The sequence below is a fragment of the Zalophus californianus genome, chromosome 11, assembly GCF_009762305.2.
Source record: "Zalophus californianus isolate mZalCal1 chromosome 11, mZalCal1.pri.v2, whole genome shotgun sequence".
Taxonomy (NCBI): domain Eukaryota; kingdom Metazoa; phylum Chordata; class Mammalia; order Carnivora; family Otariidae; genus Zalophus; species Zalophus californianus.
The window spans coordinates 17,137,236-17,365,142 of NC_045605.1; the positions used below are offsets into that span (position 1 = coordinate 17,137,236).

At 41.8% G+C, this 227,907-nt stretch overlaps 1 protein-coding gene across 3 annotated transcripts; it reads left to right on the forward strand.

Annotated features, from left to right (window-relative positions):
* Nucleotides 1-499: 499 nt before the first annotated feature.
* LOC113914199 (tubulin-specific chaperone cofactor E-like protein) lies at nt 500-177,790 on the forward strand. Of its 3 annotated transcripts, XM_035722684.1 has the most exons (31): nt 500-685; nt 13,571-13,680; nt 38,688-38,837; nt 40,483-40,622; nt 47,651-47,832; nt 49,132-49,388; nt 52,054-52,180; nt 53,685-53,801; nt 108,684-108,748; nt 111,943-112,076; nt 114,772-115,059; nt 118,857-118,994; nt 119,344-119,509; nt 123,080-123,492; nt 129,083-129,653; nt 131,653-132,245; nt 133,821-134,394; nt 140,926-141,527; nt 149,041-149,602; nt 157,306-157,505; nt 161,258-161,641; nt 163,547-163,833; nt 165,234-165,514; nt 168,028-168,138; nt 169,316-169,518; nt 170,491-170,654; nt 171,104-171,352; nt 174,672-174,834; nt 175,958-176,045; nt 176,323-176,439; nt 177,038-177,790. In XM_035722684.1, exons 3-31 carry the CDS (start codon nt 38,705-38,707, stop codon nt 177,136-177,138), a joined length of 7,410 nt encoding a protein of 2,469 aa, XP_035578577.1. In that variant the 5' UTR covers nt 500-685; nt 13,571-13,680; nt 38,688-38,704; the 3' UTR covers nt 177,139-177,790. The 3 variants fall into 3 exon arrangements, with proteins under 3 accessions (XP_035578577.1, XP_027436739.1, XP_027435002.1); XM_027579201.1 differs by lacking the exons at nt 500-685; nt 13,571-13,680; nt 38,688-38,837; ... (3 more) ...; nt 52,054-52,180; nt 53,685-53,801 and having other exon boundaries at nt 108,685-108,748; nt 165,219-165,514; XM_027580938.1 differs by lacking the exons at nt 13,571-13,680; nt 108,684-108,748; nt 111,943-112,076; ... (19 more) ...; nt 176,323-176,439; nt 177,038-177,790 and adding an exon at nt 90,221-94,296.
* The last annotated feature ends 50,117 nt before the right edge of the window (nt 177,791-227,907 follow it).

The following is a 227,907-nucleotide window of genomic DNA, read 5'->3' on the forward strand; positions in this document are numbered from 1 at the left end:
CACAGAAGAAAGGTCAGAGTGCTAGCACGACCTCATGCAAAAGCATCTTGGGATTTTTATTAGATTACAGCCTAGAGCTCGCCTGGTGAGGAAACTGAAACCAGGGGCAGTAAGTGAGTTAATCAGGGTCACACAGAAAATTAGTGACAGAGCCAGGACAACATTCCAGGTAAGTCTGCAAAGGTTCAGCCCAATGCTCCTTTCTGTAAAGCCACAGCCTCTCAGCTGCCCAGGCTCTGCTCTGACCCGTCTCCACCGCACTCTGATGGGACAATGTACTCCTCCTTGGCACCTAGGGTGTGCCCTCCGGACCGCCAAGGGGAAGAGCAGATGCAGCGCGTTAGTAGCGAGGCCCAGGCCTGTGCAGGCCTCCCCGTTGCCATGGCAACCCGAGCTTGGTGGAGGAGGACCCGCTCCCGCGGCGCCCCCTCCCATTCACGCAGCGGACGTGACACGTGCGGCAGGGTCACGTGTTGTTGTTGGGCCGTGAAAGCTGCTTCCGGGTCAATGCAGGACACTGGGCTCCGGCGGCCAGAGTGGGGGACGAGGTGAAGCGGAGCCGGGCCGGGGCCGCCCGGGACCAGGCCGGAGGCTGAGCGGCAGCGACAGCGGTGGCCGGGAGGGGGGAGGAGAGGCGCAGCCCGAGGAGCCGCCGCAGCAGCTCCCCCGCCTCCCGGGCTGAGGGGTGAGTGGAGCCCGGGCCCGCCGGCTCCGCCGGCTTCTCGAGGCCCCAAGCGCTCCCCTCCGGAGCCGAGGCGCGGAGGGCCGTTCCTGCTGGGGCGCAGTGTGGAGGAACGCGGGCAAGAACTCGGAGCGGGACGAGGCCTGCCTGGGAGGAAGGGGGGGATGGGCCACCTGCCTGCGGCTGGAGGGAGAATGGGGCCTGGACTGGCTGGGGAGGCGCGGGGAGGGTCCTGGGCTGGGAGGAGGGGGAGGGCCTGGCGGGGGCGGGAGGAGGCAGGTGCCTGAGTCCCTGGGAGAATCCCGGCTTCTCACCTTACGAGGGGCGTGGGGAATGGAAAGGTGCCCCCTGGGTGGTAGGAGATGGAGACGAGTGCTGGGGAAATAGGAAACTTTGTCTCTGAACTCCTGTAACCAAAGGTGAGGGGCGTGGGGGGGGGGGGGAGTAGAGGACATGTCCCCAGGGAGGTTTGGTGGGGAACGGAGCTGGCGGGCATTTCCAGGCTCCTGGGACACTAGGCCTGCTCCTTCCAGGCGGCTGATGAAAGGATGCGTTAGTTTAAGACGGGCTTTTGGGAGAACCGTTTTGCCCTCGAGTTGGGAGACGCTCAGAGTGAGGGGATTGGAGTAAGATGGGGCCTGGGAGGAGTACCCTGTCCTAGGATCTGGGAAGGGGGCAGTGTAAGGATCCTGTGTGGTGCTTCATTCTTTGATGAGAACGAGGAATACAGAGTTCTAGATCCTCTCCTAGGAAGACATTCTGGGAATTGATGAAGCGAGAAGATTTCATACTGTCTTCTCTTGAAACAGTGATTTTAGAAGTTGTAGTTAAGGAAAGTTGGTTGGAAGAGTTCAACTGTTGACAGCCAGTTGCGGAAGGAGGAGCTCTAGTCTGAAGGTTGCTCAGTTACTGGGAGCTTGTAGGCACCGCCTAGGGCTGTTGTTTGGGGACGTCAGCAACCCTTTTAGGTCCAGACACAGGCTTAGCTGGGGCAGTCCCTGTTCTTTTTATGCTGCCCTGGAGCTCTTAAATTGGTTTCCAAGAGGCCATCTTGAGCAAAGAGATTACTTGTAGGTGCTGAGGACTAATGAAAACACTCAGCCTTTGGGTCCTGAGGCATTAGAACTAGATCTCTAGGGTAAGAGCTTTCAAACTTTTTTTTTTTTTTAAATCATGCCCCATGTTAAGAAGTACTTTTTATGTTACGATCTAGTACATACCTATATATGAATGAAAAGTTTCACAGAGCACTGTTTACCCTTATTACATATGATGCGTTCTGATAATTTCTATTATGTTCCATTCTCTTTCATTAAAAATGCTGACTGAAGTCCACTAAATTGATTTGTGGGTCACAGGTTGCACTTTGAAAAACACTGTCTCCTAGGCACATTTCTTTGGCTTCGGTTAGTGTCCTCATGTTGTATGCTTCTAGAGAGCCAGGATGATTATAAGGAGATGGGTTTGGGTGGGGGTGCAACTGACTGCTTTATTTGTTTACATATTTATAACGTAGCATGTTTGGCATTTTGGAGCATAATCTTAATCTTTGATATCTTAATCTGGCCTGATTATTTTATGAAATTTTGAAGTGTATGCTTTAATTTTCTCTATCCTTGGCCATGTGAAAGAAAATGAGAGGCCTAATTCCGTTTAGTTGACTTATCCCTACAATATACTTAAGGTAATTTTAATGTTATAGTGTTGTAAATATACACTGATTTGCTTTTCTGCTATTTAAAAACTCTCAAGCTGAAACCTAAACTCTTCTTATTCCAATAATATATAGTTTAATAATTCTACATAATTAAAGATATAGGTTCATGGCTTTAGTATATATTTTAAACTTAATCATAAACTTAAGTGTAACTTTCAGTCAGTTAACATCTAATTCCCCCCAATGATGTTTTTAACTGTTTATAAAATAGATTAGGTCTTTATATGAACAGTATTATAATGAACATTAATAAGTATTGGTGAACAAAGTGAGAGACCTTCATGAATTGCTATGTTTAAAAGTCTTTTTAAAGATTGTCATCTAGCCTATTGTTACATGATGTTGAGTGTCAAGTAATGTTGCCTGATTTTAGTAGGTAAATTTATAGGGTATGTATTTAAGACCAGTTTATTGGTGTTAATTCTTGTTGAGGATGCTTTCATATTATTTGGGACCTGGAATTCCAAGTCATAGCCATCAGGAAAGAATTACCCAAATTAAACTTCATCATTGGGGCCATATTCTTGATGAGATGCCTTATGAGAGCATTTTTAATCATCTTCAAACTTTGTGTGTTGTAAATTATATATTTATTGACTATATCTTGGGTACTGGTGAGAGGGTCTATGTTGGCATGTATCAGCCATCTTTTAAAAATTATCTTTCTATCAGGTGAATATTTGTTTTGAAATCTTTAGCTTTAAAGAATGTTTAAAAGCTTTCTTTCTGTGGTAGTTGCTTGGAACATGAAGGAAGAATCTCATTAATTTCGTTTTTCTGGGAATCCTGTGTACCTGTCAATAAACAGTTGTGGAGAACTTACCCTGAGTGATTGTGTGTGCTTTTTTATAGTTTTCATTTTTTCTCTTGAACCTCAGACTCTTAGGTATGTCCACCTATAGCAGGCTCTTTTCTCCTAATTTTTGCTTCCAAACTGCTGTGGGTTTGGAAATTAGATGCTTATATTTGTTAGAACTTTGTGTAAAATAAGATTGTGCAGCTCTGAATAACGTTCTTTCAATTGTATATGTATATATGTTTATCATATATACACAAATACTCTTTTTAGTGTATGAACTATGTGACATGTATTTTGACTAGTCAGAGGCCTATTTACTGACCTCTTAATTGTGGGCTGTGTTTTAAGTGAACTCTAGATACTTATTCTAATTAGTTATATAAGAAAAGGTTCTAAAAAGTAACATGAAACTGACAGTGATACAGTTTGGACTTAAGGAGTGAAGCAGTCAGCTGTGATTGTCATGCCTAAGTCATTAAGAGTTGCCATTCCTTCCTCTTCAATCATTTTCATTACCCTCTCCTGACTTTCATTTCTTTGAGATTAGAGTGCTAACAGCCTCACTATTGCCATTGTCTGTTGTTCTCGTTCTACTTGATCTTGCATAGCTTCATCAGAGTACTCTTCCAAAGAACAACACCCGAATTTATCATTTCTCTCCTCAAAAACCATTAACTTCGTAGTGCCAGCACTGAATAAAGCCCATACTGTTTAGGTTGGCATTGATGGTATCCTAGAGCCTCTATTTTTTTTCCCTAACATTGTTTTTCCATCCTAACTGCAGATCCTCTGTTCCTGCCAAGCTGTCTGCTCATTGTACTTTCTTTTGTAACATTATTCCTGAAAGTCTGGGAAATGTGTTCTTCATGAATTCCTACTCATCATTTTATTACAGATGACCTTTCTTCCTTAAAGTCTTTCTTGCCTGTACAATCTACACTAATTTTCCTACATTGCTTTGTATTATTTGTATATGTTGTTTGTACCCCTTTTAGATTGTAAATTCATAGAGGACAGGAGGCTCAAATAACCTCTATAATCTTTAGGACACCTAGCACAGGGTTTATCAGAGTTAATGGACCAAGTGAATCAGAATTGACTGAATTTATGGTGAAAATTGCAGGTCTCTGAAAATTCCACCCTCGACTTAGTAAATCTGAATCTTGGGATTTGCCTAGGTGGATCTTCTGCTCACACTAAAATTTGAGAATTACTTACCTAGCATGCTTTATATTACAGTAGGTACACACAGTTTTTGAGCTGTCCCATTTGTCTGGACCTTCCTATTCTCAGCATTCATAATAATAATAATGACAATTTGTTGACTCCTTACTGCATGCCAGATACAACTAGATGCTTTAAAAACGTCATTTAATCTTCACAGTGACTAATGACTACGAAATAGCTATTAATAGTTCCATTTTACAAATGACAAGGCAGGCATAAAGAGGTAAGTAACTTGTTCAAATTCCAGTGGAGATCTGTGATTGAACTTAGGCCTAACTGAAGCCCCGGGCTCTTACTCACAGTGCTCTCCTAGAAACAGATTTGAACAAGATGACACACTTCCAAAACTCCAGACTGTGGCTGTGTGAAACTTTTACTAATAATTCATTAATGGCCTTTAGAAATGTGATCTATTACTAGCACTGTTAAGAAAAGGATAATTTAAAAGTTCTGAGATTAATGCTCTTCCGAGTGATTTTCATAATTTCTCTTTTGATTCTGTCATACTCATCACCAGTATACTTTTCATTTCACTGCCAGAAGTTGTTACATCAAAGTAAAATTCACTCTTTAATTCATTCAGCAACTATTTGTTGCCCTGTGCCAGATGTTCCTGCATGTAACGCTGAGCTGGACCGACAAATCTCTACCTTTGTGGGACTTAGGTTCTGGGGGAAGGGACTGAAGCCCTAAATTAACATAGAGTGGAAAGTGCCATAAAGAATGAGAGAGGCTGGAGTGATTGATGGTAGCAGTGGGGCTATTTTTGATGAGTTGGTCAGAGGCAGCCTTGTCAAGAAGGTAACATTTATGTTTAAAAATTTGAGGCTTGGATGCTGAGATGAAGCCAGCAAAACCAAGAGCCAGGTAAAAGGCATTCCTGTGAGAATGTCTTAGGAGGGAATCAGCCTGGCAAGTTTTGAGAAGTAGAAAACCATGCTGGCTGAAACCTAGTGGGTGGGAGGAGGTGAGGTCAGAGAGGTGAGCAGAGAACAGATTGGAGGGAGCCGTGAAGACCCCGATAGAGATTGGGTTTCATTCTAAGTGTGAAGGGAAGGAAGCCGTTGGTGAACTTAAAGGACATGATTTGACTTACTATTTTGAAAAGATCACTTGGCCTTGTTGTGGAGGATGCATTGTATAGTCGGGAGAGACCAGGAAGGGAGCTATTGCAGCAGTCCTAGTGAGAGGTTGATGGAGGCTTCAACCAGAGTAAAGTAATGGAGACGGAAAGAGTTGGGTTTGAGAGATACTGTTGATAAACCTTGCTGATTAATTATTACATGAGGGTGTGAGAGGAAGAGAGAAACCAAATATAGTTCCAAAGGTGGGGACTGGTGGAGGAAGAACAGGCTTGAAGAGGGAAATAACAGTTCTGTTTTTGCCCGCTGTGTGCCTCTCCCTGATACTACATCCCTGCCCTCCAAGGATACCACAACTGTGAATTTGGGGTTTGTTAGTGTCTGACTTTTCTTCATAGTTTGTATTACATATGTATGAGACCCTAAACAATATGATGATTAATATTCTGTTTTTGAATTTTGTATAAGTGGAATTGTACTATATATTTGTGATTATTTTATCCTTTCAACAGTGTTTTTCAAAAAAAATACAAGTTTCATGTATACAGCTTTATAATTCACATCTGCATACACTACAAAGTGGTCACTACCATAAGTCTGGTTGCCATCCATCACCAATCAGTTGACCTCCTTCATCTGTCTCACTCCCCAGAGCCACCTTTCCCCTCTGATAACCATCATTCTATGCTCAGTATCTATGAGTTTATTTTTGTTATATTTTGTTTGTTCATTTGTTTTGTGTTTTTAGATTCCACTTTTGAGTGAAATCATATGGTGCTTGTCTGACTTATTTCACTTAGCATAACCCTTATGGTCTATCCATATTGTTGCAGATGGCAAGATGTCATTCTTTTTTATGCTGAGTACTATTCCATTGTATGAATATACCACATCATCTTTATGCATCTACCTACTGATGGACAGTTAGGTTGTTTCCATATCTTGGCTATTGTAAATAATGCTGTAGTGAACATAGGGGTGCATATCTTTTTGAATTAGTGTTTTTGTATTCTTTGGATAAATACCCAAAAGTGGGGATATAGCTGGGTCATATGGTCGTTCTATTCTTAATATTTTGAGGAATGTCCATACTGTTTTCCACAGTGGGTGTGTCAATTTACAATCCCACCAGCAGTATATAAGGGTTCCCTTTTCTCCACATCCTCGCCAACATTTGTTTCTTTGCTTTTTGATAATAGCCATTTTAACAGGTGTTAAATGATATCTCATTGTGGGTTTTGATTTGCATTTCCCTAATAGTGATGGTGAGCATTCATGCCTGTTGGCCATATGTATGTCTTCTTTGGAGAAATACTTATTTTGATCCTCTGCCCATTTTTTAATCGGGTTGTTTGGATTTTTTGTTGTTGTTAAGTCGTATGAGTTCTTTGTATATTTTGGGTATTAACCCCTTATCAGATATGTGGTTTGTAAATATCTTCTCCCACTCAGTAGGTTGCCTTTTTGTTTTGATGATGGTTTCCTTCACTGAGCATAAGCACATTAGTTTGATGTAGTCCCATTTGTTTATTTTTGTTTTTGTTTCCCTTGCCTTTAGAGTCAGATCCACAAAGATTTTGCTAAGACTGAGGTCAAGGAGCTTACCATTTATGTTTTCATCTAGGAATTTTATGGTTTCAGGTCTCACATTCAAGCTTTAATCCATTGTGAGTTAATTTTGTGTATGGTATAGGACAGTGATACAGTTTTATTCTTTTGCATGTGGCTGTTCGGTTTTCCCAACACCATTTATTGAAGATGGTCCTCCATTGTACACTCCTATTGTAGATTAGTTGTCCATATCTGTGTGGGTTTATTTCTGGGCTCTCAGTTCTGTTCCATTGTTCTGTGTGTCTGTTTTTGTACCGATACCACACTTAAAAAAATTGAAGTATAATTAATGTACGGTGTTATAATAGTTTCAAATGTACAATACAGTGATTCTATAGTTCTTTACATTTCTCAGTGCTCATCAAGATAAGTACACTTAATCCCCTTTATACCATACTGTTTTGATTGTTGTAGCTTTATAGTCTAATTTGAAATCAGGTAGCATGATACTTCCAGCTTTCTTCTTTCTCAAGATGGCTTTGGCTGTTCCAGGTTTTTTATAGTTCCATACAAATTTTAGAATTATTTGTTCTAGTTCTGTGAAGTATGCCAATGGAATTCTGATTAAGTATTGCATTGAATCTGTATTACTTTGGGCAGTGTGGACATTGTAACAATCTGAATTCTTCCAATCCATGAGCATGGAATATGTTTCCATGTATTTGTGTCTTCAATTTCTTGATTTTAAAGGTCATTCATTTTGATTAGAAAACCATAGAGAACTATCAGTTGTTAATTTCCATTGCTCTGTAACATTTCACTTACGAGTATAATGTAATTTATCCCATTACCTGTTCTTGGATATAAGGGCCTTTTTTGGGCAAGGATTTTCAAAATTTCACACAGTATTGTTGTGGACATTCTTGTGCTTGTTTCCTGGTGCACATATTACAAGTTCCTGTAGATTTTACACTGAGAAGTAGAATTGCTATATTACAGGGTACATGCATCTTCAACTTCACTAGACAATGATAAAGTGTTTTCCAAGGTATTCATATCAGTTTTTATCAAGGTATTTGTATTCCCACTAGCAGTGAAAGAGTTTCTGTTCTACATTTTCTCTGACACTTTGGTATTATCAGAATTTTTAAGTTTTTTTTAAGATTTTATTTATTCATTTAACAGAGAAAGCAAGAGAGAGAGTGCGCACAAGCAGGGGGAGCGGCAGGCAGAGGGAGAGGGAGAAACAGGCTCCCGGCTGAGCAGGGAGCCCAATGTGGGGCTCGATCCCAGGACCCCAGGATCATGACCCAAGCCAAAGGCAGATGCCCAACCGATTGAGCCACCCAGGTGCCCCAGAGTTTTTAAGTTTTGCTGATTTATATAAAGTATTTTACTGAGATTTTCATTTTCACTTCTGAATATTACTAAATTTTAACATCTTTTACATATATTAGTCATTTGAATCTTCTATTAAATACTGTTCATGTCTTTTGTCATTTTTCTATTGGATTGTTTGTCTTTTTCTTATTATTTTTAGGAGTTCTCCATATTAGTTACATGTGTTGGGAGCATCTTTTTCCAGTTTCTGATTTGTAGTTTTTCATGTTTAATGTCTTTTGATCAAAATTTTTTATTTTTCTTGTTGATTTTTCCTTAATGGATTCTTTTTGTTTTGTTTATGAAATATTTCCCTAAATCAACATCTTAAAGCTCTTCTCCTGTTAGAAAAAAAAACAACTATTTTCTTCTCATAGGGATAAAGTTTGACTTTCACATTTCAGTTGAGTTTTTCTGTGTTGTGAGGTGACAATTCACTTTCCTTTTCCCAAATTGATAATCACTTGTCCCAAGACCAGTTCCTGAAGTTTACCTTTTTCCTACTGATGTCTTTGCCATTTGCTGCCATATTCACATGGGCCTGTTTGTGGGCTGTCTTTTCTATTCTATTGATTCCCCCCACCCCATTGTTTAACAAAGTACAGTCGGTTCTTGATTCTTGTTTTTTATGGTACTTATGTAAAGTTGCCATGAACACTGAATGAGTGAATATGGAACCATTGCTCCTACAGGAGATACAAGGTTAGGTTCCTGCCAGCTTCTGATCATAACATTTTGGTCAACTGATTGCTACATTTTTTTTAACTTTTTTTTTTTACATTTTTTTTTTTAAGATTTTATTTATTTGACAGAGAGAGACAGCGAGAGAGGGAACACAAGCAGGGGGAGTGGAAGAGGGAGAAGCAGGCCTCCCACCGAGCAGGGAGCCCTATGCGGGGCTCAATCCCATCCTGACCTGAGCCAAAGGCAGATGCTTAACGACTGAGCCACCCAGGTGCCCCTTTTTTTTTACATTTTTGTATGTGTGTCTGTTTAAGGACGTGTTATTCAATATATACTGTTGAGTTACTAACTTTGAATTCAGAGTGGATAGCACTGATAATTCATGCCCCAGTAAATCTTATCTAACATGGATTTTCTCCATAAGGCATACCACAGGCTTCTTGTGTCTAAGAAGACTAGGCAGCACTTGCGCAGTTCACTTTGGAGCCGTTTTCAATAGTGAATTCACCAACCAAAAACACACAAAAATATGAAAAACATGGCACTAAATCATGAAAAGGGCACTTGTTTACAGTAGGAGACCTGACGCGGGATGACAGAGTGCTGTCCTGTTCTATCTCGGTGGGAAGCATGCACGTTGGACACCTCAAATTGGCATCTGCAAATAACTAGGAACATGTTGCAAGTACTGATTTTGGGGTTAGAAACAAATTTTATGGAGAGGGCGAATTTGCAAATAATGCCATAATAATGACGCTCGACTATACTATGAAATCTTGTGAGAAGCAGTTTTTCAGGAAACCATTACCTTCAGCACTTTTTTTCCTCTCTCATGCTTACACATGTCTTTATAACATTTTATTTTAAGAGAATAACTTAATGCAATGGATCTCTCAGATACTAAGTTCTGATTGCTAAATGCCATTGTCTCAATAAAAACACTTTTTGTTAGAGAATGTTTTTATTTATAATCTCAGTATCGTTATGTAGTTCATAGATAAATGAACTTTAGGAAAGAATTGCAGCCCTTAAAATGTTGAAAACAAGTGTAAATTATTAAACCCTTATTGTGACTTTTGTGTGAGGATCATATTTTCTCATAGGCGCTCTTAGTAACTTAAGGCGTAAGTTTTGTAAAGGCAAGTGCCCTTTAGAGGTTTTTAAAATGTCAACTCTATTAATTCCTCATCCGTTAGTGATATTTCTCCATGTGAACATCGGTAAAGGAGTCCAAGAAAGATAAATGAAGATTGTATACTTCATAAATCAAACCTCTCACAAAATGCATTTATTGAGACTTGGCTAGTTTATCCTTTACTCACCATTTAAGATTCTTAAGTGAATTGTTGGTGTTAATTTGATAAGTGTACAGAGAGAGTAATAACCAGAAATTTTGGGCTACACCTATATTCATCTTTTTTTTTACATAGCATGTATTCCTTAATTTTTTGAAATATTTTTATTGTGGTAAAATATAAAATGTACCATTTAAGCAACATTTTTAAGTGTATAGTTCAGTGGCATGAAGTACATTCTTGGTGCCATCCCTCTCCAGAACTTTTTCATGTTCCCAAACTGAAACTCTGTCTTCATGAATCAGGAACTCCTTATTCCCCACTCTTCCCTAGCCCCTGGCAACCATCGTTCTACTTTTTGTCTCTATGAATTTGGCTACTCCAGCTACCTCATATAAGCATAACCATATGGTATTTGTCCTTTTGTATCTGGTTTCTTTCACTTAACATTGTCTTCAAAGTTCATTCATGTGTCACAATTTCCTTCCTTTTCAAAGCTAAATAATATTCCATTATACGGATAGACCACATTTTCCTTATCCACTCATCCATCCATGGATAGTGGGGTCATTTTCATCTTTTGGCTGTTGTGAATAATGCTGCTATGAACATTGGTGTACAAATATTCCCAAGTCCAAGCTTTCAGTTTTTTTATATATTTACAAGTAGGATTGCTGGATCATACCATAATTATAGGTTTAAGTTTTTGAGGAACTGCCATGCTGTTTTCCACAGCAGCTATACCATTTTACCTTCTCACCAGAAAGGCACATATATTCATCTTTAGTCACCGAACAGTGCCTGTTGTTCTGAAGTATGGCAGAAATCATTAGCTTTTGTGTATGAAATGTACAGTATATGGATACTAAAATAATCGGTATAAAATTTGTTGTGGCTATAGTTTTTGCAGAAGAATTTAATTTGTGCTAGGTAGCAAGTATTTCTGACTGCTCCTGATTCATTGCTCTATCATTTCATCTCATTTTTGGAATCTCCATGGAGAGGTACACATAATTATGCATTTCAGTGGTAGCTACGAAGCATTTTTGTTCACAAGTACTCAGATCTCTGAGTTTATTAATAAACCTGCTTTTTTTATTTTGTAAAATACATTTGATATACACACTCAGAAGTAATTAGAAAACTCATTGATTAGCACATTTATGGAGTGCCAATTATATGCAAAATTCCAGCCCTTGATAGATACAAAGAAGCATTATGGTATGGTCATTACCCTCAAGATCTATACAGCCATGAGACACAAACACGTGAAAATCACATCACTGCACAGTTCAAATGATAATGGCATGTCGGACAAAAATGATGCCATGCCAACATGTGATTGATTAATTGCCCGCTGAATGTTTTAGGCAATAGATTCCATGAGCTCAGCTCAAAGCAAACAGATCATTAGGGCACGCAGTATCTGAAAACCTTTATCTGTGAAGTATATATTCTGAGCAAGGTGTTGAAGAATACATAAAATTAAGTGGCGCTAATTGGCATAGTCCTGGGACCCAAAAAAATTAGATCCAATCTATTTAACAAAAATATATCCCCAGGTGTATATTAATGCTCCCATGCTCCTGGGGTAGTGATGGTGGTAGTGATAGGGGTAGCAGTAGAAGCAATAGTAAATGGATATTTATTACGTGCTTTCTAGGTGCCAGACACTGTACTAAACACTTTTTACCCATTTTATCTCCATTCTTTAGCAACCCTATGGGCTATGAGCTAGGGGCTATCTCTTACCCCTTTTTATGGACGAGACTCAGAGAACCCAAGTCATTTGCTCACCACCACACGGAGTACTGGAGTCAGTCCTGACTTACTTCCAGGCAGTTTGGTTTTAGAATGGCAGGTGTTACCCTTGGGCAATACCTCCATAACACTAAATGTGAAGGGGCTAGTGAAATTTTTTTTTTTTTTTTTTTAATGACTTGTAAACTTTGCAACTTCTCTGTGTGGCTGGTGTTTAACATTCTGGTAATCCCTGATTATGAGCCAGAATGGTTTGTAAACAACTCTAGAAGTTTGCATGCAGAGTAATGAACTAGTAGTTTATTCCTAGTGAGGCCTTGTTTTAACTTGATAACTTCTGTAGGTGTTCAGGAGGAGAGATAATGGGGGTAATCTCTTCTGTAAACAGCTGAGTAATGACCTTAAACTTGTGTATTCACAGCTGGAAGATAGCCTGCATATATGATTTTCTTCTAATGAAAACTACTCTTTTGAAGAAACTAATATCTGGGCGCCTGGGTGGCTCAGATGGCTAAGCATCTGCCTTCGGCTCAGGTCATGATCCCAGGGTCCTGGGATCGAGTCTCGCGTCAGGCTCCCTGCTCGGAAGGGGGCCTGCTTCTTCCTCTCCCTCTGCTGCTCCCCCTGCTTGTGCTCTTTCGCTCTCTCTGTCAAATAAATAAATAAAATCTTTAAAAACAAAAAAAAAAGAGACTAATATCCATTGCTTTTTGGTGAGAACAGGAAGTTGATAATTTTTGCGCCTTTGGTGACTAGACCAGTCAGTCCTGCTACTTAGTTTTGTGGTTCGGGTACATTGATGTGGTTGTAAGAGGTGTTTTGGCTGTAAAGGTTTTCAGTTATTTTAATAAGTTGTATTTCTATGATTTGTGTGTGATGCCATATACTGTTGACATGAAATATTCTTGTTTTTAGTAAAGATAGCATGCATGACTCAACAGAGTAGGGGTACAAAAAGCATGACTTAGCATGCTGATTGGGCCGTGGAAGCCCAAACAAGTCACCACAGTCTAGTGTCCTGTAAACAGAGATAAGTGTTAGTTTGTCTATTTCAGAAGGTGGTTATGGGAATTACTAGGCTTTAAAAGATTGTGAATCTCAGTGTGGGGACACTTGGCTTTTGGGGAACTTCAACTCAAGAATAAATGTATCTACCTCTTGAATTTTGAGTGAGTGCAACGTTAAAGCCTTGAGATTTTCCCAAATGGAATCTGTCCACATAGAAAGGTAGGGCTGGATGCAAATTCTTTGAAGGAGTCAAGAGGGGAAATTAAGAGGGGAACTCTCCTTAGAAGCCATTGAAGTAAAGGGTATAGTGAATGTTAAACGTTTTTCATTGTTCTTGTGATTGCTGAAAGTGTATGGAAAGTGCTTTTTTTATATATATTTCAGAATGCCTGATTTCATAGGATATAGACAACTCACTTAAGCCAACATTTCTGGACAGTAAGACGCTGTGCAAATCAAGAAAGAAGTGCTTAGAAATATTTTCACATAAAGAGGTACTTAAGTCTAAATAGCAGTATTTTCTTTTTTATGTATGTGTTCATTTTATTTTATTTTTTAAATAGCAGTGTTTTCTTAATTTTTGTCTTCTCAAATACTTTTCCATCAAAATCATAAAATTCGTGGGCTAGAGCATTCAGATCAGAAATTTCAAGTGCTGTGTTTACCTCTAGTAGACCCTGGGCATGACAGGAAGTCACATTTGCTAACATGCTGTTGTAGTTGAGAAAACAGACTCTTTGTCCAACATCAGACGTGCTGTGTGTATACAGTATAGTTCTTTAGTAGACGATACAGACAGCTCTGAAGTCCTACTTGCCGATAGCATAGAGTCACAGTTTTATGTACATCTTCGGTGCCACTAATATAATGAAGTAAATGAATCTGGGTTATTTTAATGTCTGTCGTGCTTTTAAGGTGAAGCCAAGTGCTGTGCTAAGTGAAGAGAGTAGCAGTGCCCTACTAAAAAAGCATAATCCCAAGGACCGACCAAGAGTCAGAATTCACATTTCATTTGGCAATGTTGGGTTTGTTTGGGTTTTTTTTTTTTAATCTTCTACCAAGAAGAGTTGATGTGCCACATTATTACACTTGGATGTAGTTTAGGGTACAGCTGAGACTGAGAAATAGGGTGGTTCAGAGTAGGGTGTGAAATTGTGGTGGCATGGTATGTTCTGATAATGGATTTATCAGCTACAGTCAAGTTGGGACTTGGAATGCCCAGAGTAAATTTATGAATTGCTGAACTGTAATTCTACAGACTAATTCTGAAACTTTATAGTTTATTTTCCTTATTTTTCATCCAAAGAAGCCATTCACTTAGGTGTATTAAATAATGGTCAGGGGAGGTTAAGTAAGATGAAATTGCAGCTATACATACTGAATGATAAATGAAATTAGAAGTCATACAGGATGACACTGTCTAGCTTAATTATATTGCGTTGGACAATGTCCCTGAAGTGTTTTCATGGGTGAGATAGCTGCCATTTATGACTTTAGCTGCAAAAGCTTGTTAATGGAATACTTTACAAACCTTAAAAATGATTATTTTGTAGATATATATTTACTGATATAGAAAGTTGTTCGTGAGCTAAATATTTAGCAAAAAGGCAGGTTACACAAGGACCTAAAAGTAAATCAGTTTTGTTTAAAAAAATGTGTCTACATAGCGTGGGAAAATGGCCCAGAAAAAATACATACCATTAGGTGCATCCTCAGGCTTAACCTACTTGCTAAATCTGTTGACCAAAGCTTCCTGGTTTGGCTGTGGCTCTAAATATGCTATGATATGCTTCAGATATGAAAAGCTTTTGGTAACACTTATTTATACTCTTAGCTCACGTAATAAAAAGGGAAACTATACCTAAATGAAAACTATATGGGATTACAAGTTTTTTGCTAATTTTCAATTGGAAATTTTAAAAAATTCAGAATGTCTATCACTTGTATTTTTTAAAACAATTATTTAGAAAGAAGCTTATTTTTTTATTATGTTAATCACCATACATTACATCATTTGTTTTTGATGTAGTGTTCCATGATTCATTGTTTGTGTATAACAGCCAGTGCTCCATGCTGTACGTGCCCTCTTTAATACCCATCACCAGGCTAACCCATCCCCCCACCCCCCCTACCCTCTAGAACCCTCAGATTGTTTCTCAGAGTTCATAGTCTCTCATAGTTGTCTCCCCCTCCGATTTACCCCCCTTCATTCTTCCCCTCCTACTATCTTCTTCTTCTCCTTTTTTTTTTTAACATATAATGTATTATTTGTTTCAGAGGTACAGGTCTGTGATTCAACAGTCTTACACAATTCACAGCGCTCACCATAGCACATACCCTCCCCAATGTCTATCACCCAGCCACCCCATCCTTCCCACCCCCCCACTCCAGCAACCCTCAGTTTGTTTCCTGAGATTAAGATTCCCTCCTATCAGTGAGGTCATATGATACCTGTCTTTCTCTGATTGATTTATTTCGCTCAGCATAACACCCTCCAGTTCCATCCACATCGTTGCAAATGACAAGATTTCATTCCTTTTGATGGATGCATAATATTCCATTGTATGTATATACCACATCTTTATCCATTCATCTCTCGATAGACATCTTGGCTCTTTCCATAGTTTGGCTATTGTGGACATTGCTGCTATAAACATCGGGGTACATGTACCCCTCCAGATCCCTACATTTGTATCTTTGGGGTAAATACCCAGTAGTGCAATTGCTGGATCATACGGTAGCTCTATTTTCAACTGTTTGAGGAACCTCCGTACTGTTTTCCAGAGTGGCTGCACCAGCTTGCATTCCCACCAACAGTGTAGGAGGGTTCCCCTTTCTCTACATCCCCACCAATATCTGTCGTTTCCTGACTTGTTAATTTTAGCCTTCTGACTGGTGTGAGGTGGTATCTCATTGAGGTTTTGATTTGGATTTCCCTGATGCCGAGCGATGTTGAGCACTTTTTCATGTGTCTGTTGGCCATTTGAATGTCTTCTTTGGAAAAATGTCTGTTCATGTCTTCTGCCCATTTTTTGACTGGATTATTTGTTCTTTGGGTGTTGAGTTTGGTAAGTTCTTTATAGATTTTGGATACTAGCCCTTTATCTGATATGTCATTTGCAAATATCTTCTCCCATTCTGTCGGTTGTCTTTTGGTTTTGTGGACTGTTTCTTTTGCTGTGCAAAAGCTTTTTATCTTGATGGAGTCCCAGTAGTTCATTTTTGCCCTTGTTTCCCTTGTCTTTGGCAATGTTTCTAGGAAGAAGTTGCTGTAGCTGAGGTCGAAGAGGTTGCTGCCTGTGTTCTCCTTTAGGATGTTCATGGACTCCTGTCTCACGTTAGGTCTTTCAACCATTCGGAGTCTATTTTTGTGTGTGGTGTAAGGAAATGTTCCAGTTTCATTCTTCTGCATGGGGCTGTCCAATTTTCCCAACACCATTTGTTGAAGAGACTGTTTTTTTTCCATTGGACATTCTTTCCTGCTTTATCAAAAATTAGTTGACCATAGAGTTGAGGGTCCATTTCTGGGCTCTCGATTCTGTTCCATTGATCTATGTGTCTGTTTTTGTGCCAGTACCATACTGTCTTGATGATGACAGCTTTGTCATAGAGCTTGAAGTCCAGAATTGTGATGCCGCCAGCTTTCCTTTTCTTTTTCAACATTCCTCTGGCTATTCGGGGTCTTTTCTGGTTCCATACAAATTTTAGGATTATTTGTTCCATTTCTTTGAAAAAGGGGATGGTATTTTGATGGGGATTGCATTGAATGTGTAGATTGCTCTAGGTAGCATTGACATCTTCACAATGTTTGTTCTTCCAATCCATGAGCATGGAACGTCTTTCCATTTCTTTGCGTCTTCTTCAATTTCTTTCATGAGTATTTTGTCGTTTTCTGAGTACAGATTCATTTCCTCTTTGGTTAAATTTATTCCTAGGTGTCTTATGGTTTTGGGTGCAGTTGTAAATGGGATCAACTCCTTAATTTCTTTCTCTTCTGTCTTGTTGGTGTATAGGAATGCCACTGATTTCTGTGCATTGATTTTATATCCTGCCACCTTACTGAATTCCTGTATAAGTTCTAGCAGTTTTGGGGTGGAGTCTTTTGGTCTTTTCCACATACAGTATCATATCATCTGCAAAGAGTGAGAGTTTGACTTCTTTGCCAATTCGGATGCCTTTTATTTCTTTTTGTTGTCTGATTGCTGTGGCTAGGACTTCTAGTACTATGTTGAATAGCAGTGGTGATAGTGGACATCCCTGCTGCGTTCCTGACCGTAGCAGAAAAGCTCTCAGCTTTTCCCCATTGAGAATGATATTTGCTGTGGGTTTTTCATAGATGACTTTTATGATATTGAGGTATGTACCCTCTGTCCCTATACTCTGAAGAGTTTTGATCAAGAAAGGATGCTGTACTTTGTCAAATGCTTTTTCTGCATCTATTGAGAGGATCACATGGTTCTTGTTCTTTCTTTTATTAATGTATTATATTTGCTATAGGATGTTGAACCAGCCTTGCAGCCCAGGGATAAATCCCACTTGGTCGTGGTGAATAATCCTTTTAATGTATGGTTGGATCCTATTGGCTAGTATTTTGGTGAGAATTTTTGCATCCATGTTCATCAAGGATATTGGTCTGTAATTCTCCTTTTTGATGGGGTCTTTGGTTTGGGGATCAAGGTAATGGTGGCCTCCTAAAACGAGTTTGGAAGTTTTCCTTCCATTTCTATTTTTTGGAACAGTTTCAGGAGAATAGGTATTAATTCTTCTTGAAATGTTTGGTAGAATTCCCCTGGGAAGCCATCTGGCCCTGGGCTTTTGTTTGTTGGGAGATTTTTGATGACTGCCTCAATTTCCTTAGTGGTTATAAGTCTGTTCAGGTTCTCCATTTCTTCCTGGTTCAGTTTTGGTAGTTAATACATCTCTAAGAATGCATCCATTTCTTCCAGATTATCTAATTTGCTGGCATAGAGTTGCTCATAATATGTTCTTATAATTGTTTGTATTTCTTTGGTGTTGGTTGTGATCTCTCCTCTTTCATTCATGATTTTGTTGATTTGGGTCATTTCTCATTTCTTTTTGATAAGTCTGGCCAGGGGTTCATCAGTCTTGTTAATTCTTTCAAAGAACCAGCTCCTAGTTTTGTTGATCTGTTCTGCTGTTCTTTTGGTTTCTATTTCCTTGATTTCTGCTCTGATCTTTATGATTTCTCTTCTCCTGCTGGGTTTAGGCTTTATTTGCTGTTTTTTTCTCTAGCTCCTTTAGGTGTAGGGTTAGGTTGTGTATTTGAGACCTTTCTTGTTTCTTGAGAAAGGCTTGTATGGCTATATACTTTCCTCTCAGGACTGCCTTTGCTGCATCCCAAAGATTTTGAACAGTGGTGTTTTCATTTTCATTTGTTTCCATGAATTTTTTTAATTCTTCTTTAATTTCCTGGTTGACCCATTCATTCTTTAGTAGGAGGCTCTTTAGCCTCCATGTATTTGAGTTCTTTCTGACTTTCCTCTTGTGATTGAGTTCTAGTTTCAAAGCATTGTGGTCTGAAAATATGCATGGAATGATCCCAGTCTTTGGTACCAGTTGAGACCTGATTTGTGACCTAGGATGTGATCTGTTCTGGAGAATGTTCCATGGGCACTAGAGAAGAATGTGTATTCCATTGCTTTGGGATGGAATGTTCTGAATATGTCTGTGAAGTCCATTTGGTCCAGTGTGTCATTTAAAGTCTTTATTTCCTTGTTGATCTTTTGCTTAGATGATCTGTCCATTTCAGTCAGGGGGGTGTTAAAGTCCCCCACCATTATTGTATTGTTGTCGATGTGTTTCTTTGCTTTTGTTATTAATTGGCTTATATAATTGGCTGCTCCCATGTTAGGGGCATAGATATTTACAATTGTTAGATCTTCTTGTTGGATAGACCCTTTAAGTAGGATATAGTGTCCTTCCTCATCTCTTATTGTAGTCTTTGGTTTATAATCTAATTTGTCTGATATAAGGATTGCCACCCCAGCTTTCTTTTGGTGTCCATTAGCATGGTAAATGGTTTTCCACCCCCTCACTTTCAATCTGGGGGTGTCTTTGGGTCTAAAATGAGTCTCTTGCAGACAGCATATCGATGGGTCTTGTTTTTTTTATCCAATCTGATAGCCTGTGTCTTTTGATTGGGACATTTAGCCTGTTTACATTCGGGGTAACTATTGAAAGATATGAATTTAGTGCCATTGTATTGCCTGTAAGGTGACTCTTACTGTATATTGTCTGTGTTCCTTTCTGGTCTATGTTGCTTTTAGGCTCTCTCTTTGCTTAGAGGACCCCTTTCAATATCTCTTGTAGGGCTGGTTTTGTGTTTGCAAATTCCTTTAGTTTTTGTTTGTCCTGGAAGCTTTTTATCTCTCTTTCTATTTTCAATTACAGCCTTGCTGGATATAGTGTTCGTGACTGCATATTTTTCTCGTTTAGTGCTCTGAAGATCTCATGCCAGTCCTTTCTGGCCTGCCAGGTCTCTGTGGATAGGTCTGTTGCCAGTCTAATGTTTCTGCCCTTGTAGGTTACAGATCTCTTCTCCCGAGCTGCTTTCAGGATTTTCTCTTTGTCTCTGAGACTCGTAAGTTTTACTATTAGATGTCGGGGTGTTGACCTATTTTTATTGATTTTGAGGGGGGGGGGTCTCTGTGCCTCCTGGATTTTGATGCCTGTTTCCTTCCCCACATTAGGGAAGTTCTCTGCTCTAATTTGCTCCAATATACCCTCTGCCCCTCTCGCTCTTTCTTCTTCTTCTGGGATCCCAATTATTCTATATTGTTTCGTCTTATGGTATTACTTATCTCTCGAATTCTGCCCTCGTGGTCCAGTAGTTGTTTATCTCTCTTTTTCTCAGCTTCTTTATTTTCCATCATTTGGTCTTCTATATCACTAATTCTCTCTTCTGCCTCATTTATCCTAGCAGTTAGAGCCTCCATTTTTGATTGCACCTCATTAATAGCCTTTTTGATTTCGACTGGTTAGATTTTAGTACTTTTATTTTTCCAGGAAGGGTTTCTCTAGTATCTTCCATGCTTTTTTAAAGCCCAGCTAGTATCTTTAAAATCGTCATTTTGAACTCTAGTTCCGACATCTTACTAATGTCCGTATTGATTAGGTCTCTGGCAGTTAGTACTGCCTCTTGTTCTTTTTTTTGAGGTGATTTTCTCTGTCTTGTCATTTTGTCCAGAGGAGAATAGGTGAACGAGAGAACAAAATGCTAACAGGGTAACAACATCCCCAGAAAAATATACACTAAACAAATCAGAAGAGACCTGAAACCAGGGGAATAGAAAGGGAAAGAAAGAAAAAAGAAAAAAAAGAAAAAGAAAAAGAAACAGATAAAAACAAACAAACAAAAACAAACCAGAATATGATCAGATATGATCAGGCTGGTGCATAGATCAGTGTCACACACTAGATTTTGGGCTTTTTTGGTCTGTTAGAAGAAAGTGCCTCCCAAAATTTTAAAGAAAGAAAAATTTATATATGTACAAAAACAAGGGTTGATAACGATGAAGGGATGGACTATGACTGTAAAGATGAAAATTATAAATTTTATAAAAGGAACTGATAAGAAGTTACTTGAAAAAAGAAAGTAGACAATTAAAAAAAAAAGGGAGAGAATGTGATCAGACAGGAGCATAGAACAAAGCCATACACTAGAGATCTAGGGTATATTTTGGTCTGTTAGAAGAAACTGTATCCCAAAATTTTAAAGAGAGAACAACTTATATATATACATATATATATACATATATATATATATATGTATATATATACCAAAAATAAGGTTAACTACTTTGAAGGGATAGAATATGACTCTAAAAGTGAAAAATAAAAAAGATTCTTTAAAAAAGGGATTGGTAAGATGTTGGTTGAAAAAAGGAAAAAAAATTGAACCAAAAAAAAAGAAAAAGGAAGTTAAAAAAAATTAACTTCGAAAGACTAAAGAATCATGGGAAAAAAAACAAGAATTCTATCTGCAGTATTCCCGTAGCGCTGGAGTTCTGCCGTTCTCATTGATCGGTATACTGGGTCTTGGCTGGCTGTTCTTGCTGATCTTTTGGGGACGGGGCCTGTTGCCATGGTTCCCAAATGTCTTTGCTGGAGGTGGAATTGCCCCGCCCTTGCCAGGTCGGGCTAAGTAATCTGCTCGGGTTTGCTCTCGGGAGCTTTTGTTCCCTGCAAGCTTTCTGTACAGCTTTGGAGGATGAGAGTGAAAGTGGCGGCCCCCAATCTCCGACCAGGAGGAGCCAAGAACTCGGGGCCCCGCTCCAGTGCAGCCCCAGTGAAAAGCAGTCAATCACTCCCGTCTCCCTGGTCTCCGGCCGCACTCCGTCCTCACGCGGCCTGTGACCGAGCGTTTCTATCTCTGGCACCCGACCCCGTGTGGAGTCTCCAAACCCAGCAAATCCCTGCGGTGCGCTCCCGTGCCCCTCCTCCTAGAGGAGGAAGGGAAGTCTCCCTGGATCTGCCGTTTGTTGGGTCCCTGCTGGAGGAGCAGTGGCCTGTGTCGCCAATCACGGTTTATGGCAACCCCGAGCTGAGAGCCTGCACCTCGGCTCCGTCTCTGCAGCCGGCTTCCCCGCTCTGATACCTGGGAGCTCTAATGCCCTCAGGCACCCCCAGTGTTACTGTCACCCCGAGGGTCCCGAGACCACACTGTCCCGCGAGGTTCCACCCCCCACTTAGCCACTGGAGTGACGTTCCTCAGTGGAGCAGACTTCTAAAAGTTCCGATTTTGTGCTCCGCGGCTCTATCACTTGTCAGAAGCGGCCGATGGAGGCCCCCTCCCCCACCGTCTATCTTCCTGAATATCGCCTCGGATTCACTTCTCCGCATGTCCTACCTTCCAGAAAGTGGTCGCTTTTCTATTCAGAGTGCTGCTATTCTTTTCTTCAATCTCCTGTTGAGTTTGTAGGTGTTCAGAAAGGTTTGATCCGTATCTAGCTGAATTCCTGGGACCAGACGGAATCCAGGTCTCCTACTCCTCCGCCATCTTGCTGCTCCTAGAAAGAAGCTTATTAATAGACCTTTATTCATTCATTTATTTAATCTTTCCTGAAGGGAAAAATATATAACATACCTATATACTTTCCCAGAGTAATTATGTTTTATTGGGGTGTACTTATGCTGAAGATCAGAAAGATTTGGAAAATGAAACAGACTGGAGTCCCAGCTACCTAAAATGTCTTAAGAATCTGGCAGGGTTTGGGTATAGTGGGGATTTTTCTAAAAAGGAAGCTCTCTGGTGATGATATTAGGAGTCCACAAAGCAAAAGTTAAATGGGCTTTAAAAAACAAACAAACAAACTTGCAAAAATTGAGAAAGCTACTAATCTAAGAGATTTCTTTGAAGCTATTCAGGAGATTTTCCTCTTTAGACTTCTTTTGTCAACCTCTTCCCCCTACTCACACCCCCAAATTCAGCCTATAAATTTCTCTTTTGTCCTTTTTAAAAAAGAATAAAATATAAAACTCTCTTTCTAAACCCTTGGTGTTTCTTCATCAGTTGTCTCTCTTCTTCCATCTGAGCTTCTCAATGGCTGGTCTATAATCAGTCTTCACTTATCTCCTGAATTCCTCATGCTATGATTTCTACCCCCTGTCTGTACTGAAAGTGCTTCCCTTAAGAGGAACAAACTCCTAACTGCCCAGTCCTTTAGGGATTAAAAAGTTCTCATCATTTTTGATCTCTTGATATACTTGGTAAAGATCGGTGCCCTCCATCCTTGTACTGCATTCATAGCAATCTATCAAAAGTTGTCTTTTATCTCTATAAGAGGAAGTCAGACCTGAGCAAGGTCAGTCGTGAGCTGACCATTGTCCACCTCCTGCCTCACCTGCTCTCCCCACATGTATATTTTAGCATATCACATTGTACCATGTCCCCTTTTTCTTGTGCCTGTTCACGTTCTATTATTTCCTGTGCCTGGAATGCGCTCCTCCACCCTGTTAACCTAGTCTTCATCATCTTTCAGAATGGCTCAGGATTTACCTTCCGCCTCCTCAGTCATACTTCCAAAAGTGAATCACTTCTGTTTGAATTCACTATTTCTGTGTGGCTTATTTCAGGTATTGTGTTATCTCCATGTATTTCCTTCTAGACTGTGGATGCCCTGAGGGCAGAGTATGGATTGTACTCATTCTCACTTTCTTTCGTGTTTAGTGCAACATTTGGCACAGATTGAATGTCTGGTTCATCTTTGTTTTTATTTGTTTGTTTTAGGTTCATCTTTGTTGAATGAAACTAAATGAGATGGTAAGCTTTGTGAGGGCACACATTTTATGAATAAATGAATGGGCAAATAGGCCTAATGGGAACCACTTGATAAAGTGTGAAAAAAGAAATAGTAGAGAAAACTAAACATATTTGTTGTCTCCATTTTTATGAAACAAGTGATAAAGACATTCCTGGTCTCAGATTGTCTTGTAAAAGAAATAGGCAGCTAAGTGGCAAAAGCAGACTGGAATGAAGTGTCATTTGGCCAAAGGACCCGGTGGTGACATTGTAGAGCCTTTGCCAAAATGTTTAATTCAAGTTCTGTTTTCAAATATTTGTTAGCAAAATATTGGCAGGTAGCTTTTAGAGTGTAGTTTCTCTGCCCTTCTCTGATGAATAGATAAGATGGGTTGGTTGTATATAAATGGGTCCATGTCAGATGACTGAAAATAATTTTAAACCACCCTGGAGTGTTTCCCTCTTCTCCATTATTTTTAATGCTATGAAAACTCTTCCTTTGATACTTAGGCTCATCCTAAATTAATGCATACTTTGAAGGATTACAATTTATTTTTTAGAACTGTGTATCGTTCCCAACTCTTGACTACTGCAGGGATGTGAATCCTGCACGTTCAGCTTCCTGCGGCAGGAGGCACCACTCTTGCTGTTAGTCTCCACAGTGAGAGGTGACCGGGAGGCCTGGGGCTCCCAGAGCATCCCTAGCCTCCTGGAGCCCGTGTGGTTCCAAAGTCACAAGGGTTCTGGTACAGTTTGGGTAATTTGTATGAAATGTTTAGTTAACTTTTATTAACACATTTGACCTGGCTTGCAAAGGAAGGGACCCAGCAGGCTTGAAGGGTATTCTTTCAGCCCTTCTGTACGCATCCTAGTGGACTTTTGCTTTGCCTTTGTTAAGGCCATGGAAAACCCGAGAGAATACTGTGCTCTGTCTCTGTTGTCTTACCCCCTCCTCTCATTTCAATTTAGTTTATTCTGATATTTCATTCTTTCTTTTTCTTTCCCATGCTGTTTTATAAAACTATTTATTTCCTTTCGGCCCCTCTTTTATTTCTCTTGGCTTCCTCACTCCCCGATTCCTTTTTTAAATTAATATTATATATTTCACATGGTCCAGTTTGGAATTTTTTCCACAGACAATTGACAATAATGAGTAATTACAAAGCCATGGGACAAACTATTAGGTCATTTCCAGATATATCGCTTAAAAATGTTTATATTTCAAAGAGATAATATATGAAAGCAAAAGATGATGTGTGTATGCAGTGAGTGCAGGTGGTTCAAGTGGGTGAACTTATTTCCTAAAGCAAAGCTCCTTCCCACCCTTATTCTTCCTTTCCTCTCTCTGGCATCAACCATAGGTACTAATATTACTAATTTCTATTTTATCCTATGGATATATAAGCAGATGAATCTATTTCTTTGTAAGATTTAAATGTATATCTTGAGAGTCTATAGGGTGGTATTTTGGGGTTTTTTTTAAGTTGTGAGTGAGGCCAGTAGTATTCACACTTTATGGAGTATGGTACTCTACCATAAAGTTTATCTGTGAAGTCAATACTGATCTTGCATACCAGCATAAAGATCTATCTTGTATACCTTCCAGTGTTAGTGATCAGAAATGTTCTGTTTTCAGTTGTGTTCAGTTTCATACTGACTTTGACCTTACCCTTTGATTGGGAACATAAAGTACAAATAGTTTGACAGGTATGTGGAGTTTTAGGTGACTGGATGTTCTATTCTGATACTAATCTATTTGGCAGAAATGTACCAAGCAGCTTATCCTCCAATTTTCATTTCATCCTGACTTTCTCCAAGCACTTTATAAGAGCGCATTATAGTTAGGATCTGAGGCACAAAGCAGTTGAGATTTTCACAGGCACACTCCAGGACTTGGTAATGGAACCTAGCAACATCATCCAAGATTCCTGGCTGCTGGCTTTCAGAACCAATTCAGAATACTTTAGAAATGCATTAAAACTCTGCCAGCTGTAGAGGTAGTCAGATGTAATTTGACACCAGTTCTTTCCAGAAATCATAGATTACCTCCCCACCCCCCAAAAAACCTTTTAAAAGGCTCCAGTTAAAGATCTTTTTCCATCCTGTATTTCCTCATTTTTCAGTCTGTTTGGTTTTCAGTTTTCCTTTCCCACCTACTGTTCCTCCTAAAACTGCCCCAACAGATTTTACACAGATTTATGTTACTGATCCATTTTGCAGTCTTAATGTTCTAATTCAAAACTTGTGTATTAATGCGTACACTGTCTACATTCCTGCAAAGTTATTCCAGTAAACTATCCTGGAAAATGACCAGGGAAGGCTCCTGGCATTGCTTTTAAGTCTTTAGGGGGAAAAAAGAAGATACAAAACAAAAACAAAAACAAAACCCAGAGTATTCGGCAGAGTTGTTAAGGCATGAGGCCATGAGAAACAACTTGTTAAGTTCCCATGATTGCTGGCTTACTAACACTTATTTTAAGAGACACACTTATTTGAGTGTGTCTCTAATGTTGCCATCCCTCGGTTTGCCTATATTTAAATTGTGTATAAGATTATTGCCCTTGAATTGGTGGAGGTGGTTCTAAAGCCTCCAGTTTAAAGATGCCATTTAAACTCGGTGAGTATTATTTTGACAGTGTAGCACCCTCCCCACACACTTTTTATTCTTTGGAACTGCTAATTGTATAGAAGGTAGCAGTGTAACTTCTTTGACGTTTGTTAAACATATCTACAAATTCTGTTGGCATTCTGCTGGAGATAGGTCCTTGATGAGAACTGTACTGTCTGCCACTGCTCTGTGTCGTCTGCTGTTAGCGATAAGTTTACATTGTAAAAGAACCTTCCGCCTGAAGATTCCTGGAGTCTAAGATAAACACACACAGTTCAGTTTTGACACAATCATTGCTGGAATAGATGACAGTAGCTGATATTTATCACTCTGTGTGGACAGAAAGAACACACTGTCTTGTGCTAAAACTGGTTCTGTCTTTAAGCTTACAAATAAGGATCCTGACTGAGGGCAGCCATGAATTTTCAAGATGACTTGTGATATCCTTATTATGAAATGTACTTGATAGTCTAAGCCTTGGTAAATGAAACTTCTGTTCAGTAGATGGACATGTACTTATTAGTATCTTAGTCTATGTTCTAAGCATTTGTGAATTGATTTAACAAAGTACAGTGGATATGGTCCTGGTAGCAATCTAGGGAATGAACCAAGTTTAGAGACCACTTTTTCTTTTTTAACGATTTATTTATGAGAGAGAGAGAGGAGGAGCAGAAGGAGAGGGAAAGAGATAGAATCCCAAGCAGACTCCATGCCCAGTGTGGAGCCCGATGTGGGGCTCCGTCTCACGACCCTGAGATCATGATCTGAGCTGAAACCAAGAGTCTGATGCTCAACTGACTGCACCACTCAGGCAACCCTAAAGTCCACTTTTATATTCATGAGTTTTTTCAAATTCTAATTACAAACCCGAGAGAAAAAATTAGCCCATTAGAGAGGTTACGTAACTAGCTTGTGTTCTACCCAGCTGGTAAATAACAGCCTAAGTCTTCTATGTTCATGTGCTTTCTACCGTGCTACAACCTCCTGTAATATATAATTAGTAACATCTGCATATTTTAGAATTTTACAACAGCCCTATAATCCCAATAATGCATTTGTATATTTTAGAGCTCTATGGCAACCCTGAAATCCAAGTAGTATAGATAGTCATACCTTACTTTACGAAGACATTGGGAGTCCTAGAGAAATAATGTCTTGCCCGATGACACAAAACTGTAGAACTGAGTGGGGCTTACACCTACTCCCCATCCTGAATTCTCTGCTCTTTCTACTCAGCACACTGAAGGCTAGTATCACTTCTTAGCAACATTTATTGAGTTATGTGTAGTGCACTGTGCCAGATGCTGTGAATTCATAGGGGAGAAATAAAATGACACACCTCCGCTCCCCTTTATAATGTAATGGTGGAGTTAGGACAGTCACATGAGAAAAATACCTAATGCTCAGTATCATTAAACTGTATAAGCAAAAGTAAACCAGTGTAACCACAGTGAAGTAAATGTGTCACTTCCAATGGTAAACAATTCAGAGCATTATCTGGCTGGTATCAAGCAGCCTTCTGAGAAGTTTTTAATGCTCATACCCGCTGGTTGCTTCTAGGACCATAACCAGTAGTCATCTTCAGCCTCTTCAGATCCACGTGCTGCTTCTCTGTAATCTATAACCATGTTCAGCCCTCTTCTATTTTAAGAGGAAAAATCTGGACAGTTGCCCCCGGTTCACTACTCCTTCCTGTTCCTGCCTCATTTATCAGCCCATTTCATCCTCCCCTGCTTGTCAGCTGCCCTTCTAATCAAAACTTCTCAAAATGTTGACTGTCCACTCTATTCTTTTCCTTCATGACCCTGCTTCCTCTGCCTGTCCTTTAAACATTGGTGTCCCAGAGAGTTCTCTTGTTCTGCTGTTCTTACTAATAATATTTCCTATATGGTGATGATGTCACAATCTACCCCTCCAGCTCACAGTTCTCACCCAACTGCAGACTGTTTCCTTGGATAGTCCACAAATGCCTCAGGCTGAGTGTGTATACAGTGGGATTCATAATTTCTTCTGCAAAACTCAATCTCTTCATATTTTCTGTTTACTTAATGGTATCATCAGTCACCTGGTCACTTGTACTAGAAACCTCAGGGTCAGTCTTTACCTTCTCCTCAGCCCCCATAATTCCTGAAAAGCTTGCTTTCTAAATTGACCTTGAATCTGCCGCTGTTTTACTCTATCACCTCAGGCCCTCGTCATCTCTCTCCTGTTTTGTTTTGGGTGTTTTTTTTTTTTTTAAAACATTTTAGAGCAATGCACTTTATTTTTTTAAATTTTTATTGTTATGTTAATCACCATACATTTCATCATTAGTTTTTCATGTAGTGTTCCATGATTCATTGTTTGTGCATAACACCCAGTGCTCCATGCAGTACGTGCCCTCTTTAATACCCATCACCAGGCTAACCCATCCCCCCACCCTCCTGCCCTCTAGAACCCTCAGTTTGTTTTTCAGAGTCCATCGTCTCTCATGGTTCGTCTCCCCCTCCGACTTACTCCCCTTCATTCTTCCCCTCCTGCTCTCTTCTTTTTTTTTTCTTAACATATATTGCATTATTTGCTTCAGAAGTACAGATCTGTGATTCAACAGTCTTGCACAATTCACAGCACTCACCATAGCACATACCCTCCCCAATGTCTTTCACCCAGACACCCCATCCCTCCCACACCCCACCAATCCGGCAACCCTCAGCTTGTTTCCTGAGGTTAAGAATTCCTCATATCAGTGAGGTCATATGATACCTGTCTTTCTCTGATTGACTTACTTCACTCAGCAGAACACCCTCCAGTTCCATCCACGTCGTTGCAAATGGCAAGATCTCATTCTTTTTTATGGCTCCATAATATTCCATTGTGTATATATACCACTTCTTCTTTATCCATTCATTTGTCGATGGACATCTTGGCTCTTTCCACAGTTTGTCTGTTGTGGACATTGCTGCTATAAACATTGGGGTGCACGTACCCCTTCAGATCCCTACATTTGTATCTTTGTGGTAAATGCCCAGTAGTGCAATTGCTGGATCGTAGGGTAGCTCTATTTTCAACTGTTTGAGGAACCTCCATACTGTTTTCCAGAGTGGTTGCCCCAGCTTGCATTCCCACCAACAGTGTAGGAGGGTTCCCCTTTCTCCGCATCCCCGCCAACATCTGTCGTTTCCTGACTTGTTAATTTTAGACATTCTGAATGGTGTGAGGTGGTATCTCATCGAGGTTTTGATTTGGATTTCCCTGGTACTGAGAGATGTGGAGCACTTTTTCATGTGTCTGTTGGCCATTTGGATGTCTTCTTTGGAAAAATGTCTGTTCATGTCTTCTGCCCATTTCTTGATTGGATTATTTGTTCTTTGGCTGTTGAGTTTGAGAAGTTCTTTATAGATTTTGGATACTAGCCCTTTATCTGATATGTCATTTGCAAATATTTTCTCCCATTCTGTCGGTTGTCTTTTGGTTTTGTGGACTGTTTCTTTTGCTGTGCAAAAGCTTTTTATCTTGATGAAATCCCAATAGTTCATTTTTGCCCTGGGTTCCCTTGCCTTTGGCGATGTTTCTAGGAAGAAGTTGCTGCGGCTGAGGTCGAAGAGGTTGATGCCTGTGTTCTCCTTTAGGATTTTGATGGACTCCTGTCTCACGTTTAGGTCTTTCAACCACTTGGAGTCTATTTTTGTGTGTGGTGTAAGGAAATGGTCCAGTTTCATTCTTCTGCATGTGGCTGTCTAATTTTCCCAAAACCATTTGTTGAAGAGACTGTCTTTTTTCCACTGGACATTCGTTCCTGCTTTGTCAAAGATGAGTTGACCATAGAGTTGAGAGTCCATTTCTGGGCTCTCGATTCTGTTCCATTGATCTATGTGTCTGTTTTTGTGCCAGTACCATACTGTCTTGATGATGACAGCTTTGTAATAGAGCTTGAAGTCCAGAATTGTGATGCCGCCAGCTTTGCTTTTCTTTTTCAACATTCCTCTGGCTATTCGGGGTCTCTCCTGGTTCCATACAAATTTTAGGATTATTTGTTCCATTTCTTTGAAAAAAGTGGATGGTATTTTGATGGGGATTGCATTGAAAGTGTAGATGCTCTAGGTAGCATTGACATCTTCACAATATTTGTTCTTCCAATCCATTAGAATGGAACGTTTTTCCATTTCTTTGTGTCTTCTTCAATTTCTTTCATGAGTATTTTATAGTTTTCTGAGTACAGATCCCTTGCCTCTTTGGTTAAATTTATTCCTAGGTATCTTATGGTTTTGGGTGCAATTGTAAATGGGATCGACTCCTTGATTTGTCTCTCTTCTGTCTTGTTGTTGGTGTATAGGAATGCCACTGATTTCTGTGCATTGATTTTATATCCTGCTACTTTACTGAATTCCTGTATGAGTTCTAGCAGTTTTGGGGTGGAGTCTTTTGGGTTTTCCACATACAGTATCATATCATCTGCAAAGAGTGAGAGTTTGACTTCCTCTTTGCTGATTTGGATGCCTTTGATTTCTTTTTGTTGTCTGATTGCTGTGGCTAGGACTTCTAATACTATGTTGAATAGCAGTGGTGATGGTGGACATCCCTGCCGCGTTCCTGACCTTAGGGGAAAAGCTTTCAGCTTTTCCCCATTGAGAATGATATTCACTGTAGGTTTTTGATAGATGGCTTTTATGATATTGAGGTATGTACCCTCTATCCCTATACCCTGAAGAGTTTTGATCAAGAAAGGATGCTGTACTTTGTCAAATGCTTTTTCTGCATCTATTGAGAGGATCATATGACTCTTGTTCTTTCTTTTGTTAATGTATTGTATCACGTTGATTGATTTGCGGATGTTGAACCATCCTTGCAGCCCAGGGATAAATCCCACTTGGTCGTGGTGAATAATCCTTTTAATGTACTGTTGGATCCTATTGGCTAGTATTTTGGTGAGAATTTTTGCATCCATGTTCATCAAGGATATTGGTCTGTAATTCTCCTTTTTGATGGGGTCTTTGTCTGGTTTTGGGATCAAGGTAATGGTGGCCTCATAAAATGAGTCCGGAAGTTTTCCTTCCATTCTATTTTTTGGAACAGTTTCAGGAGAATAGGTATTAATTCTTCTTGAAATGTCTGATAGAATTCCTCTGGGAAGCCATCTGGCCCTGGGCTTTTGTTTGTTGGGAGATTTTTGATGACTGCCTCAATTTCCTTAGTGGTTATAGGTCTGTTCATGTTTTCTCTTTCTTCCTGGTTCAGTTTTGGTAGTGGATACATCTCTAGGAATGCACCCATTTCTTCCAGGTTATCTAATTTGCTGGCATAGAGTTGCTCATAATATGTTCTTATAATTGTTTGTATTTCTTTGGTGTTGGTTGTGATCTCTCCTCTTTCATTCATGATTTTGTTGATTTGGGTCATTTCTCATTTCTTTTTGAGAAGTCTGGCCAGGGGTTCATCAGTCTTGTTAATTCTTTCAAAGAACCAGCTCCTAGTTTTGTTGATCTGTTCTGCTGTTCTTTTGGTTTCTATTTCCTTGATTTCTGCTCTGATCTTTTATGATTTCTCTTCTCCTGCTGGGTTTAGGCTTTATTTGCTGTTTTTTTCTCTAGCTCCTTTAGGTGTAGGGTTAGGTTGTGTATTTGAGACCTTTCTTGTTTCTTGAGAAAGGCTTGTATGGCTATATACTTTCCTCTCAGGACTGCCTTTGCTGCATCCCAAAGATTTTGAACAGTGGTGTTTTCATTTTCATTTGTTTCCATGAATTTTTTTAATTCTTCTTTAATTTCCTGGTTGACCCATTCATTCTTTAGTAGGATGCTCTTTAGCCTCCATGTATTTGAGTTCTTTCTGACTTTCCTCTTGTGATTGAGTTTTGTTTCAAAGCATTGTGGTCTGAAAATATGCAGGGAATAATCCCAGTCTTTTGGTACCAGTTGAGACCTGATTTGTGACCTAGGATGTGATCAATTCTGGAGAATGTTCCATGGGCACTAAGAAGAATGTGTATTCTTTTCCTTTGGGATGGAATGTTCTGAATATGTCTGTGAAGTCCATTTGGTCCAGTGTTTCATTTAAAGTCTTTATTTCCTTGTTGATCTTTTGCTTAGATGATCTGTCCATTTCAGTCAGGGGGGTGTTAAAGTCCCCCACTATTATTTTATTGTTGTCAATGTGTTTCTTTGCTTTTGTTATTAATTGCCTTATATAATTGCCTGCTCCCATGTTAGGGGCATAGATATTTACAATTGTTAGATCTTCTTGTTGGATAGACCCTTTAAGTAGGATATAGTGTCCTTCCTCATCTCTTATTACCGTCTTTGTTTTAAAGTCTAAGTTGTCTGATATAAGGATTGCCACCCCACCTTTCTTTTGGTGTCCATTAGCATGGTAAATGGTTTTCCACCCCCTCACTTTCAATGTGGGGGTGTCTTTGGGTCTAAAATGAGTCTCTTGCAGACAGCATATTGATGGGTCTTGTTTTTGAATCCAATCTGATAGCCTGTGTCTTTTGATTGGGGCATTTAGCCCATTTACATTCAGGGTAACTATTGAAAGGTATGAATTTAGTGCCATTGTATTGCCTGGAAAGTGACTGTTACTGTATATTGTCTGTATTCCTTTCTGGTCCATGCTGCTTTTAGATTTTTTTTTTTTTTTTTTTTTTTATTTGAGAGAGAATGAGAGATAGAGAGCATGAGAGGGAAGAGGTTCAGGGGAAGAAGCAGACTCCCCGCCGAGCAGGGAGCCCGATGCGGGACTCGATCCCGGGTCTCCCATGCTGCTTTTAGGCTCTCTCTTTGCTTAGAGGACCCCTTTCAGTATTTCTTGGAGGGCTGGTTTCGTGTTTGCAAATTCCTTTAGTTTTTCTTTGTCCTGGAAGCTTTTTATCCTCCTTCTATTTTCAATGACAGCCAGGCTGGATATAGTATTCTTGGCTGCATATTTTTCTCGTTTAGTGCTCTGAAGATCTCATGCCCGTGCTTTCTGGCCTGCCAGGTCTCTGTGGATAGGTCTGTTGCCAATCTAATGTTTCTACCATTGTAGGTTACATATCTCTTCTCCCGAGCTGCTTTCAGGATTTTCTCTTTGTCTCTGATACTCATATGTTTTACTATTAGATGTCGGGGTGTTGACCTGTTTTTATTGATTTTGAGAGGGGTTCTCTGTGCCTCCTGGATTTTGATGCCTGTTTCCTTCCCCACATTAGGGAAGTTCTCTGCTATAATTTGCTCCAATATACCTTCTGCCCCTCTCTCTCTTTCTTCTTCTTCTGGGATCCCAATTATTCTACTGTTGTTTCATCTTATCGTATTGCTTATCTCTCGAATTCTGCCCTCGTGATCCTGTAGTTGTTTCCCTCTCTTTTTCTCAGCCTCTTTATTTTCCATCATTTGGTCTTCTATATCGCTGATTCTCTCTTCTGCCTTATTTATCCTAGCAGTTATTGCCCCCATTTTTGATTGCACCTCATTAATAGCCTTTTTGATTTCGACTTGGTTAGATTTTAGTTCTTTATTTTTCCAGAAGGCGTTTCTCTAATAACTTCAATGCTTTTTTCAAGCCCAGCTAGTATCTTTAAAGTCATGATTCTGAACTCTAGGTCCAACATCGTACTATTGTCTGTATTGAGTAGGTCCCTGGCAGACGGTACTACCTCTTGTTCTTTTTGCTGAGGTGATTTTTTCGTCTTGTCATTTTGTCCAGAGGAGAATAGATGAATGAGAGAACAAAATGCTAACAGGTTAACAATGTCCCCAGCAAATATACAGTATACAAATCAGAAAAGACCTGAAACCGGGGGAAAAGAAAGGGAAAGAAAGAAAAAAGAAAGAAAAAAAAAGAAGAAAAAGATAAACAAAACAGAACAAAACAAAAAAAACCAGAATATGATCAAATATGATCAGGCTAGTGCATAGATCAGTGCCACACACTAGATTTTGGGCGTATTTTGGTCTGTTAGAAGAAAGTGCCTCCTAAAATTTTAAAGGAAGAAAGACTTATATGTACAAAATAAGGGTTGATACAATGAAGGGATGGAAGATGACTGTAAAGATGAAAATTATAAAAGATTTTATAAAAGGAATTGAGAAGATAAGAAGTTGTTTGAAAAAAGAAAGAAGATTTAATAAAGGGAAAAAAAAGGGAGAGAATGTGATCAGGTAGGCGACTAGAACAAAGCCATACACTAGTCATTTAGGGTATATTTTGATCTGTTAGAAGAAACTGTATCTCAAAATTTTAAAGAGAGAACAACTTATATATATATGCCAAAAATAAGGGTAACTACTCTGAAGGGTTAAAATATAACTCTAAAAATGAAAAATAAAAATTTTTTTTAAAAAAGGGATTGATAAGATGTTGGTTGAAAAAGGGAAAAAGAAAAATTCAAAAAAAAACAGTTAAAAAAATTAACTTTGGAAAACTAATGAATCATGGTAAAAAAGCCATGAATTCTATGTGCAGCATTCCCCTAGCGCTGGAGTTCTCCCGTTCTTGATCAGTAAACTTGGTCTTGGCTTGCTGGCTGTTCGTGCTGATCTTCTGGGGGAGGGGCTTTTTGCCGTGGTTCCCAAATGTCTTTGCCGGAGGCGGAATTGCCCCGCCCTTGTCGGTCCGGGGTAAGCAATCTGCTTGGGTTTGCTCCCAGGAGCTTTTGTTCCCTGCAAGCTCTCAGTACAGCTTTGGAGGACCAGAGTGAAAACGGTGGCCTCCCAATCTCTGCCCGGAGGAGCCGAGAACTCGGGGCCCCGCTCCTCAGTCCGCCCCCAGAGAAAAGCAGTCACTCCCGTCTCCCAGGTCTCCGGCCGCACTCCGTGCTCACCTGGCCTGTGACCGAGCATTTCTATCTCTGGCACCCGACCCCATGTGGAGTCTTCAAACCCAGCAGATCCCTGCGGTGCAGTCCCGCGCCGCTCCTCCCAGGGGAGGAAGGGGAGTCTCCTGAGCTCTGCTGCTTGTTGGGTCCCTGCTGGAGGAGTAGTGGCCCGACTGGGCCGTGGATCACGGTTTACGGCAACCCCGAGCTGAGAGCCTGCGCCTCGGCTCCGTCTCTGCAGCCGGCTTCCCCGCTCGGATACCTGGGAGCTCTGCCGCACTCAGGCACCCCTGGTCTTTCTGTGACCCCGAGGGTCCTGAGACCACACTGTCCCGCGAGGGTTCCACCCCCAGATTAGCCACTGGAGCGACGTCCCTCAGCGGAGCCGACTTCTAAAAGGTCCGATTTTGTGCTCCGCGGCTCTAGCACTTGCCAGAAGTGGCCGACGGAGGCCCCCTCCCCGGCCGTCTATCCTCCTGAATATCGCCTCGGATTCAGTTCTCCGCACATCCTACCTTCCAGTAAGTGGTCACTTTTCTGTTCAGGGAGTTGTTGCTATTCTCTTCGATCTCCTGTTCAGTTCGTAGGTGTTCAGAATGGTTTGATCCCTATTCAGCTGAATTCCTGAGACCAGACGAAATCCAGGTCTCCTACTCCTCCGCCATCTTGCTCCACCCCCCTTGCACTTTATTTTTTATTGAAGTGTAACTAACATATAATGTTACATTAGTTTCAAATGCACAGCAATCCTGTACATCACTCAATACTCACCATGATAAGTGTGGTTAGCGTGCAATGTTATTACGTACATATAACGTTATTACAATATTATATACACACGACATACATACAACATTATTACCATATTATTGACTATATTCCTTATGCTGTTCTTTTTATTTTATTTCCATGACTTTTTTATAACTGGAAGTCTATATCTCTTAAACCTTTTTATCTATTTTGCCTATCTCCCCACCTGTCTCCCATCTGTCAACCATCAGTTTTTCTTTGTATTTAAAAGTCTGGTTTTGGGGGCACTTGGGTGGCTCAGTCTGCTGGGCATCCAACTCTTGATTTCTGCTCAGGTCATGAGATCAAGCCCCACATCGGGCTCTGTCCTCAGTGGGGAGTCTGCTTTAGATTCTCTCCTTCTTCTCCTGCCCCTCCTCCCCCTCCCAAATAAATACATAAATAAAAATCTTTAAAAAAAAAAAAGTCCGTTTTTTGTTTGTTTTGTTTTTTGAATTCCATATATAAGTGAAATCACATGGTGTTTGTTTTTCTCTCTCTGACTTATTTCACTTAGCTTAATGCCCTCTAGGTCCATCCATTTTGTCCCAAATGGCGAGATCTCATTCGTTTTTATGACTGAGTAATATTCCATTATATGTGTGTATTATATATGTGTGTGTATATATACACCACATCTTCTGTATCCATTCATCTGTTGCTGGACATTTAGGTTGCTTACTTATCTTGGCTATTGTAAATAATGCTGCAATAAACATAGGGGTGCATATATCTTTTCAAATTAGTGTTTTCATTTTCTTTGAGTAAATATTCAGTAGAGAAAATACTGGATTATATGGTTTCTCTATTTTTAATTTTTGGAGGAACCACCATACAGTTTTCCACAGTGGCTGAACCAATTGACCTTCCCACCAACAGTGCATGAGGGTTCCATTTACTCCACATCCTCTCCCAACACTTATTTGTTGTGTTTTTGATAGTAGCCATTCTGACTGATGTGAGGTGGTGTCTTATTGTGGTTTTGATCATCCCTGATGATTAGTGATACTGAGCATCTTTTCATGGGCCTGTTGGCCACCTGTAGTCTTCTTTGGAAAAGTGTCTATTGAGATCCTCTGCCCATTTTTTAATCATATCATTTGTTTTTTTTTTTTTTTTAGTGTGGAGTTGTATAAGTTCTTTATATATTTTGGATACTAACCCCTTATTGGATATATCATTTGCAAATGGGAAACATTTAGTAGGTTGCCTTTTTGTTTTGTTGATGGTTTCCTTTGCTGTGCAAAAGCTTTTTATTTTGATGTAGATCCAATAGTTTATTTTTGTTTTTATTTTCCTTGCCTGAGACCTCCTATATTTTTGTAGTATCCTTCTAGCTCTTCTCCCTACTTTCAGTATATATTCCTTCGTATTCAACAGCTATTTGATTGTCAGAATGAGTTTTCCAGAAAATTTGGTTGTTATAGTCCCTTCTTTAAAACGTGTTAATTTCTTCTTGTTTTCTATGGAATAAAGTTCAGCTTCTTAATGTAGCCACATGATCTCCTCTGAGGTTCCTGTTGAGTTACTCCTGATGCTGTTTTTTGTTAGACCACGTATATTCACATTGTTATACCTTTTTTCATGATATCCCTTCTTCTTAGAGTACTCTTTATTTTCCTTCCTTTTTCTGATTATTATAGTAAAAAGCTTGTCATCTGATAGTTCAAACTACAGAAGTAAATTGCCTGTATTTTGATTTATATTTAATATAGATCATAGGCCAGCCCCTCAAGATAATGGGTTAGCAGGCTGTCAGAAATTAGCATGTTTTTAATATTACCTGTTTTAACCTATGTGTGAGTACTGAGAGGATGCTGGAGTTGAACCCGTAGCTGAAGTTAGACAGTGAAGGCTCTACCCAAACTCAAAACCAAAAGAAATGACATTCTGTATTAGTCAGGATTGGGTCCATTTGTAAGTAACTGAAAAATTGAACAGTGGCTTAAATAAAACAGAGGGTTATGTATCTTTCACTGAAATTTCCAGAGATATGCAGTCCAGCACCACTGTGGCAGCTCAGTTCCATGAAGTCCTCAGGGACTTAAATTCCTTTTGGCTCAGGGCACCTGGGTGGCTCAGTCGTTAAGCATCTGCCTTCGGCTCAGGTCATGATCCCAGGGTCCTGGGATTGAGCCCTGCTTCGGGCTCCCTGCTCAGCAGGAAGCGTGCTTCTCCCTCTCCCACTCCCGCTGCTTGTGTTACCTCTCTCGCTGTGTCTCTCTCTGTCAAATAAATAAATAAAATCTTTAAAAAAAATTCCTTTCAGCTCTTTGCTCCACCTTCCTGAGGGTGTGTTCCTTGGGCCCATAGTGCCAAGTAGCATTTGTTTTCTAGGCAAAAGAATCGACCCAGAGACAAAGAAGGAGGCAAAAGGTACACTCTGGCTGTCTTTTAAGGATGATTCCCAGAAGCTGCCATAGACTATTTCTATCCCATCAACTAGAACTTAGCCATATACTCATTCCTAAGTACTGTGTACACAGTTAAAAATTCTTTTACTGAGGTGCCTGGGTGGCTCAGTCAGTTATATGTCCAACTCTTGATCTCAGCTCAGGTCTTGATCTCAGGGTTGTGAGTTCAAGCCCTGCATTGGGCTCCATGCTGGGTGTGGAGCCTACTTAAAAAAAATTCTTTTACTATGGAAGAAGAGGAGAATGGATTTTGAGGGATAAATATCAAAGGATTCATACAAACTCTTTAGTCTGATGTTGAGTCTGCACTTTTTTTTTTTTTTTTGGTCCTTTTTCCTCTTACTTACCACATAAACCCTATATACCAGCAAAAAGTCTTCCTGTTACCCTTGACTGGAAATGATTGTCTCCTCATCTACATCTTGTGGCACTGTTAATCTGTATTGTAAAATTATTATATGCTGAACTGCATTGCTGTCATTTTTCTGCATATATAGCTCCCCTAAATCATAAGGTCTCACCACAGTGTAAATTCCCGAGGACAGTGACCATGTCTTATATGTCTGCAAGGCCTGGGCTAGTGTCTTATAAATAATGGGTTAGCAATAAAATTTTCTTATATGACAAATAAATAACTTTGATTTGGTTTCTTCTAGAATTTTAGGAAAGGAAGATGGATCAGCCTAGTGGAAGGAGTTTCATGCAAGTATTATGTGAAAAATATAGTCCTGAAAATTTCCCTTACCGTCGTGGTCCTGGGATGGGAGTCCATGTCCCAGCCACACCTCAGGGCTCTCCTATGAAAGGTAAGAAAGATGTGACTTAAAACATTTACTTACTGGAACTTAGTACTTAGGACCTCAAACCAGAATATTGTCTTGTTTGCAGATTATTTCCTTTATTTCGGAATTAGAATTGCATAGTCTCCCTTGTCATGACTTAAATTTTTTGAAACACAAAAGGATTTCTTTTCCTCCTGACTGGCCAGAAGGCATCTTAGTTGCACAGGACACAATATTTGAGTGGTAAGGTTTCAAATACGTGTTCTGTCGAGGAACTTAGAGGATGCAAGACAGTACAAGACTGGTCTGTGTCCTCAAAAACCTTACAGCCTGACTGGATTACAAGATATTCACATTTACAGACATATAACACAAGGCAGCTTATGTTGAACCAAATGATTGGCACAAAAATTTAGGAGTTAATTAGTATGATCAGGAAAGGATTCAAAGCTATGAGACTCAAACTAACCCTTTAAGAATATAGAACTTGGTCAGAGGGGAGATCTAGACATTCTAGGAGAAAGGTTATGGTGTGAGAGAGATCTACAACATGGAGAAATGTGCAAGGTGTGTCTCTCACTTACATCTTAGCCTCATTTGTATTTAATAGTTCTTAGAAGTAGTTCTTTGTGAGTATGGGAGATCAGGATGGAACAGTGTTTTAGTTCTTGTGTTCCTTGATACAACTGGTCTTACCACTCCATATAAACTGGAATGGCAGAAAGAGGTAGATTTCTTACTTGGTCATTTTTTTTTTCAGGATCCATTCCCATTCTGAAAAATTTGATAGAGAAAAGTACTGAGTTGAAAAATTATGTAATTTGAGGCCTGCATGAATAAAATATTTCCTGAGTCCTTATTTTATACCAAAGAGGGAAAAAGTGGTTGAATTCTCATGTCTATCCTTTCTAAGAGGACAAACGTGGTTATTGACACATGTGTTTTTGAATCAGGCAGTAGTTTACGCCAGTTTGACCAAATTCATTAAATAGTTTAAGACTCTGAAACAGTTTCTCCCACTACAATTATGTATTTTTAAAAGTCTGATTTTCATAAGGGACACATTCTATGTGGATATGAAATAGAAATGATTGATAGACAAGAAAGAGACCTAGATTTTTAAATGGATCCACTTAAGCAAGGAAGATTTCTTCAATGATAGGAATTTGAGGAACAGAAGTGGTTTCATAGTAGACCATCTAATGGTTTGAGATGATTTTCAAGGGCAGCAATAGGTGGAAATATACATCAGACAAAAAGAGAGCTCTCCAGAATGATACTTTTGAACTAATTTTAAAAAAAGAAAAAATTGAGGCCAATTAGAAGACAGTGGGAGTCCAGATGAGTCACATGTTCTAGTGTTCAGATGATGAGATGACAGCAAGGATCATAGTTGTATTGTTGGTAGTTGAGATCAACCATCCTGCCAGAGGTAAAGCCTCCAAGACTTTTTTGGTGGTACTGGTCCAGTATTTTTAATCTCCTTCTGGGCCATATTTGGCTGTTTCCCCTTAGAATTCAGTACCCTTGGACTCCAACATATTCTCTTGTTTTTTCCTCAGGTCCTTGTGTAATTTCCAACTATTTGATTTTGATTCCTGGGGGCTGAATATATGTTAGACAAGAATTAGGCTGATTTAAAAAGTGTTGTGTTTCCCCCATGATTCAGATCGCCTCAACCTCCCAAGTGTGCTCGTGTTGAACAGCTGTGGAATAACATGTGCAGGAGATGAAAAAGAAATTGCTGCCTTCTGTGCTCATGTGTCGGAACTAGATCTTTCTGACAACAAACTCGAAGACTGGCATGAGGTAGTTTTTATATTCCTGCATTTTGGCGACTTCTGCTGAATTCTGGTTCTCACTTGAGATTCTCGTTTCTGTGTCTCAAGATAAATAACTGACTGCTTCAGCTGTTCTGTGGTGATTTTTTCAGTTAACATTGCTATTGCTAATTTGTTTTTCATTAATATGGAAAGCACTGGGGAGCTTTTTTCCAGGTATCAAGAGGTTAATAAGACCACAGAGATTTAGGCTGCTAACAATACATTGGGCTTTTTACTGTCTCACTAGTGTGCACATCCTGTGTTCATTCTGTACCACCACTTCAGCATTTAGTGCTCTAAATTGACATAAAAATTGCTTGAGCTCAAAACTCAGATTACAAAAATATTTATTTTTGGTACTGAAATTCACCCAAATATTTTAGAACTTTTCCTTATTTTATGAAGTCTCCTAGTTGTTTTGGCATAACTGATGTCTTTTGACCTCAGAGTAAGGCACACCAGGTACACAAATAAAAGTATTACAATATTCTTTCTTATTATTATATGTAACATTGCCTACCTGATGATAACATTACCTCATGGAAGCTATGCTTATGAATCAGGGAAAAATAGTTCTTTCTCCTTGATTCATTCCCCTGCCTTAATTTAGGATCTTCTTTCTTGAGAAAGCTTCCTGATGGATTTTCCTGACTCTGGTTTTATTCTGCTTCCCGTAAGCTATCTTCTATAGTGCGACCAGACTCCTTTTAATCAATGAAATAAGATTATGACACTCTTTCTTAAAGTCCTGTAGTTGCTTTTCACTGCCAAGAAACTAAGGCCTGAACTCTCTAAATGTAGCCTTCCACCATATGGCTCTTGCCTACTTTTAGAGCTTTATCTCCATCTTTAGCTGTATGCTTTTTCTTGCAGCTCATGATAAACTCTTGACATGAAAAGCTTCCTTGCTTTTATTCATTCTGAATCGACTGCTCTTTTTCCTTGTCTACCTGATCTCCTCCTATGTATCTTTCAAGACTTGGTCCAAGTCGCTATTCCTCTATGAAACTTTCCCTGGCTCTCGCTCAGGCAGAGGCAGATTATCCCAGTGCCTATATCATGATGCTGTGATAAATGCTATCACTTATCACAGTGTGATGCAATCTCTTGCTTACTTGACAGTTTTTCTACTAGACTGTGAGTTTATTCAAAGTAGAGATTTTTGTCTTTATTACCATCAGCACCCAGAGTGTCATACTAGGTACTCAAATGTTTGTTGAATGCATTAATGAACAAATGATTGCATCTTAAGGATTGATCAAGACGACTTGCTTCAACTTTTCCTATGATCTTAAGAAACTCACTTAATCCTTTAGTGCTTCACTTTGCTCAACCCTAAGACAGGGCTGCAGATAAAATTAATCATGGAGGTGCTTTGTAGATATTAAATGCTATACAAATTCTAAGACAGCTTTTTTGTTTGAGAAAAATCTCTTTATAACCTAGTTTTCTTCAGCTTTTCTTACATTTATCTATTTCATAGTCTAGCTTAATCTGATAACTGTGCTTCTGGTTATATTTCCTATTTTTATTGAGATGTTTACCAAATTCTTTGAGATGCATGTTGTTTGATTTTTAAGTGACTTGTTAATATATGCAGATTTACTGGGCTCTTCCAAGAAATAGTCTCTGTACATGTGTTTATTTATTAATTCATTTATCTAAACAACGGGTCTAGTTCACTGTGCCACAAATTACAATCCGTGCCTTCTTGGTCCTTTGAGATGCTTAAGTGATGTGCGTGCTCCGTCCACACTGCACAGATGCCAAAAGAACTGCCTTGTTCATCCTCCTGCCTGATTCCCACAGTAGTCTGCTGCTGAACGTCTGGTGAGAGTTTTTAACCTGCATGGGCGACAAGTCAGACCACATCTTCCTCTGCATCTTTTCACCTATGTTCGTAGGCTGATTCCCTTAAATGTGTTTCTTTGGGAGTGTAAAATTTCAGAAAGGTTTTGTGCTTTGTGCTCTGACCATGTACATAAGCTAGGCTTTTGCCAACTGCCGACAGTTTCAGTGTTATAGCTGCTGCCTCCGAAGAACAATCTATGTCAATATGGATCAGAACACAAAGTTAACACTAGGCAGTTCAGCCTATTCTCTGCTTAGACAAAGGTCTACGCTAAATATTTTCCAGGCCACATGGACATATATGGACAGAGGTCCCTATGTTCCATTGTGCTCAGTTTGTATCTTCTTACATGTGCTCTATAGTCTGTTTCCAGGCAGTTTTCAAATAAGTCTTCGCTGCTCTACCCTTCAGGCTTCTATCTTCCAATTTATTTTTGTTTTCATCATTCCTTTATTTTTTGTCTTTGCTTTAATTGTAGTTGATTCCAATCTTCTAGAATATCTATCAGAGCACAGAGAGGTGGGAGAAGTACTGACAGCAGAAGCATATTGATTTTTAGGATTGATTAAACTCTTTGCCAGGCTACCAATGCCTCATAGGTCACAGTTTTAAGGCATTACATTTCAACCCCACTGCAACCCGTATACCTGATTACCAAAAAGATAATTTGTCCCTGGCCATTAAGTAAGTTTATTTTGGCCTGTATTTGAGAGAGCGATGTGGGACAAAAATAATATAGTTTGTTCTTTGAGTCTTTTGAGTGGTCACTAATGTTATAAGTAACCTCTTTTGTAGTTTAAACTACTGGCTGCTGGATATCCAGAGATAAAGATAAATACCACTGAGAGGTGTTAATACTGTGGAGGGAGGCAAAGATCTGTCTCCATCCTTCTAAAATTGGGCATCCACGTGTGAAAAAAGATGCATTTTTTAGCTCTTGAATTTTAGCTAAGTAATTTTCGTCTCACCTTTCTCAGGGCATCTCCTTTTTCCTCCCTTCCTTATCAAAACCATTTTATAAAAGAAATTAAACCAAGTAGTTGAGAGGAGAGAGGAATTAGCCCCTCAGGTGAGGCAGAGAATAGCTTGGGTGTAAGTTACAGATGGTTATCTTACAACCCTTTCCCCATTTTTCTTAAAACTTTAGTTTCTTCAATTTTAGAAACCAGAGTTAGAGGGTCCTCAATTAAATCATAGAATTGTGGAGACCTAGAAGGTCATGTAAGTTCATCTCCATGTTTTTGCACATGAACAACACAGGTTTGAACTGCATGGGTTTGTTTGCATGCAGACTTCTTACAGGACAGTACTGTAAATAAATTTCCTCTTCCTTATGGTGTTCTTAATAATATTTTCTCTAGGTGGGTGGGGGAGGGGCTAAATGGGTGATGGGAATTAAGGAGGGCACTTGTGATGAGCATTGGGTGTTATATGTAAGTGATGAATCACTAAATTCTACTCCTGAAACCAATATTACACTATCTATTAACTAATTCAAATTTAAATTAAAACTTGAAACATAAAAAAAAAGGTTTGGTGTAAAAGAGGCTTGCTCTCTTTTTTTTTTTTTTTTTTTTTTTTTGAGATGGGGAAAAAGAGAGAGAGGGCAAGGAGGGGCAGAGGGAGAGACAGAGTACCAAGTAGGCTCCACGCCCAGCACAGAGCCCAACACAGCTCAATTCCACAACCCTGAGATCATGACCTGAGCTGAAATCAAGAGTCGTACACTTAACCAACTGAGCCACCCAGGTGCCCCAAGAGGGTCTCTTTTGTGTAAAATTCTAAAATATCTAGAGATGTAAGTGTATATGTTGGAATATGCATACATTTTTTTTCTGGGAAGAATCACAAAAATTTCATTTGTTCTGTTCAAATATCATAACTGTGAACATTTTGTTATTGTTTTGTTTTGACATCACTGAGGATAGTGGGGGGCTGTTGAATTTATAGTGTTTTTTAGTTTTCTTTATATTTCTCTATATGAAAACAAAATAAAACACGTTACTAAAACAAAACAAAAGCAAAACAAAAATTTTTCTCTAGCTCACTTTATTGTAAGAATACAGTCTATAATACATGCAAAATACAAACTGTTAATCAACTGTTTATGTTATCTGTAAGGCTTCCTGTCCACAGTATGCTGTTAGTAATTAAGTTTTGGAGGAGTCAAAATTTACCTGATGATTTTCAGCTTTGTAGGGTGTTGGTGCCCCCTAACCTCTGCATTGTTTAAGGGTCAACCGTATCCCTGTAGCTAGACGGGTCTTTTTCTTATTGATTTTTAGAATTTAAGAAAGGTAAGTCCGTGTACTGTCCCAGAGACTTCTTGAATGTTTGTTTGGCAGACTTTCCTGTTAGGACATTTTTTTTAGTAAATTTCCCTGTGTAATTAATATACTTTCTAAAATCTTATCGTTAATTTAAGGTTACCCCCAAATCCTTTTTAACTTTTGCCTCTTAAAGAATGTATTTATTTCTAAAATACATTATTTTTTCCTGTTTGAACTATTATACTGTAGTCCAGTTGCAATTTTTTAGACTATTCCAAAGCTAATGAGTCATTATTCTAAATGTTTATTATCACGGGACAGCAGCATAGATGCAAAATATGAAGATTTTATCACATAATTTCTGGGAGAATTCCTTCAAAAACCTTTAAATTATCCATTTGGGGATATTTTTTCTTTTTATTATAAAAATAAAATACGAGGAACGGTGGTTAGCAAGAGGTTTATGTTTTGTTTTTATTTAACTGGGGTTATATGATAATTGGTTATTCTTCATGCTGTACTTGGAGTGCAATTCCTCTCCATCTTCTTTTGCCCTTAAAAGAGTTGAAGCCAGGCGGCCGTCATCCCTGTGTGGGAGCCCTTCACAGCACTGGTATTTAGGCAGTAGAGGACTGATCAGTGTGTGGACCAGTTAGCTGTGTTGTAGCCACAGACTCCACTCCAAACGCTGGCCGTACATCACACAAATGCTTGGTACCATTTGATCACTACAGGGATCAGGCAAGAGAATATGCGCAGACTGGTATAAATTACTTCCATTTTAAACTGAAGCCTAACGTGTTTTTCTCTAAAAAAATAGCTCATTTCTTCATTTGCAAAATGAAGATAAAAATGGTCCCACTTCACAAGGTTAGTATGTGGCATAGCTGAACTAGTACGAGGACCGGCCCCTCTGACCTACTCTGAACCTTCTTGGAATTAGTCCACTTCGCAGTGATTTTAGAGCTCCTGACCTGTGTGGTCCACACAAACCTGAGGTGAAGTGCACATTACTTTTTCTTTCCACCTGTAGTTCTCAACGCTGGCTGCCTTTTTGGCATAACCTATGGAGCTCCGACAAGAAACCGAATCCAGGTCCCAACCATGAAGCTTAGCTAATCTTTGAAGCTCCTGATTTAGTAGTTTATGGTAGAACCTGGGAATTCGTGTATTTTTGAAATTATACCAAGGATTTTATTTTATTTTTTAAAAGATTTTATTTATTTATTTGAGAGAGAGAGAGAGTGAGAGGGAGAAGCCAACTTCCTGCTGAGCAGAGAGCCTGATGTGGGACTCAATCCCAGGACCCCGAGATCATGACCCAGGCCAAAGGCAGCTACTCAACAGACTGAGCCACCCAGGCGCCCCATACCAATGATTTTAAATAGGACATATTAAAATAAAAATAAATACGATATAACATATAACTAGGGTTGACATGTTGGTTCATACTATACTTACTTTGTTAGTTACATTTACTGAATGATTTTGTGCCATTAATTTATTCAGCAAACATTAAGCGCCTACTATGCAGTAGTGAACTAGGTAAGTACTATCCCTGCTTTCATAGAGTTTATATCCTATTAGGGAATAGGTAAGGAAATAAATTTCTAAAAGGTGTACCAATCACTGTGTTAAGTGCTTTACACGTGTATCTCATTTAATCCAATCCACAGTCCTGGGAAACAGATGGGTCCTGTTTTCTCTGTATTACAAATGAGAACACTGAGACCTGGGAAGGTGAAATAACCCATCAGACCACACAGCTAGGAAGTGTTGGAACCTGGTTTGAACCCAGGTTTTTTGACTGTGAAACCAATCCTAACTATTCTGTTGTACTTCTTTTCTCATAAAGTTTAGTTACCACATTGATGCTTAATCCATTTACTGGGCTTCTAACATTTACTTCCTACTTGTTTAAGCTCGTTCTTTTTTTTTTTTTCGGGGTATATTTATAATTTACTAGTGGTGGTATGCTGGAAGAACAATGGTCTGATTTTTATTTATTTTTTATTATGTTATTAGTTTTTGATGTAGTGGCTCTGATTTTTAAATCCTAGATTTGGTTTTTGTGTCGCTGAGACCTTAGTCAAATTATTTAACATTTCCGAGCGTCAGTTTCTTCATTATTTAACATGAAAATAGTTATCTTACAAGTTGTTTTGAGAACTGAGTGAAATAATCTGTATCAAAGAGGCTAGTACTATACAGAGCAAATAGTTAAGGTCAGTAATGCTGACTTCCTTTTTTAAAAAAAATCTTGCCTACGAAGGTGCTAGCTAAATCGTTAAATTGATGATCATGTTTTCTCTTTTCTGATGTAGTTACAGATGCTTTTTGGTTTTTGAGTATATATATTTTGAAGTGTGGTCATCTTTTAACCAAGCTGAAACTGTTTCTAAGTGATCGTGGCTATGTAGTCAGTTTTGAACACTTGAGCTGTTACCATGTGTTCTTCAGTAAACCTTTCTTTAATTAGCCTTAATGTTGTACTGAGGACAGAAGGAAGGAGAAATTCAAAGAGAATTACATGACCCAGTCTCAGCTCTTTAGAAACCTGCAGTCTAAAATGTCCTCTGAACTGTTTTTTCTCCATTTATCAAAGAGAATATCATATAGAACAAAATCAAAAACCTTGCCCAAGGCAACATGGAACGTCTTTCTTTTGTACCATTAATTTTCAATTATGTCACTATTTCATAGAAAGATTAAATTATTTGCCAAGATTTGTTGAAATTACTTTTGCCCCTCTGTAGGTACCATCACTAACACAGGACTCCCTAATATGAATGGCCCCTTTCCTAGAGACCCACTCGCTTAAGCTTTGTGAGCATGATTGCTATTTAAAAACTCTGATTACTGCCTGATATGCATTTCTTTTTTTCTCCCTAGGTCAGTAAAATTGTGTCAAATGTTCCCCAGTTGGAGTTTCTAAACCTGAGTTCCAACCCTCTGAATTTGTCGGTTTTAGAAAGAACATGTGCTGGGTCCTTCTCTGGGGTTCGCAAACTTGTCCTCAACAACAGCAAAGCTTCTTGGGAGACAGTCCACACGATACTGCAGGAGTTACCAGAGTAAGCCCAGAGGCATGATGGAGAGGGGGCAATGTCGCCATCTTTGTTAGTACATAGAATTACTGCTGATCTCCCATCTCAGAAACACTAGAACAGCAGAATGGACAGAGAGTGAGGTCAGAAGAACGAAGTAATTAGAACGAGGGTGTGAAGGTCATTTAGTAGCGTTTTCATTGCAAGACTTGTTCAGTGTTGAGTAGCACCAAGACATAGGATCTGTCATCCTTTGGCTAGAAAATATCCCTGAGAAGCCCTTATCATTTCAACATCAACCTACCCTTTCTCCATTTTAATCTTCTGGTTACCTGATTTGAGAATTTTGCCTCAGTGCTTTTCTTTGGGAGGAAAAAATCATGGTATCTATAAAATATATTAACACTCAGATGATTAAGTGCCTCGCTGACCTGATGGGAAAATGGAACTCTTTTCAATAATTTAAACAAGAAATTATGTTTTTGTTTGTCAGTTTAGAAATACTTTCTTAGATTTGTTTGTATCTAGCTTAGAGTATGCACGTAAGTGTTCAAAGGAAGTAGTTTAAAGAAATATATGAAACTATAGTTTCTTTGTCTAACTACAGAAATGATCAAGGCCTCTCCCCATTTATTCCATCCAAGTTTCTCACTATCCCTCTAATGAGATTGGTTTCCTCACCACATGCAGCATCTAGCATGGCGTAGCATGAGCTTTTAAGTCCCAGTTCCACTTACTGCCATATGACCTCTGATAAGGTAATTAGCCTCACTCAGTAAGCTCTGTTTCCTTGTCTGTAAAATGGACATAACTGTATCTACCTTGCAGAAAAAGCAGGACAGTCTATGAAGCACTTGGAGCAGGGCCTGCCTCAGGGTAGGAATTCAGTAAATGATAGTTATTATTTCTGTTTCTAAACATTTTGTTCATGCTGTTCAGGGGATTTTCCTTTATGTCCTTGCAACTTATGCAAGTCTACCCTTCCTTCCAGGCCATGTATTCTTTCCGGAGTATTCTAACTGCAATTTCAGTTCCATTCCTGTATGAACTGCTATTGTACTTGGAGTTAGTAAAACTTTATTTAGCACTTAGTTATTTAAGCACAAAATTAATTTAGTCCTGGGTTATATCATTCTCTGCTGTTTTATGTGTTTTAGGTTTTGTCTTCCCAGCCGTATTTAAGCTTTAGGAAGACATCTTTATATTTTCTCCACAATCCCTACCGGAGTCTCCCACATAGTAGGCACTTACTGAACAAATGAAAGTAGCTGCAAAGTAGAAACTTAACTGCTTTAAACAATGAAATATTTCCTTTTTTCTCTGCAGTTTGGAGGAGCTCTTCCTGTGCCTTAATGACTATGAAACAGTGTCTTGTCCTTCTATTTGCTGTCATTCTCTTAAGCTACTACATATAACAGACAATAACCTCCAAGACTGGACTGAAATCCGAAAGTTAGGAGTTATGTTTCCTTCACTGGATACTCTCGTCCTGGCTAACAATCATTTGAATGCTATTGAGGAGCCTGATGATTCACTGGCCAGGTTGTTCCCTAATCTGCGATCCATCAGCCTCCACAAGTCAGGTGAGGTCCAGGCTTGTTCTCGTTCTACGTGCAAATCGATCTGAGCTTATGCATGAAATAAATGAAAGCCTATTTCTTGTAGTCGTGGCTCTGCCTTCTTACGGGATGCATTTTCACGAGTGATATGCAGATACCTATTGATTAGCTAAATTTAAGGCATTTGTTTTCATAAATGCTCTGATAAATATCAAGTGGCAGAGCATCCTATTAGCTATTTATATTTTATCTATTGAAGAGGTCCTGCTATGAAAGGAGTGAGATGAAATTGATGAATTGGACAGTAAAATGCAGAGTGGGAGGAGTACGAAGAACTACACACTAGACTATTTTGTCTGGATTTAGGTTAAGGAATTTCACCCTACTATGCCTTATAAATGCTTACTTTTCTTTTCTAGTATTTATGGATGATCGATTGCCAGTTTGCTGCCATCCGGTTCTGTGTCTCACGGGAATGCATATTTTTAGCCTATTTTTTTAAATTAATAAACTTCATATTTTAGAACAGTTTTAAATTCACAGCAGAACTGGTCAGGAAGTACAGCATTCCCACGTCCTCCCTGCTCTCACATGCACAGCCGCCCCACTGTCATCGTGCCAGCACCAAAGTGATACGTCTCTTGTAATCGAACCTACGTTGTCACATCACCCAAAGTCCACGGTTTACATGGGGGTTCACTCTTGGTGTTGTACATTCTGTGGGTTTGGACAAACGTATAATGACATGTCTCCACCTTTATAGTATCATTCATAGTAGTTTCACTGCCCTAACAACCTTCTGTGTTCTGCCTGTTCATCTCCCCATACCCCCCAATCGCTGGCAACCACTGATCTTTTTCCTGGCTCCACAGTTTCACCTTTTCCAAAATGTCAGATAGCTGGAATCATACAGCATGTAGCCTTTTCAGATCAGCTTCTTTCACTTAAGAATATGCATTTAAGTTTCCTCCATATCTTTTCATGGCTTGATAGCTCATTTCTTTTTAGCACTGAGTAATGTCCCATTGTCTGGATGCACCACAGTTTGTTTATCCACTCACAAACTGAAGGACATCTCGGTTGCTTCAAAGTTTTGGCATTATTAAAAAAGCTGCTGTAAACCTCCGTGTGCAGGGTTTTGTGTGAACATAAGTTTTCAGTTCACTTGGGTAAATGCCGAGGAGTGCAATTGCTAGATCATATGGTAAGAATATGTTTAGTCTTATAAGATACTGCCAAATGTCTTCCAAAGTGGCTGCACCATTTTGCATTCCCACCAGCAATAAATGAGAGTTTCTCTTGCTCCACGCCTTCATCGGCATTTGGTGCTGTGAGTGTTCTGGATTTTGGCCATTCTAATAGGTGTGTAGTGGAACCTTGTTTAATTTGCATTTTCTAATGACATATATGACACTGAGCATCTTTTCATATGCTTACGTCCCATTTGTATATCTTCTTTGGTGAGGTGTCAGTTCAGGTCTTTTGCTCGTTTTTTTTATTTGGGTTGTTTATTTTCTTATTATTGAGTTTTAAGAGTTCTTTGCATATTTTGGATAACGATCCTTTATCAGATATATGTTTAGCAAATATATTCTTCCAGTTTGTGGCTTTTCTTCTCATTCTCTTGACATTGTCTTTCAGCCTATTTCTTAAAATAACTTCATAACTAAAAATAACTCTAATCTACAATTGAAAAAACATAGTTTAATTTGCCATAGAAGTCATAAGAGTAGGAATTAGGTTTTAAAAACCATTATTTTGCATAAGGAAGCTGGTGATTGCACAACTCAACACCCCTTGAGCTAACTCTGTTCTTCCTCCTAGATGGAAATACCATTCTGAGGGGAAGAGAACAGTTGTGACTTGGGATAGTTATGCACCAGAGCCCTCGTATATTGCCCCTCTGCTTTTGCCCTTGCTGCAGGTGGATAGAATAGGAAGGGACTGCTTTCTCCTAAATAGATTTAACGTATTATAAAATTGACCAGCTTCGTTATTATAGGCATACTTTTCCTGGCAGTGCCAAGTATCAACTTGGATGATATATTTGCTCACAGCTATAAGAAGAATATTTTATTTTAGCATGAAACAGTTTTAATTTGTTGCATGTTCTTCTTACCCAATGGTTCAGGTTCTCTGTTTTTGTTTTTATTTGTTTTACTTTTAAAATCTGTTTTCCCTGTCCCCAAAATGAGGACAGTTTGTAAGAAAGATAATACTTAGTTTTTGGTTCTACTGAACTTGCCCCATTTTAGAATTTGTTAGGTAAAAATTTGAGTCTGACAGTATCAACTCTGATCAGTAGTTCTGTTCTGTGAGTCTGTCTTTGATGAAAGAGTTGACCACATCACCTTTTTTATGTAATCACGGCATATGTCTTATTGAAAACACCAGAGACCCTCTTTACAAATCCTGTGGGGGGAGAATCAGTACATTCGTGGGATGCTGGAAGTAAAGTTCTATCTCCTTGACCACTGGGATCACAGGGATACGGGAGGCTATGGGGAAGTTTTTATGGTGTTTAGCTGTATTCTGTTCTTTCCTTGGATGAAGAAAATTTTCAGGATCTCTAACTAGATTATAAGGACTTTAACATTTCAGAAATTAATTGAAGTAATTTTTTTTTATGTTCATCTTCTTATTGGTGTGCTTTTATGGATTTACTTAAACAATATATTTCTCAAATTAGGTTTGCAGTCCTGGGAAGACATTGACAAACTAAATTCATTTCCCAAACTTGAAGAAGTGAGATTGTTAGGAATTCCTCTTCTGCAGCCATATACCACCGAGGAGCGGAGGAAATTGGTAATAGCCAGGTCTGTTGTCCTGATTACTCTCCTTTCTTCTCTTGGGCCTTGTTTCATTAGAGGGACAATGCACTATTGGGGGGAGTGCACTGTAAGTTTATCTGTCTCTTGAACAGACAGTGCTTGAAGGAGCTGCTTCTGTAGCTTCAAATCCTAGAAGAAAAGAAACACAATATGGTAAGAAAGATGTAAAAGGTAATTGGCTTGCCAAGACCACTGAAACATTCCCTCACAAATCTATTCTGTTTTTATACTTTTTAATATTTACAATATTTGAAGTCCTATTTTGGATTATGAAGAAAAATTAGGTGTAATAGAGAATGAGTTCTATTTTAGTTGTCTTTATTTTCTCTGTTAACATAGTGGTAATGTAAAGTATAAATTTTATGTAAAAAGTGGGCTGTTTCATTAGTGTGAAACTTAAGAGAGCAGCATCTGTGTTTTCGTCTTGAATACAGATTGACTCAAACATGACTACCGCATCGTTATATTCTTCCTCTGACTCCCCAGCCTTTTGTGTCACTGACTCTGCCTCCCAAGACCATTGAAATGAGTGTTGATTTAGGTTTGAGCCTTCAGCAACGATAAGATTATGGCTAAGATGTAAAGGGCCATGGAGCTTTCATTCGTTTTCTTTGTGTACTATGCATAGTAGTTTTGAAAGGGGCTTTACAGTTCCCTAAAGAAGAGTGGTTCTTCAAACAGGGTGTTGATCTTCCTGCCCTAGCTAACACCTAGCAGATCCTTAGTGCTTTCCGGTTGTGGACATACATGCTAATATGTCACTGAAGAAATACATTTCAGCATACTTTTCTTCTAAAAAGAATAAGGCTTGTAGTAGACCTTATGCTTTATTTTCTTTACATAATTCTTTTGTAAAGATAATAAATTAATTGCTGAACAATAGAACCCATTTGTCCTGACTACTTGGAGACCTGCGCTGTCCACTATGGTGCTGTTAGCCCTGTGTGACTTTTGAGCACTTGAATTATGGTTATTCTGAACTGAAAGGTGCTCTAAGTGTAAAATATATACTGGCCTTCGAATACTTTATATGAAAAAAGAATGTAAAATATCCTCTTAGTTATTTTTTAGTATTGATTGCAGGTTGAAATGATTAAATCCTCGATCTATTGGATTAAATAAAATATATTAATAAAACTATCTCACCTGTTTTATTTTTATTTTTTTAAATATGGCTATTAGAGAATTTAAAATTATATATGTGGCTTGTATTATATATTTAAGTTGGACAGTGCTGGCTAGAATCTTATTTTGAAAGGTAAGGTATAATTATAAAAGGTCAGTGTCCCATGTAAAAATGAAACTTTAGATATTTTTGGTCCTTTTGTTCTATACCACTTTAGTTCATGTAAGTAGTTGTACATGAGCAGAGTTACATCAAACGTGTCCTCTCAAGAGACTAAGACGGGGCCTCAAACCAATGATTTTATTTCTAAAGCTAAATATTCTCACTGTCTTAAAATGCCTTTATTTTGTCTTTTACTTACAGATTGCCATCAGTTTCCAAACTTAATGGCAGTGTTGTTACCGATGGTGAGCGAGAAGATTCTGAGAGATTTTTTATCCGTTACTATGTGGATGTTCCACAGGAAGAAGTGCCATTCAGGTAAAAACCCCTCATCGGTTTAATAACATTTTAGCAAGTATTGAGGCAATTTAAGAACTGTTGTTTTAGAGCAAATCTAATAATTTGTTACTGGACCCTCTTAGAGGACTTTGGTGATAGGTAAAAAAAAAAAAAAAACCAAAAAAAAAAAACCGAAGAAACACAAAGCAAACCCATTTTATCTCATTTTCCACAGTGTATTTCTTCTAGCCTTGCACTTGTATTAAGAATGTTTGGGTAAGTATTCGACTACTTCCACTCCATACTCCATATCATTGATTCCTGTTTGAGCCTCTTCTCCAGGGACACATCTCCACCTACCCCCAAAACTGGTGTCTTCTTTCACATTGATCTGCTTTCAGGATATACTAAGTTCTGCAGTTTGGAAGATTTGGCAAATAGGCATTAGGTTTAGAGAATAGAGGACTAGAAAACAGACTCTTTGGGGAAATACTAAAGGAATTAGGATGGTTGAGTATGAAGAGAAATGCTGAGGGCTGAATTTGTAATTGCCTTCAGTATATGAAGAGGTAATATACATGGTTTGAGGAGGAACTGCCTTTTTTTATATTCATTTATTTTTTTTATTTGAGTGTGGTTGGCACACAATGTCACGGTCGTTTCATGTGTACAACATGGTGATTCCATAAGTTTCTGTGTTGTGCTGTGCTCACCACAAGTACAGCTTCCATCTGTCACCACACACCACTCTTACAGTACCGTTCATTATATTCCCTGTGCCGTGCCTTCTAGTCATGCCATCGCTGGAAGCCTGTATCTCCCACTCCCCTTCACCCATTTTGCCCATCTCCCAGCCCCCTTCTCCCTGGCAAGTGCCAGTTCTCTGTATTTGTAGGTCTGATTCTGCTTTTTGCTTGTTTGTTTTGGTTTTTAAATTCCACATATAAGTGAAATTGTATGGCATTTGTCTTTATCTTATTTATTTCACTGAGTATAATATCCTCTGGGTCCATCCATGTTGTTGCAAATGGCAAAATCTCATCCCCCCTTCTTTTTGGCTGAATAATATCCCATTGTGTGTGTACGTGTGTGTATTTGTGTGTGTGTCTGTGTGTGCCACATCTTCTTTATCCGTTCATCTATTGATGGCCACTTGAGTTGCTTCCATATCTTGGCTATTGTAAATAATGCTGCAGTAAACATAGGGGTGCATACATCTTTTCAAATGAATGTTTGTGTATTCTTTGGGTAAATACCCAAAAGTGGAATAGCTGGATTATATGGTAGTTCTATTCTTCATTTTTTGAGGAACCTCCACACGGTTTTCCACAGTGACTGCACCAATTTACATTCCCACCAACAGTGCATGACGGCTGGGAAGGAGCTACATTTAATACTCCATAAATGTAAAGGAAATGTAGCAGGTATGATATAGGTAAAACACACGGAAAAAAAAATACCCCCCAAAACTGGTTTCTAGGTTTTGGTAACTAGAACCACTTACCAAAAATGTTATATGCTTTCCTTAATAACTTTAACAAATAATATGAAATCACATTAGACAAATAGGATGCAAATTAGGAGTGTGTGTGAGTCAAATCAGTTGGTCCTTCTGGTTACAAATCTCTGCAATTCTAATTCATTCTTACTAAAGATACCTAATTTTCCCCAGACTTTTCCATTATTTACAAGCTTTGAGGGGGGTTAACCCTCTGTAAGGCTTAATCAGTACTCTATAAAAAGATTTTGTGATTTGGTTAGTAGTATTTAAAGCCTAAACTCATATGTGGAACATAAGCAATAGCACAGAAGGCCATAGGGGAAGGGAAGGAAATCTGAAGGGGGAGAAATCAGAGAGGGAGATGAACCAGGAAAGACTATGGACCCCAGGAAACAAACGGAGGGTTTCAGAGGGGAAGGGGGTGGGAAGATGGGGTAACATTGTGATGGGTACTAAGGAGGGCACGTGTGTGATGAGCACTGGGTATTATACGCAACTAATGAATCATTGAACACCACATCAGAAACTAATGATGTACTATACAGTGGCTAACTGAACATAATAAAAATAAATAAATAATACATTTTGTTCATTAGCAAAAATAAATAAAAAATAAAGCCTAAACATTTAAAAAATTAAGAATTTTGAAGATTGCTTTTTAAAGTTAGCTAAGAACAACCAAGTAGGGAGAAATAAATATTACTATGCCTTTAATACAACCTAGAAATACCAGGGTAAGCAGCATGGATTTTGTTTTGTTTTGTTTTGGTAAAAAATAGTCTAATATCTATAGTTTCATTTGATTCCGTCTAACTTATTAGTGGGAGAAGTAAAGATTTGGGCTTTGAGCATAAGTCCATCATTACAGTTTATTTAATTTCATCTGCTACAGGGACTAGTGCATATATACAGGGAGTATGTTGTTTTCTGTCCTGATAGCATAATTATCCTAAAGTGGATAAAGGCCTCTGCACTGGTCTATGTTCTTAAATGCAGGTCACAGAAATCATCTTCAGTCATAGGAGGAATTTATTAGAAGGATGTTGAGAAACTACAAGAATTGTTAGGCAAGCTGAGTAACCAGATGTAGACAGGAACCGGGGGCAGCAAGGACAGCCAAGGTTTCACCTTGTAGTTGGCCCCATGTGTCTCTGCTGACACTGTCCTCCCTAGACACCACAAGGCCAGGCTTTCACCCCGGATGCTTGTAGCTGTACCACGGGCTGTGCTGAAAATGATCGCTCACTGACCTTTGCCTCATTCCCCAAGGGTCAGAAATCTGTGACCAATTGATTGGCTATGTTGAGGGTATATGCTCACATATTGTCTTCAGAGAGATAGGGAGAGGAAGGTAGAATCTTCCCCTGTCTTGGGACATTTCCCCAAATAGGAACAATTCAGCAAAAAGAGCATCTCTTGTAGTCTGCCACTTTGACTATCCAACATCTATGCGTATACCTTTTCCCCATAGTTGTATATATAAAAAAATTATTCTCACCTATCCTAATGTAGTCCTTTTACAAATGAAAACACTTCTTTCTCCATGAAATGAGATAAACTATTTATTCTAATCCTAAAGACTGTGACCAATTAGCTACTGTAAAAGATTCAAGCTATTTTAATTACCACTCTGGCCTTGCTGCCTGTTTATGTAATGATGCCTACTTTACCACTCACTAGTGGTTAAATGTCACTGCTTAGTCTCTTCCATTCTTCTTGAAATTGAAGTGGGCAAACTGATTTCAGTATCTTCCTGGCCTATAAAATATATTTCAAAGATGTGAGTGTTCTACTCAGTAATGTATTTTTCAAGGCCTTGGAAAAAGAAGTGTCTTCTGGGTCCTTTTAGGGTTCATGGGTGGAGAATGGGTAAGAGGTCATGGGTGACAATAATTTCCATGATTCCTGTGTCCTGAAGTGTTTTATTTTCTCCTTCTACATTATCCCCCAAATTCATGGCATCTCAGCTTCCTTTAGCCTAGACCACCATGAGTCCAATTTCTAATCATCCAACTAGATGAAAATTTAGAACCACTCCCAGCTACCGAAGCTAGCTGTTTGAACTCAGAATCTCTGGTAATGTACCGATATCAACAACATCAGCGAAATCTAAAATTGCTTCTCCTTTCTTGATCAGCATGCTCAGAATCTGTTCCTTTACTAATTTCCTATATTTTTGTCCATATAACCAAACTCTTATAATTCTTTTGATGTGTTTGTAGTCAACCCCACAGAGCATGCCGTGATCTGATGGTAGGAGAGCGGAGTGTATATGTGGAAGGATGAGGCAGGTGGGAATTCATTTACTCTTGCAAGCTAATTCCCTCAGTCAGGGGGATTTTACTGCCTCCTTAAGCAAGAGAGGAACACTCTCATTCAAACTGCTCACAAGAGGGCCTACGTGAGGATTAGGGATTCGGGATGTTCCCATCCCTCAGCGTCTTCCTGTATGTAAACCTCCACTCCAATTCATTCTCCCCCCACCCTGCTCTCTTTCCAGCCAGTGCTTCAACTTTCACATAATCGTCCCAATATGGATACAAATTTAACTGATCTGTAATTCAGCAATCTGGAGCATCAAACTGTGCATTGTTTTTATAGCTACCTCAGCTTTATTGTTGTAAGAGAGAAAAGAGCCTTTTCTTAAAAGTACCTGGGTTTCAGTCTGTGCTTTGAGCCTAGTTCATAGGTATTCAACCTTAATATTCTCTTGATTTAGGCTGTCTTGTGCCTTTAGAATAGCAGATGCTTTACTTCATAGTCTTGCCTTCTTCCTGCCCTTCACATTGGTTTATTCATGGCTCACCTGGAGCTTTCCATGGGACCACAAGTGGTCAACAGTTTTTTCACTGCTCCTTGTTAAGACCTTTGCAGAATCTCTTCCATGAACACTAATACGACACTCACTGGGCCCTACTAGGCCAGAAACCAATTTCAAATTGCCTGTAATTATCTGAGGGGCTCTGGCTGATGATCTCCCTGCTGCTGATTTCTTAGTTCATACAACAAAAACCAACTCTGACCAACTTAAGTAAGGTAAGAAGTGAGTAAAAGAATAATGAATACTGTGTGGCCCACAGAATTGACAAGAAGATTAGAGAATTGGGCTTGGGCAGGATTGATGGAAAGCCGGGCACAGCCAAGATTTCTGTATCTCACTCTACAGACAGTATGCTTCTGACACTGCTCACCAGCCAGTCATCACACACTGCTAGACTTCATTGCCTCCTGCCCCACCCCACGACATTTATAGCCATGCCTTCGAATTCTTGATTCTTCTATATCTGCTCTGAATAAGCTTGTTAGACCTCGTGTCTTTGTATTTACAGTTGTGGTTAGGTAGGTTTGTTACCTTTCTGTGTTCTGGCTTTCAGGGAAAGAAGAAAGAGAACATTTACTTCTCTTTAGCTTCTCTAGTGGAAAGTAGTTCCTCCTTCTTGTCTATCTTGGGTTTCCCCCAATTCAGAAGGGCATTCAGATGCTGGATAGCCAAAGCTGACATATATCCACTGTAATACCTGTTCCCTAATAGTTTTTTGTCTGTTTGGTTTTGTTTGTTTGTTTTAAATTTATTTTTATTTTAAGATGGATTGATAGAGAGAGAGAGAGCATATGCAAGCAAGAGAGGGGCAGAGGACAAGGGAGAGAGAGAATCTCAAGCAGAAACCACCCCCCCAGCCCTGAGTGCAGAGCCTGTTGGGGGGGCGGGGGACTCGATCTCACAACCCTGAGATCATGACCTGAGACAAAATCAGGAGTTGGACGCTTAACCAACTGAGTCACCAAGGCATCCCTTGTTTTGTTTTCTTTTGTTTTCCTAGTAAGTCCTCTGGTAGAATGATCAATGTACTCAGCAAATATTTTTTGAGCCATTGTGATATGTCAGGAACTGTGTTAGGCACTTAAAAAAGAGCTATAATAGCATTCATGCTGATCTCAAGATAGAATGTTGAATAAACATAGAGGATTTTGTATTAAAATACATTTATTATGAATTAAGAATACTGATATATAAACAGGGTGTTTACTATACCTAATATCTTTTTAATTGTCTTCCGAATTATATGCATAATCTCTCCCTAACATACCAATGAACAGTGATTAGCCAAGTGTGTAGTTAGTACAAGGTGAAAATTTGACTCTGGATAATTCAGTGTTTCATACAGAACCACATTTGAGCTTTGGTTTCCAGGTAGGATGGAGGCATCCATTTGTTTTGGAGGAAACATTCCTTTTCATTTGACCATGGGGTTTTTTTTAAGTCAGTACTTAACTTGATTTTCCTATAAATTCTAACTTCTACAACATCCTTTTCCAGTTGTTAGGTTCCCTGAGCTTTTCCTTCTTCTATTTTCCTGTCTTGTGTCATTAAACATGTAATACCTCTACTCAACTTAGACATAAGAAAAGTTAACCAATATGTCTTTTGAGGGCATGAATAGAAAGCCATTATGATCAGTTGAATGTCCTTTATGGTAGCACAGTTATTTTGTGAGTCAGTTGGATTACTCACACACATCTGTTTCCATGTGATTAGTCGTTTTAGCAACAGGAGACTTTAAAGATGATCTAGAAATTTACATATTCAATTTTTCTACCTCAGAATAAAATACAGGCTCCAGTTACCTGAATCATTTCAATTTTTTATGATGAACAGAATAAAATGTTTAGAGGGCAAAAGGGAGATGTACTTAATTAAGAGTTTTATAATTTCTTACATGTGCTTGATCATCCTTTTTTATTGTTTTCTACTGATGTGTGGAGCTGGAAGTCTAGCTTCTCTATTGTAGATGTTTATGGTAATAATGGGCTAACACGAAAATCTGAGCAATCTCTTATGTGTTTCATGTTTATTTACTTTGTGAAATAACAGAAGGTGAAAGATCTCTGTTCCCGATTCTTGGGCTTTAAACATCATAGTGTTTGCTTTTCTAATCAATGGACTCTTTCTTTTAAAGCCTTCATCTGTGCCTTGTCTTTTCATGGCTTGTGTAGGAGTGGTGTGCTATTTCAAAATAAATTCAGTGTGTGCTGCAGGGGGTTGGAAAGATGTCCTCATTGGGCCGGTCATATTTCAATTATTGGGCCCTTATATTTTACCAGAGGAACTTCTAGGAAATAATTCTGGATTCTAGCTGGGTTTCAAAGGACACTTTAATTTATTTACTGAATACTTACTACAAACCAAGAGGCACTGGGTCAGAAGCTGGAGACAAAAAGACAAAAAAGTAGTGTCTACTCTCAAGAAGCTTGCCACCTGGGCTACTCTTGAGACATATTTCCTTTGCTGGATCCTCTTCATGTTCCCAACCTCTAATAATAAAGTTACTGCAGGATTTGGTCTTCAGACCCCTTCTCTTCTGTCCTCGCCCCTTCGATACTTTTATCCAGTCGTGGGGCTCTGCATGCTTTCTGTATTCCAATACCTGCCGAACTTACACCTCCAGCTCTTATCTGCCCCGAAATTCCAGCCTAGTATTTCCAAATGCCTACCTGACATCTCCACCTGGATGTTTAAACCTAATGTGTTCAAAACCAAACTTCTGATCGCCTCCCTTACCTTTCCCCGGCCCCTCCTCTACTGTCACATCTCCTCTGCAAGCTTTCCATCGCTCCTTTTTTCCAGTTGCTTGGGGAAAAAAACCTCAGAGTCATCCCTGATTTCTTTCTCCCATACCCCACATCTAGTCTTTTGGGTTTTTTTTTTTTCTTTCAGTAGTACTTGCAAAAACACAGAGAGAATCTGACTGTTCCTTACACCATTCACTTTAGTTCAAGCCTTCATCATGTCTCCCTCCTGTTTGGTCTCCCCGAATCTACCCTTGCCCCCTATAGTTTATTCTCCACATAGGAGCCAGTTTGTAAGAACTCAAGTTTACTTACAAAACAAAAAAACCTTCCATGCTGTTCCCGAAACCCATCAAGCACGCTCCCACCTCAGGCCTCTGAACTGTTGTCCCTCTTTGGAATGCACCAGGTTAGCTCTGTGGCTCTCTCCCTTGGGGATACCTCCCTGACCAGCTGATCTCAAATAGCACAGCTCTGTCCCGTACAATTCTCTCTTTTTTTTTTTTTCAAGATTTTATTTATTTATTTGACAGAGACACAGCGAACAAGGGAACACAAGCAGGGGGAGTGGGAGAGGGGGAGGTAGGCTTCCTGCTGAGCAGGGAGCAGGATGCTGGGCTCGATCCCAGGACCCTGGGATCGTGACCCGAGCTGAAGGCAGATGCTTAACCGACTGAGCCACCCAGGCGCCCCCCGCCCCCACGATTCTCTTAACCTGCTTGTATTTTTCTTATTTAGCAATACCTAACTGGCATTTCTTATATACTCTTGGTCTCCCCATGCTGTACTATAAGCTCTGTAAGAGCAGGGACTTCTGTTTTGTACATTGCTTATACCCTCAATGCCTAGAGTGGTGCCTGACAAAATAGCAGCTGTTCAGTAAAATGACTGGATCTTCATATTATGCTCAGGGAACACGAAGCAGGGTTACTTAGCTCTCCTGGAAGAGGTGGTACTTCCTAGAAAATGATTGAGTCAACCTGATGAAGGTGAGGGAAGAATATTCCAGACAGAACGAACTACATGGGAAGTAAAGACACAGTGGTAGGAAATAATTCCTTATGTGTAGTGAAGTGTGGTAGTTTGATAGGACTCCGTGAAAAGTAGTAATCAGGAAAGCAGTAGTGGCAGATAGTGCTGGGCAGGAGGGTGGGAGCCAGGGCAGGCCCTTAGAGACCTTGGTATGCCCTGCCAGGAGACAAGGACTTTTTCTCAAATGCAGTGGGAAATCATTGAAAGGTTTCAAGTGGGGAAATTCCAAGGGCTGATTTTGGTTTATATTTAGAGGGAGAGGCAGAGAGAGCCCTCATTAATAACTGATACTTTGGTAAAGGAAGTGTGCATTGGAGGCTGCTTATGTCTTTTGACAGAGGTACACATGTTAGGACTGAATTTCACTATAGAATTTGAAATAGTCCTTTAAAAACACGCTGTGAAGTTCTACTTGTTTTCTGATATTTATGGCCCTGATTTCTCTAAGGTAGAAGAGTATCATTTTTAGAGAGAAAGAAACCTCTGCATTTATGAAAATCTGTACGAATCTATCATTACCTTCCATTTATCAAATGTCTGTCCACACTGCCTATGTTTATCAGTTTCCTTTTTGTTGTATTTGCTTTATCTCTTAATTTCCTCTGAGAGAGTGAATTTAAATTGCTTATTTAGTACTGAACTAATACCATTCTTCTGTTAAGTTTTAAAGAAAGACAAAAAGAAAAACCATGTAACTTTTCTCTTAGAAATCAACATACCATATATCTTTTGGGATTGAACTGTTTCTTTGTTTTAAGTTTTTATTTTAATCACCTGGTGCTCATCACTAGGCATATACTCCTTAATCCCCATCACCTATTTCACCCATCCCGCCACGCACCTCCCCTCTGGTAACCATCAGATTGTTCTCTATAATTAAGAGTCTGTTTTGGGACCCCTGGGTGGCTCAGTTGGTTACACGTCTCCCTTTGGCTCAGGTCATGATCCCAGGGTTCTGGGATCAAGCCCTGTGTCTGGCTCCCTGTTCAGCGTGAGTTTGCTTCTGCCCCTGCCCCCTGCTCATGCTGGAGCTCTCTCTGTCTCTCTCTCTGTGTAAATAAATAAAATATTTTTTTTTAAAAAAGAGGCTGTTTCTTGGTTTGTCTCTCTTTTTTCCCTTTGCTGCTTTGTTTTGTTTCTTAACTTCCACATGAGTGAAATCATGTATTTGTCTTTCTCTGACTGACTTATTTCACTTAGCATGATACTCTCTAGCTCCATCCATATTATTGCAAATGGAAAGATTTCATTCTTTTTTTACGGCTGAATAATATTCTGGTATATATAAATATGTCACCTCTTCTTTATCCATTCATCTGTCGACAGACACTTGGGCTGCTTTCATATCTTGACTATTGTAAATGATGCTGCTATAAACATAGGGGTGCATGTATCCCTTTGAATTAGTATTTTTGTATTCTTTGGGTAGTACCTAGTCGTATGATTGCTGGATCTTAGGGTAGTTCTATTTTTAACTTTTTGAGGAACGTCCGTACATTTTCCAGGGTAGCTGCACCAGTTTGCTTTCCCACCAATAGTGCATGAGTGTTCCTTTTTCTCCACATCCTCGTCAACACCTATTGTTTCTTGTGTTTTTTATTTTAGCCATTCTGACAGGTGTGAGGTGATATCTCATGGTAGTTTTGATTTGCATTTCCCTGAGGATGAGTGATGATGAGCATCATTTCATGTGTCTGTTGGCCATCTGGATGTCTTCTTTGGAGAAATGTCTGCTGCTCATTTTTAATTGGATTATTTGCTTTTTGGGTGTTGCATTTTATAAGTTCTTTACATATTTTGGGTACTAACTTTTTATCAGATATGTCATTTGCAAGTCTCCCATTCTCTGGGTTGCCTTTTAGTTTTGTTGATTGTTTCCTTCACTGTGCAGAAGCTTTTTTATTTTGATGTAGTTCCAATAGTTTATTTTAGCTTTTGTTTCCCTTGCCTCAGGGGACCAATCCACGGCCAGTGTCAGAGACATTACTGCCTGTGCTCTCTTCTAGGGGTTTTGTGGTTTCATATCTCACATTTACATCTTTAATCTATTTTGAATTTATTTTTGTGTGTGATACAAGAAAGTGGTCCAGTTTCATTCTTTTGCATGTAGCTGTCCAGTTTTCCCAACATCATTTGTGGAAGATGTTTCTTTTTGGTTTTCTGTTTTGTTATATTTTGTTTTAAAGATTTTATTTATTTATTTATTTGAGAGAGAGCACAAGCAGGAGGAGCTGCAGGCAGAGGGAGAGGGCAAAGCAGTCTCCCCACTAAGCAGAGAGCCCAACTCAGGGCTCGATCCCAGGACCCCAGGATCATGACCTGAGCCAAAAGCAGATGCTTAACCAACTGAACCACCCAGGCTCCCTTGTTTCTTTTTGTTTTTGATGGTAGTGGGAAGGAAGTAAATTCACTGATTTGGGGTGTCTCTCTTTTTTTCAGACTTTAAAATTTTGTTTTTCATAAAGACTTAGAAGAGGTATAGCTCTAGTGAACAATTATGTGCTGGGAAGAAACACTGTTGTCAGAGACAGAGTGGCAAAGCCAGAAATAGGCTTTTTTTTTTTTTTTTAAGATTTTATTTATTTATTCATGAAAGACAGAGAGAGAGAGAGAGAGGTAGAGGGAGAAGCAGGCTCCCAAGGAGCAGGGAGCCCGACGCAGGACTCGATCCCAGGACCCTGGGATCATGACCTGAGCCGAAGGCAGACGCTTAACCATCTGAGCCACCCAGGCGCCCCAGAAATAGGCTTTCTTAAAGGGCTTTGCTTTACTTTTATTCTCCTTTGGTACCTCACTTTCTCTTTGTCCCAAGGAGTCCCTAAACTATGCCCTGGGAAATCCTTATTTATGATGTCAAGGATTAAATTAGACATTCCTCAAATGCTTATTGGATCGTCATTAGTGGTAGACTTTTTAAAATATGGAGAGTATGTTTTTCCTCCTTCAGACTAGTGGTGTTTCTAAATACTGCTGATTCTATCTTCACATTATTGTGAGAGCAGGGCAGAGGCTTGTGTCCAGACACCACCTCAGTGAAGGCTTACTTTGTCTTGGATGCTGGAGAAATCCTAGTGTGCTGTGTCTGTTACCTCATATTCCTTCCAGACAGAGGACCTGCTGTTATGAAGGAACATTCCTACATTGGACATGAGTCTCCTGGGGTTCTCCATATTGCCAGGCTCCATCATCCACTGACAAGGGCCATGACACAGCACTCCTCACATTCAGCTTCCAGTCTCCTGAGAAACAAAAGGGGCTTTCTCCCTTGCGCACTATGGAGAGCACCTGAAATGTTAGCTTTCCCTGTCGCTCACAACCTTTGTCATTCCAATTACCTTCGACTTTATTTTGACTTCTTGCCACTTTCCCAGCCCAGCAGAAGAGAGGCTCCCTTCCTAATCTTGATTGGAGTTATATATGAGAATTTGCATATACTTGCAAAGGAGAGAAAGAATAAGAACCATCCCTCCCACCTCATGGTCTTGGGGGAGATTATCTTTGGTGTCAACTTTGGTTTTGGCCAGGGCAGGGGCCAGTCTTCTCTTTTTTGTTTTTGTTTGCTTTTTAGGATTAAAAAAATACCAAGAATAATAAAAATAAATACTCATGTTCACATTATTCAGAACTGGTGATTACTAATATTTTACTACTTCAAGTTTATTTTTTAATTAAAAGAAATAGTATACAGATAAAATTAAAGTCATTTTTTGCCCCTGTTCTCAATCCTGTTTATGCTAAGAAGTAACCCCTGGCAAGAATTTGATGTGTATACTTGGTGTCCACTTACTATATTTTATATATCCATTGAATTATAAAGTGGGATTTTATAATTCTTTGTCAATATGCATTACAGTTTCTTCTCTCAATCTGTAGCTGATTCCCAGTCTGATTTTCTACTTCGTGTTTTGTTGAAAAGAAGTTTCAAAATTTTAATATTAAATGTATCAATCCTTTATGGTTTATTCTTATTCCACCTTATTTAACAAAATCTTTTCCTTTCCATAGATCACTTAAGATAATCACCTGGATTTTTTTCTAAATGTGTTTTCACATTTGTGTCTTTGATCTGCCTAGAATCTGTCTTTGTGTATGGTGTCAAATAGAGATGTAAACAGATTTTCCCCCCATATGGGTTCTTTTTATTTTATTTTATTATGTTATGTTAGTGACCATACAATACATCATTAGTTTTTGATGTAGTGTTCCACGATTCATTGTTTTCATATAACACCCAGTGCTCCATGCAGGACATGCCCTCCTTAATACCCATCACCAGGCTAACCTATCCCCCACCCCCTCCCCTCTAGAACCCTCAGTTTGATTCTCAGAGTCCATCGTCTCTCACTGTTCATCTCCCCCTCCGATTCCCCCCCTTCATTTTCCCCTTCCTTCTCCTAATGTCCTCCCTGCTTTTCCTTATGTTCCACAAATAAGTGAAACCATGTGATAATTGACTTTCTCTGCTTGACTTATTTCACTTAGCATCATCTCTTCCAGTCCCATCCATGTGGATGTAAAAGTTGGGTATTCATCCTTTCTGATGGCTGAGTAATATTCCATTGTATATATGGACCCACATCTTCTTTATCCATTCATCTGTTGTTGAAGGGCATCTCGGCACTTTTCACGGTTTGGCTACTGTGGACCTTGCTGCTATGAACATTGGGGTGCATATGGCCCTTCCTTTCACTACATCTGTCTGCATCTTTGGGGTAAATACCCAGGAATGCAATTGCTGGGTCATAGGGTAGCTCTATTTTTAATTTTTTGAGGCATCTCCACACTGTTTTCCAAACTGGCTATACCAACTTGCATTCCCACCAACAGTGTAAGAGGGTTCCCCTTTCTCCACAACCTCTCCAACATTTGTTCTTTCTTGCCGTGTCCATTTTTGCCATTCTAACTGGTGTAAGGTGGTATCTCAATGTGGTTTTGATTTGAATTTCCCTGATGGCTGATGATGATGAACATTTTTTCATGTGTCTGTTAGCCATTTGTATGTCTTCTTCGGGGAAGTGTCTGTTCATGTCTTATGCCCATTTTTTGACTTGATTATTTGTTTTTTGGGTGTTGAGTTTGAGAAGTTCGTTATAGATCTTAGATACCAGCCCTTTATCTGTAGTGTCATTTGCAAATATCTTCTCCCATTCTGTGGGTTGCTTCTTTGTTTTGTTGACTGTTTCCTTTGCTGTGCAGAAGCTTTTTATCTTGATGAAGTCCCAAAAGTTCATTTTTGCTTTTGTTTCACTAGCCTTTGGAGATGTATCTTGAAAGAAGTTGCTGTGGCTGATGTCAAAGAGGTTACTGCCTATGTTCTCCTCTAGGATTTTGATGGATTCCTGTCTCACATTGAGGTCTTTCATCCATTTTGAGTTTATCTTTGTATATGGTGTTAGGGAGTGGTCGAGTTTCATTCTTCTGCATGTGGCTGTCCAATTTTCCCAGCACCATTTATTGAAGAGATTGTCTTTTCCATTGCATATTTTTTCCTGCTTTGTCAAAGATTATTTGACCATAGAGTTGAGGGCCCATATCTGGGCTCTATTCTGTTCTATTGGTCTATATGTCTGTTTTTGTGCCAGTACCATGCTGTCTTAGTGATAACTGCTTTGTAATATAGCTTGAAATTGGGCAACGTGATGCCCCCAGCTTTGTTTTTCTTTTTCAACATTTCCTTGGAGATTCGGGGCCTTTTCTGATTCCATGCAAATTTTGGGATTGTTTGTTCCAGCACTTTGAGAAATGTCATTGGAATTTTGATCAGGATGGCATTGAAGGTATAGATTGCTCTGGGTAGCATAGACATTTTAACAATTTTTATTCTTCCAATCCATGAGCATGGAATGTTTTTCCATCTCTTTGTGTCTTCTTCAATTTCTTTCATGAGTGTTCTGTAGTTCCTAGAGTATAGATCCTTTACCTCTTTGGTTGGGTTTATTCCAAGGTATCCTGTGGGTTTTGGTGCTATTTGTAAATGGAATTGTTTCTCTAATTTCTCTTTCTACAGTTGCATTGTTAGTGTATAAGAAAGCAACTAATTTCTGTGCATTGATTTTGTGTCTTGTCACATTACTGAATTGCTGTATGAGTTCTAGTAATTTGGGGGTGGAGTCCCTTGGATTTTCCACATAAAGTATCGTGTCATCTGAGAAAAGAGAGAGTTTGACTTCTTCTTTGCCAATTTGAATACCTTTTATTTCTTTTTGTTGTCTGATTGCTGTTGCTAGGACTTCTAGTACTATGTTGAACAATAGTGGCGAGAGTGGGCATCCTTGACGTGTTCCTGATCTTAAGGGAAAGGCTCTCAGCTTTTCCCCATTGAGGATGATATTCACTGTGGGTTTTTCATAGATGGATTTTATGAACTTGAGGAATGTTCCCTCTATCCCTACACTCTGAAGAGTTTTAATCAGGAAAGGATGCTGTATTTTTTCAAATGCTTTTTCTGCATCAATTGAGAGGACCATATAGTTCCTCTCTCTCCTCTTATTAATGTGTTCTATCACATTGATTTGTGAATGTTGAACCACCCTTGCATCCTGGGGATAAATCCCACTTGGTTGTGGTGGATGATCCTTTTAATGTATTGTTGGATCCTATTAGCTAGGATTTTCTTAAGGATTTTGGAATCCATATTCATCAGGGATATCAGTCTGAAATTCTCCTTTTTGATGGGGTCTTTGCCTGGTTTGGGGATTAAGGTAATGCTGGCCTCATAGAATGAGTCTGGAAGCTTTCCTTCTGTTTCTATTTTTTGAAACAGCTTCAGGAGAATAGGTATTATTTCTTCTTTGAATGTATGGTAGAATTCCACAGGGAATCCATCAGGCCCTGAACTCTTGTTTTTTGGGAGGTTTTTGATCACTGCTTCAATCTTGTTACTGATTATTGGCCTATTCAGGTTGTCCATTTCTCCTGTTTCAGTCTTGGGAGTTTATAGGTTTCCAGGAAGGCCTCCATTTCATCCAGGTTGCTCAGTTTATTGGCATATAGTTGTTGATAATAATTTCTAATAATTGTTTCTATTTCCTTGGTTTTAGTCGTGATCTCTCCCCTTTCATTCATAATTTTATTAATTTGGGTCCTTTCTCTTTTCTTTTGAATAAGTCTGGCCAGTGGTTTATTGATCTTATTAATTCTTTCAAAGAACCAGCTTCTAGTTTTGTTGATCTGATCTACTCTGTTTCTGGTTTCTAATTCATTGATCTCTGCTCCAATCTTAATTATTTCTCTTCTAATGTGTGGCTTAGGCATCGTTTGTTGCTTTTTCTCTAGTTCTTTAAGGTGTAGAGTTAGTTGGTGAATTCGGGATCTTTCTATTTTTTTGAGTGAGGCTTGGATGGCTGTGTATTTCCCCTTAGGACCACCTTTGCAGTATCCCATAGGTTTTGGACTGATGTGTTTTCATTCTCATTGTTTTCCATGAATTAAGTTCTTTGATTTCCTGGTTGACCCGGACATTCTTGAGCAGAGTGGTCTTTAGATTCCAAGTGTTTGAATTTCTTCCAAATTTTTTCTTGTGATTGAGTTCCAGTTTTAAAGCATTATGGTCTGAGAACATGCAGGGAATAATCTCAATCTTTTGGTATCAGTTGAGACCTGATTTATGACCCAGTACGTGGTCTGTTCTGGAGAAAGTTCCATGTGTGCTCGAGAAGAATGAGTATTCTGTTGTTTTAGGGTGGAATGTTCCATATATATCTATGAGGTCTGTCTGGTCCAGTGTATCATTCAAAACTCTTGTTTCTTTGTTGATTTTCTGCTTAGGTGATCTGTCTATTGCTGAGAGTGGAGTATTGAGGTCTCCTACAATTAACGTATTGTTATCAATATGACTCTTTATTGTGGTTAACAGTTGGCTTATGTAGATGACTGCTCCCATGTTGGGGGCATAGATATTTACAATTGTTAGATCTTCTTGTTGGATAGACCCTTTAAGAATGATATAGTGTCCTTCTGTGTCTCTAACTACAGTCTTTAGCTCAAAATCTAATTTGTCTGATATAAGAATTGCTTCCCCAGCTTTCTTTTGAGGTCCACTGGCATGGAAGATGGAGCTCTATCCCTTCACTTTCAGTCTGGATGTATCTTTAGGTTCAAAATGAGTCTCTTGTAGACAGCATATGGATGGGTCCTGTCTTTTTATCTAATCTGCAACCCTGAGCCGTTTTATGGGAGCATTTAGTCCGTTCACGTTGAGAGTGATTATTGAAAGATATGAATTAATTGTCATCATGTTGCCTGTGAAGACCTTGTTTTTATAGATTGTCCCTGTAAATTTCTTTTCTATATCACTCTTGGGGTCTTTCTCCTTTTATAGAACCCCCCTTAATACTTCTTGCACGGTTGGCTTAGTGGTCACATATTCTTTCAGTTTCTGCTGGTCTTGGAAGCTCTGCATCTCTCCATCCATTCTGAATGACAGCCTTGCCAGATAAAGTATTCTTGTCTGCATGTTATTCTCATTTATTACCCTGAATATGTCTTGCCAGGCCTTTCTAGCTTGCCAGGTCTCTATGGATAGGTCTGATGTTATTCTGATGTTCCTCCCTCGGTACATAAGGAATCTCTTCCCCCTAGATTAGGGAAGTTCTCAGCTACGATTTGCTCAAATATATCTTCTAGTCCTCTCTCTCTCTCCACCCCCAATAATTCTGACAGTGGAACGTTTCATGGTGTCACTTATTTCTCTGATTCTATTTTCATGGATTCTGAGTTGTTTTTCCCTGGCCTCCTCTTTTCCCTTTTTGTCTATTAATTGGTCTTCTAGGTCACTAATTTGTTCTTCTGCTTTGCTTACCCTAGCTGTTAGATTATCTAGATTAGATTGGATCTCATTGAAAGCATTTTTAAATTCTGCCAATTCAGCTTTCATTTCTGCCCTTAGAGACTCCATGTTGCCATTAATTGATTTCTCCATTCTAGCTATTGTCTTCACAATTGATAGCCTGAATTCCATCTCCGACATCTTGGTTATATCTGAATCCATTTGTAAATCTGTGGCATAAGTCATAGTCTCTGAGTCTTTCCTATTTTGGGGTTCCTCCTCCTAGTCATTCTGTTGAGGGGTGGTTGAGGGAATGTTTAGAGTCCAAGTTATTGACCACAACCTAAGCAAGATGCACCTGTTTTCTAGGGACCTTAGGGCTGCTGGCCCCTTGTTTTCCCAGCCTGTCTTCTGGGAGAGGGGACTGCCATGCTGTTCCTCAGGCAACCCTGTTTGGGCAGAGTTGCCCTGCCCCCTGTGGTGGGGATGGGCTCAGTGAAAACCGGTTTTGGAGGGCTTTTGTCCTCTGGTGGTGTTCCCTGGCAGCTTTGCATCTCTTCCGAGAGTCAAAGCAGGAGAGACCGTTTCCAACCCTCTGCCTCAGAGCAGAGAGATCGCAGTCTGTTCTTCATTGAGCTCTCCAGGGCACACTATCTCCATTTCTGTCTGTGCTGCTATAAACTGCAGCATCCTGGGTTGTGCGCCCTCAGCAGCGCTCCCAGTCCTCACCTCCAGGTCAGGGCTCGTCTCTGCCCTTCGTGCTTCTAAAACCGCCAGCCGCCCCCAGTTTGCATGCGTGGCCCCACCAATCTGGGTTTCCGTGGTGGGGCTGCCCTAAAGCCCTTTCCCCGTCGCTACCAGTCTGCGAGTCTTTGCCCAGTCCCCAGCACGGGAGGCTATCACTCACCGGCGGTGTAGGATCCGGGCAGCTGGGCTCCCTCACCCTTCCGTTTATCCTGCAATACCTGCCCACAGAATCACAGCTCCCCACTTCATACGTGGAAACCAACCGTGTGCGATATTCTGTTTGTAGAGATCCAGATCTGTCTTCTTACATCTCAGGCTGATTTTGTGGGTGTTCAGAGTGGCCTGGTAGATATCCAGCTCAATTCTGGGGACCGATTAGATTAGGGTCCCCTACTCCTCCACCATCTTTTCTCACTCCCCCATATGGTTTTCCCCCATATGGGTAATTGGTATTCACCACTGATAATTAATACCACCTCTGTCATATGTCTTGTTTTTTATATGCATGTGTGGTTCTTCCTCCACCCTGTTCTGTTCCATTGGTGTATGTGTCCATTCCTATACCATTACAAAATTGCAAAATCACATTGCTAAATTGTAGTGAGTATAAATTCCCAGTAAGTTTCCACACCTAATTGTTTTTCAAGTTACCTTAGAGATCGTAGCCCCTCTTCCCTATGAATTTTAGGAGAACCACAAAAATCCTGTTGTAATTTGGATTCTGATTGCATTGAATTCACTGACTAATTTGGGAGAATTGACAGCTTGATGCTATTTTGTCTTCTTATCTGTGAACATAGGATATCTTCCCATTTAATTCAAAGCATCTTTTATGTCCTTCAGCGGTGTTTCTAATTGTCTCTCAAAGACCTTGCACATATTTGTTAAATTTTGTTTCCAGGCATCTTATGCATTTTGTTGCTATTTTAAATGAAATCATTTTTTCTGTCACTGCTTTCTAATTGCTTCATGTTGGTGTATAAGAATGCTATGTATTTTTGCATGTTGATCACGTATCCATCAGTCTTGCCTGTGTAAAAAGTAATCTTTACTTTCTTTTGGGTTTCTATGTAGACAGTTCTCCAGTATAATATTACAAATGAACAGTAAAAGAGGTCATCTTTATCTTGTTTCTCACTTTAAAGGGACTACTTCCAAAGTTTCAGTTTGAAGTATTTTGATATGAAATGTGACTTTTGCTGTTGCTTTTTCATAGTCTTTCATATCAGGTTAAGGTAGTTACTACCTCTGTTTTTCTAAGAGTTTCTTTTAATATGAATGAGTATTGATTTCTTATAGAATGTTCTTTCTGTATTGAGGTGAACATGTTGTTTTGATAGGTGAATCTGAATTTGAGGGATACACTTTTCAGATGATGAACCATCTTTGCATTCCTTTCAGCACTGCAGAATTTAATTTTATGACGCTATTTGGTATGTTTCCATCTATTCTCGTATTTAGATGAAACCATATTTCATATTGGTTTGTAATTTTCTACTGTTCCTTTCTGGTTTTGTTATTGAAGGTTAATTAGCTCTACAAAATGAAATGGATTGGTAATTTTATATTTTTCTATTAAAATAACTGTTTCATTTAGTTTTAAAATTTTACAGTCATTCATAATATTCTTATGATTTGGGAGTAGCTGTTTAAGTTTTTCAATTATTTTATCCTATTTAATTCTCATTTGGATTAGGTAATACTTCCACATGGAACCCAATTAAAAATTTTTGAAATGGTGTAGACCATAAGCCAAGTCTTATTCCCACTTTTATCCTTAGCAGCTATTCAGATATTTGGTCCCTGGGCAACTACTGACACTGTTTTCTTATTATAGTCACCATTGCTATCCAATGCATAATTATTGTACACAGTCACAAAACAATATACATCTGGCTTTTTTCACTTAACAGATGTTCAGCGACATTCTACAGTGCCCTCATTATATATTTGCCCTCATATCTCTATATCTTCCTATATATCTCCTCTCTCTCTCTTTTTGATTAGTCCTGATAAATGATTATATTTTTAGAACTATCCTTTGTTTAACATCAGGGCTATTGAGGTATAATTGACATAGAGTAAGTTTTACCAATTTTAAGTGTACATTTCTGAGTTTTGACAAAACTACAATTATGTAACTATTAACACAATCAGAATATACAACAATTCTATCACCCAAAAAACTCTTTCCCTGATTCCATCATCTGTCAACCACCGATCTATTTTCGGCCCTCTAGTTTTCTCTTTTCCAGAATGTCATATAAATGGAATCATACAGTATATAACCTTTTCTTTCAATTGAAAATTTTACTGAGATAATTATAGATTTACATGCAGTTGTAAGAAATAGTATAGCCAGATCCTATGTACACTTTACCCACTTTCCCCCAATAGTAAAATTTTGCAGAACTCTAGTACAATATCATAACCAGGATCTTACTCCAATTTCCCCAGTTTTACTTGTACACGTGTGTGTATGTGTATGTGTATGTCTCTGTGTATATATTAGTTCTCTACATCTTATTGCATATGTAGGTTTACATATCCACTACCGTTGTCAAAATAGTGAACAGTTCCATCACCAAGATCTCTCAGATTGCCCTTTATAACCACACTCAGCTCCCTGCCAGCAACCCTACTCCCATCTCTACCCCCTAGCAACCATTGATCTTATCATCATTTATAAAATTTTGCCATCTCAAAAATGTTACATAAATGGAATCATACTGTATATAACCTTTTGGGATTTTTTTTTTCCACTTAGCATAATTCCCCAGAGATTCACCTACATTGTTGCATGTATCAGTAGTTTGTGCCTTTTTATTGCTCAGTAGTATTTTGTATTATGTATGTACCACAGTTTATTTAACCATTTGCTTACTGAAGAACACCTGGATCAATTCTGGTTTGGAGTTATTACAAATGACATAATTATATGAATATTCTTGTATAGGTTTTTTTGTAAGTTCTCATTCCTCTGGGATAAATGTCCAGGAGTACAATTGCTGACCAGTGTGGTAATTGCATACTTAGTTTTATAAGAAACTACTATACGCTTTTCTAAAATGGCTGTACCATTTTACATTTCCACCAGCAATAAATGGGTGATCAAATTTCTCTGCAGCATTCTCTTGCTAGCATTTGGTGTATTTTTATTTTAGCCATTCTAATAGGTTTATAATATCTCATGATTTTAATTTTCATTACCCTGATGGTTAAAGATCTTGAATATCTTTTTATTTGCTTATTTGTATCTGTAAAACCTCCAGTGAAATATCTCTATGGTTTTTGCCTATTTTTTTTATTGGATTGTTTCCTTACTGTTGAGTTTGAGAGTTGTTTATAAATTCTAGATACTAGTTCTTTTTGGATATGTGGTTTGCAAATATTTTCTGTTAGTATGCAGCTTGTCTTTTTAGTCTTTTCACATGAGCTTTTATGGCACAAAAATTTTTAATTCTGATGAGTTCACCAATTTTTCCTTTTATGAATTGTGTTTTTAGTGTCAAGAACTCTTTGCCTAGGCATAGATATTGAAGATTTTCTTGTTTTTTTTTTCCTAAAAGTTCTGTAGTTGTACATTGTACATTTAAATCTATAATCCATTTAGAGTTAATTTTTGTGCAAGATGAAAAGTTGAAGCTGAAGTTCATTTTTTTGACCTTTGGTTGTCCAGTTTTCTAACACTATTTGTTGAAAAGCCTGTCTTGCCTCATTGCATTGCTTTGCAACTTTTAACAAAAATTGGGAGAGTATATTTGTGTGGGTATATATCTGGATTTTTTAATTCTATTCCACCAACTTATATGTCTATTGTTCCACAAGTACCGCACTGTCTTATAGCTATATAATAAGCTTTCATATCCTGTAGAATGATTCTTCCCACTTTATTCTTCAAGAATATTTTAGTTGTTCCAGGACCTTTGCCTTTCTATATAAATTTTAGACTAGTTTTCTCTATCTACAAAAAATTTTGCTGAAATTTTGATAGGAATTTTATCAAACCTGTAGATCAGTTTGGGGAAGATTGACATATTTACTATATTGGATCTTCCAATGCATGAACATGGTATGTCTCTTCATTTAGGCCTTTTTATTTTCTCCCATCGGCATTTTGTAATTTTCAGCTTACAAGTCTTATAAATCTTTCGTTAGATTTACGCCTGAGTATTTCATGTCATTTGCAAATACAAAGATTTTATTTATGCCTTTCCAATCTGTATGACCTTTTTCTTTTCTTTTTTTTTTTGCCTTATCTCAGTGGCTAGAACTACCAGTACTGTGTTGCATACGAGTGGTAAGAGTGGGCATCCTTGCTTTCCTCCCAATCTTAGGGAAAAGCATTCAGCCTTTTACCACTAAGTATAATGTTAGCTATGGATTTTTCTAGATACTCTTTATCAAGTTGAAGTAGTTCCCCTCTATTTCTAACATTCTGAGAGTTTTTATCATAAATGGATATCAGATTTTTTTTCAAATGATTTTTCTGTCAATTAATATGATTTCTCTCTGTTAGCTAATTGATATGGGAGATATATTGATTGATTTTCAAATGTTGAACTGGCATTACATATGTAGAATAAATTCCTCTTTATCATAGTGTATGTTTCTTTTTATATATTGTTGGATTTGGTTTGCTAATACTTTATTGAGGATTTTTGCATTTAAGGTCATGAGAGATATTAGTATGTAGTATTCTTTTCTTTAAAAAAAACAAACTGTATTTTATGTGCTTTTAGTATCAGCGTAGCACTGGCTTCCTAAAGTGAGTTGGTAAGTGTTGCTCCTCTTTTGTTTTTTGGAAAAGATTGTGTATGATTGGTGTTCATTTTTTTGGGGGGGGGGTCATTTAAAAAATTCTTTTACATTTTCATTGTAGTAAAATACATGTAACAAAATTTACCATCTTAACCATTTTTTTAGTTGTGGTAAAATGTACATAACATACTATTTACTATCTTAACCATTTTAAAGTGCACAGTTTGGTAGTGTTAAATACATTTACATTGTTGTACAGCAAATCTCCAGAACATTTTTCATTTTGTAAAACTGAAACTCCATACTCATTAAACATTACCTCCCCATTGTCCACTCCCTCCCACCCCTTGCAGTCACCTGGCAATTATTATTCTGCTTTCTGTCTCTATGAATTTGACTACTCTAGAGACCTTATATAAATGAAATCATACAGTATTTGTTTTTTGTGACTGACTTAATTTCACTTAGCATAATGTTCTCGAGGTTCATCCATGTTGTAGCATGTGACAGAATTTACTTTTTTAAAAAGGTTGAATATTTTATTGTATGTATAGAGCACATTTTGTTTAACCATTCATTCATCAGTAGACATTTGGGTTGCTTCCACTTCATGGCTATTACGAATAATTCTGCTGTGAACATGGGTGTGCAGCTATCTCTTCAAGACCCAGCTTTTCAATTCTTTGGATCCCAGAAATGGGATTGCTGGATCCTATGGTAATTCTCTTTTTAATTTTTGAAGAACCACCATACTGTTTATATCCATAGTGGTTGTATCATTTTACAGTCACGCCAACAGTACACAACAGTTTCAACTTCTCCACTAGCCAAAACTTGTTATTTCGTATATGTGTGTGCGGGCTTTTTTTTTTTTTTTTTTAATGTAATCATCCTAATGGGTGTGAGGTGGTATTTCATTGTTGTTTTGATTTGTATTTCTTTGATTACTAACAATGATGCACCTCTCATATGCTCGTTGGCCATTTGTATGCCATCTTTGGAAAAATGTCTATCCAAGTCCTTTGCTATTTTTAAATCAGTTTTTTAAATTTTTTGTTATAGAGCCGAAGAGATTCTTTATATATTTTGCATATTAACCTCTTATCAGATATATGATTTGCAAATATTTTCTCCCAATATTATGTAGGTTGGCTTTTGCTCTGCTCATCATATTCTTTGATGTGCACAAATTTTTAAGTTTAATGTAGTCCCATTTGCCTATTTTTGCTTTTGTTGCCTGTGCTTTTGGTGTAATATCCAAGAAATCATTGCCAAATCCAATGTCAATGAAATTCCCCCCTATGTTTTCTTCTAGCAGTTTTTTAGTTTTAGGTTGTATATTTAGGTCTTTAGTGCATTTGACTTAATTTTTGTATAGGGTTAAAATAAGGGTCTACTTTCACTTTTTTGCATGCACTGTTTGTTAAAGAAACTGTCCTTTCTCTATGGAGTGGTCTTGGCACTGTTACTGAAGATCATTTGACCATGTACATGTGGTTTTATTTCTGGCCTGTTTATTCTATTGCATTGGTCTATATGTCTGTCCTAATGCCAGTACCAAACTGTTTTGATTACTGTAGCTTTGTAATATGTTTTGAAGTAAGGGAGTGTGAGTTCCTCTGGCTTTATTCTTTTTGAAATTATTTTGGCTATTCAGGGTCCTTTGATATTCAATATGAATTTGAAGATGATTTTTTTCTTTTTCTGCAAAAAAAACTGCTGTTGAAATTTTGACAGGGATTGCATTGAATCTGTATATTACTTTGAGTAGTATAACTTCTTAATAGTATTAAGTATTTTAATCCATGAACACAGAATGTTTTTTCATTTATTTGTCTTTAATTTCTTTCAGCAATGTTTTGTAGTTTTCAGTGGTATTTTCCTTTTTTTTAAAAAAAATGCCATTTTGATTTCCACTATCTTTATTATTTCCTTCCTTTTGCTTGATTTGTTCTTTTTTTTCTGGTTTCTGAGGTAGGAATATAGATTATTGACTTGAGATCTTTCCTAATAAACATGTAGTGCTCTAAATTTCACTCATGGCACTATTGGCATCCTACATGTTTTGATACGTTATATATTTAATTTTCATTTAGTTCTTTGTTCTTAAAAAATTATTTCATTTGAGTCTTCCTCTTTGACCTATGGATTATTTAGAAGTTTAATTTCCAAGTATTTAGGAATTTCCTAAATTGTTATCTTTCTGTTACTGATTTCTACTTTGGTTCCATATGGTCAGAGAACATACTCTGGGTAATAGCAATTCTTTTTGATTTGTTAAAGTTAATTTTATGGCCTGTCTTCAAATAGGCCATAATAAACTTCAAATAAACTTCAAAAAATGTGTATTCTGCTGTTGTTGAGTGTAGAATTCTATATATGTCAATTAGATACTGTTGATTGATTTTTTTGTGCAAATCTCCCCCATTCTTTCTGATTTTCTGTCTGATAGTTCTCTCATTTCCTGAAAAGAGATGGAGGCAGCCTTTTGAGTCTGCTTTCTTTTACTTAGCATGATGTATTTGATATTCATCTGTCTTGTGTGTATCACTAGTGAGATCCTTTTTACTGCTCAGTAGTATACTTTTTCTTTTTTTCTTTCTTTTTTTTTTTCTTAAGTAGGCTCCAAGCCCAATGTGGGGCGTGAACTCCTGACCCTGAGATTAAAAGCCATGCGCTCTACTGACTGAGCCAGCCAGGCACCCCAGTAGTATTCTTTTATATAGATGTAACACAGTTTAGCCATTCATCAGCTGAAGTACATTTGAAGTGTTTCCTCTTTTTTTTCTTTCTTTCTTTTTCTTTTTCTTTTTTCTTTTTTTTTACAATTTATTAAGAAAGCTGCGATAAACAGTCACAGGTTTCTGTGTGAATATTAGTTCTTATTTCTCTTGGGTAAATACCAAGAACTGGAACTGCTGAGTCACATAAAAGTGTATGTTTAATTTGCCAAGCTGTTTTCCAAAGTGGTACACCATTTTGCTTCCCCCCCAGCAACGTGTGAAAGTTCCTGTTTCTCCACATCCTCATCAGTACTTGGTATTTTCCGTTTTTTTGTTTCTATTTTGTTTTTCTGGTTTTTTGTTTGTTTTGTTTCATTTCTTAAATTTTAGCCATTCTAATAGATGTGTAGTGGTATCTCATTGTGGTTTTAATTTGCATTTCCCTGATGACTATTAATGTTGAACATATTCTTATGAGCTTTTTTTGCCATCCAAATTCCTTCTTTGGTGAAATGTTTGTTAAAATTTTTTGCCCATTTTTGTAGTAGATTGTTTTCTTATTACTGGCTTTTGAGAGTTCTTTATATACTCCAGATATATATTGCTTCCCAGATAGGTGTTTTGTAAATTTTTTCTCTCAGTCTGGCTTGTCATTTTCATTCTTTCAACAGTTGCTTTCAAAAGCAGAAGTTTTAAATTTTGCTGACATTGAACTTACTGTTTTTTTTCCTTTATGGATCATGCTTTTGGTGTGATATCTAGGAAATTTTTGACTAACACAAGATCACAGAGATTTTCATGTATGTTTTCTAGACATTTTATAGTTTTAAGTTTTCCATTTAAGCTTTTGATTCATTTGAATTAATTTTTGTATATAGTGTAGTGCACGAGTTTGTGTGTTTTAACTTTGACATATGAGTGTCAATTGGTCTAGCAGTATTTATTGATAAGACTATCCTTTCTTGATTTGATTTTACACTTTTGTTGAAAATCAGTTAACCATATAAGTAGACTATTTCTGGATTCTGTGTTCTTTTCCATTGATCTGTGTGTCTGTCCTTTTTGCCAGTATCACATTGTCTTGATTCCTGTCGCTTTATAGTAAGTTTTGAAATTCAGATTGTGTGTAGGTCCTCCAACTTTGATCTTCTTTTCAAAGTTATTTTGGCTATTTTGGTTTCCTTGCCTTTTAATATAAATATTAAGATAAGCTTGTTGAATTATAGAAAAAAAATCTACAGGGATTTTGATTGTTGTTGTGTGGAATCTGCAGGACAATTTGAGTAGAACTGACATCTTAATAATATTGAGTCTTCCTGTTCATGAACCAGTATATCTCTCCATTTATTTCTTATTTGATTTCTTTCAGAAATTGTTGTTTTGTATTTTTTCCACATATAGATCCTGCTCATATTTTGTTAAATTTATACTTAAGGATTTCATGTATCTTAGTCCTGTTATAAATTTTAAAAATTTTTAAAAATTTCAATTTTCAGTTATTCATTGCTAGATGTAGAAATACATGGGATTTTTGTATATTGACCTTGTATTCTGCAACCTTGCTAAAAACTTACTAGTTTGAGTAGTTCTTTTGTAGATTTATTGAAGACAATCATATTGTCTGTGAGGCACAGTGTATGTTTTCTTTTCTTTTCCAATCCATATGACTTTTTAAAATTTTATTTTTTTCCTTTCTTATTCTTTTTCTGCATCTGTTGAAAATGTATACAGTTTTTCTCTTTTAATGTGTCAGTATAGTGAATTATATTGGCTGATTTTTCTTTAATGTTTAACCAGCCTTAAATTTCCAGGATAAATCTCAGTTGGTTATAATGTATTATCTTCTTTATACATTGGTGGATTTCATTTGCTTTCATTAATATTTTGTTGATGATTTTTGCATCTGTTCATGAGGGATATTGATTTGTAATTTTCTTTTCTTGCAATGTCATTCTCATTTTAATATTGGGATAGCACTGGCCTCATAAAATGAATTTGTTTTTGCTCCTCTTTTCTAAAAAAATTTGTGTAGTGTTAATATTCTTTCTTAAATATTTTGTAGAATTTTGTTGGTGAAGCCACCTGTACCTAGTATTTTCTTTGCTGGAAGTTTCAACTATGATTAAATTTATTTAATAGATATAATGATTCAAGTTACCTGTTCCTTTTGAATGAGCTTTGGTAGTTTGTGTCTTTGCAGGAATTCATCCATTTCATCTTAGTTATTGAATTTATGTGCATAAAGTTGTTCATAATATTCACTTATTATAAACCTTTAATGTCTATAGGGTCTGTAGTGTTGTCCCTCTGTTCAGTATCTTCTTTTCTTGATCAGTTTGGCTAGAGATTTATCAAATTTGCTCACCTTAAGATCCAGATTTGGGGGCACCTAGGTGGCTCAGTCACTTAAGCATCCAACTCTTGATTTCGGTTCAGGTCATGATCTCAGGGTCATGAGATCGAGCCTGCATCAGGTTCCATGTGGAGTCTGCTGAGGATTCTCTCTCTCCTTCTCCCTCTGCTCCTCCCTGCTGTTTGTGTGAATTCTCTCTCTCTCTCTCTCTAAATAAGTACATAAAATCTTTTAAAAATCCAGATTTGGGTTTCATTGGTTTTCTGTTTTTTTCTGCATCCTATTTCACTGATTTCTACTCATATCTTTACTAGTTCTTGTTTTCTTGCTTTGGGTTAAATTTGATCTTTCTCTAGCTTCTTAAGGTGGAAGCTTAGATCATTGTCTTGAGACCATCCTTTCTCTTATAAACATTTAATTATATAAATTTCCTTCTGAGCACTGCATTAGTTACATTCTATACTTTTTTGTATATTGTATTTTCATTTTCATTGAATTCAGAATTATTTTCTAATTTCCCTTGTGACTTTCTCTTTGACCTATTATAGGTTATTTACAGGTGTGTTGTATATTTTCCAAATACTTGGGGATTTTCCAGCTATCTTTCTGTTAATGATTTCTAGTTTAGTTTCATCATAGTAAGATAACATACTTTGTATTATCTTAATTCTTTTAAGCCTATTGAGGTATGTTTTCAGCCTAGACTATGATCTGTTTTTGTCAATACTCCATACATACTAGAAAAAAATGTGTGTTCTAATGTTGTTAAGTGTGTTTTATAAATGTCAGGTCAGGTTTTTAGTAGAATTCAGGTCTTTTATATTGTTAACAGTATTCTCTCTGCTTGTTCTATCAATTATTGAGAAAAGAGTGTTGTAGTCTTCAGCTGTAATCATGGATTTATTTTTACTCTCAGCTCTATCAGTTTTTGCTTCATTATCTTGAAGCTGTGTTGTTAGGTACATACACACTGAAGATTGCTAGGTACATACACATCTAGAGCTGTGTTGTTAGGTACATACACACTTCCTGTTCGAATTTACCTCTCCCTATCTAATGACTTTGCAGTTGTCTCTAACTAACTCCCCAGACTCCTATCCCACGGTAATTGCAGTTAGTACATACTATGTATCCACATAGGCAGCAGGTGATTTAATGCAATTCCTGCTGGTAGAGCTATCTTTTTCCTTCTTTTATCTAAATTCTTTGCTCTAAAGAGGTAGCCCTAGGCAGTGGATCTGCAGCAGTTTTTTGCATTCTTATTTTATGTCCAGCCTCACATCCCTCCAACCCTACCCCTGCTTCATGCAGTGAAACTGACTCTTTTAATCTTTTAATCTTCTTTGCCTAACAGGACTTTAGCTCCTGACTGCCATTGCCTGCTTTGGATTTAGAGTCCAGTGGTTCTGTGGTTAGTTATGTGCTTTGTATTTCTTTTCTGTGTCTGGTCCATAGAAATGTCTATTATTTTTGAGCCTGTTCTATGTCTTCTTTTTGGGACTCAACCTTTCATATTTTATCCATTTTACTCTATGTTTGCAGCAGAAGTGTATTCAAATGTGAATTTATGGAGTCATTTTGATCAAAATCCTAATCATACTGATAAATATTGATCAAAATAATTCTTTTAACTGCTGTATAGTATTCGATTATCCATTCTGTTTATCCATTCATGAGGTAATTTTGGCAGTACTTGAGTTTAAGAAACAGTGAGTTGAAACAAATTCTGTGACTTAAGCCTTGATGAAATACTATATGAAAAGTACCAAGTTCAATTCAAGATACTTTGCTATGTATGAAATGTGAGAATAAACATTCCTGGAGGTAGGTGAAATACAGAAGCTTGAAGAAGACAAGTGGGAAAATATCTATGGCTTAAGCTAAGTAAGAAAATGAGATCTGTGGTGGAAGATTATAAAGAGAAAAGGAAGGAGAATCCAGGAAGGAATCTTGAGAACTACCCAAGTGTAGATGGTCAAAAGAGGAATGAGAACCCATAAAGAGAGATTGAAAAGGGGCATTTGAAATGTAGAAAGAAGAGAATTTCTAGAACAGTATTCATTTCTCTAGCAAACCACTGAAGTGATGAGAACCAAGACAGAACAATGGTCTGAGAGCCTTCCACCCTCTACTCACCAGCTACTAGACTTCGGTTTAACAAACTGGTCCCAATTACTACATCTGTAAAATATGTAGTAGATGATCTCTAAGGTCGTTTCTGTGTCTAAGATGTGATGTTTATGTGTTTTAGTAAGTAGTATATTGGTGACCTTGAGAAAACTGTTTCAGCAGTATGTGAAAGCCCAGTTGTAAAATGTTAAGGAGATTTCTCTGATATGCCATGATATGACACCATATCAAAATGAGAGGAAGCATACCATAGCAAGAGAGATTAAATAACAGCAATCAGATGTGTGGAAAATATTTGTAATCCTTCATAATGCCTTGGGAAACGAAGTAAACTAAATGAATGTTTTTCTTCTAGTTATACTTAAGTGATTTGGTTCAACCAAAACAAATGAACCATCAGAGATTTTTCATGTTTTGTCACATTCCTTAAAGAGAGAGATGTATGTATTAGGTATTTATTTTGGAGTAAGATGATCTTATTTAAAATAAAGACTCCAGTTGGTTCAATATGGGTCTGCATTTGAGGAACAATATATTAACAGAATTGTTAGCTTATGACTACTCTATAGGCAACATTTGAGTATACCTCTAGGCAGTTGTAAGGGCCAGATACTTATTGTTCCATTGCGGTACAGACACCTGCATAAAATGTAAATCCCATCACTTTTCTCTAGGATGTTCCTTGAGATTGTAGCTATACCATTTATGGAAATGGAAACTGGAAGTCCAAATGTGGAAGCTTTCTGCTGCCTAAAAGCCCCTGGTCTTTTAGGGGCTTAGTAAACTAAAGCTTACTTTAGTTCTCCAGCTTCCTAAATATTATATAAAATATTTACTGTTTGTATTATTTAGTTTATAAGGCTATTCAGAACTGAGAATGAGTTAATCTTTTGTCTCCATCCATCTTTGAGTTTTAGGTTTTATTCTAAATTCACCCTCAGACTAAGATTTATGGTAAGAAATGCAGTCTAAGTAGTGTGTCAAGTCTTCATTTATTCTAGAGTCATAGACCTGTGACTGAATTGTGATTGAGGAAATGCTCTCAAGTATCTTAGGAATCAAGAATGAAAATGGGCTATAGGAAGAAGGGGAGTACCTCTCTCAGCCTGACTGTCATGCTACTGAAATCTGCTCATGTGTCTATCACATCAGGCAGGTGTGCCATGTCCCAGGAGCCCCTCGTGTGTGAGGGCTTGCCTTTGTGCCCTGGAAGCAGAGCTACTCTTGCTCCACTAAGGTTGGCTCCATTCCCCATCCCCCTCTTTGTCAGTGCCACCTTCAACCCCACTTTACCAACAGGCTGTTATCTAACTGCTTGTGATTCAAAGACCCTTAAAATTGGAACTGTTCTCTCAGTGGGTGTTTTTCTTTAATAGGAAGAAAGAAAAAACTACAATGCCAGTTTGCCTGTAGTAGTCTTCACAAGGTTGCACCTCGCGTTTGGTTTCCGTTTACACCTCGCGTTTGGTTTCCGTTTATCATTCTCAGTTGCTCATGTGGTCATGTTGGTCTTTATGCCGTGTGTGGTAAATTTTATTTCTCTTGAGATTGGTCATTTTCTGTTAGAAGGTCATGGTGGAATGTGTTTAATATTCTTAATCAGTACTTCTCAATCAGATAGAAGTACTGATTGAAAATATTAATATAAATCAAGATTACTCGTTTTAAAGAATACTTAGTCATCAGAAACCATTTACCTCTCAAGACTGTAGCTTTGGGGCTGATGATAAAAGCTCAGATAATACCAAGTCTGCAGCTGTAGTTCAGCTTGGATAGACTGTTGAATAATGAATAAAATACCTAAACTGGAAGACTAGGAAAAATTTGGTTCCTGAAATTTACCGGGCATTTTGTAGAATCATGATTTCTTATATTTACTGATCTGCCCTGCCTAAAGATAATACAAAATAAGAAAATGGGGATTAAACATATTATCCTAAAATCGTACTTTCATGCTTTTTAGGGGCTCCTGGGTGGCTCAGTTGGTTAAACGTCCAACTCTTGACTTTAGCTCAGGTCATAGTCTTGGGGTCGTGAGATCAAACCCCTTTCAGGCCTATTTAAGATTCTCTCTCTCCCTGTTCCTCTGCCCCTCCCCACCCTCTAAAAAAAAGGTAATACTTTTTACTTATGTAACTTTTAAGGGAGCATATTTAGTGTGTATAGTGATACACAATTCTGATATTTTCCTTCATTTTTATAGAATAAAGAATGAATATTTGTTATAGCCCATATCAAAACTGTTATCCATATACAAAAGTCTATTGGCTTTACCTGCAAATTAATAAATAAACATTGGTTTTAAGATTTAAACAAGTGGAAAGGCAGGTGCAGAAGTGGTAATGTTTATGATACAAAATAAGGATGGAAAGTTATGAAGGAACCAAATAATGAAGGGCCTTTTATAGGTCACTTAGTTTTCTATTGCTGCTATAACAAATTACCCTAAACTTAGTGGTTTAAAACAATACCTACTTATTATGTCATGGTTTCTGTGGGTCAGAAGTATGGGCACAATGTGGCTTAACTGGGTTCTCTGCTTAGGGTCCCACAAGGCCAAAATCAAGGGGTTAGCAGGGCTGTGTTCATTATTGAAGGCTCTGGTGAAGAATCACCTTGCGGGCTCATTCAGGATGGTGGGAGAATTCTGTACTTTCTCCTGCTTTCCATGTGGCCACCTTCATCTTCAAGCCAGCAATGATATAGCAAATTCTCTCATGCTTAGAATCTCTCTGACTTCCTCTTCTGCTGCTGCCTGGAGAAGCTTCTCTGCTTTTAACAGTTGGTATGATTAGATTAGTCCCATTCAGTGAATCTCCCTATCTTAAGGTCAACAGTGCAGTATTATATAATTTTGAGAATAGCACCAGGGGATGAAGATCGTGGGGGCCAAAATTCTGCCTTCCACAATCATGATAGCGTTCAGGCTTTATTCTGATGGGCTTTGCATGATTTTCAGTAGAGGAGTGATGTGGTCACATTTGTGTTTTATAACAGTCAATTTGGCTGTAATGTAGACAAGGGTCAGTGTGGGGCCACTCTGAAGTTATGGGAAACCTTTGGAAGGAGTATCATTTGGGATTTGGTTATAGATAACAGAAGTCATGCTAGCTATGTTAAGAAGAAAGGAATTTAATACAGGGAGTAGGTGCTTAACAAAAAATTTTGGAAGGGCTGTGTTGCTAGGATTGCCTTCAAATGCTACCACAGAACAGGCCCACCAATGGCACTGCTGCCTCTGGTAGGATCAGATAAGGAGAAACTCATGAAGCTGCTGTCCCTGGTACTGGATCACACCAGCTAAGCTGTGATCTGGGGGTTCAGCAAACTGCTGCCAGGGGTCTTAACTCCAGGAACACAGTGTTTGAACTGCAGTTTGGTAATTGGGGAGCCTATACCCAAACCATGCCCACACCATCGGCTAGATCCATTATATCTGTCCCCAGGGCTGCTGAATGTAACTGATAGAAGCCAAGTCTCACCTGCAAATAAGTGTGGAAAATGCCGTTTTTACCTTCCCAGTCTCGGCAGTATGGGAGGAAGGTATTCCAGAGGAAGCTGGAACAGATCCTGAGGAAGCTCATCTACAGAATGTTCTAGCACTCCAGGTTATTAATGACAGTGGCTTGAATTTACAAGACTACAAGTGGGCAAGAGAGGTGCACATAGATTGAGGAAATATTTGGGAATCGAATTGTTAGCACATGGCAATTGATTTGGATCAAACAGGTGGAAAAGAGAGATAGGAAGGAATCAGGATGACTGTCCAGCTCTAGGCTAGGATGAGTCAGTCATTCCTGATGCCATTTACTAACATAAGAAAGACTGGAAGAGATGGTTGGGGAGTGACAATGAATTATTTCTGGATGTGTCAATTTGAGAAAACTATGGGACCTTGGTGTCCTAATTTATAGGACACCATTTAATTTGTAGATGGACTTGGCCAGTTGTAGCAAGTAGGCCAGTTTCTGCCTGTGGGTCATAATTTTGTGTACAAATCTGTTTGTGGTTGAGATTAATTCAGTTGGCCATAGTGCCAAATATAAATAAGTCTAGAATTATATAATGATTATTGTAAGTTTTAGTTTTATATTAAATAGATTTAGGACTTATCACTAGTTCTTTAATCTCAATGTTGAGCAGAGTTTTCCTTTTTCAGAAGGAAGCATGGGTGCCCTATTCCCTAAGTTCTTCTTGTTTCAGAATAGTTGGCTTTTAAATTTCTTTCTGAACAAAACTTGGCAAGGTTACTATTCCTGGATCACACTTTCTAATTCATTTATTTTGTCGGCCGTGGCATTGTTGTGTTCCTCAATTTGTTTCATCTGCGATCTGTCTTTTCATGTCCTTCGGTTTATCATTTGTCTTTGAGCTCTTGTTTTATTAAATTCATGCACTTAATAAATTCTGGACAGCCTGCCTTCAATTATTTTTTCTTTCAGATTGAGTTCTGCCTCTGCATTTTACTTACTGTGTGTTTCTTTCTTTTATTCCTTTTGCTGCAGTTATGTGTTTAGTTGCTATTTTGTCTCCTCGCTTATGCTTAAAAGTGGGCACCGCTCTCCAGACCATCTCTTTACTGAAACATAGTATAAGTAAACTCTCCTTGACCCCTTCACCATTGTTTCTTTTGTCCCTCTGAGGCAGAGTTTGAGAGCTGGGATGTTACAATTCGACTTTTCTGTAGTCTGAAGGGAAAACATCTCTGGAGTTGGGTTCACCTTCTATTTGACCCCTGCTGTCTTTTCTAAGATTTTGTGAAATTATCATAGCCTAGTTTCACTTGTTTGAAGACATATAGTAGGAGATAGGGGTAGGGAAAGATACCCTTAGAGTTTGAATCCTTTCATTCTTTCAGTTCGGAAAATTTCAAGTCCTGGTGAGGCTTTTGCTTTTTGGGCTTGTTTTGTTTTGTTCACCTTTGCTAAGAATCCCGACATACTGGTAGTGGGACATAGAGGCTTCTAGTCCCCAAAGTGTTTCCTCAGGCTTTCTCCTGGCTCACTCCTTAGCCCTTCAGCCCCATTTTCTCTAAATTGGGAAGTGTTAGCACACTCGGGAATTTGCTCTTTATCTTCTTCCTCCATAGTGGATTCTGGGGGTTGGATTAGGATCTTTGCTTAGCAGAACCACATAGTACACAGCTTCTGGTTCCTTTTAAATAAAGCCTATCATAATAAGGTTATTCCCTCTCTTCTTTTGTTAATTGTTGCTGGTAACATTTTTACCCTTTTAAAAGATACTGTTTTTGACACAAGTTCCGGGAGAAGAAGATTCTGTAATCTGTTTTATCATAGCACCATCTTTTCAAAGAAGTTCTAAATAGATTTCAATCATTTATTTTCTGAAGGGGTATGTGTATTTTAATAATGTAAATTCCAGAATAGGCGTGTCGTGTTTATTTTTTATTTGTATACAGACTTGGAATTTACAAAGTACTTACTCATCTATTATGTTATATAATTCTCTTGACTGTTTTGTAAGGTAGGAAGGGCAGACTTTTTAATCCGTTTTACTAATGAGGAAACTGAGATACAAAGAGATGGATTTGATGAGTCACACAGCCGGTTGTAAGATGGGGTCAAGACTCTGAAGTCAGATCTTCTGACTCCAAAGCCAGGATCATTTTACCATATCCTGTTGCCCCCTTTACTGAAAACGGTTCCCTCCCTCCTTACCCACACATGTCTTCCTCCATCTTTAATATTCCTACCAAACTTTTAACACTGACTTAAACTGAGTTAAAGCCAAAAGTAGGGTGGGGGAATAATCTTGCATGACCATTGTATTCTGATCCCGAATTAACCTCAGGATTTCTTGGTTATAATAAAGCTGATAATCAGGTCTTCTCATCATTTTTTCCTTCTCTGATTTATGGAAAATTGCTCAGCTTTCTCGGTAAAATCAGACCTAGATCCTCCAAGGCTGGCAGTGGAGACAGGATTTTCCACGTGGGAAATTTGACCTTGTGGGCCCTAGTTTCACCTCTATAACTCACTTTCCTCTTGGTATCTTCTGCGTTTTATTCCTGCCTTGATCAAGGAACTTGTATTCCTCGTTTGCCATTTACCACTTTTTCACAAAATTGTATTCTTTTTTTTTTAAGATTTATTTATTTATTTGGGGGGTGGCGGGGAGGCAGAGGGAGAAGGGGAAAAGGAATCTCAAGCAGCCTTCTCCACCCAGCATGAAGCCTGACAGTGGGCTCGATCTAATGGCCCTGAGATCATGACCTGAGCAGAAATCAAGAGCCGGACACTCAACAGACTGAGCCACTGAGGCACCCCACAAGACTGTATTCTTCACTCTTCTACAAAGACCTTATATTATAGCCAATGAGACTACACTGGAACATTCAAATAAAGCATCACTGAAAAAGCTGGATTAACAGCTCACATACAACTAGATTTTTTGTTGTTGTTTGTAAGTTGTCTTCTCGGATGGTCAGAAACTGGCCATCTTCCTTCCATCTTCCCATCTGTCACCAAGGAACATGTGCTTAGATATATGCCTTTGATGATGACACCCAAGAAAGCAAGTTCTACAGAGTTATTAGACTTCTCTCTGTAATCCTGTGGTGTCTACTTTTCTAGGTTCTCCTTTCCTCCCTAAGTCTATTCTTCTATAACGATTAACAGCAGGCATGGTGACCATCTTTAGGACAAACTCTTCTCCTGTCCACAAGAAGGTGGTTTTATTGTGGCCTCAAAAGAGCAACCTATGAGATCACAGATACACAAATAGTTCATCAGGCAAATAGATAGATGGAGATGATATTAGTATAGGGCTGTAGCAGTGTCATTTACTGGAGTTCTGAAGAAGTTCGTAGTTCATGTGCTGGTGGCTTAAGCTGACACTGTTTTTTTATCCTTCTAGGTATCATGAACTGATTACAAAATATGGGAAGTTGGAGCCTTTGGCAGAAGTGGACCTAAGACCCCAGAGCAGTGCGAAAGTAGAAGTCCACTTTAACGATCAGGTGGAAGAAATGAGCATTCGTCTGGACCAGACAGTTGCAGAACTAAAGAAACAATTAAAAACTCTAGTGCAGTTACCCACAAGCAACATGCTTCTCTACTATTTTGACCATGAAGCACCCTTTGGCCCAGAGGAAATGAAGTATAGCTCTCGGGCACTGCATTCTTTTGGCATTAGGGATGGAGATAAAATTTATGTGGAATCCAAAACAAAATAACCTCGACCAGCCTTGTAAAAAACACATACATAAGGACTTCTTGCAGGGCATTTGTTTCCAATGTGGTTTCCTTTAGGAGGGAGAAAGTTGTTTTTGTTTTGTTTTGTTTAGGTTTCTGGGGGGGGTTGTATATTTTTTTCCCTCTAGGATGGGTAGGGGGCTGTTTTTGGTATTTTCTACCACAGATTTCTTCAGCTCAGCCAGCAGAATTGGCCACATCTCCAGTCCATGTGCCCTCCCTCATGAAAGATGACCAAGAAATCACCGACTTCTTACTGTGTTCACTGGGCTGTGTCTACCGCTTGGTTATCATGACCATTTAGGTATATTTGTGAAGATAGCGTGAACAGTGTCCCCCCTCAGAAGGGCAACTTGTGGGATTTAAATCGGGAGCAGGGAGCTTGAAAGGAAGGTCCAGCACTTCTCTCCCCCAGTTCTTGCGTTGTCCCTCCCTCTCTCCCTCCTTTCCTGTTGTGGTTCAGTTTTTCATTTTGACTGATGTCAGCACGTGTTCACCTAATAGTTTTATCCTGCCCATAAGTAACTTCTCATTTCTCAGTGTGGGCAATTTTTTCATTTCTCCCTTTTGAAGTAATTGTAGTGCTTTAAGCATTTTCAACCTGATTCTGAATTCTCAGGTATTCCGTGAGAACCTGGAACTCTGTTAGGATCTTGAAGAGGAGCCGACGGAGAGTTAAAACCCCGGGAAGACTCGCTGCTGCCCTGTCAGCACAGGCTGAGCAGCCTGGCCCCCTGTACGTACCCAGGCCCGTGTCTGCGTCCTGCACACCTGACGCCCACCCCCACTTCCATAAACCAAAACGTGTCACGTGCCCCAGTTCTTTTATTCTTGCTTGTCCAATGTATTTCCTCATCTCTAGCTGTCTTTCTAATTACTCTAAACCACTGGGACTAGAGGCCTGACTTTCTGAGGGACCCAGGAGAGTAAAGGATACATGTGCCTGGAGAGCTGGGAGTTAGAGAGCCGACTGTCCTTGGTGCGTGTGAGGGAGTAGAGTGGGAGAGAAGTCCAGCCATCCAGGAGAAAGCGAGTTGTGACCTTCCTGCCCGTGTCGTCATTTGAAGCCCTGGCTCTTGCACTTTGCATTACAAGTGGGAAAGCTTAATCAAAGGGAGTTCTGATTCCCAGTTCTTCCCTGGGATTCTGTGATGTCGTAATTGGACAGTTCTTTTTGTTTTACATTTCAACTTAGCTGCCCCTCCCGAAGAACAACTCTGCCTAATCTATGAGTAAAGTCTAAGTGTCAAAACTTCAGCATTGCCTCCAAGTCATATTTTTTGCAGAAGCATATTTAAAGCACTTTTCTTTAAAAGCCAGTTCCTCACCTGCCCTGAAATCTTTGCATTTGTTCTTGTACTCCTTTGTTAATCAGGTTTACCCCTTTCTGTGATAGGTGTCTTTCTTGGTCCACGGTGTTTACAGATGGGAGACTGGGGGAAGACTTGGCATCATTAAGGGCAGGCGATGTGCACATGAAGTATTTTTTCCAAGAATGTAATCATTATCTGATTGCATTTGACCTTTTGACCTTGTTATAGGATTCCACCGCTCCTACAAAATTCTTTAATTTCGTAACGAAATTTTTAGATAACTCTTGTAAATTCTTCACTTCTGCAGAGTTGTGATTATTATTGCTATTTTTAAATTTTTCCTATGCCATAACAGCAGATGTTTATTCTCTTAATGCACTTCAGGTTCAGAATCTGTAAAGCCTTTGACCCAGGCTTACTGAGTCAAGTCTTCATTCACTGTAACGTTAAAGGTGGAAACCAAAGGGTTTGAGAAAGATGAATGAAGCCTGTTCTCCTTCTGCTGCCGACTTGATCTTTCAAAATCCTAAGACTGAGCACTGGAGATCCAGGCTGGGTAGAGACGAGAATAATTATTTTGCAATCACATTTTCCTGACAGATTTTTGGAAGTTGGAAAAAAGTGTGGAAGCAGTGTCATAAAGATAAAAACTGTGGGTGCTTTGTGTATGTGTGCATGAGTGCAGACGAGTTTGAGAGAGAAACTGTGTAATTGAGCCTGTCCCTTTTGTCAGCCTGGGAAACAGATGCACTCTTATTTTTTGAGGTAGTATGACCCCTGATTGTCCCACAGCAGAAGGCAGAGCAAACACTTGGGTTGTGCTTTAATCATAAGTGGAATGGTCACAATTAATAAGATATTTTATATATGACAAAGTTTTATGAAATGCTTTTTTACTATTAGAGACCTGTTTCTTCTGTTATGACAGAACACAGCGTCCATCAACTGCAGGATAATTCCTCTATTATACAGTTGCATGTCAGGGGAATGTCTCATCAAATTCAGTGGATGTGGGTATTTTTAGGGCATTGTAATTGATGGTTTTAATAATTGCTGAACAATTTTTGATTGAGACAAAGTCTAATGCAATTACCGGTCTTTTAGAGCTACAGAACAGAAGTAAAAGAGAAAAGCTATTTGAGCATGTGTACTTGTAGATTTATTTGGGCGGCTGAGTAAAGATGCTGCTTTTGAAATAAAATTGGTGCTGTGTAGACACTTGTAACCCAAATTATTTTTGTAACAGGCCAAAAAGAAGGAGACACGAGACCATGGACCTTTGAGTCTAAAAGTTATGCATAATAGATGGCCACAACTTCTCTGTATTTTAATATTGACTTCATCCACATATAGCGAGAGCCTATTATTGGCATTTATAAGGCAACACGCTGTCAGAGCCAGTATTACAGATATGTTGCTGCAGGCACAGTGTATAAAACATATCTTTTCTAAAATAGAAATTCTTTTCAGTGGAGAAAAAGGAAAGGAGTAATAGAAGAAAGCCAGATCAAAACCAAGGGATCCTCTGTGCCCACATGTAGCTGCCGAAGTCACAACAGAAATCAGCTTTCGAAATGGAATTGTTGAAATATCCCAGATTGCTTTAAAGGAGGGAAAAAAAGTTTAGAGTCCCGTGTCTTTTAGGATTATTATTATTATTATTATTATTATTATTATTATTAAAAGTTTCTATTGTTTCTGCAACCTATTGCCACCATGTCCATAAACACATAAGAAAGCAGCAGATATCCTACAACGCCTTGTTTCTTGAAGACCTTTGGGTGAAAAGAAGCCCAAAACATGAGCTATGTGTAACAGAGCCACATGTTACGATGCTATGTCCTAAAACTTTGTTCACTTAAAGAAATGCAAGTTCAATCCTCACCAGATGTTTCAGCTCTGTTGCTAAGTCAGCAGTGTCTCGACCAGAGAACACTGGTTGCGCAAGGAACTGACCCCCATCTGAGGCACGCCGCTGATGGCTCTTCCTAATGCACGTGTGAGCATGACTTGCTCCGTGGCAAGTGCTGGGCTCTAGGGCACATAAAACAGGAATACAAAATAATAGATTGTTCTAAGCAATGTCATTTCTGTTTATGAATTTTGATTTTTCCCTACATTTCATGTTAGATTGAAAACGCAAAACAAACTGCTTTCCAGTACCCCCAAAAGCTATCTGTGTTACCAGATGTGTTGCGAACACTCTATTTTTCATAGGTGCTTCCTTTACTATAATATGTCCATTGTAGTGATGGAGAGGGACTGGGTTCTCTCAGGCTCTTTACTTGCCAGTTGTCTCCTGCAGCTAATGGAAATATATATTTTATTTTAGAGTATAATTTAAACATGAAGGTCTATTCTTTGCACTTTTTATTAATACATATATATATATAGAGATAATCTTTAAAAAAAATTAAAAATCCAAGTCCACTTTCTCTTTGTGTTCTGATTTTTTCTGGAGTTCTGGGGTCAAGATACGTGCTTATTTTTATATAGCTAAAGGTTGACATCACTGCTGTGGTTGAGTCTTCTGGGGAATTGGCCGAAGCTGGGAAGACTTGGACCATTTTGACAAATTTCATTGGAATTTCGCCAGTTAGAAATGAAAACTGCAAAACAAAGATTTGTAGGAAGCGTGTCATTGCTTTTGTGTTAGCAAATTCTTATACTTGTAACATGTAGTTGATAATTCCTTTTTATCCTTTTAAGGATAACGACCTCCCTTTGAGATACTTGGCATCCTCTTTTTTGAGTAAGGATGAAAACCTCAATTTAATGCACTAAAAATTTACATTTCTTTCAAGCGACACTTTTGTGCCTTCAGAAAATAATTTTCTGTAAGAATTAGTTTTGGACACTTAACCCCTACCCACTTGTCAATAATTTCTTGGTAAGCTGTAATGAGTTAACCTTATATCAAGAATGAAGGTCCAAGAACTGTACTATATTTCTGTATTTAGAAGACAGAGTCCATTAACTTCTCTCTCAGTGCTCCAGAAGGGTGTGAGTATCATGATCTGTTTAAATATTTCTGCCTCTTACTCAAATTTCAAAGAGTATACTTTTAACTTCTATACTAAATGCTATTTAGTTAATATTTATTGTGAGCCTCTCCGAGTATACTTACAAAGTAGACATATGTCAAGACATCCAGTACCCACTGGACTGAAAGATACTATGACTCCCACCAGTTACTAGAATGCATGTAAATCAAGAAAGTTAACCTTCAAGAAATGAAGTCACTTTCTCAAAAAAAAAAAAAAAGAAAGAAATGAAGTCACTTTCTCTTTCCAACTCTCCTCTGGAAAGGAAGTTAGTTATCTGTGGTCTCCAACTTAGTTTAGAGCTCAAATTCAGCCAGATAACTTTTATAACCTGTATAGGTCATTTCATACACTTTTAACTTTTTTTTAAGATTTTATTTATTCATCAGAGAGAGGCGAAGCCAGAAGGAGAAGCAGGGTCCCTGCTGAAAAGGGAGATAGGACTCGGAGCTCCATCCCAGGACCCTGGGATCATGACCTGAGCTGAAGGCAGACGCTTAACCAACTGATACCCAGGCACCCCCATCTACTTTTAACTTTTTAATGTCACCAGGATTTAGGAACTGAGTTAATCCATGATTAAAGTATGATGAATTTTTTATTCCTCTCCTTGAAAAATTTGAAACTAACACTGGAAATCTTTAGCTTTTTTGTTCTAACACACATCTATTAAAATGGTCAAATACATATATTTGCCTACATATATATGAATATATACAGAAGAGGTTCTTGTGCTAGCCTCCCACCTTACTCTGAACTAAATAGAACAACACAACTGGGGGTTTTTACTAATACAGTTTAGCATTATTCTGCTGAGTCAGTGGCCTTTTTACAACTATATTTCAAAACACTGAAACGGTGACCTAAATAATAATTGATCCTAACAGAGCAAACTAAAGAAAGGAAATCAGTTCTTAAAATAAGAATTACTAATAACTGTTTAATGTTTTGTCTGATGCTTTTCTTCAGTGTGGCTTAGGCACCTGAATAATTTGCTTGCACTCTATTTGAAGGCACACATATTAAGAGGGGAGTAACAAACTCATAACCCAGGAGGAAGGAAAACCATAAGTGGATAGAGTTGCTGGTTGTATGAATCCTTGCCAGGGGTCCAAGCTTACCATGTGTGTTTCTCACGTTTCTTGTAAACACTATTAATGAGCATTTATTATCAACCAGGACCCATTCTAGATGCTCCACCTATAGTAAACCCATTTGGTCTTCATGACATCCCTATGAGGTTAGCACTGTTGCTATCGCCATCTTCTTACTAGTGAAGAGATTGAGACACGGATGGGTTAAGTAACTTGCCAAAAGTCACACAGTTGGGTCGCAGAGCCAGGATTCAAACCCAAGGAATTTGGCTGGGGAATCCAGGCATTTGACATCTATTATGTAGTACTTGCTGCTAAAATTCTCCATAACCCTACACGCACACACACACACACCTTTATTGTCAGTCTTTAAGTCTCATTAAAACGAGATGTTCCTCAATATCCATTTGCTAAATTGACTTGCTCTATAACAAAGTCACTGATGTGGCTGATGGCTCTAAATCCAAATTGGAATTTGTCCTCAGGCCATGTGCAAAATTGTGAGATGACCATTGGTATGTACCTACTGTCCTCCCTGCCCCTCTTACGTGCCACTTGAACACTTGTGATGGGTGCTGTTGACAAGAATAAATGAGACAATAATATGCAAGAAAACGGAGAATTTGGTTTGTAACATAAGGACATTCTAGAGCCTTAAAACTTTGTTTCAGTAAACAGTCAGAGGTGAGAGAGGTCACTCAGCTCAGACTCAGACTTCTGTCAGAGGCAAGAGTGTTTAAGCAGACTTAAAATGGGTATATATAGAGGGAAAAAGGTTTTATAATTGCGAACTGTTGCAAATGTTTTGTTACAGGAAAGGATGAGACTGTCACTGCTATTGTTCCTCCTTAAAATGTAAGTGAGCGCCTTGTGAAGAATATAAATGTTGCTTACAAAATAGAGGAGACAGGCTATCTATTATGGTCTGCAAGATCTAGATCTGCCAAAAAAATTACAATGCAATTTCAGTTTGTCAGGTCTTACACAGACTCTTCATCCTTGAATGCTTCGTAGTCACTGTAAGTAATACAATTAAGGTGTTAAGCAAATGAGAATAAGAGGAGGCAGACATCAAAAAATACAGACAAAAGAGAAAAAAATGTTTTCTGAAATATCTGATATATTTGAGGGCAGATGTAAGATTTACTCCACTATTAAAGAGTAGAAACGGGACATTATGAATTGCTTTGGCTGTGTTAAAATTTTGTTTGGTTTGATTTTCAATTTGTTGGCAAAAAGAAGTCTCTTCAAAAACCATTTGAATTTATTTTCTAAATAAAAAATATTCACATGCTTCAAAAAAATCAAACAACGTAAAGATGATATACATTGGAAAATCCCACTCTAACTCCCTGTCCTTCACCTTTTATTGGTTTCTTATGTGTCTTTCCAGAGTTCACACAAATAATAGCAAATAATATATATTGTTCCCCTTTTATACAGCAAAGTTAGCATATTATACACTAACATGCGCCTTGCTTTTTTCACTTGAAATATATCTTGGAGATCTCTCCATAGCAGTATACAGGGAATCACACTATCCTTTGTTTGCAATATAATATATAATGTTCCATTTATAGACATAATTTATAATTTGTTTGACTCAAACCTCATTGATAGACATTTGAGTTTTTCTTCTCCCTCCCTTCCTCTCTCCTTCCCTCCATCCCAATCTCCCTCTCTTTTATTTCCTATGTTCAATTTGCTGCAGTAAACAGCATATGTTCATATTTGAAATGAATCTATAGAATACATTTTTAGAAGTGGGATCATTGGATCAAAAGGTCAAAGTGTTTACAATTTGGGTAGATATTGCCAAATTGTTCTCCATGAGAGATACATAAAAAGAATTTTTTTCCCCTGGCTTTATTATTTGTCACATCCCTGCAAAGTCAAAGACTACTGATCTTGTTCTTGATGTATGAATGCTGGTTTGTGCAACTAAGGTAGGGTCCTTCCCAATTAGGCATGCAAAGCTTGGCACCTGAATTCAACACATAGATGTGCATGAGCCATGCACATTGTCTATCTTATGAACCATCTTTCCTCTGGAATTTAATTTTTAATCATTGGTGAGATTTCCCCTCTGCAGGAGAAGGTATATGTATTATTTATCCGTAACAATGTATGAGCATTTGTTTCAGCTGAGTGCTCTTGAAAAGTGATGGATTAATAGCCCTGATACCCTGTGCTTATTGTCTACAGGAAGCTTTGATCAGAGCTGCTTCTTACAGATCAGTGAAATTCTTTTAGAGGAACTACTTGGTACTACGTGGTGAATAGGGAATATAGTGTGTCTGCACCCCCCACCCTTTCCAGCTTTATTGCTAATGTGCTGGCAAGGATGTTAGAATAATGTCAATTGTGAGCTTTTTTGATTATATGGGTCTCCTTGGAATTAACTATTCCAAACTCCTTGGCTAGATACAGATGCTAAAGTTGCTTTCAGAAAATATCTTTGAATGCTTATTTGGATTTCAGAGATGACCATCTTTTATTAGATCTTAGATCTAGAAAATCTTGCTGATTAGTTAATAAACATTAATGTCATTCAGTGTGGTTTTCAAAGAGCCAATGCCATTTTTCGTATAATTAAGCCTTATTTCTTAGCTTAGTCCAAGCTCAGGGTCTAGAATGAATAAGGCCAGCCCAAAAAAGAAATAATCCTTAAAGGCAAATAATATTAATTCTTTAAAAAACAGATTCCAGATCATTTGTGCTACAATTTGAACTCCTGATGTTTTCAGCTTGCAGTTAAGTGATTATTACCATGATACTAATATATGTGAAAAAATTTTTACATCAGGTGTGTTTTTTTTTTTTTTTTTTTACTTTTAAGAAACAAAACTAGGGGCGCCTGGGTGGCTCAGTTGGTTAAGCGACTGCCTTCGGCTCAGGTCATGATCCTGGAGTCCCGGGATCGAGTCCCATATCGGGCTCCCTGCTCAGCAGGGAGTCTGCTTCTCCCTCTGACCCTCTTCCCTCTCGTGCTCTCTATCTCTCATTCTCTCTCTGTCAAATAAATAAATAAAATCTTAAAAAAAACTGAATGGCTTGTATCAAAAATACAAGAAGTAACAAGTGTTGGTGAGCATGTGGAGAAAAGGGAACCCTCATGCACTGTTGGTGGGAATGCAAACTGGTACAGCCAGTCTGGAAAACAGTATGGAGCTTCCTCAGAAAACTAAAAATAGAAGTACCATAGGATTCAGTAACTCCACTTCTGAGTATTTACCCGAAGAAAACAAAAACACTTATTCAAAAAGATACATGCTTATTGCAGCATTATTTACAATAGCCAAGATATGGGAGCAACTTAAATGCCCATTGATAGATGAATGAATAAAGATGTGGTGTGTATACATAGTGGAATATTACTCAACCATAAAAAAGGAAAAACTTGCCATTCATGACAGCATGGATAGACTTAGAGGGTATTATGCTAAGTGAAATAAGACAGAGAAAGACAAATACCATATGATTTCACTTATATGTGGAATCTAAAAAAACAAACAAGCAACAAAAACAGAGAGAGAGAGAAACAGACTCATAAATACAGAGAACAGGGGCACCTGGGTGCTCAGGTCATGATCCCAGGGTCCTGGGATGGATCCCTGCATTGAGCTCCCTGCTCAGCAGGGAGTCTGCTTATCCCTCTCCCTCTGTCTCTCCCACTGCTCTTGCTCTTTCTCTCTGTGTATCTCAAATAAATAAATGATATCTTTAAAATTAAATAAATAAATACAGAGAACAAATTGGTAGTTGCCAAAGGAGAGGGGATGGATGAAAGGGGTGAAGGTGATTAGGAGGTACACACATTCAATTATAAAATAAATAAGTCACAGAGATTGAAAGTACAGCATAGGGAATATAGTCAAGGATATTGTAATATTCTTATCGTGGTGAGCATTTTGTAATGTATATAATAGTTGAATCACCATGTTGTACACCTGAAACTAATTTAATATTATATGTCAACTATACTTCAATTAAATTTTAATTTTTTTAATTCAGAAAAAATTAAAACCCAACAGACTACGCGAGCATCCCATTTTATGAACGTTAATCTAGATATCTAAGAATGAGGATTCCAAGGCAGTAAGAGAAGTAAACATCCAGATGTGTGATGCCCTTCAGAATCATTTCATTCTGAATGTCTTTACTGTTTAGGAGAAGTCTTCAGGAGCATAACTGCTTCCACATGACCTCATCCATTTCAAGGATCCTGCTATGGATAACTACCATTTTTCAGGGAGAATGTAAGTATAGCCTTAGAGGTAACCACCTTATTGAACTAGATCTAGGAGGTCGAATGTCATCGAATCAGTGATTAAGGGGTAGAAACAACTACACTACAGAAATATCTGGAACCTCCATGACAGATCATACAACAAAGCAAAACATTCCGTTGTAGAGGGCTTGCAAATTTATTCAAGACACCAGCGTCCCAGATTCAGTTCTCTGGGAAGCAGACACTAAGTAGAGTTAGAAGTGCAAAGGGCTTATTGGGGAATAACCCCTGGGAAAGTGAAGGGGTACAAGGAGGGGCCACAGACCATGCTGTAGACCTGACAGTCTGCCAGCACAGTACAATGCTCTGGAGCAAGGAGGAGTCCTGCCTGGGGCCCCTGACCAACGCTTTTCTCAGTCATCAGTTGGCAAAACACAACAAGAACATAACTTCAGCCTGAACACTGATGTAAATCCTGAAGGAGCCAATGGCTGGAAGCTGTCAGCTAACCATACTCCTTGTGGCAGGAAAGTATTCCTTTCTCGAAGGGGGATCTGAGCTGTGCACCTTTGTATCTACCACAGACCACTCCATGCGATGTATAGATCCAGTTCTCCATGATGAGGGCCAGCCCCTCTCATGCTCCGGTGGCTCTCTCTTCCTGAGTGGAACCTTAGAAGAGGGAGGTGAGGGGAATGAACCATAGCCCCCGTCACTGCAATTGATTTCAGGGGCACAACTGGTACCCATTGTCTCCCTTTTCCACTGTCCATCTTAACACCTTAGCCGTCACCTCTGTTGGTCTGCGTTTACCTAGTGGTTTCTCCCAAACCCTAATTCCTGCGTAGTCTGAGCCCCTGGGAACCATATGCTGCTCAGACTTGGGCAGGGGAGTACTAAAAGCCACCAAAATGGGTCACCTGAGCCCTACACACATTATCCCTTGAATCCGTCATGTGACATCAGCCCCCCCCCCGCCCCCCCGGCTCATCAGGGTCAGTGACTCCTAACAGGATGGTAGCCCATCTTATTTCCAGCTAGTCTCTGAACACAGAGCCCAAGTGCTCACACAGCATCGCAGCCATAGTGTATAGCTCCGTGGGACTCTCACTGGGTCCCCTGGTGAGAGTGTGCCCTCTCAGGGACCAGGATGTCAAACTGCACAACCCTGAGATGAGGGGTGGGAAGCACAAAGTCCCTCAGTTATCACTGGGAGTACTGGCAAGCGAGGCCACCTCTGCTTCCACATGTCAGTTCCCAGATCCATGTATTCTTCCTATGGGGGACCCTGACTGCATCACACAAAGGTCTCGATACATCCTCAGCATCCTGGAGGGTGGCACCTCCAGGAGGATGCAATTCTATGCCTATGGGTCAGGCATTCTGCAAGCCTTTTATTAATGGTAATGGCTGAGGTCCTGTGGGCAGGAAAAACAACCCAGAACACAGAGTAGAGGTCTACTCCTGGGAGAAGGAACTACCGACCCCTCCAATGTAGTCATTTTGCCTCCAAGTGGCCAGCTGGTCTCTCCAAGGAACAGAGACATGCAGAGGGCTTAGCTTTAGTCTCTCTGATTAGCAGGTTGTACACTCAGAGGCAATGGAAGCTAGTTTAGCATCGCTAAATGGGAGTTCCTGCCCCTGGGCCTCTTCATAACCTCCATCCCTGCTGTTGTGGCCACTTCATACACGTCCCCCATTGTACCATCACTGACAGAGGCTGCCTCACAGCAATTGGCAAAGTCATTTTGTCTACTTGGTTGTTTAGTCCCTCTTCTGTAGTGGATGCTTTTTTTTGCGGGTGTTAACATATGATACAAAGATCTTCACACTTCGTGTCCATTCCCATCTGTCTATCCACATGTCTCTACTCCAGGCCTCCTTGTCACTGATTTTCCAAGCTTTATTCTTCCAGGTCGTTGTCTAGCTGGCTATATGATTCACCACTCCCTACAAGGTTGTACATGGTCTAACCGCAGAACACTTCTCCTTTGACACAAAGTACGTGACAAGATATATTGCCTCAAGTTCCACACATTAGGAAGATGTCCCCTTATCATTGTGTTTCAAAGCTACCCTTGAGTGAGGCTGTAACAGCTACCATTTGCTTTAGGCTTGCATACACACACCAAGCTGAGTCATCCATACACCAAGTTTAGGCATTTTCCTCCTCTTTCAGTTCATTGTGTGCACCCCCCCACCCCACATATAGCCATATGTGTAATTTGGGTTAGGGGGGTGGTGTGGAGTCTGTGCTACTAGTCAGGCAGCTCGCCATTGCCAGTCCCAGATTTACCATTTCCATCATATCATGGATTGCTATTGGATCCACCTGACTTTATGACTTGGGGGATCCAATAGGACCCAGGTCATGATGGGACGTTCTGGACCCATGGTCACTTGTATCTTGGTCAAATGTTCCATCACAAAGCCCAGTTTCATGCCACAAGTGGGTTTTCAGGAGATGTGGTTATTCTTTGCTGCAGATGGCATGACCTTGCTCTAAAACTCAAGTGCCTGCATTGTGGTTCTCCCACTAGGGTTTGCAAGAAACTCCCCATTTTATCTTTTTTTTCCACCACTGACACCTCCAACAAAGGGTCTACCGAACATATGACCCAAGTGTCAAGGTTACTTGCATTTCAGCCTTGAGCTACTACAAAGTTCTTTCTGCTCTCAGCCCAAGTCAAAGTTGGCTGAATTCCATATTACCTGGAACGGCGGCTGGAGCAGTTTTCCTAGGTATGGAATTTGTGGCCTCCAGAACCCAAGGAAACCAACAAAAAAAGGAAGAATTTCTTTGTAAAGAGGTTGCAAGGTATAGTAATTTGGCTTTTACTTTGGAGGAGAGGTCTCAGCATGTCCCTGACTACTGGATTCCTAAAAATTTTACTGAGGTACTAGCCCTGGATCTTTGAGGGATTTATCTCCCATCTTTTGGAGCACATGTGTCTTCCCAAGGCCTCTTGGCTGTAGCCTTCTTTTGCTCATTATGCCCAGTCAGCTTGATGTTACCAGAGTAATAAATCAAGGTGATGTTCTATAGGATCCAAATGGTCCGTATCTCAGCCCCAGGGCAAAACTATACATGTATATTGCTATCTGTCCCATTTGAATGTGAACTACTTCTGATTCTTGTTCCTGATTCAGACAGAAAAAAACGTATTTGCCAAATGAATGGCCACGTATACCATGTACCTGAATCCATGTTAATCAGCTCTAGCAAAGATACCGTGTTAGCACAGGAGCTGTAAATTAGCACTACTGCTTGACTGAGCTTGCAGTAGTCAACAGTCATTCTTCAGGATCCATCCTGGCCAGCTAAATGGAAATATGGTAGAGTCCACCAGCCTTGCTCTATAAGAGTGAGCTGAACTTTACTATCCTCCTCTGACCCCCGATGCAGTACTTTTATATTTGCTACCTTAGATGGAGTGGGGAGATCCATTTCCTTCCTTGCTAGGATAGCTCTTACATCAAAGACAAAAGGCGCAACGGGCCAAGTACAATTACAATCCCAATTACAATTAGGACTTGGAAAATGACATCCAGGTGGGTCTGTAGCCCGTGGACCCACTATAAGCTGGACTTGGCCAGAACCACTTTTTTTCCCAGGCCCTAGGTATTCCCACTCTACCAGGACTTTGGGTATCAATGTTAACTCAAACCCCTTATCCAACAGTCCTCCAACTACGTAGGAATTCTTCTTACCTCTTTCTACAGTCCCTACAGTAGGTGGCCATAAGTCTTTGGGGGAAGGAGTGGGAGAATCATTACCACACATACATGTCATGGTCTTGAAGTTTCCTTCTCTTTGGGGACCTGGTTACCTTTTTAGTGTACAGGATCCAGGTTTGAAAACTGACTCAGATCTATCAGTTGAGCAAGGGATCAAACATTTGGAGGGTGGGAAGACAGCTGCCTTCAGTCTCTTGATCAACAATTTTTGTACTTTTTAATTATATATGGTGAGCAATCCCCTTGTCAGCTGCTCATCTACTTTGCCCTGGAATGCCATGCTCTATTAATCATCTCCTTAATTCTCGATGGGTCAGGCGCCCTTGGCTGCCACTCTGATCTGCTTGGTCACTATGAAGATTATGACCCCCTTGGCTTCAGGCAGTAGAGTGCTGCCCCCCGGTCTCTATCATTTCAGGAGCTCATCTCCTCCACTGCTATCAGGTAGCCAAGTTTTATGATCACCTGTCCCGCCATCAGCCCTGGCCTGCAGAGGGGAGCCACCCCTGAGTTTCTTAGTGATGCTAGCGCTTCCTTCACCAGTATAATTCTGCTGGCTTTGGTGGAGGATGTGTCTGTCCTCTGGGCCTTCGCATGGGACATGATCATTTGGTGGGTCTCTCAGACTCACGTAATATATCTGATCCAGCATGTTCACTTCTCTGAGCCTTTAATCCCTTCTACCATCTGCCACAGTAATCTAGACATTTCAGCATCACTCAGTGTGGGCCTTCACTTTTTTTCCAGGCTTCCAGGAGCTGACCTAGCGAGTTTGCTCTACCCCTGGGGTCCTTGCATGTTAAGGCCTGTACCCCCAGAGAGTGCCCCCAAATCCAAAAACCTTCCTTTATTCTGTGTTATGGCCCAGTCTCCTTGACTGAGCACCCTCACAATCCAGTCCCATGGATACTCCCCTCCCCCACCCCGTGCCAGGTTGTGCTGGTAGGTCCTGCAGCTCCTTTGGAGTGTGGTCCCTTTCCTCCCTTGTCAGGCCCAACATGTCCCTGGCTGGGTTTTGCTGCCACTTGGCCTTTATTATAGGCCTGGCAGTCAGAAGAGGAGATGGGAGCAGCTTCTGGGGGCATGAATCATCTCTGTTGTCTTCCTGTGCTAGGAGAAATGTTAGCTCTTAATGAGGTGGAGTGGGATGTGTCTGAGGGCTTAGAAATTTTGAGAAATCTGGAGAGTCAAAATCTATCTACCCAAATAATGCCATCACACACACACATATGAGCATGTACATATATATAATAAATTCTATATATGTAATTATATATAGAGTGCATTAAATATACATAAACAAGCTTTTTCCAATTAGGTCCTGATTTTGGCATACCGGAGCTGCCTCTGTTGAGTACTTGTGTCTTTGTCAGCTCAACTAGGCTCTCCAGAGCAAAACTGCTCATTAGAGAAGGCTTGCTTTGGGTGGAAAGTGCTGGACCCTTGTACCACCACCGCCCAGTCACTGGCTAGGAGCCGCCCCAGGAAGAGTGTGCCTTTTGCTCCTCCACTGAGGCTAAGTCTGAAGGAGCTAACGTCTGGAGACTGATGGTCAACCACACTTCTCATTCCATCGATTCCCACTGGCTCAAATCTGATGATCTCTTTCATGGGAAAGGTACAGGAAACCTAGGAAATATAAAACAAAACAAAAACAATCAGCATATAAGGTCCATTCCACTTGTTTTTAGGGAGTTACACTTTTTGGTTTTGTTTGAGGTGTCTTTCCTCCTGTCTGAAAAGCAGCATCGATCTTTGCCACCTTTGCAAAGTGCATGCATCTTGGGTTACTAGCTCCAAGCCCACCCCCGCCCCCCACCACCTTCGGTCTACATCTTGTCAAAAATCTTCACTCACTTCGCACATTCAACAAAACAAGCCCTCCTGCCCACATGACATGGCAGAAAAGAAGATTTTTGTCATTCCCCCATCTGTGACCGTTGAGCGGACACCCAGAACACACACTCACTGACCAGCTTCCCAGCCCAACCAGTGATAAGCCAGGTCAGTCTCCCCTCAAACACCTGGCACCAGCCCGCACCAAGATTCTCAAAGTCACTCTGACTTGCTTACACCACCATCTTGTGTATTTGGTTATGCCCAGATGGGATTTATCCCAGTGCTGCCTCAAGGATGCATTTAATAGGGGGTCAAAAGGGCTGAGATATTAATATCCTCGAGTGCACAAAGAAAGAAAACCAAAGCAATTAAATGTCACTAGCAGTTTTTCAAATAGAGCCAACCGTTTTGCTTTAAGACATTTAGGTTGACTACAGGAGTAAAGTCTTCATACAGACTAGGCAAGGAGAATGCTTTTCTAGGAGGTCTTAGATTTGCATTTAATTTTAAATCAGCACCCTATAAGCTAGATTTTCTGTTATGTAGACATGTGCCTTTCAGATGCAAAAGTCCTTTAACATCTGTAAGGAAATCTACGTGGAGGATTCATAATAGTAGTGATAGAGTAGGCTTAATGTGCAAAACCTACTAAATTATCACAGGTTTGGGGGAAAATGTTGAATAAGGTAGACTAATAAATTAGTTCCCCAAGCACTTTTGATCATTTTAGGGCAACTTCTCAAAACTGGAATTACAGTTTTTCATACAATGGGCATTTAAATGTCTGGTCAGAGAAAAATCTGGAGTAATTTTTGAATATTTTGTCTTAGTTTATGCCTTTAGGCTGTTTTCCTCATCCTGAATCAAATCTAACATGCACAATGCCTCTTAAATTATTTGCTTACTGCAAATTTTCATTGGGGCAAGGGGGTCTATCACCACCTTCTCCCTCCAAGGACCGTCCTGGGGCCTCATTGGAGGTTTTCAGGACATGGTTTGTTTTTTTTTTTTCCTGATGAGAGAGCATGCCTTACACTGGTTACCTCCTTCCCTTTTACAGGACCGTGCCCTGGCCCTATCATGCTACACAGTGGCATATCAGAGAGAAAAGGGAAGGAATAAAACCTAGAAAAGTTTGAGAAAATACCTTTAAATACTTCATGCATACCTGTGAAAAAACCAGCGTAGAGCCTATCTGTGGCAACTGTTCAAAACCAGAGACACACACACACACACACAAAACGTTAGTAGAAAACCAACTTCATTTAAATGTTAGAGGCAGCAGCTTTGTTTGCAGTTCTAATCCCATGCGGTGGATGCTAATTCTGTAACATTATACGGTTGCCTTTTTTTTGGGTACAAAGGTAGAAGGGGGGTTTTCTTTTGTGTTTTTCAGTGCAAAGTGATTCTGATCAGAAAGGACCAAGGTTTCAGCTCCAAGTACCTGACATTTCCATCTGAATCTACTTTTTTTTTTTTTAAGAGGGGGAAAGAAAGGTCTAGTTTTTCAGGAAAAGAACCTCTCTACGCAATCCTGAAACTGATCTTTAGATTTTCTTTTCCTTAATCAATAGAAAAAAACTTGATTGCAACCTAATACTTATCTGACTCTAGCGCAAGACTAACTGAATTTTTGGTTTTACGAGGAGGGAATTCAGACATCATTTCAGGAATCAGAAATAATTGGCAGCAAGTAGGAGAGAACTGACATGAATTCTTGTTTTACCTAATTTTTGCCTGGTTTACCAAGATTTGGCTTAATATTTCTGACAGTTCCTCCAGTCTCTACAGAACAGGTTAGTGACATTTTTTCATAAATATAAATACTTAAATGCCTCCTCCTTACTGCTCTCTGAACTGTTTCCCTAAGGGCTTAAGTCTTCACCTCACACGGCGTCTCACTCTGCTACAGCTAGCTACGTGTGATCTCTGCTAGTCTTACTACCATTTTCAGCAAATGGACTAATATTTATTATGTGCCTGAGATCTCAATGTGTCTGTCTGACATTGAAGATTTACAATAAAACTCTCACAGGGTAAATCCACTGATTTTCCATGGAAATTTGGCTGGAGAATTGCAATAGCTTCCAATAATAGGAGGAGGGTTTTATTTTTGAGAATTCTTTTGGGAGCAAACTACACGGTCTCCCTCATGCACTTGGTTCTCACGCAGGTGTATGCAGAACTTGGAGCTTGCGTGGTGTTTGCGTCTCAGCTTTGTGGAGCGGCACAGACCATCCACGCTCCTAACGGAGGGTAAAGCTGCCAGTTCAACTGATCGTAACTAAGATGAAAACAAATTCACTTTTGTGATGTTCCTTCTTTAATTAATTTGCTGGATTGGCTCCTTACTATAGAGAAGGTGATGGCCAAACTCTCTAACTGCAGAAACACATTGTGCTGTAATCGACTTTTATTTGATCCTGATTGAAAGCTGTTTTAAATATTAGGAGAGCCAGGTCTTAGAGAGGGTGGATGTTTGTTCTAGAGACACAACACAGGACCTGCATCTTTAGAGTTTGGTCCTATTTCTTGTGCTTGGTAGCTGCAGGATGGATGGGTTTCCTTTACCCTTTGCCACCCTCATTGATTCCATATAATTTCCTGACAATTTGGATGATCTTGTTAGACTTCCAAACTGGCTTCTCCTAGGGGGAGTCTAATTTGTTCATGAAGCATTGAACTTTTAGGAGGACCTGCCAGCATTTGGGGAATTTCAACCTGACGCAGAAGTGTTGATGTTGTTATGTGAATTTATTCTATGATGGTTGTAATGTGTCTTGGGATTTGCCACCAAACACACCTGGTGTTCTATTTACTCTGGCAAGCTGGGGATTTTTTTTTCTTTTTCTTTTTAAAATTCCAGGATGAATTATTCATCATTACTTAGAATTTGGGTCTCTTTCATCTTCGCACTCGTGTGGCACCAAGGTGAGTACTACAGAATTCCATAAAGCTCTTGATTAGCATGCTCTTGAATTTATAAGGAGCTACTTTGGTTGGAACTGTAATTGTCAGGGCAGGTGTACATGTGTCTGCAGATACAACAAGAAAAATGTAAATCAAATTCTGTTGTCAAGGGCAAAATACATTAACTTTGAATGATGTTCACTTATATTCTTACTTTTTCTTATTTGACTTCAAACACAATTTATATATGCCAGGTTGCCCCATGTTAATGGAAGAGGTCTTCAAAAATAATGCGAATAGTTTTCATTAAAAGTATATGGTGTAGGTAATGTGTGCATCCCATACCTGACGATTGATCCCAATTAGGGCATTTAACTGTGCCACAAGTTTTAAAGCGTATTCTAAAAATACATTTGTTTCAGCTCAAATCAGGAAGTCCCGATGGCATTAATGTCTTTAACTTATGAATCAGTGGCCTTTGACAATGGCAAAAATCTAAAGCTTTTGAGAAGTGAAACAAGAAAATTCTTCCCCTCCATGAGCCCTTCTCTTTGTAGCCTTGCCCCGGGGTAGGCGAGAGAACACAAACACTTCTTTCTACGATTTTTGTATTTTAGACAAGAAAGATGGGAAGGTCTATATAGATTTGAAACTTTTATGACTAAAATTCTAAGGCACCTTTCTTTGTTTTGTTTGTTGAGATTAGCTGGCACATGATTACAAGTCTGAGTATACAGATCTGTAAGACATGCATGGCCCTAATATTTTTCCAGGGTTGGATAAACTTAAACAGTGACAGCATATAAACAACAATGTGAAACCCCACAATAATGAGAGTCCCACGGACTCTAGCCTCCTACTCCTGCTCTAAGAAAATTGTGTTTTATTCAGTGGGGAAAAAAAGTTCTGGGAACATAGTTAAGTTTATTGTGAAATTCTCAGCCTAAAGCCAGCGTGGGTAGGGATAGTCTTTCTTTCATTAACTCTGATGCTAATGATAGGCCATGCTGTTTACAAGTTCTATTTTTATAATAGTAGTGGCTTTGAAGGTAGAAACTACTGTAGTTTCAACCTCCTTCCCTTTATAAAGCACCTTTCTCATTCAATACATATTGACCAAGTATTTACAATATGGGGTATCTTTACTATTTGTATTCTTAAAATAGAAAAATTTGAGTGGTCCATTCATTCCTGTTTAAAATCATGAACTAGTTAGGATCACTCATAAAGAGAAGAATCTTGCATATTTGCCTTACTTTTGGAGCAAAGAAAGAAGTTAGGGATAACCTCCATGGACCATACTTTCCTCTCTCCTCCATGAGAGGTATGGATTTTCCTTCCCCCAGGCAGATGGGCCAACGCTTCCCAAAACATGAATTAATCTTTTCATTAAAATGATTACAATTCAGTGTGAATTCCAGCTCTTATTCATGCTTGGGCATGACTCCTGAAATGTTCCCCATGGAGGATAAATCCATGACATGATTTGATTTGTTATTATTAATTTGAGAAAGTACATCGCCCTTCAAATATAATAAGTACCTAGGTATAATGCTATATGATAGGGATTATAAAGAGATTAAAAAAAATCCTACCTTCTAGGAATTTGGAATTTGTTACTTCTGTGTAAATACGAATTTTAAAGAGCCCTATTGGCCTACTGATTGTGGCATTAAATAAAGAACATCAACTCAGGGCCCCTCTAATTACACTAGCTACACTAGCACTCCTTACGATTCAGATTTGGTTGGCTTCCCAGAAACTTCCGGGGCTTGGGGAACAATGCTTATGCACTAATGAACTGGGCTAGTTTCCCCACTTTCCTCTGATGGTAGCCACTGGAAACAGATTAGCTCTCTGACCAGACAGATCTCTCTGGTTCCCTGCTCTAGAAGGAGAGAAGCTGGCCCTTGACCAGGCACTGCTGTCCTGCTTTCTGGCCACTCTGCATTCTCCCTTCCATGAGCTGTTGTATCCTTGAGAAAAATTCCTGAAGGAGCAGGATGGTCCTCGGCCAGGTGCTCACCAGCCTCTCAGCTCCATCAGCACAGAGCGGGGACTTTCCAAGGAAAGGCCCTGACCCGAGAAGGGGGTGTTAGCATCTGGATTACAGTGAGGAGCTACCTCGAGTACTATGGCCAGAAGCCCCTAATGGATTTGCCACTGTCCCTGAAAACTAACGAACAGTTTAAAGAAAAAGGAAGAAAAGATGATGTTCTATTGTTCTATTTTCATTCAAGAGAAGAAGGGATGGCGGCAGAGAAAAGATGCACCCCGAATATAGGTTATGTCCAAATGCCATTGGACCTGATCATGAGTAATGTAGACCCTGGGAAAATTGTTGAATTTCTCTCACTGAACTGGGCCCCCTTTGCAAGGCTTGGGATGAGAAACTTCTGAGGAATAAGCCAGGTTGCCAGGAAGGGTGGTGGTGTGGTTTACCGGAGGGGAGCTGTGTGTTTGTGCAATGACTCTCACCTTTGACCAGGGTAATGAGTAAAAGCCCCATGCATCCTCTCCCAAGGGTCCTCGGGGCCCAGCCTCCCTTGTCCCAGAGGCTCCCATGTCTGTCTTTTGTAAACAGGAGCTGGGCAGAGAGCCCTCTCGCAGGGCCAGGGCTCAATGGAGGTCATTCACAGGCCAGTTACTATAAACCCTCTCCTCCCACTTCTGTCCTGGTTCCAAATGTTGTTTATTTCCTTCTGGGATCTGGTATCTTCCCCTACTGTGCAGCAGGAGGGAGGGGACTCCTTTCAGGAAAAGACAGATAGTAGAATGCTGGAGCCAGCAGGGAGGTTCATAGCCACAGGGCCACCTTCTCTCAACCTGCCTTGTAGTGGGAGATGAAGCTGTCCTACACCATGCCAGACCAAAAGGCTGGCTCTCAGGGTTCTGAGAGCTCCAGGTTGGGGGGATTTCACAACCTTCCAGCCAGTTTTAACCATTGCTGTCTCCAGAATGTGTGGAAGCATAGCAATGAAGCCTGAAGTGATTTCTCCTAAGGAGAAATGGCATTGTTCCCATTCTCCCCTTTCCAGAGGCAGAAGATAATGCATCGTGTACAGCTTAGGGTTAGGATAAATGAAAAGGCAGTCTGAACTGCATTTTGTTTGTAAGACTTACTGAAAGAAGCTGGCTTTAGCGGGTGGGAGGGAAGTAGCTTGCCAAGCAGAAAACGGCTCTGCCATCTCTCTAACCACCGTCTCTCTCAACAGCTGAGCCCAGGGAGCTCATGTATCCATTCTGGCAGAATGACACCAAAACCCCTAAAGTAGACGACGGAAGCTCATCTGAGATTAAGTTGGCCACCCCCATTTTCTTCTTTGGCGTTCCTTACCGCACCATCTATGTAAGTGGAGGGGCAGGCCATCGGTGGCTCTCTGGCTCTCCCCTTTGTTTGTCATTAAGGAAAACATTTTAAATACCTTCATCCAGGGCTCCGGGAATGGAAGATTTATTGGCAGCCAGAACGACAATTCCGAGATTTCAGGAGCTGATAGGTTTTATGATTAAGAAAGTCAAAAGTATATTTAATGGCTAATGTTCATAGTAGAGGAGTATACAGGGCAATAAATTGCTTTTGTGGGTGATTAAACACAGAAGTGAAGCAGAGGCCCCAATGCCATGAACATTATTTCTGCTACTCAACAAGATAAAAAGATACACTGAACCACAATAGGAGCAATATCATTTTTCTTTCCCTTCTGGGGGTGTGAAAAGTTTAGGCATCTGCTCTTCTTAGGCTTCCTACCAATTTGGAACAGAGCCAGAGCATAGTAGAGGGGTAATCAACTATTATATATAAGTTGTTTGCAGAATGGGCCGTCCTTGTTGGGTCTGAGATATGCCACGCGGTCCCACTGTCAAACCTGCATGAAGAAATGGTACTGTTTGCTGTCAGAGCCCTCCTGGGCACCTGTGTTCTCAGGCTATTTTTTTTTTTTTTTTTTTGGATCCTTGAGTTTGTTGCATGTGAGACTGTTGCACATTGAGAAGGTTCAGAGCAACTGAACTTGTCTTTATCTTGGGCTTTAAAGCATGGGGCGAGCCCTATGTCCATTCTGTCACACCCTATTCTATTCTGTGTCTTGCCTTGAAGGAAGAGCTGAAACTCCCATGCCTCTGTCTCTGGCCATCGCTGCATCTGGGACCTCTATATTCTCCAAACTTTGTTGTATAGCTCAGAACTGACTCCCATCAGAAAATAATTCCCTCGTCCATTACCTACCCAGTGGTCCTTGAACCACATTGCCTCGGTGCCTGTTAGAAATGCTGCTTCTTGGGGCCTACCCGCAACCTGCTAAATCAGAAACTGGGAAGGGAGCCCAGGTTTTCATGAGCCCTCCAGGTGATTCTGATGCCCACAAAAGTTTGAGAACCCCTGACCTTAACTACGGAATATAATCAAAATACACCGGAGTCAATACCAACTCCCTCTGGTAGTCTGTGTTTTAAAGACAGCTGCTCCTCCCTAGCAAACATATTGCCCTGGCATCCCAAAATGCCTTTTGGGTTCCACTTACAGCAGAGCCTCCTTGTTCTATAATAGCTGATGGTAAGTTTCAGAATGTGTGGAGCTGACTTTGGAGATGAAGGAGGTGGACAGGACCTCCATTCTGGAAGCCTTAGTCTTCCAGCCCTCCAGAAGATATGTATTTCATTGAGCTCCTCTCTCCTCTGTCATACTATTGAGTCTGAACAATTCTTGCCCTTGCAAAAGGAGGGTCCTTAATTTGGAGCAGACTTATTTAAGGGCAATTTGTTCCCTGGGTTTCCACTTCTTTGAGTAGTGCAATCTTTTTCAAGCCTCTGGGTTGTTCGCTATCTCTTGGAGATGATAGATTCTTAATGTCCTGGCAGCTGGGTCTCCAGCTTCCTTTCCAAACCCCACACCCTTGCTTCCAAAACAGATTGATGGACCTTTGGCCCAGGTGCTGATAACTTCCCTCTGGGATCTGGGTCACTGTTAATGTCCATTATATTACTAATTAATAGGAACATACCAAGCAATTGAAATGTATAGGAAAGTGATCTCCAGGTTTTCTGTATCCAGGAATTGCAAGTGTCCCCATCCCAGACATTTCTGCGGTTGAAGCCATACAAGCCACGGGGTTAAATCAATCTCGTGGAGCTGCAGACACAGGCAGAGGCTGAATTGTGTACAGGTCCTGCGTCAATGGAGTATACATATTGGCTGTGATTTGCAGTTTATTTATTTGCAGTCATTAAATGACTAAACCTGTGACTAGGTTTAGTCATTTAATAAGCTTACTAAGTCTTTTGCAAATCATGAAGAAATCATCATAGGATAGTCATTTATATATACAATGTAAAGATTTCATGTCTCCATTTTTATGCAGAAATTATACAAAGAAGGAATCACACTGCAAGAGCTTTCATGGAATTGGGCATCTGTAGGTTGTAACCTCATCCTTGTTCTGGGTACAGGGTGGTTGTGAAGTCAATCAAATCAATAGAAGTCCTTTAAATGCCTCATCTAGAGCAGGATATGGTTGATCCTGAGATCTGAGTTCAATAATGGAGTGTTTGATTTATCTTTTACTGACACTCTTCTTTTGTCATATACTAGGAATCAAGGTCTAATATACAGCTCGACAATTTTTTAATTAAACTTTTTGCTTCCATGGGTTTTTTTCTGTTTTTCTATCTATTTTGCATCTGTGATGCTGGATCTTCTTTATGGTCCACATTACCTCCTACCTGGCCCAACACACACACATACACACACACACACGCGCATTTGATAAGTGTAAATAAAGATAGGATAAAGAACATGAAAATGAGACTGATTATTAATAAGAAATGAAGCTGACCACAAATTGAAAGTGAAAGAAAACCAATGAGTTGTCTGGAAGTAAAGGAACCTCCTAGTTGAGAGATGGAAGCTGGTGCTTGGGGGTTCTAATTCGATCGCCTAAAAGTTGTTTTCATTCGTAGGATTAGGCAAACGTCTGTCTTGGTTTGTGACTCTGAAGTTGTCACATTTTCAAATGCACCATGCCAAACCTGTCTTATTTTCACAGGTCAATAACAATGGAGTAGTTTCCTTCAATGTGCTAGTGAGCCAGTTCACGCCAGAATCCTTTCCCCTGACGGATGGGAGGGCCTTCATTGCTCCCTTTTGGGCCGATGTTCACAATGGAATTCGAGGCGAGATCTATTACAGAGAGACCATGGACCCTGTCATCTTGAAAAGAGCCACCAAGGACATCCGGAAGTACTTCAAAGACATGGCAACCTTCTCTGCCACTTGGGTTTTCATTGTGACATGGGAGGAAGTTACGTTTTACGGAGGGAGCAGCACCACACCTGTAATAATTCACATTTTCTATTTTCCGCTTCATATCTTGACATCTAATTCTTGTCCATCCTCACTACTGCGACGCAGTCTAATTGTGAGAGCGGAGGAATGTCAGTTTCTTGAGTTAAACTAATGAGTCTTGCCATCCACTTTCCAGGAAGCAGAGGGAGCTATCATACCTAACCAGGCCAGCCAGCCGTGATATCTCAGACATGTCATCCCAATCACTCATCATTATGAATGTCTACAGAGAGCCCCTCCACAATTTTCTTGCAGTAGGTAGCATTTCTATTTTGCAGGAGAGTGACTGAGGCCCTGCGACCTCATCCAGGCCACATGATCAGGGATGCATCAGGAACCCAAAGGTCCTTTATTCTTGCCAGAGGCACAAATGCTTCTCTCCATCGGTTAATTTCCTTCTCCCTCCCCCACTTTTTTTTTTCCTTTTTTCACAAAGCCTGGTAGGAAGAAGAAAATAGAGGGCTGAATTTGGGTACAAATGACCTGGCTCATTTTATTATGTTATGACCTTTTTTTTTTTTTTTATTGAGACCAGGTCTGGAATTATTCATATTTGATGCTAATTGAAGTGGGCAGTTAAAGCATTTCATGAATAAAGTTTCAACATCTGCTCTGAAATCCCAAATGAGCAGTCAAATAGAAGTCAAATAAGAAAGATTATCACTGGCATTATCGTAGAGATAATCAACTTTCTACATAAAGGGACAGAACATGGTTTTCACGAACACCTGTGGCTCGTTTGGGTGACTTTGGCAGTGGAGATATTTGAAGTCATTGACACGTCTCCAACTGTATAATTTACAGTAAGCAAAGACACTCAAAAATCTGCCCTCTGCTTTCTTAGCATTATTTCCAATTCCATCTGTTTTCTAATTTCCTTGGCAATGAGTCAGTTGTTTAGGGATGGAATTGAAACTCCTGAGATAGAGACAGAGGTGGACAAGCGCAGGACCAGCCATCCCTGGCTGCCCCTCAGTGAGCACTTAAAATGTGTTTTAGCACCTTCTGACCGGAGCATGAAGGTGCACTTTATCGCTAAGAGGTTCTGGAGAACAGAAAGACACAAGTTTAAACAGTGGATGCATTGGCTGGAAATAACCTCTCAAGAAGCATACATTTCCCTCTGTCATGTTATGGATTGCTAACGACTCCTCGGGTGATGTTTTATGTCTTTTAAACCTCATACCTTACAACGTTAAAATGCAGGATACCAGTGATCGATAAATTCTAGTGTCAGCCGGGGGAAAAAAAAGGGAAGAAGTGCCCATCAAATGCTGACCACCATTTTTTCAAAAAAAACTTCCGTTGGCCATAAAAATGGCAAGATAATTTAGATACTTTCTGCTTTATACTTTGGAGTAAATTTCTGGGCTAGGTAAGAACTCTTTCAATGAGGATGAATGAGGTAGCATCTAAGTGCTTTGGGCTCCTTGGAGAAAAGATGGTACATGTCCATCCATCTCGATCTTTGAAATTGACTCCTCTCCCATCTCCCATCACCCCAGAACTCCCCTCCTCTGTAGGAACACACATCATCAGGCCAACTAAGCACTTCTCATGAGAAGTCTCTTAGAGGCAGCGGGTGCCATGGAAGCCCAATAACGAGAGAGAGGGAAGGGGACACGTTTACTTTAAGGAAGGAAAACTATATTTATTATTAGTATATTAGTATATTATGTTGGATGATACACATAAATATTGTGTGTATCACCCCACAATGATGTTGTGTAGTAAAGGGAACTCTCTCTGCCTGAAAGGTGAGCGAATAGGCCCAAGAAGTTAAGTGACTCGCCCAAGGGACAAGCAAAGAGATTTGAACCTCACAGGAGGCCAAGCAAGGTTCAAACTAACATCTTCTAACTCCCAATTCCTGACCTGGTTCCCCCAGGCATCACTGAAAGTCCTCTAAAGTGTAAAGGGGCTTTTCAAACATTGAAAACATAGTTTCTTTTTTTTAATTAATTAATTTATTTTTATTATGTTTTAGCCAACATATAGTACATCATTAGCTTTTGATGTAGTGTTCAACGATTAATTAGTTGTGTATAACACCCAGTGCTCCTCACCACACGTGCCCTCCTTAGTACCCATCGCCCGGTTACCCCATCCCCTCAGCCCCCTCCCTTCTGTCCAAAAAAAAGGATCTGGAGGAGTCTTAGAGCAAATGTTGAAGAGATAGGTATGTGTAGGTTATGTGAGAGCAAGCCAGAACGTGCATGCGGGTGAGCCAGTCCTTGTAATATTCTTAGGGTAGTTGGTTGGTTTTGAGGTGACTTCTGGGTTGTTCTCAAGATCCGCTTGGGCCAGAGATCTTTCCAATTTTATTTTAGGAGAAGGGATCTACTTCCTGAAGGAGAATCCTGGTCTGGAGGAGGGTTGCACTTTAGACCTTGTGTGACCTTGACTTGGTGCCTGACTCTAGAACCTGACCCTGCGGTTATCTTAGAGCAATCTTGAGCTGACTGTTCGTGCATCTCTGTGCCCCACTTAACTCTTTTGTTGAGCTGGGCCAAAGAATGGAGGCATATACCTCCAGGACTCTATCATAAACGCCATCGGCCGTGGCCAGAACAAAGCCTGAGGAAAGAGCTCTCATTTATAAAAAGGGCTTTTCTTTCCTTGCACCTCATCTCCCTCCCTGGGACCGTCTAGGATGGGAGATCTGGGGCTTCCAAGATCCCCTACCCCAGTCTGATTACACAGGATAAGGATTTGGGTCTTCCTCTGTGTCTGACTGGATGTTAACCAGCACGGTATCAGGCAGCTGGGAAAAGTACAAGGCTTGAATGGAAAAGGTCAAAGCAGCCTCTCCTTTAACTCTACTTTTATTTACATTGTCTGAAAACCTGTGTCAAGGGGTAGGGGTTAACAAAAGGAAATAGTAAAGGACAGAGTTTGCTATAGCTTGTTTCTGGAAACTGTGCGAAGCTTGTTTGGATTTGTAAAACGTTTCTATCCTAAGAAGGTTAAAATGAAGACAGCGCATAATGACAACACACAAAGAGACAGACTGGGGACTCCAGCTCAAATCCCATTTTCTGTTGCTGGGTACTTGTAAAATTTCCAGCAATTCATTTCCCTTAGCCTTCAGTTTTTAAGCTCTCGGATGGGAAAATTGCCCACCTTATCCTTGGTCTGAGGTACAGACGGGTGTTGAGAATTTGGCAGATACCAAGTGATACATAAATGCTCAATTAGAAGACCAATTTTTTCCCACAAAGTGCTTTTTTGAAAATCATTTTCCAATTTCCACTTTAAAAACGGAAGACCTCTCACCAGGATTTGTGGTGTCTTCTAGGATCGAGGGAACACAGTGCAGACCTTGGCCTTAGTCACACTGAGGAGCATTTGGTGGCTTTCCTCCCCATCTCCCCACGCCCCACCCACCCTGCTCTGGGAACAGGTGCTTGCGCAGCCCTTCCTGGGCCTGGACCACTTCCTATAGTTTATTCTCATGCTGCCATCTACAGGTGCTCATGCATTATCACAAGCTGAGCTGGGCCTCTTGACTTTCCTGTCTGGTTCCAATCAGAGCTGTTAAGAGGGGTGCTGAGTCAGCCTTTGGGTTCTTCTCAGGCAATTTCTCTTTCAGGTGCATGCTCCCACATGTCTTGCTTTCCCCAGTGGGGGCGAGAACAAATTCAGAGGGGAGGCAGAGTATGAGGGCTGGCATTGGAGAAGCTCTGAGCTGCTTGAGGGTAGGGAGGGTGCAGGGGAGAGGGGGCTGGGGAGAGGACCTTCTAGGGAGGAAAGTCATGAGACCGTCCATTCTCATCCATCCCGTAGGTGAACACCTTCCAGGCTGTCCTGGTGTCCGATGGATCCTATACATTCACGCTCTTCAATTATTATGAAATCAACTGGACCACTGGGACGGCGAGCGGCGGCGACCCCCTGACCGGCCTTGGGGGAGTGATGGCACAGGTAGGTGGCTCTCCATTTCATCTCCATCGTGTTTCCGAAGCACTGCTCTCTGCTTATGTTGCTCAGCCTCCTGGAGGGAATCCTGCCAAGTTTCTCTAGCTTTTAACTAGAGAAGTCTATCTGATTTTGCGGGTGGAGCGAGAGGCTAATCTTGCCCATCTTTGATATCTTCATCGGGGTGTGGCATGAATGAGGCAAGCCTTTCTTACCTGGAATGGTGGCCCCGGGGACTCCAGGAGAAGGGGTCTCCTGATTTCAGTGTGCCCGATGCTGCAAATAAGGTGCTGGGGCGAGTTAACCAACAAGGGTGGTGTTTGTGTTCAAGTCTCGTCTTCCCTTTGTGTTCTAGGCAGGATTTAATGGTGGAAACCTCACCAATTTCTTCAGCCTCCCGGGGTCAAGAACCCCTGATATTGTGAATATCCAAGAGACCACGAACGTCAACGTTCCAGGCCGCTGGGCATTTAAAGTTGATGGGAAGGAAATTGACCCAGCCAATGGCTGCACCTCCAGAGGTAAAGGCTTTTCCTCTTCTCCATGGCAAAGTGGGGTTTGCTTAGTGTAGATTGACAGGCAGGCTTTTAAGCCATGGGGGCGGGCTCATTCCCGATGCCTTCCTCTTTTGACATCTCTCAGCTGGGTAATGGAGATCAAGGTAATTTTAGCATGCACATTCATCACACCAGGAGCTGAAACCCTGCATTTGCTCCACGGTGGTTTCTGTAGTCTCAGAAATAACTCCAACATGGACATGGCTCTTGAGTGATTGCTCAGCCAGAGGGACAGAAGGGAGCCCTCCTGTTTAACATTATTTTTGTTGTTATTGTTGTTGCCATTTCTCCCTTCCCCTTTCCATTTTTCTTCCCCTCTTTACTCCTGCTCTGCCATCTGCACTTTGTAGATCCGCAGGAGTGGGCGAGCTTGGAGCGTTGCCAAGTCTCCACGAGAGCAAATCAGCACTTCCTAGTATGATTAGAAAGCAAGGGGAGAGAATGTCATCCTCTTTAGGGTGGCTTCTCCTCAACTCCTCTCTGTAGCAGCAAAACAGGCGGGAATTGGGGGACAATCAAAGCTGGTGTCAGGTCTGTGTGATCAAGCAGTAGTAAGAGCTTCCCTCAGTTTTCTTTACATTGACATACAAAGTTTGGGGCCTTCTCTGAACTATCAAAACCTCTTTGCATGTGCGAAATAGCCCAGACTGTCCCAAGAACATCCTGGCTTAGAGGCTCCTGCTGCTCATGTGTCAGAAAGTGTTCAGGAAACCGTGTTTCTGTTGGTATTTCTGGGATGGAGGCTACAGCAACTAGAAGTAGGAAATCATCCATCTAGCTGTCTGTCCATCCACCCAACCCTCTACTCATCTATCCATTAGCCAGCCAGCCATTGCTTCTTTCCAAAGAACATTTGAAAGCCCCAACAAGGTGCTGGCCACTCACTAGGTGTTGGAGATGAAGGAGCTCTGACTTCCACAACATGGCTGGTAGAGGACAGCCACGGGAACAAGGATGACACAATATAGGACATATTGTGATGGGTGCGGTGGGAGGGGGCGGCGGAAACACAGAGGAAGACCCTGGAGACAATGTTTGCAGATGTTTAAGAAAGTTTTGGGTTGGGATGCAGATTTTAGGTGATCTCTTGTCTCCTCCGATAGAAAGCATGGTCTGGGGACCCGCAAGTCTCAGCAGCTCTGGGAGGCCTCAGGTTTCTTTTGACTCGGCTTCAGTCGGTGTAATGTACAGAAGAACCACGTTCCCAGGCCTGAAATGCCCACGCCCTCGGCCCCATTCACTACACTGCGGTCAGGCTTATCAAACCTCTGGACTTTTGCTCTAATGAAAGGTCATCTGTACAGATGTCCCTGCCTGGGCATCCTTGTCTCTGTGGACTCTGGGAAGTCCTCCACGTTCCGAATAGCAAATAAATGTTTTGGAGCTGAGCCGATATGAAACTGGATGGGAAAGAACCTAGCTCTAAAGCTCATCCGTCTTTCAGAGATGGTGCCCTCCTCCCTCACAAAGTGCAAGACAGCTTCCCTTAAGGTCTGCGAGAGATACCAAACCAATACCACATTATCTCTCTCCCCTTTATGGCCTGGACTAGGGACCTATCCAGTGCCTCCACCCCTGTGTCCAGGCCTCACGGAGCTGCCTGGCCGCGGTCATGCAACCTAAGTGCCCGGTGACAGCCTCTCACCCGAGTCCTGGGAATGAAATGCCGTGATAATGGAAAACGTCGGCTTGCAGAGCTGTAGAGCTGGTCAGACACTAGGCACATACAAAGTCTCCACCTTGACTTCATTCTTTCCGCTCCTGAGTTATGGGTTTGGGTTTCACATACAGGACAGATTCAATATTCTTCTACAGACTGCTGTGCATTTTTATGTGCCACTGTACATATATCAATCTAATGAGAATCGGGTTTGGCCTGGGTGATAGCTGGGGGAAATTTGCATCGAGCTGGTTTATTATATCATCATTTTGCAAACAAAATTATCTCAGCGAGTCTACCTTTTGGTCCGAACCTCCTCTGTTCAAAGGCATTTTCCTCTCATTTATTGGAAGCCTGAAAAAAACAGAGGCTGGAAACCATACTTCAAATGCATGCAGCCTGGACCAGTGCCAAAGAGCACTGAGCCTCAGCGCCCACCTTCAGGGCTGATGCGTATGACCTGCTGGGAATGTGAATAAATCTATTATCCCATATTTGGGCTCTCTTCTCAACAGGTATGAAACACAATTGACCGTGGAAACATCATTGTTGCTGTTACACAGACACTGAATGGACTGTTCCCAAGGCAGCTATGCCTTCTGCTTGGGTTAATCTTGCAGCCCATGCTCTTCACTAAGCATTCAGTTTTGTAACAGAATGTGAGACATCTTTCCAAACTACAGTTTCAAGCTACGGTGAACTCCTGGCATATGACATTATTTACGTTTCTTAATGCTGTATCTTTGATATGTCCCTTTTCAGGTATTGATTTACAAATGCTTCTCCCTCTCTCCACATGTACCCGCTTGTGAGAGTCTCACTCTTCCCCATGGGACAGGGATGAGCAAATAGCACTGCCCACATTTTACATGTTGGAAACCTGAGGCAGATGGAAGCAAGCCAGTAGGCTTGGAAGCTGATTGCAGAGCTATGACCACTTTCCAGGTCTCTTGGCTCTGACACCCAACCAAGGACAAGATCACAGGTCCCAGCCCAGAGACGCTTCTATTTCCATTGAAGGCTGATATTAACAACTAGCAAAGTTTGAAGTTTTCGGTGGGGGGAAATCATTTATTTAGGGAAATGGTTTTAAAGACTGATTGTCTACCAAATACATAGTAGTAAATAATTTTAAATCAGCACACCCCTCCCCACCCCCACTCCATTCTCCTCCTGACCTGGATTCTGTCGAGAAGTTCTGCCCCATGGATAAAGACAGAAAAGTACTAGATTTGGACAGGGCCTGGGGTGAGAGAGAAGACAACTTGTATAATACAGGTTCTCCCTAAGCAGTGTCTGCAGGACTTATGAGCCCTTGAAGTCAGAGTCAGCCCTTTTCAGAATCCTCCCAGGGAGCTTGGGACTTAAACTTGTGTGGCTGACTCCTGATTCATGCTTATTGATCTCTTCTGGTACATACAGGGCCCCCAACAAATGTTTGCTGAATGAATGGGTGAGTGAACCAGTCAACAAATTAGCACACGAAGCAACTGTGTTGCTAAGTTACCAGGGTAAGCTGGGTCTGTTTCTGGAATACCCTTCCTCTTATTCCTGAAGGGAAGGATATGACCCCTGTGGGTCAAGCCTTTGCCATGGACTAAGGTGACATGTCCTTCCTTGAACGAGCATGTGCTCACCAGCCATGGAGACAATGATGCCACGAGGTAGACTGGACGCCCACGGCCTTGGTATGGAACCTGGGTGCCTGAGTGCTCTGAAGCCTCAGTTTCCTTTTCTGTCAAGCGAGGTCGATAACACCTGCCAAAGAGGGTTCTTGTGTGGATTACATGGTATAATGCAGGGAAAGCCTCAGCCCCATGCCTGGTACAGAGGGTAAGTGCTCAGTTTGTTGGCTTAATGTCATTCTTCCCCAGGACAGTTCCTTCGGCGAGGGGAGGTGTTTTGGGATGACCTGAACTGTACCATCAAATGTCGCTGCCTGGATTTCAACAATGAGATCTACTGCCAGGAGGCCTCCTGCAGCCCCTACGAACTGTGTGAACCCAAAGGCAAATTCTTCTACTGCAGCCCCGTGGAGACCAGCACGTGCGTGGTGTTCGGGGAGCCACACTACCACACTTTTGATGGCTTCCTCTTCCACTTCCAAGGCTCCTGTGCCTACCTGTTGGCCCGACAGTGTTTGCAGACTTCCAGGCTTCCCTTCTTCAGCGTGGAGGCCAAGAACGAACACCGCGGGGGCTCAGCTGTCTCCTGGGTGAAGGAGCTCTCCGTGGAGGTCAATGGCTACAAGATTCTCATCCCCAAAGGAAGCTACGGAAAAGTCAAGGTGAGACCCTCTCTATCCCTCCTGGAAAGATGGAGAAGCTGGAGATTCTTCAGCCTGGGGAAGACTTTCTCAGATCTGCTGGTTCTGCTGTGTGATGTTTATACCGAAGAGATGCATGGCTCTTCTTTCCTTGCAAATATCTTGTAAAACTTTTTTACGAGACTAAATTTTATTTGTATAAGAGCCAACCTAAGCTCCCTCCTTGATATGCCTATCTGCTCTATAACTTAAAGTACATTTACATTCCTAGTTACCTCATAAACATGGGCATACACAGACACACACGCACGCGCGCGCACACACACACACACACACACTGTCACACATACACACACGCATGTCCAAGCTCAGAAGTAACTGGGAAGAGAGGTAAGCTCAGTGTCTCATGGACCTGGCTTGCAATAGTGGTAGCCACAGGGTCATGCCCGGGAGATGGTGCAAACATAGAGTACACACTCATAACTCAGTAGAGCCTGTCATTAACAATCCTCACCCATCCCCCATCCTGTTTGCCCAAGAGCTGCTTCTTCCTTGTTAGAGAAAGCTCCAAATTGATTAGTGTTTCCAGAGGCACATGCAGGCACCACGAGTGGGCGTGGTGAGCTCTTTAGTGAGGCGGGGACGGGGGAGGTTCGGTGAAGGCTTTGTCCAAACACCCTCTCATGGGATCCCCACTCTTGCCTGGAGGAAGAGCGAAGAAGGTGGCTCTCTGCTGGTCTGTTTAGCATATGCAAATGATTCCTGTCACTGTCCACCTGGATTTCAAGCAGGGGCATCCATAAAGGAGGGAGAGCAAAAAGCCACTAGAAACTACTCAATTTGCCGAGGCCCCAATTTTCATAATCTTCATGCCAACCTTGTTGCAACCATGTATTCATTCCAGTGATAATAACCAAGACCACACAGCGTTGATGGCTTCAACCCAGAGCAGTTCTTATCCCCATGCATGGAAGTCATTACAGAGATTACAAACCAGAACTGAAGCCAATGCAGGGATTTCTTTTCTTTTTTTTTTTTTTTTAAATATGGGTTGTAGTTTTAATTAACACAGCATGTCCAACAAAATGCAGGACCAAAGAACCAATTCCACTTTTCCTGGCTCTGCCCGTTGTAGGGCTGTACTGCTTATCATGGTCATAATTAGAAAAGTGAGCTTTTACTGTGGCTGCAATCCCAGTTTGCCTGTTATTTAGTTAGCCTCTCTGAGGCAGCTCTGCATATCAAATCAAGGTAAGACTTTGGGTACAGAAGTGTGGAGTTTCTCCCTTTTAAATTTCTATCATGCTGTTGAGCTGGATCCTTGTCCTTGTAGAGGATTTCAAGCTAGAAAAACATTCTCCAGCATTCCCCTGCTTGCCTGAATTCTGGGGATAATGTGTACAATATCCGTAGGTGAGGAAGAAAGCTTTATGCTTTATTTCTGTTTTCCATTTTGATTAAAATTCTTTTTCACTCGCAGTCAGCCTCTTTTTTCAGAAAGAAAGGGACACTGTCATCTCTTTCAGGCCCAGCAGCTCTGCTAATTTTGTGTGGCTCTTCTCCATCGTCCAAGCATAGGGCATGGATTCCTCAATTTTCTGGAGCGACAGGGAGATGTGGATGTGAATGTAAATGTTTCAGAAAGAAAAGGTTATGTGACTCCAACTGTGAGCTAACAACGGCTTCCTTTTCCTCTTGCCAAATGGCTTCCAAGTGTCTCTGGATACACCTGCTCTGCTGGGAGGGTGGTTGTGTGGCCGGCAGAGCCCCCACCCAGGGTGAAGTGGGGACAGGCAGGGAGAGGGATGGGCAGCAAGAAGGAAATGTCTGTGAGGCAGTTGACTTCTGCAGACATGCTCGGCCTGGCCGGGAATGGCCAGCAAGATCTGTTCTTGCAAAATACAGATCACCTTTCTCCATCTGCTGGGGACTAGTTTCTGTCTATGGATTTCCCCCCTTTGGATTGGTCTCAAATAACAAAACAAGCAGTTTAGGATTGTATCTGCTAATGGGGGCGACAGCCAACCAGCTAAAATCCGTATATAATAAATGTCTCCTTCTAGCTCATACTGCTCAGTTTTCCTATTTCTCCCCAAAATAAACCCAAGTAGTTTAGGGTGCTGCAGTGAAAAGACCATCGAGGCCTAATAGCAGGTAGTGATGAAGAACTCAGACCTTGGGGTCAGATCTGCTCGGTGTCTGTGCCGCCCCTGCCGGCTGAGTGTGCTTTGAGCTTCATTTTCTCCATCTGTAAAATGAGGTAATAGTGTCTAGGAGGCAGGGATCCAGGGCTGTATTTGGACTTGGTTACCTCTACCCATCACTGGGACCAAGGCAGCAGAGAGCAGTAGCTTTGGAACCCAGCTGCTGAGAGTCAGGCCCTGTCACCTACCAGTCTTCAAGCCCTGAACCTCAATTTCCACATCTGCAAAAGGGGAAGATGCTAAGGTCCTTCTAAGTTTGTCATGAGGATGAAAAGGAACAGCCACATGTGCGATATCTAGTACAAAGCCTGGCACACAGTAGGCACTTGATACATGGCGCTTCCCACATTGCCGTCGCCACTGAAATCCCTTTGAGTTCTAAGAGCTTATGCTTCTACAATTCTCCTTCTCTCTCCTAATCTCCCCTCTACCCACATCCTGTCAAAGAGGAAATGACTTGAATACAGGGAGAAGAAGAGAGACCAAGAGGTGAGGTTCATCTCCTGCTGGCTAGTTGAGATTTGAGACCTGGGACCGGAGGAATGAAATAAGAAATCACCCAGGACTTCCTCCTCTGAGCACTGTGGGGGACAAACACAGTGACTCTCTAATCTGTGGTTTAAACTGAGACACGTTTCTTGTGGGAGTGAACGGGAGTGCACTGAACACTTATACCAGGAAGGAAGGTATAAACTGGGCCAAAGTGGTGCCTGTGGTCAGCCTAGGGCTTAAGTCAGTCTAGGTCCAGTGCAGAGAAACCGGGTGGCGGAGGGGACCGTTGGAATATCCAGAGACAGTCCGCCTCATGGCTTCTGTTTCGAGACACGGAAGACTGCCTGCCCTTTGTTAGCAGGAGCTTGAGTGAGAGTGGAAGGGGGCGCTCGGCAACAGGCATATTTGGAACTTACAATTATACCAACCTTGAGGAAGACTTCATTTCCATCTCAGCATGGACAGCACATAAAAGTCATCCAGTGCTCTTGCAAGCTGACCTTCCTTATAGTATGGCTTTTCTTGCCTGGGTTGGCTAACCTGCTACCTAGAAGACAAGGATGGATCAATCTACTTGTAGCTCTCTGTAGGGTGGCTTATTTCCCCAGCCTATATTTTTGTCCCCTCCCCCATTTAGTCCTACTAATCTCTAGACACACGCAATTGCGCATGGCATCTACCATGGTGAATTTTGGAGTGACGTTTGGACAGGCTGCTGCCTCACTTCCTAGAAAACTCAGAGAGTAGCACAATGGAGGCCATGAAGACCCTTGTCCTTCCTGGGTGCCCGAAATCAGTATGGGTCCAGTGCATTGACTATGCACTTACAGGCTGTCCCACTGAGGACTGAACTGGGCTCACCATCCCATCCCAGACACAGACATGATATCTATGGGTGCTAGGCATGGTAAAGTGTAAAAAAAAGAAGAAAGTGAGCTCTCTCTGCTGGTGGCTTCTCAAGCCATCTACTCACATGAGCCACACACGTGGGACTCACTCTGAACTGTTTCCCCCACTTTTCTCTCCCCACTGCAAAAAAAACACCAGGTCCTGCTGAGTGGACTCCATGAGCTTGTCCCACCCTCGAATGTCGGTACATAGCTTAGGCCCTCATGCTCCATTCCCCTGGACTTTGGCATCTGCTCCCTGTCTGTTTTCTCTGCTTCTTATCTTTACATGATGGTCAGAGTGGGCTTTCTGACATGCAAATCTGACTCTGTCATTCCCTTACTTAAAACATTTCGGGGGCCTTGTCTGCAGAATAGAAATCCAAGTTGTTCTGTTTTTGTTTTTGTGGACCTCCAAGGTCTATTCCCAACACAGAGGCCAGAAGAATTCTTTTAAAATGGAAGTCAGATCATGTCAGTCTTTTGCTCTGGACACCCTCTTGGCTCCCCATGTTGCTCAGAGTCAAGGCCAAAGTCCTTTCAATGGCCAACAAAGGTCTCCCTGTTCTGGCTGCTCTTATCTTTCTGGCATAACCTACCACCGCCCTCTCCTTGCTGTCCCTGCTCCAGCCATGCCAGCCCTTGAGGTCCCGGGAGCACCCAGACCTTGAGGTCCCGGGAGCACCCAGCCCTTGAGGTCCCGGGAGCACCCAGGCACACTCCGCCTTAGGGCTTGGCTGTCACCTACATGGCATCCACTCTCACCCCAGATAACAGCCTGGCTTGCTTCCTTATCTCAAACATCCCCTTCTCTGACCATCCTCTTTCAAGTTAAAAACCCTCTTTCCTAGCACTTCCCTAGCGTCTATTTTATTTATTTTGTTTGTTTGTCGTTGGTCTCCTCAACCAAAATATACATTCTGTGGGGCAGAGATTTGTGTCCCTTTCACTCATTGCTAATCCCCAACTCTGAACGGTGCTTGACACACAGAAAGGCCCGAATCGCCGTTTACTGAATGAATGGCATGGACCTTGCCTGTGTCTCTAGCTTCATCTCCGGCCACCCCTCCCCCACTGCCGTCCAGTAACACCCTGATGAATGTCCCCGTGCTCATGCCCTGTTTCTAAACCCCTGCCTTTATTCTCTTGTCTTGGAATTCCCTGCCCCCACTCTTCCTTTGGCCACTTCTCTTCATCTTTAAAGACCCAGGGCAAGCTTAACTGCCTCCAAAAAGTCTTGCAGGACTCCCTGAGGCTGGATATAGGATTCATCTACTGTTCTCCCATTGCATGATCCATTAATGCATATTTAAAACAGTTTATTATAAATTCCTATTTGTGTCTCTCTTCCTCAGTAGACTGAGACCACCATGAGGGGCAGAGACAATGATATTCTTTGTTCTTTATTTCTCAGCACCTCACATAATGCTTGGTACCCAGTAAGCGTTTAAATTTGTTGATTTTGGGGAATGATTACATGACATAGCCCTGGCATCAGGAGGTAACAGAGTGAAACACTCAGAGAATAATACCAGGGCAGCTTCCAAGCTAAAGTGTGGGGACCAGTTTAGGGTACACATTTCAGCTGGGAGGAAGGGTCAGGGAGGCCTCTAGGCAGTGACTAGGTCATGGGAAATATGTGACTTCAGCTGAGACTTAAAGGAATGAATTTAGAGGAAAGGAAAGACAGGCTAACTAGTCTTTCGTGAAAAGCTTTGAAGCTAGCCCTAGAGCCAGCCAGGAAGGGTTGACAGCCACCTGGTCCCCAGAGGCGTCTCGAGTGGTGGGAGCCCTGCATGTCTTCCTCCGTAGCCTGCTCAGCTGGTCCACGCCACCCTGCTTCTGCGGGCTCCCCCAGGCCTTGGGCTTCATGGAAGGCAAGCTTACTGGAGCACCAGCAGTTTGTGGGGGAGGGGGGAGCAGTGTCTCTGGAGCACTGACTTGCTTTGCTTCCCTGTCCCGACCTCAGCTGGACCCATTTCCCCTGGCACCTGCTCACCTGCCTTTTACCATTACTGTTGTTGGCAGGTTAATGACCTAGTGACTTCCTTGCCGGTCACATTAGACTTGGGGGCGGTGAAAATCTACCAGAGTGGCATGTCTACTGCCGTGGAAACAGATTTTGGGCTCTTAGTGACGTTTGATGGCCAGCACTACGCCTCCATTTCCATCCCAGGCTCCTATATAAACTCCACATGCGGCCTCTGTGGGAACTACAATAAAAACCCCCTGGACGACTTCCTCCGCCCAGACGGCAGGCCGGCCATGTCCATCCTGGACCTCGGAGAGAGCTGGCGCGTCTACCACGCCGACTGGAAGTGTGATGCAGGCTGTGTGGACAACTGCACCGTGTGTGACGTGGCCACTGAAGCGCTCCTCTTTGGCCCTGACTACTGTGGCTTCCTCAACAGGACGGACGGCCCCCTGTGGGAGTGCAGCACTGTCATGGACCCCACGGCCTTTGTGCACAGCTGTGTGTACGACCTGTGCAGCGTGAGGGACAACGGGACGCTCCTCTGTCAGGCCATCCAAGCCTACGCGCTCGTGTGCCAAGCCCTGGGCATTCCAATCGGAGACTGGCGCGTCCAGGCGGGGTGTGGTAAGCTGGCATCCTGCCCAAATGGAAGGCTGCGCCGGTGCAGGGGGGGGCTGGGGAGGCGGTTTCCAGGCTCCATCAAAAATCTCCTTGTGCAGACCAACGGCCCAAGAGTGAGGGTGAACTGAAAATAGCCAGACATTAGGAACAGTCAAAGGATCTTTGTTCCCCCCCACACACACCCACCCAATACCATAGTCAGAAAACGAGAGGCCATTGATGAGCCTCAGTGGTTCGGAAACACGGAACACGTGGCAGGAAACGCTTGGCCACGGGAAGGCCCGGTCCCAGGGGTGGCTATTCCAGGCTCAGGCAAGGTGGTGGGGTTTCCAGAGGTGGAGGCGGCGACCTTTGCGGCCGCTGAGTAAACATAGTCGCTGCTCTGAGTAATCAAAAGCAGCTTTGGGGGAAATAACTCACCTCCCAAATGGAACCAACAGCATTTGTCCTGTGGCTCTTTCTTCCCCACCTTCCATCCCTCTAGATTCTGTGTCTCTGGCTCCGTAACCTTCCTCTGACCCACTGGTGTTGGTGGGGAAAGGGCTGCAGCAGGGAGCGAAGAACATCAGGAAAGAAAGCCCTTTATCTGAAATGCTAAGTGGTTAGGAAAAGCCCCAACAGTGTGGGGAAATTCAGTTTCCTTTGAATTACCTTTTACATTAAACATTGTGTACCATTTAGTTGTCTTGTTTTCTCCTGCTATCCCACTTAAACTCTCTTACCCTGTTTATACGAATTTTTAAAATAAGCAAGCAAAATAACAGCTTCTTGGAATTCTGTGGGTCTTTTTTTTCCTAGCCCTTGGTTTTCTCCGCAAGAGTACACAGAGCATTATGTCCATGCATTTTAGATTCCTATGCAGATGATAAGGTTTCAAAGTTTCTTTCAGTTCCAAGGCTAGAGGGAAATTGTTTTTCCTATCAGTATAGGTTGGGTTCACAAAATCATCATGTATCAGATTCAATTCTTGGAGAATTGATCAAACCGTGAAGAGACTGTTTTCTTGCTGCTTGGTTGTGTGATTGACCAACCTCTATTATGCCTGGAACATCCAAATCCTGACTCAATTTGAGATTGAAGATGGCTTTTTTGGTATAATCTAAGATCCGTGTATAATCTAAGAGCATCCACATTGCCTAATTAAATCACCTGTAATAGCTATTTTTTTCCCCTGGTGGTACTATTTTCCCATCTTTCACATTCCCCACCCCTCTCTCATGTTAGTGGGATGAATTCTAGTAGATTCAGACAGCTAGTTTACCAGTCCCTTGAGCCCCTGACTCTTGGATTCAACCAGACTCAAACATTTATGTAGACTCAGATGTTCTTAAAATAAGAACCGGAGGCTTCTGAGGCAAGAAGGGCCTTGAGGAGGCATTTAGTTCCAACCCAGTCTCCTGGAGGAACAGGCACACACCTTCTTTTCAGATAACCAAGGTTCTATCTTATTTTTAAGGTCCCAGAGTATTCATTTTTCAGTCTTTTTTCGTCACTTAGGTATTTCGAGCGCCTCCCTGTTAGAAATTTCACGTTTTCAAGTGGCTCCTCCCACGGTTACATTTTTCATTCGTCCTGCAAGTTGGATTTATTTCCTTCTAAGAATGGGCCATGCTGTTTAAGATCAGATCAACTTATATGTCCATCAGCTGAAGATCTTAAAGCATCTTGCTGGTTGTAGATTATCCAATAATAAATCAGTGTTGAACAATCCGTCTAGTCTAGTTAGGATAGCAACCTGAAGTTTAATTCAGCCAGGATGATTAAATGAGAGTCAAGCTCACAATTCAATCACGTTTCCCAGTGGCTATCACAAAGCAGTGGAGCTTGTTTCTACAGACACTACCTCAAGTCTCTTGCCTGATGAGTGGCCGCTGGGCCCTCATTCTAGGAGCTAAGCGGTCCAGAAGGAGCGCCCTTCCTGCAGGCCCCTGCGGGTGCTGGATCCCTGTGGTTAGCACCCGGGACACTCACCTGCTGTCGTGCTCTCTCCTCTCCCTGTCAGTGTCCACGGTGCAGTGCCCGAGCTTCAGCCACTACTCCGTGTGCACCAGCAGCTGCCCGGACACCTGCTCGGACCTGACGGCCTCCCAGAGCTGCACCATGCCGTGCACAGAGGGCTGCGAGTGTAATGAGGGCTTTGTGCTCAGCACCAGCCAGTGCGTCCCATTGCACAAGTGTGGCTGTGATTTCAATGGCCACTACTACACCATGGGGGAGTTCTTCTGGGCCACGGCCAACTGCACGGTGCAGTGCCTCTGTGAGGAGGGTGGGGACGTCTACTGCTTCAACAAGACCTGCCGGGGCGGGGAGGTGTGTGCCGTGGAGGACGGCTACCAGGGCTGCTTCCCCAAGCGCGAGACCGTGTGCCTGCTCAGCCAGAACCAGGTGCTGCACACCTTCGATGGCGCTGCCTATGCCTTCCCTGCCGAGTTCTCCTACACCCTCCTCAAGACCTGCCCTGAGCGGCCTGAGTACGTGGAAATCGACATCAACAAGAAGAAGCCCGATGTGGGGCCCGCGTGGCTGCGAGGCCTTCGCATCCTGGTGGCCAACCAGGAGGTCAAGATAGGAGGAGTCGCGGCTTCGGAAGTCAAGGTAAGACTCCTGATGCCCTTGCGGCTTTTCTGATGAGTCTCGCCAAGTGAAGGAGCCCTAGTCTTCAGGTGTGCCCTTCTGCCTCTGACCACGAGTGGATTCCAGGAAGGCAATGACTCCGAAGTGGGGGCATTTCTGAACGTTCGGCACCAAATCAGTCTCTCAGGAGGGTGAAACGGAGTGAGGCTGGAATCCTGCAAATTAGGGATAGCTGTAGCAGGACTGGCTTTCTCTGTAACACCCGACGCTTACTGGACGCCCACTATGTGCCAAGCACTATTCTAAGCAGAATCGCACCTAATCCGATGAGGGGTGTGTTTTCATCCTCACTTTACCTGTGAGAAAACTGAGGCACAGAGAGGTTAAGTAACTTCCTCAGGGACACACAGCCATAAAGTGGCACTTGAGCCCAGGCAGGCTGGCTTCAAAGTCTGTGCTCTTTACCTTATACTATACTGACTCACCTACCTGTTGATGGGAACCCACGTTGGGTAATGCAGACGGTACCCGCAGGGGCACCTCCTGCCCCTCTGACCTGGTCTAAAATATTCATCATTGGGCATCCAGATCATTCGTTCTAGAAGGGTCATTAGGAATCATCTAGTGCCACTATTTGTTTGTGCATGAAGATCCCAAAGGGTTAAGTGAGGGATGGGGGACCTCACAGCTAGGTGGTGATGGCATGATGGGAGGGCGGATCTCCCCGCTCCCAACCCAACACATATTTGGTAATATCACAGGAAGTCAAATTTGGAAAACAGAAGTCAACGCAGTCCTGTGCTAGGAGATCAGAAAACACACGTCCAAGGACTGAAGAGGCTGTTTTCATTCCCATCGACACACTGGCAGAGATTAATTTATTAAAAGAATAGTAAAAGGTGGGCACCTGGGTGGCTCAGTTGGTTAAGCAAACTGCCTTCGGCTCAGGTCATGATCCTGGAGTCCCGGGATCGAGTCCCACATCGGGCTCCCTGCTGAGCGGGGAGTCTGCTTCTTCCTCTGACCCTCCCCACTCTCATGCTCTCTCTCTCTCTCATTCTCTCTCTCAAATAAATAAAATCTTTAAAAAAATAAATAAATTCAAAATCATAAAAAAAAAAAGAATAGTAAAAGGTAGAGATAGGTGGGTGGACAACTGGATAGTCAGATAGAAACTCTATGCTCCCAAGGGGCTGGGACTCAGGAACAGTCAAACTTGAAGGAAAGGAAGGAGCCAGAAATGTGGGGAAGGAAGGGCGCGATCAGTGAAAAGGAGCTGTCAGGCAGAAAGAAGAAGCCACATATATGTCAAGACAACTTCTGCTCACATTTCACTCTTGTTTTGGGCTACCTTAGGGTCTTATGTATACCCAAATAAACAGCAAGTGTGTTGAATCAGAGGAGCCCAGAAAGAAACAAGAGATGCCCATGCAGAAAGAGTTTGTGTATGTCTGTGTGGTTTCCATAGCCCGCCAGCTTCTTGACATTTCTCAAAGGAAGAGTCACGGGGCAGAACCATGTCTTTATTTCAGAACCTAGGAAATTGTGGGTATACTGTGTGCATCTGGAATTGATGATAGTGATTTGGTTTTTCAGCTGAATGGTCAGGAAGTGGAATTACCTTTTTTCCATCCTTCGGGGAAGCTGGAAATCTATCGAAACAAAAACAGCACGACGGTAGAGTCCAGGAGTGTTGTGACCGTCCAGTACTCGGACATCGGTCTGCTGTACATCCGGCTCTCCACCGTTTATTTCAATTGCACAGGCGGGCTGTGTGGCTTCTTTAATGCAAACATCAGCGATGAGTTCTGTCTCCCCAGTGGCAAGTGCACGGACAACCTGGCGGTGTTCCTGGAAAGCTGGACAACCTTCGAGGAGATCTGCAACGGGGAGTGTGGGGACCTGCTGAAGGCTTGCAACAATGACTCGGAGCTGCTCAAATTTTATCGGAGCCGCTCCAGGTGTGGCATCATCAATGACCCCTCCAACAGCTCCTTCCTCGAGTGCCACGGGGTGGTCAATGTCACCGCCTACTACCGCACCTGCCTCTTCCGCCTGTGCCAGAGCGGGGGTAATGAGTCGGAACTCTGTGACTCCGTGGCACGGTATGCAAGCGCTTGCAAGAACGCCGATGTGGAGGTGGGCCCCTGGCGGACCTATGACTTCTGCCGTAAGTCGGGGCTCCATGATGCGGGAGGCCACCTGGGAGGGGCAGGAGTTGAGCTCAAGGACAGTCTGATGCTTGTGTGTACCTTCCTCGTCTGGTGTGTCCTTTGGAAGGCCCCTTACCCCAAACCCGACTGGTTCTCACCTTTATTTCTGTTTCTGTTTACACAGCGTCTCTTCATTGTGGAGGGATTAGCCATCCTATTGACTCTTGGTTTTAGCTAGCGGAGGATATGCGTCATATCAAAGACTAGAAGTCTCTGTGATGGCTCCATCAGGGCCTTCTTTCTTGGCAAAGAACAGCTCCATTCTTTCCATAGAAGGTGATCAGAGCACCTTTCACGGAGTAGAGATTAGAGCTGCTCCCTGGGGCAAGCCTGACAATGGCTATGAAGAGAGTCCCACGTTGCTTGCTTTTTTTTCATTTTGTCCCCCGAGTATCTGACCCCTCTCGGGAGGGCGGTGGCAGTACTGGTAGTAATTAGAATAATTGCTGAGAAGCCCTGACGTATAACCCCCGGGACAATGGGGGAGGCCAGGGGGAGGAGTGAGGTAGAAGGGGCAGGGGGAATGGCCGAGAGGGCAGGACCACTGCCCGGAGCAAGGACTGCCCCACCTGGGCTTCAGCACGCGTCCCTTTCCCACCAAAAAATCGGCCCCAAACCCAAACCAAAGCCACCATTAAGATTCTATCCTCTACATCTGTTCATCTCTCTTCCACTAACCTCCTACTATCTAGTTTATTTCTCAAAACTTTTTATCTTGAAATAATTGCAAAGTTATAGAAATGTTGCATGAGTGTCTGTGTACCCATTACCCAGATTAACCCACAGTTAACATTCTGCCCCATTTGTTTTATCATTGTCTCTCGCGCTCTCTCTCTGCATTTGAAAGTAAGTTACATACATCATACCCCTTTGCCCCTAAATACTTCAGTGTGTATTTCCTTAGAATAATGACACTCGTTTACAGAGCCACGGTATCGTTACTGACCTTAGGAAATTTAACACTGATACAATCATTTAATATCCACATTTCAATTTTGTCAATTGACTCATGATGTCCGTTATGGCTTTCCCCCTTCAATACAGATCTAGTCTAAGACCCCATGTTGTGTGTAGAGCTCTCATGTCTCTTTAGTCTCCTTTAATCTGGAATAATTCCTTAGCTTTCTTCTCTCTTATTGTCATTTTTAAAGAATACAGCTTCCCACCTCTTAAAATAGAATGGCCCTCCATTTGGGTTTGACATTTCCTTGTGATTAGGTTCTGCTGTGCGTTCCTCTCAGACTCCTGCGTAGGTGACGTCTGTTTTCCTCATGGTACCACGTCGCATGCAGTGCATGCTGTGTCTAACCTCTCATGAGATGGACACAGTGGTCCCCTGGTCAGGTGTTGTCAAATGTCTCCACTCTGTGGTCACATTTTGTTCTCTTACAACTAATCAGCTACAGGTAGGGAGATACTTTAAGACCATGCAAGTATCCTGCAGAGAACGTATGAGAGAGGATGATAAAGCAAATGGGGCAAAATGCTACCTGTAAGCTAATATCAAAATCCCCCTCCTCTATTTAGTGCCCATTGATGATCTTTGCTTGTATCAGTCTTTTTAGCATGATGATTACAAGCTAATGGTTTCCAGCTCCAGCACTCTGTTCACTTATTTACCAAAGTATAGATGTCATTATACTGTAAGCAAGAGGCTTGCCTTCTTGTTTGTGTGTCTGCCTCTCATCCATTCATCCATTTATCCATCCATCCAACCATTTACCCATCCACCCATCCATCTTAATCATCTTTTTATTGAAGTATAATTAACATGTGGTGTTATATGAGTTTCAGGTGTACAATATAATTCAACAATTTTATATATTTCTCAGTGCTCATCACCGTAAGTATATTTCTAATTCCCTTTGTCTATTTCACCCCTCCTCCAATCCCCTTCTGACAACCACCTATTTGTTCTCTGTATTCAGGGGTATGTTTTTTTCTTCGTTTCTTCTTTTCTTTATTTGTTCATCTGTTTTTTTTTTTTCTTAAATTCTACATAGGAGTGAAATCATATGGTGTTTGTCTTTCTCTGACTTATTTTTCTTAACATAATACACTCTAGCTCCATCTCCATCATTGCAAATGGCAAGATTTCATTCTTTCTTGATGGCTGAGTAATATTCTATTGTATGTATATATACCACATCTTCTTTATCCATTCGGCTATGGATGGACACATAGCAATCTAAGTATCAATCATCTATCTTATCAATATGGACACACACATTCATAGTTTTTCAATTATTTTTATTTCATATTATATTTGTTCATGATTATGGTGTTAAAATTATTCCAGATTTGGCCTGTGGGAGCCCTTCGAGCTGCCTCGTATGTCCTTTGGGGATGCCTTGGTCACTTTCTTACTTTCTGGTATACCAAGATGATCCACATTCATCCTGTAATCTTCCCTGCCCCAGACTAGAATCAGCCATTTCTCCAAAAAGCCCTAATTTCCCTTGGTGGGGACTGTTCCTAGAAACCAAGATCTGGGTGAGGCTTATCCATTGCTATGGGGGTATTCTTGCTTTGCCACTAAGCCCTTTCAACAGAAAATCTTAGAGCTAAGAACTAGCGCGCACACACACACACACACACACACACACACACATTGCACACATACATACAGGCTTTTTACATCTCTGGTTTCTGAGCTTTGGGAGCCCAAGGAGCATGTGGATGGTTTGATGGCTCTCATCTCAGAAAAGGCAGTGATATTCTTGGTGACCCTTAACCACACTGGGGAAGGATGAATAGCAGACACTGTGAATCCTGAAGCTGGAATTCTGGGAGCATTCATATGTCACCTACAAGGAGAAAAGCTTCAAGGTCTCTCCTGACCACCACTAGTGGGACCTTGTAATATGTTCTCCCAACCTTCTTTTTAATCTGCCTCCACATCCTCTCTGGTCCTCTCTGCCCCTTATCTACTATGATCTCTGTCCCTCTCCAGCTCTCAGTTTTCTGGTTGCAGTTCATTCATGGTTACAGGGTTACTGAGCCTGACCCCTACCAAATCTATTTTGTTGCCCCGCCATGTCACCATGTCTGCTGTCCTTTCAGACTATGACTTCCGCCCAACAGGCAGTGTTTCTGGATTGGTTTTGTCATGTACGGAGCATACTTTGGTGGCATTGGCGGTGCAAAGCACAGTGGAATGGGGATGATTCCCTCTTTTCCTGGGTGTGATGGTTGCTGAGAATAGCTTCTCACCACCCCTCCTCTGCAGAGCTGGGGGAAGTTCTTTTCAGTGCCTTTTTTAGAAAGAGAGAGACATGTGGACAAAAGCAGCCAAGGGTCTGGCAAGAAGGACCAGAGTGTGCATGTTTGATCAAGAAAGACTCAGGTACTAAGGGGTTAATCTGGTCAGGGTCTTGCAGGCTGGGGAATGGGCTGAAGACCAGCTACAAATCAGGAACACAATCTTCTCTGGGCCTGGCGAGAGACAGAGACAATCACTGCTTCTGTGTTCTGAGATTTTGAACCAGCCCTTATGTTGGCAGAGCTGGGCTGCCCAATTAAATAATTTCACAGAGGCATTTCAGAGGCCAGAGGAAGTTTTATTACTTCACGTCTGTATGTTCCAGACTTTCAGACAAATTCAGACAACACAATAAGTCATCAAGTGAGAGCCATTTAAATAAGTGATGTTATTTGCTATCACCATAAACCTGCAGTCAGTGTTATAACATTCATAATTTAGAGACAAATGTGAAAATCCCTCTATACGGACATATTTAATCAGGACTGAACTAGCCTTCAACTCCAAAGCCATATGGTATTGTAGTCAATGGGAGTGGAGATAGTCCTTTAGCCCAGAGGAAAAAAGATTGGCTCTCAGTACATAGTATAGAACTGGTGAGTTGGTACTTGTGGGCAGGGCTATTATTACCGTGCAATTTATTTCTCTGTAGTGTCCTCTCTGTCCTTGGGTTGTAAAACACTCTTAAGGAGTGAGAGTATGCACAAAAGCTAAAGAAAGTTTTAAAGAATTGGCACCTCTTGTCCCCGGGGGATAGTGGGGACATTTGCGGATCTCTAGACCACCCAGACCTCTAGGTAGATTTCTTCTGGCTCCTGGATTCATCCATGCCCTGCCCAGGTCAAATTTTGGCAGGCTGATATAATAAAGAGAAATGGGAAGGTGACCTGGAACTCCATGGTGAGCAACACATGCTGTTACCATATTATGTGCTACCCTTTGTGACTCAGAGACTTGATCTATCAAGGAAGGCTTCTGGGCAGAAGTGCAATATGAAGTGAATCTTTTTTTTATTATTATTATGTTACGTTAATCACCATACATTACATCATGAGTTTTTGATGTAGTGTTCCATGATTCATTGTTTGCATATAACACCCAGTGCTCCATGCAGTACGTGCCCTCTTTAATACCCATCACCAAGCTCACCCATCCCCCCACCCCCCTTCCGCTCTAGAACCCTCAGTTTGTTTCTCAGAGTCCATCGCCTCTCATGGTTCATCTCCCCCTCCGATTTCCCCCCCTTCATTCTTCCCCTCCTGCTATCTTCTTCTTTTCTTTTTTTTTTTAACATATAATGTATTATTTGTTTCAGAGGTACAGATCTGTGATTCAACGGTCTTGCACAATTCACAGCCCTCACCATAGCACATACCCTCCCCAATGTCTATCACCCAGCCACCCCATCCCTCCCCACACCCCCACCACTCCAGCAGCCCTCAGTTTGTTTCCTGAGATTAAGAATTCCTCATATCATGTGGTATATATCCACAATGGAATATTATGCAGCCATCCAAAGGAATGAGACCTTGCCATTTACAACGATGTGGATGGAACTGGAGGGTGTTATGCTGAGTGAAATAAGTCAATCAGAGAAAGACATATATCATATGACCTCACTGATATGAGGAATTCTTAATTTCAGGAAACAAACTGAGGGTTGCTGGAGTGGTGGGGGGTGGGAGGGATGGGGTGGCTGGGTGATAGACATTGGGGAGCGTATGTGCTATGGTGAGTGCTGTGAATTGTACAAGACTGATGAATCACGGATCTGTACTTCTGAAACAAATAGTGCAATATATGTTAAGAAAAAAAAAAGAAGAAAATAGCAGGAGGGGAAGAATGAAGAGGAGTAAATCAGAGGGGGAGATGAACCATGAGAGACTATGGACTCTGAGAAACAAACTGAGGGTTCTAGAGGGGAGGGGGGTGGGGGGATGGGTTAGCCTGGTGACGGGTATTAAAGAGGGCACATTCTGCGTGGAGCACTGGGTGTTATGCACAAACAATGAATCATGGAACACTACATCCAAAACTAATGATGTAATGTATGGTGATTAACATAACAATAAAAAAATTTAAAGAGGAAAAAAAGAATTTCTCACATCAGTGAGGTCATATGATACATGTCTTTCTCTGATTGACTTATTTCGCTCAGCATTATACCCTCTAGTTCCATCCACGTCGTTGCAAATGGCAAGATCTCATTCCTTTTTATGGCTGCATAATATTCCATTGTATATATATTCCACATCTTCTTTATCCATTCATCTGTCGATGGACATCTTGGCCCTTTCCACAGTTTGGCTATTGTGGACATCGCTGCTATAAACATCGGGGTGCACGTACCCCTTCAGATCCCTACATTTGTATCTTTGGGGTAAATACCCAGTGGTACAAATGAAGTGATCTTGACAGATGTGTAGGGTTTGGCTTTGTGAGGCCCGTCTGGGCATGGGAAAGAATATGAGCAAAGCAGGTGGGAGGGACCAGGGCCAGAAGGTGGTGAGGAGGTAGAAAAGGCCCAAGGTACCAGGAGCCAAAAAATGAAAGACAAAGAGAAAGGCAATTTGTAGAGTAAAGATGCCTTCATAAAGTATATCCTACTAGAAGAAGTGTGAGTAGGGGAAAGGTTTTCTACTTATTGAGACTCTACTGTAGAGTTAATATATTAGGTCATTCATCCTCATTACAACTGTGCTAGGTAAGTATCATCTTTATTTAATAAAAGAAGAAACCGAGCTCAGGGATGGTATGCACAGGTCTCTATGGACCCAAAGCACTGGTTCTTTCTGGGACACCCTCTCTCCAGAATCCTTGAGTCGGGGGAGTTAGCGTTGGGAGATCCAGACTGGATCTCTCTGGTAGTTATGGGCTAATTAGGTTAAGTCACTGAACTTGAGTTCCTCATCTGTAAGACAGAGATGAGAAGACTTTGCTTACCTCCCAGGCTGTTGAGTAAAGTTACGCCAAACTGTCTACAAGGATGCCTGGCATGTAGCGGGTGCTCACGGAGGCTTATAGTCTTGGGATCTTCTACACAGAAAGCCACATGCCCCAGGAGCACATGAGGGGTTCCCTGAGCCTCCGATCACCCCAAATGAGGATGACAGCAGTGCTGAGCACACGGCGTTCACGTGCACACCACATGCATCTAGCGAGTGCACACACACTCTCTCTGCCCCTGTCCCTTGCTCAAGCCTGTCTTCTCCTTGGCTACCCTCAGCTCTGGAATGCCCGGAGAACAGCCATTTTGAGGAGTGCATGACGTGCGTGGAGACCTGTGAGACGCTGGCCCTGGGCCCCATCTGTGTGGACAGCTGCTCTGAGGGCTGTCGTTGTGACGAGGACTATGCCCTGCAAGGCAACCTGTGTGTCATCCGCAGCGAGTGCGGCTGCAACTTTGAGGGCCACCAGCTTGCCACCAATGAGACCTTCTGGGTGGACATGGACTGCCAGATCTTCTGCTACTGCAACGGCACAGACAACAATGTCCACTGCGAGAGCATCCCGTGCAAGGGGGACGAGTACTGCATGGAGGAGGGAGGCCTGTACTACTGTCGGCCCCGAACTGACGCCTCCTGCATCGTCTCGGGCTATGGCCACTACCTCACCTTTGATGGCTACCCCTTTGACTTCCAGACCAGCTGCCCCCTCATCCTGTGCACCACAGGAAGCAGGCCAAGCTCAGACACTTTGCCCAAGTTTGTTGTCACGGCCAAGAACGAGGACCGGGACCCGTCGCTGGCCTTGTGGGTCAAGCAGGTGGATGTGACCGTGTTTGGCTACAGCATTGTGATCCACAGGGCCTACAAGCACACAGTCCTGGTGAGTAGTCAAGGCCAGATGGCAGGAAAGGAGTTGTGGGGAGCATGGGGGTCCTGGGTCAGCGGGCCAGGCTGCAGCTGAACCAGGCTGGCCTAGAATCTGAGGAGAAGCCTAGGATGTTAGAGCAGAGAGGGACCCTAGAGATTCTCCTTATCTTGCAGATAAGGACACTGAGCCTCAGAGAGAAAAATATTCTGCCCAAGGCACCGAATTAGGAGCAGAAATGGTACCCTTCCTCATGTATTGGAGAGAGCACAGACCGAGGTTCGAACCCCAGCTGGGCTGCCGCTGTGTGTCCTTGGGCAGTCACTCCATCTGCGAAAGAGAACATGTGCCTAGCACGGCTTAGATGCCTGTCAGTGGTACTACCACCCAATCCACCTCCTTCCCTCTGTGCAGCCCAAGATGGTAGTTCCCTGCTCTGGCCTCCTTCCCACCACTTCCTGGCTCCCGGTTGGCCCCGCATGAGATCTGCGAGTTCAGGAATCTTGCATGCATCTGGAGCCCTCAGGGGCCTCCTACAATCTTCCTACTTGGGCCTCAAGTAGGAAGGAGTGAACTTCGTCACTCCCTTGACAAAGATAGGAGCAGATAGGGCTGGAGAAGCTCTGTGCTCACCGTCAGGCCTGAGGACATCAGCCCCCTGCAAAAGACCCAGGCCCTCCTTCCCCCGGGTCTTGCTCTGAGCGGAACCGAGTTCGCTGACAAACCAGCCAGTAGCCTCGCTCCGAGGTTTGGGAGGGGCTGATACTGGGCATGAGCCTCTTAGCACAATACTCGCTGATCTGTGGCATAATTTATCTCTACTGGGACTCCTTTTCACCTTGTATACATTCTCTGAAAAATGCTGAGCTCTTACAGGGGAGTTCCCTGAGCAGCTCTCCAGATCTCTTTCCTTCCTTAGAATCACCTTACCCTCCTTCTCTGACAGAGGCTTCTGAGCTTTCTAACTGCCTGCCCTTTCCCATTTATCTGAAAATGTGCCTTCTTGTCATCTAAGGCAGGGGACTCGCTGGGCCCATTCTTCTTCCCTTCCTTGGATGTTATACCCAAACCCCTGACTGCTTTCCTCGGGGTGCTTCCCAGAACTGTTGGTCCCTATACCCGTGACTGCATGAATCGTATTGTCATTCCGGGGGCCGGGGGGATGCCCATATCTGACTCGCTCGGTACTAGTCGTGGGCTTCTTGAGGGCAGGAACTCTGCTTAATTCATCTTTATGTGAAATGGCTCTGGTGTCAGGACACTCAACACATTTGTCCAGTGGATGAATGAGCTGACATAGTAGACCCTCTCTCCTACGGTCCCCAGGAGTTATCACTTTGCTGCTGGCCACGTCCTCATCAATCTGTGGGATGAAAGTGCCATGGAGGCAAGATAGGAAGACATCGGGTGCTTGCTTGTAGCCACATAAGGCTTCCCAGAGATGTCTAGATAGCAGAGGCTGCCCATCACAGTAACAGTCCTCGATACCATTTTGTCATCATATGTGTTAAAACAAACACATGGGTCATTTTGTCCATGTGGCTTGCATCATATTTGTCTTTTTCTCCTCATCTGATCTATTTCTACCCTTAGATTTATACCTTTTCATGCAGCTCCTTATCTCCTTGACATTCAACACCCTTCCACCATTCTACCTTTTAGGGTTTTTTTTTTCTTCATTTAAAAATATAATTTGCTCATAGGTCCTGTCTCATACAGGGTATTAGGAGATTGCATTTTCTGCCTCGTGTTCTGCACTCTTTGGCATTTCGGTGTATGGACCTCTGAGACTCGCATGCTGTTTTCAGACCCAGTTATTTTCACAGGGAGACCACTGGAGCCTCGTGAACACTTCCTCTCTTTTGGGCTGTCCCTGCTCTCTTTCCTGGTGGCTGATTCCCCGCTCTCCCTGAGTGTCTCCCTCTCTTGCTCCCTGCTGTCGGGCCAAGGCCCTGATGGGTCAGCTCACCTTCCCGGCACGTGTCCTGCCCTAGTCTCATGGGATGTGTTCATGGCTAAAGGCAAGAGCCATGGGTACCACACAGCTGGCTTCTTCCCCCATAAAGTGATGGAGAGGGAAGAGAGTACTCATTTCCTGGATCTGCCCTCACAACGTATCACAGACTAGGTGGTTTCAAGCAACAGAAAGTTAGTCTCTCCTGGTTCTGGAGGCTAAGAACCCAAAATCAGCTCCTAGCTTCTGGCGGTAGTAGGTGATCGTTGGCCTGTGGCAGCATCACTGCAGTCCCTGCCTCTTCTTCATGTGGTTTTCTGCCCTCTGCACCTTCTGTTTCCTGGGCCAAGTCGCTCTCCCACTTTATGGACTCCAGTCTTGGATGTAGCACCCACCCTGATCCAGTATGACCTCATCTCAACGTGATGCACCTGCAAAGACCCTATTTCCAAATAAGGTCACCTTCACAGGTATGGGGGGGGGGGGGTGGTGGTGGTTAAGACTTCAGCCTATCTTTTGGTGGGGGGCACAGTTCAACCCACAACAGGGAGTGAGTAATGGGCATCAAGGAGGAATTGATTAAAGGGGTGGAGGAGGGAATCCTAGCCAGGGCATGTCTGTTTTTCTTTCTTTCTTTCTTTCTTTCTTTCTTTCTTTCTTTCTTTCTTTCTTTCTTTCTTTCTTTCTTTCTTTCTTTCTTTCTTTCTTTCTTTTTCTTTCTTTCTTTCTTTCTCTCTCTCTTTCTTTCTCTCTCTCTTTCTCTCTTTCTCTCTTTCTCTCTTTCTCTCTTTCTCTCTTTCTTTCTTTCAGATTTTATTTATTTTAGAGAGACAGAGGGAGAGAGCACGCACAAGCTCAAGCAGGGGGGAGAAGCATAAGGAGAAGGAGAAGCTGACTCCCTGCCGAGCAGGGAGCCCAACGCAGGGCTCGATCTCAGGACCCTGGGATCATGACCTGAGCTGAAGTCAGACGTTTAACCGACTGAGACACCCAGGGACTCCCAGGGTCCATCTTTCAAAGTCACCCAGAAGTCCTAAGTGCTCAAGCTGCAAACAGTGTATAGCTTGCAAATCTCTGACATGAAGATCGAGTGCAGGATGCTTGAAGGTTCTTTACTCTGGGGGCCTGAGGGATAGATTTTAGCATTGACTTTGAATTATTAATATGCGTTACAGGATCTGCTTGTTCAATGATTTGCATTTGTTTTTCCCGTGATGTTATTATTAGTCACCATCTCTCCCGGAGACAAGAATAATGACCATCACAATGACAGTGTGCAGTGAAGTGTTGGGGGAAACACAGCAGGGGCCCAGGGGCCCCCGGGTTACTGCTGGAGCTCCCAGAACTGGAGGTGTCATGGAAGTGATTCCTTGGGACGCAGGGTCCCTCTATGACTCTGACCTTGCCTTGCACTAAGCAGTACTGAAGGATGAGGGAAACCACTAAGACAAGGGACGCTAGAGATAAACATGGTATCTACATCCCAGAGAGGGTCACGGGGTTGAGCGGCAGAAGGCAAGCCACTCCTGGGGGCAACGCAACAGTCCACGTCTCAGCCATCCATGGCCAGAGCTCCACAGAGACGGGCACTCCCCTGCCGTGGCCCCTGGGCTTCAGCACAACCAGGAGCTTCGTGGTCCAGGACAAGAGGAAGGCTGTCAGGATCCTCACAGCCAGTGTCTCTATTTACTGGCAATCCTGTGGCCACCAGAGAAGAGAGAGGGTTTGAGCATCACCCCGGCTCAGGTTAGTTTGATGGGCTTATACTGGGGCCCATTCTGTGCCAAGCTCTGGGGGTAGCAGAATGAATCAGACGTGACCTCTGTCCCAAGAGAACTCAGAGTCTAGTAGCGGAGACGGACGTGTTAGCAGGTTATCTGGATGTAATGGGAAGTGCTCCAAAAGTGTGCCGTGTGGAGGGTCATGAGCACACAGGTTGCCTCCACCAGCCTCGGGGGCTTCAGGGAAGGCTTTCTGGAAGAGGTAACCCAGAGCTGAGCCTTAAAGGAGTATGTCAGGCAGGCTGAGAATGAGATAAAAGCATTCTAAGAAAAGAAAACAAAGTGTGGGGGGCGAGGAGACCTCAGGACAGCTGGAGAAGCTATAGAAGCAGATCAGGGCCAGTTGCATAAAGGAAAGGTCTCTGCTAAAGATCTGGTACGTGGTCTTATTCCTAATGCTTAAGTGTTTGCAATACATTTCCTGACACTCATCCCCACGCCCTGTTCTGTTTCTCCTCTGCGCCTTCCTGCTCCATCCATCAGGCTCTGCTTCATACCAACCTCTTCCTTTCGGGGCCTCCTCTCCCTCTGCTTCCTCTTTCCTTCTGTTTGTCACTCGCAGAGAGAGACAGTATGGCGGGGCTGGGATGGAGGTGGCATTCATGGGGCTTCAGAGGCAAAGAGAAGCCAAGCCTGCCGGTCTGAGTTGGAGGAGGTTCCTTTCTCAGGGTGCTCCTAGACAGTGACAGAATTTGCAAGCCCTTTGGCTTGAATCTGATCCTATCGCCTCCCCCCAAGGTAAGGCCTCCCGCTTGGCACCTGGTAGCCAAGAACACAGAGTGCGAGGAAACGCAGGAGGAAAAGCAGGCTGGTACTTGTGAGCCTTCAGAGGCACAGCTTTTAGTTTACTGGTGTGGGTCTCCCCCTCCCTCCATGACCTTCTGCATCTGTGATCTGTGTCTGCACAGAGCCCACATCGCCACCTCTGGGTCTCTTGGTAGAGAAAGTTGTGCTCCCCGGGCACAATCTCCCTCCTGCTCCATCCTCCTGCGCTCCTGAAATGACCTGTCACACCATCCTCTTCACCTCCCTTCCAGGTGCAGAGAATGAGGCATCCCCCCCCACACGGCCACTCCCACCCGTCCATCTCTGTTTTGCTTCTCGGGGATCTTGCCTGTCTGTCATCTTCTCTCCCTCCTGTGTTAGGTCCTTCTCTTCAACCCATAAACATGTTCATTCGAAAGCAAACCTTGAGGCCCATTCACCACCAGCTTCTACTCAGTCTCTCTCCTCCCCTTCCTTTCTAGTTGCTTGGAGAGAGAGATCTTCCTGGAAGATCTGCTTCCATAGCTCCGATTTGCTGTTGAACTGTGCCATCTGACTTCTGGTCTTCTCACTCTACTCAAGTTCTCTTATGAAGGCACCAGTGACTACCTTTCTGCAAAACGAGGGGGTCTTTGTCAGGTGTGATCTCATGGCCTCTGTCATGTGTGATATTGCGTACAAGGCCTTCCATGATCCGGGCCCTCCCCACCTCCCCCTCTTTATGTCCCACCATTCCCAAGGCCATATTTTATGCTCTAGCAGCACTAATTTGTTGTGGTTCTTCCCATTTATCAGGCTTTTTCTCTCCAGTTAACCTATGCTTAAGCTGTGCCCTTTTCTTGGGATTCCCTATTCTTCATCTCATTCCTCCTCGACTGGCCAACACTACTCAACCTTTAGGACCAGGTGTGTGTGTGTATCATCTTTTGCAGGCATGCCTGATTCTGTCCCCAGGCTGAGTCTGGTGCTGTGCATCTATTTATCTTTATCATTGCTTTTATCAGATGATGCTTTTAGTATTGATTTATGTACTTCTTTCTGCCACCTACCTGTGAGTGACTAGGGGAAGGGCCCTGTGCTTTATTCCAGCATTTAGCACAGTGCCTGGCACACAATGGTGCCAAATGAATAAATAAGTTCTGCCTAGACAAATATTCATAGAAGAGGAGATAGTTGACTTGCAATGTGAAGGGTGAACATCGCCCCATAGAGAGGGAGGACAAGGGGAAGGGCATCGTTGCTGGGTTAGGTCAGCTTCCCTAGAGGCAGAGTCTGGGATTCTTAGGAAAGTGGGGGATGCTCCAGGGGAAGAGAGCTCAGCAAGGACAAGGTCTGAGCTGGAGACCAGCTTCAGCCTGGGCCACCAGGAGCTCTGGCACGTGACCTGCATACAGAGTTGTTCCCCTGGTCCCCTGTGTGGGTTTGTCATTGGCCAAGAGCTACCCTTGGGGTGGAGGGGGCAATGGAGTGGGGTCATAACCTTCTGGGCTTCCAATCGGCCAAGACCAGCTGTGAGTTATCATTAGCCCACAGTCACGGTGGCTGAGGATGAGGGCCCCGGGCAGGATCCAGAAAGTACCATCACACTTTCAGGAAAGAAAATGGCACAACTTGGTCCATTTGGGGAACTGCAAAGCGTTGAGTATTGCTGGACTAGGGGAAGTAAGTGAGTTGGGTCTGAGAGATGTGGGAGTAGCTCCTGGAGAGCCCTTTGTGATCTGCCATGTGTATGAGACTCAAGCCATGAAGAAGGTATCGGATTAATGGCTTTCAATTGCGTTAAAAGATGCTGGAGTGGCAGTGGAGAGTGAAGGGAGGAGAGGGGTAATACCAGAGCAAGAAGACCAGTCAGGAGAATATGCAGTAGTCAAGGTGAAGGTGGTGAGGGTCTGAACCACAGCAGCAGCCGTGGGGACGGGGGCTGTCGGATACGAGAGAGATTAAGGTCAGAAGGGAAGGCATTTCTGGTCAGGGAGCAGTGTTGGCAGCCACCTGCCTCTCTGGAGAGGGAGACCTGCTCTCCTGGCCCTCACGTAGTCTTATTTCCTGTCATGTACCCACCCAGCCCAGGGCTATAGGATTTGGCTCATCTGAATCAAAACAGGGCAGTGCAAGGGCAATGCACTTCCAGGGTTGTATGTTAAGGGATTTCCTTGTTTTACGAATGAAAAATACATGAGGGGAAACATGTGTCAAGGGCTCTCTCAGCATGAGGCATTGTGCTGGGCACCCAGTGGGGAGCGAGGGAAAGACGGAGATAAAGATCAATAAAGTGTGGTTCCTGCCCTCGAGTTGCTCATGATCTTGTAGGTGAGACAGAAATGTAGACAACTAACCATAATATAAGGCAGATTGTGATGCGTGCTTCCACAGCGGTACACACGTGCTTGATCTTGGCCAAAGGTGAAAAGGAACACAAGTATAAATAACATTCTGGTTGCCCATATGAGGGAGTGATTAATTCTCACCACAGGCTCAAATAGTCTTGCTTTACAGAAGAGACGACACTGGAGCAGGGTCTGGGGGGAGAGAGAGGGCGGTTGATGGGTGAGGAATGGCATCCTAGGTAGAAGGACCAGCAAATGCAAGTCATTCTTCAGGGGGTGGAAAAAAACAATCCCAAAGGAATGAATAAACTGGGGTTTACCTAAAACAAAACCACAATACATCTGGAAGTAGAAACACTGGAGTTCTACATTTTGGTATTTTAGTCTAAACTTTAATTGAATTCTTATTACCCTCTCATTACCTTGGAGAAAACAGTTTGAACTCCTGGGGGGAAATGATGCTATGTAAACAGAAGGCACCGAAATAAATAGGTATATTAGCGTACAAAGGATAGTCATTTAAGTCTGTTCAGATCCTGATAATAATAGTTGACTGACATCAACGACACTACTTGCCAAGATTACGTTCAACCTGCTCCGACCGCCCTCTGGGGCTGCCACTCTTGAGACGGATCGTCCAGAGAGGTGGGTGTTCTCTGGGCCAACCGTGTTTCTCTCCCGCAACCCTCTCTCTCCTGTAGGTCAACAATGAACGCTTGTATCTGCCCCTGAAGCTGGGACAAGGGAAAATAAATATCTTTTCCTTTGGCTTCCACGTGGTGGTGGAGACGGAGTTTGGCCTCAAGGTCGTGTATGACTGGAAGAGCTTCCTGTCGGTCACAGTCCCCCGGAGCATGCAGAATGGCACGGTCGGCCTGTGTGGCCGCTATAACAGCAACCCCGAAGATGATCTGGAGATGCCCATGGGTCTGCTTGCTTCCAGCATCAGTGAGTTTGGGCAGAGCTGGGTGAAGAGGGACACCTTTTGCCAGGTTGGCTGTGGGGATCACTGCCCTTCATGCGCCAAGGTGGAAGTGTTCTCCAAGGTGCAGCAGCTGTGCAACCTGATCCCCAACCAGAATGCCGGCTTCACCAAGTGTCACAGCAAAGTGGACCCCGCCTTCTTCTACAAGAACTGCCTGTTTGACTCTTGCATTGATGGGGGCGCGGTACAGACCGCCTGCAGCTGGCTGCAGAACTACGCCAGCACCTGCCAGACTCAGGGGATCGCCGTGACTGGCTGGAGGAATTACACGTCCTGCTGTGAGTCCTTCCCCCTCCCTCTCTCCTCGGTTGCTCTGGGCAGGCCACTATTCTAGCTCCACAGAAGTCCACGGAGCAGAGCCCTCTAAGGATATGCCCTTGGAATTGAGTTTGACCTCTGAAACAAGATGTGTAACCTCCCAGAGCTTCCATTTCCTTATCCGTAAAATAGGAATAACACCCCCTATTTCATGTGTTGCTCTGGAGATGAAATAAGACCGCGTGCCTAAAGCACAGAGCACCATATATGGCATTTAGACTCGGCAAGGGCACAACAATTTTAAGAAAGGACTAACGGAGGGAAGAGTGAGTTAGTAGGTTAGTTTGTTCGAGAACCTCATGGGCCATCACGGCGCTGGTAATTTACATGCTTTCTCTAAGTGTGCTCTTCTGTTGGATTCATATATGTCAAGTATCCGTCTTTGTGTTTACAAAACATAGCAGAATGTTAAAAGCATGAGAAAGAGAATTAGAGCCCCTGGATTCTAGCTTTGCTCTGTCCTTAAGTGTTGGTGTGACCTTGGAGCAATTTGCTTTTCCTCCCTGGTTCTTAGTTTCCCCCGATGATGCTTTGATAATGCTGCTGCCTACACCCTTTATGCTACAGAAACATCCAGAAGATCAAATTAGGTAGTTGAAAGCATAACACACTGTACGCATGCCAAGTGGTGTTGCTGTTATATTAACGGTTTGCTCTGAGCCAAGCCCAGTGCTAAATGCTTTATCAACATTATCTCGTTTATTCTCCTCAGTAACCCAATTAGTCAGGGAGAAACAGAGACTCAGAGGAGTTAAATAACTTGCCTAAGGTCATACAATCTCAGTGGCAAAGTCAGGATGCAACCTTCTAACCCCAAAGCTCATGCTGTCAACTCATATACACTGTACTGGTGTGTTATGTACTGGAATAATTTGTCTGCATTGAGCACATCATAATAGGAAAAGATTGGGCGGAGAAACCACTAGTGGTCTTTGGCCAGTCTGCCGTGGTCCATTTTCCCATCTCGATCTCATTAGCGACAGCAAATTTCTTCTAGGCCTAAGTGTATGAAAAGGTTACAAATGGATGCTGAACGCACAGAACTCTAAATAAGTGATCCAGTGGGGGTCCCAGAGAATAAACTCCCTTTCCTTCCTGGAAAAGGAGGGGTTTCGATGAAAACCCAGAACCAGGGTTGTCGTTTAATGTTCCCATGGCTGGTTTCCATCCCACATAATTGGATTCCCGTAGATTGGGGGTGGGGGGGGAAGGACGGGAGGAAGTAGAGAGAGGGAGGGAAAGATGCTAATACCATTTCAGCCAGGCTTGGTCCCTGAGTGAGAGGTTGTGGGGATGATGCCAGCAGGAGTCACTGTCCCAGACGAATTGGCCTCTGGTGACTGCAATGAAATAAATATGCCTATAAAAAAGTCAGGGTCTGGATAAGTCCCCAGAGCTACTCTGGATTCATTGGGGTCAGCACGGGGGAGCCAGAGAGCTTGCCTTCACCTAAATCAGAAAACCAGGCTTGGGACCCGGGGACCTAGGTACCTTGTGGGATGGGGAAACTCTACTGGGAAAGAGCCTGCCTGCTTCCTCCTGAGACTTTCTGTAAGGAGTTCTCTCTTTTCCTGTAGCCAGGTTGAACTACTCCCTGGGGCAGCTGGGTTGGGGGTCAGGACATAGTGGATGCCAAAAACCATTGCTTCTAGCTGCCGTGCACAGGGAAATCATAGGCAAGAACTGTTTGTAGAGGGGGCTAATGTCAGGAACTCTCACCTTAAATGACAGTTCTCAATTGTTGTCACTCATGGGAAGGAAAAGGAATTGTGTTGGGAAGCCTCTTCCTTACCCGGGAGGAAGAAAATGCCCCTACCTCTATCAAGTTTGGACCCATAGGGCTAAAAATGGTGCAGGATTGGGAAACAGTTTTGAAAAGGAAGGCTCTGTAGGATATGAAGACCATTTTTTCTTGTTCTTCTGCCTCTCCACAAGCAACCCTTCCCTCTCCCTTCCTCAAGTTCTACACAGACATGGGTTGCCTCCTTTATATATAGTAATGGGGAGCTCTATCCAAGGCACTCAAAGCAGAGTCTGTCCTGCTTCACCCTTGGCCTTGGGCCCCATCCCTGCCTAGACCAGCTGCCTTCCAGCAGGGCTGAGGCTAGGATGCATGAGGCCAGTTAGACCTCCCCCGACCTTGGCATTTCAGGACGGGGGCAAAGATCCGAAAGAGAGTTCCTGAGGAGATAGATGCTGGTAATGACTGGGGAAAAAAAAGAAATGCTAAAATAAGAGAAAAAATTATACTTTAAAGAAGGTATGTGGGTGGGGATGGGGGGCGGGCACAGTTGGAGGCAGCTGAGTTTTCCATTTTGAATTTCAGAAGCAGAGAAAAGCTGCAGGAGACTGAGTTCTAACTCAGCCGTTCCATCTGAGAGACTGGTGAACACAGAAAGCCTGTCTTCAACAGGGTGGTCTGTGACCACAGGGGACGTGGCGTGAATGTCTGAGAAGTGAGGGCAGGGTTCACGTCCCCCCAACCCCCAAGAATTAGTCCAATTCAACACTCACATGTTGAGATATGAGACACAGTGTTTTCAGGAGGAAAACGGGGTAATCGGAACGTCAAACTTACCCCTTATTGGTGACAAGGCAGAGTGCTGTTCTTTTTCAATGATATTGGCTGTTCCTATCAATGGGATAATTTATTACCCAATTACCATATTTGTAAATGCTTTGGAAAACTTCACCCAAGTTGAACAAATAGGTTTAGAGGGGGAGAGGGAGGTCCATTGTCTTAATTACTAACCCCTCCTTAAAATTCATTCAGCTGAGTCTGTCATTTCTTCAGCCCCTTAATGGGGGACTTAAATTAGCGCTGTAGGTGATAAGAGTACAGTGAGCCACAGGAGAGGAAAATCATCAATGCCTAACAGTGACTTGTGCCCGGAACTGTTCTAAGTGCGATATGAGTCCTCGCTCAGAGTCTCCGCCCAGCCATCCCGTAAAGCAGGTGCCATTAATAGTCCCATTTTCTAGAGGAGGAAAGTGAAGCTCTGAGGAAGGTCGGAACTTTCCCAAGGGAAGTGGCTACCGGCAGTGCTCTTTCCACTGGGTGGTGCTGCCTCTCTGACCCTGGGCAGATCCCGGACCCTGGGGACTGGCTCCCCACCCCACCCCCCGCCCAAACCGATGCTGCAGGGGAGTGTACAGGACCCCTGTACAAGATCAGTTCTGTGGGGTTGTCTTCCAACTTTGGTAGGCCACTGTGAGGATTAAGTGGGATGATGTCCCACGCTTGACACCCGGTGAGTGCTCAGTCAGAGCTGAGTATCATTTTCATTTTCCCTTTCTTATTCAGAGTCCTGGATCCCAAGTCTGGTCATTAGGGGTTCTCTTACAGATTTCTCTGCAGATCCAATAAATTCTTGTTGAATAAATTCTTCTCCTACAATTGTTCCTACTATTAACAGCAGAAGCTGTTGTTGAAGTACCAGGCAGTGGACTAGCAGCTTTGCAAAATACACCTCATTTTATCTTAACAGCTACTTGGTGAGGGAGATCTTATTTGCACTTGACAGAGGAGGAAATGGGTTTTGAGAAAGTAGGTAACCTGCTCAGGTGACAGCGCTAGTTAGCGGCAGATCCAGGACTCAAACCACTCAGCCCAATTCCACAGCCCTTGTCTGCTGCATTGTACTGCATCACTTTTCAGGGGGATCCGTCATCCTGCCCCCCCACCCCCAAGGCACAAAGGCTAAAGAAATCAGTGTCCTGGCCCCAACAATAGTCACCTTCGGGACCACAGTGGAAATCCAGGGGTAGAGCCATCATCCCCCATAGCTCTCGGTACTTCATTTGCGGGGAGAAAATCAGTATTAGTTTTAAAGTTTGTTCTCAAGAATCAAATGTTTATTAATCCTACCTGCCCTATTGTCAGGACTGTTTTGGGTGCCATGGAAAAATCCGAAGTACAAAATGGGTTATAGTCTAGTTGGGGAAATGGGACCAGCATACTTGGAACAATGGGCATCTCTAAATAGCTGGTGTACCTTCTCGGATATTAAAATGTGTTGTAGAGCTTCAGTAACAAAACCAAGTTAACACTGGGATATGAATAGAAAGATCAACCAGTGGGAAGATGAGAAAAATCCAGAAATAGGGCCCAAACACTAAAGAGAAATTAGTATTCCATAAAGCTGGTATTTCAAATTACTGGGGGAAACAAAATGTATTCTTTAATAAATAGGCAAGGGACAAAGGACAGGAAGAAGGGGGGAAATAGCTAAATCCCCACTTTACTTCTCACTCAAAAATAAAATCCAGACAGAACCAGGATCAAACATAAAAATGTCAGTTATAACAGTACTAGGAGAAGACAAAGGCATTTTTGTTTTGTATTTGGTAATCTTGCAGTAGAGAGGGCCTTTCTAAGCAAAACGCCCAAAGCCAGAAGAAAAACCTGATAAATTCGACAACTTTAAAAATTTAAATTTCCACATGGCAAAAACATAATCAAATAGAGGTTCCCCCGCCAAAAAAAGAAGAAGCAATTTAAAAGCCAAACAGTAAATACTTTGTAACACATGACAGACAGAAGTCTATTTTTAATTTTTTAAAAAGCTTTTACAATGTAGTATGAAAAAAAATTCAACACCAAAAATGCGCAGGAGGACACCGAAAGGCAGTTCACAGAAGAAGACATACAAATGGATTATAAGCAAGTGAAAAGCTGATCAGCCCCACGAAGAATTGCAAACTAAGTCAGGATATACTTTTTTTTTTTTTTCAATCTTTTTCATTGCGGCAAAATACACAGAACATGAAATTTATGTTCTGAAACATTTTAAGCTTACAGTTCCGTGACATTAAGTACTCGCATTGTTGCATTCACATTGTTGTGCGACCTCCACCACCATCACTCTCCAGAACTCTTTTTTTTTAAACTTTTTATTTATTTATTTATTCATGAGAGACAGAGAGAGAGAGGCAGAGGGAGAAGCAGGCTCCCAAGGAGCAGGGAGCCCGATGTGGGACTCGATCCCAGGACCCTGGGATCATGACCTGAGCTGAAGGCAGATGCTTAACCATCTGAGCCACCCAGGCGCCCTCCCCAGAACTCTTTTTATCTGGCAACACTGAAGCTCTGTACTCACGACACACGAACTCCTCACGCCCCAGCCTCTGGCAGCCGACTGTTCTGTTTTCTGTCGCTATGAACTTGAAGACTTCAGGTACCTCCTCTATGCGAACTCACACAGCATCTGTCTTTTGTGGATGGCTTATTTCACTTAGCATAATATCCTCAAGGTTCATTTATGTTGTGGTACATTGCAGAATTTCCTTCCTTTTTAAGGCTAATATTCCATTGTGTGTACAGACCACATTGGCTTATCCATTCATCCATCCAGCGATGCCTGGAGTGCTTTCATGTTTTTGCTCTTGTGAAAAATGCTGCTATGAACATAAGCATATAAAGGTCTCTTTGAGGAACTTCTTTCCAATTTTTTGAGTGTATATCTAGAAGTGGAATTGCTGGATCCCATGATAATTCTATTTTTAATTTTTTGAGGAACCGCCATATTGCTTCCCACAGCAGCTGTACCATTTTCCATTCCCACCAAAGTGCACAAGGGTTCCGATTTCTCCGCATCTTTGCCAACACTGGGTTTTCTGAGTTTTTTAAATAGTAGCCATCCTACTGAGTGTGAGGTGGTTTTTCATTGTAGTTTTGATCTTTATTTCCCTGATGATTAGTGATGTTAAACATATTGCCATGTGCTTACTGGCCATTCGTATATCATCCTCTCTGGAGAAATGTCTATTCAAGTCATTTGTCCATTTTTGAATCAAGTTTTTGTTGTGGTGGTTGTGTTGAGTTTTACGAGTTCTCTATATATTCTGGGTAGTAATCCCATATATATAAATGTGTGTGTGTGTGTGTATATACATATATACACACACATATATATGGGATTGAGATATGTATATGTCATATTTATGTATGACATTTAACCCTTCACATTTCCAAGGGTCAGAAGGTTTGGTGCTAAACAGTCAGCGAGGATGTGTGAAAATAAACCTCCTCACGTAGCACTGGCAGGAGGATGAATTGGCACAGCCTCTTTAGAGGGCGATTCGGTTGCATCCATCAAAAATTTAAACGTACGAACCCTTTGACCCAGTAATTCCACTTCCAGGATTTTATTATACAGAATCATTTACTCATGAGATCAAGGATATATGTCTATGGATGTTCACTGCAGCATCATCATAAACACAGAAAATATACATAACAGGTAGCAGTGCAAAAACTGTAATTCAAGGGTAATGGAAGGAATACCAACATGAAAAAGCAATGAGCGGGAAAATATGTATATTATGCTCCCATTCATGTGAAAAAAATGGGAATGGAATACACACGTGCATGCACATGCGAATGCACACGCGCGTGCACGCACACACACACACACACACACACCTGGATACGTATATGCATAGAAGATTTCTAGAAGACTCAACTCTAATTTGTTACCAGAGGTTGCTTTTCTGTTGCACTTTTACTTGTATGGCTTACATTGTCTATCACAGGCAGGTAGTACCTTTTAAATTAAATGTTTAAAAAATATATATAGTAGATGGTGATATTGGTTACATGAATCTATACATGTAAAATCCATAGAACTGTGCACCAAAAAAGTCCATTTTTACCATTAAGTAGTATAAAAAATAAAATGTGCCCCAAATGTATACTGTATATGGTATAGAGAAGTTCCAACATAATAGTACTCATGCTTTTCATTTACATTGATTAAAATAATAGCCTCTATAGAACTTTTAAGCAAACCTGTCTTTAGTGATTAGCTAACACTAAACACTTATGTGCTAAGCGCTATTCCAGCCACTCAGGCTCACATAATTCTTCCCCCGACCCCAGCTATGAAGTAGGTGCTGTAAGTATGTGCATTTCACAGGAAAGGAGCTGGGGGCCCAGAGAGGCTAAGTAACTGGCTCCAGCCTCCTGCAGCTGGCTCCAGAGTCAAGCTCTTCACCAGGACCCTACCTGCCTTCCCTAAGAGCATCCACGCACATTTGAAAATGGTAGAACATAGTTCACACACACACACTCACACATACACACAACACACATTTGCCTCCTCAGAAATCCAGGGGCTCAGGGGCCCCTTTTTGGACCGTCTATGCACTCCTGGCTTAGAAAAGATTCTGGGGAAGTTCTGGGGTGAAGGCGAGTTGCCATTGGTGTAAGGGTCGGGGGAGCTTTGCCAATAAGAGGGTCTCCACCTAGGACTAGAAGAGTGGGGAATTTGGGGAGCCCTAGAGGATGAGGAGGGCATGCACAAGGAAGACCAAGATGAGCGAGGGTCTAAAAGCGGCCATGAGGGGTGCCCAACTGAAGTTGAGATGCATGTCGGGAAGTGGGGTGAAGGTCACAGGTCAGGGCGCACCTCAAAAAAACACGGCTGAGCAGAGGACAAAGATCACATGAGGGAACTCCAGTAACCTCATCCGCTCTGTGGTCCACCGTTTTAAGCAGGAATGAGTCGGATGGAGGCTTTCCAGAAGCAGAGGGAGTCGTAGTGAGAAAGTGGCACGGCTCACCCCCCGCCAGGCCTCCCGGAGTGGGCGAAGCCGTGGCCGGAAGGAAACCGCGCTCGGTCCTTGTGAGCGGGCGAGGCCTGACATGTGTCTTGTGTTCTAGCCGTCACCTGCCCTCCCAACAGCCACTATGAGAGCTGCGTGAGTGTGTGTCAGCCGCGCTGTGCTGCCATCCGCCTCAAGAGCGACTGCAACCACTACTGCGTGGAGGGCTGTCAGTGTGACGCGGGCTACGTCCTCAACGGCAAGAGCTGCATCCTGCCCCACAGCTGCGGCTGCTACTCGGATGGCGAATACTACGAGGTAGGCGGCCCAGCCCTACCCGTCCCTCCTTGTCCGCTCAGATTTCCCTCCGACCCCAAGAGCTTGGTCACGGTTGACCAGTCCTCCCCCTTGGTTAGGAGAAGGGGGTGCTTGTCTGCAGGGAGGTGGGACAGGGCAAGGAGGCTAAGGAGAGGTCGGGTGAGGCCCTTGCTCACTGAGGAGCGGATGAGGAAATGTGCTTGGGCCTCAGTCCCTTCCTGTCCTTGGCACTGGGAGGCCTCCTACACTTGCCCACGCTCTCCACTAGCATTTGCGTTTCTCTCCCTGCCATGCCTTTCTCTAGGCCCTTCTGATTTCCTGTCCTGTAAATCTCAATGAAAGCTTCTGGGGTGGCTATAGTTGGGAAATATGGTGGCTGTGAATCTGACATTTGCATCTATCTGTCTTAGCTAAGGACATTTTTAACTGGAAAATATGGCGCTCGAGGCCAAGAGGAATGGCCTTCCTTCTTCGGGCTATTGAAGCTCCATGAAAGCATGTGAAGGCTACCATCTCCCCATATGCCATTTGTCGCTCTGGGACCGTTCCCCCAGCGAGCTCTATCTGGACTGCTTAATGCTGTGCCTCCCACATTCTGCCCTCTGCTTCCCTCTCTATGGGGGCTTCAGCAGAGAGCTGATGAAGATGCCCTTTGTAGATGCCACTCAGTAAAACCTTGTGTAACAGCTCGCTGAATCATTTACTTTTTGTACTTTGAAATCTTTCTTTATGTGCCGTAATACTAAGCTAGAAAAGGTCTTGCCTAGACAAAGTATTTAGTCTGTGGTTCTGCCTCAAGCCCAGTCTCTGCTTAAATGACGCACACATCTCACATTGGTGAGGAGGGAGGTAAAGCTGTAAGTATCGAGGACCTGCTATCTGCAGGTCTCTGTGCTAGAGGTGCTGCTGGGGATGAGAAAGCCTGTCCCCTGCCTTGAGGAACTTAAAAGTCTATTCGGGAGAGAGAAACGTGCAGGTTAAAGAACAAGAGAACGGTTACAAAATAACATATCAATGAGTGAAAAGTAATACCCTACAGAACTAATCAATTTTAAATGAAAAAGAATAGCAGCACTTTAAAAAAAAATCTAATTGGACCGTCTGGATTGGAAATAAATTAGGCAAAAAATAAAAAAGGTCTCCTTTTTGTAAAAATGCATCGCCTCGTTCAAGAACCATCAGGTTGACTTTATTCTGAGAGTAAATAAAAGAAAGGGAATGTGGGGATTGCTTTAGGTTCATGTTCAGTGGGAAATCTGCTTCAGTGTAGGAAGACAGAAGTGGGGCAGAGGATTAGGAAAGTAATCAAGGAAGACTTCCGGGGAGAGGTGGGTTTAGCTCTTAGGAATACCGCTTATTTGAAAGGCAAAGGCAGACCTTGTGAGAAAAAAATAACAAAATAACAATTTTTCTCACAGAGTCGGAGGAGAGATAACCCGACTCAAAGCTGAAAAAGCACTCTTGCAATCTCTGCTCCCGGATCCAGAGACTTACTGAAGAGTCTGCATCCATTAGGGGTGTCATGCACCCCTCAACAGGGATGCCGGGTGTCCGTGGCATCATGGAACGGAGCCGGGTTTGAGCCTCGCTGAACCACACCGCTGGTGGTGGGACACTGAGCAAGCTGTGTCATTTCCCTGAGCTTCGGGTGCCCTCGCCATGAAATATGGCTCTAATACCAGCACCGTACGGTTGTTGTAGAAATAATCTCCGCCAGGTTCCTCGCCTCGTGCCTGGCACCTACCAGCTCAGTAATTGGGAGATGCTATTGTGTTTGTTGTTTTTAGTCCCTTGAGTAGCATTTTGTCAATAAAAAAATCCAGGCGTGTTAATGAAATGAGGCATATAAAAGCCCTTGGAACTCTCAGGAAATGCAGGTAGAGAGAGCTCTCCGCAGCTATTAGCACTATAAACATGATTACCCGATTTTTATCAGAAAGTCAGTGGGTTTTGACAACGGCTTCTATCTGGAAAGTAGCAAACTTACAGAACAAATAATCCACATCTCCTTGCCACTTTTCAAACAAGCTTGGGGGCTTGGTTATACAACAAATTTCTTTGGAAATAAAGGGAGAACACATCTAGCCATTAGCATGTAAGGGTACTCACCCAGCTGTCATTACCAGGTCTAATTAAGGTAAAGAAAGCCACGCTGTGCCCAGTGACTTCCCTGTGAAGCTAGCTTCATGATCAGGTTCTCCTGGGGGATGAGTTATTTACCCTTTATCATATCCACATATGCCAGGTTATTTTTCTCTTTCTGCCCATGTAATGTCTGACTTCTTATCAGAGAGAGGCCAGACCATCCACTCAATTATTCTGCAAATCTGATAAGAGAAACCAAGTCAATTTGCAAGGCGGCTGGCATCCAGAATATTTTTCAGGTCTGGAAGGAGGGAAGCCTTGGTTCCAGGAATAACTTCACTTTGAGGACGAAAGAATCAGCAGTAGCATCTTGACGTGCACTGCACTGAGAAAACTTGTCCTGGAGATCTTGTTCTCTATCTATTTACCTTTGAATCTGATCATTATTGGTATGTGATAGCTGGGATTTTGATAAGTCTATCCATGAAGCCGGAAACAGTGACCAGACAGAAGCAAAGGCCTTCTTGTGCCTAGTTGACACATCTCTGGAGAGTGCTGTTCTGGTCAGTTGAATTAGTACCTACATCACAGGTCTTTCGAAGTGGTCTACTTGTTGAGACCACACCCCACCTGGACCATCATGACCAATTTCCAGCTGTTCCCTGGAGTTCTCAATCTAGAACAAGGGCAAGTTCAAGAGCACAAACTCCACCAAGTACAATTGGGTCTACAGATGATTGCTTGTTTGGGGAAGAATAGGAAATTAAAGGCTGCCACCATGGAATATAGACTTTGCTACTGGTATTTTATGTAACTATGTAATTTCTCACCTTCTCAAAGAGGATGAGTGGCTCTTCTCCAGTAAGAACAGCATCTACGGTTTATTGAGTGCCTACGCTACGCCAGGAAACGTGCCTTATAAGGTCTTATTTAATTTAATCTTCAGGGCTGCCCTGCAAGACTGTATTATTACCTCCAATTGAGATCTGAGCAAACGGAGGCTCTGGGAGGTTGGTAGTGTTCCTCAGGGTGGACACGTAGAGTCCAGGGCTGGAACTGAAGCCCAGAACCTCCCTGTTCTCTAGATCCCTCCTTTCAGAACACATAGGAATGGAGGTCCTTGCCACCACAGGAAATTCCAAGTAGGTAGGTAAAGACAAAGTTTGGAATGGCTGTACTCACTGAATGTTGAAATGACTCATCATAGGAAGTGGTTATAACTTTCTTTTAACCTAGTTAAGATCTGAAGGGCCACTTTTATCATTCTTGAGCGAACTGAAATTTCATCCTCGAGGTGGAGCTGGTACTTTCCTACCAAATATTTTTCCTCTTCACCTACTTCCTCTAACATCTAAACATTCACAGGTTGGCCGTGATTAGGTCTACAATCCAGCTGTATAAGGGTCCCATGTTCTTGACCGAAACCAATAAAGACTAAACTGCATGTTGGTCTGGCATCCAAGTGGCGTGGAACAGATGTCACATTTACACGGCAGCAAACCCCCTCCTGCTCGCTGTTGCAAATTCCAGCCCCCTTGGAGGGAGGCTAGCCCAGCCCCCAGCCCAGAACAGGGTCCAGATGGAGACGCCCCCAGGGGCGCCCGGAGGGGAGGGGCCCCCCCGGCCTGCCCACAGCCGGCATTTAACCCCCACCGCCTCTCTTGCAGCCCAAGCAGCTGTTCTGGAACAGCGACTGCACGCGGCGCTGCCGCTGCTTCCGGCGCAACCTGATCCAGTGCGACCCGCGCCAGTGCAAGTCGGACGAGGAGTGCGCGCTGCGCAACGGGGTGCGCGGGTGCTTCAGCACCAAGACCTCCTATTGCCTGGCGGCGGGCGGCGGCGTCTTCCGCACCTTCGACGGTGCCTTCCTCCGCTTCCCCGCCAACTGTGCCTTCGTGCTCTCCACCATCTGCCAGAAGCTGCCCGACATCTCCTTCCAGCTCATCATCAACTTCGACAAGTGGTCGGCGCCCAACCTCACCATCATCTCGCCCGTCTACTTCTACATTAACGAAGAGCAGATTCTCATCAACGACCGGAACACTGTCAAGGTGACAAGCCTGTGGTTGATTCTTAAGACACGCGCCCCGGAACAAGGGCCTGGCTAGGGGACCTTGTGGTTTTCCCGGATAACCCAGTTGGAGGATAGTAAGTTGTTCCTCCGCATGTGCCTTACACAGATGACCAGATTTTCAGGAATGAAAGTCTAAAGATTCTGCAGCATGAGAACCGGCCCCGTTTTGTCCTTCACTGACCCTTCCGGGGCCACTAATGACAGCGTGGGTGCTAATAGAGTCTCAGGTGATAAAATGGTAGACAAGTCAGCTTTGACTCTGGATGGATTTCCAAAAAGCATCTTGTTTGTTTTTAAGAGCCTTTAAAAGTATTCTTGGCTCTGCTCAGCTGTATCAAGATGAGCTCTTTCATTTCTGCTATCCTTTCTAAAAGCCAGGAGAAGGCAAGCATTTGCCTATAAAAATAACGACCTCGCTAAAAACCTGATGGAGCCATCCCCCACTATCAGAGGGCTCCATGATGACAGAGCAAGTGAAAGAAAATGGGAGGCTGCATACTGTGCATTTCTCTTAGGTTGGCCCTCCCTTAGCCTGGCTGGCTGGTCTCTGGTGAATCTTAGACTGACCTATTAAATAAATGTGAATCTCCAACCAACCCCCATAACTGATATGGCTCCCCAACTTGGATTCCTCCCGCCCCTTCCATGTAAGATATAATCTGCTCTGATAAACTCCTGAAAGCCACCTCCAGCCTCTCAGCTAAACCAGGCTGCTCACAAGCTGGCAGACCTGAAAGATGGCACCAGTCCCCAGTGCTGTGACTCCAGCTGGGGAGGGGCAGGTAGAGAGCCAGGACACACACATTAACGTTTTCCAGAATTAAGCATTATTGTGTGTATTCTGCTTTCTGCCACTGGCTCATTGCATTGAGCGTGTCTTTGGAAAATCATCAGATAGCTTAGTGTCCAACATTAGGCAAAAGACTGGCAGTATTTTGCAAGCTTAAAACGAAGAGTCTGGATTTTAATACTGGTTTTTAACTTCAGTGAAAGCTGCTACTGTTTTTGACACTCCAATTCTTCTTACAAATTGGCCCACATAGACACGACTGCATTGCTCCCGAATACAGGAGCTAGAAAGTCAAAATGACCACCCGAGAGAGCAAAACTGACATTATTGCTGAATAAAATACTCCAAGCTGGCCAAAATGGTAAAGAATCATATTGTCTAAAAGGCTTCTGCTTTTTTTTTTAAGAAACAAAAGTTACTAATAACTTGGGGGGGGGGGGATCAATTTATTTGGTAAGTACAGGAAAAGCACGTTATGTTCTGTCCTAAGGGCTAAGAAAAGAAACTGTTAGAAAGTAGGAGAATGATGAATGCAGAAAATACTGTGTCTATAGGACCTTTGGGGTGGGGGAGACCTCCAGTTTGGACCTTATACACAAGAAAACAATAAACATGGCAGTGATCCCCAGATTCATTTTAACCATGTTTGACACTCCTTCGCACAGGATTGGGATTTCATTTCAGTAATTGGTTTATGCTGGGGAAAGTTTTATACAAAAATCCAGCCATTTGTAGTGGGTTGTACTTTTATAATGTTTTCTTATCTTTCTGCCTCCACGTTTTGCTGCTTTGGGGGGAACTGAGGACAGTATGATGAGTAAATGCCTTTAAACTCTAAGGCAGTGTTCAGCAAGCTACAGAATTTGACCAAATCCACTTGCTGCCATTTTTTTTTAAATAAAGCTTTATTGGAATGCAGCCTCCTTAATTTAATTACATGTTGTCTATGGCTGTTTTCATGCCCTGAGAGCAGAGTTGAGTAGCAATAGAGATCATATAGCCCACAAAGCCTGTAAACATCTATAGTGGCCCTTGATAGGAACAACTGCCAACCCCTACTATAACTTACTTTCTCTCCCCCCTCTCCCACAGGTGAATGGCACACAAGTGAATGTTCCATTTATAACTGGGCTGGCAACCAAAATCTACAGCAGTGAGGGGTTCCTGGTGATAGACACCAGCCCTGACATCCAGATCTACTACAATGGTTTCAACGTCATAAAAATCAGCATCAGTGAGAGGCTGCAGAACAAAGTGTGTGGCCTCTGTGGCAACTTCAATGGGGACTTAACAGATGACTATGTGACCTTGCGGGGGAAGCCAGTGGTGAGCAGCGTGGTACTGGCCCAGAGCTGGAAAACCAATGGCATGCAGAAGAGGTGAGAGTTCCAGCTGCTAGACTTGGTGTCCCACACCCTCCCGTGTCCATGACAGGTGTTAATGAGGAATGCACTCTCTATCGTAGCACCACTCATCTCCTGCAAAGAGCTGAGCCCTAGGTCTTTGGAGTTTTCATGAGACAAATAGGCACAGCAGAGGCCTCAGTAATTTCTTGAATGGCAGAGGAAGGAACCGGGCTTAGATGATATGATTCCAAGTCTTCATGTCATCTAGCCCTTGGCCGAACAGAAGAGGGTGCCCAGGATTAAACCCTGAGGTCTTGACCAGCTGCCCACCTGCTGGGACTTGGGAGAAAAAGTCCCTTGCTTCCCAGGTCTGGGTCTAATTATGTGCCCGTGACTCCCACCAGAATGCAGGTAGAGTTTGGTAGAGATCAGGAAAGCCTTTTCAAAAATGGAAGTCACCAAAGTTATTATGAGACCCCTCTCTTGCCAGTTGAGATAGAATGAGTTAAACAAGTTATTCCAAAGTTACTTAATTCAGATTACCTCTGAGCTGCTGAATTTTGTAATACATTTCTGGATCTATAGATATGCTTCTTTTTCATGCTATTTCTTTGCTTTTATAAAGGTTCCATCCCTTGTACTTTAGCATCAGCTAAATGTCCAGATGGGGAAATGACGCAGGTATAAACAGAATACTATCTCATAAATTAGACGATCCTGAATTATAGGCCCCAGAGCTGGAAAAAACCTCAGGCAATATCTAGTCCAACCTCTTCCTTTTCTAGGTGAAATGGAAGCTAGAGCAGAATGAATTACATGAGGGGCCTGTAAGTGGCAAAGTCCAGAATCTCCTCCTGAGGGGTTATGATTCTGTTTGAGCTTCTCCCTTCCTTTTCTTCCTTTATAAACTGTTTCAGCTGGATACCAATTTTCTTGTGACAGTTTTGCTTTTGGTCTCTGGTAGCTATATGGGAAGTGGTTTAGAAGGCTTCTAGACAACTATTATACCAACTATCATTACTATTATTGATTAATAATAATAGTAACTCTCATTATTATTATGGTTGTTATTGGTTATTAAATCAATACCTGTTCATGGTTATTGTATCAATCCTATCGAAGGTTAACAGTTTTCATATCAGTATCTGCCTTTCGTCTGACACGTTGGCCACTGACCCATTATTTTAGTTTACCCTCACCTCTCCCAGCGATAGCAACAATAGGAATTACTGTGTCGCTTTCTTAGATGGATAGATTGAGGCCAGTAGCCCCTGATTCGCCTAAGATCACATAGCTAATTAGTGTTTGGAATCCGCATACTTCACTGACTTCCGGGTTAGCAGATGAGGTAACAGGTGGGGTCTTCCCTCCCCGCGGGGATCTCAGGGGGCTGTCTGGGTCTCGCTGCGTCTGACCAGACGTCTCACCTCTAGCTGCAACGAGCTGCAGTTCTCTCAGTACGCGGCCATGTGTGATAACGTGCACATCCAGAAGATGCAGGGTGACAGCTACTGCCTGAAGCTCACGGACATGAAGGGCTTCTTCCAGCCCTGCTACGGGCTTCTGGACCCCCTCCCCTTCTACGAGTCCTGCTACCTGGACGGTTGCTACAACCACCACAAGTCCCAGCTCTGTGGCTCCCTGGCAGCCTATGGGGAGTCCTGTCGCTCCTTCGGGATCCTCAGCACCGAGTGGATCGAGAAGGAGAATTGCTGTAAGAGAATTATTTTATCTCTGTGGGTTCTTTTCGAGCTAAGAGAACAGCCTTGCCGGCAACACCGCTTGGGCTAGGCCTGGCCGGCCGGCCTCCACCTTTAGCCATAGGTCTGCCCCCAGGCTTAAAGAGTTGAGAGCTACAGCAGAGATTCTGTGGGGAGGGGGGCGTTTCAGGAGAGCCTCACTTGCCTGTGGTTCCGCCCCAGCTATGGAATTTGGGACACCAGCTTGGGCAGATGAGGTTCTTTGGGTTGGAGGAGCACCCATTTAGTGACTGATGAGGTAGAGGGATGAACATCCTGACTGCTTTCAGATCTCGAAACCAGCTCTTCTTGCCTCGTTGAACAGGGGTCAGAGCCCAGCTCAGAAAGGGAAGACATGTGGCAAGGGGCAAGCTGAGCTGGAATCGCACCAACTCTATCTGCCTGCCTTGCAAGGAAGCTGTGGTTGGATTTATAAAGGGATTGTACATATATTAAATTAGCTGATAAACCAATGGTCTATAGACTCCTTTTTTTAATTTAAATTCAATTAGCCAACATAGAGTACATCATTAGTTTCAGATGTAGAGTTCAGCAATTCATCAGTTGCACAGAACACCCAGTGCTCCTCACATCACGTGCCCTCCCTAATGCCCGTCACCCAGTAGATCTAAAGAGTCTTATATTTTTTTCTGTAGTAAGAAAATCATTTTGATGTGTAGATCCATTATATCATTTGCTCATTTTCTTGCTAAGTTAATCAAACAAATGGAGCAAATATGTATATAAACACATATAAATGTGTCATCGCCTGTCTTTTTAATGCAGTATGAAATTGTGGCCAACAGTGTGTGTATTTTGCCAACCCGGTGTGCATCCAGGTACCAACACAAAAACTGGCACATTGCAAGACTGCATGCCTGTCAGCAAATTTGCAGACTAAACCTGACCAGGAGTAGGGATGCACTTAATTCAGAATCTAAAAACAATGTAGTTGATTAGAATATGTATCCAATGATTTCAGAAACTCTTAACAAGCAAATTACTAGTCTCTCTTGGAAATCAACGTACATTTTTTGATAACTTTAATATTTTACCCTGTTGTGTTAATAAGCAATAGTTTCAATAATTTTAAGATTAACTGTTTTGAAACTTTAAGAACTTCCGTCTGTATAAGGGCATGTCTTATTTGCCAATTGGTATATGGACCACCATATTGGTAAGGGAGGTGTTTTTTTCCTTCTGTGGGCTATAGCCTCCCCACTTTGTTATTCTCTTGGGCTGTTTTCATGTTGTGTTAATCAGCCATAACATTCGCTGAGTGGCCGTTGTGTGCACTGTGCAGGCACTGGACACACTGGTCAAGTGAAAGGATCTTTATAAAAGGAAGCCTTTAAAAATAAATATATTTAAATTATGCTGATGGCTCTCCATTAGTGGTCTTTCTGGAAATTAAGACAGGGTGATGCCAAGCCATCCCGAAACTCCCATGTATTACAGTGAGTTACTTAGCAGAGGGGCATGGCAGCTGAGTCAGGAGAAGCAGCTGAGGCAGCACGGGGTTTTGCTTTGTTTTTAAATTCTTGAAGCTAACTTGGCTCATGCTGGGATTGAACAGTTGTTGTTTCTTTAGCACTCACCATCCCATGCCATGATGAATAGGAGGATTATTACATCTGATAGGGAGAGAGGTTCTTTAAATAAAGAAACGAGCATCTAAAAGAAAATGCTCTCAATTAGTGTTTCTTAAACTGGGGAGTTGACGATCTTGCAGGTGGTCTGTGGACTCATCTGCTACAGAAATAATTGTTTATAATATGATGATGATGGCACTCCACATACATTTGTTTTTTACTTACAGTTTTACCCTTGTTGGCAAAACAGTACAATTAATCTAAGTCAGTGTCGGCGAGTTGTGTGTAGGTTTGGGTTTGTCTATTTTTATAAAATTAAGTACACAGAAGTTTATGGGGAAAGTAGACCATGAATCAAAACAGACCAGCAAGTCCTATCTGAAGGACCTCTCTGGGACTTTACTGGCCCTGAAATTTTCATGCTTAACAAATATTTACTGAGCAGCAACTATGAGGAAGCTGGCTGCAAGGGAGGATGAAGATAAATGGTTGGACCCCACTCTGTGTAAGCGCAAAGATACAAATGCGTGTAATGGAAGACCAGTGTGCTAAGAACAGGGATCGGGGTAGATCTTGGCAGTTTGCGGTGTCTCTGCATTCCATTCTCACCACTCACCTTCCACCGTGTGGACCTTGGGCATGTTGCAGCTGTGAAATGGTACTTAGTTCGCACACAGAGCAATCGTGAGGGTTGGAGGAGATACCGAAGCCTGGAGCCAGGGCCCTGATCACATGTTGTCATCATGTTCTGGAAAGTTGCCCTGTCTGTTCATCCTCAGCTGCCATCTGACCACCGCCAATTCCATGAAAGTGGCAAGTCCAGAGTGCAGCCACCTGCTGCTGAGCATGGGTGTGAAAATCAAGTCGTGCGTGTTTGTGTTTGTTTTCCTTTTTAGCAGGAGTGGTTGAAGATCCCTGTGTGGGGGTGGACTGTCCCAACCGGACCTGTGAGCTGGAAAACGGAGGAGAGCTGTGTGGCTGCGTGGAGCCGCCCCCCTATGGTAACAGTGAGTGACACCTGCCACCTCCCCACCCAGACTGGGCCTGATGCGGAGGCCTGGCAGCCACGCAGAAGGACTCCAGGGGTGGAGCCCATGTAGCCGCCCTAGTTAGAGACCCACCTCGTGAAGCTTTCACAAGCGTTGAAGCAGAACGAAGAAGCAATCTGACTTCTTCAAAGTAGGCTAATGTTCGCCTCCTCATAGCTACAGCCTTTTCTTCAATAAATGATAACACCTAAATTTGTACATGAATAGAATCAGCCAGTTACATCTGAGGCCCCGATCAACATCAGAGGGATCCATATTGATGTCTTAGTCTCACAGGGAAGTCAGGCAGTTTGACGCAAACACGAAACCCTCAGAGCGAGAGTGCCAGGTGCTTTAAGACTGGTTGAAAGCCAGATTAATTGGTCCTGAAGAAGCAACTGTGGGGTTTGAAGCAAACAGTAAACACCTAGGACCACAGGTCCCACTCCAAACCTCAGCGCCCATAAGGTAGGAACGGCCTTGTCCCCGCCGGGCATACCCATGATGTCGGCCTGAAGGGGGGTGCTGCTTTGCGCCCCCAGCCCCGTGCCCTTGCTGGAACCAAATAACTCAGAAGGCATGTGCTAAATTGTAGCATCCTACTTGACTGAAAGATTCCCTAGGAGGGCTGCTGTTCCAGGGCTTCACCTGGGCAGATAAAATCCTCTCTGTTTCTCTAGTGCTCGTTAGCTTGTGTTTATGTACTCCTAGAAAATGCCAATTGGCCTAATAGTGTCAAAAATCTCCTAGTGGGTGCCTGGGAATCCGTGGGGGCTCCAGGAGTGGCCTGCCCGGGGCTGCTCTCACCCGGGGGCATGTCCTTTAGCCTCTCTAGGATAAGCCAGATGCGGTACACAGCTTAGGGGAAAGTAGCTCCACCCAAAGTGGGGCAAGGTCCTAGGTTTGTGAAGAAAAGACGAAACACACTTTACTAGCATGTTAATCTTTTTTAAAAAGCTTAACAACATCCCGGTTATTGCTTTGAATAACTTTATGTACTCTTTTGGTTGGATCAAAGCTTAATTAGAAATGTCCAGCCTTTGTGTGAAGATCATTAGCCTCTTCTCAAGGATCCGGTCAGAGGACACCTCACCCCCACCCCTGCAGCACCACCAGCTCCCCCTGACTTGCCTCTCATACTAACTGTTCCCCGCAGACTCCCATGACATCATTGATGCAGAGGTGACCTGCAAGGCAGCCCAGATGGAAGTGTCCATATCGAAGTGCAGACTCTTCCAGCTCGGCTTTGAGAGGGAGGGTGTGAGGATCAATGACAGACTGTGTTCCCACATCGAGGGGGAAGATTTCATCTCCTTTCAGATCAACAACACCAAAGGGAATTGTGGCAACATCGTGCAGGTGAGAACCAGGGGCCAGAAAGGACATCCGGCTGAGGTAGTGACAGCACCAAGGGTTTGCACGTTGGGTATCTTTAAAGCCAACTTCAGGGTGGTTTACTTAGAAATATCCTCTGTGGAAAACAACACAAGACATATCCAACATGAAAGACATCAAGGAGAAGAATCATTGGGTGCTGAGTGGTTAATTGAACTGAAAGATCCCAATAAGTGACAGGCTCCTGTCCTCAGTTTGCGCTGTCCGCTGTCATCCTTTACCCTCCATGCTGACAAATTTTTGTTACCTCGTTCATTCTTCTCTTGTTCTTCCAGGTAAAGGAAGAGTTTTGGGGGGGGGGTGTCCCAGACACCATGTAACAGTTGGCTGCAGAAATACATCAAGGCCCAACTTTTCATGTCAGATTATCCAGTGTATAGGTTGGCAAAGCATCTTGCTTCTTATCCTCCTGTTCCTTCCTATAAAATAGATATATGTATATGTATATATATTATATATATATATAACCGTGTTCATTAGCACTTTATCAGGGAATGAAAGGAGTGAGCAGGTGCAACCTGCCTTTGTTCATTGTGGTCCTTGTGGGAATGTCTGGTAGAAGATTTGGTGTGGGAGAGATTTTGGATTAAGACTCAAAAAAGAAGATTTATATTAACCTGGGATGGCAGTACTTCATGCTGTCCCCAGCTTGGATTCCCACGGTTAACTAGGGCTGGTTGTAGTTAGAATTCAGGGTACAGGGATTCAGCCTCCGTGGACACTCAAGGTTATCAGACTGAAGGGTGCTGTTGACATCTATTGCAATACTTTCATTATTATTGTTAGTAAATGCTGAAGCTAGCTCCATCCTGACCTATACCAGCCTCTGGGTTATGTATGGAAAGAAGCCATTTCTCCACTTTCAGGGCTGTGGATTTGAAATGCAAGCCACATACTCCCACACTTAATGATTTCTGACCTTCCTTTGCTCTGCAGTCCAATGGCACTCATATCATGTATAAAAACACAGTCTGGATCGAAAGTGCCAACAACACTGGCAACATCATCACTAGGGACCGGACGATCAATGTGGAATTTTCATGTGCTTATGAGCTGGATATCAAGATCTCTTTAGATTCTGTTGTGAAGCCTATGCTAAGGTAAAGAATCTCATGGGCTGTGTGCATTGCTTTGTCTTTTCCTTGACAGTCAAGGTTAGCATAATCAAAATTGCTTGCTAGCATTTGTCTTTGAAACACTAGGGAAGAAATAGTTCATATTTTCTGCACCTAAAGCCTCGGACCAGCACTGTGCAATAGAACTTTCTACAATGATGGAAATGTACTGTATTACTATCCAGTGCAACAGCTGTATGTCAAAATCGAGCAATTGAAATGTGGTTAGGGGTGCTGAGGAATTGATTTTTTTAAATTTTATTTAATTTTCATTTTACTTGCCACATGTGGCTTGCCATTTTGGGTACCATTGTGGAGTTATACTTTGCTATCATCTGCTTTGCCTTCCTTCTGCATTTTCGGCTTGAAAATGGTAGCAATTGAATACATATAATTGTTTGGGGTCCCTTGCCTCATGATTGTTTCCCTTTTAGTGTCATTAACCTCACAGTTCCAACCCAAGAAGGCAGCTTCACCACCAAGATGGCGCTCTACAAAAATGCTTCCTACAAACACCCTTACCGCCAGGGTGAGGTGGTGTTGACAACTCGAGATGTGCTGTACGTAGGGGTCTTTGTGGTTGGAGCTGACTCCACACACTTACTCCTAACGCTGAACAAATGCTATGCTACCCCCTCCCGTGACAGCAATGACAAACTCCGGTACTTCATCATTGAAGGAGGGTGAGTGGCCTCTTATTAGAGGACAGCCTCAGAGCCTTTCAGATAAATACTGGTCCACGTCAGGTTTTAGAGAAGAGAGTGGGAGGCAATGTTTGTATTGTGCATCCATGAACCAGAATGCTCTTGACAGCCTGTGAGGTAGACATTGGATGAGCAATGAGCAGGCTGAGGCTCAGGGAGGCCAAGCAACTTGCTTAAAGTCATAGAGCAACTTAGTAGCAGATCCCCGCATCTTTGTGGCATTAACTACAAAAAGCTTTGTTTGCAATGTGATCCAAGCGGGGATTGTGTCCTGCCGACTTCGAGTTTCAGCTTGAGAGAAATGTGGATCACCTGCACAAAAGCATGTCGTGAGAAGGAATGGTTGGTGAACAGAACACCTGTCAAAATTTGAAAAGAACTAGAATAATAGAACAGAATAAGAGAGTAAGTGGAAGAAACTACATAGCCTATAAAATCAAGGAGTTTCTTCTTATTCACTGCTAAATGCCTGGCACCTACTGTGTTTCCTGAAACACAGTGGTTATGTAACAAAATTTACAGAAGGAATGAATCAGAAGAAAAGACTATAGACCAAACCACAGTAATGAGAATTATTTTTATTTTTTAAAAACTGGTTATGTCAAGTAACAGTAGTTCTGGCCGGCTGTGAAAATCAAAGACAGACAGACTAACAGGAGAAAAGCATACACATTTATTTAATATGGGTTTTAGGTGACACAGAAGCCTCCATAAGGAAATGAGGAGAAAGGAAGTGGTCGAACCTGAGAACTTTCTGCTAGGTTAGACCAAGAAGGGACCATGGAGAAGTATGAAAGGTCAAAGGGTATGTGGTAAATGTAGTAAACTGGGGGAAGCTTAGCAGAGCCTCTTGGTTAGGATTCTTCTTGGTTTCCCTCTGTCTTTGGAGATAAGGATGCTACTTTCCTGAAGGAGGGAGGGCCCCTGGCACCTGAGGGCTTTGTGACCTGTTTCAGGACAGTAGAGTCAGGGGAAGGTCACCGTGACCTTTCTGCTTCTGCTGTTTTCTCAAACTCCTTCACCTTAAAATACTCAGTATGTCAAGGGGCCAGATTTTGGGGGGTAGCGTGTCCTGACCCCCGTGACTAGCCTGGGTCGACACCTACCCTGAGGTGGTCAGGGAGCTCTGTGGATATTACAATTAGCTTCAAGGTTGAAAAGGAATAGTTTCTCAAAAGAAGGTATGGTTCTGGGCAAACAGTGAATATCCACGGCTTTGCAGAGAAGTTAGGTACACAGTTCACCCAGGGCGACTCAATTAGCCAGGGGCAGAGAGGAACCCTTTCAAGTATTACGACACACAGCCTCCCTAACTGGCCGGACAGGACTTGTGGCACAGGGTGCAGAGGCTTTTGACTTCCTGAGCTGGTTCTTGGGCTGTTCAGAGGCAAAGGGAAGGACGTGGTGACTCCTCGGTGGCTCGCAGCCTGGATGCCTCTCCTTCCCATCGAAGTCCTTTCCTAAAGTGAAAGAGCTCAGATCTGAGCCCCTGTACAGATACCAGCCCGGCTGGAGGGCCTGTGTCTCCTTTGGAGGACGCAGTGGCATTTAGCAGTTTTTAAATAGTGCTTAATAGACTTGACCCAGGGAGGAGAGTGAGTGAGCGTATTCATAAATCTCAGCCTCCCCCCAGGGTCTGAACAAAGGCCTTCCAGATGAAACTGTCGTTTGCTTTCGTCCTATGGGGGAATTTTAATTCATGAGTCCTTCTGACCCTTCTTGGAGGGCTGTGGTTATTGTGTTCCCAGTGAACTTGTCCAGTGGGAAAACCGATGCATGGTGACAAACGTGTGAGCAGCAAAATGGGTTCACTTCAGAATTTTGGGGGGTCAGCTCGGTGGAGAGCAGCAATGGTACCACCATCTCCCAGTGACTCAGAAGTCCCATCATGCCCGTCGCTGTTCTCTCCTCTTCGTGCACCTGGACAGAGGAAAGGACAGTTGTTCCTCTGATGGTGGACAAAGGGTTCTAGCGCTTGGCTTGTGTGCTCACACTGAGGCAGGCATCCACAGAGCCTGTCCCTCCTTCCCCAACCTCTTCCTTCTGCTCCATGCGTTTCCGGTACCTGAGTATCGAGTCATCGGTCCGGGAGGGGGTGGTCTGGTTAAGAGGGAAGGCCTGTGTGAAGATTGGAGAGCTATGAACATTTTAGAAACTTTGAACCCATTTAGATTATTCAAATGAATAACAGTGACAAGGAGAAGTACGGCAAGTAAGTTTTAATTTCAAAACATTTAAGAAACAATCGCCTTGAAGACTAATTACAAAACCTAATAGGTGTGGGGATCCTGAAGGATAACTCCGGTTTTTAATTTTCCTTATCACTAAGCTATTTAATCCTGTGGGTATGGGAAGGAAAGATTTAAAAAAAGAGTCACTCTTTTCATCTTCATCATTTTTAGATAACTTCTCAGCGCCTATAGGCCAACCTTGGCCACGGTGGCACAGTTCATGCGTTCACTCATGCATTCATCCACAAAGATATTTAGATCTGTCCTGTGGACCCTACAGTGTGTTGGAGACCCAGTGAAGGCAACATCCGGGTTCTTGTGCTCCGGGAATCCAGAAAAGCCACCTGTTCCCGCCTGGTCAGGACAGTGGTAGGGGGCTGTCTGCTGAGAAGGGGGAGCCACAGACTGGCTTTGGGGAAAGAGCAGGAGTATACATGGGAAGACTTCCAGATTAGGGAAACTTCATACGGAGAGACAGTGGGGCAGAAGGGGCTGTGATGCATTTGGGGAACTCTTACGTGTACCTGAGGGAGGCTGGTGGCTGTCACTGCCCACTAGCCCAATACCACAAGGGGGGGCGGCGGGGGAGGAGATGGGGCCACCTGCTGCATGCATCTTAGCTATCTGGGACTGCTCTGCCTTCTCCAGCTCCCATCTATTTTAACATGGACCAATAGGGTTTTAATCAGGGGACCCCCACACACACACACACACACTGATAATTAACCCAAGAAAGTACAGCCGAGGCGAGGACTGATGACATTTGCTGAGTTGGTGTCAGTAAAGCAGGGCACCATGAGGGGCAGAATGAGAAACCGAAGCCGTGGGGAGACTGGGGGCAGTCCCTGCAGTCATCCAGCTTTTAGTTGCAGTTAGGATGCTAACTTGAGGTGTTATTCGATGCTTTTAAAACAAACTATGAAAATAGACGGGAGTGGGAGTAAATGAGAAACCCACACAGTCCAGAGGTCACTCTCAAATGCAAAGACATTCTTACCTATCATGATGGGCTTTAGATGAAATAGAAGCCAAAGTGTGAAGCAAAGATTCCATTTTCTCCTGAATAGGTGTCAGAACATTAAAGATAACACCATTGGCATCGAGGAGAACGGCGTCTCCCTAACCTGTCGCTTTCATGTCACTGTCTTCAAGTTCATTGGGGATTACGATGAAGTTCATCTTCATTGCGCGGTGTCACTGTGTGATTCCGAAAAGTACTCCTGTAAAATAGTAAGTGAGGGCGTGAAAATGAAATGCATCGCCCTATTTCTCACTGCCCCCAGTTTGCCCAGCATGGGGATCACAATTGCCAGGATCTGGCTGGCTCCTGGGAGTTCTGTGGCTCTCACGGCCCCTGGAAGTGGCTAAGTTGAAATCCTCCCTAGATGCTTAGGAGCGGCAGTCCTCTTTGGTCAGACAGGAAGAGAGAGAATGCGGTAGAATGATGTCCTCCTCTGTCTCTGAAATGTCAGTCTGTCGTGGGCATAGCACTAGACCAGGGTTTCTCAAACCTCAGCACTATTGACCTTTTGGAGCCAACTGTTCTTGGTTGTAGGGATTGTTCTGTGCCTTGTAGGATGTTTCGCAGCATCTCCACCCACTAGAGGCAAAGAGCACCTCCTCCCCAGCTGTCACACCCCAAAATGCCTCCCAGCATTGCCGACTACCCCGGGGGAGGGAAGGGCAAAACTGGCCCTGTTTGAGGACCACCATACCTGCACCCGAGTCTCAAGGAGCCAGGCCACCTGAATCTGAAGGGGACAGTGGGGGCCAAGCTCCACCGCACAATCGAAGCAAACTCCTGGGTCCAGGAGTTCTTTAGACAGTGACTCTCCTACAGCTCATCCAGATCCACGCCGGGGCCTGAGGCTCCGCAGGGGCTCCCGGAGGGGCTGCTGGAATGAGGTGACAAACCAGTCCTCTCTTCCATGCCAGGCTTACATCCCCTCCACAGACACCGGAGTCCCTAAGATTTTACTGCCCTGGGATCTGCTCCCTAACCTTTAACTTTCCCGCTTTGTGCTTCCCTGGCGTTTGCAGAATCAAGCTGTGAATTGTGGTCAAGCCACTTACACACGCGGCTGTCCACCCTATTGCCGGATGCGATCCAACAATCCTCATCCTTGGGAAGGGAGCCTTTTTGAATCGAAGGAGAACATATTTAATTCTGTTCCACGTAAAGCCCAGAGTCCCGGTGGGCTCCAGGATCAAGAATGCATTGGTTCTAATTAATCAGAGTAGTGATAGTGCTTGAGGCTGGAACCACTGCCTCTTTTGGAGGTTGGAAACATGGTGAAGAATATGTTATCAGTTTAATTGTGTGAAATTTTCCCTCTGGTGTTCTGTCTTTCAGACTTGCCCACAAAATTCCAGGATTGCCACAGATTATACCAAAGAACCTAAAGAACAGATCATTTCAGTGGGACCTATTAGGAGAAAAAGTATGTATGTCCCCCAAAAACACGTTATAAATTATTAAAACAATGGGATTTGAGGGCTCGGACTAACTCTTGGGTGTGTTTCAACTACGACATGAATCTGGTGACCGACCAGAGATGGAGGGACACCCCGGTGAAATCTTTACATTGACTCTGAAAACACTACAACGGCGCTAGGCTTTTTTTCTTCTTGCTGTCCTCTGGTTTAAAGCGTTGCCCCGAGAGCCACGTTGAAGATTTGACCTGCCTGCCCTTGTTCTCACCAGTTGCTCTTTTTCAGGGCTGGACTGGTGTGAGGACAACGGAGGGTGTGAGCAGATTTGCACCAGCCGGGTCGATGGACCCCTGTGTAGCTGTGTGACAGGGGCGCTGCAGGCGGACGGCAAGAGCTGTAGAGGTAGATGCTCCCCCTGTTCTGGGCAGGCAGCTGGGGGCGCAGGGAGCCCTCTCCCCTGAGGAGGAGACGTTCAATCGTGAAGCCCACTCAGTCAGGAATTGACCTATGGAAATTCCAGAAATTAAGATGGAAAAATGACGGGAATGCCAAGGAATTCTAGCACCATCTTGGAGATACAGATATTGATGTAGATACAGATACAATGTTTTTAACCTTTGGGTCTCTGTTCTTTTATCTAAAAGATGAAGGTGATTTAAAAAAAAAAAAAGTTATCCAACTATTTTAAGGACCAAATATTGGCCTTAAATCTGGTCACCAAGTCTACCTGGGCTGTGGTTGGGACTGGGATGGTTGGTCCAACAAACGAGATTTCTTGCAGTTGCCTTAGCACATGGGTTTCCCTGAGGTTAGCAGGACTCTGCTAAAGGTTGAGTTAATTCTGCTTCTTTCCTGCCTTGGTCAGTGCCATTTGGATAAAGTGAGTTCTTGGCCATGAAGAAAGTGGGCTTATTCATTTAGCTGAGTACCACAGAGTTCTGATTCCTGTCAAAGAGCTATCTTTCTTCATAGGACTTACTATGTTCCTCTCTGTTCACAGCCTCTAATTCTTCCATTGAACTTCAAGTCTGGACGCTGCTTCTCATCATGACCCAGATTTCACTATGGCATTTTGTCTATAAGTCAGGCACGACCTCATAATTAACTCAAGGTTTCTATATAAAGTACTGTAATTTACTCACTTCAATTCCCTGTAGGATAAAAGGTGTGTGCCCTTAAGTCAAAGCCTGATTGAAAATGTCCAGCATCTCAAAGTGATACCACCTGCCTCCAATAGTCAGAGTCCCAGAAATGTGTGAATTTTCCAGCTCCTGTTTCAAAGTACACAACGGAGCTCCCAAAAGCAGGTATCTTGCCTAAAATGTCCAAACAATTGTCACTAGAAACTTTGGTTCCCATGAAAAACCAGTAAAGGAGAAGAAAATTCTGGTTAGAGAAGTCTAATCAGGGAAATCTGTCCAACTGGTGCTGTTTCTGGATCATAGTTTTTTACCGAGAAAGGGCCTGTGGGAACAATATTGAGAAGCAATGACTGGAAAGTTTGACTCTCTCTAAGGAATCTTTCTGATGTTCGGAAGTGTCTGATCTACGATATGCATGTGTTGCTCGCTCCTGTTTATGATGAGCTCCTTCCCTACCCTTATGTCCCTCAACCTTGCCATGGCAGCTTGGCCACTTGGGATACTGTTTGCAGACCTGGGGAAGCCCACCTCCCATCCCAGACCCTTCTCTCTGACAAATCAACCAAATAATTTTTAATGTGTTTTATGCTTAAATAAACTTCACGTTCAAGTACTCTCAGTACTTGGTGACTGGAATCTTTCTTACTGATATTAAGGTTTACATACTCCATAGCATGCTCTGATTTCAAAAAAAGCAGCAGCCTTTGGACCTGGTAGACACCACTGGCCAGAGCTTGAATGTGTTTTGCTGTGTGTACTGACAGAGCATTAGCAGGACATGAACGTGCGGGACAGAAGAGAGGCGGCATCCTCTTTTGTATATAGTACAAAAACACGCATTTGCTGTGATTAACTGCAAACGGGAGGCCTGCTAAATATAATCCCTGGACTGCCTCTCTTTTTCAGGTTCAAAACAAAAGTAAAACCCACTTCAAGTTTATTTTGAAGTTGTTTTGGATTTAAGCTGATGGTATTTTTGCATTTTTCTGGGAACTCTGTGAAAAGCTGAGCATAAATCCTTGCGTCCTTGACCGTGGGTGTGGATACGATCGATGTTGCCTTGCGTGTAATGGGCACCACATCGCACTGGCACTGGGCTGAAGAAGTTAGGGTGTAGACTGAGTCTGTGCTGAGGTCCTTTGACTTCCTGGTCGTCTGGGAGGGTCAACAAATTCTAGCGTGTCTTGCCAGTTACACATGGTGGCTAAGAGAGTAGCTGGTAGTGTTGGAGAAAAAAGATGTGTCTACTTCAGCTTGAACATTTTGAGATCTGGGCAAATGCTGAGCATTGGGAGGGGTTAAGGAACCCAACTGTCTATTGCAAGTGAGACACAATGCTGCTTCCTCACCAAGAGAGAAATCGATGTTCTGTGCGTGTCCTATTTTCACATGAAAAACCATCTCGTTGACACAGTTGAAGGTTTAGGTGTTCACAATCAGACAGATTCTGAGTTGAACACAATAATCTCATCGATTATTTTACTTGATTTCCTGAAATGAATCTCAACTAAAAACACATAAGGAGGAGGTGTTTTCGTATTTAATAACTTCCCTTTATTGATTTTCTTATCAAAGTCATTAGAAAGTTCTAAATAAAAGACTAGTGTGTTGAGTTTTGGGTTGTTTTTTTTTTAACTCTTTCAATTAAACCTGTTCTTGCCACACTTTTATTCTTGGCCTTTGGTTTTGTCACTTGGTTGACATCCTTAGCGTGTCTATCATTAGGAGAAGTTAGGTTGTGGTGCCATAATAGAATACCCCGGAATCTCAGTGGCTTAAACACTAAGGTTTCTGGGGCACCTGGGGGGCTCAGATGGTTAAGTGTCTGCCTTCGGCTCAGGTCATGATCCCAGGGTCCTGGGATCGAGCCCCACGTTGGGCTCCCTGCTCAGTGGGGGTCTGCTTCTCCCTTTCCCCCCACCACTCCCCCTGCTTGTGCGCGCTCTCTCTCTCTGAAATGAATAAGTAAAATCTTTTTTTAAGAAAACCCACCAAGGTTTCTTTCTTGCCTATGCCAGTGGGCTCTGGTCCTGTAAAATGATCACCACGATAAGTCTAGTTAACATCTGTTACCTTACATAGTTACAAATATTTTTTCTTGTGATGAGAACTTTTAAGATCTCCTCTCTTACTGACTTTAGAATATGCAACACGGTATTATTAACTATAGTCGTCATGCCGTCCATTACATCCTCAAGACTTATTTATTTGATAACTGGAAATTTGTACATTTTTGACCCCCTTCCACTGCCCCCCCCCCACCTCTGGCAATTCTCCATATCTATAAACTCTTTTTATTTTCTCTTTTTCCTAAGAATCCATGTCTAAGTGAGATTATGCGGGATTTGTATTTCTCTGGCTTATTTCACTTAGCATAATGCCCTCCAGGTCCATCCATATTGTCACAAATGGCAGGATTTCGTTCTTTATTTTGTGGCTAATTGTTTGCGTGTGTGTGTATCACCAGTTCTTGATCCATTTGTCCCTCGATGGACTCTAGTTGTTTCCGGAGGTTGGCTATTGTAAGTAACACCGCAGTGAACCTGGGGTGCAGACATCGTTCCAAGTTAGTGTTTTTGTTTCCTTTGCATAATTACCCAGAAGTAGAATCGCCGGATTGTACGCTAGTCCTACTTTTAGTTTTTTGAGGAAACTCCGTGCTGTTTTCCCCGGCGGTGGCACCAATTTGCATTCCCACCAGCTGTGTACCCGGGTTCCCCTTTCTCCACATCCTTGCCAACACTTGTTATCTCTTGAGACTTCATTATCTAGTGATGCTGCCGGCTCAACACCAGGCTTGGGGGTTCACCTAGGCCAGGGGAGAATCACACCCGGGAAGGGACGCCATATCACTTCTGTTCCCATTTTGTTGTCTGAAGCAAGTTGCATGGCTGTAATGAGAGCTGGGAAGAAAGAGCTTCCGGTGAGCCTGGAAGGCAGAAGAACTGGAAATTCTGGGGACAGCTGTTATGTGATCTTTGAGTCAATCACTCCTATCTGTATTCAAGGGAAATATTTTTACAGAACTAAAACCAAACAGGCCCCTTAGCTGACTATCGGGAAGGCAGAACTGGAAGATGATCCTGACTCTTCTACTAATTCTCTGCTTGAAACAAATCACTCCAAGCGTGATACCTAAACTTTCCTTCTGGAAAAGGAGAATATTAAGCTTCTTTTCAAATATTCTTATGTTAGAAAGTGACCCTATACAAATGTAAATCATACGACAGTATATATTTAGATTAACTCCAGAACATGGCCTTTTCCTGCCACTCAAAACGATTTGCCTCAAGGAAGGGGAGGAAAGATAAGGCGCTTGCTTAGCAAAGGTTAAAAAGGAAGTTAATTGAGGGGCACCCGGGTGGCTCAGTAGTTAAGTGTCTGCCTTCGGCTCAGGTCATGATCCCAGGGTCCTGGGATCGAGCCCCGCATCAGGCTCCCTGCTCCGCGGGAAGCTTGCTTCTCCCTCTCCCACTCCCCCTGCTTGTGTTCTGTCTCTCTCTGTCAAATAAATAAATAAAATCTTTTTTAAAAAAAGGAAGTTAATTGGGAATCTTATTAACTTGGAATTTGTCTGATATCAAAAGAAATAACATCTTGGGGTCTGGCATTTCTGACAATTGGGAATTCTATAATTAGTTTCTTAACCAGTAGTAGTTATGTGAGCTACTCAAAGTCCTGATGGCAAAACTTGAGAGCACTAATTGTTTTACATTGTCTAATATTCTAGCTATTTTTAGTACCATTTGACATTTAGTGAGAGCTTGAAATCTAATAAAATTTCTTTCAACCAAAGGAATTAAGTAATTATCAAAAGATGACAATCATGCAGGTTTAGTGTAATAAAGAATTACTTGTTTACTCTTGCTGAATTAATTTAGCATCTACCCCATTCTGAAGCTTCCAGCCTCCCTCTTGGAACTCAGGGGATTTCTACACCCTGTATTTCATTGCAGTTTGGCCCTGGTTAGGAGAACACGATGGCATTTTTCAGTGCCCTGATGCACTGGTATCTGAGGCACAACAGAGGGAAAAAAGAAAATCAAACAGCGCCCTCTAGTGTCCTCTTTTTATTTTTTGCATGAAACCCAAATGTCTATTGAACCACACCAATCAAAATATGATTTCTCCCCCTCCTCGAAACCTTAGAGGCAGAGCACTACTAGAATATAGCTTTAGAAAACACATCAAATGCCAAGGACATTTTCTGGGGGAACAGTGTGAGATTTATTTTAATGCACACAGTACACATCATTCCAGGATAATACCAGCTTTTGGCATTCCATGCAAATTTTGCCCTTAATATCTATTTCTCCAACGTGTTGACAAAAATAGCTGTCGGGAAAAATTAAGTATCTCTTTAAAACGTTGAGAAATAAACAATGTGATCAAGAAAAGCCCATGAAATATTTAGTGGTCTTTCTTTTCCCCCAGCAGAATGTGAAATACTTGCAAATGCATCTAAAGCACAACAGCAATAACTCTGGTCTGACTAATGGAACGCTCTGTTTGTGATGGTTTAATTATGTTTGCTGAAATACGATTCTCATATAAGACAACTCCATGGCAGAGGGACAGGTCTTTGTGTCTATAGATAGAAATAAAACACAAAAAGACTCATCATTCCGTGAAGAACTCGGCAATCAAATTCTATTTGCTAAGGAAACAAATGAAGGGAGAGCATTCACTGTACATTTTGTTGATTCTGTTTGCATGTAGCCTCTGGGTTAGCCACTGTTTTATCTGTATGACACAATCAGCGTATGACACTGATTGCAAAATAACTTCAAAACTAAGATACTCTCTCATTAGATGAAAGCACCGTACCTTATGTTCATGTAGCATCTTTCATAACTTTCAGTGCTTTCCTGCCTATATTTAATATTGTTCAATCCTAAATCAGGCTGCATTTTGACAGGGAAATTAGAGGAAGGGTGTTAACTCGAAGTTGTATTTCACATACACCGGCATAAAGTACTAACTGAAGAAAAAAGCCCCACCCACCCATGTATGTGTGCTCATGCCTGTAGCTTTACCTCATAATTTCCAACTGGTCATGAGACAATGAGGATGATAGTAGCCTTTTAAGTCTTTTAAGCCTTTTAGGAACCAAAAACCTAGACACAGAAGTCTGAAATTTTCCCCCTTCCTCTTGAATTTCTTCCTGGGATAGTTTAGCAAAATCCACAGATATTACCCTTTTCTAGTTGGGCAAAAATCTATCAAAATGGAGAACATATCTCATTACTTTAGGTCTTGAAAGTCTTTGCATTGGATCTATCCAGAACTCATGGCAGTTTTTGATTTAAAGACTACATTCACATAGAAATATGCTATTAATTATATGTTAAGCAAAGGCAGAAAATATATGGTTCCCAGTATTTTCCTCTGAACTGCCATAAACATTCTTAATGCAACCGGCTGTCCTGGTCTTTAAACGTATTCTACATATCTACAATGGACCATTCAAATCAAAGAGGTACAAGTGTACATTCAATCACGCTGTCCATGAGTCTCTGTGTCCATGACCGCAAACTGCTATAAGGAATAGCTGCATCCACGCAAAGGAGGGAGCCTGCTCTCCTGCAGAATCCTGATCAGAAAGCAATTTGGCAAACTAATTCGACAAGGGGAAAATGATTGAACACATAATGTGAAAACGTCTAAGTGTCGTATCGGAATATTCAAGGCAGAAAATGAAGTGAAGAAGAGCTGTGAGAGTATTCTGAATATTAAGTCAAGGTCAGTGGAGCCCGGAGATGCTCGGCCACTGTAGACTTTATTCCCATCTCCCAAGTGCTGGCATTTTTGAATCATACTTTTAGCCTCGTCCTTTTCATAAACCATGACTTCCGTTAATTACTAAGTGGAATCCAAGGACTGAGTCAAGAGAGGGAGAGAAATCTTAGCCCTGGACTACAGTGAACAATTTACCCAATGACTGCAAACAGTTTAAATGCATGCTATTTAGGCAAATCACCCTGAAAAGCCCAGGCTGCCTAAATCATCGGGAAACACATCATTATATGGATCTAAATATTTTTTATTTTAGGAAAAGCAGTTTCCAACAGTCACAACACATGAGGACCTCATGGTATTTCTAGGCATTATGCTCTAGAAACACAAATTCATCACAAATCAACTCTCCTGGGAGACCTCCAAAGAGGCACCCGTGACTCATAGACACCAAAGAACCTCACAGCGACATCAGTGTGAACTATTTCTACTTCCTCTGCTTTAGAGCTTTCTATACTTTGATGGGAGGATGAAACTATAGAACTTAAAACTGGATGACGATTTTTAAAATTTCATAATAAAATGTCATAAGCTGTGTGGGTGTATTTCTAAGTCTTCTACCAAGAAGCATCATTCGACAACAAAAACAACAAAATGCCTTCTCTTTGAGTCTACTCTTAGACGTGGGTTCCTTAAATGCCACCCCAAACCATGACCTTGAGTCACTGATCACTGCCAAAATCTTCCTATGGCTGTTTTATTGGTGTAAATAATTGTAAGCATTTTCACCAATTCCCACATTATCTATTCCAGTCCCATTCTGGGTTTTTCCCTCTCACCAGAAGGGTGTAAATGTACATGGGTTGGCATAACCTTTCAGTTTTGTGAAGGTGGGCCAAGAAACGTTTCATTCCTGTAGGTAATGAGGCCAAGAAACATTTCATACTGGTGAGTAACAAAGTGCAGCTGGGGATGGTAGAAAGCACGCAGGGGGCAGGGCTGGTCCTGACTTCCCATGGGAACTGGAGGGAGCCAGACTGAGCAGATGGCATCCAAATATCTTCCCTTTCCAAAAATGTCAAAAAAGGAAAGTTCACTTCTACTGCAAAACCCCTAAGTAGACTTTATCAAAAGGTAGGAGAAAATGATCTTAATTGTCTTTCTGAGATATTTGGAAATACTGTATGAAGCAGAACAATAACTCTCTCAGATTTAATTCTGTGAGTAAAAATCGAATGGAGCCCAGAACCGAGAAATGAAACGTAAGGACGGGATTACCCTGAGGAAGAAAATTTGAATTTAATAAAATATTCCTTGTAGACACTAAACTCATGTGAAGAAAAGAACAAAGTGTCTTGATACAATTATCTTTGAATAGACTTCACTGATTTTATAAATGAAAAAATTAAACTGATTACCTTGAACAGTAAGTAAATAAATATTAAAGCCAATCCATAAGAGACATCAGCAACACCAATAATTTCCCCCCAGGATGTTGTTAAACTATTTCCTTGGCCATTCCTTTTTGCCCAAGTTCCAGTCATCAAGGACAGCTAAGGTATCATTAATTTTACAGTTTCTGTGTGGGTGTGTGGGGGTGTGTGTGTATTCAGCAACATAAGGCCTCAAAGTGAGTTGTAATAAATAATATCATTATGATAAATCTTAAAATTGGCTCTAAGTTTTTCTTCTCCAAAACAAATAAGTACTTAGCAAAAGGTCTATTTAGTTTTTCTGGAGTTAGAAGGCACTAGGAATCTATCACGCCGTGGGAAAGCAGTATAAAGTTTCCTCAAAAAACTATAAATAGAAGTACCATCCGATCCAGTAATTTCACTTCTAGATATTTACCTGAAGAAAATGAAAACACCAATTTGGAAACATAGATTGTACTCCTATGTTTATTGCAACATGATTTACAATCACCAAAATATGGAAGCAGCCCAAGTATCCATCCATAGATGAATGGATAAAGGAGATATATATATATATACACAGTAGGACTATTACTCAGCCATAAAAGGAATGAGATCTTGCCATTTGCAATGACATGGATGGACCTAGAGAGTGTTGTGCTAAGTGAAATAAGCCAGACAGAAAAAGACAAATATCATATGATTTCCCTTTTATGTGGAATCCAAAAAACAAAACCAAGGAACAAATAGCAACAATGGCAACAAAGAGAGAAACAGACTCATAAATTCAGAGAACAAACTGGTGGGTGCCAAAGGGGAGGGTGTGGGGGGGATGGGCAGAGTGGGTGAAGGGGGGTTAAGAGGTACAAACGTCCAATTATAAAATAAGTCACGAGGATGAAAAGTATGGCACGGGGAGTATAGTCAATGACATTGTAATACACTAATGGTAGTGAGCATTTCATAAGGTATAGAATTTTTGGATCGCCCATGTTGTACACGTGAAACTGATCTAATGTTATCTGTCAGCTATACTTCAATGACAAATTTAAAATTTTTAAGTCCATTCAATTCCGTTTTTTACATTTCCACATTCTCTAAAAACTCTGAGGCTTCTTCCACCAGCTCGTCTGGTTTTGTCACGATAACATCCCAAACTCGAGAGAGAGAAAAGAAATTCTGACATTTTTTCCTAAGAAAGAAATATGATCCCTTTCCAACTGATCTCAAGAAAAATGGGACCCACGACTTTCATTAAGCACATGAAGTAGAGCGCTTGGCAGATCCTGGACAGCAGTGTTCTGTGAGGCAAAAGAAAAAAAAAAAGAAAGACAATTTCCCATCCCTAAATATCAGTTTTTGCTTTACTTTATTGTTATTGTTCTTCCAGGCAGAATCAATGAACAGAACCAAACTTCTCTTGAAAAGTAACTTAGCAAAGAACAGGTATGTTGCCCTATTTTTCTTGGTACATTCCTCAAAGCTGTGCCTTGGTGAGGAATGTAAACTTAGGAGCCGAACACAAACTGCAGGAATGGTACTGACTTCAAATCCGGGACGGTTGCTACCTGTGGAATAAAGTGTGGACTCAGAGGAGATTGAAATCTGCTTGGTCCAGATTTAGGGCCTGCCTGTGGATTTCGAAGGTCCCCTGCAGGGGCAGCCCTCCCGCCTGTCTTCTCCCTATATCATTATTAGTTTTTGATGACTTGGCATGTCTATTCAGTGCATCTGAACCATGTCAGAGCTTAGAAATAACTGAAAAAAGGAACCCTGGTTAGTTAGCCTTAAAGTAGGATTATTAGAGTTTTCAGTCAACTGAAGAATTAAGACTTTTTTTTCTAAAAAAGAGAACCACAGTTATTATTTGCTCACCTTAGACAAACCCCGTGGTGAGAACGTTTCATCTATGATTTCCTTTAGTCCTCCTAAGTGATCCCACGAAGTCATTGTTTCGCTATTTTATAGACGAAGGACCGGCAGTCGGAAGAGGTTAAGTAACTTTCCCAGAGTCATTTTATCTGATTTCACAGAGGATTCGGTCGAGTTGGAAGAACCACGGCGGGGGACCTTGTCTGGGCATCTTAATAAACAAAATGCCAAATACGGCATACTTTACCTTATCCAACAGCACCGTTCATTTGGAAGATAGAGGCCAACCAAGCACTCTTGTCACTGAAGGGTTATCAGATGGATTATCCCATGTCAAAAGAATTTTAGATTTTTATAATAAAATTCATTTCCCACTACAATGCCACTGAAGACGAATTAATTTTACTCACAGCACAATGGTACAGAACACAGATTATAAAGTCATACAGATTCTGGTTTGAACCCTACTTTCACCACTTGCTAGCCAGTTGCACTTCATTCATTCATTCATTCATCAAGTATTTACTGATGGCCTATTTTGTGCCAGACGTCAGGTCTACCGTTGGTAAATGAGAACAGATACAGTCCTTGCCCTCAATAGAATTTAGAGTTTAGTGGAGAAGAGTCTTGTGAAGAAAACAAAGAGGACGTTTTGAGAAGACATGGGGGTGGAGCTCTCATTTAGATACAGCGGTCAGGCAGGCCCTCAGAGATGGCCTCGCTTCAGCTGAGATTTGAGAAAAAAGAAGGAAACAAGCAAGGATGAAGGAGGGGACATCTGAGGAGGCATTTCAGACAGAGGCTGGAGCAAAGGCAAGGCTGGGAGACTTGAGGGGCATGTTCGCAGAGATGAGAAGGAGCCCGCATGGGCAGAAAGTTCGAGACTGGCATAGCTGGGGCTGGAGAGATAGGGGTTTTGGCAGCCATGAAAAGGCACCTGGATTTTATTTCAAAGGCAAATTATAAGCCACTAGAAGACTGTAAGCAGCAGGAGAGTGGTGTCATCCAGTTTACTTTTAAAAAAAAATACTTTGGGCACGCCTGGGTGGCTCTGTCAGTTGAGCTTGTGACTCTCGATTTCAGCTCGGGTCATGGTGTCTTGGGGTCACGAGATCAAGTCCTGCGTTGGGCTCCACACTCAGCAGGGAGTGTGCTTGAGATTCTGTCTCTCCCTCTCCCTCTGCCTCTCCCCCTGCTTGCACATGCTCTCTCTCTCTCTCTCTAAAATAAATGAATAAATCTTTTTAAAAAATACTTTATTTTTTTAGAGTAGTTTTAGGTTCACAGCAAAACTGAGCAGAAGACAGATTTCCCAAATACCCCCTGCCCACACCTTTGCACAGCCTCCCCACTATCAATATCCCCCACCAGAGTGGTTCATTTGTTACAATCAATGACCTTAAGTGACACATCATCACCCAGAGTTCATAGTTTACATCAGGATTCACTGTGGGGGTTGTAGATCTGATGGGTTTTGACAAGGTGCAGATTTGAAGTATATAGAATGACATGTACCCACCACTAGAGTAGCATATAGAAAATCCTCTAATCTTAAAAATCCTCCATGCTCCGCCTATTTATTCCCCCATTTACATTTTAAAAACAATTCCAAATATTATATGGAGAATGGATTTGGAGAGAGGAGGAAGCAGGAAGTACAGTGACTACTGTATTTGTGTAGGGCTGGAGTACTGGCAAAGGCCCAAGGACCAAGGATATGAAAAGAAATGGATGGCTTTGAGCTCTATTTTGGAGGAACAAGCTATGGGACTAGGTCATGTATTGGATTTGAAGATAGGAGAAAGATAGAAATCAAAAATGTTTCTGATTGGTACCACTGGGTGGATGATGATGTCATTTACCGAGATGGAGAAACTTAGTGAGAAATAGTTTCAGGGAGAAATCAAGTGTTCAATTTTGTACATGTCGAGCATAAGATGTCTGTAAGAGATCCAAGGAGAGGTGTCAAGTAGGCAGTAAGAGATGTGCCAGGGACTCGTCAGACGGAGATGGTGATAAGCCATATATAGGAATCATATACATCTAGATAGCATTTTACATTGAAGACAGAGTTGAGAGAGAGAGAGACTAGATGGAGCCTCAATCTCAAGGGGCCTGAGAATCTACAGGATCAACATTGAGAGGTTAGGAAGAGAGGGAGAAATGACTGAGGAGAAACTGAGGAATGTCCAGAAAAAGCCAAGGAGAGCCCAAGAGGAAACGTGACTGTACCCAGGAAAGAGGGTATTTCAAGCAGAACAGAGTCGCCAACTATGTTGAGTACAAGAAGATCTCGGGCAAGTTTTTTAATCTTTCTGAGAACCCATAAATTCTACCAAGTAGGGATAATACCATTGTCCCCTGTGGTTGTTCAGAGTGTTTAGTGAAGTGACAAATCTAAGCCACCTAACATGGGCTTTGTATATAATAAGTGGATAGTAGGGTTTTTTCCAATCTTTATTATTATCTCAATGTCATCAATTATCCTTGTATGGTAGACGTGCCCAAGAGAAGCTAGTAGAGAATTGTGTTTAGAAGAATGCCAGTAGGGGCGCCTGGGTGGCTCAGTCGTTGAGCATCTGCTTTTGGCTCAGGCCCTGGTCGAGCCCCGCATCGGGCTCCCTGCTCCCCAGGAAGCCTGCTTCTCCCTCTCCCACTCCCCCTGCTTGTGTTCCCTCTCTCACTGTGTCTCTCTCTGTCAAATAAACAAATAAAATCTTAAAAAAAAGGAAGAATGCCAATAAAACTGGCATTTTACAAGTTCTCTTTCCTTACTGACATTATCAACTATTAAAAAGGTATAAGAATAAATTTCTTCTTGTAAAACTACTTTTCATTGTCAGCAAGAGAGCATACCATATTATTTCAAACCTGTTTTACTTGTTCACCATTCTTTAATACTATTTGGTTGTCCTGTACAGTCTATGAATGTTTGGGTTTTTCCCCCCCATTAATTTTAACTGCAACCTGAGGAGGGACCAAATCAGCAAAGTTATTAACATATTAAAAATACTAGCCCACTTACTGTAAAAGCGTTCATATGTAGCTCTTATGGGAATACTTTCTCTACAGCTGGCTGGTGTTTCTGAATAATGAAGTACTATTTAAAAAGGAAAATTATCAAGCATGAAGGCTTTCCAAAAAGGCATGAGAAATTAAAAGTCATTAAAAACAGTGAAGCATTGATGAAAAGAAAATGAGTAGCTTTCATTTATTAAAAATTATGTAAACACACTCATTTCAGACCCATTATTATTGCACTTGGATATTTTTTTTTTTTTTTGCTAAATGTTACCAGCAGGTAGAAATATAAGATGACAATCTGCTCTGAACTAGCATTTAAAAATAGAAACTTCTTTTCAAAACCGTCCATCCTCACAAAGTTCTATTAGGACTAGTTGGAATGGTAATGGTATAGTTAAATAGGTATAATCATTTAGTAAGTCCAACCAATGAGTCACTTCTTCTGTTGAGACCTACATATCCATGGGGGATACATTTTGTCAGCTATGACAGCCATTTAAACCAAGTATCAAAATAAATTGAACTAAGAACCAGACTGTCAAATTGCCGTGGTATAAAGAACAGCGTAATTCTTGCCTCTACTAAGAGAAAGAACTTGCTCTTAAGTGCTCTCATAAGAAGAATTAATACATAAAACAGAATTATAACAATAAGAAGCCACCGTTTATTGAAAATGCACTCTATTAGGCTCCATGATCTGCCCTCTACATATATTATATCATCAATTACATCTTTATTTTAGGTGCTAGCATGAATTTAAAAGGGCCATTCCGTTCTTACAGAGCCCCTCCGTGAAAGTCAGTGGCATCACGCCAAAGTTCCATTCAGGAAAAGCAATTCTGCACAGTCTGGGGACAGAACTCTGTAAAGATGTGGCTTGACTTGCAAAATTGGGACCAGTGAGCCACAAGCATCAGAATAGCCTGGGGTGTGTATTAAAAATACACGACCCAGGGTCTCTCTCCATACCAACTTAATCAGAATCCTGGAGGTTATGTCCAGGAGACAGCATTTTAAACTGGTGCTCAGGAGAGGCACCTGGGTGGCTCAGTCTGTTGAGTGTCTGCTTTTGGCTCAGGTCATGATCTCCGGGTCCTGGGATGGAGCCCTGCGTCAGGCTCCCTGCTCAGTGGGGAGTCTGCTTCTCCCTCTCCCTCTGCCCCTCCGCCCTCTCATGCTCTCTCTCAAATAAAAATCTTTTTAAAAAATAAATAAATAAACAGGTGCTCAGGAGACTCGTGGGCATCTTCAGTCATAGAAACACTGCCTTAAGATTTTTTTAATTTATTTGACAGAGAGAGAGAGCACGAGTGAGCACAGCAGGGGGAGTAGGAGAGGGAGAACCAGGCTCCCTGCTGAGCAGGGAGCCCGATGCGGGGCTTGATCCCAGGACCCTGGGATCATGACTTGAGCCGAAGGCAGACACTTAACCGGCTGAGCTACCCAGGCACCCCACACTGCCTGTTTCTTGAGCAATGGTCTCTAAATGTTTTGATTGCCTATGCAGTAACACATTTTTTAGGCGGGCCTCCAGTTAGTATTTGTGATTTAGTGAACAAATTAGATCTCCATACTAGTTTGCTATTATGTATATTATAAAGCATACCTAAATTTTTAAAGGATGAGGTTTTAAACGATTATTATGTAGTAGTATCTGAGTAGAACAAAGTGATAGAATAGGCTTCATTATTTTTGAAAATTTTAAATACTTATCCAGGAATTCTGTAATCATCACGCAAATACCGGCAAATTAATAAGATTTTCTAGTGTTAGTGTTATTTTTGCTTATGAATGTGACTTCTAATTTATTAAAAAGCTTTGAGATGCATGTTGGTAAATAATCAAAGGAAGTGTCCAAATACGCACTTTGCAGAATTGTAAACGTTTAATTACATTTTTTGTTGTGAAATACGTCATCTATATATGAGAGTGAATAACGATAAATAAAGAATTATAATAAACCAAAGGCTCATGTACCAACTATACAGGTCACAAAATAGAATATTACTAGTATCTTGAAACCTCCTTGCCTGGCCTTCCCCAATCAAACCTATGTGCCCAACCCTCCTCCGCACATACCCATTATCTTTTTAATCATTCATTCTTTTTTCCTTATATTTTTACCACTACATATGTATCCCCAAACAAAGCAACACTTCCTTTTTCCTGTGTTCAAACTCCCTATAAGATGAATCATACTGTATGCGTTTTCTGACTTGCTTTTTTCACTCAACACCATCATTGGAGAACAATCCGTGTTAGCGTGTATGGCTCTAGTTCATTCATTCTACTTCTGTACACTACTTCTTTAGAGGAACAACCCACAACTTATGAACTGTTCTGTTACAAAAGGACATTTTCATTGCATCCAGGTATCTATTACTATTATTACAAACAGTGCTACCATGCATATTTTTGTTTCTCCAAGTATATACCCAGGAGTGGATGTGCTGGCTCATAGGGGATGTCCAACTTTACAACGTGATGCCAACGGTTTTCCAAAGTGATTGTATCCCACTGTTCCCTTGAGGAAATAGCATGAGAGAAGCCATCGACTGGCCTCCTTGCCCACACCTGGTTTTGGAAAGCTTTTTTTATTTTTGCCAATCTGTTGAGTGTGAAATAGTATCTTGTGTTTCTAATTTAAATTTTCTTGATTCCTGGGGGTGGAGCAAGATGGCGGAGGAGCAGGAGACCTGGATTTCGTCTGGTCTCGGGAATTCAGCTGAATGGGGATCAAACCATTCTGAACACCTACGAACTCAACAGGAGACCGAAGAGGAGAGTAGCAACAACTCTCTGAACAGAAAAGCGACCACTTACTGGAAGGTAGGACGTGCGGAGAAGTGAATCCGAGGCGATATTCGGGAGGATAGACGGCGGGGGCGGGGGGGGGGGCTCTGGCGGCCGCTTCTGGCAAGTGCTAGAGCCAAGGAGCACAAAATCGGACCTTTTAGAAGCCGGCTCCGCTGAGGGTCGTCGCTGCAGTGGCTAAGCGGTGGGTGGAACCCTCGCGGGACAGTGCGGTCTCAGGACCCTCGGGGTCACAGAAAAACCGGGGGTGCCTGAGTGCAGCAGAGCTCCCGGGTATCAGAGCGGGGAAGCCGGCTGCAGAGACGGAGCCGAGGCGCGGGCTCTCAGCTCGGGGTGGCCATAAACCATGATCAGTGACATGGTCGGGCCACTGCTCCTCCAGCAGGGAACCAACAAGCGGCAGAGCCGGGGAGACTCCCCTCCCTCCCCCGGGAGGAGCGGCGCGGGAGCGCACTGCAGGGATCTGCTGGGTTTGGAGACTCCACACGGGGTCAGGTGCCAGAGATAGAAGCGCTCGGTCACAGGCCGGGTGAGCACGGAGTGCGGCCGGAGACCAGGGAGACGGGAGTGACTGACTGCTTTTCTCTGGGGGCGCACTGAGGAACGGGGCCCCGAGTCCTCGGCTCCTCCGGGTGGAGGTTGGGAGGCCACCATTTTCGCCCTGGTCCTCCAAACCTGTACCGAAAGCTTGCAGGGAACAAAAGCTCCTGAGAGCAAACCCGAGCAGACTGCATACCCGGACCGGCAAGGGCGGGGCAATTCAGCCTCCGGCAAACACATTTGGGAACCACGGCAACAGGCCCCTCCCCCAGAAGATCAGCAAGAATAGCCAGCAAGGCAAGACCAAGTTTACCGATCAAGGAGAATGGGAGAACTCCAGCGCTAGGGGAATACTGCACATAGAATTCATGGCTTTCTTTTTACCATGATTCATTAGTTTTTCAAAGTTAATTTTTTTAACTGTTTTTTTTTTCATTTTTCTTTTTCCCTTTTTCAACGAACATCTTATCAATCCCTTTTTTTAAAACAACATTTTTTAGTTTTCATTTTTAGAGTCATATTTTATCTCTTCATAGTAGTTACCCTTATTTTTGGCATATATATATAAGTTGTTCTCTCTTTAAAATTTTAAGATACAATTTCTTCTACCAGATCAAAATATACCCTAAATCACTAGTGTATGGCTTTGTTCTAGTCTCCTGCCTGATCACATTCTCTCCTTTTTTTTCTTTTTTTTTAATCTTCTTTCTTTGTTCAAACAACTTCTTATCAATTCCTTTTATACAGTCTTTTATAATTTTAATCTTTACAGTCATCTTCCATCCCTTCATTGTATCAACCCTTATTTTGTACATATATAAGTCTTTCTTCCTTTAAAATTTTAGGAGGCACTTTTTTCTAACAGACCAAAATACGCCCAAAATCTAGTGTGTGGCACTGATTTTGCACTAGCCTGATCATATTTGATCATATTGTGGGGTTTTTTTTGTATTGTTCTGTTTTTGTTTTTATCTTTCTCTTTCTGTTTTCTTTCTTTCCCTTTTCCCCTGGTTTCAGGTCTTTTATGATTTGTATAGAGTATATTTGCTGCGGACGTTGTTAACCTGTTAGCATTTTGTTGTCTCATTCATCTATTCTCCTCTGGACAAAATGACAAGACGAAAAAAATCACCTTAGCAAAAAGAACAAGAGATAGTACCGTCAGCCAGGGACCTACTCAATATGGACATTAGTACAATGTTGGACCTAGAGTTCAGAATCATGACTTTAAAGATACTAGCTGGGCTTGAAAAAAGCACGGAAGTTATTAGAGAAACCCTTCCTGGAGAAATAAAAGAACTAAAATATAACCAAGTCAAAATCAAAAAGACTATTAATGAGGCGCAATCAAAAATGGGGGCACTAACTGCTAGGATAAATGAGGCCAAAGAGAGAATCAGTGATATAGAAGACCAAATGATGGAAAATAAAGAAGCTGAGAAAAAGATAAACAACTACTGGATCACGAGGGCAGAATTCGAAAGATAAGCGATACCATAAGACAAAACAACATTAGAATAATTGGGATCCCAGAAGAAGAAGAAAGAAAGAGAGGGGCAGAAGGGATATTGGAGCAAATTATAACAGAGAACTTCCCTAATGTGGGGAAGGAAACAGGCATCAAAATCCAGGAGGCACAGAGAACCCCTCTCAAAATCAATAAACATAGGTCAACACCCCGACATCTAATAGTAAAACTTACAAGTCTCAGAGACAAAGAGAAAATCCTGAAAGCAGCTCCGGAGAAGAGATATGTAACCTAAAATGGTAGAAACATTAGATTGGCAACAGACCTATCCACAGAGACCTGGCAGGTCAGAAAGGACTGGCATGAGATCTTGAGAGCACTAAACGAGAAAAATATGCAGCCAAGAATACTATATCCAGCTAGGCTGTCATTGAAAATAGAAGGAGAGATAAGAAGCTTCCAGGACAAACAAAAACTAAAGGAATATGGAACCATGAAACCAGCCCTCCAAGCAATATTGAAAGGGGTCCTCTAAGCAAAGAGAGAGCCTAAAACCAGCATAGATCAGAAAGGAACACAGACAATATACAGTCACAGTCACCTACAGGCAATATAATGGCACTAAATTCATACCTTTCAATAGTTACCTGAATGTAAATGGGCTAAATGCCCTAATCAAAAGACACAGGCTATCAGATTGGATTCAAAAACAAGACCCATCAATATTCTGTCTGCAAGAGACTCATTTTAGACCCAAAGACACCTCCAGATTGAAAGTGAGGGGGTGGAAAACCATTTACCATGCTAGTGGACACCAAAAGAAAGCTGGGGTGGCAATCCTTATATCAGACAAACTAGATTTTAAAACAAAGACTGTAATAAGAGATGAAGAAGGACACTATATCCTACTTAAAGGGTCTATCCACCAAGAAGATCTAACAATTGTAAATATCTATGCCCCTAACATGGGAGCAGCCATTTTATAAGGCAATTAATAACAAAAGCAAAGAAACACATTGACAACAATACAATAATGGTGGGGGACTTTAACACCCCCCTGACCAAAATGGACAGATCATCTAAGCAAAAGATCAACAAGGAAATAAAGACTTTAAATGAAACACTGGACCAAATGGACTTCACAGACATATTCAGAACATTCCAACCCAAAGCAACGGAATACATATTCTTCTCTAGTGCCCATGGAACATTCTCCAGAATTGATCACATCCTAGGTCACAAATCAGGTCTCAACCGGTACCCAAAGATTGGGATTATTCCCTGCATATTTTCAGACCACATGCTTTGAAACTAGACCTCAATCACAAGAGGAAAGTCGGAAAGAACTCAAATACATGGAGGCTAAAGAGCATCCTACTAAAGAATGAATGGGTCAACCAGGAAATTAAAGAAGAATTAAAAAAAGTCATGGAATCCAATGAAAATGAAAACACAACTGTTCAAACTCTTTGGGATATAGCAAAGGCAGTCCTGAGAGGAAAGTATATAGCAATACAAGCCTTTCTCAAGAAACAAGAAAGGTCTCAAATACACAAGCTAACCCTACACCTAAAGGAGCTGGAGAAAGAACAGCAAAGAAAGCCTAAACCCAGCAGGAAAAGAGAAATCATAAAGATCAGAGCAGAAATCAAGGAAATAGAAACCAAAAGAACAGTAGAACAGATCAACGAAACTAGGAGCTGGTTCTTTGAAAGAATTAACAAGATTGATAAACCCCTGGCCAGACTTATCAAAAAGAAAAGAAAAATGACCCAAATCAACAAAATCATGAATGAAAGAGGAGAGATCACAACCAACACCAAAGAAATACAAACAATTATAAGAACATATTATGAGCAACTCTCTGCCAGCAAATTAGATAACCTGGAAGAAATGGGTGCATTCCTAGAGATGTAACAACACCAAAATTGAACCGGGAAGAAATAGAAAACCTGAAGACCTATAACCACTAAGGAAATTGAGGCAGTCATCAAAAATCTCCCAACAAACAAAAGCCGAAGGTCAGATGGCTTCCCAGGGGAATTCTATCAGACATTTAAAGAAGAATTAATACCTATTCTCCTGAAACTGTTCCAAAAAATAGAAATGGAAGGAAAACTTCCAAACTCATTTTCTGAGGCCACCATTACCTTGATCCCAAAACCGGACAAAGACCCCATCAAAAAGGAGAATTACAGACCAATATCCTTGATGAACATGGATGCAAAAATTCTCACCAAAATACTAGCCAACAGGATCCAACAGTACATTAAAAGGATTATTCACCATGAATAATGTGGGATTTATCCCTGAGCTGCAAGGCTGGTTCAACATCCGCAAATCAATCAACGTGATACAATACATTAACAAAAGAAAGAACAAGAGTCATATGATCCTATCAATAGATACAGAAAAAGCATTTGACAAAGTACAGCACCCTTTCTTGATCAAAACTCTTCAGAGCATAGGGATAGAGGGTACATACCTCAATATCATAAAAGCCATCTATGAAAAACCTACAGCGAATATCATTCTCAACGGGGAAAAGCTGAGCTTTTCCCCTAAGGTCAGGAACGTGGCAGGAATGTCCACTATCACCACTGCTATTCAATATAGTATTAGAAGTCCTAGCCACAGCAATCAGACAACAAAAAGAAATCAAGGGCATCCAAATCAGTAAAGAGGAAGTCAAACTCTCACTCTCTGCAGATGATATGATACTGTATGTGGAAAACCCAAAAGACTCCACCCCAAAACTGCTAGAACTCATACAGGAATTCAGTAAAGTAGCAGGATATAAAATCAATGCACAGAAATCAGTGGCATTCCTATACACCAACAACAAGACAGAAGAGAGACAAATCAAGGAGTCGATCCCATTTACAATTGCACCCCAAACCATAAGATACCTAGGAATAAATTTAACCAAAGAGGCAAAGGATCTGTACTCAGAAAACCATAAAATACTCATGAAAGAAATTGAAGAAGACACAAAGAAATGGAAAAACGTTCCATGCTCATGGATTGGAAGAACAAACATTGTGAAGATGTCAATGCTACCTAGAGCAATCTACACATTCAATGCAATCCCCATCAAAATACCATCCACTTTTTTCAAAGAAATGGAACAAATAATCCTAAAATTTGTACAGAACTAGAAGAGACCCCAAATAGCCAGAGGAATCTTGAAAAAGAAAGCAAGGTTGACGGCATCACAATTCGGGACTTCCAGCTCTATTACAAAGCTGCCATCATCAAGACAGTATGGTACTGGCACAGAAACAGACACATCGATCAATGGAACAGAATAGAGAGCTCAGAAATGGACCCTCAACTCTATGGCCAACTAATCTTTGACAAAGGAGGAACAAATGTCCAATGGAAAAAAGACAGTCTCTTCAACAAATGGTGTTGGGAAAATTGGACAGCCACATGCAGAAGAATGAAACTGGACCATTTCCTTACACCACACACAAAAATAGACTCCAAATGGTTGAAAGACCTAAACGTGAGACCGGAGTCCATCAAAATCCTAAAGGAGAACACAGGTAGCAACCTCTTCGACCTCAGCCGCAGCAACTTCTTCCTAGAAACATCGCCAAAGGCACGGGAAGCAAGGGCAAAAATGAACTATTGGGATTTCATCAAGATAAAAAGCTTTTGTACAGCAAAGAAACAGTCCACAAAACCAAAAGACAACCGACAGAATGGGAGAAAATATTTGCAAATGACATATCAGATAAAGGGCTAGTATCCAAAATCTATAAAGAACTTACCAAACTCAACACCCAAAGAACAAATAATCCAATCAAGAAATGGGCAGAAGACATGAACAGACATTTCTCCAAAGAAGACATCCAAATGGCCAACAGACACATGAAAAAGTGCTCAACATCGCTCAGCATCAGGGAAATCCAAATCAAAACCTCAATGAGATACCACCTCACACCCGTCAGAATGGCTAAAACGAACAAGTCAGGGAACGACAGATGTTGGCGGGGATGCGGAGAAAGGGGAACCCTCCTACACTGTTGGTGGGAATGCAAGCTGGTGCAGCCACTCTGGAAAACAGTATGGAGGTTCCTCAAACAGTTGAAAATAGAGCTACCCTACGATCCAGCGATTGCACTACTGGGTATTTACCACAAAGATACAAATGTAGGGATCCGAAGGGGTACGTGCACCCCAATGTTTATAGCAGCAATGTCCACAATAGCCAAACTGTGGAAAGAGCCAAGATGTCCATCAAGAGGTGAATGGATAAAGAAGAGGTGGTATATATACAGCATGGAATATTATGCAGCCATAAAACGGAATGAGATCTTGCCATTTGCAACGATGTGGATGGAACTGGAGGGTGTTCTGCTGAGTGAAATGAGTCAATCAGAGAAAGACATGTGTCATATGACCTCACTGATATAAGGAATTCTTAATCTCAGGAAACAAACAGGGTTGCTGGAGTGGTGGGGGGTGGGAGGGATGGGGTGGCTGGGTGATAGACATTGGGGAGGGTATGTGCTATGGTGAGCGCTGTGAATTGTGCAAGACTGTTGAGTCACGGATCTGTACTTCTGAAACAAATAATGCAACATATATTAAGAAAAAAGAAAAAGAAGATAGCAGGAGGGGAAGGATGAAGGGGAGTAAGTCAGAGGGGGAGACAAACCATGAGAGACGATGGACTCTGAAAATCAAACAGGGTTCTAGAGGGGAGGAGGGTGGGGGAATGGGTTAGCCTGGTGATGGGTATTGAAGAGGGCACATTCTGCGTGGAGCACTGGGTGTTATGCACAATGAATCATGGAACACTACATCAAAAACTAATGATGTAATGTATGGTGATTAACATAACAATAAAAAATTAAAAAAATTTTCTTGATTACTGTTAAGGTTAAGTATCTTTACATGAATTTATGACTCAGTTTTTTTCTTCTTTGCCATATGTTGATGTCTTTTCTCATTTTTCTAATAAATTGTCATTTTATGGATTCATAGAATTCTTTTATATTCTGGACTATAATCTTTATGATTACATATGTTGAAAATACCTTCTGGGGCACCTGGCTGGCTCAGTCTGTTAAGCGTCCTGACTCTTGATCTCAGCTTAGGTCTTATTCTCATGGTCGTGAGTTCAAGCCCCGTGTTGGGCTCCACACTGGACATGGTAATTACTTAAAAAAAAAAAACAACTCCCAATTTGTGAACTGTTTTTCCTTCCCTTTATTTTTTTGCAAGCAGTATACATTCTTAATTTTATTTTATTTATTTGTTTAAAGATTTTATTTATTTGACAGAGAGAGAGAGAGGGCACGAGCAGGGGGAGTGGCAGAGGGAGAGGGGAGAAGCAGGCTTCCCGCTGAGCAGGGAGCCCGATGCAGGACTCAATCCCAGGACCCCGGGATCATCACCTGAGCCAAAGGCAGACGCTTAACCAGCTGAGCCACCCAGGCGCCCCACATTCTTAATTTTAATATAATTGATTTACCAATCAATGCTTAGTAGTAAGAAATCCTTTCTTATCTCAAGTTCATAAAGCTCTTCTAAAGGTTTTAAAATTTCAAGTTATGTATTTAAGTCTTTAATCTACTAGGTTTTATTTTTTGTGTGAGATTGGGATAAGTTCACTTTTTCTTTCCAGTTGATAACAAATAGCCCAAGCACCATTTATCAAACAGTCCTTGCTCCAGCTGTAGGAGGGCTGACAACACGGACTCCATCTCTGGCCCTCCATGTTGACCTCCCTGGGGACTACATGTTCCAGGCCGGATGGAGGTTAATGTATGCCCTCACTGGAATGGGGGGAAGCTTGTTCTGATCTGCTCTGAAGTGGCGCACAGAAGGCCCCACTTTAGGTAATGAGTATAGACCCTCTGGCATACAGATGGTGCCCATTTGGATAACTACCCTGTGACCTCACCACCACGCCCCTGCTCCATAAAGCTGAGGATTGAGGGCCAGATAGGGCAAAGAGTTGGAGAGGATGGCGGTCTACAGGCTGGGTCCTCATCCTCCTGAGTCCTGGTCAGTAAGTTACCCTGCATAATACTGTGCAGGTGGCAGGGAGTGGCTGGCTTCGTTCTTCAGTTTTTAAAGTGACTTCTCAGGCTGGTGGATACTTTACTGGCTCTCCTCCACTTTCTAACCACTGGCAGGCCAGGCAGGAGAGCGAAAAGGGAACCAGTGTGGATAGAGGGGCCATTGGAGGGAGAGGTCACTGTCGGGGGGAGTCCCACACTGGCCAGCCACCGCCACATGGGAAGACAGCCAGGTCTCTGGAGCTTTGGGGACCAGCGTGTGAGTAGAGGACACCCGGAGAACACCCGGGGGATCAATGAACAAAGTCTTGCGGGTATAGCCTGGCCATTGCTGTGTGCATTGTGAGTCCCCGTGGCGGGGGAGTCGTGAGTAAAGAGCGCACCGGGACAGAGGAGAGAAGTGTTGGCTGTAGATGGGGAATGTTCTGCCACAGAGTTGGTGGAGCTAACCAGCTGCTTTAAGTGGGAGTGGGGGGCCAGCAAAGGGTGGCAGCTTGGTTGTTGAGGTTGGGGGGTACTGGGGGAAATGGGGTTGTGTTGGATGGGTTGGGGATGTCGGGGATGGCCTCAGCCGCTGTTCCACCTGCCCTGTGGTGGAGATCGTGTGTGCCAGCGTGGGCGAGAATTGCGGGCGCTTAGCTGATTTGATCAATTGGATAAATGCTGCAGTAAGATACCGTGACCCAAGGAAGGGCGTGTGCCCGCCCCTCTATCAGTTACACTGGACTTCTGTGAAAGAACTTCATGGAATTGTGTGTGAACTGGGATTGAAACATGCCTTGTATGCCCAGCGTTTTAGAAGCCCAAAGAATTGTTTTCCTCTGGTAGGAAAGACCAATCTCAGAGCCAGTCCTGGAGCATGGTTCAGGACTTTATCTAATTTGTCCTCACCCCAGTGGCTAATTGGCCCATTGTTACAGTGGCCTTTATTGGGGCTGACTTAAGTAGAATTGAAGGAATCCAGCATAAGGGAAAGAGAGGGGTTGAAAAAAACGGAAAAAGAAAGGATCCTGCCAACAATAAAATGGCAGAAAGGGGGCCCATCGAGGTGTCTTTTAAGCAGTTGTGGTGAGATCTAATATAATCTGGGACCTTGAGAGAAAAAAATCTAGACAGACAACCCAATTCGGTCTTGCCAAGACTGTGGAAAGGCTTTGCCTAAAAGAAGGCAGTTTATTCCCTTGAAGAGGGCTCGCAGAGGACTTTCAGGCCTGGATACGCCCGCAAGGTTTGGCCAACTTTGCCCTTGAGTGCATGCAGTAGGCCACCAGAGGCCCCATGTGGAATTAACCGTTTATTGATCTCATGTTAACAGGTTGTACTGAACCCTCGAAATTTGAGGGAGACATACAGGCTTTTGATGGTTATGGGGGACAAACTGTCTAGGTCAGACCAACTAGTCTGTACCTACAGATTGGCATGCATAATGAGATTACCACCAAGAGAGAATTACAAAGTTGGGGGGGGGATCAGACCTGCTCAGAGCCCATTCAGTAGTTCAGTTTGGCCTATAAAGAAATCTAATGGGACCTGGTGAAGGACAATAGATTATAGGAAACTCCACAAATTTACAAATTTACTACACCTAATGTAGTCTTATTGTTAGGGGAAAAAACCCAAAACACCATGGCATCCCTTAAGACCCATCCTTTCAAAGCCTGTGTCCTGCCTTTTTCAGCATTCCATTAGGACTTGAATCCCAAGACCAATTCACCTTTCTGTAGAACAGGAGACCAGGGACCTTCCAGGAACTGCCCCATGGTATCTCCATAGTCCCACAATTTGTCACAGGATGGTAGACATTCCAACATTTGGAAAAAATGTTGCCAGTGGAGATGGTGCTTTATCTTTCTATAGATGATGTTACCTTGTGATTTATCCTCCCTGTCTCAGGCAGCCGTACCATTACAAGCGTACTGAGTCATGAGGATGGGAGGTAAATACCAAGATCCAAGGACCAGGTTAGTCAGTAAAGATCCTGGGTGTTCATCTGGGCAGGTAAGACGGAAGTGATGCTGGGGGTGGTCGATGAGAAAATACAAGGCTTCCCCAATCCCTAACTTGGTAAAGGAATTACAGGCTTTTGTTGGTGTTTTGGGTTACGGGAGACCTTTTTTCACTATCTAGCACAGATAACAAGACCTTTATAAACCTTGGTTAAGAAAGGAAGCCAATGGGGGCAGGGACACCTGGGTGGCTCAGTCAGTTAAGCTGCTCCTTTTGGCTCAGGTCATGATCCTGGAGTCCTGGGATCCAGCCCTGCATCAGGCTCCCTGCTTAGCGGGGAGTCTGCTTCTCCCTCTCCCCTCCCCCACTCTCTCACACGGGCTGTCTCAAATAAAGAAAACCTTTAAAAAAAAAAAAAAAAGCCAATAGGATTGGGGTGCTAACCAATAAGAGGCTCTCTTAAAGGTAAAAATGGTAGTAAATCAAGTGTAGTCCCTGGGGGCGTTAATGCCAGATGTGAGTTGTGAATTGGATGTAAGTTCATATCCAGGAAGGTTTGGCTGGGGCTTGTGATAGTGGCTAAATGAGAAATAAATTCTGGTTATTTGCATAAATTCAATAAGAATGTATTCTTACAATAGGACGCCACTGGAAACACTGGTTATATTACCCCGGCTGTGGCTGGAATGTCCTATTTGAGAGAGACATGCATAGGCTCAGATGACCAGATGGCTTTAAGGAACTAAGGTTGATTATTACTTTTTTTTTATTGTTATGTTAATCACCATATATTACATCATTAGTTTTTGGTGCAGTGTTCCATGATTCATTGTTTGTTCATAACACCAGTGCTCCATGCAGAACGTGCCCTCCTCAATACCCATCACCAGGCTAACCCATCCCCCCACCCCCCTCCCCTCCAGAACCCTCAGTTTGTTTTTCAGAGTCCATCATCTCTCATGGTTCGTCTCCCCCTCTGACATACTCCCCTTTTCTTCCTCTCCTGTTATCTTCTTCTTTTTCTTTTTTCTTAAAATATGTTGCATTATTTGTTTCAGAAGTACTGATCTGTGATTCAACAGTCTTGCACAATTCACAGCGCTCACCGTAGCACATACCCTCCCCAATGTCTATCACCCAGCCACCCCATCCCTCCCACCCCCAACCACTCCAGTAACACTCAGTTTGTTTCCTGAGATTAAGAATTCCTCATATCAGTGAGGTCATATGATACATGTCTTTCTCTGATTGACTTATTTCACTCAGTATAACACCCTCCAGTTCCATCCACATCATTGCAAATGGCAAGATCTCATTCCTTTTGATGGCTGCATAATATTCCATTGTGTATATATACCACCTCTTCTTTATCCATTCATCTGTCAATGGGCATCTTGGCTCTTTCCACAGTTTGGCTATGGTGGACATTGCTGCTATAAACATTGGGGTACACGTACCCCTTCGGGTCCCTACATTTGTATCTTTGTGGTAAATACCCAGTAGTGCAATTGCTGGATCGAACGGTAGCTCTAATTTCAAGTGTTTGAGGAACCTCCATACTGTTTTCCAGAGTGGTTGCACCAGCTTGCATTCCCACCAACAGTATAGGAGGGTTCCCCTTTCTCCGCATCCCCGCCAACATCTGTCGTTCCCTGACTTGTTAATTTTAGCCATTCTGACGGGTGTGAGGTGGTATCTCATTGAGGTTTTGATTTGGATTTCCCTGATGCCAAGCGATGTTGAGCACTTTTTCATGTGCCTGTTGGCCATTTGGATGTCTTCTTTGGAGAAATGTCTGTTCATGTCTTCTGCCCATTTCTTGATTGGATTATTTGTTCTTTGGGTGTTGAGTTTGATAAGTTCTTTATAGATTTTGGATACTAGCCCTTTATCTGATATGTCATTTGCAAATATTTTCTCCCATTCTGTCGGTTGTCTTTTGGTTTTGTGGACTGTTTCTTTTGCTGTGCAGAAGCTTTTTATCTTGATGAAATCCCAATAGTTCATTTTTGCCCTGGCTTCCCGTGCCTTTGGCGATGTTTCTAGGAAGAAGTTGCTGCGGCTGAGGTCAAAGAGGTTGCTACCTGTGTTCTCCTTTAGGATTTTGATGGACTCCGGTCTCACGTTTAGGTCTTTCAACCATTTGGAGTCTATTTTTGTGTGTGGTGTAAGGAAATGGTCCAGTTTCATTCTTCTGCATGTGGCTGTCCAATTTTCCCAACACCATTTGTTTAATGACTGTCTTTTTTCCATTGGACATTCGTTCCTCCTTTGTCAAAGATTAATTGACCATAGAGTTGAGGGTCCATTTCTGGGCTCTCGATTCTGTTCCATTGATCGATGTGTCTGTTTCTGTGCCAGTACCATACTGTCTTGATGATGACAGCTTTGTAATAGAGCCGGAAGTCCCGAATTGTGATGCCGCCAGCCTTGCTTTCTTTTTCAAGATTCCTCTGGCTATACGGGGTCTCTTCTAGTTCTGTACAAATTTTAGGATTATTTGTTCCATTTCTTTGAAAAAAGTGGATGGTATTTTGATGGGGATTGCATTGAATGTGTAGATTGCTCTAGGTAGCATTGACATCTTCACAATATTTGTTCTTCCAATCCATGAGCATGGAACGTTTTTCCATTTCTTTGTGTCTCTTCAATTTCTTTCATGAGTATTTTATGGTTTTCTGAGTACAGATCCTTTGCCTCTTTGGTTAAATTTATTCCTAGGTATCTTATGGTTTGGGGTGCAATTGTAAATGGGATCGACTCCTTGATTTGTCTCTCTTCTGTCTTGTTGTTGGTGTATAGGAATGCCACTGATTTCTGTGCATTGATTTTATATCCTGCTACTTTACTGAATTCCTGTATGAGTTCTAGCAGTTTTGGGGTGGAGTCTTTTGGGTTTTCCACATACAGTATCATATCATCTGCAGAGAGTGAGAGTTTGACTTCCTCTTTACTGATTTGGATGCCCTTGATTTCTTTTTGTTGTCTGATTGCTGTGGCTAGGACTTCTAATACTATATTGAATAGCAGTGGTGATAGTGGACATCCCTGCCGCGTTCCTGACCTTAAGGGAAAAGCTCTCAGCTTTTCCCCATTGAGACTGATATTCGCTGTAGGTTTTTCATAGATGGTTTTTATGATATTGAGGTATGTACCCTCTATCCCTATGCTCTGAAGAGTTTTGATCAAGAAAGGATGCTGTACTTTGTCAAATGCTTTTTCTGCATCTATTGATAGGATCATATGACTCTTGTTCTTTCTTTTGTTAATATTTTGTATCACGTTGATTGATTTGCGGATGTTGAACCAGCCTTGCAGCCCAGGGATAAATCCCACTTGGTCCTGGTGAATAATCCTTTTAATGTACTGTTGGATCCTGTTGGCTAGTATTTTGGTGAGAATTTTTGCATCCATGTTCATCAAGGATATTGGTCTGTAATTCTCCTTTTTGATGGGGTCTTTGTCCGGTTTTGGGATCAAGGTAATGGGGGGCCTCAGAAAATGAGTTTGGAAGTTTTCCTTCCATTTCTATTTTTTGGAACAGTTTCAGGAGAATAGGTATTAATTCTTCTTTAAATGTCTGATAGAATTCCCCTGGGAAGCCATCTGACCTTCGGCTTTTGTTTGTTGGGAGATTTTTGATGACTGCCTCAATTTCCTTAGTGGTTATAGGTCTTCAGGTTTTCTATTTCTTCCCGGTTCAATTTTGGTAGTTGATACATCTCTAGGAATGCACCCATTTCTTCCAGGTTATCTAATTTGCTGACAGAGTTGCTCATAATATGTTCTTATAATTGTTTGTATTTCTTTGGTGTTGGTTGTGATCTCTCCTCTTTCATTCATGATTTTGTTGATTTGGGTCATTTCCCTTTTCTTTTTGATAAGTCTGGCCAGCGGTTTATCAATCTTGTTAATTCTTTCAAAGAACCAGCTCCTAGTTTCGTTGATCTGTTCTACTGTTTTTTGTTTCTATTTCCTTGATTTCTGCTCTGATCTTTATGATTTCTCTTTTCCTGCTGGGTTTAGGCTTTCTTTGCTATTCTTTCTCCAGCTCCTTTAGGTGTAGGGTTAGCTTGTGTATTTGAGACCTTTCTTGTTTCTTGAGAAGGGCTTGTATTGCTATATACTTTCCCCTCAGCACTGCCTTTGCTGTATTCCAAAGAGTTTGAACAGTTGTGTTTTCATTTTCATTGGATTCCATGAATTTTTTTAATTCTTCTTTAATTTCCTGGTTGACCCATTCATTCTCTAGTAGGATGCTCTTTAGCCTCCATGTATTTGAGTTCTTTCCGACTTTCCTCTTGTGATTGAGGTCTAGTTTCAAAGCATGTGGTCTGAAAATATGCAAGGAATAATCCCAATCTTTGGGTATCAGTTGAGACCTGATTTGTGACCTGGGTTTTGATCAATTCTGGAGAATGTTCCATGGGCACTAGAGAAGAATGTGTATTCCGTTGCTTTGGGATGGAATGTTCTGAATATGTCTGTGAAGTCCATTTGGTCCAGTGTTTCATTTAAAGTCTTTATTTCCTTGTTGATCTTTGGCTTAGATGATCTGTCCATTTCAGTTAGGGGGGTGTTAAAGTCCCCCACCATTATTGTATTGTTCTCAATGTGTTTCTTTGCTTTTGTTATTAATTGCCTTATAAAAGTGGCTGCTCCCATGTTAGGGGCATAGATATTTACAATTGTTAGATCTTCTTGGTGGATAGACCCTTTAAGTAGGATATAGTGTCCTTCCTCATCTCTTATTACAGTCTTTGTTTTAAAATCTAATTTGTCTGATATAAGGATTGCCACCCCAGCTTTCTTTTGGTGTCCATTAGCATGGTAAATGGTTATCCGCCCCCTCACTTTCAATCTGGGGGTGTCTTTGGGTCTAAAATGAGTCTCTTGCAGACAGCATATTGATGGGTCTTGTTTTTGAATCCAATCTGATAGCCTGTGTCTTTTGATTGGGGCATTTAGCCCATTTACATTCAGGGTAACTATTGAAAGGTATGAATTTAGTGCCATTGTATTGCCTGTAAGGTGACTTTGACTGTATATTGTCTGTGTTCCTTTCTGATCTATGCTGCTTTTAGGCTCTCTCTTTGCTTAGAGGACCCCTTTCAATATTTCTTGGAGGGCTGGTTTTGTGTTTGCAAATTCCTTTAGTTTTTGTTTGTCCTGGAAGCTTTTTACCTCTCCTTCTATTTTCAATGACAGCCTTGCTGGATATAGTATTCTTGGCTGCATATTTTTCTCGTTTAGTGCTCTCAAGATCTCATGCCAGTCCTTTCTGACCTGCCAGGTCTCTGTGGATAGGTCTGTTGCCAAGCTAATGTTTCTACCATTGTAGGTTACATATCTCTTCTCCCAAGCTGCTTTTAGGATTTTCTCTTTGTCTCTGAGACTCGTAAGTTTTACTATTAGATGTCGGGGTGTTGACCTATTTTTATTGATTTTGAGAGGGGTTCTCTGTGCCTCCTGGATTTTGATGCCTGTTTCCTTCCCCACATTAGGGAAGTTCTCTGCTGTTTGCTCCAATATCCCTTCTGCCCCTCTCTGTCTTTCTTCTTCTTCTTGGATCCCAATTATTCTAATGTTGTTTCATCTTATCGTATCGCTTATCTCTCGAATTCTGCCCTCGTGATCCTGTAGTTGTTTATCTCTTTTTCTCAGCCTCTTTATTTTCCATCATTTGGTCTTCCATATCGCTGATTCTCTCTTCTGCCTCATTTATCCTAGCAGTTAGTGCCCCCACTTTTGATTGCATCTCATTAATAGCCTTTTTGATTTCGACTTGGTTAGATTTTAGTTCTTTTATTTCTCCAGAAACGGTTTCTGTAATAACTTCCACGCTTTTTTCAAGCCCAGCTAGTATCTTTAAAGTCATGATTCTGAACTCTAGGTCCGATATCGTACTAATGTCAGTATTGAGTAGGTCCCTGGCAGACGGTACTACCTCTTGTTCTTTTTGCTGAGGTGATTTTTTTCATCTTGTCATTTTGTCCAGAGGAGAACAGATAAATGAGAGAACAAAATGCTAACAGGTTAACAACGTCCACAGCAAATATACTCTATACAAATCAGAAAAGACCTGAAACCAGGGGAAAAGAAAGGGAAAGAAAGAAAAAAGAAAGAGAAAAAAAAGATAAAAACAAACAAAAACAGAACAAAACCAAAAAAAACCCAATATGATCAAATATGATCAGGCTAGTGCATAGATCAGTACCACACACTAGATTTTGGGTGTATTTTGGTCTGTAGGAAGAAAGTGCCTCCTAAAATTTTAAAGGAAGAAAGACTTAATATATGTACAAAATAAGGGTTGATACAATGAAGGGATGGAAGATGACTGTAAAGATGAAACTTATAAAAGGTTTTATAAACGGAATTGATAAGAAGTTGTTTGAAAGAAGGAAGAAGAAGATTAAAAAAAAAGAAAAAAGAAAAGAAAAAAAATGGGAGAGACTGATCAGGCAGGAGACTAGAGCAAATCCATACACTAGTGATTTAGGGTATATTTTGATCTGTTAGAAGAAACTGTATATCAAAATTTTAAAGAGAGAAGAACTTATATATATATGAAAAATAAGGGTAACTACTGTGAAGGGATAAAATATGACTAAAAATGAAAAATAAAAAATGTTTTTTTAAAAAAGGGATTGATAAGATGTAAAAGGGAAAAAGAAAAAGGGAAAAAGAAAAATGGGAAAAGGGGAAAAAGAAAAATGAAAAAAAACAGTTAAAAAAATTAACTTTGAAAAACTAATGAATCATGGTAAAAAAGCCATGAATTCTATGTGCAGTATTCCCCTAGCGCTGGAGTTCTCCCATTCTCCTTGCTCGGTAAACTTGGTCTTGGCTTGCTGGCTGTTCGTGCTGATCTTCTGGGGGAGGGGCCTGTTGCCGTGGTTCCTAAAAGTCTTTGCCAGAGGCGGAATTGCCCCGCCCTTGTCGGTCCAGGCTAAGGAAGCTGCTCGGGTTTGCTCTCAGGAGCTTTTGTTCCCTGCAAGCTCTCCGTATAGCCGTGGAGGACCAGGGTGAAAATGGTGGCCTCCCAATCTCTGCCCGGAGGAGCTGAGAACTCGGGGCCCCGCTCCTCAGTGCGCCCCCGGAGAAAAGCAGTCAATCACTCCCGTCTACCCGGTCTCCGGCCGCACTCCGTGCTCACCCGGCCTGTGACCGAGGGTTTCTATCTCTGGTACCCGACCCCGTGTGGAGTCTCCAAACGCAGCAGATCCCTGCGTTGCGCTCCCGCGCTGCTCCTCCCGGGGGAGGAAGGGGAGTCTCCCCGCCTCTGCCGCTTGTTGGGTCCCTGCTGGAGGAGCAGTGGCCTGTGTCGCCAATCACGGTTTATGGCAACCCCGAGGTGAGAGCCCGCGCCTCGGCTCCGTCTCTGCAGCCGGCTTCCCCGCTCCGATACCTGGGAGCTCTGCCGCACTCAGGCACCCCCGGTCTTTCTGTGACCCCGAGGGTCCTGAGACCACACTGTCCCGCGAGGCTTCCACCCACCGCTTTGCCACTGGAGCAACGTCCCTCAGCGGAGCCGGCTTCTAAAAGGTCCGATTTTGTGCTCCGCGGCTCTAGCACTTGCCAGAAGCGGCCGACGGTGGCCCCCTCCCCCGCCGTCTATCCTCCCGAATATCGCCTCGGGTTCACTTCTCCGCACGTCCTACCTTCCAGTAAGTGGTCGCTTCTCTGTTCAGAGAGTTGTTGCTACTCTCCTCTTCGATCTCCTGTTGAGTTCGTAGGTGTTCAGAATGGTTTGATCCCTATTCAGCTGAATTCCTGAGACCAGATGAAATCCAGGTCTCCTACTCCTCCGCCATCTTGCTCCACCCCTCTCTCCTAAAAAAAATCGGACTTGTTTTATGAACAACCAGAAATCAGGATGATTTTAGAGAGGGGGAAAAATTATTTCAGTAACACACCATTATAGTTGTTGTTAGATTCTAGTTCTGGTAATTATCCTCATATATTTGTTTACCTATAAAACAAGGCTGGATCCTGCATTCTTCTGGTTTCCTTGCATATCTGGCTAATTTTTTACCACAACAGCCTGACTTTGAAAGCCTACTGGCTGGACCACCTTCTGAAATGGGGCCGCTTTTTAACTGAACACACCTAATGAGCCTCGTTATGAAATGTGGAATAAGATGCTAAGGCTATACACGAGAGCACCAAAATAATGGTTCCATGAAGGATGGGAGCTCAGCTTCGTACTGGGGAAAATTTGCAATGGGCTGGGGCGCCTGGGTGGCTCAGTCGTTAACAGTCTGCCTTCGGCTCAGGTCATGATCCCAGGGTCCTGGGATCGAGCCCCGCATCAGGCTCCCTGCTCTGAGGGAAGCCTGCTTCTCCCTCTCCCACTCCCCCTGCTTGTGTTCCCTGTCTCGCTGTGTCCCTCTGTGAAATAAACAAAATCTTAAAAAACAAAAATTGCAATGGGCTGCAAGGCAGTTTCATTCCTCGAATCCCCATTCACGCCCCCTTTCAGCAGGAAGTAGCTAGAGTGATCATCGCCCCTCTCTCTCAAGAATGAGGAACGGTGAAAAGCCCGGGGTGGTACTGGTTAGTTTCCTGTTGCTGTTCCATTACCGCTGTGGTATAGGGATGCAGGTCCCCTCCCTCTGGCTTAGGGTCATCACAGAAAAATGGTATGTAAAAGATTATACAGGCCATAAAGAGTTCAGGGGTGGAGGGTAGGATGGTAGGATGGCTGACAACACGGACTCCATCTTTGGTCCTCCATCTCGTTCATGCCCAAGAGATAACTTCCCTTAGGGTTATGTGTTCCTGGCCCTGTGGAGGTTAATGTAGGCCCTGATCAGAATGAGGGAAGGCTTGTTCTGATTTTCCCTAAAGTGGCACAGAGAAGGTGTCCCTTTTGGTACCTGGTAGAGCTGACTGGTGCACAGACCACCATGCCCCTCGCTCCATGAAAGCTGGGGACTAAGGTCAGGACTGGGCAGAGAATGGCTGGTTACCACCTGGATTGTCCGTCTGCCCAATGCCCTATCATTAAGTTACCCTGAATAAAACTCTAAATGGTATGGAGCAATTGCTCTGTTTTTCGGTCTTAAGGTGACCTCTCCCGTTGGAGGATACCTCACTGACCACCTCCACCTTCCAAAACCATTGTTTGGCAATGCCTGCTTTGTATGTGTGGGTTATTTCTGAGCTCTGTTTTACCCTTTGTCCTATTCCTTCATTCCTGCCCTAAAAACCACATTGTCTTAATTACTATGGCTTTATAATCTTGATACCTAGAAGGACACCCCTTTCTACTTTGTAAGGGCTGAAGGCAGGCTGCCCCAAGATGAACCACTTTGGCACAAAGGTTATTTTGTGCTGAAGGCAATTGCGACCTTAAGGCTCAAGAGAAACTTTTGCCCTTACCTACATAGAAGAATCTAAATTGGTGGATTTCCCCTGAGTAAGCATTATTAGTAGAGATAAATTTTATCTGAGTGACCCATCTGTATAGCAGGGCAACAGCTCTTCTTAACGCCCCGTGATATTGGATTCCCTTCCTCTGGGTATCAGATGTCTACCCCCTTCTCCTTAGTTCAGGATGACCTATATACTTCATTTTGCTTGACCGTCTTTGGAATTTTTGTCTGTGTGGATTCCCCATATGTACGCTATTAAATTTTATTTTCCCCTGTTAATCTGTCTCCTGCCTCTTCCTAGTCCAGCTAGAAGGACCTGGGAGGCCACATGAATCCTTTCTTCCTGACAGGTGGCCTAGTCAGGACACTTTAACTCCCTGCACACCACCCGCCCCAGACACTGCTGCAGCTGAATGGTCCTTGGGAAATCTGACTTAAGGCCAGCAGGAGATAAGCTTCCCAGAATGTTAGCCTCCCAGAATATCTGTCTGCAGAGTCCGATGGAGAGAGAGGGGTGAGAGTCCTTTTTTCTCTTTCTAAACTTAGATTAGCAGGAGAACATAATTGTGGAACTGGTTCCTCTTTGGTTAAATTGGATAGCGTGCTCTTTGGTTACTGATCCACTTCCTCCCAGAGATGGATGGTTTTTCCTTTGTCCATGTCCTAGGTTGTCTGTCCTCTGTTGCTAAGGGGACATCTTGACAAGCCAAAGCTGCAAAATTGGTGGGCACGGGTTGAGCACTTGAAAGCTATAAGCGTGCCCACCACCCCGAGAAGACCCCAGTGACAGGGTACGTTGGTCGCAGGATGGGGTTAGATGGACTCTAGGTCAGCCGCCAACCTCAAGAAAACATGCATGCTGGGGTCCGTTCTAGAACTCACACAGTCCCCAGCCCTCCTGCACAGCCCTCCCTGCGATTGGTGTGGCTGCAAGAGACCCAAGGCTTAGAGAAAGCACTTACATTTTTTATTCTTCAATATTCTTCTATGTCCTGAGAGCTTGGCTTTTTGACCAGTGAGAATATCCTCTTTGGTCTCCACCATCCAGAGGGTGCGCTGACTAGGATGTACCTTGGTGGCCAGGTGAATAGACCGGGGACCTGAGTCTGTCTGTCTGTCTGGCTGTGTCAGTTCTTGGGGTTGTTTATCATGAGAGGTTTCAGCCCAGCGCAACCCTTGTCATCTCCGCCTTGACTGCTCGTTAGTGCAGGGAAAGTTCCATTCCAGAAGTATCTTCCCATGTGACTAGGGGTGTCTCACGTTTTCATGGGAGATCGGAGACCCCCATTTTCACTACATTATCCTTGTAGCCTGTGAAATAAAGGTCTTTGCTTTCTTAGACTAATTTCAGGGAGTAAACTTGCGGATCATGGGTCTGCATCCTCTGTGCCCTCTCTGGATGCCTCTTGCATCTTTGGTTAAGCCATTAAAAGGCTTATTGGCATGGGTCGCTATTAATAGATACTACTCCTCAATGACCAGATGATGAATCCTTTAAATTGGTTATATTTAAAATGGAAAGTTCTCCATTGTCTTACGAGTATAAGAGCTAGCGTTAGGGACTCCCTTGATCAGATAAAAGAACAAATTAGACCCGAGACAGAAAGAAATGTCCCCATCCAAGGCAAAGTCCCCCTCTTAAAATCTGCCCTCATCTCTGCCTGTTTTAACTTCCCTTTCCCTACAAGATTGACAAATCACTCGGGCCTGAGTCTTTAGGTTTGAGGTAATAGGTTGCATGTGGAAATGTTAGAAGCCAGAAAATGAATTTAACAAAAGTGCCTGAGACTGGCGAGAAGGCTGGCTTTGCTCCTTCTTTCCTGGGCGCTGGAATCGGGCTCTGCCAGGCCTCGGGCATTCCCACACAACATCCCTTGCAGGTGTATCCTAGCCTCTGCACCGCCCCCCGACCCCGCCCCCCACCTCCTCGCTGCGCAAGAATTCGCATCCCTAGACAGCAGCGGAGCTGTTAAGTTATAAAGCCTTTTACCTCTACTTTCAAAAAATTCTTCTGAATTTAGAGAGTAACTAGAAAAATTATCTGACTATATTTACAACCTCCCTTTGCACAAGACACGAACGACCCAAATCCCTCCTAAACCCTCCCATAGATGTGCAAAAGGCTGATACTCAGGGGCTAATAGAAGCCAAGATTAAGTTATGCACCCAGGAAAAAAGGCTTTTGTTAAAATGCTTTATACAGACTTCATAGAGGCATAAATATTCTGGTTCCCATTTTAGTTAACATTCTTCCTGATAGAAACAGGCAAATTTAGTTAAAAAGATGAGCCAATCCTTTGATATTCAGGCTGCAATCCAGGTCATTGGGGAATTAGGAACAGCTGTCTTTATTTTACGAATCTTGACAAAACCAGAACTAAAACGCTGGAAACAAGTTAAAGCCCACCTATGTCTGCCAACCTCTCAAAATGCTTATAAATGTTATGAAAGATCAGGATGCTTTTACAAAATTGTTCTGAAATTAAAAGTAAATTTTAAATAATAGTTACCCTGAAACTCAAACTTTTTTTTCCCGTTGTCCGTTGAAATGATAAATTTTATGTCTTTGGAATGTAAACACAGCCCCCAGTCTCCTGAGACTGAAGAAAAAGAGGGAAGTATTCAAAAATTGCACCTGTAATGGCCTCTCCATAAATAATGGTAGAAACAAAATTAAGATTTTTTTTGCATCTTGTCTATATTTTTTGTATGTCCATGTATGTTGTAAATAGGAGATTTTCTCTACCTCCAGATAGTACTGCTAAAATTAATTCATAAAAGAGCTCTATTTAGTTGGTTTGAAAGCAAGCAGTTATAAGGATTGGGCATCCTAAAACTCAGAAGGATAGAAACTAACCCAAATGTTTCTCAGTTTCATGTGATTTGGGAAAATATTTGGTATTAAAACTAATTTAAGGTTGTTGGTTTAATTAGACATGTATTTGGGAGTTAGCATTAAATATAAAACTTATATTCTGCTTGTGTTTACTGAAAGTCAAAGTTCATGGTATCTCTTGCAAAATTTGTCAGAAAATGTTAAAATAATGGTTGACTGTCTAATGCCTCATGAAGTTTTGTGGATAGTATGAGCATAATTGTTAAGAACAAGTGAATTAGACGTTAAATAAGAAGACTTTGAATAATCTTTTAAATAGCCTTTGGTAACCTAAGATAATTAAGTTTTGCTAAGTTAAATGAGTTAATTTCATCGATCATCCAGATCATTTCTAAATAAGATAAACCATGTTCAGTACTTAATGTTGCATTATTTTATCTCCCTTTGTCTTGCTACAGAGAACCTAAAGATAAATTTGGGTTTGTTACTAAGCCTATGCTTTACTGAAAGACTAATGTAGGAAAGAAGTCAGGGTTCGGAGCCGACAGCCAAGAAAGAATTCTTGAGACATCTTTGGTGCAAAAAGGTGATTTTATTAAAGCTCGGGGACAGGACCCGTGGGCAGAAGAGATGCACCGGGGTCATGAGGAGGGGCCCATTGTATACTTTCGAGTTGGGAGGGGGTTAGGGATAGCGTAAGTCCCTAAGGAATTTTGGAAGCAAGGTTTCCAGGACCTTGAGGGGGCTGGCTGTTGTTAGAAAAAGGTCATTTATTACTGTCTAATACAACCCTAGTCATGAGACCCTTCAGATGTGCATCGATGGGCCATATGCTTGGGATGATTGCAAACATGTATCTTGGTGGGTAGAGATGAAGGAAATTTCCAAAGGAATTTTTCTATATTACAGTAGATTCACAGGATCCTGGGAGTCAGGCTAAGATTGCCTTTTGCCTTTAGCAAAGTATTAATTAACATCGAGGCAGCTGAGTTCCTAGAGGAATGTCACTCTGCCTGTTTCAAGGACTTGTCAGTGCGCTGTAGGCAGTAAGGAAATTTAATTAGTTTTGCCTTTGCTTCTCACATCAAGACTATACAATGAAAAGTTTCTAAAAATTGTGAAATATATTCATAAATTTGCCAATGTAAAGAGTTCTGGTGTAATAGTTCACAATTACTACTTAGCTTTCACTGGAAATTGAGGCTTCAAAGTATTAAGAATTCTAATAAATAAGACTACTGGAAATAATAAGGGAAACAACTCTGGAAAGTAAAATGTGTTTTTTTTAGGTTGTTTTTGAGAGGAAGTCTGAGGAATAAAAATACGTATTTGTTGGGGAAAAGAAAATTTTGCCCCAATTTTGAAAGAGGGAAAACTTAGGACAAAGTTTGAATGTAAGTAGCGAAGAGGTTTATCTAGAAAGAATCTTGGGAAAGAAATTTTGTGTATAGTCAGAACTGGCTAAGATTAGGATAAATTGAAGTAAATGAGTTTTAATATCAAAAGTATACTTGATGTGGTTTTGGAATATAAGTGAGGTTCAGTGGGGTGGAGTCCAGAGCCGACGACCAAGGAAGAATTCTTGAGATGTCTTTGGTGCAAAAATGGTGGTTTATTAAAGCACGGAGGCAGGACCCAAGGGCAGAAAGAGCTGCTGCCCCGGGGTTGTGAAGGGTGGCTGATTATATACTATGGGATTAGGGGAGGTGAGGGAAAAGGGAGGTTTTCAAAAGGATTTTCATATGTTAAAGAAGAACTACAGGATACCCGAGGCCTTGCCGTTGTCAAGTTAAGGTTGTTTACCCTTCTAGTAAGGCATTAACACGAAGATAGTTGGGAACTTCCTGGAGGAACATTGCACTCTGCCCACTTCAAGTATCTGTCAATGGGCAGCAGATTCTAAAGACATTTAATTGTATCTACATTTTCTTCTGGAAGCTAGGTTATTGATAGAAATGCTTTGTTCTTGTAGATTGCTAAAACTTTCGTAAACTGAAGGAGACTGAGGTCTTGCAGGATTGTGATCTCTAGAAGTTGTTTTTCCTTTCCTTAGCTTTAGGACAGCCAGGAGTGCCTGAGGAATGTCACATATATCCCATAGGGTGAGGGGAGGTCGTGGGATGTCAGCTTCTGCTTTGTCCTCAGCTTGCCTTCTGTTCCCTCATTATACTGATGTAAAGTTTTTGTTTTCCCTTTGTTAACGTTTTCTTGGGGTACCTGGATGGCTAAGTCAGTTAAGCGTCCAACTCTTGATTTCGGCTCAGGTCATGATCTCAGGGTCATGAGATCAAAACCAGAGTTGGGCTCTACGCTCTGTGGGGAGTCTGCTTGAGGATTCTCTCTCTCTCTGCCTCTTCTCCTGCTTTCTTGTGTGTGGCGTGCTCTCTCTCTCTCTCTCTCTCTCTCTCAAATCTTTAGTTTTCTTGAACTATTGGTCTGCTCCTCATGAGAAATTGTAAACAAGTTTTTCTTTACTTTTTAAGTTATCTACCTAAAAAAATGATTCTATGTTTCCCATAATAATTTGCCATATTTATCAGATCTTTGACTACTTAAGAAAATGGAGTCTTAAGAGTAAAATCATTAAATTTTGCTCACAAAGATATAACTTTTTGTATTTGCCTTTTAACCAAAGTGACGATAAGCTTTCAGTGTAGAATTATTGTTTCATAATGATTGGTGATCCTATTTAATTAAATGTCCAAACGATTTTTGGGGGGAAGGGTTGTGTTTCTGTGTATCTATGTGTCTGTCTCTACTTCCTCAAATCAAATTCTAAAAGGAAGTCTTTTGACCAGTCTAACTGAAATTTTCCACCGGGCCCCTGGAACATTTCAAGGAAAAAAGAATTGTGAGAAATTAAGCGAATTAGGTTTATCTGATATGTTAAATTACATGGGAAGCATTGTGAAATGATATTAAACCCTCTTAGATTACATTTATGTAGATATGAAGTGTTCTAAATTGTCTAGAAATCTGATGTTCTGGTATGTTATCTTGAAGTATACGTAACAAAAATTACCAAATTTCCTTGTCAATTACCTTGTAATGCACTCTAATCAGATCTTTAGCTATAGCCATTTTGTCTTATTTGCAGACATATAAAGGAATAAAAATATTCCTACAAATGTGCTTCGTCTTCAGTGGGACTCATGGAGGGGGGGAAACAGCATACAGGTTTCCGATAACCTCAAAATCCTAAAACTGAACTTAGGTAAAAATTTCCAGAACTAGTAGAAAAACTGGATTCAGGCAGAACAAGAATTAATAATATGGGACTGAATAAAGAAAGATGATTATACTTGATGAAGTTTTAGAGTATAAGTGAGGTCCGGAGCTGACGACCCAAGAAAGAATTCTTAAGACGTCTCTTTTATAGGTGCAAAAAGGTGATTTTATTAAAGCACAGGGATAGGACCCGTGGGCAGAAAAGAGCTGCTGCCCTGGGGTTGTGAGGGGTGGCCAGGTATATACTCAGGAGTTGGTGAGTTGAGGACAAAGGGGGTGTCCAGAAGGACTGTCATATGATAAAGACTCCCAGGATACTGGAGACCTGGTTATTTGTCAAGCCAAGGCTGTTTTCCCCACTACTGAGGCACTAACATGAAGACAGTTGGGAGTTACCTGGAGGAATGTTACATTCCTCCTATCACACGTCCTTGCCAATGGGCTTTAGGTTTAGAAGAAATTCACTTTTATTTACATTTCCTTCCACCGCAACCTCCCTTAATTTTATGGAGCGGAGGGTGATGTTAGGGCTTCAGGAACTGAGTTATGGGTCTCTGAAAATTAGGCTATTGATAAGAAAGCTTCTTCTTTGTAAATCACCAGGACATTTGTAAACTGTGGGAGACTCCTGTCCTGCAGGACTGTGATCTCTATCAGTTAACCATTTGTTTTTCTTTTAGTGCAGCCAGGAGTGCCTGAGGAATGTCACCTGTATCCCAAAGCGGGGGGGCGTGTAGGGTGTCAGCTTCTGCTTTGTCCTCAGCTTGCCTTCTGTTCCCTCATACTTTTTATGACTTTTTGTTTGAAACACTCTTTAAAATGTTTTTTTCTCCAGATACTTATATTTTAATTCCAGTGTAGTTAACTTACAGTGTTATATTAGTTTCAGGTACAGTATAGTGACTCAACAGTTCCATACATTACTAAGTGCTCATCAAGGGTACTCTTAATCCCATTCGCCTGTTTTGCTCCCCCCCGCACCTCCCCTCTGTTAATCCTCAGTTGATTCTCTGTAGTTGAGTCTGGTTTTTTATTTGTCTCTTTCTTAAATTTCACATAGGAATGAAATCATATGGTATTTCTCTTTGTCTGACTTTTATCGTGTAGCATTATACTCTCTAGATCCATCCATGTTGTAAATGGCAGGATTTCATTCTTATGGATGAATAATATTCTGTTGTATATATATTCCACATCTTCTTTATCCACTCATCTATCAACGGACACTAGGAAATTTGGCTGTTGTGAAGTTGCAATAAACAAGGGTGCATGTATCCCTTTGAATTAGTGTTTTTGTATTCTTCGAGTAAATACCCAGTAGTGTGATAATTGGATCATAGGGTAGTTCTAGTTTTAACTTTTTGAAGAACGCCCATACTGTTTTCCAGAGTGGCTGCACCAGTTGTGCAGTTGCACTTCCAACAGTGCAAGAGGGTTCCTTTTTCCCCATCTTTGCCATCATCTGTTGTTTCTTGTATTTTGCCATTCTGACAGGTGTGAGGTGATAGCTCATTGTACTTTTAATTTGCATTTCCCTGATGAGTGCTGTTGAGTGTCTTTTCATGTGTCTGTTGACCATCTGGATGTCTTCTTTGGCTAAATGTCTATTCATGTCTTCTGACCATTTTTAATTTGTTTTTTGGGTGTTGTATAAATTCCCTATATGTTTTGGATACTCTTTATGAAATAAGTCTTTTGCAAGTATCTTCTCCCATTCATTAGGTTGCCTTTCAGTTTCATTTCCTTTACTGTGCAAAGACTTTTTATTTTGATATAGTCCCAATAGTTGATTTATTTCTGCTTTTGTTTCCCTTGCCTCAGGAGACGTATCTAGAAAAATGTTGCTATAACCAGTGTCAGAGAAATTACTGCCTGTGCTCTCTTCAAGGATTTTCCTGATTTCAGGTCTCCTGTTGAGGTCCCTAATCTGTTTTATTTTTGTGTCTGGTAGAAGAAAGTCATCTAGTTTCATTCTTTTGCATGTTCTCTCCAGTTTCCCTAACACTGTTCCCTGAAGAAATTGTCTTTCTCCCACTGCATATTCTTGCCTCCTTGGTTGAAGACTAATTGACCCTGTAATCATAGGTTTATTTCTGGGTTTTCTGTTCCATTGATCTATGTGTCTATGTTTGTGCCAGCACCATATTGTCTTGATGACTACAGCTTTGTAATATAACTTGAAGTATGGAATTGTGATCCCTCCAGTTTTTTCTTTTTCAAGATTGCTTTGACTGTTCAGGGTCTCTCGTGCTTCCATTCAGATTTTAGGATTATTCCAGTTCTGTGGAAAAGATACTGTCGGTATTTTGATAGGAATTGCATTAAGTCTGTAGGTTGCTTTGAGTATTATAGACCTCTTAACAATATTCTCCCAATCCATGAGCATGGAATATCTTTCCATTTGTTTGTATCATCTTCAATTTCTTTCACCAGTGTTTTATAGTTTTCAGAGTACAGGTTTTTCACCTTTTTAGTTAAGTCTATGCCTAGTTATTTTTGTTGCAATTATAAATGGGATTGTTTTCTTAATCTCCCATCTGCTTCGTTATTAATATATAGGAATGCAACAGATTTCTGTACATTGATTTTTCTATCCAGCAACTTTACTGAATTTGTCAGTTCTAGCAGTTTATTGGTGTAGTCTTGGGTTTTCTATATATAGAGTATCATGTCATTTGCAAATAAGTGGAAGTTTTACTCCTTCCTTACCAATTTGTATGCCTTTTCTTTTTGTTGTTGGATTGCTGTGGCTTGGACTTCCAGTACTATGTTGAATCGAAGTGAGAAGTGGACATACCTGTCTTATTCCTGACCTTAGGGGAAAAGCTCTATTTTTCCTGATTATGATGTTCACTGTGGGTTTTTCATATGAGGCCTTTATTATGTTGAGGTATGTTCCCTCTAGACCTACTTTGTTCAGGGTTTTTTTTAATCATGAATGGATGTTGTATTTTGTCAAATGCTTTTTCTACATCTACTGAAAGGATCATATGGTTTTTATCCTTTCTCTTATCAATGTGATGTAGGACGTTGATTGACTTGCAAATACTGAACCACTCTTGCATGTCGGGAATAAATTCAACTTGATTGTGGTGAGTGGTGAGTGATTTTTTTTTTTTTTTAATGTGGGTTTGGTTTGCTAGTATTTGGTTAAGGATTTTTGCATCTATGTTCATCAGAGATATTGGCCTATAGTTCTTTCATGTTGTCTTTATCTGGTTTTGGTATCAGGGTGTTACTGGCCTCATAGAATGAATTTGGAAGTATTCCTTCCTCTTTTTTTTTTTTTTTTTTTGAATAATTTGAGAATAGGTATTAACTCTTTAGATATTCGGTTGGATTCACCCGTGAAGCCATCTGGTCCTGGACTTCTGTTTGTTGGGAGTTTTTTGATTACTGATTCCATTTCATTACCGGTAATCAGTCTTCAAATTTTCTATTTCTTACTGATTATTTTGGTAGTTTATATGTTTCTAGGAATTTATCCATTTTTTTCTAGGTTGTCCAATTTGTTGGCATGTAGCTTTTCATAATCTCTGATAATTGTTCATATTTCTGTGGTGTTAGTCCTGGTTTCATTGATCTGTTTGTTTTGTTGATATAGTAACCAAAACAACATTCATTTCTGCTCTAATCTTTATTTCCTTCCTTCTGCTGATCTTAGGGTTTTTTTGTTCTTTTTCTAGCTCCTTTAGATGTAAAGTTAGGGGGTTTGAGATTTTTTTTTTCTTTTGAGTAGGCTTGTATTGCTATAAATTGCTATAAACTGCCTTTGCTGCATTCCAAAGATTTTAGACTGCTTTCATTTTCATTTCTCTCCATGTAATTTTTTATTTCTTTGATTTCTTGGTTGACCCATTCATTGTTTAGTAACGTGTTATTTAACCTCCATGTATTGGTGTTATTCCAGATTTTTTTCTTGTGGTTGGTTTCTAGTTTCATAGCATTGTGGTCAGAGAAGATGCATGGTATGACTTCAGTCTTTTTTAATTGGTTGAGACTTGATTTGTGGCCTAATATGTGATCTCTTCTGGAGAATGTTCCATGTGTTTTTGAGAAGAATGTGTATTCCGCTGTTTTAGGATGGAATGTTCTGAATGCATAGGTTAAATCTATCTAATCCAGGGTGTCATTGAAAGCCACTGTTTCCTCGTTGATTTTATGTTTGGATGATCTGTCTGTTGATGTACATGGGGTGTTCAAGTTCCCTACTATTATTGCATTATGACTGATTAGTCCCTTTCTGTCATTACCTGTTTAATGCATTTGGGTATTCCCAGGTTTGAGTGCATAAATATTTACAATTGTTCTATCTTCTTGTTGGATCGTCCCCTTTATTATTAAAGTGTCCTTTGTCTCATTACAGTCTTTGTTTTAAAGTGTATTTTGTTCGATAATAAGTATTGCTAGCCCAGCTTTCTCTTGACATCCATTTGCATGATAAGATGTTTCTCTGTCTCCTCACTTTCAATCTTGGGGTGTCTTTGGTCTGAAATGAGTCTCTTGGAGTCAGAATATAAATGGGACTTGTTTCTTAATCCATTCCATCACCGGATGTCTTTTGATGGAAGCATTTAGTCCATTTACATTCAAGGTAATTATTGATATATATTATCAGCATTTTGTTTGTTTTGTGGTGGGTTTTATAGTTTTTCTCTGACCCTTTTTCTTGCTCTCCTCTTTCATGATTTGCTGGCTGTTTTTAGTGATATACTTGGAATCCTTTTTCTTTATTCTTGGCACCTCTATTACTGGGTTTTTGATTTGTGGTCACCATTAGATTTGTATATAACATCTTCTGCATATAGCAGTCTATATTAAGTTGATGGTTGCTTAAGTTTGAACCCGTTCTTTTCTTCCCACCTCCAAACCCCACATTTTGGGTATGTGGTTCTATACTGTACTTTTATTTTGTGAGTCCTTTGGCGGATTTGTACAGATATACTTATTTTTACTGCTTTTGTGTTTCCTACTTTTCTTGCTCTTACTTGTGGTCTTTCCTTTCCACCCCAAGAGGCCCCTTTAATATTTCTTGTAGGGCTGGTTTAGTGGTCATGATCTTCTGTACCTTTTGTTTGTCTGAGTGATTCTCTTTCCATTCTGAATGATAGCATTACTGGATAGGGTATTCTTGGCTGCAGTTTTTTTTTTTTTCCAACAATTTGAATAGATCATCCCATTCCTTTCTAGCCTGCAAAGTTTATGCTGAAAAATCTCACAGCCTCGGGCAAGGGGTTGGGGGGATGGGGTTCCCCTTGTATGTAAGGGTCGTCTTTTTTCTTGCTGCTTTTAAAATTCTCTTTATCAATATTCTTTGCTATTTTAATTACATGTCTTGGTGTAGACCTCCCTGGGTTGATTTTGTTGGGCAAACTCTGTGCCTCTTGGATCTGGATATCTGTTTCCTTCCCCAGATTAAGGAAGTTTTCAGCTATTACTTCAAATTTCCTGCCCCCTTCCCCCTTTTCTCTCTTCTCCTTCTGGGATCCCTACAATGCAAATGTTATAGTGCTTGATGCAGTTGCTGAGTTCCCTAAAGCTTTCTCATATTCATAAATCTTTTTTTTCTCTCACCTGCTCAGCTTTATTACTTTTCAGTACTCTGTCTTCCAGGGCACTAATTGGTTCCTCTGCTTCCTCTAGCCTGCTATTTACCTTCTAGTGGGGGGAGATTTTTTTTGTTGTTTGTTTTGTTAAGTAGGCTCCATGCCCAGCATGGACCTCAACAGAGGGCTTGAACTCCCGACCGAAGACTTAAGACTTGAGCTGAGATTGAGTTGGACGTTTAACCGACTGAGCCACCCAGGCACCCTTCCATCTAGTAGGGTTTTAATTTCATTTATTGTGTTCACCTCTGGTTGGTTTTTTTTTTTTTTTAATCTAAGGGTCTCACTGATGTCCTGTACTCTTTTCTCAAGTCCAGTACATATCTTTATAATCATTACTTTAAATTCTCTATCAGGCATACTTCTTATATCTATTTCATTTCGTGGCTTTATCTTGTTCTTTCGTTTAGGACCTATTCCTCTGTCTCGTCTCGTCTAACTCTCTGTGTGCTAGGGAAGTCAGCTACGTTTCCTGCTCCTGAAAATAATGGCTGTATGAAGAAGAGGTCCCACAGTGCCCTGCAGTGCAATGTTCCCTGGTCCTCAGAACCTGGCACTTTGGGGGCTGTCTGCTATTTATGTTATTTGTGCCCTGCTGTTGTGTCCTGGCTTCCCCATCAGTCCCCTCATCTGCATGAGTGCTCTCTGACTGTTTTGGGCCGTGTTTGGTCCCCAGCTGGGGTGTGGTGTGCTGGTCCTGCCTGCGCAATGAGACCTGCCACAGTAGGGACGAGGACCAGCCTGGGCAGATCCGCAAAGCGTGCACGGGTGTGGCATGCAATTTTAACAGGGTGTACCTCCAGTTTCTGCAGGGCCCACTGTCAGGACCGAGGCCCCACAAAACGCGTGGGGTGTTGGCAGGGACTGCACCAGTGTCCTCGGGGAGGGGACCCGCAGCACTGGGACTAAGATAGGTGTGACTGGAAAGGACAGATCTGCCAAAGGCAGGGGATGGGGCTTGGTGTAAGCAAGTTAGGTAGTAAATGTTGACACTGCTGTGGTTCCCACAGGCGACAGCATGTTTATGCTGGCCGTGGCATGGGGAAGGGAGATGGCACCTGCTGGCAACTTTGTTCCTGGAGAATTTTCTTAGCCATCCCTGCTCCTCTGGGACCTGCTCCAAAATGAATACACTCCCTCCCAAATGTCCCAGGCATTTTCAAAACTGCTGCTTCTATGCTGTATCTCCCAGGGCTGTTCATTGTACTGTCTCTTTAAGGGTAGGAACTCAGCTTCCTATCACCCTCTGGACTCTCCCAGAACTGAGCCTGCTCATTTTTTAAATTCCAGGTCTTCAGTCATGCTGGTTGTAAGAACTCACAGAATTTGATCCCTCTGGTTTTCAAAGCCAAATGTTATGGTGATTTGTCTTCCCCATGTGGGCTTCCCCCAGTGTGGTAGTCTGTTTCTCTCCCTTGTCTGCGCCTGTGGGTCCCTCCCTCCCATAGATGGCCCATGGTCCCTTTAGCAACCCACCATGACTCCACCTTTCATACCTTCTTTAATGTGGCTTCTCTGTATTTAACTGTGGAGTCTGTTCTCCCAGTCTTCAGGTCATTTCTGTGTTATTTACACTAATGTGAGTGTTAAGTAGTTGTATCCATGGAACGAGGCGAGTTTAGGGTCCTCCTGCACTGCCATCTTCCCAGCAATCTTTTTCTCCAGACTTAAGCTAACTTACAGCAATTTGATAAAACATACCCTTGAACAAATTGAAACATTGATCCTTTCTCCCTACCTGAACCCTTGAGAATTCAGTCTCTCAGTTAAGTGTTCTTAGATTTTTATGGCAATATATTTATTTGCATAAGTTCAATAAGAGTATGTTCTCCTTATGACAGGACACAACTGGAAATATGGCTTTGACTGGAATTCAATATTTGCAAGAGACATACATAGATTCATTTATGACCAGACAGCTTTAAAAAAAACTAAGATTGACTTTATGGAGCAAGTGAAGCCCCTTGGAAATCTCAGCCTAGTACTTTCATTACAGAGTTCCCAGCAGCCTTACCGGGTGAGTAAAGAAGGTCCCTTCCCGGCAGGTGCAGAAACCTCAAAGAGATGAATTCGCTCAAATCCATAGGTATTGTAGGCAAAGTCTGATGTCAAGTATTTAGCTTGGTTTCAGGCCATGAGATGCTGTTAAAAGTTCAGTCTAGAGGTAACTTATGAAAAGTTCCAGAAAAGCAGGGTTTAAAAAGTCCATATGCTCGACCAGTATTCCTGCTGCACTTACATAAATATTCAGGCCAAGTTTGTTTTTAAACTAATTTTGCAAACAAACCAGTGTTAATTTAACTCTTTCATTTTTAAACATGCAGGTGATTACACCTTTGTAGATATTAGATTTTAATGCTATTCATTATAAACTGGACTAGATCCTGATTTCTTCTAGTATCCGCCAATGTCTGGCTATAACTTTCCCAAACTAACATTTTTATTTTTCTCTCAGCTTGCTGACTTGGAGTAACTTGAGAATTGAAACTACCCTTTTTCCTGAAGGCCTGTGAACTAAGTGTAAATGACGTGATGTAAACCTCAGAGAAATCACAACAGCAGCTCATGTATAGGCAATAGAAATGCCTCCTATTTAATAGCTGATTACTTGAACCAGAATACACCTCCTTTACTGCCTCCTAAAATGAGTTTGACTATTTTCAGGATGACCAAGAGACTAATTCAATGAAACTACCAGCTAAATTTTTAAAGAAAATTATATCTTTATTTTTAATCCAAATGTAACAAAGTATTATATTCCAAGTGTACAATACAATGATTCAAAAATTCTATACATTACTCAGTGCTCAGTAAGTGTACTTTTAATCCCCATCACCTATTTCACCCACATCCCCACCCACATCCCTTCTGATAACCATCAGTTCTCCAAAGTTAAGAGTATGTTTTTTGGTTTCTCTTATTTCTGAAATTCCATTTATGAGTGAAATCCTATGATTGGTCTTTCTCTGACTTATTTCACTCAGATGGATCTAGAGGATATAATTATATTTCTGTTGCAAATGTCAAAATTTCTTTTTTATGGCAGAGTAATATTCCATTCTGTATTTATACCACATCTTTATCATCTGTGGAAGGACTTTTGGGCTGCTTCCACATCTTGGCTATTGTAAATAATGCTGCAATAAACCTAGGGATGCTTGTATCTTTTTGATTTAGTGTTTTCGTGTTCTGGGGGTAAATACCCAGTAGTGTGATTACTGGATCTTAGGGTATTCTATTTTTAACTTTTTGAGGAACCCCCATACTGTGTTCCAGACTGGCTGCACCAGTTTGCATTTCCACCAACAGTGCAAGAGGGTTGCTTTTTCTCCACATCCTTGCCATCACCTGTTTCTTGTGTTGTTGACTTTAGCCGTTCTGACAGGTGGGAGGTGACAGCTCATTGTACTTTTAATTGCATTTCCCTGATGATGAGTGATGTTGAGCATCTTTTCAAGTGCCTGTGGGCCATCTGTTTGCCTTCTTTGGAGAAATGTCTGTTCATGTCTTCTGCCCGTTTTTTAATTGGATCAGTTGTTGTTTGGGTGTTAAGTTGTATTAACTCTTTATATTTCTTGGGTACTAACCCTTTGTTGGATATGTCATTTGCAAATCTCTCCTCCCACTCAGTAGGTTGCCTTTTAGTTGATTGTTTCCTTCACTGTGCAGAAGTTTTTTATTTTGATGTAGTTCCAACAGATTATTTTTGCTTTTGTTTCCCTTGCCTCAGGAGACCTGTAGAAAAATATTATGGCCAAGGGCAGAGAAATGACTGCATGTGCTCTCTTCTAGGATTTTTATGTTTCAGGTCTCACATTTAGATCCCTAATCCATTTTGGGTTTTTGTGTACGGTATAAGAAAGTGGTCTAGTTTCTTTCTGTTGTATGTAGCTGTCCAGTTTTCCCAAAATTTGTTGAAGAGAACTGTCTCATTGCATATTCTTGCCTCCTTTGTTGTATAGTTTCAGATCTCACACTGAGGTCCTCAATCCATTTTTAGGTTGTGTGTGTGGGTGGGTGGGTGGGTGGGTGGGTGGGTGGGTGTGTGGTGTATAAGATCCAGTTTCATTCCTTTGCATGTAGCTGTCCAGGTTTCCCAGCACCATTTGTTAAAGAGGCTTTTTCTCATTGTATATTCTTGCCTCCTTTGTTGTAGATTAATTAACCATGTAATTGTGGGTTTATTTTTGGGCTCTCTATTCTGTTCCATTAATCTATGAGTCTGTTTTTGTGTTAGTACCATACTGTTTTTGATTACTATAGTTTTGTAGTATATCTTGAAATCTGGAATTGTGATACCTCCAGTTTTGTCTTTCTTTTTCAAGATTGCTTTGGCTACTCAGGATCTTTTGTGGTTCCATACAAATTTTAGGACTGCTCTAGTTCTGTGAAAAATGCTGTTGGTATTTTGCTAGGGATTGCATTATATCCATAGATTGCTATGGGTAGCATGGACAAGTTAACTTTTACTCTCCCCACCCCTACACGTTTATGTATATGATGTCATACTTTACATTCTTTTGTGAGTCCCTTTACTGACTTTTTTATAGATCTAATTGATTTTACTGCTTTTGTGCTTTAATCTCTGTACTGGCTTTATAAAGTGGTTAATCTACTTTATGTTTACATGTGCCTGAGAAATTTTTTCCTTCCCTAATTTTCTTATACGTGATTATGGCCTTTCATTTCCACTCAAAGAATTCCCTTTAGTGTTTCTTGTTGGGCTGGTTTAGTGGTCATGCACTCCTTTTGCTTTTATTTGCCTGAAAAACTCTCTCTCTCCCTGTATTCTGAATGATAGTCTTGCTGGATACAGTGTTCTTGGCT

Bases quoted from the DNA above. Each gene is read 5' to 3' on its own strand.
- LOC113914199 (XM_035722684.1), top strand. From the start codon at position 38,705: ATGGATCAGCCTAGTGGAAGGAGTTTCATGCAAGTATTATGTGAAAAA. The intron at 52,181-53,684 runs GTCTGTTGTCCT...TTTTACTTACAG, and splicing joins AGGAAATTGGTAATAGCCAG to ATTGCCATCAGTTTCCAAAC. The intron at 174,835-175,957 runs GTAAGTGAGGGC...TCTGTCTTTCAG, and splicing joins AAAAGTACTCCTGTAAAATA to ACTTGCCCACAAAATTCCAG.